This window comes from Myotis daubentonii, chromosome 2, assembly GCF_963259705.1.
Source record: "Myotis daubentonii chromosome 2, mMyoDau2.1, whole genome shotgun sequence".
In the NCBI taxonomy this organism is placed as follows: domain Eukaryota; kingdom Metazoa; phylum Chordata; class Mammalia; order Chiroptera; family Vespertilionidae; genus Myotis; species Myotis daubentonii.
This window is the reverse complement of record NC_081841.1, coordinates 130,094,939-130,319,814: the sequence shown is the minus strand read 5'-3', so window position 1 is coordinate 130,319,814 and position 224,876 is coordinate 130,094,939. Positions and strand designations below refer to the sequence as shown.

Here is a 224,876-nt window from a genome sequence, read left to right as displayed (position 1 = left end):
CTATTGATGAGGTACTGCAGAGGCTTGAGAAAATAACAAGAGAAATCAACAGGAATAAACATGGATTCTCAAAGGAAACACCTTTTGTCACAATTATAACAAATCAATTCATGAGGGGTCAAGAACCAGAGTTTAAAGATTTTCATATAATTACATTCTTCCAACTTCTACTGAAGGCTTTTATCTCCTCTTGGGCACAGAGGCCTAAATACAAATGATTTTAAATGACATAATTTATCAGAGTGAATAACAGGCAAAAATGGATGGTAATGTCAGCACAGCTGGGTCTTTTTAGCAGTTTCTATTTTAAAAGGGTGCTAACTATTGTCCAGTTATGTGGCCACTATTACGAATAAGATATTCATTTCAAACAGAAGTCACCAGAACATTTGGTGAAGCTGAAAAGGCCCCTTCCCCTCCCTTTCCCCTATGGCACCCTCCCTAAACTCTCCGTTTGTGATGAGGTCCCACTTCCAGTTGCCTCAAATGGTGTAGAAAAACAGCTGCTTCCGAGAAGTGGCATAGCCCCCACGGGCCTGATCTGGTTGGCAGTCGCCCTGCCCCATTTGAAACATTGATCTTATAAGCTGAACGCCTGAACGAAGCCAGCTAGACTTAGGTCAGCTCTGCTCAGTCCCCAGTGCATTTTGGTCAGGAGCCACTCAAAATGCATGTGTGGCAGCTCAAGAAACAGAGTAGAAACACTTTCAGGCCAAATCGCCTCGCTGAAGATGGCTGTGGGAAAGCTTTGGTGCCACCTGGTGGCCACCATGCCCAGGAGGGTCAGCAGCTGCCCTCCCTTTTTATTGAAGACTCCACCTGGATGAACAGGAGGGAGGCACTTTCGGTTCACTATTCTGCATCAAGCTGTTTCTACAAGGCATTGAGGCAACTGATACTGCAATGACATAGGACGATAGAAATAGAAAATCAGAGCTAAGAAAAATGTTCATAAATAAGCCAACTGTAAAGAAAAATGTAACTGCTGCGGATGAATTTCCTAGAAGCCAAAGCAAAAAGGGAAACACGAGTAGCTCAGTCGTTTTCATTTGTGATTGGAGAATCTAGCGGCACCTTACTTCATTGTGATTGAAGTTGCCTCAATGCCCTTTCTCAATGGAAACCAAGTTTTTCTCAGCACAGAGTTCTAAAATCACTTTCTGAGGAGGGGATTTTCCCCAAAGGATTTTCTCTTAATATAGTCCAAGTTGGTAGCTTTCTAGATTGGAGGATGAATTTAAAAGACCTGGGGGAGGGAACACAGCCGTGCACTGCGGACGAGCCTCCCTGGACATCTCCGGCAGCACCATCGGTAGAGGGAAATTTCACCCTCGTCAGAAGCCTGGGGGCTGGCTTCCTCTGATCTCTTGAGGCCAACTCTGAACAGTCTGGCAAGTGGGAAACAGGCGGTAAGACTGACATCCTCCTGGGAAACGAGAGGCTCCTCCGGAGAGTCCACATGGATGGCGCTCCCGATGGCGCTCCGTCTGCATCCGCATCCACTCCCTGCTTGGATGTCAACTCCAGGTCCCTAACCTCCCCAGGTAAGAGGCTTCAGGACTCGGGAAGCTCTTCCAGATTCCCTCCTTCCGCCTCTCACTGACATTCTCGAAACTTTTTAGGAATCTTGGTCCCTGCACCGCTTTCTTCATTGCCCTGAGTATGTTTGCTTATCATTCATTCAGCAAGCATATTGAGTCCCACTGTGTGTGAGGCAGTGGGCTAGGTGCTGAGAACCTAGCATTGAATGGGAGAGACAATCCCTCCCTCGTGGAACTACCCTCCTATAATCATCATTGCTGTTTCCCACTTACCTGTAGATTGTATAACCCTCCTGGTGGATCTGCTGGGCTTAACCTCTGCTACAGTTACATGGAATCTCAGATTTTGGCTTCAAATAGATCTGGCTTCCAATTCTGACTCCACTCACTATGAACCTGGGGTAAGTTATTTCACTTCTCAGAGCCTCTGTCTTTTGGTGTGTTTTAAAAAAAATCTTTATTGTTAAATCTTTACAGGTGTCCCCCTGTTTCCCCCATTGATGCCCTCCACCCCGCCCCCACCCCTCCCAGTGAGCCTCTGTTTTATCATGTGTAAAATATGGACAACATTCAAGGGTCATTACAAAAATTAAATGATATAACTTGTGCAAAAGTTCCTATACTGCCTGCAACATGGCAGGTATTTAATAAAGGTTGATGTTTTTTCTTCCCTCAGGCTGTGGGACGGCACATGCTCTGCCCAGCAGGCTCTCGTCCCCTTTACAGATGCCCTGTGTGGGTGGCAGACAGGTTTGGCTTCATCGTGCTCTTGACAGCTAGCTATTCTACCACCACCTCTCAACCGTCTGTCTGGACAGAACTTCACCCAAGAGGGAATCATCTTTCCAACATCACACCCTCAACCTCCCTGGATATTTTCTTTCCTCCATTTCAAGCCTCCACCAGCAAAGCCAGACCTGAGTGCTTGTTACCACCCAGGGCTGCGCCTCCTAGCTCTCTAACTCTGAGCTGCCCTTCCCTAACCACCCTCCCTCCCCACCAATCCCTCCCCTCTCTCCGCCATCCCCCTGTCCCCCTGCTCCCCACACCTCTCCTCTGGCTTCTAGATCTGCCTGCCCCACCTGGAGCGCCAGCTGGCCATTTCACCTGCCTCTGTAGCCTCTGCACCTCTTTCCCTCTGGCCTTCTGATGCCTCCTCCCCAGGCACAGTAGCCCAGTTTCCACCCATAGCTGTTAGGCACCTGTGCTGAGTCACTCCCATTCACTCCACCAATCCACGGCTATTTGGGCAATTTTCGTCCACTCTTAAAGGCTTCTCCTGTCCAAGCCTGTGTCAAGTTCTCAATGCCCCCTAAACCTTGGTTTGCACTTCTCTTAGCAGCTGGTCTTGTCCCCTATTCAACCAGGGCCAGACTGTTCATTATCCCTTCAGGCTTCCTCCTATCACATGAGATGTGTCTGACTCTAGTGAGGTAAGAAACAAGAAGAGGCTAGTGAGTAGCATGGATTTACTGCCAAGTCCTCTGCCCTTGGAAATGGTCTGACAACTGAAAATGCACCTGGCACAACAGAAGACACTGATTTGTGCAGCAGGGAGACTCCTCGTCCTATTTCCACTCTAAGAATTATGTTCCACTTCCGCAAAATTAGCCTCCTATGCCCAGTACAAGTAACTCACCCCAAGCCCAGGGCTCTGAATTCTCTGGGCCATAAGCTCAGTGGCAGTCTGGGCCTGTGTTCATCGCCTGAGCTGGCTCTGCAGACCCGGAGTGACCCCTGTGCTCTTCCGGTCAGTGTCAGAGCCCCCAGCTCTGGCCTGGGCTCCCTGGGAGTGCTCCCCGCCAGCTCTGTCCTTGCCGGGCGCAGTGAACTGGCAGCACCTGTGGAGGTGGGCGCTCCCGGACACCTGGCAGCAGGCTCGGGATTGTGACCCAACCACATGTGACCGTCCCCGGGAACTCTGCCCGGTCACATTTTGTTCTGGGTCCATCCCAGCCTTTGCTATCAGATTTGGTAAACATTGGAGCTTTCAAATGGGTATGTGCTGGCCTTCCTTTCTCTCCTTCCTGCAGGCCAGACCTGAATTTTCAGCCACCTGCACGTACCCCACACTGTACAGGTCTGGCTTCCCTGTGCCCCCAAATCATGACCCACAACAACCTACCAACACACACGAGAAAGGACCAGCTCCTTCTCCTCTGGGTTTCTCAGTTCTTTAATGGTGTATTCTCTCTCATCATTCACATTCACTTACTATTCTGCACTCCAGCCAAACAGCCGCTTAATTCTCCACTAAACATACCTACCTTCCCACCCATGTGCCAAAGTTCAGGTATTTCTCCAACTCTCCGTCCATCAAAACCCTACTGTCCACTGAAGCCCTCAGCAGCACCACCTCCCTCAGGAGGCCTGCCTGGCTACCCTTCCCCCACTGCAGTGTGCGAGCACTAGGTTGTCCCTGACTCAGGACAGATCACAGGCTACTTTGTCTTGTAGTTTTTTAGGGACAAGGCTTATCTATCCAGGCAGATTATAAACTAGTCCTTAGTCCAAAGCAGTACCTTGATAGATAAGATTTAAATAAGTGAGTGCAGGAGGGATGTACTTGCCTGCGGCACAATTATTCCATTCCAACTTCCTGGGTGAGAGGGAGAAGTTGTGTGGAGGGAAGAAACCTCCAGGCCCTTGCTGGGTAAGTCCGTATTTACCTGAACCGTTTGTGTTTTATTTTCTTTACAAATATCTAGAGCTAAACATTAGGGCACTTGGTCACAAAACCTTTTCCAACCTAGAATTTATCCACATTTCCCCATAGATATCCTATGTATACACAGCTATTTTTAAACTTTATACCCACAAAACTCTTGGGAAAAATACAAACTGAATGGATTTCAAACATAGCTGCCTTAAGTCCACGTGTTTGAAAAGGAATGTTGAAATGATGTGAACACACTTACTTGCTTTCTTTAATGTTTGCCAGGTTAGAATTATAGTCTTTCAAAATTGGGCTGGGAGTGCAGGTGTTTGACCTGTTTCTTTGCCTAAGACTGAAAATCCTTCCCATTGTCAGCTTCCAAAATTTCCCTCGGGGCTGGCCTTCTGTCCCTCCCAAACCACATGTATAGCAAACAGTCCTCCTGGATCGGGCTGGGCCCTGAAAACCTCTCTCATAGCTGCAGCCATTGCCTAGAGCTGCAGGTCCCTAACTCTGTCATTTGCTTTGTATTTTCACCATATCTGTGGACTGGCTGTGCAATATTTACTTATTTTTGAAATCAAGTGGAAAACTAGCAGACTCTCCAGCACCAGGTAACTGGGAGATGTGGTGCAGACCCAGCAGTGTGACCACAGGGTGACAGAGGGGATTCAAGGGCTGCTGCCACCTCTATGCTCTATGCTCTGGTCTTCCCTCACAGCACACCTGCAGCTCAGAGCCCCCTGAAAGAGTGCAGTGAAGAGCCTCCCTCCTACAAGACAAATGCTGCAAGAGCTGGCGGTGCATGCACAGCCTAGTAGAAGGTGATGAAATCTGTGCATTGCATCATGTCACTGCCCCCTTAAAGTCCTGCAGTGGCTTCCCATTGCATTTGAACTGAAAATACACTGGCCTGTCCCCAGGCCTCAAAGCCCTGTATGATCTGGCTCCTCTGCCTTTACCCCCACCCCCACCCCCCACCCCTCCACCTCACTCACTATGCTCCAATCCCACCAGACTCCCTGCATATAGTTGAACACACCACACAATCTTTGCACCTGCAGTCCCTTTGGCCTGGGACACTCTTCTCCCTACTTTTTGATCCCATATCTCCTTCTTATCCTTTTGGTCTCAGTTTAAGTGCCATCTACTCTAAAAGGCCTTCCTGGACCATCTATCAATATCCAAAGTACCCCTATAAAAGGCATGCTATCATAGGACCACCAGCATAATATATATGCACTTGATAAGAGACATGATTATCTTGTTCATTGATTAAATTTTTAATGACATTGAGTTGTATTTTTATGTGCTAAATGTACGTTTGAGAGTACATTGGGCCCTTCTGGAATCTTGCCCATTACTGTATATAGAACTTGCAGCATTATTTTAGCAGTTGAAATTACTTTAGCTTTATTGCTGTTACTTTGCTTTTATGAGGTGCTGTTGATTATCTCCATCCTTCATTTAACACTATGTCCCTGATCAGCAAAGAAACCACCCTACCTCAAAGAACCTACTGAAAAATATAGTCCATGTTACTAACATTAAAATCAACAGCTGACATTTATTGAGAACTCAATGTGCCAGGCCTTAGGCTACTGACACACATTATCTCATTTAATCTTAAATGTGTAAGATCACAGTTGTCACCATTTTATATATGAAGAAACAAGCACAAAGATTATAAGATGCTGCCTAAGATCACACAGCTAGCAAATAATAGAGTGTCCTCATTCATTCTTTCTTTTTTTTAAAAATAAATATACTGAGTATTGTTAAGTTGCAACAGAACAGGTGAAGTTGTATGTAAGGGATTCTCCCCTAAGGAGTTGATGAGGCAGCAGGTAAAGTGAAACCACACACAGATGTCTAGAAAGTAGAGCCCGGTGTGACATGTGACGTGAGAACTCTTTTCTTGAAGAGAAACAGACAGTCACTCCTATGAAAGTAACAACTGAGCTGGGTTTAAACAGGGGTAAAATTTCAAGAACAAAATGCGAACAAGTTCTTCCAAGCAGAAACATTCTTAAGCTAAGTTCCCCCCACACAGGAATTATTAAATCAGCAATATCCACTGTAGCCTGTGTTGTTACTATTTCATCATCATTGTTTTCTTAATAAGAGATTAACGTGTTTTATTTACTTATTCACATATTCCATTGTCAGTGCAATTCATAGCACTGTTTGTCTCAAACACAATAGCTAAATGAATCTGATGGAAAAACCTGATAAGAGTAGCATATAATTGTTTGGAACTAAATTCAGATTTCAGAAGTTATAAGCAGATTCTATTAAAATTCTATTCCCATGACTTAATTATGGTCATTAAGAAGACTAGCTATACAGCCTCCTTTTAAAAAGGAAAGTCCTGCTGTATGAGAGGGAAGCAGGAATGTGCCTGTTTAGGAGCATGACTGCCTTCCATGATAACAAAGGAAATACCTGGTTCTATGAAGGTCACTTACACAGAAGTTCAGGCCCAGGCATGGTCAGTACCCTGAGGGCCACAGAGTCCCACTTGAAATGTCTTGGTCATACTTATAATTTGACAAGTAGACCAGCTTTACCCTCTGCAAGCCGGGGCCCTGGGCAAGGGGACTGAAGGGCTCCTTGCCTTCCTGATTTGGGGTGAATAAAAGAAGGAACAAGAATGCATCTCTGCCTTTTCTCCACCCCCAATCAAGAGCTGAATTCTTCCCACCACTTTGATATTTGGAGCAGAAGGAGGGAAGAAATGGAAATAACTAGAGGATAAGACGAATGTCAAGAAGGGTGGAAGAAATTGAAAGCTCCCAGAGCTCCTCATTGCTGTGGCCTCAGAGAGCGGGGTGATGCCTTGGTAGGGACCCCAATCCTCCTGAGAGGCCTTGACTCACTCCTGTGCCGTCAGCACCCTTAAAACACTCTGCACCCTTTGTTTTAAAGCGGGGAGAAAGTATTTACATGTCCACAGTACCCTATGGAGCAGTGGTTCTCAACCTTGGCTGCACATTAGAATCACCTGGGAATCTTTTTAATATCCTCTGAAAATTCTGTTTCTTTGTTACTAATGTTGTGGCCCCACCCCATAACAAAGAAACAGAATTTCCAGAGGATGCGGCCCAGAAATCAGGATTTTAAAAGGATTCCCAGGTGATTCCAATGTGCAGCCAAGGTTGATAACCACTGCTATGGAGGTTCACAAAGCACAGGTGTTTTAACACTCATCACAGATCAGGCAGTTTATAAAGTTAGATCTGTGACATTTTCAAACAGGTCAAAGAATGTAATAAAATCTTAAAACAAAATTAATATTAATTTACTCTATTTGGGAAGATATATTACCTCTGGAATTAGGGAGGGCTGGAAGGATGAGGTTGAACCCAGGAGTTATTAGAACAAATGAGTCAATAAAATGAGGCATGTGGAGCATGCAGGCAAACAAGTCCTCTGACCCCACATGTGATTTCACTCTTAAGTGAGGCCATTTGCACAAAGCTTGTCAGAGTTCCCGCAAGTCATCTGAATTGGTCTAGTTTTCCCCAGCTAAGTACAATCAATTTGGGAATGTATTGTTTTTTGTATAACCAACATAGGGTCTTCAAAACAATCACCCTGCCTGTCTGGATTTTTCTTTCTTTTCATTAGTCTGAGATTCCTTCCTGCATCATATCACCTTTAGACAGCAGAAAGATGGCACCATAGTTAAGACCATTCTGCTGGTTGCAAATGTTTCCCATTGCATTTGGCAGCTCAGTCCCCTACCACATATTGCTGCAAAGGCACCATAAATCAGCATGTTCTAAACAGCTGAACCAGAAATAACCAAAGAGGATATTTGGACCAAATGGAGTGGGAGGCCAGCATGACAAATGGAAACACTAAGGAAAAATGTATGATGAAAGAACAGAGATGCATCAAGCAGAGGCTGTTTGCATATTACATGAAATAAAGTGATATCTTTGCAAAAGTCTCACTGAAGTCATGTCTGATACTATTTTTTTTATTCTTCTACCCCTGTTCCATCCAAATTACTGACTTCAGGTTCCCTGCAGCATTAACCATTTAGAGCCAGTGGCCAAGTCCAAGGCCAGTGTAGAAAGACCATCTCGCTCTGGAGAGGCAGCACTGGGCCCTGGGGGCTTCCAGGATTCCCAATGTCTCGTGGTAGAAATTCCCTCTCCAGGAGGAGCTTTGACCTCCAGCCATTCCCAGCCTCTGAGTTTGCATCTTTATCACAGAAAAAAACTTTGAAATAATCTAACAGGTTAAGGAAAAATACATGCATACCTCTCTGGAATAATTGCCCTTTCATTTACTGAGTGCCAACTATATGCCAGGCATTGTGCTAAATTCTTTCCAAACATTTTCTTTTCAATCTTCTGAACAACCCAATGTGATAGATTTTATTTATCCATGTGAGAACTGAGACTTGGTGACATTAAGTAAATTGTCCAAGGCATATGGCTAGCTAACAGCTAGGTCAAGTTTCAGTCCTAGGTCTGTCTGAATTCAGACTGTGCTCTTAATTCTGACACTGCCTCATCACCACTGGGTGGAAGTAGTTCTTGAAATGGACAATAGAATTGAGTCCCCTAGTTGAATCTATAAAGAAAGTTATTAAAGGATGTCAGGCAGATCCCAGAGTCTCTGTGAGGTGTAGAAACCCACGCCTGACTGCCATACAGCCAGGAATGATTCCAAATTGTTCTGGGGAATTTTTTCTTAATGAATGTATTGGGGTGAGATTAGTTAATAAAATTTTATAAGTTTCAGGTGTATAATTCTACAATACATCATCTGTATACTGTATTGTATGTTATCACCCCAAGTCAAGTCTCCTTCCATCACCATTTCTCTCCCCTTTACCTTCTACCTCCCCCCACCACCCTTCCTCTTTGGTAATCACCATGCTGTTGTTTGTGCCTATGAATTTTGTTGTTGTTGTTGTTTGTTTGTTTGTTTGTTTGTTTGTTTTGCTTAACCCCTTCACCTTTTCACCCAGCCTTTCCACCCCCTTCCCCTCTGATAGCTGTCAGCCTGCTCTCTATCTGTGAGTTTGAGTCTCTATTTTGATTGTTATTTTGTTCATTAGATTCCACATATGAATGAAGTCATATGGTACTTGTCTTTCTCTGACTGGCTTATTTCACTTAGCATAATGCTCTTTCCAGGTCCATCCATGCTGTTGCAAGGGTAAGATTTCCTTTTTTACAGCTGAGTAGTATTCCATTGTGTAAATATACCACAGCTGCTGCTGCTGCTGCTTCTTCTTCTTCTTCTTCTTCTTCTTCTTCTTCTTCTTCTTCTTCTCCTCCTCCTCCTCCTCCTCCTCCTCCTCCTCCTCCTCCTCCTTCTCCTTCTCCTTCTTCTTCTTCCTTCTCCACTCATCTACTGATGGACACTTAGCTGCTTCCAAATCTTGGGTATTATAAATAATGCTGCAATGAACATAGGGGTGCATATATTCTTTTGAATTAGTGTTTCAGATAGCTTCAGATATAGTTCCAGAAGTGGAATCACTGGGTCATAAGGCAGTTCCATTTTTAATATTTTGGGGTAACTTCATACTGCTTTTCACAGTGGCTGCACAAGTCTACATTTCCACCAACAATGCACGAGGGTTCCCTTTTCTCCACATCCTCACCAACACTTGTTATTTGTTGATTTATTGAGGACAGGTGGGAAGTGATATTTCATTGTGGTTTTAATGTGCAGCTCTCTGATGATTAGTGATGTTGGCGATTTTTTCATGTCTATTGGCCATCTGTATGTCCTCTTTGGAGAAATGTCTATTCAGGTCCTTTGCCCACTTTTTAATTGGATTATTTAATTTTTTTGGTGTTGAGTTTTTAAAGTTCTTTATAAATTTTGGATATTATCCCCTTATCAGATTATCATTGGTAAATATGTTTTCCCATTCAGTGGGTTGTCTTTTCATTTTGTTGATGGTTTCCTTTGCTGTGCAAAAACTTTTTAGTTTTATGTAGTCCCATTTGTTTGTTTTTTCTTTTGTTTTCCTTGCCTAAGGCAATATATCAGGAAAAAATATTGCTAGGAGAAATGTCTAAGATTTTGCTATGTTTTCTTCTAGGATTTTCATGATTTTGAGTTTAACATGTAAGTCTTGTTGGAAGAGGAGGAGAGGAGAAAGATGGGAGTATGCTCCTGGGAGGGAGAGCACCCCTATTATTAAGTCTTTAATCCATTTTGAGTTTATTCTTGGGTATGGAGTAAGAAGGTGGACTAGTTTCATTTTTTTAAATGTATCTGTCCAATTTTCCCAACAACATTTATTGAACAGATTGTCTTTACCCATTGTATGTTTTTGCCTCTTTTGCCAAATATTTATTGACTATAAAGGCATGGGTTTATTTCTGGGCCCTGTATTCTGTTCCATTTATATATAGGTCTGTTTCTATGCCAGTACCATGCTGTTTTGATTATTATGGGCTTATAGTATAGTTTTATATCAGTAAATGTGATATCAACTTTGTTCTTTCTAAAAATTACTGAAGCTTTTTGGTGTCTTTTGTAGTTGCATGAAAATGTTTGGAATATTTGTTCTAGATCTGTGAGATATGCCATTGGTAGTTTAATAAGGATTGCATTGAATCTGTAGATTGCTTTCGGTAGTATGGACATTTTAATGATGTTAATTCTTCCTATCTGTGAACATGATATATGCTTCCACTTATTTGTATCTTCTCCAGTTTCTTTCTTCTGTGTCTGATTATTTTCTGAGTACAGGTCTTTTACCTCCTTGGTTAAGTTTATTCCTAGGTATTTCATTCTTTTTTAAGCAATTATGAATGGGATTGTTTTTTTAGTTTCCTTTCTGATAGTTCATTATTGATGTATAAAAATGCAACTGATTTCTGGATATTTGTTTTGTGTTCTGCTACTTGACTAAATTTATTTAACAGTTCTAGCAGGTTTTTTTGGTGGAATCTTTAGGATTCTCTATATACCACACAGTACCATGTCATCTTCAAATAATGACAGTTTTACTTCTTCCTTTACTTCTTTACTTCAAATAATGACAGTTTTACGCTCCCACCCCCAGCACATGCCCTCAACCCCCTATTGTCTGTGTCTATTGGTTATGCTCATATGCATGCATACAAGTCCTTGGATTGATCTCTCACCCCCCACTCCCACCCCTCCCTTCCCTCTGAGGTTGGACGGTCTGTTCAATGCTTCTATGTCTCTGGCTGTGTTTCAGTTCATTAGTTTACATTGTTCTTTATATTCCACAAATGAGTGAGATCATGTGATATTTCTCTTTCTCTTGCTGGCTTATTTCGCTTAGCATAATGCTCTCCAGGTCCAACCATGCTGTTACAAATGGTAAGAGTTCCTTCCTTTTTACAGCAGTGTAGTATTCCATACAACTTAACAAAAGGAAGTTGTAGATGGTGTGTAATCTGCCCACTGCTCAGGAGGCAGATTAATAATCTTTACCTTCTTCTATAATCCAATCAAACAATGGGCAAAAGACTTAAATAGACACTTCTCAAAAGAGGACATACAGAAGACCAACAGACATATGAAAACATGCTCAAAGTCACTAATCATCTGAGAGATACAAATCAAAATGACAATGAGGTGCCATCTCACACTTGTCAGAATGGCTATCATCAACAAATCAACAAATGACAAGTGCTGGCGAGGATGTGGAGAAAAAGGAACACTTGTGCACTGCTGGTGGGAATGCAGACTGGAGCAGCCACTGTGGAGAACAATAGGAGTTTCCTCAAAAAGTTAAAAATGGAACTCCCATTTGACCCAGTAATCCCACTTCTAGGAATATATCCCAAGAAATCAGAAACACCAATCAGAAAGGATATACGCACCTCTATGTTCATAGCAGCACAATTTATAATAGCTAAGATTTGGAAACAGCCTAAGTGCCCGTCAGCAGATGAGTGGATTAAAAAATTCTACACAATGGAATACTACACTGCTCTATTATTTCTGAATAGCCAGCTTAAAATCAATATCTTAAAAGTCATATTTTGGAGTGGCAAAACTTTGGTCTCCTTCAATATCTTGGCAATGATTTTTTAATTTGATACCTAAAGCACAAACATCAAAAGAAAAAAATAACTAATTACATCTCACTAAGTTACATCTAACTAAAAAGATTCTGTACAGCAAAAGCAACCATCAATAATATGAAAAAGCAACCTATGGAATGGGAAAAAATATTTGCAAATCATATATCTGATAAGGGGGTAATGCCCAAATATACAAAGAACTCATGCAACTCATAGCGAAAAACCAAATAACCTATTTTTAAAAATGAACAAAGGACCTGAACATATATTTTTTCCAAAGAATATATTCAAATGGCCAATAGGCACATGAAGAGGTGCCCAACATCACTAATCACTAGGGAAATGCAATCAAAGCCACAATGAGGTATCACCTCACACCTATTATACTGACTAGCATCAAAAAGACAAGTGATAACCAATGCTCATGAGGAGGTGGGAGTGTAAATTTGTATAGTCACTATGGAAACAAATAGGGAGCTTCTCAAAAAAATTAAAAATAGAACTACCATATAATTTAGCAATTCTGGGTATATATCCAAAGGAAACTAAATCACTATGTTGAACAGATATCTGCCTGTGTTGATTGCAGCATTATTTACAATAGCAATAGCAAAGACATGGAAATGACCTAGGTGTTTATTAATAAATGGAGATAGATAGATGATAGGTAGATAGATAGATAGAGATAGAGATAGAGATAGAGATAGAGATAGAGATAGAGATAGAGATAGAGATAGAGATAGAGATAGAGATACACACATAATGAAATACTATTCAGTCATAAAAAGAAGGAAATCCTGCCACTTACAACCTGAGGTGAACCCTGAGGATATTATGCTAAGTAAAATAAATGAGAGAAAGGCAAATACTATATGAAATCCCTTATATGTGGAATAAAAAACAAAAACAAAAAGCCACCAAACTCACACACACAAAAAATCAGATTTATGGTCACCAAAGACAGAATTAGGGCTGTGGGAATTGATGATGATGGTTAAAAAGCACAAACTCCGAATTATAAGATAAGTACTGGGGATGCAATGCACAAAGTGATAACTATAGTTAACACTGCTATATTTGAAAGTTGCTAAAAAGTATATTCTAAAAGTTCTCATCCCAAGAAAAAAAAATGTTTTTGTTACTATATAAGGAGATGGATATTAACTAAACTTATAGTGGGTCTCACTATAAATTCACCTATGTCAAGTCATTCTGCAGTACACCTTAACTCACACAGGGCTGTGTGTGAGTTATATGTCAGTAAAACTGGAAGGGAAAAAAACACCAGAAAGAAAGCCACTCCCTTGTAGCCTGGGGTTGTCATGTGATCAGTTTTGGCAAATGAGGTACAAGTAGAAATCTACTAGATGGGATTTTTAGAGAAGTTATTATAAATAGATATATCTCAAGGTCAATAAATAGATATAAATATCCTATCTAATAAAAGAGAAACATGGTAATTGGCGTACGACCGCTACCCTTCCCATTGGCTAATCAGGGCAATATGCAAATTAACTGCCAGCCAAGATGGCAGCTGGCAGCCAGGCAGCTTGAAACTAACATGAGGCTTGCTTGCTTCAGTGACGGAGGACTCCAACGTTCCCCGCCTGCCGCTGCAGGCCTCTGAGCTGCAACTCTAAGCAACTATGTAACAAATATAGAAGCTAAACAAAACCCCAGAAACCTGCTTTAGTCCATGGGCTTCAGCCAGCAGGATTGCAACATTGTAAGCAAAGGCCAGAAACCTACTTTCAGCCGCGGAGGCCTAAGAGCTGGAGCCAAGCCTCAAAGCTAAAGTTGGCCCAGAATAAAAAAAGAAAAAAGAAGAAAAGGAGCGGTTGGGAGCTTCAGTCACCCCCAGCCTGAAAACAGCCCTCAGCCCCTCACCCAGACTGGCCAGGCACCACAGTGGGGATCCCCACCCTGAAGGGTGTGTGACCAGCTGCAAACAGCCATCATCCCCTCACCCAGGCTGGCCAGGCACCCCAGTGGGGACCCCCACCCTGATCCAGGACACCCTTCAGAGCAAACCAGCCGGCACCCACCCATGCACCAGGCCTCTACCCTATATGGTAAAAGGGTAATATGCCTCCCAGCACTAGGATCAGCGTGACAGGGGGCAGCACACAAACCTCCTGATCGCCCTGCGGCTCTGTGTGTGACAGGGGGCGGGGCCACAACCTCCCTATCAGCCCTGCTCTGTTCATGACAGGGGAAGGCGCCCCAACCCCCTGATCAGCCCTGCTCTGTGCCTGATAGGGGGGATCTCCCCAACCCCCTGATCGCCCTGCGGCTCTGTGTGTGACAGGGTGCGGCGCCCCAACCCCCTGATCGGCCCTGCTCTGTGTGTGACAGGGTAGAGCCATAACCTCCTCATCGGCCCTGCCCTGAATGTGACAGTGGCAGCGCCCCAACCCCATGATCGGCCCTGCTCTGTGGGTGACAGGGTACAGAGCCCCAACCCCCCTGATGGGCCCTGCTCTGTGCGTGACAGGGGGTGGCGCCGCAACCTCCCCATCAACCCTACCTTGAGTGTGACAGGGGACGGTGCCCCAACCCCCCAGTCGGCCCTACTCTGAGCGTGACTGAGGGTGGCATCACAACCTCCCAATCTCCCTGCTCTGTGCATGACAGGGGGCGGCGCCCCAACTCCCCAATCGGCCCTGCTCTGAACCCGACCAGGGGCTGCACCTAGGGATTGGGCCTGCCCTCTGCCACCGGGAGCAGGCCTAAGCCAGCAGGTCATTATCTCCCGAGGGGTCCCAGACTGCGAGAGGGCACAGGCCAGGCTGAGGGACCCCCCTCCCCCCGAGTGCACAAATTTTTGTGCACCGGGCCTCTAGTATATTATAAAACAAATAGATTTTGTTTTTAGAGCAGTTTTAGGTTCACAGAAACTTTGAGTAGGAAGTGGAGTGCCCATTTACCCCCTTCCCTCACACAGGAATAACCTCCCTCTTATTGATTCAGGTTGTTCTGTTGAGCAGGATGCAAGGGGGATTTCTTTCCCAGGTTTTTGTCCAGATGGATTTGAAGAATGAAGCCACAGACAAAAGATGGTAGGTGAAAAGTACTGAAACTTTATTGCAAGCATATACTACCTCTAAAACCTAACCTCTAAATTCTAAGCCTAAGACTGTCCCCCTTGGCACAGGGGGGCAGAGGGGTCACCTAAGAAAGGTGTCCTCTGCTTTCTCTGAGGCCTTATTTATTCTGGAGACCCTCCTTCTCTACCGTGGGACCTTCGCCCTGTAATCAGCTCCCATGACCCCCACATCACACTTGTCCTCCATTTGGTCATCTTATCCGTTTAGGTTGGAGTCACTTTGGATTTTATCTTATAGCTTTTTCCCAGTTGTACTGGCCTGGGGATGTTTTATCTTAAAGCTCTCCCAGCTGCTCAGGTCAGAGCTACTTTTCATCTAACTTATGGTCATTTTAATTCCTCGGGCCAGAAATACCTCTGTCCTTGATTTATGGCTGTTTTAATTGCTCAGGCCAGAAATGTTTCCATCTGCCTGAACCGCTCCCTCCTAAGGCTTTCTCTATCCTCTGTACAAATAAGATAAGCACCCTAACGTCTTCCAGTCCCCATCTATGCATTCCTCTCCCATGGACCCTCTTTATTCCCTAAACCAGGGGTGGGCAAACTTTTTGACTCGAGGGCCACAATGGGTTCTTTAACTGGACCGGAGGGCCGGAACAAAAGCATGGATGGAGTGTTTGTGTGAACTAATATAAATTCAAAGTAAACATCATTACATAAAAGGGTACGGTCTTTTTTTTTTTAGTTTTATTCATTTCAAACAGGCTGGATCTGGCCCGCGGGCTGTAGTTTGCCCACGGCTGCCCTAAACCTTCCTAATTAAGCTAGTTAGCTAGCCCTTTCACTATCAACATCCCACCCAGAGTGATACATTTTTTACAATTGATTAACCTACATAGACTCATCACTATCACCTGAAGTCTATAGTTTACATTAGGGTTCGCTCTTAGTGGTGCATCCACCATGGATTTTTACAGATGAACCCACCATCCTATATACTAAAAGCCTAATATGCAAACTGACTGAGTTGCAGAACTTCTGGTTGCTATGATGCATACTGACCACCAGGAGGCAGACGCTCAATGCAGAAGCTGCCCCCAGCCCACAGGCCCCGACTGGTGGTGGTGGTGGTTGGGGGTGGGGCCGGCGAGCGGACAATGCCAGGCCAGCCAAGGTAGGTGACAACAGGGGGCCTCCCGATCGCCCCAATGGTCGCCCCACAGAGGGAGGTGACCAGCGGCAGCAGCGGGGATGGGGCCGGCAAGCAGGCAGCACCAGGCCAGCCAAGGCGGGTGCGAGCGGGGGCCTCAATCACCCTGCTGGTCACCCCACAGATCAGCCCTGATCACCGGCCAAGCCTAGGGACCCTACCCGCCCATGTATTTGTACACTCAGGGGAGTCCCTCAGCCCGGCCTGCACCTTCTTGCAGTCTGGGACCCCTCAGGAGATGTCCACCTGCCAACTTAGGCCCGCTCCTTGGGGGGTCAGGCCTAAACTGGAAGTCAGACATCCCTCTGGCAGCCCGGGAGCCCTCGGGAGATGTCCAACTAACGGTGTTAGTTGGACATCCCTAGCACTGCCGTGGCAGCGGGAGAGGGTCCCACCACCACCGCTGCACTGCCAACCATGAGCCAGCTTCTGGCTTAGAGGCACTGCCCCTGTGGAAGTGCACTGACCACCAAGGGGCAGCTCCTGCATTGAGCATCTGCCCCCTGGTGGTCAGTGCACGTCATAGTGACCAGTCATTCCTGGTCATTCTGCTGATAGGGTCAATTTGCATATTACCCTTTTATTAGATAAGACTAGAGGCCCGGTGCACAAAAATTTGTGCACTCGGGGGGGAGGGGGGACCCTCAGCCCGGCCTGTGCCCTCTCGCAGTCTGGGACCCCTCGGGAGATAATGACCTGCTTGCTTAGGCCTGCTCCCAGGTGGCAGAGGGCAGGCCCAATCCCTAGGTGCAGCCCCTGGTCGGGCTCAGAGCAGGGCCGATTGGGGAGCTGGGGCGCCACCCCCTGTCATGCACAGAGCAGGGAGATTGGGAGGTTGCGATGCCACCCTCAGTCACGCTCAGGGTAGGGCCGATTGGGGGGTTGCGGCACCACCCCCTGTCACGCACAGAGCAGGGCCGATCAGGGGGTTGGGGCACTGCCCCCTGTCACTCAGAGCAGGGCCCATGGGGGGTTGGGGCTCTGTACCCTGTCACGCACAGAGCAGGGCCAATCTGTGGGTTGGGGCGCTGCCCCCATCACACACAGAGCAGGGCCCATCAGGGGGGTTGGGGCTCTGTACCCTGTCACGCACAGAGCAGGGCCAATCCGGGGGTTGGGGCGCTGCCCCCTGTCACTCACAGAGCAGGGCCCATCAGGGGGGTGGGGCTCTGTACCCTGTCATGCACAGAGGAGGGCCAATCAGGGGGTTGGGGCGCCGCCACTCTCACACTCAGGGCAGGGCCAATGGGGAGGTTATGGCTCTACCCCGTCACACACAGAGCAGGGCCCGTGGGGGGGGGAGGTTTGGGGAGATCCCCCCTATCAGGCACAGAGCAGGGCTGATCAGGGGGTTGGGGCGCCTTCCCCTGTCACGAACAGAGCTGGGTGGATAGGGAGGTTGTAGCCCCGCCCCCTGTCACACACAGAGCCGCAGGGCGATCAGGGGGTTTGGGCGCTGCCCCCTGTCACTCTGATCCCAGTGCTGGGAGGCATATTACCCTTTTACTATATAGGGTAGAGGCCTGGTGCATGGGTGGGGGCCGGCTGATTTGCCCTGAAGGGTGTCCTGGATCAGGGTGGGGGTCCCCACTGGGGTGCCTGGCCAGCCTGGGTGAGGGGATGATGGCTGTTTGCAGCTGGTCACACACCCTTCAGGGTGGGGTCCCCACTGTGGTGCCTGGCCAGTCTGGGTGAGGGGCTGAGGGCTGTTTTCAGGCTGGGGGTGACTGAAGCTCCCAACTGCTCCTTTTTTTCTTTTTTTTCTTTTTTATTCTGGGCCAGCTTTAGCTTTGAGGCTTGGCTCCAGCTCTTAGGCCTCCGCGACTGAAAGTAGGTTTCTGGCCTTTGCTTACAATGTTGCCATCCTGCTGGCTGAAGCCTGGTGGTATTTGTTACAGAGTTTCTTAAACTGCAGGCTCAGAGGCCTGCAGCGGCAAGTGGGGAACGTTGGTTTCCTCCGTCACTGAGGCAAGCAAGCCTCATGTTAGTTTCAAGCTGCCTGGCTGCCGGCCGCCATCTTGGCAGACAGTTAATTTGCATATCTCGCTGATTAGCCAATGAAAAGGGTAGTGGTAGTACGCCAATTACCATGTTTCTCTTTTATTAGTGTAGATTTCACTACCCTAAAAATCCTCTATGCTCCACTTATTTATCCCTCCCTTCTTTTGATCCCCCAGTGATCACTGATATTTTAACTGTCTCCATAGTTTTGCCATTTCCGGAATGTCAAGGAATTGGAATCACACAGTTCAGATTGGCTTCTGTCACCTAGCAATATGCAGTTAAGGTTCCTCCTTGTCTTTTCATGGCTTAAAAACTCACTTCTTTTAAGCACTGAATAATATTCCACTGTCTGGATGTACCAGTTTATGTATCCATTTACCTACTGAAGGTCATCTTGTTTGTTTCCAATTAGCAATTATGAACAAAGCTGCCATAAAAATCTGTGTTCAGGTTTTTGTGTGGACATATGTTTTTAACTCATGTGAGCAAATAGCAAGACGTAGGAATCCTGGATTGTGACCCATCACTTTTTTACTTTGCCTGTTGCCCTTCCTCCTGCCTGCAATTCGGGGGCAATGCCTGGAGGAAGAGCAGCCATCCTCCAACTCCAAGCAGAAGCTCTCCATGCGAAGGAAGGAGCTGGAAGCGACCTGGGTCCACAGCAGCTTTGTGGAGGAGCAACAACAGCCTGGACTGACCCAGACTTTTTGTTACATGAGAAAGGAGATCCCATTTGGGTTATGCTACTGTTTCAGCCCAGCTCAGCCCCAGCCTGTACAGGAGCCTACTCCGTGTTTCCGAAATCACATGGAATTGGCACATATGGACACGGCTTGATTCTCAAAACACTGTTAACCTGGAAACAATGTAGTGTTTTTCCTTGATTTAAATTCCATCTAAATAAATCTTGAAATTTTACTTTGTTTAAAATAGATTCCCCCCACCCCACCCCCCACAGTCAATCTCAGAGAACAGAGAAGTGCATTGCCAGTTCTCATAGTGAGGAGAGGAGAGGAGAGGAGAGGAGAGGAGAGGAGAGGAGAGGAGAGGAGAGGAGGGGAGGGGAGGGGAGGGGAGGGGAGGGGAGGGGAGGGGAGGGGAGGGGAGGGGAGAGGAGGGGAGGGGAGGGGAGAGGAGGGGAGAGGAGGGGAGGGGAGGGGAGGGGAGAGGGGAGGGGAGAGGAGGGGAGGGGAGGGGAGAGAGGAGGGGAGGGGGGAGAGGAGGGGATGAAAGGGGAGGAGAGCAGGGGAGGGGAAGGGGGAGAGGAGGGGATGAAAGGGGAGGAGAGCAGGGGAGGGGAAGGGAGGGAAGAGAGGCGAAGAAGGAAGGGAGGGGAGAAGAGAGGGGAGGGAGGGGAGGGGAGGAGAGGGGAGGAGAGGAGAGGAGAGGAGAGGAGGGGCGGGGAGAGGAGAGGAGGGGAGGGGAGAGGAGGGGAGGGGAGGGGAGAGGAGAGGAGAAGGGGACAAAAGGGGAGGAGAGCAGTGGAGGGGAGGGGAGGGAAGAGAGGAGGAGAAGAGAGGGAGGGGAGGGGAGGGGAGGAGTGGGGAGGGGAGGGGATGAAAGGGGAGGAGAGCAGGGGAGGGAAAGGGAGGGAAGAGAGGAGAAGAAGGGAGGGAGGGGAGAAGGGAGGGGAGGGAGGGGAGGGGAGGGGAGGAGAGCCCGACCCTTCTCCTGTCTCACTAAATAACCAGTTGCGAATGTAAAAACACCATCTACAATTTGGTACCTTCTTGGCAGAAGATGTGCGTTCTGAGTACAGAATCCATTTGCTTTTTTATGAGAGAGGTTTTTGTCCCCTTCCCTGTGAAAGACCTATTATAAAAACAATTAGTCTCATTGAAGGATTCTGTTTTGCAAAAGAACTAATTCTCTGCACAGCTGCTCATCCTTAGAAATGGCCTAAGTGCTGGAGGGAGGGTGATCCTGTCACTTCTGCAGAATCTGCCCTCTGCAACCAGAACCAGCATTGGCCAAGGCAGAGTCCAGCTTGCCCCCTCTGCCCCACCGCGCACCAGAGGACTGAGCACTGGCACCCACCAACAGTTGAGCCCGCTCTCCTGTGCAGACAGGGAGGAGGGCTCTTGCTGGAGACAAGACAAAGCCTCCAACCTCATCAGCACTGCTTGATGGCCAGAGGCCACAGCAGTGAGACCCAAGGGGAGGAACAGCCTTGAGGCCAACTGGCGCATGTCAAGAACAACTGTAAGACCTGACACTTCACTGTGCTCAGCAACTCTTGACTGAAACGGGCCCTTCTCAATCAATACCTGTGGTTGTGCTGAGGTATGCAGTTTGAGTGAGGCATTTCAATTTATGAAATATAGATAAGACAGATTATGTTTCTAATATACCATTTTGCTTTGCCAAATCCTACTGCTCTGCTGGGTGTAGACTCCCTTAAAGATATTTTAGTGCCATTTAGCAGCTTTTCAACCACTTTCCATTGTTGAATAGTCTCACTTTGGTTGCTCAGCCTTAGCTTGGTCCATTTTTTCATCTCCATCCCCTATTTGACTCACATTCTTCCCCCCCCCCCCCCCCCACCACACGCCAGGCTCCTGGTCCCAGGGCCTTGGAGTCAGTGCTGGTACATGTCAGACACCCAGCATCCATCTCAACTTAGAAGGGAGGGGGAAGCATTGTTTTGTAACTTATGCTGATTCTTGTGGTGTAAAATGTCCCACCAAGTATTTTCAAGCTACCAAGGTGTTGTCACTGAATAATAGCAGAGCAGCGCTGAGTAGAGGGACCCCTAGCCAGCATTACCATCTCCTTTCCTGAGAGGTGTTGGCTCAGAGAGGAGGGTGAGAGGGCCAAAGGACATTTACAACCTTACATGGTAGCAGCACTGGTCATCATCACCCATCTAACTTATGGTCCCCAATTCCTGCTGGCAGAGAACACATCCCCAGGCAGCTTTCCAACCATTCCATAGCCTGGATGCCCCTAGCTGGTGACTTCACACCATCAGACAAGCCTTTTGCCCCACGCTGCAGCCTGGCAACCTACAGATCCCTTCTGCTCAGCCTCTTGGGCCTGAGCAGTGGGCAGATTACGCTTCTATATGTGCTAGAATGGGAACCTGACAGAGGTGCTAGTAGCTCCCACCTTTCACATAGACCAGACCTGGCCAGCAAATGCCCTGGTAACACAGACAGCCCAGGGACAGAACACCCTCTCCAAGCACCTGACCAAACCTCCCCACTTCTCCAACCCCACTCATTACTCCCCAGAAAAGGTGACCTCTTTGTGGGGAGCCGCTACAGTGTTTTGGACAGATTCAAGCCTTGGACTGATGAGAGGGCACAGTCCTATCACTGCCACGTGCAAGTCCCAGCTTGGAGGGCAGGGCCCTCCAGCACAATTATAGCCAACAGCTGTAGTTGTAAGCTTGAACCTATGGTCCAAACACGTGGCCCCACGTGGCCCCACGTGGCCCCATGTGCCTGAGTGATGTAGGCTTGATAGAGTTCAGGTGCATGTAGTTGAGTAGGATTGAAACCCAGGAGAATGTTGTAAACATCTTGGTCACGCCCTTACTTTGCCTCGTGGCATCTGCTATCAAATAAAGGCATGGCTGTGAGCGTGGTTGCTGTCTCTCAGAGAAGCAGCGTCCCACCGAGACCCAGCTTTCATTCTCTGGTCTGTCTTTTCTAAGCCTTTCAGCCGCCCCCACTCAGGTTCTCCCTTGACCGTGCTGGCACGACATACCTCTTGCTCCCTTCCTTCAACCTTCTTTAATTTTTTTGTTAATTTTGACCCGAGGATATTTTTCCATTGATTTTTTTAGGGAGAGTGGAAGGAAAGGGGCGAGAGAGAGGGATATAGAGAGACATCAGTTGGTTGCCTCCTGAACTCACCCCATTGAGCCTGTAATCCAGGTATCCAACCTTGACCAGGAATCAAACCCGCAATCCTTCAGTCTATGTGCCAATGCTCTACCCACTGAGCACAGGTCAAGGCTTTCAGGATTTAGAACATTAAGTACTTAGAGCCTTTTGTGTGTGTGTGTGTTTGTGTGTGTGTTTGTGTGTGTTTGTGTGTGTGTTTGTGTGTGTGTTTGTGTGTGTTTGTGTGTGTTTGTGTGTGTGTTTGTGTGTGTGTTTGTGTGTGTTTGTGTGTGTGTTTGTGTGTGTTTGTGTGTGTATGGTTTTGTGTGTGTTTTGTGTGTGTTTGTGTGTGTTTTGTGTGTATTTGTGTGTGTTTGTGTGTGTTTGTGTGTGTTCGCGTGTGTTTGTGTGTGTGTTTGTGTGTGTTTGTGTGTGTTTGTGTATGTATGGTTTTGTGTGTGTTTTGTGTGTTTTTGTGTGTGTTTGTGTGTGTTTGTGTGTGTTTGTGTGTTGTGTTTGTGTGTGTTTGTGTGTGTTTGTGTGTGTTTGTGTGTGTGTTTGTGTGTGTGTTTGTGTGTGTGTTTGTGTGTGTGTGTTTGTGTGTGTGTGTTTGTGTGTGGGGGGGCTATAGTCACACTTTTGAAAAAACAAAGCATGCAATAGGGATTACATTATTATTAATGACACTTGTAACATTATAGCAAACAAAAGGTTTTCATGTATGTTATCTCATTTAATCCCCCAGTGGTCTTTGAACTGGGGCACATATATCACTGCGGGCGGCAGGGTTTCCAGCCTTTCTAATAAGAACACGAAGCATGGAGGGAATCAGTGTCCAGCTCCCCACTTTCTGCTGCCCTCTGCCTACAACTGACCTGCTGAGCATGTGCATGCCCTTTGACAAGGTGTGATGAGGACCCCCTCTGCCTTCTCCTGCTTTTACAAGAGAAAGGCGTGCCTCTTACCCAAGCTGAACTTTATTAATTTTTAGTGTAGATCACCATGTGTATTTTAGCACATAACTCAGATCGGTCCAAAGAACTGATCAAACTTGCAATTATAGAATGTTTTCCATTTCCGTCAACTTATTTTTGTGATCAAGATTACTCAACACCTAAATTTAGAAACATAAAATCTAGAATGCAATGGAGCTAAACCTTATCCTATTCCAATTCTTTCACTATATGTATTTTAATACCATTAAATTATATATTGCCAATAAAATCAACCTTGTTTTGTTTCATAATTTATCAAAATTTATATTGAATTATATATTGTTTTGGTCAGTTGTGTTCTGACCAATAAATCATAACAATAACAATTCAAAAGAAAAATTTGTGATGGTCCTTATGGTCACAGGAAATAATTTTTTTTCTATTTTGATTTATATCATACATTGTTTTGCTCTAGGGAAGTATATGAGGCTGTTGGAGCACACGCATGACTGCCTGCCTGCTCCCCTTGTGTATCATAGGTAGCCCTTCTGCGGTACACTAACTTTCCTCGCCCACTTGCAGCTAAGGCATAGCGTGTGATTTGGTCTGGCCAAAGTGACCTGAGGGAAGCCTTCTGGGGGTTCTGGGAAAGATTTTTATCCCTTATAAAAATTAAAAATAAAGAGTTCCCTTTCCCTTCCTGCATTTGGATAGGTGAGAGGGTGTGAAGCCTGGAGCCACTGCAGCTATCTTATAACTATGAGGGAAAAGCCAAGAGAACTGAAGCCAAGGCAAGCCAGAGTCCTGACCTCACTGAGATGCTAAGCCAACCCTGGAAACACCTCCCTCCAGATTTCCTATTATGATAAAGATCTTCATGTAGACTCCTCAAGATCACGGGCAAATTGAACAATCCAAGATAATCAAGTGTGACAACACACTATTATTATTTCTTTCAATGAACAGCCTAAAGACCCCTTCCACCACCACCAAAGCTGTGAAATAAAAGGAAAGAGAAGGAAAAAGTATAGAAAACTTGTAATACATCCTGTAAAGCACATTGTTACCAGACTGTCTCAGAAGTGATAGAGATATTTAGATGAAGAAGTAGTGTAGGTTCAAAGCATTGCTATAGGCAGTCTTTACCACAAAAACAATTATAATAAAAATCTCCAGTAGCAAAAAAGATCAACCTTGGCCAGTAGTTCATTCATGTCAAACAATATAATCTATATATATAAAAGCCCAGCAACTGAAATGGTGGAATGACCAGAATGACCATAACGACCAGTGGCTAGGACATGCACTGTGGCAGCCAACCAGCCTGATCTGGGCCCTGATCGGCCCCCCTAACCCCGATCAGGGGTGGGGCAAACCAGCCAACTGCCCACAGCTCCTCCCACCCACTGGCCCATCCCAATGGGCCCCCACCCATGCACAAATTCATGCACTGGGCCTCTAGTAATATAATAAAAATAATCTTTACATTATTTTTAGTCAGCAAATCCTCATATGCTAAAGGTTTGGGATTTTAGGTACCTGGGAAGCCAGAAGAAGATTTTAAAAGATTGAGCAGCAGAGTGGCTTTTCTGTAACTGCCATTTTGGAGAATGGATCAGAAAAAGGAGAGAACAAAGGCTGGAGCCCAGTTACATTGTAACCCCTACCTTCATATGCAAAGCTTTCAATCACATGCAGTGTATCCTCTAACAGTTTAACTAAAACTCACTTAGCTCTATTACTGAAAGGGAGAAAGCAAAATGGATATCAGAGGACACTTGAAGACTATCCACAAGTATAGTGAAAGTAGATCTTGAGATTGGGTATTAGATTCACTTAAAATTAGCCAATTTATTTAAAGATGATATAAGACTCTGAAAGGTATAGATTTGAAATAATTCTTGTTTCCATGAATGATCACTATTATCACTAAATCAATAGCATATAGAGTGAATTAGCCTCTGAATGTAGAGAATGTGTCATAAAGACACAGATGCCTAGTCAAAACAGAAGTTCTCTCTTGTTAGGAATACACTCAATAATACAATATATATACTTATAAACAACCACACATTTTTTCCTGTAGAAATTACATAAAACAAAGTTTATCAAAATTCCTGATAAACCTACAGCAATTACACAATACTTTTTACTTCAGTATGTGAAGTCACGTTTCATACATCCCAACTACCAATTTAATTTTTTTATCTTATATGTAAATTACATCTCAATAAAACGGGAGGGAAATTTTATCAACCCTACTGGAAGAAAGTCTGCATTATCTTCCTAGTCTCTCTATAAAAAAGATATGATTTGGTATGATATTATAAGATGATCATTATAAGAGGAGAGGAGCAAAAAGTATACAACCAGAGAGTGTAGGGAAAAGGTATTAAAAAGATCTATCAGGTGCTCATGTCCTTAAAATGTTGGGTTGCTTTTCCTGGATTGTGTGATTTTTGTGTTGTCAGATATTTGTGCTATTTGTCAGTTTGTAATTTGTTGTTATTTCTTTCCTCATTCTAAGTACCTAATGTTTTAAATGTTTCTGTCCTTTTTTAAAAGAAATGTCCCCCAAATTCTGTAAGCTTCAGACCTCAGAAAACTTGGGTGCACACCTGGGACGCGTGATCAATTTAAAATTTGCATTTGCCGACCTCTCCTGGGAAGATCAGAACTGGCACAGAGTTATTCCTGTTTTTATACTGAAGACTCTGACATCCGTAATAGGCAAGTAGGTTGAACCAGTCTCTAACTCCCCCACTACCTCTCTTTTTAACCTTTGTCTCTTCAGGGCATGAAAAACAAAAATAGGTTTTCCACCAAAACATTCTTCCGTCTCAGTCTGCTAATCCTCTCCCCACGTGCCCAAGGCTTCAGTGCACTTCTCATCTCATATCTTAAAAGCAGAGAATTCATTATAAGACTTAATTCTCTCAGTGACAGAATCTTCACATAGTGACACACTTTGCAGTCTCATCTCTAGGACTTGGCATTAACCCTGCGTGTGCCCAGCACCCCGAATTCCCAGGCTACTGTGCTGCTTTGAATGTTATTACACGGAGACTTTTCCACCTACTGGCTATTATGCAAAATCTAATCTTTCCTAACAAGGACTGTGTTCTGTTCAGCTATTAAAGGTTTGGATTTAGCTATAACCCGAAATCTATGAGAAACCGTCAACAGACGTGGTTTTTTGGGGGGGTTTTCCTGTGTGATTTTCTGGGCATTTGTGGGGGGAGGAGGGAGGGAATGTCCCCTGTATACCTAGCAACTGTGAAAATGCACTATTCAATTCTCCCTTGCATAGAGCAGCTGCTGCAGGCAAGGTAGTTGTCTGTCAGCTGCTGTACCTTTAGGATGCAAAGCAGGTCACAGAAGGCACTGCTCCCCGTGGGCGGCTCCCAGACAAAGCCTCGCAGTGTAACGGGGCCTCCTCCCCACGCGGATCCTCTCCTGGACAACCTTGGCTCTAGGGCTCCTGGTGGACTGGCCGGACCCTCTCAGAGCTGCACCAAACTTTTAAGCTCTACCTACCCAACTGTTTCTCCTTCCCTCTCTCCTCTCCCAGGTGTCATGCCAACATCCGAGGCAGAAGGCTCACCCACCTCCTGCTCCTTCTCCCCTTTATTCTTCAGATACTTCCTCCAATGAATCTCCTGCACATCCAATCTCATCCCAACATCTGCTTCTCAAGGACTCAGACTAATGCACTACCCTGGAGCATTCAATCATGTAAGTAAGGGGGGGGGGGGGGGAAATTAATGCTACTTTTGTTTTTGCAAAGAAAGAAGAAAAATAAGATTTACAGGACATCTAAGTATCAGTATCGTTAGGTGTTTTAAAATGCTTTATCTCATCTAATTCATAAGAATAAACACTATAATTCCCAGATTTTAAAACATCTAAGTGAATTCTAATTGGCAAAATGACTGCTGGTGCCCTGTCTTTACTGAACTGCCAGCTCCGCTGAGCTCTCTAGAGAAATCTTAGGTTTGGAGTCAAGAAGCAGTTCACGTATCATGTTCATGAGCCCAGGGCTATGGGTTGAATGGAACAAAGACTATTACTGCAGTGGTCGCATATCCCTCCTTCACCCAGCCCCTCTCAGATAGGAAATCTGCCAGCGGGCCTTCTCTCATTGATATGCCTCTACTCGGATGCTAAAGGCTCTGCCCATGTCCAGACCAAGCCTGAATCTGGAGGAGTTTCAGTCTTCAAATCTAACAGCAAAAATCCTATCAGATGGTAACTATATAGACTATCATGAAATGGCCTTTTTAAAAAGTTGTATTAAAACTCCATGACCTTTTCATTTTAAAAAGAATATACAATCAAATAGCATATATATGTATATATATACATATATATGAATGGTATATTATATATTATATATTATATATTTATTATCTATTATCTATTATCTATTATCTATTATCTATTATCTATCTTACAAGGTTGGATATGATAGCACCAACTGCTGGAATCTGACACCTTACTGGCTTCACTCAGTAGAAGTGTGTGTCCTACTTGCATAACACCCCAAGGCAGTGGTGGTGAAAGGAGTTTAGAGACAGGAAAGACTGTTCTAGGGGAAGGGGGTCCATGGGGGAGGAAGACATACATAACAGGCGAAGACAGCTCCAAGCCAGATTCTTATCTTATATTCACAGAGGACGGAGGAATGTTACAAGATAAGGGGAAGGAAAGGAGGGGAGGGGGGGGGCGGGAGCGCACCAGGTGAGCTTTGGAACTTTGAAACTGATACCATGCAGGAAAGTAGCCAATTAGGAGAGCACAGAGGTCATAAAATGAGGAAGGGTCCAATTAGAAAGGGTCATGAAGAAACAAAGAGCTCCCAGCATTTATAAACCGGGAGACAAAGAAGCTCAGAGAATTCGGGTTTTTTCCCATTTAGAGAAGAAAGAGCAGGTTTTCTGGGGACCCCTCCCCAGGCGGGGTTTATATATGCTTGCAATAAACTTCTGCACTTTTGCCTACAAATCTTTTAGTTCATGAATTTTATTCTTCAAACTTCGTAGGACAAGAACCTACAATGAGACAGTAGGTGGGTAAGGACATGTGCTGGGGGGTGAGAGAAGCTGGGGAGAGGTCAATGGAGGAAAAGGAGACTATGTAATACTTTAAACAATAAAGAATTTAAAAAAAAAAAAAAAAGAACCCACAGAGAGAGAGTCTGAATGCCCCAGTGCCATGTAACGGTGGCAAGGAGGGTGACAGGACTTTGGGCCACATGCAGTGAATCACTAACCCAGGTTGACAGTGGCTCTGCCATCTTTAATGCATGTCATTTCCAAGGTGGCCTTGGGTGTCAACATTCAGGTAATGCAATAGAACAAAGTAGAGGAGCAATGGCTCCTCCATCACTTCTGCTCAAATTGCAGCCATTGATGAGAACCAATCCCATGGCTGCACCTAGATGCAAGGGAGGCTGGGAAATGTGTTCCTGGCTGGGCCAAAACGTGACATTGTGAAAGGAAAGTGTGACTGTTTTGGGGGAGAGCTAGTCATCTCTGTCCTGCAGGCATTGCTGCCTAGGATGACTACCATCTCAGCTCTCCCAGTTTTCGTACTGAAAGTCCCTTGTCACAGGAAATCCTTTAGTCCCAGGCAAAGTAGGACAGCTGTCACCTCATTAATTAAAAATGAATTAACAATTTAAAATAATATCAATTTAGAAAATGGACAAAATTACTTTTACACGCATTCAAGAATTTTATCCATGGTACAAAAACCTGAGCTGGTGATTAGAAACATTAGGTTTTTGGGAAGCTGGAAAAGGTCAACGGGGGAAAAGGGGTACATATGTAATACTTTCAAAAATAAAAAAGAAACATTCATTTTTAATTATTTTTCAGATGGAGAATTCACTAACAACTAAATGCGAAATTTTAAGAATTCATGAAACCATTGACTAGCAATTAAAAGAGTCAATATACCTAAAAGTAAAATGAAAAACATATATTATAAAAACAATAAAATCCTAAACTTCAATATTCTAGAAAATTAGCAGAAATGCTTCACACATAAAAATATTGCTGAATTGTTCCTCTAGCAAAATAAAATTACCAATGTCTGGGGGAAAAAAGGGGGTGATAATTAACTTTTACCAATTCACCATTTTGGTCAATGTGTTATTTTAAACAAGTTTTGAACAGTGTTCCCACCCATTTGTCTTACACTATGTCATGATTTTCTGCAGAGAAACCTTCTTAAACCAGCCCAACCACAGGTCACCCCTGCCTATCTCTTCCCCAGCTCCTTTTTGTTTTAACATCTTTATGCAGCTTCCCTCCACTTGGTTTCGTTCTCCGCACGTACATTACAGTTTCTCCCAAGTACAGAGGCAAAGTGTTTCCTCTTGTTGTAGTCTCCTCTCCTACCCTCCATCTCTCAGTCCAAAGGGCAAATGAAAGAAAGCAATGGAAAAAATAAAGCCTGAGAAAAGCCAGTTCCCTATTCTCTCCAGAAGGAAATGGTGTTTCTTTCACTTCCTCACACTCAGGTCAGAATTAAGCTCTCCCTCCCCCACATGTAGGTCACACTTCATGCAGCTGCTCTTTGAGTACCTTTCCTGGTGGTGCCAGTTTCTGGTCGGTCGGAGTTCGTTGTCTCTTGAAATTGAAGAATGAATTCACGGACAAAGAGATGAGCGAAAGCAAAGTTTATTAGAGACAGAAAAGTAACAAAGCTCTCTGCTGCAGAGAGGGGTCCCCAGGGGGTGGCGGCTGAACCTTCTTTGTTTAAGTCTATTAACTTCCCTTTAGTGGGTTCAGAGAACTCTGCCCTAACAACACCCGTACATTTTAAACTTTAGAGTCCCCGCTTAAATTTCCCACCCGGTGTTTCAGCCCGGGACCAGGGCCCCTTGTCGTTGCCACTTCACAGGGTACAGGGTGTGGCTGACGAACTGGTTTCTGCTCAGGCCCGCAGGGTCCAGCTGCATTTTCCCTTTTCATTTCTCTCCCCATGGTCCCGCTCCTAACTGCCTAGCCGCCCCTAACTATTCACTGGGCTGTTGGGAACATGTGACTTCTCCTCTGCTACCCCATGACTTCCTTAAGGAATTCCTTAGGAATTTCACATTACACCTTATTCCCTTTGGAGCTCATAAAGGCCTAGCATTAAATTGAAGTTTGATTTGAAAATATTAGATGAGGAATCATCTAATCAAAATAAGACATGGACCAACTACGATAAATTAGAAGGGGCTCCCTCAAGTCCTACTCTGGAAAGCCCCGTAGGTGAAGGCCAAGCTCATAGGAAAGACTATTGTAATAAATCAGTGGTTCCCGTGGCTCCGTGGATGAAGGGAGACAGGTACGTGTGCTCAGCTCGCAGCCTCTAGATTGACTTTTCCTACTCACTACGCCTGCCAATTCCTGAACAGTGGTACTGGCTTAGTGAGGAACAGCCCCCTCTGTCTACCCAGACAAACCTAAGCGCTAGAGAAGAAAACATGAAATAAACCCAACTCTTTTCTTTATTGTTTAATCCAACTATATAAGAATTGCCAAAATGCTAATCATACAGAAACATATGAGAAGTATCACTGGAAGCAAGGTGTAAAGAACCATAACAGCCAAACACAATTTGGTGCCTCTTCTATTTTCAGTCTTAGATACTCTGTGCTTAATTTGCTCTGTTTTTAGGACTATTCTCCAAGCTGAGTAATAACTGACTTTAGCTTATCCCCAGATCTTATTTGGAGCTGGTGTTGAGGCAGAATTGCTGTACACATAGGTTCTGGTACCAAATTGGACTGCAGAGCAGCTGAGGTGAGCTTTAGAGCTTGTCACAAACCTACGACAGGCTCCAAGCAGATGGCACCAGCATTTGAATTGTCTCCAAACCTCTCCACCTCTTTGCTTTATCACTTAGTTTCTTCCTTCTAGTTCATAGCACATAGCTTCTACCTCCATATCTTCATGTTCAACTTGTCGTAACCACAAATATAATTCTTCCCAATCAGAATCAAAATATGAGGTGGGGTGGGGGTCACCATGAATCTCTCTAACTTCTGCCCAACATGGCCTTTAATTCAGTGGCATCCACCCTCCATTAAACCTTCAAGACTATGTGAAACATGTGCTGATCACATCACCTACTTCCTTTTGACACTTGCAAACATTTACCATTTTACATAGGAAAAAATTGATTAAGAGTTGATAAGCCACAAACTGAGATGAAAATATTTGAAAAACACATATTTGATCAAATAGTTGTGGCCCCCCACCAAAAGAAAATCTCTTAAAATTCAAGTATCTGTATTATAGATACCTGTGGCCATAACGCCGTAATGCCATAACAACCAGTCACCAGGAGGTGCTTGGAGCACCTCTTGGTCCCTCCCTCGCCCGGCCCGCAAGCCGCTCACGGCTGTGGGGCAGGGCTCTCGGCTCACGCAGCGTGGTCCACAGGCTCCGATCACAGCAAGGCTGGCGGCCAGCGGGTGGGTGCAGTGAGGCAGGGTGGCAAGGCACATGCAGGTGGGCGGGGCCACACGATTTCGTGCCCTGGGCTTCTAGTAAGCAAATAAACAGACACACTGGCAATGCCAAATTCTGGCCAGGATATGGAGCAACAGAAACTCTCATTCATTACTGGTGGGAACACAAAATGGTACAGCCACTCTGGAAGAGAGTTTGGCAGTTGCTTACAAAATTCAACATACACTTACTATATGATCTAGCAATCACATTCCTAAGTATTTACTCAGTTGAGCTAAAAACTTATGTCTACACAAAAAACCTGTACAGGAATGTTTATAGCAACTTTATTCATAATTGCCAAAACTTGGAAGCAACCAAGATGCCCATCCATAGGTGAATGGATAAATAAATTGTAGTATATCCATAAAATAAAATATTCAGCAATAAAAATAAATGAGCTATCAAGCTACAAAAAGACATGGAAGAATCTTAAATGTATATTACTAAGTGAAAGAAATCAGCCTAAAGAGACTACATCTGTATGATTCCTACCATATGCTATTCTGGAAAAGGCAAGTGGGTAAAGGTTATGAATAGGTTATTTCAGAAGAGAAAACATACAAAAATGACTAGCCTATAATAAGATGCTCAAAGTTATTGGTGGTAACCCAAATGCAAATTAACACAATGCAACACAATTTTGCACGTATTACACTGGAACAGTAAGAGGGCTGGGAAGTACTGAGTATTGGCAGGAAAGTGGGGTGTTGGTAGGTATAGATGGGTGCTGCTCTTCCAGAGCTTAGTCTGGCGCAATATAGCCAAAAGATATGCATATCCTGTGGCCCTGAAATTCTCTATCCCAAGGTGATGTTTACTCAGAAAATTCCCACACAGTCCACAAGATTGTCCAAGGGCTGTTTCCGCTGGCGAGGAGCTGAAGACAACCTGGATGTTCATCACTGGGAAATGGATTTAAAAGTAATTGTGGTGGTTGCACCCATGGAGCAGTATGCTCCCATTGCCAGCTGTTGCAAGCAAGGGCCAGATGTATCCATAGCACCACATGGATAGATCTTAAAAACACAGTGCTTATGGAAAAAACATTAGGGAACATGAAATATATAACATAGAACCATGTATGTAAATATAAAATTCATGTACAGAAAATAAGAACACATTTTCAAGAGCATTTCTTAAAAGGAAAGAAAAGGAATAAAAGGGGTATTCCATGGACCAGTGTGATGACTTGGCATGAACGGAGGAGAAGGATTAGCTTAATCCTCTGCACCTGAGCTCACAACAGTAACATTGAATGACTGGCCTTTTACAAGTTAGATTTTTAAAAACCTCTGAATTCAAGTCCTTTGTCCCTTGTTAAGTTTCCAACCTTTTTCTTGCAAGACAACAAAAAAAGATACTTGGGATAAAAGAGCATAGATCCACATCCTGGCCAATTACGTGGTGATTCTCAAAGCCCCTTCCCATGTGACATGGCAGTACCTCAGTGGTCCCTTCTTAAGACGAGATGAGGGTGGGGGCATAACCCAAAGAACCTGATGTTCTTAGTCTTTCCTACTTATCAGGTATCATGCAAGGTGCTTTAGGAAGCTATGTTGTGCAGTCTTCACAGAGGGAGGCACATAGTATGATGCCCATTTTGCAGAGGCGGTAATTAAAGCTCTGGGCAGTTCAGTGACTTGCTCAAGGTCTACAGTAAGAAGCAGTAACTTGAAAACAGGATTTTGTGCTGTCTCCACTACACCATACTGAAAGCTGTTGGAAGGCAGAAAGGCCTTGCTGCTTATTTTGAATCCAGGCACTGGGTACCTATGAAGAACTTGAGGGCCAAGTTGCAGCCACCATGACAGCAGGAAGCCCAGAGGTGGCCTCTCCATCTTCTCCTTCCTGGGCACAATGCAGGGTAAAAGTGAAGGGAGGGAGAACCACACTTGGCAGTTTTGTCCAATTCTGAGACACCGTGTGCTGGGTTCCTTGTGTTGAGCTCTGGCTGACTCTACCAATGCCTTGGACTTCTTTCTTTGGCTTCTATGTGCTCTCTTTCCATGGCAAACTCCTGAAGGGCAGAGACAATGGGCACTCTCGCCGTACAACCCAAGCAGCCCACACAACAAAGAGGAGAGATGTCTGTGTATTAACTATGTCCCGACTGAATTAAACGCAATGTTATGTTCATTAGACTAGTTTGGTGGACCTCTTGGTTTGAAAGTGATTTGTGTCTGCCTGAAAGTGAGGTTGTGAAAAATTAAAAATCATAATTAAAAAAGGCACTCTGCCTCATAGCAGTCTATCTACAGGTGATTCACCATAGCATCCCCGGTGAATGTGGCCAGAGTGGACACACAATATGAGCCAATAGAGTTGGGGCTGGCCTCCAAATGCATTAGAATCCCACAGTCAAGAGGGATTTTAAGAGCCCCTTGGCTTCTGAGAGATATCAACAAGACAATGGTGAACAGTATGATCCTCGGAGTCCAGATGGCCCTAGGTCCAAATCCCAGCTGGACCTCTAGTGTGGGACTTTGAGCAAGTATCTTGAGCTCTTTAAGCCTTAGTTTCATAATCTGCAAATGGGGATAATAACACATTCCTCATAAGATTGTTGTGAGGATGCATGGCAATCGTGAATGGAAAGTATATAACAGAGTACCTGGAACACAGTAAGCACACGATTATGTTCACTATTTTTGTGGTTAGAATTATGGATAAATATCTCCAAGAGTGGAGTCTCCCTTGGGAATGTAACCAAAATCCCAGCAAAGTAGAACAAGCTTGATAACTTCTGTTTAAGTGAGCAGAAAGCACAGTGACTTACACAGGGTCTCAGCTGAACACACAGAAGAATCAGTTGCAGTTCATCTTTAACTCATTCACACGTTGAAATGTTTAACCTAAATAGGAAAATTTTTGTATGTTAAGTTTTCTTAGCACTTTTTTTCTTGAGAATGTTTTTTAACAGCGGTTTGGAATAGTATGTTCTTAGAGTTAGAAAGGAATGTTCACAGAAGTCACACAGCCAGACCTTTTCCAATTTGGGAAATCTTTTTTACAAGCATCTCCCCAGCTCCGCCCCTGGTAAATAATGAATCAAGTTCTGCTCAAGTAATTGCAGCTACAGGGAATTGTGGCTATGGAAGATGACTCTTGAAAGTTGCTGCAGTCCTCCTCATAGTCAGCTCTTTCTCCTTAAAACCATCAGCATCTACATCAAAAGTCTGTACTTGGTGGACAATACTCTAGGTCCCATGAAAACTGAGTCCACGTTGCTGGTTCATTGCCACATCCACAGTGTCTTGGCACCTAAGAGACAGCAAGAGATATTTGTTGGAGGATGGATGAGTGGATGAGTGGATGAGTGGATAGGTAAATGGGCTGCCTTCTTTGGCTATGGAATAAGTTATACATGTATTCCCCCATCATCCTGAGTTGAAGGCATGCAATAATGCACTTTGTATCTAAATTGAAGATTTGGGGAGACTTTATGTGAGGTAATTATAGAACTGTAACTGTCCTAAGACCTATAAACTATCTTAGGCTTGAATGTCAGCTTGAATGTCTGCTTCAAAGTTAATTACCCACTGATTACAGGAGTATGAGTAGCAGTCAGATGAAAAACAGTCTCATTCATTCTCAAATATTAACACTAACAAGTATCTGAGAGATAATTACTAAGAATTGCATTTATTTCCAATGTTGTCTTCTTTTCTTTAATCTTTAACAATACTAGTATATAACCTATCATGCATTTTGAACTTAATATAATGCCTAAGACCTTACTAGAAATTCTGAATTGATCACGAGGACAAACTTTGAACAGAATCTCTTTATAGTTTCCCAAAATGTACATTTACTCATTAATAGCATGGTCTCTTTCTCAAATTAAGTCATTAAACTTATTAACTGTTATATTTGAGAAGAACCAGATTGTTAATAGCACTCATATTAAAAAAGCACATTCACTTTCATTAATAACTAGAGGCCCGGTGCACAGATTCATGCACTGGTGGGGTCTCTCAGCCTGGCCTGCAGACATCCCCAGAGGGGTCCCAGATTGTGAGAGGGCACAGGCAGGCCAAGGGACCCCACTGGTGCACTTTTGGGGCTGGGGAGGGACCGCAGGAGGGCTCCAGGGCATGTCCGACCTGTCTCACCCAGTCCCAATTGGCCAGACCCCAGCAGCAAGCTAACCTACTGGTCAGAGCATCTGCCCCCTGGTGGTTAGTGCTTGTCATAGCGACTGGTCCAACGGTGGAATGGTTGAACGGTCAAACAGTCGCTTAGGCTTTTATATATATATAGATAGATAACAATAGCAAGTCACCCTGTTCCAGTCTGGTTGTGCCATATATTGCACTTTCTCTTTTCCAGAATTTCATTTACTGAAAGTTACAAGTGTCCAAAGACTGATGTATTATTTTCTTCACAGGAGGAGGGGAGAAGCATTAGGAACTGGTACCCAGCAAGTGCCCTGAGGTCAGAGTTATAAGTGGGATTCCTCAAAGTGACAGAGGGCTACATGAAGGGTTCCTTGTTGATACAACCAGGTCACAGCATGAGAAGGCTTGCGGCTGTGGCTGGCTCCCTCCCCGGGGCCTGCTCTGTTTCCCACCTGAGCTTTGCTGCAGGACCTCGGGCTCCAGGGATTTGGATCAAGTGGTAGAGATATCACCAGCAGAGATAGCAATTGCCAGTTTCGTCCTTGGGCTACCTTGTGAATCAAAGCAGTTCTGCTCCACTTTTTAGATGACAGGGGGAATACATTACTGCTGAAGACCCACAGGAACAGAATCAAGCAAGGAAACACAACCATCTGATACAGAGTCTGTGAGTAAGCAGCTCACCCATGTGCACCCTGGCAGGGATATACCCAAGGGCAGCCCAGGGACATAAGGGGTCAGAGTGTCCCGGAGGGAGGCGATAGGCGCTGCAAGAGAACTGGGACTTGGTCATTTCATTAATGATATAAAATAATTTATATTACAAGAATTCTTATATTCTAGGTATGGTAGCTCATCTATCAATGTTTTAAGGTGCAGTTATATTCTTGGTATTTTACATACCACTCACAGAACACCAGCGCTAGAATCATGAGTCTATTCCATTCCTTGTGTGTTTTTTTAAATGCTTTGTTGACCTCTCTATACCTCATCATCTCCATGTTTGAAATATAATAACAGACACCTTGTAAGATTGTTGTAATGATTAACTGAGAAAATACAAAGTTCTTTTTAACATAGTATATGATTTATTATTATTATTAATAATTATAGGTTGGCACAGCTATAAGCTAAGTACCAAGGAAAATGAGTAGGATGTACTCCTTACATTTCTATTTCAGCGCAATGGTTTGCTGCTGATCTGACCAGGGACTTGACCAAGGGCACACGTCTAGTAAGGGATGGAAGCAGGCCTAAAATCCAGGCCTTCAAACTGACAGTTTTGTTTCACAGCAAGTGTTCCCAATGCAGACACAGCAAGATGCAGTAAAGCAACAAGGGGTTGGGGTGGCGGGGGGACAGGGAGCGGGGAACCAAAGCTGCTAAATGAATGCCTCCCTCCAGCCATTCTCAGCCCCTGAGCACAGAGCCGGGATGTCCTGGTTCTGGGTAGGATATGATGGTCTCTGGTCCCTCGCCTCTCCCTGCATCTCTTCCCTCTGAACTGCAGGAACCCTCCCTGCCTCCACACGGCCTCTCCTGTTCTCTCTCTTCCTCCTACACTCCTGCCTCTGCAGAGGAAACAGCGACCTCCAAGAGGACCTGACATTGGTGAAGACTGAGCTTGCACTCTGCCTCTGCCAGAGCAGGGCAGCAGACAGAAATGGGACAAACCTTGTCATTTCTCCATCGGTGTGGCCATCCCTCTGGAGATCTTGCAGTTTGGAGCCCAAGGGAACACTGGCTGGCAGCTGGTGGAGGCCCTAGGTTACACTGACCACAGTAAGAAGCTCCTGCTCACTGTCCTAGCTCTCACGCTCAGGCTGCCCTGGGAGACCGGGAGCTCCCAGCTGCCAGGGGTGGGCACCTAGAGGAGACTGCCACTTGGCAGAAATGTCAAGGAAGGCATTTAAATTTTGGGTTGTGGTTACCTTTGATGATTTTTAAGGTTCCCTTTTAACCTCAGATTCCATGGCAGTTTTTCAATTTCATTTCATAAACCCTTTTACAGTGCTGCCAGCCCGTGTTTGAAGCACCCCACAAATATTATTTCATTAAACGTCACCACAACCCTATTGAGGTAGGTATTGTGTCAGTGTCCTTATTTTATTTTATTTTTTTATTTTTTATTTTTTAATATATTTTTATTGATTTTTTACAGAGAGGAAGGGGGAGAGAGAGTTAGAAACATCGATGAGAGAGAAACATCAACCAGCTGCCTCCTGCACACCTCCCACTGGGGACGTGCCCGCAACCAAGGTACATGCCCTTGACCGGAATCGAACCTGGAACCCTTCAGTCCGCAGGCCAACACTCTATCCACTGAGCCAAACCGGTTTGGCAAGCATCCTGATTTTAGAGATAAGCAAATGGGCACAGAAAGTTTAAGCAACTTGCCCAAGGTCACACAGCTAGTGAGCGGCAGAGTTAAGACTCAAACCCAGGCTGTCTGCCTCCCTAGCCCATGCTCTTGACCAAACTGCTTTTATAAATTTGTGACTTCTAGCCAGTGCCATCTCTACCCACATATTCTTATGATTGTGTAATTTAGAACAGTTCTACCAGCAGTGGCAAGATTCTCATGAATGCTCTGTTGGACACACCTGTCTATACTCAAGGCCTCTGGCCTAATGCCTGGTCTTGGTATTAACCTACCAACTCCATGCTAACACACTCATCCACATAATTTTTTCTTCTCTATCTTAGAATAAGTTGTCAATAAAAAACGATGGGAGTTACAATTGTGTAAGTTAATATTTTTTAGAAAGCACAAGAACTAATACCAACACAGTCTTGGTGGGAACTTCCTTTGAGCTGGAATCTTGAGGTGGCACATAAAGGTTAGCACACAAGACGTCAGGCCACGGGCACCAGCCATGCTTCCGCCCCCTCCATCCACACCCAGTCCCCTGCCAAAACAATTCTCGTGATCCTGCTGGATAAAACATAAATGTGTTTTCTCTCGGGGGTAACTGAAAACAAATACAGGTTATTGAGCCTAATTTTTCTCAGAAAGTATATCATGAACATGGGCACATCCCTGCAGTTATTCGTCAGCCCCATAAGACAGTGCAATGCAACTCAGCAAGTACTCTTGTGCTCTTACTGTGCGGCCGGTGCTATGCCAGGAACTCAGCATCCAGATCTGTAAGGAAAACTCTGCGCATAAGCAGGTCTCATGGTACTGATGCCCTGATGCAGGGCAGTAGGTGTGTTTATTTGAAATCAGTTAGTACAAGAGAGCAGGGGCAGGATGATTTATTCCATTGACAAATCAGGAAGGCTCCCAGAAGACGACATCTAAGCAGGGTCATGAAGACCAAATAGAAGCATGAAAGAGGGGCAGGCATTTCAGCCTAACTCAGAACAGTCTCTGAGAGGTCAGGATTCAGAGAAAAGTGAAAAATGCAAGTGTTACTATCCTGCAGAGCAAAGGGACTGACCGTAGTCCATTCCCTGTTCCAGGGAAGTCATGATTCCTAGTTAACCAAATATGATAATTGGCAGGGTTTCCATAGAGCTCATTCAAGAATTACCAATGTCCAGAATGCTTAATAATCAAACGCTGTGAAACATAATCCCACTTTTTTCCCTCTTGCTCACAAATTGCTTTATTACCTTACGGAGTCATGGTTATTATGAATGGGAATGTGCCGCTTATAGAGTTCTAGTTAATAGGATACCCCTGCAGTTTGGTTTGCCCCAAGATAGCTCGGGGAATCATGTGTGTGCTACTTAAAACAACCCACCAGTGCCCACTACCTGCCCTAGCCCTGTCTTTCTTTTCAAAGTCAATACAGACCAATAAACATGTATGCAAAACAGCAGCACTAAAGAATGTTTCAGGGTGTTGGGGCATCGTTCCTGTTTAATCAGCAGAAAGATCTATTCCAGTCTGCAGCAGACACATGAGCACCGTCTTCTCTCTGGGTGCACAGCAATGAGTGGCAGCCAGGAACTTCGCCAGGATTCCCAGCTGCAGGCCAGACAGGCACAGCCTGAGACTCAGAACAGACACCAGTGATGTCGCCAAAGAGTATCTTTGTTTTCATCACATGAAATGCACAATTTCCCAATGCTCTGATTTCTAGGGATTTCCATCGCTTTTCCAAGTAAATTAATAAAGAGCGTGACAAAGCTGCTAGAAACAGAGGCCTCAGAGCCAGAGGTGGCCTGGCCCCTGGGAGAGAATTCTGTCTGATGATGTGTGTGGATTCACTTTTGCAGTTATTCTGTCATTTGATTCTCATAGAAACCACATACAATCGCTAGGCCTCCATTTATAATCCCCACTGACAAATGAGGCAAGAGGTTACTGATTTGGCCAGACTCAGTACCCCTAATGGGCAAGTGGAGGAGCCAGTGTTCAAGTTCCAGATTCTCTGACCCCAGATCCTATGTTCTTTCCACAGTGCCCCAGCCCCACGCTAAGCCACTGAGTAGTTCCATAAATATACATACACCTTGCCGTCTCAGAGATACTGGTAACCTATTACTCTCTCGGACCCACCAAACCCTTTGGATGTCATCCCAAACACCCCTCGTTTAATTTGCAGGCAATTAAACCATCAATATCACAAAGATGGTTTTGTAGTTTGAGAATGTTGTGTATATTAACTTTACAAAGTCAGGACCTATCAGATGCAGTGTTACATTTAAAAAGTTCAGGTCAGCAAATGTACTAAAAAGGAAGGCCCTCTCCATGCTGGCCTGCAAATGAGGTAAAAGGCGGGTCTGCAAGACCCAGGAAAATACCATTTCTTCTATCACTTTCTTCTCACTCTGCGCCCAATCCAGGGACCTTCTTCTCAAGCTCTGCACCTTTTTCGGGACATTCCTGACCTATGGTAGCCCCCATGGTTCCCCTCTGCCTCCCTCCCAGTCAGCATTCCCAGAGAGCCACCTCGCCCCTGTCCAGCATGAAAGACCACTTTCTGGGAGTGAGAGGCCTGGAGGAATGAAGCCAGCAGTGACAGGGTTCTCTTCAAGGGCGGTGGGAGAGGAGCACTCACAACAGTCCCTTTTGCCCCATCACCAAAAGGATCTAGGAAATGCCTGGAAATGAGGCAAAATTGGAGGCTTTGCGCTCTATGGTGCTTTGTGGCCACGTTCATTTCAAGAAGAAAAGGCTCTCCGTGGCAAGGGACAGAGTGCTCCCAGCCCGCCTGTCCTTCACCTGTGACCAAGAGGGCAGTGTAGCGCCACCTCTTACATTCCAGTGACACTGAGCAAGTTTATTCATTTGTCTTAACCCTGCTCCCTCATCTATAAGTGGGGATCATAATAGCACTTAATTCCCAGGGTTGTTGAAAGGATTAAATGTGATCGTGAATGTAGAGCATTTGGCAGTCTGGGAACACCACCAGCCTTCATTACTTTTATTCTGGCGATGGGCAGGGACAGACTAGGCTCAGGTGGAGAAAAAAATCTCTCAAGCCAATTCATTCTGCTACTTTAATGTGTCCAGTTAAAAGAACGGTTGGCTCCTTGAGCCATCCCTAGGTCACACTACAATACCAGTCACACTCCCTTCACCCCTGCAGACAGTCAACATTTCCCAGGAACATGATTCTCTAAGTACACACGATCCACTCAGTAGAAGACTATTTGATGAGTATTTTGTTCATTCATTTTTCTCACTAAAATGAAAGGCAAGCATTGGAGTTAGGCTATAATTCATCATATATAGCCTAAGTCCATTTTAGTCCATTTTTTTATAGTTGTAGATTCGGAGAAGCAGCTTGGGCAGTAAAAGTTTCATGGATGAATGAAATCTGTCCTCAACTGTGTTCTGGGTCTGGTGGCTGGGGCCCTGCAGGGGTGAATTCTGGGTGCCTGTGCCCCTCCAGAGAACTTTGGTCAAGCAAGTCTGGAGTCTGCTTCTGGTCTCCTCCTGGCCTGGCCTTTGTGACATGAAGGGTTTTGGAGTGGAGGCATCCCAAGGCAAGTCAGAGATACATCCCAACCAGTGTTCTGAGAGAACCGGCAGGGGCAGGACAGTGCAGAAAAATGATACAAATCATGTCTCTCACAGGGGAGAGTCGTGGACCGCCACAGGAATGTGCCTAAGAGGAAGGAGTGACGAGGGAGAGAAGGAAAGGGCTATGTCCCAGAGCCAGTGGCCCAGGAAGGGCACCTGTCTGCTGGAAAAGCCCAGCCCGCATATGTCAAGAGCAGGATGTGTGGGATACTCAGCTGTGTTCTGACTCAGCAGCAGGCCAGGCCTCGGTATTGGATTATAGAGTGAAAAAGAAATCGCTCTTGATTATGGAGGGAGATAAGGAAGCAATCTATATAAGCAGTAAATAAATAGAAGTCCAGCTGTCATCCAAGAAGGTGGAAACGATCAACTCTCTCAAATGCTTATTTCCCCAACCTTCTTGCAGGCTCTCGCTGACATTAATAACACAAGCTGCTCGCTGGTTTTTAGGAGTGGGGGATGGGAGGCATTCTTACCTTCCTCTGTGTTTCTCCAATTGAAAGCATAGTTCTAATGCAGCCAATGTCACTCAGGCTTGTGACGTGCAGTCGTTGAAATGGATTTTAGGCCCTGTACCAGACATATTGACCATTTGACACCCTGGTCCCCATCTATCACTGTGACTTGTGACTTTCCCCATAACTTGGTTGACTTTATACATATCTGAAGCCCCATCACCCTGCACACCAGCTCTGCAACTTTCCCAGTCCTCTCTAACACTGATCAACATTTCTGAACCAAGAAATTAAGGAAAAATAGCCTCTGGGATGTCTGTAGTTTTTCTACTCAACTTTATCACAGCCTGTTTTCTTTCAGATATAGGATGGTTTCTTTCCCCAACTTCTGTGGATCTGTAGATCCAAGCTAATTCCTGTGCAGTTTAGCTGTGACTTTACCAAACTGACTTTTTATGGTAGATGAACCAAGAGTAAAGTTGCTGGGGCCACATTCCAATGCAATGTCAGTTGTGCTAACTCCCTACTCACACCATTGTAAATTTATCCAAACAGCTTTCTCACAGACCGAACAGTGAGAGACTTCTTGAACACTGTTTATGACACACTACCCAACTCCAGCCAGGGCACCAAGAAGGGGCTGGCCTGCACCCTATTTGCGCAAACAGAGATGCCACTCTCTCCCTGCTTTGTGGAGCAGGTCTCCTGGTGGGCCAACTGCAGCCTGGAGCCAGCCAACCTCAGTGAGTCCAATAGTAGAACCATCCAGGCAAAGGGGTGGGCCTCCAGGCAGAGGTCAGGTAAGAGAAAACTGTCCACCTCAATGAGGCTAATGTCAGGTGGCTGTAAAAACAGAATGCCACCCATTACTTGTCAGAAGCCATGTGGATGGTACTTGGGCTGCCTTCAATTGCAGCAGAAGTTTGTCCTCTTCAGAGACCCTACCCTGACTTAAAAATTCCTGTCTCAGCTCATGCTGCCATGACATGACGGTCATGGTTAGCTGCTCTCAACCCATGGACAAATGTCCTCTAAGCAGTTGGTGCAGCCATGACGAGCCTGGAGTGTGGGACCAAGCTTCTGGGGTTCAAATCCAAGGTTTCTATCTTGAGCAACTGGGTGGATGATGGCTTTGCCACTAATGATACATGGCTTTGGACAACTGCTCCAAGCCTTGGTGCCCCCATTTGTAAAATTGGGAATAACAATAGAATTGGTGGAGAAGTTGGTAAGGGTTAGTTAAAGCATTTAGAACAGAGCCTAGCACAAAGTATGCATTTATTAAATAAACTAGAGGCCCGGTGCACGGATTCATGCACCCATGGGGTCCCTTGGCCTGGCCTGTGGGGATTGGGCTGAAACTGGCTCTCCAACATCCCCTGAGGCGTCCCAGATTGTGGGAGGGCATAGGCCACACCAAGAGACTCCACCAGTGCATGATCGGGGCCACAGAAGGACTGTAAGAGGGCTCCAGGGTGTGTCTGGCCCATCTAGCCCAGTTCCGATCGTCTGGACTCCAGCAGCAAGCTAACCTACCAATTGGAGCATCTGCCCCCTGGTGGTCAGTGCACATCATAGCCACTGGTCCAATGGTCAAACAAAGGGTTGGACACTATGCATATTAGGATTTTATTATATAGGATAAAGGGCTGAGCAAAAATCATCCCCTGATGGGTGATCAGCCTGCTCCTCTTTCTGGAGAGGTTTAAATTTGAGGATTGTTCCCTGGAAGTTGTTGTCTAAGCAAAAGCTCTGCCAGGCTGAGGCCCAGCTGTTGGAGAGATGGGGGTGGGCTGGGTTCGGGTAACATTGAGCAGCATCTCTCAGCACAGCACTCAGTCCCTCCTGTGGGGCTTCCTGAGCAGTGCATGCCTAACACTTCCTGGGAAACAGCCCCAGATGGAGCAACCCAACCTGTTCAGAAAGGAATTAAATATTGGTCTCCAGCTATAGCTAGTCATAAACACAATTGTGCAGCTAATAGGCACTAATAAGCATGTTACAAACCCAACTTCAGCGATGCCTCAGCACCCTCCAGCGTGTACGCTGGTGTCAGCCAAACAGGCGCTCGCATGCTTGCAGATGAGCGCTGAAGGGGCTCGATGTAGGGCCAAAGCAGTGCAGCATTGCTCAGCTGGTGCCTGTAAGCACGTCTTTCCAAAGCGCTTGGTGGCAGAGAGCCCCCTCCACAGACACTCAGCTCCTGCCTTTCACCTGTGCACAGGGCCACGTCCCCCAGGTCTCTATGATGTACCAAATGGCTGCGGTCGACTATGGTGAGTTCCTTCCCAGTCAGCCAGGTGTCTAAAGTGAGAGGAACGTGGGAGCAATGCAGCCTGGAGAGGAGGCCAGGCGTCTGCTCTGAAAGGGGCAGGCTGAGTTCCTCTGAGGTTGCCTCTGCGGTGCGGTGTGTGGAGTGAGGAATGATCAGGGCACCAGGAAACTCAGCGAGGACAGTGAAGAAGCAGATGGGGAAGAGGGGCCCATTTCGTGCTTGACGTTTCCCTCTGCACTTTGTAAATGGACGAGTTAGTGTGAAACCAAAAAATGTTTGGACCAAACCCCTGCCCTGGAAGGTATTCCCTTAAAATGAATATTGCTTCACCGTTTGGTGCCGAGAAAGGATGGAAGATTGAGAGTTGTGTCTAAAAGGCTCTCAAGAGCATGTCCACACTGAAAACCATGGTCCTGAAATACCACCATTCGGCCTGCCCCCCCTGCCTGATGGCCACTCCTGTCAGCAAGTGCTGGGCAGCCCCCCATCCTGGCACACTGCTGTGTGGTGTGGACACTTTAGTGAGACCCTGGGAGGCAAAGGAGAAAGGGACCACACCACCCTGCCCCACACTCCTCCTCCCCCCTCATTGGCAGGTTCAGCCCCCTCTGGCTTGTGGGACCAATGACGTTCTCATCCAGAAAAAAGTCCATGCGATTTAAATGGGTGTTTTAGGAACTTTGGCATTGAGAAAGCTTGCTATTCCTCCTGCTTTGATTCCATGCAGGACATATTATGAGTGCTTAGTGAATTTACTTGTTTATTTGACCAGTAATTATTACTAGCAGTCAAGTAATTTGGGCCCAGAACACCATCTACTGGATAAGGAAATATACTTTTACAATATGCTCTAGTTCTCATTCCTAACACCTGCCCACTGCTCCTATGACCAGCCGGAGGAGCTGTCAGCTGCATGATGGCTGGTGGGTGGGGATGCTCTTGTTTCTCCTAGCGTGCCCTGAAGAGTGCCTGGCACAAAATAGAGGCTGAAGTGAGGAGTATGACCCATGCCCCTGTCTTTCCCCACCGAGCCTAAGAGTTTGCCTTAGTGGCTGGCCAGCCAGCCCTGCTGCCCCCCAACACGAGGGCCCAGGCCTCCCTATCCTGATGCCAGCTCTCCCTGGCCTGCCTGGATTGCTCCATGTTACCTGCCCTACTTGTCCCACCGCTGTGTCTGGACGCTGCCTCTGCACTCACCAGCAACCCTTGCTGAGTCTCCCTGTCCCTGGCTATCTGTCTGCTGCCACCTGTCCCATCATGGGCTGCTGAAAACATTCTCTGCCTAAGGGTTTGGACTTGTCCTTGACCAGTCATTGCCTTTGCCCACAAGCTCCCAGCTGCCTAACCTGAGACTTATTTGTTTATGTCACAGGGTACAAATTATCTGCCCCCAGGTCAAATCCTGCCTGCTGGATTGTTCTGTTAAAAATTAGAAAATTTCGTATGACATCTGGGGTTATAGCTTTCGTTCAAAGAAAGGAAGATCTGGCACCAAGAGCCTAGGTCCTCACATGGACATAATAAGCCAAGATTATAATGGCTGCCCCTTTAAAACAGGGCCTATAGCTTTCTCACACATCATAGTCCCCACCAGGCCCAACCACTGCAGGCCCTGTGATGTAAGCCTGGTGAGGGTATCTTAGAGATTCTAGATTTTAGGATCAGAAAAGGTAACCATAGCCCCAATAGTCTTTGGCCCCAAACTGCTTCCTGAGAGTGAGGTGGACACCCTGTTAATAAAATGTGTTGTTTCCACTTCTGTGAGTTGGCCCTTCCCAGGGTCTGGCACTATTTGGTTCCCTGGCTACTAGGGCAGATCTAATCCCCCGTCCACTGAACTTCCAGGCCAGTTCAGGACCCTGTGGGCCATCAGGTGGGAATGCTGGGGCTGCCTTACCTGGGAAGTGCAGGGAGTCTACTCCTGGTGCTGCCATGTGACACAGACACCCCACTGAGCCACACTGAGGCACACCTCACAGCCAGCATTATCCACGTCTGGACCTCTCGTCTGAGGAGAGCCAGGATGGAAGTGTTCCTGCCCAGGTAAGCAGCTGTGTTATTGTTGTAGAGGGCTCTGCAGCCTGATCCAATTGGTCAGGCTTGGATTAGAGAACCCAGGTGGTCTCACTCGAGGGTGTATCCTTAAACATTTGGCCAACTTGTCTAATGTACCCCTAGAGGTTAGGCCAAGGGGGTGTCACCCTAGAGTTCGGGTCCATTTCAGAGTCATTGCTGACTAGCTCATAACACAGGCTGAAAGGAACTACTTTCCTGGGGTCTTCTCAAGAAGAGCTGCCATACCTTCATAGGGGAAGACTGGAGCCCCCAGACCCTCACTCCAGCTTCATGCCACAATTGGTTTTCTGGGCAAGGAAAGAAGGTCAGTGCAATTACATTGCAAGCATGTATCCCAAATCTTATCACATCCTAAGAGTACACAGCTGTCATTTTTCCAAAACAAAAGGGGTAAGATAGCTTATGTAATTGAAATACAGATATAATTCTAATCAGCAGGCAAATTAAGGCATAAAAATTTAAGACTAAGGTTTCTTTCTTTCATCTCTAAGTAAACCGAGGTGAGCCTTTCTTTAAGAAAACCATATAGGTAAAAATGCAAACTGTTAAAAAGTTAAGTGATAGTGCTACATTTTGCTTTTCTAAAGCAAAACCTATTTGTAAAACTTATTACTTGAAAGGAAAAGATTCCTCATTCAGTATCTTTAAATGATAAACTTCTCCATTATATTTGAAATCAGAGTAAATTTATAATTAGTTTGTAGATCAGCATGAAGTGAAGCCTGTTGTCTGAGGATTCATTTTCAGCATGTGGATTCTTCATGCTCCTTCCCACTGGCCACTTGGGCCTCCTCTACGGACCAGGCACTCAGCCATGCTGAGCCAGAGGCCGTGGCCGTGCTCCCTTGAGGAGTTAAAAATAAGTTAAAAAAAAAAAAAAAAAAAGTCCAGGCACTGGCATAAAAACACCCAAAGAGAGACCCAGTAAGTTAAAGACCAAGGTCTAAAGTGGTGTCTGGCATAGCAAGGGCAGAAGAGCTACCATACCTTCACTGGGCCAGACTGAAGACTTAAGATAAAGCCTATCTCTCCAAACCAAATATTTGGATCCCAAATCAAAACACAAAGACTGGGTATTTCCACAGATCTCTCTGGCATACAGCAAAAGCAATGCTAATCTTTTTGTTATATTTGATAAAAGCTCAGTGAAGGAAGAGGAGCTTTCAATGTTAAGAGTAGAAAGAAGAAATTTTTCAAAATGGTGGTGGAGTAAGTGGAAGCTACACTGACACTTTCCCAGGAGGTAAAAAACTTGTACTTAGGACATTGAGACAGAAGAAGATGTAAGCAAGTGGAAGAATATACCGTGTTCATGGATTGGTAGAATTAACATCATTAAAATGTCCTGGGGAGAGAGGCTCTTCCTTTCCGCCTGGCCACAGCCATCAGGTAAACCAAGATGGGCGCTTACAGGTACATCCAGGAGCCAGGGAGGAAGAAGCATCCGATGTACTGCGCTTCCTTCTCCGGGTGCGCTGCTGGCAGTACCGCCAGCTCAACGCGCTCCACAGGGCCCCCGCCCCACCCGGCCGACAAAGCGCGCAGCTGGGCTACAAGGCCAAGCAAGGTTAGGTCATATATCCAATTCATGTGCGCTGCAAACGCCCTGTTCCTAAGGGTGCGACCTACGGCCAGCCTGTCCATCACGGTGTTTACCAGCTGGCGTCTGCTCGAAGTCTTCAGTCTGTTGCAGAAGAGTATGCTGGACAGGGCTTGTGGACTGGTCTGTGATCTGAACTTTTTTTTTTTTTTTTTTTAACTTATTTTTAACTCCTCAAGGGAACACGGCCAAGGCCTCTGGCTCAGCGTGGCTGAGTGCCTGGTACGTAGAGGAGGCCCAAGTGGCCCTCCCCCTCCCCCTCCCCCTCCCCCTCCCCCTCCCCCTCCCCTTCTCCTGTGGGGCTCTGAGAGTCCTGAATTCTTACTGGGTTGGTGAAGATTCCACGTACAAATTCTTTGAGGTTATTCTCATTGCTCCATTCCATAAAGCTATCAGAAGAAATCCTGACACCCAGTGGATCACCAAACCAGTCCACAAGCACAGGGAGATGCGAGGGCTGACATCTGCAGGCGCAAGGGCTGACATCTGCAGGCGCAAGAGCCACAAGTTCCACCGCACTATTGATGGTTCTCCCCGTGCAGCTTGGAGAAGGTGCAATACCCTCCAGCTCCACCGTTACTGCTAATATAAGTAATGTTTGTAAAATTCTTACCTAATAAACAATTTAGGGCAAAAAAAAATAAAATAAAATGTCCATACCACCCAAAGCAATATACAGAGTCAATGAAATCCCTATTAAAATATCAATGGCACATTTCACAGATGTAGAACAAATACTCCAAAAATTTATATGGAACCAAAAAAGACCCCAAATAGCCACAGCAATCTTGAGAAAGAAGAACAAAGTTGGAGGGATCACAATACCAGATATCAAGTTATACTACAAAGCCACTGTGCTCAAAACTGCCTGTTACTGGCACAAGTACAGGCATGTAGATCAATGGAACAGAATAGAGAACCCAGAAATCAACCCAAGCCATTACACTCAACTAATATTTGATAAAGGAGGCAAGAGAATACAATGGAGTCAAGACAGTCTCTTCAATAGATGATGTTGGGAAAATTGGAGAGATATATACCAAAAAAAAGAAAGAAGAAAAGAAACTAGATCACCAACTTACACCATACTCAAGAATAAACTCAAAATGGATAAAGGACTTAAATGTAAGCCATGAAACCATAAAAAGAAGAAACCATAGGCAGCAAAATCTCAGACATCTTGTAGCAATATGTTTATAGATACATCTCCTAGGGCAGTGGTCGGCAAACGGAGGCTCATGAGCCACATGCAGCTCTTTGGCCCCTTGAGTGTGGCTCTTCCACAAAATACCATATGCAGGCGCACACGTACAGTGCGATTAAAACTTCGTGACCCATGCGCAGAAGTCGATATTTTGTGGAAGAGCCACACTCAAGGGGCCAAACAGCCGCATGTGGCTCGTGAGCCGCAGTTTGCCGACCACTGTCCTAGGGTAAAAGAAACTAAGGAGAATCAACACTAATAAAAGAGAAAAATGGTAATTGGCGTACGAGCTACACTTTTCATTGGCTAATCAGGGCTATATGCAAATTAACTGCCAACTAAGATTGGCAGTTAACTGCCAACAAGATGGCGGCTAATTTGCATATGTAGGCACAATGCAGGGAGGCGAAAGGGAAAGCAGGAAGAAGCCCCCTGCCACTGACAGTGATCAGAAACCCAGGGGGGACCTAAGAGCTGGGGGGCAGGGCCAAGGCGGCCCCGGGGCCGCCTTGGCCCTGCCCCCCAGCCATGATCAGAGAATCAGGTGCCTTTTCCGCCCTGGCCAGTGATAGCTGGAAGTAGGGGTGGAGCCAGCGATGGGAGCTGGGCACGGTCGAAGCTGGCAGTCCCAGGAGCTAAGGGTCCCTTGCCTGGGCCTAAAGCGAAGCCCACGATCGTGGGGCCGCTACAGCTGCAGGTCCCCGCTGCCCGGGCCGGATGCCTAGGCCAGAGGCGTCAGGCCTGGGCAAGGGGCCGATCCTGCGATTGGAGGGTGATGGGGGTCAACACCTGAGGTCTCCCAGTATGTGAGAGGGGGCAGGCTGGGCTGAGGGACACTCCCCCCCCCATCACACACCCAGTGCACGAATTTCGTGCACCGGGCCCCTAGTATAAACATAAAAACAAAAAGTGGCCGAAACTGGTTTGGCTCAGTGGATAGAGCGTCGGCCTGCAGACTGAAAGGTCCCAGGTTCGATTCCGGTCAAGGGCATGTACCTGGGTTGTGGGCACATCCCCAGTAGGAGATGTGCAGGAGGCGGCTGATCGATGTTTCTCTCTCATCGATGTTTCTAACTCTCTATCCCAGTCCCTTCCTCTCTGTAAAAAATCAATAAAATATATTTTTTTAAAAAAAAGAAAGAAAAAAAAAAAAGAAAGAAAACTATTTTAGGTCTAGATTTGGGTATAAACCTTTGGACCATGGTAGACACAAGTCAGCTTTTGGGCAGAATTTACCTCTAGCTCCATAAATAATTTATTCACCTAAAGTCTAAAGTGAACCTGTATTTTTTATTTAACAAGAGCAAAGACTTCTGAACACTGTGGGTAGCAATGCAAAAATTGTGTGGTGATGAGACATGCCTTTGTGTTAAACATCACCAAACAGGGCTGTCCCAAGTAGATCCCGGGAAAGGATCTGGGGTATTTATCTAAGGCAGTGATTCTCAACCTTCCTAAATGCCGTGACCCTTTAATACAGTTCCTCATGTTGTGGTGACCCCCAACCATAAAATTATTTTCGTTGCTACTTCATAACTGTAATTTTGCTACTGTTTGAACCGTAATGTAAATATCTGATATGCAGGATGCATTTTCATTGTTATAAATTGAACATAATTAAAGCATAGTGATTAATCACAAAAACAATATGTAATTATATATGTGTTATCCGATGGTCTTAGGCGACACCTGTGAAAGGGTCGTTCGACCCCCAAAGGTTGAGAACCACTGATCTAAGGCGTCCCTTGAGATAAACTTAAACTGTGGAGGTGTTGGGACATTCAAGTAGTTGCTAGCGAAGAGGCTGCTCTATGCAAGCAGGACCAAGGGCAGGCCTAGGACCGAAAAGACCAGAAGCTTTAATTTCAGTTTTAAGGGTACACAAAAAGATTCAACTATCTGCCAGAGGAATTACACCACATGAAACATATGCATTGCAAATCACACAGCGCTTTATTACTCACAAAAGTTCCTGATGCTGCGGGTACAGGCTTGATGGGATCCCAGTGGTGCTGTCCTCTGGGGTCCGGCAGCTGGGCTGGTCCGGTCCGGATGCAGGGGGCCAGCGTTCCTCACCCAAGAGATGGGTCACATCTCAATCTGGAGGTACTAGCTGTTCTTCTGTTGTCTGGCAGAGAGAGGAGCATGGAACAGCCTTGCTTGCCAGACTGGCAAAAGGACGTGCCTTTGTGGTGGTCTCGACAGGCAAGCACTGTTGGCTGGTCAGGACCTACTTTTAAAGCCTGTTTCGTACCCGCAGCAGTCCAGGTGCTCATCAATGAATTATGTCAATGCACACATGCTAATCTTAAACAGGGCAGGGGGCCACATGTGGTTATCTAGGGAGAGTACATCACTCACTCAAATGATTATCTTAGCAAGTCACTCTAAGTCAGTAATCGAAGTTCAAATCCTTATCAATGGGATACACACGATTCAGGCAGTGGGAAATGTGTCAATATCACACTCTAGGTTTCAGGAAAGTTAACTCAAACCTTTTTAAACCTTTTTAACATTTTCATTTATTTTTTTTAATTTAATCTTGTTTTATTTCTTAAAGTATTACAAAGAGTATTACACATGTCTCCTTCCCCCCCCCTGCCCCCGCCCTTGACATTTCCCCGGCCTCCCCCACCCCCCAGTGTCTTGTGTCCATTGGTTATTCTTATATGCATGCATACAAGTCCTTCGGTTGATCTCCTACCCACCCCCCCAACCCTCCCCAGGCTTCCCACTGTAGTTTGACAGTCTGTTCAATGCTGCTCTGCCTCTATATCCATTTTTGTTCATCAGTCTATAATGGTCCTTATTATCCATAAATGAGTGAGGTCATGTGGTATTTTTCTCGGCTTCCCAGGGGCCGTCCCAGCCTCACAGGGGCCGTTCCAACCTCACCGGGGCCGTTTAAAAGTTTTAGACATTTTTAAGCTTTTTTAAACATTTCTGCATTTTACAACAACAAGGGAAGAAGTAACTTGTCAATGAATTGTGATGTCTAGCTTCCAATGTAATCTTTTATTTAGAAAAAATAAAATAAAATAAAATGTATACAAACTATTAGCCTTCATTAGGGACATCAGCATACCAAAAGAATAATCAAGAAAACCAACAATGCTGTTAACATGGGTCATTTATATCCAAAATGAAGTCATGCCCCATAAGACAGACTAATAATGTCAAATATATAATTGTTACATGAATAAAACACTTACTTATTAGTTCAACATAGTAGGAAGCTAAGCATGAACATTGTTTTTCTAACATTAGAAGTGATATATGTATTTTTACGATTCACCAGATCTCATCGATCCAGAATGAGTTTTGATATGGCTTGTGTTTTTTACTAAGAAAGTTTTCTTTTTTTTAATTGAGATATAATTCACATGCCATACAATTTATTCTTTTTAAATGTACAATTCAGAGGTTTTTAGCATATTGTCAAAGTTGTACAACCATCACCACTATCTAATTCCAAAACATTTTCATCACCTCAAGAAGAAACTCCAAACCCAATAGCAGTCACTCGCATTCCCCCTCTTTCATAGCCCTAGGCAACAACTAATCTACTTTCTGTCTCTATGAATTTGTCTATTCTGGACATTTCATAGAAATTAAATCATATAATATGTGGCCTTTTGTGACAACTGGCTTCTTTCACTTAACATGTAGATGACATGGGATATCCACTTTCACCCTCTTATTCAACATAGTACTGGAAGTCCTAGCCACAGCATCAGGTTTTTCAAGGTTTATCCTTATTGTAGCATATATCAGAACTCCATTCTTTTTATAACTGAATTAGAGGCCTGGTGTACGAATTCCTGCCCGGGTGGGGTCCCTCTGCCTGGCTGGCGATCCGGGCCGATGTAAGTGTTTTATTCATGTAACAATTATATATTTGACATTATTAGTCTGTCTTATGGGGCATTACTTCATTTTGGATGAAGTAATTATACACTTAAAATGGCAATCTGGACTGGCCGGCGGGGGGGAGGGACCGCGGAAGGTTGGTCTGCCGTGGGAGGTTGACTGTGGGAGCGCACTGACCACCAGGGGGCAGCTCCTGCATTGAACGTCTGCCCCCTGGTAGTCAGTGTGCGTCATAGCAACCAGTCAACCAGTTGTAATGGTTGCTTAGGCTTTTATATATAGAGATAATATTCCATTATATGGATATACTACATTTTGTTTAGCCTTCCATCAGTTTATAAACATTTAGGTGCCAAGACACTTTGGGCTTGTTTCCACTTTTTGGCCTCTATGTGCACATTTTTTTTTGTGGATATATATTTTCAATTATCTTGGGTATATACCTATGAATGGAATTACAGGATCAAGGGTTAACTCTACATTTTCCATTTTGAGGAACTATCAGACAAATTCACTAAGGAGCTGCACTATTTTACAGTCACCAGCGAATATGAGGGTCCCAGTGTTTCTTTTTCTTTTTTTTTTCTTTTTTTAATTAAATCTTTATTGTTCAGATTATTACATTTGTTCCTCTATTTTCCCCCCATAACTCCCCTCCTCCCAGTTCCCACCCCACCCTCCGCCCTCACTCCCCACCCACTGTCCTCATCCATTGGTGCATGATTTTTGTCCAGTCTCTTCCCAAATCTCCCACACCCCTTTCCCCCCCAAGAATAGTCAGTCCATTCCCTTTCTATGTCCCTGATTCTATTATGATCACCAGATTATTTATTCACTTGATTCTTAGATTCACTTGTTGATAGATGCATGTTTGTTGTTCATAATTTGTATCTTTACCTTTTTCTTCTTCTTCCTTTTCTTAAAGGATACCTTTCAGCATTTCATATAATCCTGGTTTGGTGGTGATGAACTCCTTTAGCTTTTCCTTATCTGTGAAGCTCTTTATCTGACCTTCAGTTCTGAATGATAGCTTTGCTGGATAAAGTAATCTTGGTTGTAGATTCTTGGTATTCATCACTTTGAATATTTCTTGCCATTCCCTTCTGGCCTGCAAAGTTTCTGTTGAGAAATCAGCTGACAGTTGTATGGGTATTCCCTTGTAGGTAACTGAGTTTCTTTCTCTTGCTGCTTTTAAGATTCTCTCTTTGTCTTTTGCTCTTGGTATTTTAATGATGATGTGTCTTGGTGTGGTCCTCTTTGGATTCCTTTTGTTTGGGGTTCTCTGTGCTTCCTGGACCTGTAAGTCTATTTCTTTCACCAGGTGGGGGAAGTTTTCTGTCATTATTTCTTCAAATAGGTTTTCAATATCTTGCTCTCTCTCATCTTCTGGCAACCCTATAATTCTGATGTTGGTACCCTTGAAGCTGTCCCAGAGGCTCCTTACACTATCTTCGTATTTTCAGATTCTTTTTTCTTTTTGCTTTTCCAGTTGGGTGTTTTTTGCTTCTTCGCATTTCAAATCTTTGACTTGATTCTTGCGCTCCTCTGGTCTGCTGTTGGGTGTTTGTATAATATTCTTTATTTCAGTCAGTGTATGCTTAATTTCTAGTTGTTTCTTTATCATAACATCGAGGGTCTCATTAGATTTCTTGAGGATCTCACTACATTTATTGGCGGCTTCTAGACAGTTCTTGAGAGACCTTAAAAGTGTGGTTCTGAACTCTATATCCTCCATGGACAATTTTGTCCTGTTTCTTTGTCTCCGCATTTTTTATGCTTTCTTGATGCACCCCCTAGTGGTTTTTGTGCGCAGTCTTGTTGTAGTTAAGCCTTGATTGTTGTCGGCAATACTGGGGGTGATTTGACCTCCAGGCTAACTGGCTATGAGAGTCCGCTGTGTCTGCAGTGGGAGAGCTTCTGTGCTGGATCTCTAGGGTGGTACTAATCTATCGTTTGCCTGAGGCTATCCGGCAAATGGCTCTGTGCAGGGCTTGGGTGGGGTGGGTCCCTGGGGATCTACAGGGCGGGCGGAGCAAGCAGTTATGGCTGCTCTCAGTTCCGTCCCTAGGGGCTCTGCCTCACAGAGTCCCAGCAACTGCTGCAAACCTCGGAGAGAAAGCTGCCTTCGAGTTCCAACCGAAGCCAGACAGTCCCACTTCTCCCATTTGAGTCTGGGTCCCTAGAGACTCGCCCGGATTTGGAGCTCAGAGTCTGAAACTCCCTCCCGATTGAAAATAACAACCGCGCCCTCCGCCGCCAGCCCACTCCACGCGCACTCCGCACCTTAGTATTTCACTTCAGCACTGCGCCTCCTCTGAGTCTGGGTATGATATTCTCTTTCCTCCTAGTTGTAGAATTTCCACTCAGCCAGCCTTCCTGTGGTTCTGGATGATGTCCATTCCGTCTTTTAGTTGTTTTTTGAAGTGGTTGTTCGAGGCAGCAATCTCCGGCGTTAACCTATGCCGCCATCTTGGTTTCTCTCTACGCACTTTCTATTGTGTTTTTACTTCACCTCTCAGGATATCCCTGTGATGATAATGCTTTTATAGCTCCATGTGTAGACAGGTCGGGTCCCAGTTTTTCCATACCAATGTTAACACTTGTTGTTATCTATCTTTTTTTTTTTTAAGTCCCTCTTCATGTTAAATGGTACAGAGTTTGAGTTTGGCATTATAAAAAGTTCTCAAGTGACTAGTGGTGATGGTTGGACAACAATGTGAATGCACTTAATGCCACTGAATTATACACTTAAAATGGTAAATTTTATGTTGTATATAGTTTACTACAATTTTTTAAAAGTTCTTTGTGGAGGGAGTTCAGGGGTTATCAGGCACCGTGGAAGCTACTGCCACCGCCTCTGCATTTGATCACTTGCAATGTCAGGCTTTGATAACTTAAACACGGATTTCTACCAGACAAGTTACAGCATCGATGACCGGTCACAGCAGTCCTATGACTATGGAGGAAGGGATTGAGTGCGCTGCGCATTGCCATGGAGTGTCTGGCTGTGACTACTCGCAAGGTCAGTATGTCCCTCCAGACGTGATGCAGCCGCAGCAGCCATAGGCCAGGCAGATTCTCAGCCAGCTCAGGCATATACTCCAGCTGCTCCTCAGCCATTCCATGGAAACAGCTTTGAGGATGAACCACTTTTATTGAAAGAATCAGGTATCAATTTTGACCACATCTGGCAAAAAAACACTAACAGTGTTACATCCATTAAAAGTAGCAGATGGCAGTGTCATGAATGAGGCTCACCTGGCAGAAACCATGGTGTTTTGCTTTGCCTTTGGAGCCACATTGTTACTGGTAAGATTTTAATCTGTGTGAGATTAAAGAACAATCTTTAAACTTTCGACCAAGAGCCATTTTTGAGACTACTTTTATATCAAGTCTTTGATGTATTTTGAATACTATTGACTTGCTTGAATTGGTACCTATTCATCATATCTCCATGGATAATAGTTATAGTATATAGAAATCATTTCTTGTTCCAATAAGTGGTACAAGTATTAGGGGAAAACAAAAAAATAATAAATAAACATATGCGGCTTTGTTCCTTTATCAGAATCCCTTCTTACTTTTCAGAGATTGATAAAAAAAATTTAGCCTATTGGACTTTTATTTATTTTTTTAATCTTCAGACCTTGGATAGTGTTTCCTTGTGATGCTGGTGGTTATTTTTCTATATATTACTTTGACTTTTAATGAATGGAAATATTAAAGAACAAGAAGTGTTAGTCCCTAACTCCCACATCCCTAAGAATGATAAAACATATTGAAACGAAACGTTGTAAAGATAATTATTAATACTCATTTTATTTTACCTAATGTGTCTGAATTAGAAGAGATAAATGGTGTAATGAATAGCAGATGTGGTTTTTAATCAGAGCAGCTGGACATGAACTCAATATTCCTTCTCTGACCTTGAGCTCTAATAGATAATTCTGTGCTTTCTACCTAACAAGATTGCTTGTGAGAACACTTTGAAAATTTTAAAACACTGTGCAAGTATAAGGGTTTATTACTGCTACATGAATGAATTCATCAATGAACTCAGCTGAGCCTTTTCAAACATCTACATGTTCAGTCAAGTATTTACAAATAAATTTTTAGTCTCACAAAAACCCCCAGGATTTTTTTCCATTTAGCATAATTTATAGAGGAATTCTTACAATTGAGTTTTAAATGTCAAAAATCTTAACAAACCAGGAACTTTTTGAAGGCTTCTCTGAAGACTGATTTTAGTGATAATGTGACATGAATATGATGATAGAATGTTTGCCTACATAGCTTGACTAATGGTACTACACTGCAATTTACCTAGCCTTTACTGTTCTAAGTTTTTGTTTGTTTGTTTGTTTGTTTGTTTTTGGTAAAAGGACTTTATAAATCAACCAACACCTTAGAAAGAGAAAGAAAAAAACAGTATCTTCTGTTATGTTCCTCTTGCCTAGTTGTTGATTGGTTTTCTTTTCCCCTCCTCTTTCTATAGTACCCTGGCTTCCTGCTTACCCTGCTTTCATCCCCTAGCTCCTCTAACACATATAAAAGGAATGATGAAATTATTTCCACTGTTAAAAAGATTATGGTTACATTTGCCAATGAGAATACATTGCTTTGGAGTAGTAAAAAAAAAAAAAAAAAAAAAAAAGTTCTTCATGGCGAGAAGGGAGATAGAAGACAAAGACTACTTTCCCAAATTATGAATTAAAAAGTAGGGATATTATAAAGCTTACCTTCAGGAACTGTGTGGTTATTTTTAGTTATGTTAGTTAGGGTGTATTCACCTGCTCTGCCCTGCAGCAACGCGCTCCTCTGTGCTTTGGCTTCCTCCTCAGGCTGGAGGCAAGACAACAGCTGCCCATCTGACCTCATAACTGTGTGTAACAACAGCTGTAGGAAGAGAAAGTCCCCATCTTTTTTTATTGTAGCCATCCTAGTTGATGTGAAATGGTATCTCATTGTGACTTTCATTTGCATTTTCTTAATGACTAATGATGTCAAGCATCCTTTCATGTACTTGGTGGCCATTTATATACCTATTTGGAAAAATACTATTTCAATCCATTGTCCATTTTTTAAATTGGTTATTTGTCTTTTTATTGTTGAGTTGTAATAGTTCTTTATATATTCTGGGTACTAGTTCCCTATCAGATATGTAATTTGTAAATATTTTCTCCCATTTTGTAGGCTGTCTTTTCACTTTCTTGTTGGTTTCTTTTTTAATTTTTTAAATATCTATTTATATTGATTTCAGAGAGGAAGGGAGAGGGAGAGATAGAAACATCAATGATGAGGTGAATCATTGATCGGCTGCCTCCTGCACACCCCACACTGGGGATGGAGCCCGCAATCCAGGCATGTGCCCTTGACCAGAATCAAACCTGGGACCTTTTTCTGCAGGCTGACACTCTATCCACTGAGCAAAACCAGCTAGAGCTCTTGTTGGTTTCTTTTGAAGCACAAAAGTTTTTTATTTTGATGAAGTTTAATTAATCTATTTTTTCTTGTGCTTTTTAAATGTAATACGTAAGAAACCATTGCTTAACCAAGGTCACAAAGATCTATGTTCTGTTTTCTAAGAGTTTTAGCTCTTATTTTAGGTTTTTGATCCATTTTGAATTAATTTTTATATATGGTATGAGGTGGTATGAGGTAAAGGTCCAACCTCATTCATTGCATGTGGCAAACAATTGTCTCAGTGCCATTTATTGATAAATCCCACTGAATTTTCTTGGCACCCTTGTCACAATCAATTGACGATAATGTATGGGTTTATATCTGGACTTTAAATTCTGTTCTATAGACATAAATGTTTATACTTTTGCCAGTACCACACAGTCTTGATTACTACTTTTTTAGTATGCTTAGAATTCAGAAAATGTGAGTCCTTCAACTTTGTTCTTTTTCAAGATTGTTTTGGCTATTCTGGGTCCCATGCATTTTCATATGAATTTTAGAATTAACTTAGTTTCTTCCAAAAAGAAAAGCAGCTGGAATTTTGTTAAGGACTGTGTAGAATCTGTAGGTCAATTTAGGGAATATTTCTTTCTAACACAATTAAGTGCCACAGTCTATGAACTCAGGATCTTTCATTTACCAATACTTTAGTTTTTTTCAATGACTTTTTTTTAGTGTCCAGTGAACAAGTTATGCATTTCCTTTGTTAAATTTATTTCTAAGAATTTTATTCTTTTTTGATGTTATTATACATGGGATTTCAGATTGTAATTACTAGTATAATGAAACAGTTAATTTTGTATCTTGATCTTATATCCTGTCACCCTAATGAACTCACTCATTTGCTCTAATAGTTTTTTCTGTGTGTGGATTCCTTAGGATTTTCTATGTACAAGACCAAGTCATCTTGAATAGAGATAGATTTAATTCTTCCTTTCTAATCTGGGTGCATTCTATTTCTTTTTCTTTCATAATTTCCCTGTATACCCTTCAGTACAAGGTTAAATAGAAGTAGTAAACATTCTTATCTTTTTCCTGATCTTAGGGAAAAATCATTCAGTTCTTCACCATTAAGTATTATCCTAGCTGTAGATTTTTAGTAGATTCCCCTTTTCAGGTTGAAAAACTTGCATTCTATTCCAAATTTGTTGAATATGGGTTTTTTGTGTGTGTCTATGTAAGGGTGTTGAATTCTGTCAAATGCTTTTTCTGCATCTATTGAGATGATCATGTGGCCTTGTCTTGTCCTCTGTTAATATGCCATTTTTCACTGATAGATTTTTCACATGTTGAACCCACCTTGCATTCCTGGGATAAATCCCACTTGGTCATGGTATGATTTATATGTTGCTGGATTCAATTTGCTAGTATTTGTTGAGGATTTTTGCATCTATTTATAAGTAGTAATGGTCTACAGTTTTCTTATGATATTCTTGTCTGTTTTTTGGTAAAAGGTGTTTTTGTGTTTTTAATTCAAGATATTTTTGTAGTATTTCTTCTGGACCAGCCTTCATAACCATACCAAAAAAAAAAAAATCACTCCTCTTTTATAGTTGCATTTCACTTTTACTATTATGTTTAGTCACTAAAAATGATATTACAGTTTTATTATCTACCGTAATCACCATACTTGATTTCAAACATCCCTTAGCAATTTCTTGACACCATTAGAAACAATAAAACCACAATAGTAACAATAAAGTGCATGAGCAATGCTGGGCATTGTTCTAAGCACTTTACAACCATTATTTCACTTAATCTTCCCAAAGCTAAGATAAAGAACTACTATTATGCTTGTTTCATAAATGAGGAAAGTGAGGTCAAAAAAGGTAAACTAACATGTCCCAAGTCCCTCAGCTAGTCACAGGCTGAGCCAGGATTCAAATTCCAGCATTGGATTCCTGAGTTCATGCTCTTAACCACTATGTTTTAGCATCAAGAGTTTTTAAATTATGTATTTTAAATATTTAAGAAATTTCAGGAGAAGTAATCAAAGTTATACTTGGAAATGTCAGATTGACTTGGAGAAAGCATGTGGATCCAAAACATCCACTTATGAGAAAATCTGATACTTTTACTCAAAATATTGATCATATTGTCTCATATGGCAATGAAGACCTTTGATAATAAATGGTCTTGTCCAGTATTTTTACTCTCTTACAAGTCCTGCATGGTTTACAGAAAAAGACCATCTAAATTCCATTTTAAACATTTTTATTTTCAAAGAAAATTGTCAGCAGTCCTCCTAAAGATACCTCAACAGTAAGATTTTAAATACCTTGCCTTTTCAGAAATACTGCAAAGTTGGTGTGCTGAATCTCCCTGCTTTCAGGACTTACTAGGAAACCAAAGATTTAACTTGTATTCCTTCCCTGCTGTGCATTGAAGGCACACACAGCACACAGCAAACATAAAAATGTCTTATAAATTATAAACATATTAAATGAGACACTCTATCAAGTCTCAGTCAACAACTTTTCTGCATCTACTATGTGTGAGATGCCACATGGGATGCAAGGTAGCAAAATGTAGATGGCAAACTCTGCACGCAGACAGCCTCGATTTGAGTTAAGCTCCACCATGTACTCATTGTCATCTTGGGCAAGTTCCTTTAACTCTTAAGCCTCAGTTTTCTCATCTGTAAAGTGAGGATAATAATAACATAGTTACATGTACATGAAATTAAATTATCTACATAAAATACTTTTCTCAGTGCCTAGCACATGGTAAACACTCAGTAATTATTATTAGAAAACTAGAGTCCCAGTGCACAAAAATTTGTGCACTCAGGGGGGTCCCTCAGCATGGCCTGTGCCCTCTCGCAGTCTGGAACCTCTTGGGGGATGACCACCTGCAGTCTTAGGCCTGATCCCCAGGGGATCAGGCCTAAGCTAGCAGTCAGACATCCCTCTGGCAGCCCGGGAGCCCTCGGGGGATGTCCACTTGCCAGTGGGGAGCAGGCCTAAGCTGCAGTCGGACATCCTTAGTGCTGCTGAGGAGGCGGGAGAGGCTCCCACCACCACCGCTGTGCTGGCAGCCATCAGCCTGGCTTGTGGCTGAACAGAGCTCCCCCTGTGGGAGCGCACTGACAACCAGGGGGGGCATCTCCTGCACTGAGCATCTGCCCCCTGGTGGTCAGTGTGTGTCATAGTGACCAGTCATTCCCAGTTGTTCTGCTGTTAGGGTCAATTTGCATATTACCCTTTTATTATATAGGATAGAAGCCTGGTGCACAGGTGGGGGCCGGCTGGTTTGCCCTGAAGGGTGTCCCAGATCAGGGTGGGGGTCTGGTGTCTGGCCAGCCTGGGTAAGGGTGAGGGGCTGAGGGCCATTTTCAGGCTGCCCACAGCCCCTTCAGGGTGGGGGAGTCCCGCTGGGGTGCTTGGCTAGCCTGGGTGAGGGGCTGATGGCCGTTTTCAGGCTGGCCGTGCCCCCTGGTGACCCAAGCTCCCAGCCTCTCCTTTTTTTCTTTTTTTTTCCTGGGATTTATTTATCTTCTATAATTGAAACTTTGTAGCCTTGAGCATCGCCCAGGGCCAGCCAGGGCCAGCCAGGGCAGGCCAGAAGCTTGGCTTCCTCCATTGCCAGGGGCAACCCAAGCCTCCTGCACCCTTCAACTCTGTGGCCACCGCCATCTTAGTTGGGTTAATTTGCATACTCACTCCTGATTGGCTTGTGAGTGTGGCTTGAGCATAGCGGAGGGATGATTAATTTGCATGTTTCTCTTTTATTATATAGGATAAAAAATTCAGAGGGATAGCCTCTCTTCTCAAGTAGCTTATGATATCATAAGTAACAGTAATAGGAAGCAAAATGTTCTATACATCAAAAGAGTAGAATAAACAAAATGTAAATGAGGCTTTAATAACCAAAGGTCACCAAACAGCTGGAGAGTCGGGGATAACAATTGAATTGGGCTTAGAGGAGAGTGTAGTAATTCAAAGGCTGTCAAGGAAGATGAAGGACATCTGGAAAGAACAGCAGATGCAAATGCACAGAGGTGGGAGAGAGTCCTGTGTGACTGGATTATTCAGTGAGTAGGGTTTATGGGAAGGAGCAATAAAGGATATAGCCAGAAATGAGCCTGGAGCACCCTGACATCCAAGTTGGGGGTTTGGAGGTTATATGGTGTATATAAACATGCATCGAATGAGAATTTTAAAAAAAAATTGATGCTTTGTTTTTTAGATTTAGGGTCCAAAATCATGTCAACTTAACAAATATTTTAATTTTTTAGGGAGTCACCGATCTTTTTGATCCACTCAAAGCTAACTTGAAAGGAATTTCAGGTAACAACAGTTCTTTCAAGATTTTTGACATTGTGTTTGTAGGAAGTTTATCATATTTTGATTAAGGGATTCATATTATTTATACAGAGCCCTCAGTGGTAATCAACCAGAGTTAATGTTATTTAAAAGAGTAAAGAAAGTGCTTTGCATTACATAAGTCTTGCTTCTTATAACAGTCAAATTTGGGTTAGAATTTATGGAGGATGGGTGTTTCTTGAGCCCTCTAGGTACTGTTGTCACCTTCTGAGTAAGATCAATGACCATGGGACACAGTACAACTCACCCTTCCTCTGCCCATCATGGCTAGGAGATTCCAGAAACACTTGTGCAATAACACAGCTCTTCATTCTGATCTCCCACTGTCATGCCAGCCTCACAATCACCTTTTGTTTCTCCCTCCCTTCTTGTACCTATTCTGTCCTCTTCTAATGAACTAACCTGAAACTTTCCCTTATCCATCCAACTTTCTTTCTTCAAATTATGCATGCACCTGTAACCTTGCCTTAAAATTAACTCCTTCTCAGAGTCCATATTAAATTTCTTTGTCCATAGTAGACATGCTACTACTAATCAAGAGGAGCTGTGTTTGCTTATGTTCTGACAGAGGACTTATATAAAATATTAAAGAAAGTGGAATGCCAGAGCCGTATGTCCCAGAATCCTCTTGGGATACCATTAGCTAGACTATTGGTAACTCCAAAGGCCCATGTTCATTTCTGCTCTAGATAGTAGTAAATTATCTATACAAAGATGACACTATAGCAGGCATTTTCATTGGCCTTATTTTTTTTTTTTTTTTTGCCTGATAAGGCTGAGAGTCTCTATTTTGAATGCTAGAACCTTATAGCACATAGAAATTTTCTAATTCCTTGTTCAGAATCTTCCTCTGAAGCAATCACAGAAAATATGGGAGTTTGGTCTACAAGAGAAGTCTTGGGCTGTAGATGTGTCTAGACTGACTAACTGGCAGAGTTACTTACCAAATATAACACAGGAGGAAGAATCTATTCCAAAGTTTTTAAGGTCCACCAACTCTGCATTTATTTCCTAAACTTACAAAGAGATGAAGTAAAGCAATAGTCAAATGTACCAGTATGGATGCATTGCCTCTGACAATGGTTGGCACACAGTGGATGCCCAATAAATATTGATTTAGTTGAATGATCAAACCAGAAATTTTCCCTAGTGACACAGGTATAATCTGACACTGTAGAGAAAACTAGAGGGCAAGGAAAGAGGAAGGGATGAAGAACTTGAGTGCATTCTATCTTTGGTGCACTCTATGAACAAACTTTTTGGGAGCCTGTGGCTGGGAAGGATGGATTCTCGATGTTCGTGGGTTCACAGCTGAGGCAGCTGGTCCCTGGCCAGTGTGGCTATAGGGTACCAGGTGGTGTCAGAAGTCTCCCTGGGTGGAGGTGAGGCTGGGCTCCCAGTCACAGCTGCTCTCCCCCTCCAGATGGCCCGATCTATGCGGCAGAGCCGGCCACCCCGGGAGAGATTTCAGTGGTAGTAGAGGCTGCCCGGCTAGGGGAGCCTGGTCCACCAGCCCCCAACGGTCCTCTGGAATAACTGTCCCTCACTCACACATACACACACACACCCCACACGTCCACGCACTCCCCTTTTGCTCTCTCACTCACTCACTGTCATCCTATCTGCTAACATCTTGGATAGATCCCTTAATAGTTCTTAAACATCTCTCTGCCTTTATGTCCTGGAACCACATCTTAAAATTCCATCAATTCTGTGTCCTTAAACAAGACTGAGCTTAACTAACATCATGTAGCTCACCTATTGATAAAGACTTCCAAAGCCTTTAAGCTCCTCTGACAAGATCTACGAATAACCAACCTAGTTTAAAAAGAACCTTTAAAGATACCTAACCTTTTTATTATAATGCAGTTAAAGTCTATTTTTAAATCAGCAGAAATAGAGGCTTATGGATCTGGCTTGTTAAATAATTATTGAGCAGTTACCATGTGCCAAGAGTGAAGTTTGTAGTCATGGTTCCTGCTGATAAAACACACTGAAGCATAGTAATTCCTCCTTTGGAAAACTGCTGTTTGAACTACTCTGTTATTCTTAGACAGTCTCTTATTCTATAGGCCAACTCTGTTATTTTTAGATAGTCCCTTATTCTGTAAAATAACTGTTTTAGTTTGAGTAATAGAAAAAGATAAAAACGTAGCTGTCTGACCTTGCAAGCTAGCCATCTGACATAACAGGCTAATACTGATGCTGATAATAATGCCCATATTCTTATGCCAAGTATTGGTTCATTATATATTCAAGGTTACAAACTGCCTGTAACAATAATCTACACAGAGCTCTTTGTGAAATCTGCAGACAAAGAAGTGCAAAGGGTATAAATATGGGAAACTTCCTCTATGTCAAGGCTCAGAAATTTGGAAAACACCTCCCTCTGGGCCCGCGCGAATAAAGACTCTTAATTAATTGGCTCATTAAGGCGTCTTGTATCTATCTCATTGATTTATGATACAACACCAGCCTTAAAATCTCTCATAAAGTTTTGTTCCTCTAAAGTAGGGGTCACCAAATGATGGCCCAACACCTGTTTTTTTGTTTTTTTAAAAATATATTTTATTGATTTTTCACAGAGGAAGGGAGAAGAATAGTTAGAAACATCGATGAGAGAGAAACATCAATCAGCTGCCTCCTGCACACCTCCTACTGGGGATGTGCCCGCAACCAAGGCACATACTCCTGACTGGAATCGAATCCGGGACGCTTCGGTCGGCAGGTCGACGCTCTATCCACTGAGCCAAGCTGGTCAGGGCCCAACACCTGTTTTTATAAATAAAGTTTTACGGAAACACAGCCACTCCCATTTATTTAAAAGTTTTATACATACACACACACTCTGAGTGGCCAGATTATTATGACCACCTGACGTTTGTAGGCAAATTAGCTATAATTTTGTGCTGAAGTTGCTAAAGGGCCAGACCATTATAAATAGGGAAGCAGGTTGTTTACCACAACAGTATAAGTGATTTTTTTTTTCTGAAGATATGGGTAAACAACGCGATTTAACAGCCTTTGAATGTGGGATATATTTGAACGTGAGTGGCCAGGTTATTATGACCACCTGACGTTTGCAGGCAAATTAGCCATACACTGCATCGTATGGGGTATGGAAGCCGAAGGCCTGTTCGAACACCTTTGCTGTCTGCAGTTACCAAGATAAAACGTCTCCAATTCGCACAGGAACACAAGGGTTGGACAGTCGAGCATTGGAAAAAAGTCATGTGGTCCGATGAATCATGTTTCCAGTTGCATCATGCAGATGGCAGAGTGAGAATTTGGCAGAAACAGCATGAAAGTATGCACCCCACATGCATGAGTACAACCCTTCAAACTGGTGGGGGCAGTGTTATGGTTTGGGGCATGTTTTCCTGGCATGATTTGGGCCTTTAATTCGTGTGGAACAACATCTGAATAGCACAACATACCTAAGTATCATTGCTGATCAAGTTCATCCTATCATGTTGATGGCGTATCCCAATGGAGATGGCTTCTTCCAACAAGACAATGCGCCATGCCACAGTGCTTGTATTGTGCAGGAGTGGTTTCAAGAACATGAGGGAGACTTTACTTTGCTTAGGTGGCCCCCACAATTACCAGATCTCCATCCAATTGAGCATTTGTGAGACAAAGTCAAAAGAGCCATCAGGCAGCTGGTTCTACAACCATCAAATCTCACAGAACTAGACAGTGCTATTCATCAGGCATGGTGTCAGATTCCTCGCATCACCTTTCAAAATCTCGTGGAGTCAATGCCAAGAAGAATTGTTGCAGTATTGAAGGCAAAAGGTGGCCCAACGAAGTACTGATGGGGTGGTCATAATAATCTGGCCACTCACGTTCAAATATAACCCAAGTTCAAAGGCTGTTAAATCGCATTATTTACCCATATCTTCAGAAAAAAAATCACTTATACTGTCGTGGTAAACAACCTGCTTCCCTATTTATAATGGTCTGGCCCTCTAGCAACTTCAGTGCAAAATTATAGCTAATTTGCCTACAAACGTCAGGTGGTCATAATAATCTGGCCACTCAGTGTATATATCGGCTTTCCTGCTACAAGGGCAGAATTGAGCAGTTGCAGCATACACCATATGGCTTGCAATGGCTAAAATACGTACTTAATATCTGGTACTTTGTAGATAATGAAATTTGGCAACTAAAGTATTAAGTATTGTTTTCCAATGGCCCATCTTTAACCATAATCAAGAGAGTAGTCACTTCTGTGCCTTAGTAGGCTATTGACCTAATTCTGGAGACATGGCCATTGAATCTAACAAATAGTTCCATCATTCCTAAAACGGGGTAGCCACCTCCCACCTCACCTCTTACTTGTGGAAATGAAATTCTACAACATATAGAAAAACATCAGTAGAGAGCTTGCCAAAGAGTAAATGATCAGAAAACACTGGCCTCCCCTTCTATAATTAGCAAGAAGTTCCTATGCAGTTTTGTACTATTGATGGAAGCTTAACAGCTACCGGGGAATTTGTCCTTTTCTTTCCATTTGGTTTCAAAGCCCAGAATCATTTCACTCAAGTTCTCATTTCTTCCTTCATGTCATTAAATCCTTTTCTGCTGCCTGAACAACTTGTTCAATATCATTTCAAGGCCCAATTGAAACCAGAATGTAATTTTTCTCCCCAAACATCCTTGACACTGCATGTCATGAAGCTTTTAGAGTAATTCCAGGTTTTTTTTTACACTAAAGTACCAGCTAGAGATACATTTCTTGAGCAATTCTACGTCCATAGGATCAGCAGGCTTGATACAAACCCATGCTTCCTATGCCAAGTAATATTCCTTGTGTACAAACTTGAAACTGTAAAAAGAACTATTTTATTCTTGATTCTTATAAGGGAGTAGTTTCCAATCTCTGCTCAATAAGAAGTACAAGCTCCCTGTTAGTGTGGCAAATGAGCAAACCACTCTTAGCTGTTTGCACACTGAAGTTAACTTATGTCACACCTGATGACTGCTCAGAACTGCAGTATGTCATCAGGATGATGACATATGTCTTTTTGAATTTCATTTCCCATCCCAAGAAAATCAATGAGCAACTATTGATAGACACGTCACCATTGTGAAAATCCCAGCACCCCGGGGGGTGAGGTTGAAACACCCCTCTGAAACATGGAGACTGGGGAATACATTAGAAGGATAAGAGAAATGGCTACATTCTGACTGCATCAGCCCTCCTCCAGACTGACACAATACTGTACCCATGGTGCCCTCCTCCTCCTCCCCCTCCCCCGGGGCCTACAGTTTCTCCAGTGGGAAAAGAGAGGCAAGGTGAACATCCAGCTCACTCAAAGTTGGCAGGATGCTTTCTGAGAAGCCCATTTAGGTCTTGCCTCTCAGGGACCACTGGGGATCAGATAGAGATGGAGAAGGGGGTGCGGCAAGTCTTACAGCAAGCAGCCCTCAAACATTGGCAGGCCATGATCCTACTTGCAGGGCACCTCAGCAAAGACTCCAGCCAGCAGCAATGCTGATCTACAGAGTAGAGCCAGTGGCCCTGTCTGGCCAGAGAGCTTGGTTGGCAGTTCTGCCTGATTAGATTCCCCAGTCAATGAGTCACACAACTATCCTTCTGAGGCAGGGAAGCAAATTCACAGCCACAACAAACTACCGAGTATAGCCTCAAGTCCTACCCAGCCAGGAAGCCTGGCTAGAGAACCCAGATAGCCAAGAAGCCCATCCTACAGTCCCACTTGGGCAAAGAGCCAAGTCAGCAGCCCTGCCCAACTGTTGAGCATAGCCTCGGACCCATTTAACCAAGAAGCCTGAACAATAATCCTGGGAAGCCACAGGGCCAGCTTACAGCAGCATTCAGCCACAGAGCCCACCCTACAACCCCACTCATCAATGGAGCCCAGCCTGCAGTTCCACCCAACTTTAGGGCACAGTCTATAGGCCCACCCAAACATTGAGCCCAGCCTGCAGCACCCTCCATTTGGGAAGCACAGCCATGAGACCCCACTTTAACAGGAGCAATTGTGAAGCCCAATCCATAGTAGCCCAATCATGGCATCCAATAAGTGGCACCACCCTGCGAGGGAAGAGACTGCAACCTCACCCAACCAGAGGTAAATGCAGGGCAAGTGGCCCAACCTAACCATGGGACATAACCAGAAGTCCTGCCCAAACCAGGAGCCCAGCCAGCAGTCTCATCCAACTATATAACCCAGCCAGCAGCACCCCCACAACCTCAGAGCATATGCAGTGGCCTTGCCTTAATAGAGACAACAATAGCAAGCCTGCCCAAGAATGTTGACTGGTGAAGGTCAAAAGCAAACCTGCAAAATCTGGAAGAGGAAACTTCTTACTTAAATGCACACATACAATGTAAGGAATCAAGAATCATGAAGAATCTGGGAAACATGACACCACCAAAAGAAATGAATAAAGCTCCAATAACTATCCTAAACAGAGAACTATGAACTAAACAAAGAATTCATAATAAGCCTCTTAGTTTAGTAAGCAAGAACACAAAAACATAAAAAACCCCGATACAAGATTAAAAAAATAATGCATAAAATAAGAAGTCAACAAAAGACACAGAAACCATTAAAAAAAAACCCTCTAAAGCTGAAGAATTCAATGACTACACTGAAGAATTCAAGAGAGCTTAAACAGCAGAGTTAACCAAGCAGAGGAAAGACTCAATAAAGTAGAAGATAAGTCATTTGAAGTTATCTAGGCAGAGGATATGGTATTGCAAAAGATCCTGAATAGCCAAAGATCCCAAAAAAGAACAAAGCTAGAGGTATCACATGTCCTCATTTCAGACTATATTACAAAGCCATGGTATCAAAACAGTATAATACTGGCATAAAAACAGACACATAGATGAATGGGATAGAACCAAGACTCAAGAAATAAATCCATATACATTCAGTAAATGAATATTTGACAAGGGAGCCAAGAATACTCAATGGGGAAAAACAGTCTCTTAAATCAATGGTGTTGGGAAGACTAGATATTCACATATGAAAAAATAAAACTGGATCCCTCTCTTACACCACTCACAAAAATTAACTCAAAATGGATTAAAGACTTCAAAGTCTGAAACCATAAAACTTCTAGAAGAAAACATCAGAAAAAAGTTCCTTGAAATTGGTCGTGGGAATGATTTTTTGGATATGATACCAAAAGTATAAGCAACAAATGCAAAAGTAAACAAATGGGACTATATCAAATTAAAAGCTTCTTCACAGCAAAAGAAACAATTGATAAAATGAAGGCAATCTATAGAATGGAAGTAAACATTTGCAAACCTCATATCTGTTAAGGGACTAATATCCAATATATATATAAGGAAATTATACAAATAATAATAATCATCCAATTAAAAATGAGCAAAGGATCTGAAGAGACATTTTTCCAAAGAAGATATTCAAATGGCCAAAGGTATACGAAAAGGTAATCAACTAATCATCAGTGAAATACAAATCAAAACCACAATGAGACATCACTTCACACTGGTTAGGATGTCTATTATCAAAAAGATAAGCGATAACAAATGTTGGCAATGATGTGGAGAAAAGGGAACACTTGTACACAGTTGACAGGAATGTAAATCAGTACAATGACTATGCAAAACAGTGTGGAGGTTCCTCAAAAAATTAAAAATAGAACTACCATATGATCAGCAATTCTACTGGGTATTTATCCAAATGAAATGAAATCACTATCTCAAAGAGATATCTGTACCTCTATCTTCATAGCAGCATTATTTATTATAGCCAAGACATAGAAAAAACCTAAGTGTCCATTGACAGATAAATGAATAGAGAAGGGGTGGTATATTTACACAATGGAATATTATTCAGCCATAAAAAAAAGAAGAAAACCCTGCCATTTACAACAACTTGGGAAAACTTTAAGGGCATTATGCTGAGTAAAATAAGTCATAAAGAAAAAATACAAATACTGTATATCAAGTACATGTGGAATCTAAAAAAAATAAAACTAAACTCATAGAAACAGAAAGTAGATTGGTATTTTTCAGGGGCAGGGGAAGGGGTTTGGGGAAAGGGTAGAGGTGGTCAAAGGATATAAACTTCCAGTTATAAGTTCTAGAGATGTAATGTATAGCATGGTGACTATAGACTGTATATTGGAAGTTGCTAAGAGAGTAGATCTTAAAACTTAATACACAAGAAAACTGTCATTAAGTGATGTGATTAATGTGTTAACTAATCTTATTGTGGTAATCATTTCACAATATGTACATATATAAAATCATTATATTGTACACCTTAAACTTACACAAAGCTATATGTCAATTATAATCTCAATAAAGGTGGGGAGGGGAGAGAAAGAAAGGCATGAGGAGTGGACTAGAAGAAGGAGAAAGCAACTAACCACAGACTAGATTCAGAGGCCATTTCAGCTCCTTTTTAGCACTCTAAATATCCTGGGCTGGGTGCTACATGACACACTCTCCATCTTTTATAATTTTTTACAATTAAAAAGATGAGAAAAATAAACTAGAAGCAAATCTGGCAATAACTTTCTAAAAAGCCACTAAGTTTGCCAGTAGTAATAATAATTTAAAGACAAAAGACACTACAAATGACATACTTATGCTGTTTTTTTAAAAACATATTTTATTGATTTTTCACAGAGAGGAAGGGAGAGGGATAGAGAGTTAGAAACATCGATCAGCTGCCTCCTGCATACCTCCTACTGGGGATGTGCCCGCAACCAAGGTACATGCCCTTGACCAGAATTGAACCTGGGATCTTTCAGTCTGCAGGCCGACGCTCTATCCACTGAGCCAAACTGGTTAGGGCTACTTATCCTGTTTTATGAGAAGCTGAGGATCAAATGTAGAGACATTGATTTATATTTTGCAATCTTGTGTTTACACAATGTCATGTTATAAAGACTCTTAAACCTTTTGAGAGTATGACCAACAACACACAAAGAATGGTGGTCTCCGCTAACAAAGGAGAAAGGGCCATTGAAGCAATCATTTGAATGAGACTTACCTAAGACTCATTCTGTCCTATGCCCCTATGATTCTACAGACACCGCCAGCATTTCCTTGTAAGAGAAATCAAATTAAAGAACATGAAGGCAGCTATTTTTATGGAAATGAAACAAATGGACAATGAGAAGTGTCTAATATTCATTAATCCAACATTTACTACACACAAGCATTATTACACTAGTTTAGCAAAGTACAAAGTATTTAAAATGACTAAGACAGCTTCTGCATCCTAAGAGCTAACAATCTAAAAAGTAAGGTTAACATGTAAACATGTTAGAAGCTGTTATGGAAGAAGAGTGGAGATTATGCCAGGAGGGAGAGTAAGGAAAAACTTACCCCTTTGCTTTGGATATTGAAACGTACTATCTTCTAAGGGTAATACGCCATGCTCTCCCACAAAATAGCCACGATGCCCTCAAATACCAGAAAAATATACTAATGTGAAATATATTAACAAGATTAGATTGTTTTGTATAAATTTACCCTATTATTAGAAAGACCATATAGGTTTCATGATTAAATACTACATATTATAGTCCTCCTGTAGGACTATGAACATTAGCAAATTAGCAGCTCTAAGAAGTCCACTACAAAAACAAAAGCACAACACTACTCAACCTGCATTTCCCATTTTAATAAACCAGGGAACCCTTTTCTAGAGTAGCACCTATAAACAATTTTGGGAACAAATTTTGGGAAAACAAGTTGTACAACCTCAATGGCACTAAGTCGCTGCTAACACTGCAGGAAAGGACGAGCCCAATGGCAGAAGCTTTTTGTGCTTGGCCTCCTTTAAGTTGGTTTCATTAGTTGCATAACATTTCAGTAGTTCCTTAACAAAAGCAAGCATACAGGTATCTATAATACAAGATCAAGCAAGAAGAAAAACACAAACCCACAGATAACACCTGATATCTTGTTTTGATCATAAATGTTGTTCTGAAATGTTAACTCTTATCAGAGATAAAATTTGAGAGGCGCCAATGCTGGGGCCTGATGGGCTATAAGTCTTGGCTTATGGCTGTGCAAACATGGAAATGTCGATTATTGAACCATTCTTGTCATGTGATGGAGAAAAACTATGAAAATGAAACTCTTCAGTTGCAGTCTCAAGAAACTGCAATAGCTACTAGTAAGCCCATCTAACCAAAGACTCATTTGTACCAGTTGGTCCCATTTCTCACATTGTGCCAAGGTGCCTGGACTCTAACACAAACACACTTATGATATTTTAGCTGACATAGGGTTTCATAGTAAACCTCTGCTCATTTCATTAACATTTATTTAAAATGTTCAGATACCATACTAGATAGCAATAAAGCCAGATTAGTAAAACCTTCTCATGACCAACAAAGAACCATTTTTTACCCACAATTATTATAGAAAATTTCTTTTCTAAAAGATTCTACAGAAAAAGACCAATTGCTTAAATCAGATTCGTCACTGGCTTTAGGAAAAGCGATGCCAGGTGAATGTTTCCATTGCTTTCTCCCTTTCTCTGGCCCTGTCAGGTCCCCTTCAGTGATGCTGGGAAATAAATGTTCCTTACAGAGAACTCAGCCAACTCACAATTTCCTCTGTGTACTTAATTTACGAGATTGATGAAATACTGGAGAGACTATACTATGGGCTGGTTCTATTTTCTCATGACGGTCATTTGCCATCTCCTGGTATGTGCATAAAAATGCAAAACACTTCAAGTACTAGTCTAAAATGAAACAAAGAAACTGCCTCAAAATATACATGTTAATGATCAAGACTCTTACCACAGATGCCTTTCCATTAGCATGCTAGAGTTGACTAGATACTTTTTGAAAGATGATCGTGTTTGTGTGAAGGGGTGGGTGGAAATGGGCACTGCAGTCAGAAAACCTGCATATGCCCAACTCTACTTATCAAGACTGTAACCTCAGATGCCAGCAGCTCACCTAAAATTGAAGGGTTGGACTGAATAATTTCTAGTGTTCTCTAGTTCTAAAGATTTGTAACTTTCATTCCTTATTGTGTCATCAAATATTTCATTGTTTTTAAATGATTAATGGTTAAATTACAAAAATCCATTAATTCCTCTAACCTATCATATTCCTATTTGCCAGGCTTATCTTTGAAACTGTTAGCACACAACTATGGTAGTTTTAACTTCTCATTTTATTTGCAGATTCTAGCCCGAGGCAAGTTAATTGCATAGCTGATATAGCTCAGTATACAGAATGCACTCCTGCAGCATTAGACACATTTTCAATTCACTGAATTATGCCTTTTAAAGCCTATAGTAAAATCTGCCACTGTCATCTAAAAGTGGCTCTTAAAATGCAGTCCATCCAAGAAGTCATCCAAGGGAAATCATCTCAGAAGCTTGACAGAAATGCAGATTTCTGGACTCCATAATCTGCACTTCAACACATATTCTGGTAATTCTTATACCGACAAAGTTTTAGAAATATTGGCTGACAGAGATGTAAATATTAACTAGAAACTTTTTAAAAATAACTATTGAAAAAGTGGGGCACAACCCTGAATATTAATTTGGGGTTTTTATGATTTTGTTTTTAAAGTTGCATAAAATTCTGCACCTTAAGAATTTTCTGACAAGCTCTCCCTAGCTATACAGTAAGCAACGTAAGACTGTAACTGTTAAGTACAGTGCACTCTTGGAAAATGTACTCAAATCTCTAAAACAAATACATAAAAAATACAATAAGCAATTCACATCTTTATCTCCTATGGTTAGGCCAAGATGGCTTTTGTTTTTGAAGTGATCCACAAAGCCAAGATTGAGGTTTGAGAGGAAGGCACCAGGCATCTGCAGCCACAGGTGTGTTCATAAGGGGAACTGAGCTGTCCACATAGCCCCACTGCTGTCTATATCTAGATTTAGCCAGTTCAATCTTCACACTTCTAAAGTTTCCTACTGAAAACCCCAAGTGCAGACGTGGTACAGCATTTAAAAAACATGTTAACAGAGAACAGTTTTTGAAAAATAATGGAAGAGATACCCATTTTGAAAAAGATTTGTACCATCATCCCCATAAAATAGTCATTCTGAAAAAATAGATATCTTTTCTCTTTAATTTCCCCTAATTTCACCCCAAAATTAGGATGCTTTTACTTCTTCAAAATCAGGGACTTCATATCCAACTTCAATAGTAACTTTCTTCAAATGAATAGAAAATGCAATGGGGTTCTTCTGTTTTTAACTTATCTTTATTATTGAAAGTATTACAGATATCACTTTTAATGGGGTTCTTCTATTATCTTTCCTGCAGTGCTATTGCTACTAAAAAGGTCTCAGATCCCTATTTTTAAAGCAAATCGGCCATACATCTTTTTCCTGAACACAACACTGGCATTAGTTTTTGTTAGAATCAGCCTCTCTCTAGCAACAAGGGCTCATTTATCCACAGTAGCCTAACAAGCATTCCCTCTAGCTAGTTTCCATGGTGCTTCATATCCCAAGAAAGGAGAACATTTCATAACTAAAGGAAACTGATATCCTCTGTGGGTTTTCACCATTCTCTCTCAAGCTCATTTGTAGTTGATGTACATTTTTAAAATTCAAGTTTCTACTTCTGGGGAGACTTAGAAAAATCACAAAAGTAAAATAAATTATAAGTCTTGACTTTTTCCTTGAACCTGTTGCCCAGTCCATTGTCATTGCAGGATAAAAGACAGTTCCTTCAGACCACTAGAGTATCCAAGAAGTCCTCTGACTCTCAGCAACCCTAATGGTCTAGTAAATGCATGCACTCAGATTTCTAGTCTTTCTGTTGTTCTCAAGTTTGCTGAAAAAAAAAAATTCAAATGTTTGCCCTTGTAATTTTAATCCCCCTATACCTCATCTTAATTCAAAAAAGTGGTATAGTACAGGCAAATAATTAGCACATAAGAACAAGCCCTGAAGTCCTTAAGTGTCAACAACACTGAACAAAGTATTCAAATTATTCCTCTTAATGTTCCCCCTCCTCCTATGGCATTTATTTATCAGCCTAGGAAGGAAAAGAGATTCTCAGTAAAGAGTTGTTGGCAAGTCTAAATGTGTTCAAAAGAAATAGTATGGAACAAGACTAATAAAATCAAGCAAAAATGGATCTACTTTAACTAAACATCAGGCATTATTTTTATTTATGGAGAGAAAAAAGTAAAAAGTTAGAATCATGAAAATTAGGCATAGGCTTTACACAAATTTTTAAGGAAATATTGTCAACATCATTTTATCTGAGAATCATTTGCATACTGCTGCAAGTTGTGCTAGAAATCAAAGGAACACTTTTGTGACAAAAAGGATGAAAATGATCATTTTGGGATTATTTGGGGAGAAAAGGTCCATCAACAGATATGTCCTGCTAGTAATCATCCCAACCCCATACATATTAGATGAAAATGACACATATCACTCAGAACAAGCAACAGAGAGCCCTTAGAAAACATACATGTCAAAAATGAAAGATGACAGGTTCTACTCCCTTAAGACAGACAGGAGACTAAATTGGAACAGAAAGGTCATTGTCAAAAGCTGATAGCCAATAAAAGTTGATGACAGTTACGAGAACAATTTCTTTCTTGGAATTTAACTGCATAAAAATGACTGTAAAATCACCCTAACCGGTTTGGCTCAGTAGATAGAGCGTCGGCCTGCGGACTCAGGGGTCCCAGGTTCGATTCCGGTCAAGTGCATGTACCTTGGCTGCAGGCACATCCCCAGTGGGAGGTGTGCAGGAGGCAGCTGATCGATGTTTCTCTCTCATCGATGTTTCTAACTCTCTCTCCCCCTTCCTCTCTGTAAAAAATCAATAAAATATATTTTAAAAATGACTATAAAATCTTTGAAGTAGTAAAGGACACACTACCATTTCGATGATAGTTTGTAGAATTGCCTTAGTAAACAGAGAATGAAAACATAAGGCCAATCCAAAACCAGTGACATAATCTGCTGCACATCTATAGTCCCTGTGAATTAATTTACCTCTCTTTCTCAGAGATACTTACCCGCATCACACAAGTGGATGGACACTCTTCTGGTGACAGGGGTATTGAAGAGATAAAAATGAGTCTCAGCCTTCAGTATACCAAATTGATCAATCTTACTAATAAGGGCAAATAATGACTCATCAATTGACAAATGGGACACATGAGACCATTAAGAAAAACTCTTTATCTCAAGATTTAACTGTTGAAAAATATAATTTGTCCAGCCTAGTCACCAGCGAGCTGAAAGGCCTAACAGACGTATTTCACTCAAATATAGTCCACTTCCCCTTTGCTTATAAGAATTCTACAGTATTTCACTAATTGAAATATAAGCTAAGTTTCTTAAAATGCAGAAAGCCTGATAGAGGTGGGATATTAAGCTTGAATTTCAATGGGTTTCAAACCTTGTGACTAGGTTTTAGGATGAGCGTGTAGAGTACTGTGGCAGAGTTTGACAAAAAGAGATTGAATAAACTGCTTCTTTACAACTCTTTCTAAGGTTCATCCCCCCAACAATGGATTAAAGGTCAAGAGTCTAAAGGATTAGTAGCTCATAAGCAACTTTTGAAATGAAAATTAGAATTTTTTTGATAAGGACACTAAATATTGGAATAGACTGAATCCCTTTCCTAAATATTCTTAAGCATGAATTTTTATCTGAATGACTTGTATGTAATCCCTTCCATTAATCTCGGAATATAAACATTTATATATAATTTAAGACCAGACAATATATTCTGGATTTTGTGTAACTCTTGCTGAATTTAGCAATGTGACTGTAGATAATTACCTTAACAATTCCATCTATTAAATGACATCCTGCTTAAAGAAAGTTAGTAGAGGTAAAAAAGGTTTAAAGAATTGCATATGAAAATACTATGTAACATTATACATGCTTCTTTTTCTTGACAGGGTTTATCTTCAGTATTAGGAGAGTTTCAAATCCCCTAGACTAAAAAAATTAACAGATCTCAAACATGTTCTCCACTTTCATCTATGCTTTTCTTCATAAAAAGTTACAATTTCATTACCCTATACCCTTGAAATGTAAAAACTGTTCTACTAAAGTGTAAAAAGATAAGGGTATGTAATTTTCAAATGTTATGAACCTAAAAATACTTCAATTTTACTATAATTTTATAAATTTATTTCACCCACTTAATCTAAATGCATTTTTCTTTTTCTACTGGCTACCCCAAAGCACTACAAGGCACAGCAGTGATATATGAATGGTGAGTCAGGTCATAGGGTCGTGTCCTCAGTATGGACATGAGGCCACTTTACTGAAGGTGGACAATGAATAGTGTTTGTTTTTCCTTGTCCCAGGTAAACGGGGGGTAATGCAAAATGAGCCAAGTCATCCTAATGTGTTTCCTTTTCATTTAGCTTCAAATAAAATGGAGAGTTTATGTATGAGAATAGCAGAGAACAAAGAGATCCCCTTTGAACTCCCAATTTATGGGACTTTTGTAAGTATGGCATCAAGCTGCTAACAGGAAGCTATTTCAGAGTATGTGATGTTCCCCAAACTTACAACTCCCTAACAGTTTCAACTCTGAGCCATCTACAATCCTAGTAAGAAAGGAAAAGGGGTTGAAGGGAAATAAGGAAACCAATAATGTCCAAAGGTGTCTGCTTTTTAAACAGCTTTTAAAGTATCTGCCTATCTGCTACAGATATTGTTGATTCCATTCTCTGGGCAGAAATGGGAGTACTTTGGCATGACCAACAAAAGATAAGAACATATAGAAAAAAGACAATGCAGATTATGTACCAAGTAATTACAGTTAGGTTTAACAAATATGAACTTCAAGTGGTGTATTTTTTTCAATGCTATAAAGCAAAGCTTTTAAAATTCCATTACCTTAAGATAGTTTTAAATGATTTCTTTAAATGTGATTATTTCCTAAACCACACAAGAGTAAAATAGAGCATTTATTGATGGAATAACAAAAGTGCTTTTCTTAAATATTCTTCAAAATACATTTGTACAACTTACAATAATATATCCAAAATAACTGTATATACAAAACATTACCTAGTTTTAATGTATGTGCTTTTTTCCCCAAAAATTACAAAGTAACTTCTTTTTTATTTTTTTGGCAAAGTTCAACCTTAACAGAGGTGACAATTTTAAAGGTTGGTTTAAGAAAATAGAACCTGAGGGAAATTGACACGCAAGAGTCCATGACAAGCAAGAGATTTGAAGGAATATTTTTAGTTTGTTAAATAAAAATGGTTTTTAGAGTGATACTTTTCACATTACAAAAATAAACCAAAATGAAAAGGTCACTGTAAAATGATGAGAAAGGTTCTGTAGACTTGCTCTTAGTATTTCAAATAGCCAACAATGCATGTCAAAAAATGAATGCAAAATCACAACAGTCTTGTATTTACTTTGTATTTGGAGAAGATATAGTGAAATAAGTGGCCACATTCTGTTTTCTTTTAATTGCTATTAATATGGTTGATCTGATTGGCTCTTCGATGAATTTCATCCAAGAAGTTCTCCAGTTGTTCTATTAGCATTCGTTTTTTAAACCTGTATAAAAAAAATAATAGCACTCTTAATTCCTTTTTAACGAGTAAGTTAAACATCAGTATAATTTTTTCTTAAAACAGAAACTGCCTTGGGAAGATTTTTCAAGGAGAAATAAAAATTAAAAATCAACAACTTTATGATATATGAAATCTCCTGGAAGACTAGCAAATTATTTTTATCAGTACTGTATTATAATTTGTTCCTAAAACAAACAATCCAGGCCTAAGTACAATGGGAAAGAGATTATTCCTTCCACAATAAAAAAGAAAAAGGAAAAACCTAATATATACAGGATTACTAATACTGCAGCAAAATTAGGACTCCCAAAGCAATGAATCCAATAGCTTCTTGTTATATTCTTTGAAAGTTGAATGTTAAAAGGAATGTGAACAAAGTATGAATATAATCCCTCACAAAATTTTAGCACTTAAAAGCCACAGTGTTCTGTTAAAATTTGAAAGCTAGCAAATCAAGGATAATTAAACATCTTTAGTATAGAATATAATGAACAGTTACCGTTCAAGCTGCAATTTAAAAATTTTTTCAGTAATATAGTTCACTGAAACTGCATTTGTCTACATAGCACTAATACTGCTGATGCTTTTTAGAATATCCCAAAACACTGCCTAATCTATACCCACTTTTTCTCTACTTGTAACCACTATAATATTACATAACTCTCTAAAATAGCGATTCTCAACCTTTTCATCTCACTAATTAGTAAATCTGCAGCACACCAAAAAACACATTTTTGCCAATCTGACCAAAAAATACGTCTAATTTTGATTCATGCACATTGATTATTGTTGTGATGGCTGATGTCATTTTTTAATTTGACAATGTAAGGGAAAAGAGGTCAATGCCCCTGACTAGTCAGGTATTGCAGAAGTTTTTAACTTCTTGAGGCACACTGGTTGAAAATTGCTGCTCTAAAAGGTGGTAGAAGTAAAGTGCAGGCACCAGGAATATAGCTAAATCCATGATGACATCCAAGATGACAGAATGTTATGTAAAGACCAGAATAGATTAAATACTCAAAACAGATAATATGAAAAGTTATCGCCTTATCTTGCACCTTCAAAGTAGCCTATGCTGTAGCCTCTTCCTTACACACACACACACACACACAATGAACTGCTCAATATAAAACAAACTTCGAGTATAGCATGGAAGAAACTGAGGGACTAATTAAAAAATGGGTATATTGGGAAGGTCAGATAAGATAAACTGTTTTCTTAAAATATTAAAAGTCTTAAAGGAAAAATAAAACAAATTTTTATATTCACTAAACTTATAAAACTATGCTTTCCAGTTAACTGTACTATGGAGTTACCATTTATAATCTTGATTCACATTCCTTGTACTAAAGTACATAATCCTGGGCTACTGAAGCAATCAGAATAAGGCCCATTTGTCTGACTCTGGTCCCCTTAATTACAAGTTTTCCCACATACAAGTGAGCTGCATTAAAATATTGCCTTTTGAGGTTATTACTAATCACTGATTAATATTAACAGTAATCCAAATATACAAAGGAGAAAAATTAGAGACTGTTAAATATACAGACACCAAAAGCCACAAGAATAGGAAAAAAGAATTATGCAAGTACCTATACTTCATAGGAAGAAAAGATTCAAGTTCTAAAGAATTTTTGTGTGGCTGTTTTTTAAGTGAACTTCTTTCAATAAGTTACAAAAGAGAGAAGTGCTTATGTGTGTGTGTGTGTCACATACATGCATAGTACAATACATATTGTTAAAATACTTCTTATAATGTTCTATAGATTATTTACCTTGATGCTTCTTTAATGACATTTTGTAAAAATATTAGTCTTGTTTGTAAACTGCCTTGTACATGCTTCAGTAAAGTGAAGATTCTTTCATATTCTTAAAAGAGAAGCAAAAAGAAAAATTAAGTGGCTTTCATTTGCACTCATATTTAATATTTTTCTATTTCAGTTTACAAGATATACTAAGACAAAACCAAAAATATTCTACATAAAATTTTCACTGCTCATTGAAGACTTTAATTTGTCAAACACTGCTTTTTTAGTAAAAGTTCTCATTAAAGTTCCAAAGCTTAGAAGGGTGAATAAATAGCTTTTTGGTATTAGCTTTTTGGTATTGCCACTGAAAAGTAAGACGCAAGTGGCCTTAACAAAAATGCACCCTTATAATGAAAATTGTAAACTATAGCCACCATAGGGAAAGGGGATTGGGTGTTGGGGGTATAAGGAGGAAAAATAATAAAACAGAGTGAAAGTGACTATTTTAGTTTCAAGTTTTCACACAAAACTCTGCTAACAACTGTAAGATCCTAAATGGCAAGGACTGAGTCTTACCCATTTCTGGACCATCATAACAAGTGATCTGTCGACACCTTCTGAAAGAATGCCAGTTGATACTGAAACTTTATCCCACAAAGTTCTTTTTTTTTCATGTAATACAGTGGTTCTCAACCTTCCTAATGCCTCGATCCTTTAATACAGTTCCTCATGTTGTGGTGACCCCCAATTTCATTGTTACAAATTGAACATAATTAAAGCATAGTGATTAATCACAAAAACAATATGTAATTATACATGCGTTTTCTGATGGTCTTAGGCGACCCCTGTGAAAGGGTCGTTCGACCCCCAAAGGGGTCGTGACCCACAGGTTGAGAACCGCTGATATAATAGATAGCTTTCCTAACTTTAGTTTTTTTACCTAAACACATCCCTGGTCACCATAATAGTTTAAATCTTAAACACAGTGGTAGCACTATGCCAAGAACTTTAGAGACATGAAGTCATTTAATATTCCCAACATCTTTTTGGGTTTGCTGCTACATTAAAATTTCAGTTGCTGGCTAGGAGAATACTAAAGACTATGGGTTCCTGTCATGGTAGGAACTATATGTAATTTATGTGTGCTCTTCCTGTGTTCTCAGTCCCTCCTGCTTATCATACCTAGCATAGTACTTTGGATATAGCAAGCAAATATTTGTCAGCTAAACAAAGAATCAAATCCCACATATCTATATATATAAAAGCCTAAGCAACCGTCTGACTGGTAGCTATGACGCACACTGACCACCAGTGGGCAGATGCTCAACACACAGGCATGGAAACATGGAACAGACTGATGAATCTCAGAGGGAAGGGGGAAGTGGGGAGGGTGGGAAGAGATTAACCAAAGATCTTATATGCATACCAGAGGCCCGGTGCACAGATTCGTGCACTGGTGGGGTCCCTTGGCCTGGCCTGTGGGGATCAAGCTGAAACCAGCAGTCCGACTTCCCCCGAGGGGTCCCAGATTGTAAGAGGGCGCAGGCCAGGCTGAGGGACCCCACCGGTGCATGAATTCATGCACCAGGCCTCTAGTAGCTTATATATTGTTCAAGACTGATCTAGAATTAGATATAAGCTTTTAGTTAATTTTTTTTTTTTGAGCACACACAAAATAAAATCTGAGGTATGTGTCTAATTATACATACTTCTTCCTGGCTTTCTAATCTCTTTCATTATTTGTGCTTTTAGTTCAGTGTTGACTTTTTCGTGGCTTCTGCAATGCATCAATTTCTTCCCTTTGTTGAGTGAAGATGCTGGTATATTCTCTTCAGGGCATTGTACTTTATCTCTTGGCTCCTCATGATTTTCCAAAAATCCACCAACAGTGAGGTCATTAGTTCCTAAATGATCATGACCAAGAGTCTCTGTATGATTGGTTGGTCGTTCCAGTAAATTGGCTGGAGAAGATGATGTTGAAAATTCAGTATCCATAGCATTTGGTGTAATATCTGATGAAAGTTGGTCAGCAACATGATTTTCAACCACATCATCTATTGTGGAATCATTACTGGCTTCTGAAACTAAAAATAAAGATAAGAGGGAAAAATTATGAGAGACGATTTCAAAGTACACAGTAAACAAAGCTCCAAAGAAATATCATTGCAACAAATTACAACTGATCATTTTCACAGATGCAAACTAATAAATAATGTGATGTGATGCTTAAGCTTTGATAAAGATATGGTGGATTCAATGTGAAACGTTCACAATATTTATAAAATCTGTACAATTTTTGCCCATAGGGAGGGAAAAAATAAAAGCAACTTCAACTTTTACTTCTCTGTTTTTCTATGGCAATTTTATTGAACAAGTACGGTTTTAATGTTTTAGGGAAATATATACGATCAAGATTGTCATGCTTATCTTTTCTTTAGCTCTAGCTCATTCCAACCTATAGCTGCCTTATATATCTGTTGTCACTTAGAGGCAAAAGTAAACACAGGGAGTTTAACATGTTCAATGGTCTTTAGGGAACATACCACCAAACAGGTCATTTTACAGTACACCCTTTTCTTATACTCATCATCTGGTCTTCATTACTGGAGTAATGCAGAACAATCTGGTATGCACTTCAGCTCATTAGACAACTAGACTTAAAAACTTGCCACCTTGCCATTTATATTAGATTATTACACTTACTCCCCACAGAAAGCTGTATTCTAAGTTCCTTGATGGCTCACTAAACCTCTAAGACAACAGCTGAATTATCACTTCTCTCACTTATTGTCCAAAATGTACTCATCCCCACAAAAATCCCTTGAACTTCTGACTCTCTCTTAAATCCTATTCCAGAATATGCAAACTTTACTGAATGTCTTCTACAAGTCATTTTTAATTGAAACCAGCTCTCCTGCAAAGAAACTGCTCTCCTTTTCAGACCTGAAATAGAAGCTGCTTTCTCTTAAACACTCTCCATGGATGTGGACTGATTCTTTCAACTCCCACTACCACATCAAGATCTTTTTTCCATGCACTCGTTAAAACTCTTGCTCTTTTGAGGCTCAACTCTGTCACTTCACTCATCCTCTCTCTCCTCATCACTATCTTTATTGATCTCTAGGCATATCTCTGTGGTCACGATGTCTCCAGTACCTAGTTCACAACTTCCTCCCACCCCCATGTCCCTCAGGATCTCATTCTAGGTCCTTACTACTCAGAGTGTGGTCTGTAGACAAGAAGCATTACCACCATAAGACAGCTTGCAAGAAATGCTCATCTAAGGCTCCACCCCAACTCAATGAATCATAATCTGTAGTTTTACTAGGCCCCAGGTGATTCACATACACATTCAAGTCTGAGAAGTGCTGTATTGTGTGACTTCAATGTCTGAGAAGATAACCTACTTAGAACCTGGCCTCCCAATTCCTTAATTACTTATCTCCAAAGAACTTTTCCACCTATATGTTTGCCTCTCAAGTCAAACACAAATTCTGGATGAAGAGGAACCTTATCTTTGTACTGCCCCTGCTATTGCTCTTTAACTCAGCCAGACTTTTACTCCAGAGACTCCTCCACTTTCCTCCTCCTATTAATCAGATCCTTTCTAATAACCATTTTCTTATCTACCCAATGTATATCCCATAATGTATCACTTTTTAGCAATGTCTTAAATTCTCTCATTCTTTTGTTATCCCATGACACTAGCCAGGCAAAACCCCACATTTGATGACTCTATCCATCTGCTTGTTCCAAACCTGCATTTGGAAGGATGAGCACTACTCGAGAAATATGATCACAATCACTATCTATACTTGATCTCAGCACTGCTTTGCAATCTTATAACAGCCTTTTCTATCTCTTCCACAAGAGATCATTTTAATCTTCTCCCCTCTCTGCATATCTCTGATTTTCACAATCTCTCCTCCCCTCTCAGCAGTAGACGTCACCTCTTCCTTTACAGAAGAAAGAAAAGTAGAGGCCTAAGATGGGAACTTCCTCTGCTTCCCATCATTAAGCTTGCATCCACACCTATTAGGCTTCAATGGAAACAGCATTCTTTCATCTGGGGTTTGGACCATTCCCTTTAGCTTTCTCAGTGATTTTGTGCTGATTATGCTTTTTCTCATCTTCATTTTCAAATATTCCTATCACACCCACATTTAAACATGCTCACCTCTCTATCAGCTTAAAAATAAAGCAAAATCACCATTTTAACCCCAGAACCTCTTCTAGCTCCCACTCTCTTTTCCCACCTACCCTTCACAGCTAAACTTCAACTGGTTGTTTACATGCACTGTCTCCATTTTCTCATCTTCCATTCTTCAACCCCTTTACTACACCAAAATTGCATTTGCTAAGATAATCAAAGACTAACAGAACCTTTCTAATCTTCTTCTTGATTGATCTGTTTAAGAAGTATCTGAGGAAGACAAAATGGCAGAAGGACAGGTAGACGTGTCCCAAGCCTTGTCCAGGAACAGATAGAAGGCGCAAATAAATCGAATAACATCCACCTTGAATTGGCAAAGTAGGTACAGCTGGTGAGACAATTCACAGCTGGGAAGGGCAGAGGACGCCTGCACAACAGTAACATCAGGGATCTGGGCTGGAGAGAGGTGCGGGACCTCCAAGCCCAGAGGGTCAGAAGAAAGCCACATGGCACCAAGGCCGTGTCCCTCGGGACAGGCGTAACATCTCACTGTGGAAAGGAAGTCCACATGGCTGTTGGTGGCAAGGGATTCTAGATCTAAGCCCACAGCCATGAGAGGCTGAGCCCAGAGGGGGAAACCTGAACAACTGCCCAAGCCACGCTATACTGGGGGAGAGGGACTCGCAGTGGCACAGCTCTTTTCCAACTTGTTGGTCTTTGCTTTTATTCGCTAAACCCAGTTCATAGGACCTTTCAAATACAAACACTCACCCATGGCTGAGGTGCAGGTGGAGTTGTGGAGTCTGGGGAGAGGCTGGGAGAGGTGGCCGGGGGTCTGGCACTGAGACATACATGAGACACCAGACCTAAGCAGCCATCTTCTCCTGAAGAAATAGCCCCTCCCTGCAGTCTCCAGGCAACCAATACAGCCACACCCAGACTACACCCTGAGTGTTACAAAGGATAAATATATATATGAATAGTCCCTGATAGCCCTCAGGGACTGGGCTGAAGAGAAGCCTTTCAGTCCCAGCAATCTCCCCAACTATAGACCTGTCAGAAACAGCTGCTTGAGAGATTAAGATTGACAGTGGGCAGACAGGCTAAGTGGGCAGACTGGTTCCGCCTGCTGGCCATCAAGGCTGTGGAGATAGACACAGAGGAGCGGTGGACCCCTTGGAACTTCAGCAACCTAACAGGAAACTGAGAAGTGGCAGGCAGTACATAAGAGTGAGATCTTAAACCAGCCCCCATGGGGCATTAAAACTTGGCAGAAATGAACCACACTTCACTTTTTCATTTTTATCTTTATTTCATTTTATTATTATTTTGTTATTTTTTTCTTCTTTTTTCTTTATTTTCCTTTTTTGTCTGTTTATTTTTTCTTTTTGCATTATTTTTTCATCATGCTATTTTTAATATTTTTATTTTATCCTATTTTTTAAATTAATTGTTTCTCTTCCTTCTCTTTTTCTTTCTTCTTATCCACTCATCCTCTTTCTACTTCCTCTATACTGAACTGAGGTCCTCCCCATATTCATCCAATCCTTAACCTTACTTTCTGTATATAAGCTTAGCCTCTACAGATTCTGCCCCCACCCTCTTTTCTGGGTGTTTGGTATTTGCATTTTTTGGTTTTTCTGTTTGTTCTGTGGTGTTTTATCCCCATATGTATATTTCCCTTTTTCTTCTTCTTCTTTTTTTTTCTTTTCTTACCATTTTTTTTTCTCTTCGATATCATTTGTACTCTTTTTTCTCTCCCCTAATTCTCTGGTGGTCACTTATATTGGGGTTGTCAGTGTTGTGAGTGCATTTGTGTTTTGTTCCCTTTGTGTCATATCTTGTCGAGTGACATGTTGTCCTGTTTGGTCAATGTGGTAGAGAACGAGCCAAATAACCAGACACCCAGAGAGGAAACTCCATCCACGAACAGGTCAATAACACTGCAGACCCAACTACAGAGTCAGGAAGATGGTGGCAGTGAGGGAGAGAGCATGACTGAGTGAGGGAGCAAAAGGGGAGTATGTGGATGTATGTGTGTGTGTGAGTGAGAGACAGTTAGATCCCGCGGGACCTTTGGGGGCAGACAGACTGGGCTCGCCTAGCGGGCAGCCTCTGCTATCATTACAAATAGTCCCTGTGCGGCCGGCTCTACTGCAGGGCACGCCTTCTTGAAGGGGAGCCCAGCCTTACCTCCACCCAGGGTGCCTTCAGACACCACCCAGGACTCTACAGCCACCCCCATGAGGGACCTGCTGCCTCAGCTGAGGTCCCACAGTCACTGAGACTCCAGCCACCCCAGGCATGGGCTCCTGTGAGTTCCAAAGAGTGCTCCCCTCTGGCCAGCCCAATGCTTTAGCACAGGGCGTTGCAACCACGCGAGCAGCCTGCCCCCATCCCAGGAGCAGCAGCCATGCAAGCAGCCCGCCCCAATCCGAGGAGAAGCAGCCATGAGAGCAGCGCCTACCAGAGGAGCTGCTGCCAACTGAGGAGCAGCAACTGCTGCAACCACCCGAGGAGCAGCCCCCACATGACTCAACACATAGATCCTTTGGTGAGAGCAAAAATGGGGAGACAAAGAAACCCCCAAAGGAGAGAAAAGGAGAAATTGCCAGAAAAGGAGCTAAGTGAAACGGAGGATCATACAGTTCATAAACCGGATGGATAAAAAAATTAACAAATTATGTAAGAACCAAGAAGAAATAGAGTGATTAGGCTGCAATAAAAAAAAAACAACTATGGAAAATTTCAACAGTAGACTAGGAGAAGCAGAGGTCCAAATTAGCGAATTAAAAGACAGGGAAGCAAAACACACCCAAACTGAACTGCAATTGGAGAAAAAAATTAAAAGACAGGATGGAGAGCCTAAGGGAGCTTTGGGACAAAATGAAACGAAGCAACATATGAATAATGGGGGTGGCAGAACGACAGGAAGAGGAACAAGGGTTAGAAAATCCATTTGAAGAAATAATGTCAGAAAACTTCCCTGATGTGGGGAAGAAGAGTCACACAAGCACAGAGAGTCATGAACCCAAAAAGACCCACACCAAGACACATCATAATTACAATGGCAAACGTTCAGGACAAAGAGAGAATCTTAAAGGCTACGAGAAAGACAGAAAGTTACCTACAAGGGATCTCCCATTAGACTATCAAGTGATTTCTAAACAGAAACACATCAGGCCAGAAAGGAAAGAAGGAAGTTTACAAAGTGATGCAAAGCAAAGGACTGAATCCAAGAATACTCTATCCAGCAAGGCTATCATTCAAAATTGAAGGGGAAATAAGAAGCTTCACAGACAAAAAAAAGACTAAGGGAGTTTATTACCACCAATCCAGCAATGCAAGAAATGCTAAAGGGACTGATGTAAAAAGAAGAAATAAAAAGGGAAGAAGGAACGCAGGTACAAAAAGTAAAAATGTCTACAAAGAAGTACCTATCAATAATAACTTTAAACATAAATGGACTAAATGCTCCAATCAAAAGACATCGAGTGGCTGAATGGATTAGAAAACATGACCAATATATCTACAAGAGACCCATCTCAGGACAAGGAACTCACACAGACTGAAAGTGAAGCGATGCAAATATATCTTCCAGGAAAATGGAAATGAAAAAAAAAGCTGGGTAGCAATACTTATATCAGACAAAATAGACCTCAAAGTGAAGGCCATAACAAGAGATAAAGAAGGCCACTTCATAATACTAAAGGGATCGAAACAAGAGGATATAACCCTGGTAAACATATAAGCACCCAAAGCAGGAGCACCCAAATACATAAAAAAACTTCTGGAAGATATCAAGGGAGAGATCAACAATAATACAATCATACTAGGGGACTCTAATACCCCACTGACATCACTGGATAAATCCTCTAAACAAAAAATCAGCAAAGAAACATCAATCCTAAATGACTCACTAGATCAGATGGACTTAATTGACATCCTCTGAACATTTCAACCCAAAGCTACAGAAAATACGTTCTTCTCAAGTGCACACGGGACATTTTCAAAGACAGACCACATATTGGGTCACAAGCAAAGTCTCTCCAAATTCAAGAAGACTGAAATCATATCAAGCATCTTCTCAGACCATAATGGCATAATATTAGAAATAAACTACAATAAAAACAATTAAAAAGGAGAACCAAGATGGCGGCATAGGTTAACGCCGGAGTTTGCTGCTTTGAACAACTACTTCAAAAGTGTAACCAAAAAACGGAAGGGACACCACCCAGAACCACAGGAACGCTGGCTGAGTGGAAGTCCTACAACTAGGAGGAAAGAGAAACGCACACGGACACTCAGAGGAGGCGCAGTGGTGAAGTCAAATTCTGAGGTGCGGAGTGCGCGGAGCGGGCTGGCGGCGGAGGGCGCGGTTGGCGTTTTCAATCAGGAGGGAGTCGCAGACTCTGAGCACCAGATCCAGGCGAGTCTTTAGGGACCCAGACTCAAACGGGAGAAGCGGGACTGTCTGGCTTCGGTCAGAGCGAGTGCAGCTTTCTCTCCGAGCTTTGCAGCGGGTGCTGGGACTCAGAGAGGCAGAGCCCCTGGGGACAGGACTGAGAGCCGCCATAACTGCTCTCTCCGGCCCACCCTGTTGATCCTGTGTGACCCGCCCCGCCCAAGCCCTGCACAGAGGCATTTGCCGGATAGCCTCAGGCAAAGGCTAGATTAGCACCTCCCTAGAGGACAGAAGTTCTCTCACTGCTGACACAGCTGATTCTCATAGCCACTTGGCCTGGAGGTCAAACCCTCCCTGGGATTAGCTACAACAATCAAGATTTATCTATAAGACTGCGAACAAAGACCACTAGGGGGTGCACCAAGGAAGCATAACAAAATGCGGAGACAAAGAAACAGGACAAAATTGTCAATGGAAGAAATAGAGTTCAGAACCACACTTTTAAGGTCTCTCAAGAACTGTTTAGAAGCCGCCGATAAACTTAATGAGCTCTACACGAAAACTAATAAGACCCTCGATCTTATATTGGGGAACCAACTAGAAATTAAGCATACACGGACTGAAATAACGAATATTATACAGACACCCGACAGCAGACCAGAGGAGCGCAAGAATCAAGTCAATGATTTGAAATGCGAGGAAGCAAAAAACATCAAACCAGAAAAGCAAAATGAAAAAAGAATCCAAAAATGCGAGGATAGTGTAAGGAGCCTCTGGGACAGCTTCAAGCGTACCAACATCAGAATTATAGGGGTGCCAGAAGATGAGAGAGAGCAAGATATTGAAAACCTATTTGAAGAAATAATGACAGAAAACTTCCCCCACCTGGTGAAAGAAATGGACTTACAGGTCCAAGAAGCACGGAGAACCCCAAACAAAAGGAATCCAAAGAGGATCACACCAAGACACATCATCATTAAAATGCCAAGAGCAAAAGATAAAGAGAGAATCTTAAAAACAGCAAGAGAAAGAAACTCAGTTACCTACAAGGGAATACCCATACGACTGTCAGCTGATTTCTCAACAGAAACTTTGCAGGCCAGAAGGGAGTGGCAAGAAATATTCAAAGTGATGAATACCAAGAACCTACAACCAAGATTACTTTATCCAGCAAAGCTATCATTCAGAATTGAAGGTCAGATAAAGAGCTTCACAGATAAGGAAAAGCTAAAGGAGTTCATCACCACCAAACCAGGATTATATGAAATGCTGAAAGGTATCCTTTAAGAAGAGGAAGAGGAAGAAAAAGGTAAAGATACAAATTATGAACAACAAATATGCATCTATCAACAAGTGAATCTAAGAATCAAGTGAATAAATAATCTGATGAACAGAATGAACTGTTGATTATAATAGAATCAGGGACATAGAAAGGGAATGGACTGACTATTCTTGGGGGGGGAAAGGGGTGTGGGAGATGTGGGAAGAGACTGGACAAAAATCGTGCACCTATGAATGAGGACAGTGGGTGGGGAGTGAGGGCGGAGGGTGGGGCGGGAACTGGGAGGAGGGGAGTTATGGGGGGAAAAAAAAGGAACAAATGTAATAATCTGAACAATAAAGATTTAATTAAAAAAAAAAAAATAAAAAAAAAATAAAAACAATTAAAAACATTCAAACACTTGGAAGCTGAATAGCATGCTATTAAACAATGACTGGGTTACCAAAGAGATCCAAGAAGAAATTAAAAACATCCTAGACATGAATGACAATGAGAACACAACAATCCAAAATCTATGGGACACAGTGAAAGCAGTCCTGAGAGGGAAGTTCATAGCTCTACAGGCCTACCTCAAAAAACAAGAAAAAATGGTAATAAATCATTTGACTCTACAACTTAAAGAAGTAGAAAGAGAGCAACAAGAAAAGCCCAGAATAAGCAGAAGGAAGGAGATAATAAAGATCAGAACAGAAATAAATGACATAGAGGCCACAAAAACAATACAAAAGATCAATGAAACCAAGAGCTGGTTCTTTGAAAGGACAAGCAAGATTGATGAACCTCTAGCCAGGCTCACCAAGAAGCAAAGAGAAAGGACCCAAATAAACAAAATCAGAAATGAAAGAGGGTGAAATAACAACAGACCCCACAGAAATACAAAGAATTGTTAAAAAAAAAAAAAAAAAGAAAAAAAAGCTATGGCCCTGACCGGTTTGGCTCAGTGGATAGAGCATCGGCCTGCAGACTCAAGGGTCCCAGGTTCGATTCCAGTCAAGGGCATGTACCTGGGTTGCGGGCACATCCCCAGTAGGGGGTGTGCAGGAGGCAGCTGATCGATGTTTCTCTCTCATCGATGTTTCTAACTCTCTGTTCCTCTCTCCTCCTCTCTGTAAAAAATCAATAAAATATATTTTTTTAAAAAAAGAAGCTATGAACAACTCCATCCAACAAACTAGAAAACCTAGAGGAAATGGACATATTCCTAGAAAAATACAACCTCCCAACACTCAATCAGGAAGAATCTATAATCTCAATAGGCCAATAACTATGGAGGAAATTGAAGCAGTCATCAAAAAGCTTCCAGCAAACAAAAGCCCAGGGCCAGGTAGCTTCACAGAGGAGTTTTACTAAAATTCAAATAACTAAAACTTATCCTCCTCAGACTATTCAAAAAAATTCAAGAGGAAGGAACACTTCCAAGCTTATTTTATGAAGCCAGCATTACCCTAATATCAAAACCAGATAAAGACAACACAAAGAAAGAGAATTACAGGCCAATATCCCTCATGAACACAGATGCCAAAATACTCAACAAAATTCCAGCAAATCCAATACAGCATTACATCAGAAAGATCATACACAATGAACAAGTAGGGTTTATCCCGGGAATGCAAGGATAGTACAATATCTGCAAATCAATAAACATTATATATCATATAAACAAATTGAGAGATAAAAATCACATAGTCATATCAATTGATGCAGAAAAAGCATAAATCCAACACCCTTTCTTGATAAAAACCCACAGCAAAGTGGGAATAGAGGGATCATGCCTCAATATAATAAAAGCCTTATATGACAAACCTACAGCCAATATCATACTCAATGGGCAAAAACTAAAACCATTTCCCCTAAGAACAAGAACAAGACAGGGTAGCCCACTTTCACCACTCCTATTCAATACAGTACTGGAAGAGCTAGCCATTGCGATCAGACAAGAAGAAAAAATAAAAGGTATCCAAATTGGAAAAGAAGAAGTAAAACTGTCCTTATTCGCAGATGATATACTATACATAGAAAACCCCAAAGACTCCACTAAAAAACTACTAGACCTAATAAATGAATTCAGCAATGTAGCAGGATACAAAATTAATGCCAAGAAATATATGGCATTTTTATACACCAATAATGAACTCAAAGAAAGGGAAATGAAAAAAAAAAACAATCCCATTTACCTTTGCACCAAAAAATGAAGATACCTAGGAATAAACTTAACTAAGGAGGTAAAAGACCTGTACTTGGAAAACTACAGGACATTGAAAAAAGAGATAGAGGAAGACATAAAACAGATGGAAGAACATACCATGTTTATGGGTTAGTAAAATCAACATCATTAAAATGTCCATAGTACCCAAAACAATCTATAGATTCAATGCAATCCCCATTAAAATACCAACAGCATATTTCACAGACCTAGAATGAACTCTCCAAAAATTTATCTAGAATTAAAAAAGATTCTGAATAGCCACAGCAATCTTGAGAAAGGACAAAGTTGGAGGGATCACAATACCAGATATCAAGCTGTATTACAAAGCCAATGTTCTCAAAACTGCCTGGTACTGGCACAAGAACAGACATATAGACCAATAGAATAAAACAGAGAATCCAGAAATCGACCCAAAGCACTATGCTCAATTAATATCTGACAAAGAAGGCAAGAGCATACAATGGAGTCAAGACAGTCTCTTCAATAAATGGTGCTGGGAAAATTGGACAGGTACTTGCAAAAAAAATGAAACTAGACCACCAACTTACACCATACACAAAAATAAACTCAAAATGGATAAAGGACTTAAACATAAGTTGGGAAACCATAAAAATCTTAGAAGAAGCCATAGGCAGCAAAATAGCAGACATTTGTCATAGCAATATCTTTACCGATACAGCTCCTAGGGCAATGGAAACTAAGGAGGAAATAAACAAATGAGACTACATCAAAATAAAAAGCTTCTGCACAGCAAAAGAAAACCATCAACAAAACAATAAGAAAGCCCACTACATGGGAGAACATACTTGCCAATGTTATCTCCAATAAGGGTTTAATCTCGAACATTTACAGGGAACGCATACAACTTAACAAAAGGAAGATAAATAACCCAGTAAAAAAATGGGCACGGACCTAAATAGATACTTTTCGAAAGTCGCCATACAGAAGGCTGAGAGACATGAAAACATGCTCAAAGTCACTAATCGTCTAAGAGATGCAAATCAAAACGACAATGAGGTACCATCTCACACCTGTCAGAATGGCTATCATCAACAAATCAACAAATGACAAGTGCTGGCGAGGATGCAGAGAAACACGAACCCTCGTGCACTGCTGGTGGGAATGCAGATTGGTGAAGTCATTGTGGAAAATAGTATGGAGTTTCCTCAAAAACCTAAAAATGGAACTCCCATTTGACCCAGTGATCCCACTTCTAGTAATATTTCCCAAGAAACCAGAAACACCAATCAGAAAGGATATATGCACCCCTATGTTCATAGCAGCACAATTCACCATAGCTAAGATTTGGAAACAGCCCAAGTGTCCATAAACAGATGAATGGATTAGAAAACTGTGGTACATCTACACAATGGAATACTACTCTGCTGTAAAAAGGAAGGAACTCCTACCATTTGCAACAGCAAGGATGGACCTAGAGAGCATTATGCTAGCAAAATAAGTCAGTCAAAGAAAGATAAATATCACATGATTTCACTCATTTGTGGAATATAATGAACAACATAAACTGATGAACAAAAACAGATCCGGAGACAGAGAAGCATAGATCACACCATCAAAACGCAGAGAGAAGGGGAAGACGAGGGAAAGGGGGAGAGATCAACCAAATGACTTGTATGCATGCATATAAGCATAACTAATGGACACTGACACCAGGGGGTTGAGGGCATGAGCAGGGGGGTGGGGGGATAAGCGGGGGATAAGGACACATATGTAATACCTTAATCAATAAAGAAAATTTTTAAAAAAGAAGTATCTAAGACCACCAACCACTCAATTTTCCTTTCCTTTAGCTTCCATGACACTACATACTTCCCTATTTTTCCTATTTTTTTGATTCTTCTTTCTCAATACCCTTTTCTGAACTTTGTATTTCCTCTTAACTTTAGCACTTTCAAGGTCCTGTTTTAGGCTCTTTCCCCCACTCCCCCTTCTCATGTTTCCCTAGGAGACATTTTATTAATTCCAATGGCAGTTAAGCTACCTCCCATATCTACCTCTCTAGCACAATCCTCTTTAGAGTTCCAAACTCAAATAATCATCTTCTAATTTAAGGTGTCCACTTGGCTAACTAATATACACTTCTAAACTAAAATCATTCTTCCACTCCACCCCTGACATCATCATTTACCCAGTGTCTCTCAAGACACTTCTCTTGCTCTGGCTCCAATGTGCTATCAGTCATTACCAAGTCCTTTGCTGATATGTCCAATTATTTCTCAAATACATATTTTTCCCACAAGCTCACAGCCAGGTCACCATTAGCTCTTCCCTGGGTTTCCTAACTGCTTACTGTGCATTCAAAATAATGTTTTAACAATCCTACCTAATAAGAGTAATATGCAAATTAATCATCACTCTGACACAAAGATGGTGGCGCCCACAGCAACAAGATGGCAGCGCCCAGTCCTCTCAGCCCCGCTGGAGTCCTCTATTCCCAGGGGCAGCCGCTGAGGGCAGGGTCCACTTGGCTGTCACCTGCGGTGACCCAGGAGTGGCCAAGCGGGCCCCGCAGACCATGCACAGCAGGGCCCACTTGGCCGTCGCCCATGGCGACCCGTGAGTGGCCAACTGGGCCCCGCAGATAGCAGATAACCATGGGGAGCGGGCCTAAGCCGTCAGTAGGACATCCCCTGAGGGCTCCTGGATTGGAGAGGGTGCAGGTCTGGCTGAGGGAACCCCCCCAACTGTGCACAAATTTCGTGCACTGGGCCTCTAGTATCAAATATGCAGTCAGTGTCCATAATTTTAATTACCTTATATATTTTTTGTTTGTTGAAAAGTTTGACTTTGTTTGACTCAGGGTCCAAATCAGGCCCAACATTACAACTGGTTTATATGTCTCTTAGCTACATTTGAATCTATGAAGTCCTTCTGTACATCTTTTTCTATGCATTTTTCTGGAAACACACACACCAGATTCTTTGTCCTATAGTTTCCCATATATGATTTTACTAATCTTATCCCTCTTTTGTCATTTAACATGCTCTGTCCCTTATATTTCCTATAAATTGGTAGTTAGATCTAGAGGTGTGATCAGGTTGATGTTAAAAAAAAATTTGTGTGTGTGTGGAGGGATTAGGACTACTTCAGAGGTAGTGCTGCGTAATTCCATCAGGAGGTATATAAATATTTGTTTTCTCTCCAGTTAAAATGCTATAAGTCATGAATAATCACTACCTATAATTAACAAATCCATCAATTCATTAAGGGTTCCCTACATCCATTGTTATTCTTCCCTGATAAAATTCCACACATTTCATGGTCTTTATAAAATGCTAATCATATCTGGTCACTACTACCTCTTTAAACCTTTCAGTGGATTCTCAATGTCCTTAGAATGAAGTCTAGAACCTTTACAATGGCTTCTGAAGGCCCTCCATGATCTGACTTCGGCCTATCCTTCAGTTTTCACCTTATCTCATTCCCAACACTCCTGCTATACTAAAATTTTCAGTTCCTTCAATGTCCTTCTCTTTACCGTATACTCTTCTTAGACTACTCCTCTAGCATAGGCAAATGCACAGCTTTAGTTAACTAATTCCATTCACCCTTCAAGTGCTGGTTTAAACAACTCCCTAGTAAAGTGCCTTAAGCCTATACACCAAGTTAAATTCTCATGCCAAATATGTCTACAACATACCTGACGTCCCTTTCACCACACTTCTAATGAAATGTCCAATGACTTTCTTTCCTCATGCATTGTAAGTGAAAGCAGAAATCACTATCTTGATCACTGCTATACCTAAACAGCACAGGTATTTAATAATTGCCTGCATTAAACTGAAATTGAAAACCATCTTTCTATGGATATTGATAATATCCCTTTAAAAACTATTATTTTAAAATACTTAAAATTTGCAAATATTTTAGATCAGTGATCACCAACCTTTCAGAGCTCACAGACCACCAGTTGGCAACTGCTGTTTTAGATTATAAACACTAATAAAGCATAATGAAAATATAAAATGCTCAACAAAACATTAATTAAAAAGACACACAAAAATAATTACATTGCCAATTTAGAATAAACATAACTTCTCTAAAAGCTCTTAGACTTTATCAGTTTTTTCTATAATCTATTTAAAAATCTCTTCTTTGAAGAACCAAAAAGCAGCAAATAATGTTTTTGTTGTTGATGTTGTTTTAAACTCTTACTTTTATGAAGAGGAAGGGGTTTAATAAGATCTGGCTGTGCTTGAGTCATAGGTATAGGTGGTCCTTTTCCTCCAATATGATTGTTCACAACTGGATTCTGCTGTCTGCCTCTCAGCAGTGGAGACATACAGCGACGTCTTTTAGGGATCCCTTGCATATTTGGTTCTCCAGGTCGTTTATGTTTATTTTGAGGTCCAGCCACAAATTCATCTGCTTCATCTATCATCATACCCTATAATAAAATACATAATTTCCTTGGATTTATATTCAGTTTTTAAATGGCACAACTAATTCTAATTTCCATGAAAACAACTCTATTTAACTATGTTGACATTTATTACGTACTCTACCAGGAAAATAGCTTTAGCTTACTTTAAATTCACAGTACCTAGCACAAACAAATTATATAATGGAATATTTCAAATTTACCTTTTTATCCAGCTTAAAAGGGTTGCCAAATGTATGTAACCTTCGAGGCTGATCAGGATCAAGTTCTCTTAGTGGAGAAGGTACTTGCTTGAGATATTCCTGGTAATTCCCCATTTGTGCTATAGGAACACTGTGTACTTGATCTTTTCGAACAAAATAAAGCAACAACAAGAGTTAACCTTACTAACACCTGTTCTAGTCATCACGTATCTTCTTATATATGAACTAGAGGCCTGATGCATGAAATTCGTACAAGAGTAGGCCTTCCTCTTCCTCCCCCCCAGCCCCGGCTGCTGGCACTGGCTTCTCCCTGGCAGGCACCCGGGACCCGGGTTTTCCTTCCAGCCCGGCTTCGTCCAGAAGGTTGTCTGGTCTAATTAGCATATTACGCTCTTATTATTATAGATGCTGCCTGGTGTTTGTTATTTAGGCAGTCTTCTCTTACCACATACTCTAAATTAATGTGTTGCCATTATAAATATTGTGACATAAAACTCTGAGATTTTTAAAATAAAATTTAAAATCATTGATTTTATCTTCTAAACCAGTGGTTCTCAACCTTCCTAATGCCTCGATCCTTTAATACAGTTCCTCATGTTGTGGTGACCCCCAATTTCACTGTTACAAATTGAACATAATTAAAGCATTGTGAGTAATCACAAAAACAATATGTAATTATATATGTGTTTTTCGATGGTCTTAGGCAACCCCTGTGAAAGGGTTGTTCGACCCCCAAAGGGGTCGCGACCCACAGGTTGAGAACCGCTGTTCTAAACAAAACAAAAATATTGCAGCTAATTTCAGTGCATAGAATTAGCAATGTATAACCTTACCATGAAAATGAATGTCTCTTCTACTCTATTCCAAATATACACAATTTAATTATAGAATTTATAGAAAAATCACATACATAACCCTTTTTTCATATATATATATATATATATATATATATATATATATTTATTTATTAGAATGCTTACATAAGAGATAGCAAAAGGTTAAATTTTCATCTGACTTGATTTGTAGTAAGTGCCATGCATATGGTTGAAGGAAATATTAGAATTGTACAATTACTGGCCACCCACAGTTAAACCATCAGATATTGGTATATCATAATAAAATAACTCAGTTTGTCTATGTGTCTGCATGTGTGAATGGACGAAAAATCAAGAAAGGAAACTAAGCTATTAACAAAGGTGGTTACATCTGGGGAATAGAATTTGGGGCAAATTCTATAGTGAAGGCAGAAAGAAATGTAAAGAATCAGGGATGACTTTTTACTTAATTTGCTTGAATTTACAATGAGAATTGTGCAAGAATTCTTTAAGAGTTACAGTATTACCCTATTGTGTTTTTATATAAAGAGAAAAATACCAATATTAAAATCATAATCTAACCTTCATCCTGTCCTTTAAGAAATCTTCGGGTGCTCTTCATAAGATTAAATCTCATTCTTGTTAAGTGATCCAAAAGATTCCGTCTAGGTATGTCATATGCATTTCTAAATGTCTGTGGCTTTAAATCCTATTGAAAATATTCAAAGACAAAAGTTATTTATAAACACAGAATTAAGAGACTAAAATCTCTACCTTGCACATAGGTTTGAAAATAATATATACAAGTTAACTAATTACCTTAAAAAACAGAATAGAGTTGTGATGCAATCTTAAAGTACTGTTTTGGGAACCAAAAGATACAAACTTGGTAGTGAGCTCAACCAAATAATCCCAAATTTACATCTAACTCAAGATTTTATTATATTTTCTGACTAAAAGAAGTACTAGTAAACACCCAAATTTTAAACACTTCCAAGGTTTTATCTTATGCTTTGATGTATAATGTACACGCTATACAACTGCCTATTTAAGTATACAGTTCGATGAGTATTAGTAAATTTATAGTTGTGAAACAATCACCGCAATCCAGTTTTAGAATACTTCCATCATTTCAGAAAGTTCCTTATGCCCATTTGTAATCAATTCCTATTATTAGCCCCAGGCAACAACTTATCTGCTTTCTGTCTCTGTACATTCCATTTCATAAATGGAATTTTGCAATATCTTAAATTTTCTATCTGACTTCTTTCACTGAGCATGATGTTTTTGAGATTCATCCATGTTGTTCATGTGTCAGTAGTCTATTCCTTTTTTATCACAGTAAAGTAGTATTTCATTATATGGATATGCCATATCTTTGACCTATTCACTAGTTGATCAACACTGGACTGTTTAGAGTTTTGGAGTATTATCAATAATAATATCTACCCATTTATCTTGAGTAGATACTTACAATTGCTATACAAACAACATATATATTACATATATTAATATAATATATGAGAGTTCCAGTTGCTCTACATCCTCACCAATACTTGACATTTTTCAGTCTTTTAAATTTTAGCTATTCTAGTGGGTATAAAATGGGACCTCATTATGGTTTTAATTTCCATTTCCCTAATGATCAATAAGGTTGACTGTCTTTTCATGTGCTTGTTCAAGTTTGTATATCTTATCTGGTGAAGTATCTGTTCAAATATTTGCCCTTTTTTTATGGGGATGTTTATCTCTTTATTAGGTTCTTTGAGTTCTTTAAGGATTTTGATATTAAGTTCTTTATTCAATATGTGTTTTGTTCCCAGGTTATAAGTTCCTTTTAATTTTTCCAAGTTTCATTTGAATTAATAATTTCAATGAAGTTCAATTTATCAAGTTCTTTTTGTTTTGTATTTTAGAACTCTTCCATGATCCATGACCCAAGTTCATGATTATTTTCTCTAGTTTTCTTTTAGTTTACAGTTTTAGTTCTTATACTTAAGAGCATGATCACTTCAAATAATGTTAGGTAAGGATCAAGTTAAGTAATTTGAATATGGATATCCAATTTTTCTAGTGCTACTTGTTGAAAGGATTGTATTCTCACTTACTGAATTATTTTGGCACCTTGTTAAAAATTAATTGACTATTTGTGTGAGGGCCTACTTCTAGACTATATTCTGTTCCATTGATCTATATGTTTATCCGTATGCCAACAACACAAAGTGTTGATCACTATAGCTTCACAGTAATTTTTATTTTTATTTAGTTATTTTTTCACAGTAATTTTTAAAATTAGATAGTGCAAGTTGTCCAACTTTATTCGTTTCCAAAACTGTTTTAGCTATTCTAGTACCTTTACACTTCCATATGAATTTTAGAATCAACTTTTTTTTTTTTAATATAAAAGCTGCTGGAATTAGGTCTTTTTAATAGCAAGTATTCATAAAGCATTTTAGGATCACACTGTACACCCAAGGTTATAAGTACCAAATTACAGTGACTCTACCATTAGCTATATAACTTTAAGCAATCTCTAAGCCTTTGTTTACTACCTTATAAAAATAAATGGGTTGGTTTACTTTTTATTAATACATTCATTCACTCACCATGGACAGTTTTTTTTTTTTTAAGAACAGCTATTGATTTTTAGAAAGAGTAAGGGAGAGAGAGAGAAAAACATCAATGTGAGAGTGCAACATCAATTTGCTGCCTCCTACATGCTCTCCACTAGGGGTGGAGATGCAGGGGGGCGGTTGAGACCACATCCCATGCATGTGCCCTGACCAGGAATCAAACTGGCAATCTTTCAGTGCACAGGAAGATGCCCAACCAATTGAGACCAGCCAGGGCTGTCTGCTTTAATTCTAAAATTCAATTATTCAATCAAAGTATAATGATCATTATTCTGCAGAGGCATAAAAAGTACTTCTGAAAATTTGGACAGTTTCAGTTAACAGAAAATTTGATCTATATTCAATATAACAGAATATAACTAGAGCAGTATTAAATTCATGTAACTATTACCTTATTGAGCAAAGCAACTTGGAACCCAGTGTATTCTTTCATGTTCAGGTCCAGCAGTCTATGAGGAACATCCTCTGAAATTCCCTGGAGGAGTTGTTGAAAATCTTTCCTATAGGCCATTGATAAACCATGTGATCGGCTTCGGACTTTAATTCCAGTTTCCTGTACTACTTTTTTGCCTACAGATCCAATGACTCGATCAGATTCTATTTTGGCCTACATTAAAAAAGAAACAAGAATTATCTTGATATAATCTAAATTGGTAAATTAAATACTATAGTTTTAATCTTCTATAAACTAAACATTTATATATTTTAAAAGTATATAAGAAATTAAAATCTCAAGTGACATACTTTATGTCAAGTACTTGGTAAATTAAACATAGTTTAAACAATGTCTTATGATTTTAAATCATTATTATAACCTTTTGGAGCAGGGTGAACAAACACAACTTTAGTTGTATTTACCTATCTAATTTTTTTAAAAAATGTTTTTATTGATTTTTTTAGAGAGAGGAAAGGAGAGGAAGAGAGAGAGAAACATCCATCAGCTGCCTCCTGCATGTCCCATACAAAGGATTGAGCCCGCAACCAGCACATGTGTCCTGACTGGGAATTGAACTGGTGAACTCTAAGTGCATGGGACCATGCTTAATCTATGGAGCCACATCGACCAGGCTAATTGTATTTATTAATACCTACTATACTTAAACCATGAAATGTAAAGACGCCCTAAATGAAAATATGTATTTCTAATTCAGAGCTGATATAAAATTAGAAAAAAATCATTGCACCAATATTTACTTAAAGATATTAGTATATAACTAATGTTCATACATACAGCAAATGATAATGTAATTTTTCACTGGAAAGCAAATACCATTATTTTGACTCTTTACAACCTGCATTTCAATTACTGGTAGCAGTGAAAGTAGAGATGGCAGAAGTACTGGGAAAATGTTGTATTTTATATGACAGTAATAACTTGGCAATGAGTTAAACTCTATTGCTGAACTACCATAGTATCTGTTAATGTGATTTATGCCCAAAATAATAAAATCCAATGACTCTTACAAACATTTCAAACTAAACTACCATTTTGAAAAAAAACACACACACTATAGGTTTTAAAGCACAAAAGAAACTGATATTTTATCCTAGAAAAATAACTTTCTAACATAAATTTCTCAAAGAAAACAAGGAATATTCACACAGAGGAAGTCTAGGAAGCCATTTCACAAACTAGGAATTATTATTTGAAATTAACATTTCAAATCATAGCATACCATGTACTTGAGACAGAATTATGGATATATTAGAGGCCTGATGCACGAGCTTCGTGCAAGACTAGGCCTTCACAGCCCGGCTGCCTTGGCCAGCCCTCGCAGCCCCGGCTCTGTCTGGAAGGTATTCCAGAGGGTTGTTCTGTTGTTCGGCCATTTGGTCAATTTGCATATTATGCTTTTATTATTATAGATGATATATGTGATTTTAAAATGTAATATAGTAATATAATGAAATTCTTTTAGGATTATCAAGAACTAATATCTGGTCTGCTAACCATCTTAAAAACCATTCAAAATATGTAATGGCTCTATTTCTTAACATTACCTGTTGACTCAATTTTTTGAGGTATGAAATGACACTGTAACTTAGTCCATATTCCATACTGTCTGCTATGAGGTTAGGTGCTCCCATCATTCTAACAGCTTTCCTCAGAGGCTATAGGCAAAAAAAACAACAACCATCACTTGTCAGAAATTTATGGCTAGATGTATTATGTCAGTTTTGAACATTTTTGCCCCCCAAATTTCTCCTTTTCTTCAATAAGAAAGTAACAACATATTTGTATTTCAGTAAAATGTTTGTGTTGTACGAAAGGCAGTTTGAAATACTAGTAAAAAGGGATTAGAGACTATAATAATAACACCCAGGGTGAGAAAAGGTGAAGTCTTGAACTTCTTAGTATCCCTGGAGATAGTAAATTTAAAAGAAATAGCAGGAGACACTGCAGAGGTAGATTTGGTAGAACTTGGGTAGTAGCTGAAAAGAAGTAAAAGGAAATTGAAGATTTCTACTTTGGGTAACTGTGTGGGTGTGACTCAACCACTCACTAGCTTTGTAACACTATACCAGGTTATATAACCTCTCTATGTCTTAGTTTCTCATTTATAAACGACAATAATAGTATCTACTTCACATGGTTGTTATGGTTTTAAATGAATCAATACAAGTAAAGCACTTATAAAAGCAACTGGCACACAGTAAGCATTCAGTAGGTGTTAATGATTATGACCATTATTATTAGCTGGGCTGAAAAAAAACAAAACAGAAAGAAGCTCAGAAGGAAAAATGAGGAGGAAAAAAAGTCTAATATTTATTATGGATGTGATATAGTGAAATAATATTTAATTGTAATGAGAGACCAATTGAAACCACTTTGTACAATGAAAAATATCACTAGCAGGAGTGTCTAGCATATTTGAATGGAATACAGACAGAAAAAGGGTGATAATTCATTGACATATTAGAAAGTGTATAAGCCTTTGTGTAAAACTAGAATCAAATCCCAGCTCTGATATTTAATATCCATGTAGCTTTGGCTAAATCCTCAGGTTGCTATAAAATGTAAATGAGTCAACATATGTAACATTTGATATTCAAAGTGTTTCTTCCTTTCACTCTCTTACATGGCAGGCATTATGTGCTAGACACTCATAAACTTATCACTTAAAACTATAAAATATGACTTTTAAAGTTCAAGAAATTAATGTTCTTATGAGGAACCATTTACAAAGATCAGTTATAGTCAAATGCTATAATATTCCTGAATTAAAAGCAGAAGTAATGTCTAAAAAAGTTACTTTTCATAAAATAAAGTATACTTAATAATATACACATTATTGGTCTTATCTCTATGATAAACTAGGTTTTAAGTAATTAGAAAATTTATGGTTCTAAAAATATATGGTTCTATGAGAATATACATGTATCTCAACCTAAAAACATATTTCTGAAGATTCAGGAACTAATGAAACAAAAATAATTTTATACCCTTAGAGAGAAATAATTCTGAAATGGCAATTAAAAAATACAGTACAACAATTGAGATTAAAAACCTAAATTCTAAAGCCAGACTGCCTGGGACTGAATTCCAGTGCCCCATATATTTGCAATGTAGCCTTAGACAACTTAATATTTTAGTGCTTTAGTTTCCTCATCTGTGAAACAGGAACAATGATCATTCCTACCTCAGAGGATTATCATATAAATTAAATAAGATTAATACATGTAAAGTACTTAGGACAGTACCAGGCGCAGGGTAAGCATTGTATATATTCATGATCATCATCATTATCATTTTGTAAGTCATGAAACATTTCTTTCCCACAATATCTATACTGGTTATTTGTACACACAATTTTCATGACATTTAATCTATAACAGCATTAAATAGAAGTTTGTAATGCAATAAAGTATAAGCATAATATAAAACTTTATAACAACTTCTATTTTTAACAATAATATTCTTACCCCAAGATAGTAGGGAGGCATTGTCTTCAAATAACTTTCGAATGACTGTCTCCATTTTAATGTTGGTTTTGCTTTATGTACTTTAAACAAGTCATCTATAAATGTATAATGTAAACAAACTATTATTACTCATTGTTCTCACAGATGAAAATCAGGTCAGATTAGTCTGTTTTCTTATTTGTAAGAGGAAGAGTAACATGAGATATAAGCTTTTAATAAAATAAAAGTAGTAAAATTTTTGGTTCTGGAATTTTCAATTAGTAATACCATTTTTAAAAAAAAGCCAATAATTGTATAGAATTACATCAAGGTGGAATCAGGAAACACACAAGGAAAAACTGTACCCTATATAGACCTAGACATGAAACAGATTTGAGAAAAGAAACAAGTATGCCAAGTGTTTTCTATAAAATATACCTACTAATATTTTGACTACAAAATCTGAAGTGATTTCATAAAGGAAAATTAGTCTTCTCCAATAGTACTCTTCAAAAATTATAGACAAATGGTCCCCATAAACTAACTTTAGGCTTTTATCATATTACTAGAGGCCCGGTGCATGAAATTCATGCGGGGGTGGGGGGGTGGGTGAGGGCAGGGTCCCCTCAGCCCAGCCTGCACCCTCTCCAATCTAGGACCCCTCAGGGAATGTCCAACTGCCGGTTTAGGCCTGATCCTCCCTCTCACAATCTGGGACTGCTGGCTCCTAACTGCTCACCTGCCTGCCTGCCTGATTGCCCCTAACCCCTCTGCCTGCCTGCCTGATCGCCCCTAACTTCCCTCCCCTGCTGGCCTGATTGCCCCTAACTGCCTCTGCCTCGGCCCCCGCCACCGTGGCTTTGTCTGGAAGGAAGGCAGGATGACCAGAAGATGTCCAGTTGACCCGGTTTAATTAGCATATTACCCTTTTATTAGTATAGATTTTGGAACAGGTTAATTTTTTTAAAAAATAAAAATATCTGCCAAGTGAAATTAAGATAAATTCTTACAAGAAAATACACTCAGATTTTATGACTATGCTTCACAAAATGTCTTATTTACCAAATACAAAGCCTACGTTACTAATTCTATGTAAGAAATCTAACTTAAATTTAATCTAACTTAAAGAATTAGAATATTTAATTTTTTTTAATCCTCACCTGAGGACATGTTTATTGATTTTAGAGAGAGACACATCGATCAGTTGCCTCTTATATGAGTCCCAGCCGGGCATCGAACACTAAAACCTGGGTATGTGTTTTGACTGGGAATCAAACCCACAACCTTTTGGTCTACAGGACAAGGCTCCAACCAACTGAGCCACCTGGCCAGGGCTAGAATATTTAATTAAAAAATTTAAAATATACTACCTTCATAAATTGTTGACTCAAAGGTGATTTGACACTGCCTTTCAATTTACCACAAACATGTAATAAAACGACCTTTGACAGGTTTAAAATTTTAAAGACATTTTCATTAATTTTTAGCAGATAAAAGACTCACAAAAAACGTTCCCAAAGTTTATTTTTAGGAAATATGTATGTATGCTAAAGCCACAGAGAATGTGACAAGAATGACTTACCTAAAAGGGGAAGGAGGACTGGGTAATTATAAGGCATCACAAATAAGTTGACACAATTCAGTGCTGTACTGGCTTTCAAGTAACCAAAGGGATGACCAAGTTCACTATATTTTGCACTATTGCTCACATATACCTGTTAAAAAGGAGTGGTTAAAACTTATTATTATTATTTTTAATATATTTTATTGAGTTTTTTTACAGTGAGGAGGGGAGAGGGATAGAGGAGTTAGAAACATCGATGAGAGAAAAACATCGATCAGCTGCCTTCTGCACACTCCCTACTGGGGATGTGCCTGCAATCAAGGTACATGCCCTTTACCAGAATTGAACCTGGGACCCTTCAGTCTGCAGGCCGATGCTCTATCCACTGAGCCAAACTGGTTAGGGCAAAACTTATTATTTTTTAATCCTCATCTTCAGATACGTTTTAACTGAGTTTGAGAGGAAGGGAGAGGTAGAGAGAGAGAAGGAGAGAGAGAGAGACAGAGAGAGAGAGAGACAGAGAGAGACAGAGACAGACATCAATTCACTGCCTCCCTTATGTGCCTGGTTTGGGACTGAACCCAAAACCTGTGTATGTGCCCTGACCAGAAATCAAACTCACAACCTTTTGGTGATGACTTTTCCAACCAAATGAGCCACATTGGCCGGGCAAAACTTCGTATTTTTATGAAGGTTAAAACCTTTACAGAATGTTATATAAACTATTGATTTTATTTAACTTTTTAGGAAACATTTAACTTAAATAATTGTTCAGCTCACCTGCCAACATGTTTGAGGAGATTTCCTTTCCAGGATAAATTGAGTCAGTGGTGAAGGTTCCAACTCATATTTGTCAAAAGGTAATTTGTCAATAACCATTGGTTCACAGTCTGTACAGGAAAACTTCACTACAGGATGAGATGTACGAGGTGGCTAGAGGGGAAAATCTTATTACTATTTACACAAAATACCAGAAACAAACTCACTTTCAGTATCCCTCATTACCAAAATTTACTTAGTTTCTAAGTTTTGCTTGTAAGAGTTTAATTTACTACAGAAAGCATCATTAGCTGAAAGAAAATACTTGAAAATGCAAAGCTTAAATTATATAATATTCAGAAGAAAAACACAAAACACTTCAAAATCTATATAAAATGGAAATCTTTTTAGGTTTACAATGTAAAATTTTAGACTAAGCACTCATTGAGTTTTATATCCAAGAAACAAGAAACATATAGAAACCTTCAATTTTAAGTCCTCACTTGTAGAAATTTAATTACTTGTATAGAGTAGTGGTTTCCAAACTGATCATATACCTTCAAATTTTTGAATACACAATTAAGTTAGGACATTATATATATATTTATTTTATAATTATTTTTAAATTATTAAGTATGTATATATGTATAGGTACACAATAAAAGTTTTAATGTATTCCTTCCCTATTGTGGTAGACTGTTTTGGTTATCCCTGTGGTTTATACACCCTACTTCTAGAGATACAATACTTCAAAAAAAAAAAAAAAGGGTGGGAGCATGTTACTCTATTTTCTCCTTAATAGTGTCCTTCTTAAAAATCTCATTGGTCTTTTTTGAGGGTCACATTGAGCTCCAACCAGCTTTAGGGGCATCTTTACAAGTCAGCAACATTGCAGAAGACATCAAGGCCAAAATCAAGATCTACCAGCCTGCCCTCTGAGAGTCACTTCCTCAGCCAGAACTGGAAAGGGAGCTGCTGGCCACCTGGGGGATATGTCTCCGTATATGAAAGTTCCTGGTGAATGTACAAATGCCCCTGTCCCATATCCTGGGTGTCAGCCTAGGACACAACCACCAGGCAGAAGTCATGATTCCTGAGATCTGAACTGGCCCCACACATCTCTCTGTCCTTCATCCTTCTCCCAGGGTGGCAAGGAAGCCCTGGGTACATGGTGATCCCCATCCTGGGACCTTGAATCATGACTGAACTAATAATAATTGTTAGAAAATGGAAAATAAAATCTCACCAAATGAAGATCGGTGAAGAAAATATGAGCTATGAAGATATAATTTAAAATTTCATAGCTATAAAGGACTCTCAGCCTCGGTTACTATGTGTACATTGGTGGCTCCCAAATCTGTGTTGGGACCAGATCCCTCTCATTTCTCTTATGTATTCAACAGCCTGCTAGACATAAACTAAATCTCCTATAGGTCCCTCAGATACATTATAATCCAGTTTGTTATTTCTCCTCCAAACCACAAAATCTATTCTAAAAACCTAGATATTATCCTTAATATCTTCTATTTATCCTCCATATTTAACTGTCACAAAGATCTAGATAAAGATTCCATAAATTCCAAGCCACTTAGCAGAATACAAATATGACAGGTGCTCAGTATTTAGTTACTACCCTCAGTCAGTACTAAATTCCCATCTCTCTAGAAATTTATCTTCTAATTCTTATCACTCTAATTCATGCCTTCATTTCTCAGACTAGACTTGTATAACTGCTTATTTTTAACTAGTTTCCCTAATTATTCAGCACCCTCTAAGGCCATGAAATGTATATGATCATGTAATTACCCTACCTGAAAGTACTTGATAAAAGTAATAGCCAATCACCTGAAAATAGGGTCCAGACTCTTATCATACACAAAGATCCTTAATGATCTGGTCCCCGTCTGCCTTTCAACCACCACACTGTGTACACTCTGTGCTCCTGCCATGCCAAACTATTTGCAACTGCTCAAATAGATCATCTTTCACGTTCCTGTATTTCACATGTTATTCTTGACTGCTTTATTATTTTCTCCCTTGTATATTGCAAATAAAGTTTTGAAGTCTGAACTGGCAAGTGTCAACCACTAAAAGACTTCTTTCCTTATACTCATCCCCACCCTGTATCCTAAACACATACGAGGCAATTGGGCACCACCTCCTCTGGGTTCTGGTCTGCCCCCCTATTACAGGTAACACACTGTACTCTACTATGTTTATATGTCTGACCTTCCTATAAAATGGTTAGGTCAACAGGGCGAGCACTACGTTTTATTCATCTCATGCTCCTGTGCCTAAGTTGTACCTAACACATTGCTTATTGCATCAGTCCATGAAACTCACTTGTTTTTTGGATGAAAATATTGAGGTCAAGAGGAAAAGAGAGGCAGAGGGAATCCTCTAGAATTTGGCAAACAAATTTTGCATTATTTCAGTTAATCCCCCAAACAAGCCTATGAGATAGGAGCTACTATAATTATTTAACAGATAGGAAATTAAGGTTTCGCTAATAACTGGTAGAGCCATGATTCAAATTCAGAATCAGTCTCTAATAAATCACATTTATTTTCAATATCAATACTTTTTATTTGAAATAAAAATTTATTTCCCCTCTAATATCCTTTAGTCACTAAATTTGCCAGTTCTTCCCATTATCATCTTTCTTATGATTCTTTCTTCTATCTTCTTAATCCAAACTCTTAATATCTCTTATGTGAACTATAGCAATTGCCCAATAGGAAACCTTACTCCTTCCAACACATCTACTTTTGCTGCAAATAACAACCACCAGATCAATTTTCCTAAAGCACTCTGTAAAAAATATCATCAGTTATCCTTTCAGTCCCACTGAAAAAGACTTAAATTCCTTAACCCTGCACTTAAAGTCATGAACAATTTGGCTCATTTAATAGTACTCTCAATGTACTCTCAATATGTGTTTTGACCCACGTTACTCAGGAATACACTTACTTTTCCTCTAAATACACCTTGATCTATTTACTTCCATACTTTTTTCTCATACTATTTTCTCTCCCCACTGAAATCTTATCCACACTTCAAATTCCTCTATGGCTTGTAATAATTTGCAATAGACAACTACAGTAATGTTAATAGATATTGCTTGTGATCCTGATTTTGAATTTCTATTAGGACTCAACAAAGTACCATATGTACTACTGTAGGTATTAAATAAAGACTATAGACTGAATAACCAACAAGACAATATTTCATACAAATATGTTATCTGTTCTATAAGAGTTGAAAGAGCTCCAGAAGAGAAAGTAAAATGAACAAAGAAATTGAGAATTTCTCTATAAGGCCAGACTGGAAAAACTATGATGGTTCAATCAGAAAAAGAGAAAAGGAATAAAGAAGATACCTCACTGAAATTTATAAAAACTTAATTTCATTAAACCCCAAATGAATAAAAGAAATATCACTTTATAGAGCTTGTGTAGATTAAAAGTAAATATTATCCTGAAGAGTTGATATAGGTTTAAAGTATAAAAGGTGTCAAATAGGATTCAGTTTAAGTCATAAATGATAGCTATATGAAACATTCAAGACTGCTTAATGGTATCTGAAATATAATTCTTATCTTCAAAGTAATAAAAATATAATTCTTCTAAGGGTAATATGCCATGCTCTCCCACAAAATAGCCATGATGCCCTCAAATACTAGAAAAATATACTAATGCAAAAGAAAATATATTAACAAGATTAGATTGTTTTGTATAAATTTACCTTATTATTAGAAAAACTATATTGTGAACACTGATAATTCATATATATCATTCAATAAGCCCCACTGTTTCTTTTGTTGTTTTCTTATTCCTCATCAGAGGATATTTTTCCTTTGTTTTTTTAGAAAGGATGGAAGAGAGAGGGAAAGACAGAGAGAAATATTGATGTGAGAGAAACACATTGATTAGTTGCCTCCTGTATGAGCCCGGACCAGGGCCCAGGCCAGGGAGGAGCCTGCAATAGAGGTGTGTGCTCTTGACCGGAATTGAACCCTAGACCCTTCAGTCTGCAGGCCGACACTCTATCCACTTAGCCACACTGGCTATGGCAAGCCTCATTGTTTCTAAAAAATAATTCATGTAGCCCAGATGGTGTGGCTCAATGGTAGAGTGTCGATCTATGAAACAGGAGGTCACAGTTGGATCCCAGGTGCAGAAAGGCAGCCAATCAAAAATTATCTCTCATTATTAATGTTTCTTTCTCTCTCTCTCTCCATCTCCCTTTCTCTTTGAAATCAATAAAAATATCAACACTAATAAAAGAGAAAAATGGTAATTGGCGTACGAGCTACCCTTTTCATTGGCTAATCAGGGCTATATGCAAATTAACTGCCAACTAAGATTGGCAGTTAACTGTCAACAAGATGGCGATTAATTTGCATATGTAGGCACAATGCAGGGAGGCGAAAGGGAAAGCAGGAAGAAGCCCCCTGACACTGACAGTGATCGGAAACCCAGGGGGGAGCTAAGAGCTGGGGGGCAGGGCAAAGGCGGCCCTGGGGCCGCCTTTGCCCTGCCCCCCAGCCATGATCGGAGAATCAGGTGCCTTTTCCGCCCTGGCCAGTGATAGCAGGAAGTAGGGGTGGAGCCAGCGATGGGAGCTGGGCACGGTTGAAGCTGGCAGTCCCAGGAGCTAGGGGTCCCTTGCCTGGGCCTAAAGCGAAGCCCACGATCGCGGGGCCGCTGCAGCTGTGGGTCCCCGCTGCCCGGGCCGGACGCCTCAGCCAGAGGCATCCTGTAGGGGCAGGGGTGGAGCCCGCGCAATCGCGGCACCCCCCGCTGCCACTGCAGGTCCTCCACTGCCCGGGCCGGACGCCTAGGCCAGAGGCGTCAGGCCTGGGCACGGGGCCGATCCTGCGATTGGAGGGTGATGGGGGTCAATGCCTGAGGGCTCCCAGTATGTGAGAGGGGGCAGGCTGGGCTGAGGGACACTCCGCCCCCCATACACACACCCAGTGCATGAATTTCATGCACCGGGCTCCTAGTATTTTAAATAATAGTAATTCATATAAACAAGAGCAGAACATCTTTCTACCTTAAATCTCTAGACTGACAACACTGAATATAACTAAAACCATGAAAGTCAACTCCTAAGAGATTGAAAGCAAACTATCAAAATTATTGTGGAAGCCTTCACTTAAGTTCCAAATCATGTCTCCAAGACAAATCTTTGTTACATTATGTTTAGAGTCCAAAGAGAAACTCCTTATATTTATGATTCTGTACCCAGATGCTAAATAATAAAAACATAAGCATAGTATTAGATTCTAAAGAAAAGATGACTTTTTTCCCATTACTACATAACAATACAGTATACTAAAGCAACTAATAGCTTATCATAGCACTTTGAACATCTTTCTGATTCCTGTAAACTAGCCACACATTTAACTGATAATAGTAAAACTAGTATGAAAAACAACTAAATGGCTACTATTACAAAGTCACAGTTTCTCTGGTACTTACTAGTGTTGGAGAATTCTGATCTGGCCAAAAAGACTCTGGAACAGGCCAGTGACCTATAGGAACCCCAGTTTTGGGATTTGGCCTGACATATATGAGTTTGTGACAGCTATGCCAAGGCTGAGATCCAAAAGGCCTTGATATATCTGGCTGCCCATCTATTGCAAAGAAATTGACACAAAAAAAGCATGTATCATTAAGGGGGAAAATATCAAAAAGTTCAATTATATCTGTTATTACTTAATAAAAATGTCCCAATACTTGTTCAATTCTGAATTGGCCTAGTTTTCTTAAATGGTACAATACTATCACAACTGCTTAACATTTATATGAGATTAAAATTTACTAGAGAGTAAAGTCTGCAAATGCCAACTATGAGTTCAGCAGTTGAAAGGAGGGCTCACAGTATCATTTGCTTGCCCAATCAGAATATGTAAAACATACTTCATGGTAAATAGTTATTTAATGAATGATATGTTTCCCCCATCAGATGATAAAGGCAAACACTCAATATCTTCATCATTGTGGTTGACTTAGGAAATACTAGGCAAGTATTGCTAAAAAAGTAATCATTTTAACTAAAGACTAATAACTAAAGAAAAACTTAATATGCAAATCCAGATTTGAAATACCTGCCTTTTTTTTAAAAAAAATAATTTTTATTTCATGAAGTATTACAAAGAGTATTACATATGCCTCCTTTTCCCCACCCTTGACATTCCCCCGGCCTCCCCTACCCCCTAGTGTCTTGTGTCCATTGGTTATACTTACATGCATGCATATAAGTCCTTTGGTTGATCTCTTAACCCCCCCCCCCCGCCCCCAAACCCTCCCCAGGCTTCCCACTGTAGTTTGACAGTCTGTTCAATGCTGCTCTGCCTCTGCATCTACCCCTGTTCATCAGTCTATACTGGTCCCCATTATCTGTCCCAACCTCACTGGAGCCGTCCCAACCTCACCAGGGCTGTTTTGTCCTCACCAGGGCCGTCTTGACCTCACCGGGGCCGTCCCGACCTGACCAGGGCCGTCCCGACCTCACTGGGGTCATCCCTACCTCACCAGGGCTATCCCTACCTCACCGGGGCCATTTCAATACCTACCTTTAACATGAAATAATTCTACCAAAATAGCAACTCTCTTCAACTAAACATTTATTTAGTGCCTAACTTTAAGCCAAATACTAAAATATAAAAATAAATACTTTACATGCCTAACAATTCAATTAAAAATTTAAAAAACAGAAACAATGATACAATTTATATAATCTTAACTGTCTTCTGCTCCTTTCCTATAATCCCCCCCTGAGGATACCCATTTTTTCATCTCTATGACCTTTCTCTTCTCCCACTCTGTGGATCACCTCTGCCAAGTGTCGTTAATGACTTTCTAATTCTTGTTATAAGCTCCATTGTATAATGCAAAGGGTCCAGATGTAATAGCTGTCCATTGGTTCTAAGGTAACTCCTTATACCTTTTAATATAAATAGTTCATGATCATAGAACATTGGAATAAAGCTAGGTGGAGCTTAGCTGGAGTTAAATAATCTAGTTTAATGGTAAAGGCTGGTTCCTCGTGTTTGGAACCACGTAAACCATTTGCTTCTGGCCAGTCTGATCCTTAGAAAAATAGTGCTAAGGAATTAAACAAACACCTAGAGTTCGCTCTTGTGAATTAAGGGACATGGGAGAAGCATATATACAGGAGAGAGACAACATTATAATACTAACAAGGAATATGAGGTTGCTTAAAAAGGTCTATGGCTCTTATTTTTCAATTGTAGATGAATAATTGATACAGCAAGTTTAGAATGTCTATAAGAAAAGTGTGATAATACCTTCTACAGGGGAAGGATCTGGTCCTGCTTTTTCAAAGTTTATTACTACTCCACTTTGCACTTTCTGCACCAAGGACTCCAGACACTGATTAAGCATTCTTGGAGAACATACAGAGTAAGAGCGACCTGTGATTTTAAAAAAAAAGGAAAATAAAGTGAACTAGTCAGTTGTAGAAAATCCTACCTTTAATAAGAAAGAATAATAGTGGATTTTCTGACAGTATATTGGTTAACAAAAGTTCGATGGTAAAGCTTGACTTATTTCATTATCTTATGCAAGAATGAACAAAATAGAAATTTTCAATAAACCAACAATTCCATGTCGTGAGAGTCTATAAACTTTTTCCTTCCAATAATGGGTACATGGAAAATAGAAATCTTGTTCTGAACAAACCACAATAAAAATGTCATATTTTACTTATATATGATATAAAGTGTGATTTCAAAAATATAGACATAAAAAACTATCTCCAACTGTTACCCAATACAATTAATTTATCTTTACTATACTAGTACATACACAACATCTAGGATCTAGCTCCCCCAAAACCTTACTCCTGCTTAACAAGTATTATCAATAAAATTAATGCTAAGCACATAGGAGATCACGTATTTAATTGATCTGCTGACAGTTATTGCTTATTTTAAATATTTTCATTTTAATATACAGATGATAGCATGTGCTTTTCTAAATTTCATTTGGCTTATATGCTTGAAAATTACCTATCTTAAATAAACTTCCCTTTTGAATATTTTAAATCTACAGGATTTTTAGTTCAGAAGCATTGAAATGCTAGTAATTAAGAAGAAAATACTAATAAAAGGATCCCTTAAACAGAAATTTTCAATATATCTAGACCTGTGCTATCCCATATGTGGTCACTGGCCACACATGGCTATTAAAAACTAAAAATATGGCTAGTCCAAATTGAGATGTACATTAAGTTTAAAATATACACCTGATTTTGTAGTCTTAACATGAAAATTACATAAAATGTCTCAACAATTTTAAATATAGATTTCATGTGAAAATATTTTTTATATATTAAGATATTAAAGTTAATTTCACCTTTTTCTCTTTAATGTGACTACTATAAAATTTATAATTACATATTTAACTTGAACCATACTTCTATTATATGTGTTAAAACAGACCAATACTGAAAAGCTTAACAACTAAAATAATCTTTAAACATCTTACAACATAATTTGCAATGAGCTTAATATGGAATTTTACAAATTCAACAACTCAATCAAACATGACTATATCATTGTATCTGACATACCAAATTACCCATATCAATTTATATTTAACATGTGGTTTGCTAAAGGCTATTCAGAAAAGAGAACATTAGGTAGCAGTGTGATTCAAATCCTCAGAGTCAGCTTTACTTAGAAAGCAAGTATCATATAACAAGTAACTTATCATTGTATGATAATGATAGCTGGAATCATAAAAATACCTACCAATTACAGAGTGTCTACGTGCCTGGCACCATTCATATCATCATATTAATTTATTTAATCCTAAGCAACAATGGTTGGGCTACTTTCTCCCCATAAGAAATAAGAAAACTAAAAGCACGAAGAGGCTAATTAATTTATCCAAGTTAGTACACTAGTACAGCTAAGATTCAAATCCTTAGAGTATTAGAAACTTTACTCTGGGTATAGTTTGTTCCCCGGAAATTATGATGTTAATTTGAAATCAATATTGTTTTAAATGTCTATATGGAGTCATACTTAATTGAAAGAATTAGTAAATTATTTTTTCTCAGGCAATTTAAAAATGTACATAAAACAATACATTAAAAGGCTGACCATCTTGCCCTAACTGGTTTGGCTCAGTGGATAGAGCTTCAGCCTGCGGACTCAAGGGTCCCAGGTTCGATTCTGGTCAAGGGCATGTACCTTGGTTGCGGGCACATCCCCAGTGGGGAGTGTGTAGGAGGCAGCTGATCGATGTTTCTCTCTCATCGATGTTTCTAGCTTTTTATCCCTCTCCCTTCCTCTCTGTGAAAAATCAAAAAGAAAAAAAAAAAAAAGGCTGACCATCTTAACACACAAAGTATGTAGAAGACTATATAAAGGTTGTTAAGCATATTCCTAAGATGTCATTAAAAAACAAAAGTTTTTAAGTGTGAAATTGTGGGAATTCTCTCTACTCCCCTAACCTGTGTCATCAATTAACTGATTAGGAAAATGTAAGTAAATGAGTTATGATCTTAGTATGAAATAAAATTACTAACAAAGATATTTAACAAAAATTAGAGAAAAAGTAAACTTGAGTGTGAATAAACTTGAGTCACTTGGCAAATAACAAAAATCCATTATTTTTTTTTTTTGAAAGTTAAAGAGAAATTTTGCCGTTTTTACAAAGTGAGCCTATATCCTACAGAATGTTTCTCTTATTTTCTATGTAAAAACTCACCCCTTGGAATGTAAGATACTTTGAAGCATAAAGTTTCTAGGATCACTCATTACATTTGTGCAGAAAACACACACCTTCAAGCAAAAAAGCTGGCTCACTTGTGGTTATGTAGAATCCACCAAAATTAAAATAAAAATCTAAATACAGGAGCCTGAAGACAGTAAAGTGAAAAAAAAAATACAACTTCCCCACAGAAGTCTACTAGACAGCATTTTAGTATAACAGAGAAACAAAAGAAACATTTCTAAGTTGGGCAACAGTCCTTAACAGAGGCCAAGTTAAACTGATTTACTCTAGAAAATTGTCTTACAATTTTTATGAAACGCTTTTGATTCTCGATACTTCCACTGACATATCTATTAGGCATTTTTTTATTTGAAATCATCCCCCTGCCTCCCCGACACCTGATTTTCCCCAGTGTACCCATACAAGTCCATTCACTTGCCCTTGTTCAGGCCAAAATGGATAATTTAGGAATCATCCTTGATTCCTTCTTCCCTCATTGTCCTTATCCTTGGTTCTCCTTTGCATCAGATCTCCTTACCACCTCCAAACCTAGCAATTTAAACCAAAGTACAGTCATCTCTTACTAGTCCATGCTTCAATTCTTGCCACTTTACAGTATACTTTCATCTAGGAACTTAAGTGATCTTTCAGAAATAGAAATCAGATGTCACCTCTTATAAAAAGCCCTGTAATGGCTTCTCATTGCAGTAGGAAAATAGAAAATATTTATTATGACCTAAAAGGATATTCAATATTTGGTCCTTGCTATGTCTCTACACCTGTTACTCTCTACTTCTTCCCATGTAAGCTCTAGTCACATCATCTTTCCTGTTGCTCCGAAAATACAGAGCATGCACCTTCCCTTACTATTTCTTCTGCCTAGATCTTTCTTTACCTCATTATTCAGATCTCTACTCGTATGTTACACTTGTGATCATTTCTCAACATATACAAATATTAACTCACGTTGTACAACAGAAATAACATAATGTTGTATGTCAATTACACCTTAATTGAAAAAAAGAGGGTGGATGAGCATGCTGTAACAATAGTTTTAGCCAGATTAATATTTTTAAGACACACCAAGGCTGATTTAATTTCTATTCAAACAAGTGACATTAACTTCAAGATTAGAAATATGCAAATGTAATTTATTTTTAAAACAGTTGCTTTATTTACTTCTTTACACAAGATAACAATCTCCAAGGATAAGCAATATTTCAAACTGATTCAAACGGGAGTAAGCATATTCTTTAGGTATATGGTTTAAAAAAAGTGGGGGCACCTCCTCAGATTTCCCAAGAATATTCACTGTCTTTCTCAAGTTATTCTCTAAACTCTTACCCTATTTTTTTCTTCACAATAAGTAGCACTCCCTACAATATTTCATTTTACACGCTTTCATGTCAGTCCCAAAATGTAAGCTTTCTGACTATTGTTCCTGCTGTATTCCCAGCATCAAGAATAGTTATTTGGCCCTAGCTGATTTGGCTCAGTGGATAGAGCATCGGTCTGCAGACTGAAAGGTCCCAGGTTTGATTCCAGACAAGGGTACGTGCCCAGGTTGCTGGCTTGATCCCCAGTAGGAGGCGTGCAGGAGGCAGCCAATCAATGATTTTTCTCTCATCATTAATGTTTTTATCTCTCATCTCCTTTCCTCTCTGAAATCTCTCTATATATATCTATCTATCTATATATATATTATAGATATATATATTAAAAAAATCAATCAGTAAGTGCATTGGAACAAATCGATGTCTTTCTCTCCCTCTGTCTCTCTAAAATCAATAAACAAAAAAAATTTTTTTTAGGTAAGTTTTATTTTTTTTAATTTTTTTTATTGATTAGGTTATTACATGTGTCCTTATCCCCACATTACCCCCTATTCCCCCGACTCATGCCCTCACCCCCCTGTTGTCTGTGTCCATTGGTTAGGCCTATAATCTTGCATATACGTCCTTTGGTTGATCTCTCCCCCTTACCCCCACCCTTCCCTACCTTCCCTCTGAGGTTTGACGGTCTCATCGATGCTTCTCTGTCTCTGATCTGTTTTTGCTCATCAGTTTATGTTGTTCTCTATATTCCACAAATGAGTGAGATCATGTGGTATTTATCTTTCTCTGACTGGCTTATTTCACTTAGCATAATGCTCTCCAGTCCCATCCCTGCTGTTGCAAATGGTAAGAAATCTTTCTTTTTTACCACAGCATAGTATTCCATTGTGTAGATGTACCACAGTTTTTTAATCCACTCATCTATTGATGGGCACTTAGGCTGTTTCCAAATCTTAGCTATGGTGAATTATGCTGCTATGAACATAGGGATGCATATATCCTTTCTAATTGGTGTTTCTAGTTTCTTGAGAATAGTTATTTGGCATAGAGTGGGTGCTCATTAATTACGTGGTAAAGAAAAATGCTTACAATGACAATTATAATTTTTTTAAAAAAGCAAACATAAAAAAATACAACAAAATATTAATCATTATTTTGGCAACACAGGCAAATTTCTTTCCAATTTTTTTCCTCGGTGAACATGAATTATTCTACAATGGGAAAAATAAATGTATACACGCTACTCATACCATTAAGTCTTTAACAATGCACAAGAAAAAGTGCACAAGAATTAGTATTGATTACATATTACATAGTGTAATACCAATGAATATTAGCTTTTCTGTTCTTTCTACCTTTCTGATATTTTAATCCTCAAAACTTTCTTTAGTGAAAAATAAATAAGAAAACATATTATTGAGATACTGGAGACCTGGTGCACAGATTCATGCACCGGTGGGGTCCCTCAGCCTGGCCTGTACCCTCTTGCAATCTGAGACCCCTTGGCTTTTGCCAGACTGCCGGTTTTGGCCCAATTTGGGGGGCTGAGCCAAAATCGGCAGTCTGACATCCCCTGAGAGATACAGTAGTGCACAAAGTGGCAGGCAGCCGGGGAGGAGCCCGAACCAGGCACCGTGCAGCTCCCGTTCATCCTGGCCCTGCTGAGCCTGCTGCCGCCGCTGCACTGACCACCAGGTGGCAGCTCCTGCATTGAGCATCTGCCTCCTGGTGGTCAGTGCATGTCATAGTGACCAGTTGAATGGTTGACCGGTTGCTTACGTTTTTATATACATAGATATGAAAAGCATTTGAGCCACTTCCCACTATTGCTAACAAGAGCATGAAAAGAGGGAAATAAAATAGTACTTCAGGATGTATATTTGGGAAAAGCTTCCTAATTTCTTAACCAACTAAGGTTTCTGGGTCATTAAGAGGTATTACCAAGGGTGACTTCGGAATCTTCTCCTCTGGAGATGTTCCTTTCAAAGAATAAACAACATAACTTTAGTATATTACTGCCCAAAGGCAAGGACATTAACTACTACATGAGGTCTTAGGTTCTTTTCAGACCCTTTCTGATTATACCACTCACTTCATTTCACACTCTGAATATTCTTGATGCTAGAAGTCCCATAACTTTACCATAATTCAAAGTTCAAACTAAGTAATTTATAGTAAGGAATTTCCAAAGTGAGAATGTGTAAATTACAGCCTCAATGCCCTTCTTCAATCTGTTAAGTAAAAAACCTAGAGTTAAAAAAAAATCAAATCAGGATTTTTAGCAAGGCTGAAAACTAATATTTCCTGAATACAAATGTGCACCTACCCACAGAAACAATTAGGGCTGTCAATGAAAAATATTACCCATGCACAGAGAATTGTTAACAGTGATTCTTCAAATTTAGATGACAGATAGGTTTCCCTTTAAATTGTGTACACACATCTTTTTTTCTTTTGTAAATTAAATTATAGGAGAGTTCACGAAAAAGTACTTCTATTAAATAAGAATATTTAATAATAATTTCCTAACCAATCTACTTCACATACCCTTTTTGTCTGTGAATTTTGCAGATGTCCAACACCCGTGGAATTTTAGAAGGCACCTAAAGTATCAATTAGACCTTATAATTTTCTTTAACTTATTATATAGCTGTCTATGAAGGAATCTCAATAAAGTACCACCAACTGTGTCTAGAGACTATGCCACAGGTCCCTGACACAGGTGAAATAGTGGTATGCCAGACTTGGACATTTTACCGTTAAATTCCTTCAATAAGAATTAAAATGCTCTGTGAAAGCAAGACTGCTATGTCTGTCATATTCACTACTGAAGTCATAGAACAGTGCTTGGTACACACTAGGTACTCAATACATACCTATATGAATTAATCCATCTGTTAGCCAATTCCACAATAAAGAAGTCCTGTGTCTATTACATATTCTGTTTCAAGAGTTTTATTAATGTTAACTTAGCATATTGACTACCTGGACTAGCTGGGTATGACTTTACTACCTGTGTTTCCTCTAACACATCTAGCTTCCTCTTTGCCTCTGGGGAAAACTGCATTTAACCAGGCTTTAATCATTACATGCATAATAGATACTGATATGATTCTCAAAACATTTTTCACAGAAAATAATTCCATGACATTTGTAAATCATTGGCAATCTTTGTAGATAAGAAAATAAGTTTAACAACTTCAAATACCAGCACTTTCTATATGGGCAGAAAAAAATTACCATTCATTATTAGATCCAAAAGTATTCATATCCTATTCAAATCAAAGCACAGACCTTCATCAATATAGTTTTAAAACCATATATGACTACTAATTACTAATATTATAACTTGTTAGACAAAAACAAACATGGAGTTTTTGAAATGTACATTTTAAAACATTCAGGTAAACTCTGCTTTAAGTCACTAAATTACTGCCAGCAAAAAACTTACCGCCTGTCACTTCACACATTGGTGTGATTGCAGAGTCATCTAAAGGCACACCTGTCAACTGTTCTGATTCTACTGACATGGTGCCAGGCAACCGCAACACTAATGCAAAGAGTCTCTGATCCCAACGAAAAGGTTCCTTGGTCAATTCACTTCCAGGCAAAGGAGAATTAAGAGGTAAATGGAGCTGAAAGTAAGGGGGGAAAAAAACAATAAGATTTCCACACGCTACTTTTCCCAAAAGGCCACATTAATTACACTTGTATTAAAACTACATCATGAGTGTCCTATCACTCAAAAAACAAGCCCAAAAGCATTTGCAGATATAACTAAAATAGCACATGAGATACTATTACTTCAATTTTCTTAAGCTCTTCTCTGAAGATCTCAATTGAAAGAATCTATAACTGTAATGTTTTTCAGATTTTAATTCAACTATCCACCAAGTGCTGGATTGTTTTCAAATAATCATTTCATCATCAAAACCACCCTTTTTATTCCTATTTTCTAGATTTTAAAAAAAATGGGCCTCAGAGAAAATAAATGATTTTGGCCTCCTGGGTATGAGTCTGTACTTTTTCTATTACACTGCAGCAGTCCTAAACATCTCCACAGTTAATAATTTAAATATGCTTCACTTTATACATAACATACATTTCCAAAGCATTTGCAAGAAAGTAAATTTTGTCACTCTAATTGCATATTAAATGTTATTAAAGTTAATGATTCTTATCACATCTGAGTAAAAACAGAGGGTTTGGGGGTTGTTTGCATCTGTTTTTTCCCCCATCACCATTTACCCCCATACCCTCTTTGCATGTGTTGTTGTTGTTTTTTTTTTTTTAATGTCTTTCCTCTTCCCCAGTAGACCTGCTAAATCATAATCTAAGATTCTTAAGAATCCTGAAAAGCTTTAAAGTGATTCTAATGGGCACCTCTGTACCAACAGAGTAACAAGACAATCCACACATCAATCTTAACATAACTAAATGGAGACCACCAGACAGTATGTGTCTCAGAGTATAATGCAATAGGATGTAAAACATTAAAAGGAAAGAAAAAGGGAAAGGGAAAGGAAAGAGAAGGTTGAACCTGCATCTAGTCAAGTCCTAACTACCAGTTTACCGGAATACTGGGGATTATAGGAGGATCAAGTTTAACACCACCACATCTCAGCAATCAGGCAAATCCAGAATGCCGAGATGTTCACAGGACAGATGTCCTGGTTTCTCCAATAAATTAATGGCATGAAAATGTAAAGTGGGAAGTGAGGAAGGTTGATGGAATTGTTATAGAATAAAAGACAAAGAAAATCAATAGGAAAGGTTTTTGTAAAAATCGGGAAATTTTGAAATATGTTATTGGAATTATAAACAACTAGAGGCCTGGTGCATGAAAATTCATGCACTGGAGGGGAGGTCCCTCAGCCCGGCCTACCCCCTCTCACAGTCGGGAGCCCTCAGGGGCAGGAGGCGACCCGGCGATCAGGGGAAGGCAACGTCCCCATCACACCTCTGCTGCTGCCACTGCCGGCAGCACAAGCCTCGGCCAGCCCTGGTTACCTGAGCCTCGGGTGGCCCTGGGCGGCTGAGGGGACTGGGAGACTCCAGAGGCAGGCACACGGAGCAGCTGAGCCTGCCTGGGGGCAGGCCTGGATTTGCCACCCCAGCAGGGCCAAGGGGACTGGGCGCCGCCATCTTGTGGCTGTGGGTGCCGCCATCTTTGAGGGTGTGGCAGTCAATTAGCATATTCCCTCCTTATTGGATACGGGCGTGGCCATCTTTGAGGGCGGGGCAGTCAATTAGCGTATTCCCTCCTTATTGGCTGTAGGCACCGCCATCTTTGCTATGGCATGAGGGTCAATTAGCATATTCCCTCTTTATTAGGTAGGATATTTTAAGTGTGATGATGATATGGTGCTTAGGAAAACAAAAGTCCGTATCACTTATAAAATTTCTAAAAATAAAAATAGAGACCAGAATCAGTATACTGGGGAACTTATTTATACAAAATATTGGAGTTTTCTTCAAACTATAAAATTATTACTTCCAAATTCATTGCCAAAGTTTATGCTACATTATTCATAAAGACAAACTTGCATTGCTTACAGCCTTTCTATTTCTCATCTCAAGGAAGACTTCTGAACTTAATTAACTATGGATTGAAGTCATTCTGCACCAACTTAAAACTCAAGTTTCTTCATTGATTTACATCAAACCATTAAAAGAAAATCAGATTCTATTCTAAGGAAAGGTCCTAGTAAAGCTCTGCAAATCTGACACCTCTCTCCAAAAGATTTATGCCAAGAGAATATGATTCTTTTACCAAGATCAGCCAAGATTTTGTGACCATGGCCAGGAGTCATGAGCTCTTCCTCTGGCACTGACCCTACTTAAGGCAGAATTCAGAGGAGATAAGGAAGGAATGTTGGAAGATAACTGGCCAAGATATTCTCTGAGGAAGGTTCTCTAACCTCAAAGACTCTGTAACACTTGTAAAACAGCGCAGGAACTCCAAGCTCTTACTGCTGTTACCTCATCCTGCCAGAAGATAAATAAGAAAGCCTTTTACTCCAGACTAACCACCCTTGTACTACGGAAGTACAACTACTGGGTGCTTGGTCCTTTTCTCTTTAAGATCACAGAAACATCAAAGCACCAGTGACACTGGCAGAAAAGGGTTTCAACTGTTAATGCAATGCTCATAGATGTAATAGATACGTAGATCTATCTCAAGAATCCAGTGGATAACAGCACTGCATAGACCTTAATATAAGTGGAGAATAGAATAATGAGACCCCATACTATAAACACATACAATATATATACAAACAACTAATCAGATAATCTGACATACATACACACACAAAACTAATCAGATAATGATGAACATCTACAAAGGAGACAATATATAATGGAACATCTAATGGCTGTATAATGAAAGATCTAGAATGTATTTCAATTAAAACAAACAAAAAACCAAAAATGGTGACAAGCATATTTTACACATTTTATAAACCTGTCAAATTTTATTCATTTTCCTATTTCTTATTATTTCCTATTCCCATATCACTACCCTCTGTCATTGCTGGAGAGGAGAGAGGAAAATCCCCTATAGCAAAAATGTGCTAGTTAAAATTGGAAGGAGTCATAGCAGACAAACAGGGACAGGAGAAATATAAAAAGCCTGGAAGAAAATATTCTTAGAGGGTTGAATTACTCCAAATCTAAAGTCTACAGTTGAAATTTCAGCAATGTCTTAAAATCACATAGAGAAGTTTCTCTGAATACACTGACTTTGAGAATCAAAGCAAATTGCATGTAAATCAATAAGAAAAACATAAAATTAACTGTTAGAAAAATATGTATTAAATATGAATAGATAATTCCCCAAAATGAAAAATGGACATGCACAAAAAATACTCAAGAAATCCATATGGCCTATAAATATGTGGAAAGATGCTCAAATACACTAACAGCAGATAATACAAATTAAAATATCAAAGATATAATTTCACACCCATCACATTAGCAAAATTTAAAAGTATGAAAATACCAAGTAAGAGGATAGGCATACATAGCAATGGGAACTCTCATCACTCCTATATACAGTCATTTTGGAGAGCAATTTGTAATGTCTGGTTAGCTAAAGATGAGCATACTCTAGGACCCAGCAATGTCATCTCTAGTTATAGAGAAACTCTCATGTTTATTTTCACAAGAAGCCATGTAAAAGAACACTGTCTACAGCATTATTTTAAATAGAGGAAAAATGGAAACAACCTAAAAGTCCAATAAGGGAATCCTATCTAATAATAGACAGACATGGTAATTAACCGTACCTCAAACACGCTTCCCATTGGCTAATCAGGACGATATGCAAATTAACTGCCAACCAAGATGGCGGCCGGCAGCCAGGCAGCTGAAGTGAACAGGAGGCTTGCTCGCTCCAGTGATGGAGGAAGCCAAGGTTCCCCGCCTGCTGCTGCCGGCCTCTGAGCTGCACTCTAAGAAACAATGTTGCAATTATAGAAGCTAAACAAACCCCAGAAACCTGCTTTCAGCCAGCCGGGCCTCAGAGCTGGAGCCGAGCCTCAGAGATAAAGCCGGCTCTCAGCTCCAGTGACAGCCATAGAAGGTAAATAAATCCCAGAATAAAAAAGAAAAACAAAAAAAGGAGAGGTTGGGAGCTTCAGTCACCCGCCAGCCTGAAAATGGCCCTCAGCCCCTCACCCAGACTGGCCAGGGACCCCCACCTTGAAGGGGGTGTGACCACCTGCAAACAGCCATCATCCCCTCATCCAGGCTGGCCAGGCACCCAAGCAGGACCCCCACCCTGATCTGGGACACCCTTCAGGGCAAACCAGCCGGCCCCCACCCGTGCACCAGGCCTCTATCCTATATAGTAAAAGGGTAATATGCAAACTGACCCTAACAGCAGAAGGACTGGGAATGACTGGTCACTATGACACACACTGACCACCAGGGGGCAGACACTCAATGCAGGAGCTGCCCTCTGGTGGTCAGGGCGCTCTCACATGGGAGGAGCTCTGCTCAGCCACAAGTCAGGCTGATGGCTGCCAGTACAGCGGTGGTGGTGGGAGCCTCTCCTGCCTCCTCAGCAGCGCTAAGGATGTCCGACTACAGTTTAGGCCTACTCCCCGCTGGCAAGTGGACATCCCCCGAGGGCTGCCGGAGGGATGTCTGATTGCCATCTTAGGCCCAATCCCCCGGGGAGCAGGCCTAAGCCAGCAGGTGGTCATCCCCTGAGGGGACCCAGACTGCGAGAGGGCACAGGCCGGGCTGAGGGATCCCCTCCCCACCGAGTGCACAAATTTTTGTGCACCAGGCCTCTAGTCCTATATAATAAAAACTAATATGCTAAGTGTCCATTTGATTGTTCAACCAATGAAAGTGTAATATGCTAATGATATGCTAAGGCCCCTCAATGGCTCACTATGAAGTGCACTGACCACCAGGGGGCAGAGATTTGACCAGTCGACCAGTCACTATGATGTGCACTGACCACCAGGGGGCAGATGCTCCAACTGGTATGTTAGCTTGCTGTTGGGGTCCAGCCAATCTGGACTGAGCAAGACAGGCCAGACACGCCCTGACACCCTCCCATGGCCCCTCCCTGGCTGGCAAACCTCTTGTGTCCCTCCCTGGACCTGATCATGCACCAGGCCTTTAGTCAATAAATAAACTGTGATCTATTCATAAACCAGAGCTGAAATGAATAAACCAGATTTCTAAAATTCAACACAGATCTCAAAACAGTATTTTTTGGATAATATAACATAAATAGAATTTGCTCTCTTTGGCTTATTACTTCTTTCATTCAATATCATAGGGTGAGATTCATCCATACTGTTGCATACAAGTGTAGGTTATTCATTCCCATTGCCATGCAGCATGTGTGGGGCAGGAGGGAGGGGAATACACTTTAACTTACCTATGTTTTTTGTTGATAGGCATTTGGGTTGTTTCTAGTTTGGATATATTATGAATAACAAAACCATGAAATTATAGTACATGTCTTTATGGAAAACATACATATGCATTTCTGCTGGATGTGCACCTAGAAGCATTAGTGCTGGGTTAAGAGTATATGAATATACTTAGTTTTATTACATACTGCCAGTTTTCCAACATGGTTGTACCAATTTATACTCCAACCAGCAGTGACCAAGAATACCAGTTGTTCCATATCTCTTTCACCAACATTTAGTTTGGCTATCTTTTTCATTTTAGCCATTTTGGTGTGTGTGTAGTGGAATCTCAATGGGATGTGAATTTCCCTGAAATCTATAGAGGATGAACACCTTTCATTAATTTCTTGGCCATTTTGCTATGCTCTTTCATCAAGTGCCTATTAATTTCTGCCTACTTTTTAAAAACTGAGTTATCGTTTTCTTATTGATTTGAAGGATTATTAACATACTAGAGGCCAGGTGCACAAATTCATGCACAGGTGGGGTCCCAAGGGGGGAGGGGGCCTGGGATGTGATAGGCCCTTCAGTTGGGCAGTGGGATGCCCTTGTTGGCCCGGGATCTGGATCCATCCTGATGACATTCGCGCTGGCTGTCAGGAGCCACCTGGCGGCAGCTTTTATGTTTTTGCTCTCCTGCAGAGCGTCTAGGGAGGGAAAATGGGTCTAGGGAGGGAAAATGGTCACGGTGCCCAAGGCCAACTTCCAGGAGGCCGGCAGCACTGTCAGGATCATGCCAGCAGAGCTGTTCCGTCAGTGCCTGGACCATTCTCCGGAGATTGGACCTGCAGGACTACTGAGGGAGTGAGTGGCTACAGCTGGGCTGGTGGGCTACCAGGACGGGTTGGTCAGCTGAGTGGCGCTCCCGCTGTGGGAGCACACTGACAACCAGGGGGCAGCTCCTGCATTGAGCGTCTGCCCCTTGGTGTTCAGTGCGCGTCATAGTAACTGGTTGTTCCATCACTTTGGCTTTTATATATATAGATTCTAGATGAGTCCTTTGTTGGATATAGGCATTACAAATATCTTCTCCCACAATGTGACCTCTTTCATTATTTCAGTGGTATCTTTTGATAAATAGAATTTGTTATATTTTTCCTTCCATGGTTAGTAAAATACTTTTGTGTCCTCTACAATCATGAAAATGTTCTATTTTCTTCTAAAAGCTTTATTATTTTCTCACATTTAAACCTGAAATGTATTCAGAATTGGGTTTACTATATGATATGAGGTAGGGGTAAAGGTAGATTTTTTTTTCTCTCTAATGAATATCCAATTTACATAGGCCCATTTTTTGTTTTTGTTTTAATCCTCACCTGAGGATGTGTTTTTACTGAATTTAGAGAAAGAGAAATGGAGAGGGAAGGAGGGAGTGGGGAGAGAAGGGAGTGGAGAAGGAGGGGGTAGAAAAAGATGGAAAGGGAAGGGGAGAAAGAGACAGAGGGGGAGGGAGAGGGAGAGAAACATGGAGCAGTTGCCTCCTGTATGCACCCCAACTGGGGGATCAAATCTCTCTAACTACACTTCAACTAACTGAGCCACACGGGCAGATATAGCCCTGTTATCTTAAAAGACCATGTTTTCTCTACTGCCCTGGAACGTCACATAACCTTCAACTGGCTGACTATACAAATGTGAGTTTATTTCTGGATCCAAACAAGTATGAGATGAAAAAGAAGGCACAAGGCAAAATGGTACACAGACTAGCATCCATAGGTACTGTTAATTATTTAGTCTTATATATGTACAATATATACATGTAGTGAAACATAAACTGGAAGGCTACACACCAAATTCAAGGTAATTGTTGCTTCTGGGATGGGGAAGAGGGACAGAGTAAAACCGAGTAGAGGAACAAAGGAAACTACACCTTCACTATCTGCAATGTTCTGTTTCATTTAAATTTTTAAAAATCTGTAACATACAATTAATTGTATGTCAGGCAAATATGCAATAATTTTTATCAATTATTCTTATCCAAAATAGTATTAATATGGAAAAAACTGTAAAGAGCCAGCAAATTATTCAAGTAGTTGAATAATCTATCCCTCTTTTATGACAGAATCATCATTTTATACAAAACCCAAGAAAACTTCATACACATCTCAACTCAATAAAAGGTAAATCAGATATAATCACTAACACCACATTTATAAGAACTCTAACAAAGTTCTACTTGATATCTATTAAAATATACTGCAAGAGGATAGACTATTTCCCTGAAAATTATGCCTGCTTCCACACACTTTTTATGCACCTACCAAATATTAGGTATGTTGAGACTCTGGAGATTTAAAGATCCATAATAAAAACATGGTCCCACTACTTAAAGAGTTCTGAGTGAAAGGTTTCATGTTCCTAAAGGAATCTGTTTTAGAGATGTGTTTAAGGATAATCTAACAAACAGAAAGAAGAAAAAAAAAATCACAGTATGGCACCCTGGCCGATGAGGCTCAGTTCTTTGAGCATCATCCTGTGCACCGAAAGGTTACCATTTAAATCCTGGTCAGGACACATGCTCAGTTGTGCATTCAGAACTGGTCCAAGTGCATATGGGAGGCAACCAATCGATGTTTTTCTCCCTCTCTCCCCTTCCTTCCTTTCTCTCTAAAATCAATAAAAACATTTTTATTAAAAAACAAAACAAAGAAAATCACAGTTCTGGCTATTAAGATATTATTAGGATTTTTATTTCTGAACAGTTGACAGGAAAATAGTTTTATAATAGCTATTTTCTGAAACTTAATTGCAGGAACTTTAGTATGAAATTTAAGTGTCTAAACTAATAATGCTAAAAAATTAGTCACTAATAATAACCACAGACTTACTATTATATGACAGACAGTGTTCTAAACCCTCTATATACACTAGTTCATTTATTCCACAGGCAGTATTATAATCCCTACTTGCAAATGATAAAAACTGAGGCACAGACAGCTCAGTAACTTGCTGGAAGGTGCATGGTAAATAGTGAGGAGACAGAATCGAAATCCAGGTAAGGTGGCCTCTGATTCTGTGCTCTTAAATAATGCTTACACTTTAGTGAAACCATATCTGCATTTTAAAAAATCAAGTGTTGAGATATTAATATTTTTTAAAAGAAACTTACTTGCCCTGGCCGGTGTGCTCAGTGGTTAGAATATCAGCCCCCACACAGAAGGGTCTCCTGCTCTAATCCTGGTCAAGAGCACATACCTGGGTATGTCAGGAAGCAACCAATTGATACCCTCTCTCTCTCTCTCTCTCTCTCTCTCTCTCTCTCTCTCTCTCTCTCTCGGTTTTCTCCCTCCTACCTCCCTTCCTTCCACTCTCTCTAACATCAATGGAAAAAAATACCCTCTGGTGAGGATTAACCAAAAAAAAAGGAAAGAAGAAAACACACACTAATTCTATTTAATGGAAAGAAACTTTAGTTATAAAAATGACCACTTTAAGAAAAAAAAATCCAGATCACAGGCTTCTGAATCAATCTAGTAATTTTAAGCCACAAATTAATATTATTAACATTTTAGATTGCTTGTCTGTTTTAATAAAGCACAATCCTATGCTTTCCCGCCAGTTACTCTTTTATCCAATGGAAAGAGGCAGCAATACACTTTTCTCTCTTTTGTTGGTCTCTTCCCATTCTCTGGTACGTGAGTATTAACAATAAAATTAAACAATAGTTAACATATTGAGAACTTACTATGTGCCAAGCACCATTCTATGATCTTTTCATATATTTATAACAAATCAATGAGGTAGGTAATATTATCATCCCCATTTTAGAGGCAAGTTGTAATATAAGATTGTATCTCAGGAGACATCTGTTTGGAGAATACATGATTCAACTTTAGAGAATCTAAGGAAAACTGAGAATTTTAAGAATTGGATAAATCATGTGTAATTCAATAGTATAATAATTTTCCCATAACTATGACATTGATCTTCATTGGGGTTTTCATAAGATTATACTTGGCAAAACTTCAATCTAAATGGACTAATAAGCAAAGAAAACTATTGTTTATACTAACAAAGTTATACTTTCACTTGAATACAATTGAGGTTTCTCTACATTATTATTTAAAATTATTAATTTTATTAATACCACAGTCCAGATATCTTAAGCAATTATCTTAACAGCTAACAGAAAAGGAAATGTAGCTCCAACTTAAATTTAGGAAGACTATTTTTCCTGCTTTCCTTTGGAGATCTATCTTATTGCCCTTTCACCTTTGAGTCTTTCTTGGAACTTATTTTTTTTTTAAAGTAAAATTTCTTTCTCCATAGGCATAAAAAACAAAGGGCAGATTAGGTAGGTGATAGTCTATCATTAGATATGCTCAAACTTTCTGTACATATAAAAGTACAATTTTCCCTTTATTTGTTTTATGTTTGATTATGGTTCAGACCCTAATTATTCGTGACTCTGCTAAGACTGGACTAAGGCTCAACTTAAATTTTAATTATTTAGTTACCAGAAGTCCGGAGCATGGCCTGGCCTGCAGTGATTGGGCTGAAACTGGCTCTCCGACATCCCCTGAGGGGATGAAATTCGTGCAAGGGGAGGGGGGGGGTGTCCCTCAGCCTGACATGCACCCTCTCCAATCTGGGACCCCTCGCGGGATGTCCGACTGCAGTCGGACATTCCTCCCGCAATCCAGGACCACTGGCTCCTAACCATTCACCTGCCTGCTTGCCTGATCGCCTCTAACCATTCTGCCTGCCAACCTGCTTGCCCCCAACTGCCCCAACGCCGGCCTTCTTGCCCCAATGCCCCCCCTTTCTGGCCTGATTGCCCCCAATTGCCCCCCACCCCGCCAGCCTGATCGTCCCCAACTAACCCACCTGCCGGTCTGCTCTCCCTCAACTGCCCCCCACTGCCGGCCTGCTCACTCCCAACTGCCCCCCCTGCCGGCCTGCTCGCCCTCAACTGGCACCCCCCTGCTGGCCTGATCACCCCCAACTGCCCTCCCCTCCTGGCCTGATCGCCCCTAACTGCCTCTGCCCTGCCACCATGGCTTTGTCTGGAAGGATGTCCAGAAGGTCTCGAGGTCTAATTAGCATATTACCCTTTTATTAGTTAGTATAGGTATATATATAGATTTTATATTTTATATTTATATAGAGAGATTCACTGAGCACCTACCATAAACATGGCATTTCAGGATTTAATAAGGATTATACTAAGCCAAATAAACAAGATTGGAGATAAAGTTTTAGCAAGCTCACTTTAAAAAAACTGTTATAAGACCTCTGCTAATGTGGATTCTCATACATTGTTATTTACTTTTTAAATTTGCAAATGTAAAAAAATAAATAAAAGTCAACTAATAGCAAAAGATTAAAAAAATTGTATTTAAAATATCTTTAAGTCAGGAACCAAACATACATTTCTCCTGGCATACAACCCAACTGGCTCCTGAATAATGATCATATCAGAGCTTTTCATGAATGTCAGGATTAACTAACTGGTTTATACCAACACTTCAGAGGTGTCCTCTTGCACTTGGATATTCTGCCAACTGGTTCTATTTGTGAAGTAATTAAAATTATACATCCTTTAATAAGTGTACTTCCCACCTTGTTTAATGACCTATTTACCTGGCTGTCTATCCTACCATTTTTAAAGAGGGCAAGAAGAGGGATCTGATTGTTTTCTATGTCCCTCTCCCCCCGACAGATAATATCTGTCAAATGAAAGAATGAGGCCCCTCCCATTCCCACAGCATAAGGAAAGCACAAGAGCAAGAGGAGCAGAATAATGGCTACAATCAGAGCACAAGCATCTCTGTGTCCCTCCCCAACCAAGACACATACTGATGTGGATTAGACACACAAACAGGGATTCCACAGTCATGTATGTGAAACATTACCAGAACATCACAGAACTAATTAGGTCTATTTCCAAGAGCTGGAAGTGTTGTTCTGTCCCTATGTATCTAAGTAGCTAATTATGGCCCTTGTATGTGCCCGCACATAAAGGACACAAAGACATGAGCTGCAAAACCTGCCTGACATCTAGAACAGGACTGGAGAAACAACCATCCCATATGTTGAACCCATAACAACAATTCCATCTAGCTCAGTGTACAGTACTCATAATGATAATTTGCATATGGGCATACTTCCACTAAGACCCACAAAATATAACCTCATATTCTTCACTTATTCAGAGATACAAAGAACATGACCATATATTTCTTGAAAAATTTTGTTTACCTCAAACACCAAACCATCATTTTTCTTTATAGTTTAATGCACTGGCTAATACCAATGAACTTGGCACAGTATCAAGGAAGTAATTAGGTCATTATAAACATTCAATTTTTAATTGTTATCATTAGAGGCCTTTTATAAAAATAAGAATGGGGATCACGAATAAAGCTAGAACACAGGAACTATTGAATGGAAGTTGACCCACCAGACACTAGTTTTCTACCTTCAAGAACATGTAAACAAGTAACTGTGCTATGGGGGTGAGCCAGGGAGGACTCACCGGGAAAACAGCATCGGAGGAAGTTTAAAGAATGAAAAATACACTGAGAACCTATCAACTTTTGCAGGTTACAGGGACTATACAGAGTGAAGATCATGATAAAAAAAAAAAACATGAGGTAAGAAACAAAAAACAAACACTGGGATAAAAAATTAAATGAAAATTCAGGACTGCTGGAGGATTAAGTACAAAAAAGAAGAGAAACTGAAGTCTTTAGGAAAGCCTCAGAATGTGTAAAATTTTAATATGGGGAAATAGAGGAATAACATTCAGGGAAAGAGAACATGCAAGGAAAGAAACTGGAAACATTCAGAAAATAGTAGCCTACTTTGGGTCAAGTTTAGAGAAAATATAGAAGATTGACAATAAATTTTTCTTCATTTGCTAGTCATTTTCTAGTCTCTTCACTCTACTAAAATAACTCACACTATTAGTCAACAATGATTTTTTTTTGGTCATTGTGGTAGATGAGTGTGGTAAAAGTGTTTCAGGCCTAAGTCTTAACACAGGCCTCACAGTTTTGTTGTCACCTCTTAGGAACCAGCTGCCATGTAAAGAAGCTTGAACTAGACTACTGACGATGACAGATCACATGGAGAGACAGAAGCCACAGGGACAAGAAGCAAGGTACCCACACAACAGTGAGCAGCAATGGCCAGACAAATAAATAAGGTTATCTTGGGTGTTCCAGCCCCAGCTAAGCCCCCAGCTGAATGAAGCCAACCCACAGAATCTTGAGAAATAATAAACTGTTGTTTTAAACCACTAAAATTTAGGGTGACTTGTTAAATAGAAATAGGTAACCAAAGGAGTCATAAAAACAAGTACAGATTGTTCAGATTTGGCTTTCCAGCAGCATTCAAAACTATGGACCGCTTTTTAGAAATGCATTCTTCCTTTGGCTATCATGCTGAAGTACTCTCATGGTTTTCCTCCTCTTCTCTGGCTGTTCCTCTCTCTCTCTTCTACCCAAACCCTCAAACTGCAGTACCTAGCCATTAAGTGCTGCATATCCTCAAGGCTCAGTCTTAAGTCTTGGCCAATTTATGCTTAAACCCTCATCCCGCCTACCCACAGCTTCCGTTGATATATACACTCAGATAATATTTTAAAATTTTATATGTCCAGCCTAGATTTTTCTTCTGAGTGTCAAATAATCTTCTGCCTACTTGATATTCCCTGTTGAATGGCTCTAAGGTTCCTCAAACTAAGATGTTCAAAACTGAACTCACAATTTTCCTCCACCCAAAATGGTACTCTTTCAACATTTCCTAGCTCAGTGACTGGCATCATAATATATCCAGTTTTGTAAAAAGTCATCTTCCTTTCCTTATACCACCAAATGTGAGCAAATTTGGTTGATTTAGCCTTCTAAGTATCTCTTAAAACTCGCTTCTTTCTATCTCTTCTATCATCACCAAATTCCTTGGCCAATGCAACACTGCTTGCCTAACTGGTCTTTCAGCAGCCCCTTGTCTTCCTCTAAATAAAACCCTTGCTTTTATATTGAAAACATTATTTAGGATGACCTCAGAGCCCCTGTGTGGTATCAAGTCCAACCAACCTTCTTTTCCATTTTTTTACAATAATTCCTCTTCTTTATGTCTAAGTCACTTTAGCCCTCTCCCAATCCCTCATTCTCAAGCATACTTCCTTTGGGGGGAAAAGCCTTTGAACAATCTCTCTGCCTGGTATAACTATCCTTTTACTTTTTGTGTAGTAAATCCTACTCATCTCTTTAGATCTTAGCTTTCCATGAGCTCCTTGACTAAATGTAGTGCACCCTTATTGTAAACTCTCATAGTACATATTCCTCCCTTTTGTTGGATTTATAACAGCTGCAATTTCACTTTTATCTATGTGACATTTTTATTAATGCTTGTTTTGTCAAAACCAGACCTGTGGAGGCAGAGCTCCTGCTTATTTTTGCTCACCATTTGATCTCTGAGCCTAGTACAATGACTGGTTCATGGAAGAAACTCAATATACCTAAATAAATAAATGAATAGGTGGATAAATAAGGTGCCTAGATAGGCTGTGAATGATACTAAGGAACTATTGGACAATGCAAAGCATTGAAACATTGTGAACAGTAGAAAAATATGCTCAGTGGTATGCTTTAGAACATCGGTTCTCAACCTGTGGGTCGCGACCCCTTTGGCAGTCAAACAACCCTTTTACAGGGGTTGCCTAAGACCATCCTGCATAGCAGATATTTACATTACGATTCATAACAGTAACAACATTAGTTATGAAGTAGGAACGAAAATAATTTTATGGTAGGGTCACAACATGAGGAACTGTATTTAAAGGGCCAGAAGGTTGAGAACCACTGCTTTAGAATCATTATTGCCATGTTATAAAAAAATGAAGGAAATGAAGACAAGTTAAGGAAGCTAATGTAATACTTTAAAAAAATCACCAGTGTAATGGATGGTAACATAAATAGTAATGAAAGGAAAAAATAATAATAAAAGTAAAAAGCAAGGGACTGATACCAAAGACAGTACAGTAAAACCTCATCATAACGGACTAATTCGGCTGAGGGGATGTCTATTAGGGCCATAAGTCCATTATATAATAAAAGAGGATTTCCAAATGCATTGTATTAAAAAATTGACAAATTAGTTTACCTGTTTATACTTCCATTTGTTTAATAAACAAAAATTATGTATGCATGAAAAGTTTAATTAAGTAAACAGGAAGTTTTCAATGTATTGCTCTAATTTTAAATTTATACTGAATAGATCTAGTAAATGTGTGCATTCCCCAGTCACCTCCAGTAAACAAAGGCACACGGCTGGGGCGTGGCACACGGCTGGGACATGGCTTAGCGCATGTGAAACATTAGCCAGCACACATTAAAACTGCTGCAGAAAGTCACCCCACACAACAACAGAACAAATTAGCACGCACAATGTGATGTGATCACGTGCTAATCATTCCCCAAACACTGTTTAGAAGCGGTGACTACTGGATTTAAATATGTAGACTATAGTTGTAGATACGTAATATTTATTTATGTCAGCAAAATTACTGGTGTTTTTTCCAACATATGCCTCTTTGCTAAAATTTATTAAAAATAACAGTGAAGGGGAGAGATCAACCAAAGGACTTATATGCAAGCATATAGGCCTAACCAATGGACACAGACAACAGGGGGGTGAGGGCATGAGTGGGGGGCATAGGGGGTAATGTGGGGATAAGGACACATATGTAATAACTTAATCAATAAAGAAATTTAAAAAAAGAAAAAAATAGTGAATTAATTTTAAAAAATAATCTGTAATTTAATTATAAACAAATCTTGGTTAAAAGCATTTTAAAATTAATAGGGTATTAATTTTCACATATGACATACAAACTGGAAATTTTGTCCCTTAAATCCAAAGTCTGTTAAATCGAAGCCCACAAAAGCAAGGGCTTATTATATGTACATGTCTTAAGACCCTGACACTTTCACTACCTCTACTGTTATAGTGATGATTTGACATATTTAAAATGTTACAAGGTGCTGTATTATATGAAGCAAGGTTGAAAAAAAAAAACCACTACAAAACTAAGTACCAAATACACACACACTAAAAAGAGATTTTTGCAAAAGTACAATAATGTTCTCAATTCTAATGTATAACTTCACATAATTGTTAAGTAATATCCAAATTATTCAGAATCTAGCGTAAAACATTTAAACTAAAATAAATTATAAAGTATTAGATCAGAAAATTAAGTTAAAGTGCACTGATAAAGAAACATTAAAAATATATATATAGTAGAAGTTTCCTGAATCATATTGAGAGCCATTATTTTCTAAGTAACTAGTAGCATTTAATGCTTCAAGCACAAAAACATATCAACAAATTTCCTCCAGTGTATTATATTATGTCCCTATCTTCTGGAAACAGATTATAGCCCACAAAAATAATAATAATCTTTTCTTGATAATTCAAAGAAGGAGGGAGAGAAAAAAGCTTAAAGACTTCTTGTTCTTACCAAATATTAATTGAAATCAGAAAGTTAAGGGTTTCAATTAGATATCCTACATTGAATCAACTTATTTAATCCTCCAACACACCTATTACCTATAACTTAGATTCTAAGGTGTATCAATTTAGTATATTTCCCCAAATTTTAACATTAATGTACACAATTTTTTTACCAACAAAAGAACATTAATTATCCACACAGCTGCACATCCCTTTCTTCTTCTATTTCAAGTTTCATAGAATTCCAGTATCACAGACTGAGTCTAGGTCTTCTCCACATTGGGTCTAGAGCAGTGGTTCTCAACCTTGGCTGCACATTAGAATCACCTGGGAATCTTTTTAAAATCCTGATTTCTGGGCCTCATCCTCCGGAAATTCTGTTTGTTATGGGGTGGGGCCACAACATTAGTAACAAAGAAACAGAGTTTTTGGAGGATGAGGCCCAGAAATCAGGATTTTAAAAAGATTCCCAGGTGATTCTAATGTGCAGCCAAGGTTGAGAACCACTGATCTAGAGGTTCTTCTGAATCCCTTTTGGCCCTTAGAGATTAAGCAGAACATCAGAGTCATATTTTATAGCCTGTGCTTACGATCTTGATCTCTTTAGCACCTTTACTTTGAAAATTGTAATTTCAAGGTATATCAAAGACTACTAATTTGCATTTCTATTTGGTCAACCTTAGATTATTTTTGTATTCTCTTTATCTCAATTATAAATTAGTAGATGCTAAAAAAATTTACTCTATGCTTCCCTTTAAAAGGTTAACTTTGGGCAATTGTTTGACCGGTGAAAATTGTATCCCTCATCTTCCAAAATTTGGCAATTTCAACTACCTTTATTTGCATTGCCTGTTGCAAGTTAGGTGATCTAATGTTGTATTTTTGTTTCAATGCTAATTCACTATAAGGTAATAATTTCCCTAAAAAGTTTCAAAAACAATTAGGGATCCAAATTTGTCTTAAACTTCTATAAGACTTCAAATTCCAAATAGATAACAGCATTTGTAATATATGAACCATGTTTGGATTCTGGTTCAAACAAAACAATTTTGAGACAAGTAGGAAAATTGGGATATAAATTGGATATTAATTTTACTTCCTGGACCCTTTCAATTTTTTTGTTAAGCTATAAAGATAAATCAAATTTAAATCACTTAAATTAAAATCAATTATATTTAAAAATTAAATTTAATAAAATTTTTAAAAATCAATTAAAATGTTAGGCTACAGAACACTGCAAATACACACACACATATATAAATATATGTATTTAGATAGCCTTATGTGTTAAAGATAATGCCTACAGAAATATTTATGGGTGAAATTATATAATGTTTGGAATTTACTATAAAATATTTCCTGAAAAAGTGTGTATGGAGGTAGGGGCAGAACAGATAAAACAATAATTATCCTGCAAAATGTAGACAATTATAGAATCTGAGCAAGAGCTCTTGAAGTTTATTACTTCATTTCTCCAATTTTTGTGTACTTTGAAAGCTCCATAATAAGGCTTTTTAAAATTGGACATAGGTGAGTTAATCAACAGAATTAAAAATGTACACAATTATGCCCAGGCCAATGTTTCTAAGTGGTTAGAACATAGGCCTATGCACCAAAGGGTTGCAGGTTCGAACCCAGGCAACCAATCAATGTGTCTCTGTCACATGGTTATCTCTCTCTCTCTCTCTCTCTCTCTCTCTCTCTCTCTCTCCCCCCCTCCCTTCCTCCCTCCCTCCCCCTTTCCACTCTCTCTAAAAATCAATGGGGCGAAATTACACAAAACTAAAAGCCTCTGTGGGAGGGAAATGAGAATGAGAAGGAAAGTACTGCTTTTATTACAAGTGTGCCTGTAAACAATTATTAGCCAAACTAGAGGCCCAGTGCATGAAATTCATGCATGGGTAGGGTCCCTAGGCCTGACAGGCAATCAGGGCCAATCTGTGGGGTGACCAAGGGGCTATCGGGGGGCCCCTGCTGGCACCCGCCTTAGCTGGCCTGGCGCCACCCACTCAACGGCCGTGCCACCACTGCTGGTCACCTCCCTCTGTGGGGTGACAGGCGGGGTGATCGGGGGGGCCTCCACTGGCTGGCCTGGGGCCTACAGGCTAGGGGCAGCTCCTGCACTGAGCGTCTGCCCCCTGGTGGTCAGTGCGTGTCATAGCGACAGGTCGTTCTACTGGTCGTTCTGTTTAGTTGATTTGCATATTAGGTTTTTATTATATAGGATATTTATGGTGCTTAAACTGAAATGTCTTAACTCTTTTAAGCAGAATATAAAAATCTCACCTGACATAAGCTGCTAGTAAAGCAAATAATTTAACCCCTGTGAGAGCTAAATGAACCATACCTACACAGTGACACAGGCAGTACCAGAAACAAGTCCATTAAAGGTTATTTCCTGGTGGAAAGCCAATTTCTCCTGATTTCAGAAATGCTAAAGAGGATAGGGAATAGATGGGTAACACTTCTTAGAATCAAAGAAACAAAGAATTATCATTTGGGGGTAAAAAGGATAAGGAAACCTTGACACAAAAAGATTGATAAAATTGTCCCAAGTTATTTCAGATTCTAGAAAAAACACACACCAAGATTTAAATTCACATTCTCCCACTGAGCCACATCATTGTTACATATCTGGATTCCCATGTTTACACTGTGCCCATATTGTTTTTCTAATGACCTTATAGTAAATAATTTCAGATTGCTGCTTTCTGGGTTCCTATGCCTGCTTACTTACATCACCGTTTTTATGTTATCAGCTTCCTTGTCTATAAAATATACAAACACTAGAGGCCCGGTGCACAAAAATTTGTGCACTCGGGGGGTTCCTCAGCCCGGCCTATGTCCTCTTGCAATGTGGGAACCCTCGGAGGATGTCCACCTCAGTGGGACCCTCACCCCATGGAGGTTTGGCCAGCCTGGGTGAGGGGCTGATGGCTGTTTTCAGGCTGGCCACACCCCCTTTAGGGTGGGGGGTCCCCACTGGGGTGCCTGGCCAGTCTGGGTGAGGGGCTGAGGGCCGTTTTCAGGCTGGCCAAGCACCCTGGCGACGTAAGCTCCCAGCTTCTCCTTTTTTTCTTTTTTTTTATTCTGGGATTTATTTACCTTCTATAATTGAAACTTTGTTGCCTTTAGCGGAGGCCTGTGGAAAGCTTGGCTTCCTCCATTGCCAGGGGCAACCCACTCCTGCTCGCTTCAGCTCCGTGGCCAGGGCCTGCTGAAAGCAGGTATCTGGGGTTTGTTTACCTTCAATAATTGAAACTTTGTGGCTTTCAGTGGAGCTCAGAGCCGGGCCACGGCAGGCGGGGAACCTTGGCTTCCTCCATCACTGGAGCAAGCAAGCCTCCTGCTCGCTCCAGCTCCGTGGCTGCCAGCTGCCATCTTGGTTGGGTTAATTTGCATATAGTCGCTCTGATTGGCTTTGTGGGCGTGGCTTAAGGCATAGCGAAAGTGCAGTCAATTTGCATGTTTGTCTTTTATTAGTATAGGACATATATAAACACATATATATATGGTTGGTTTAACATTAAAAATTAATGTAATGTACCATATTTTAAAAGAAAAATCATGATCATCAACATATTCATTTAGCAAAATTCAATACCCATTCATGATTCTAAAAAAAAACCCACAAAACCTCAGAAAACTGGTAACAAAGAAAAATTTACACAATCTAAGTTTTAAAATATACAAAAAAACCTACAATTAGCATCACACTTACATGGTAAAAGGTTTCATTCACCACCTCATCCTCTAAGATCATAAACAAAACAAAGATGTCAGTTCTCAATACCTCTACCACATTAAGGAGAGAAACAAAGGCAGACAAAAACTGGAAACGAACAAGTAAAACTGTCTAAGTTCACAGACAACATGATTTTGTGTCCAAAAGAAAAAAAAAAGAAAAAGAAGCAATCTAGATAAAACTATTTAATAATAGGCAAATTATTAGGAAGGTCACAGAATACAAGGTGAAAACACAAATATCAACTGTATTTCTATGCACCAGCAAGAATCAAATTTGAAAGTTAAAAACTAATTTACAATACCATCAAAATACATGTGCAAAACATAAACAATGAAAACTACAAACATTGCCCTAACTGGTTTGACTCAGTGGATAGAGCATCGGCCTGTGGACTGAAGGGTCCCAGGTTCAATTCCAAGCAAGGGCATGTACCTTGGTTGCGGGCACATCCCCAGTACGGGGTGGGCAGGAGACAGCTGATCCATGTTTCTCTCTCATCGATGTTTCTAACTCTCTATCCCTCTCCCTTCCTCTCTGTAAAAAATCAATAAAACATATTTTAAAAAAAGAAAAACTACAAACATTGCTGAGAAATATTAGACTTAAAAAAATCTGAGATATACCATGTGTAGATCAGAATAATCGATACTATAAAATGTCAGTTTACTTACATTCAAACTAACTTATAGATGCAATATAATTCCAATCAAAATTTCAACTGGTTTATTTTTAAAAAATTAACAACCAGATTCTAAATTATTATGAGCCCTAGCTGGTTGGCTCAATGGATAGAGCATTGGCCTGCAGATTGAAGGGTCCTGGGTTCAATTCCAGTCAAGGGCACATACCCAGGTTGTAGGCTCAATCCCCAATGGGAGGTGTGCAGGAGGCAGCTGATCAATGATTCTCTATCATCATTGATGTTTCCATCTCTCTCTTATCCCTCCCTCTCTGAAATCAGTAAAAATATATTTTTAAAAATTTTTTAAATAATAAATTTATGTAAAAACTCAGAAGGATCTAGAAAAGTCAAAATTTTGAAAAAGAAAAAGTTGGAGACTTAAACTGACTCCAAAACTTAAAAAGTTACAGTAGTCAAGACAATGCTTGTATAGGCAAAAGACAGACACAGAGATCAACAAAACAGAATAGAGTGTCCAGAAATAGATACACAGATATGAGGCTAACTGACTTTCAACAAAAATGCCACCCAATTCAACGGGGAAAGGATTATCTTTTCAACAAATGGTATTGATACAATTAGTTAACGATATGCTAAAAAATGAACCTCAATACTTTCTTCCCATCATAAATAAATATTCTAAATGAATCATAACCCTAAAATTAAGAGCTCATACCATAAAACTCCTTGAAGAAAATACAGGAGAAAAATATTAACCCTGGCTTAGGCAAAGATTTCTAAAATAGGGCACACAAAGCAAACTATAAAAGAAAAAATAAATTGGAAACATTTGCTCTTCAAAAGACACTATAAAAAATGAAAAGGCTGGGAAAAAATATTTGAAAACATGCATCCCATAAAGGACTTGTATCCAGAATATGTAAAAGAATTTTATAACTCAATGATAACAAGACAAACAACCAAGTAAAAAATGGGCAAGAGATTAGAACATTCACTTCACCAAAGAAGATATACAGATGGCATATAAGCACATGAAAAATGTTCAACATCATTAACCATTAGGGAATGCAAACTAAAACCAAAATGAGATACCACTACACACCCACTATATTGTTAAAAATTTTGAAGTCTGAAAAAAATTCAAGTGTAAAGCACCTAGGACTCATATATTTCTGGTGGGAATATAAAATAGTACAGCCACTTCAGTAAATAATATAGCAGTTTCATATAAAGTTAGATATACACTTACCCTATGAGTCATCAACTGTGCCCCCAGATATATACCCAAAAGAAATGAAAATGTATTTCTACAAAAGGACTTGTATACCAATGTACACAGTGGCTTTACTCATAATGATCAAAAAAGTGTGTGTGGGGGGAGGGGGGGGAAAAGTTCTATCTGGTGAATGGATAAGCAAATTGTAGTATAGCCATAAATGGAATACTACTCAACAATAAAAAGGAATTACTGATATATGCAACAATATGGATGAATCTCAAAATCATTAGACTAAGTGAAAGAAGACAGACACAAAAGACTAACATACTAAAACTACAAACACACATACAGAGAGAGAGAGAGAGAGAGAGAGAGAGAGAGAGAGAGAGAGAGAGACACCAAGTGGTTCCAGGGTACAGTGATAAGAGAACTTTTTGGAATGACATATCCTATATAATGAAAACCTAAAATGATAAGTGTCCAGTTGTCCATTCAACCAATCAACGCATAATATGCTAATGATACGCTAACACTGCTCAACTGCTTGCTATGACGTGCACTGACCACTAGGGGGCAGACAGGTGACCGGTTGACCAGTTGCTATGATGTGCACTGACCACCAGGAGACACATGCTCTGACCTGTAGGTTAGCTTGCTGCTGGGGTCCGGACAATCAGGACAGAGAAAGATGGGTCGGACACACCCTGGAGCCCTCCTATGGTCCCGCCTCAGCTGGCCAACCTCCCATGTCCCTCCCCGGTCCCTCTCCGGCCCCGATTGTGCACTGGGGGGGTCCCTCGGTCTGGCCTGCACCCTCTCACAGTCTGGGCCAGCCCGATCCCGCAGGCCAGGCTGAGGGACCCCACTGGTGCACCAATTCGGGCCTCTAATATTTTATATCGTTACTAGAGGCCTGGTGCATGAAATTTGTGTACAGAGGGGGAGAGTGTACCTCAGCTCAGCCTGCACCCTCTCCAATCTGGGACCCCTGGAGGGATGTCCGACTGCCCGTTTAGGCCCGATCCCAGTAAGGTCGGGCCTAAACGGGCAGTCGGACATCCCTCTCACAATCCAGGACTGCTGGCTCCCAACCACTGGCCTGCCTACCTGCCTGATTGCCCCTAATCACTTCTGCCTGCCAGCCTGATAGCCCCTTAACCATTCCCTGCCAATCTGATCGACACCTAACTGCTACCCTGCTGGCCTGATTGCCCCTAACCGCCCTCCTCTGCCGGACCAGTCACCCCTAAATGCCCTCCCCTGCAGGCATGATTGTGCCCAACTGCCCCCCCTGATCCCTCCCAACTGCCCTCCCCTGCTGGCCTGATCACCCACAACTGCCCTCCCCTGACGGTCCTCTTGTGTCCACATGGGGGCGGCCATCTTGTGTGTTGGAGTGATGGTCAATTTGCATATTACCTCTTTATTATATAGGATTGTGCTGTTAATAACATGATGCTTATATTTGTCAAAGCTCATCAACTTTTATACTTGAAATTGCTATATCTTATTGTACATAAATTATAGCTACACAAATGAAAGAACAGCAACAAAGGAAATACAAACTAATTCAAATTTTGAGTACCATATACTTAGTGGCCAAAAAAAAAAATGGGGGAAAAAAGAAAAGGTTCTGGAATACATATGCCATTTAATTTGGAGTCTGGTGCCGTAGACTATTACCATGTTACCTCTGTCTCCTTTCTAAGAGTAACTCATTCTCAATCTTTTCCATGGGACACAAAAGATGTGCATAGATGGGGGAGAGTAGAGGGTCGGGGCTAGTTTGCCTACCTTAAGTGACAGGCAAATAAACTAAGATCAAGAATTAAAACAAAACAAAAAGCCAAAGGCAAACCAGGAGAGTATAAACCCAAAAGCCACAACATACTTGAAGAGTATTCATGCCCTAGCCAGGTGGTTCAGTTGGTTGGAGCATCATCCCATACACCTAAGGGTTGCAAGTTCATTTCCTGATAAGAACACATACCTAGGTTGCAGGTTCTATCCCGTTAGGGTGATTATGGCAGGCAGCTGATTCTCTCTCTCTCTTCTCTCTTTCTCTCTCTCTCTCTCTCTCTCTCTCTCTCTCTCTCCTCTCTTTCTCTCTTTTTCACACACACACAGTAATAGCATTTAAAAAAAGAGTGGTCAATAGTGCTGGCAAAACATCATGATAGAGAAAAATTTTAAGCCAATTATTGGATTTGGAAGATGAGAATCATTAGTGACTTTATTAAGAATGACCTTATTAATATTAAGTTAAGAATGTTACAATCAGAAGCCAGATTATAATTAAGAGTTAAAAAGGAGGTGGGGAAGCCCAGCTGGTGTGGCTCAGTGATTGAGCATCGACCTATGAACCAAGGGGTCACGGTTGGAGTCCCAGTCAGGGCACATGCCCGGCTTTTGGGCTCGATCCCCATAGTGGGCATGCAGGAGGCAGCCAATCAATGATTCTCTCTCAGCATTGATGTTTCTATCTCTTTCTCCCACTCCCTTACTCTCTCTGAAATCAATAAAAACGTAATTTTTTAAAAAAAGAAAGAGCCCTAGCTGGTTTTGCTCAGTGGATAGAGCGTCAGCCTGGGGACAGAAGGGTCCTAGGTTCAATTTCGGTCAAGGGCATGTACCTCGGTTGCAGGCTCCTCCCTGGCCCGGACCCGGGGCACGTGCAGGAGGCAACCAATCGATGTGTTTCTCTCAGATGATATTTCTGTCTTTCCCTCTCTCTAAAAATCAATGGAAAATATCCTCAGATAAGGGAAGGAAGGAAGGAAGGGAGGGAGGGAGGGAGGGAGGGAGGGAGGGAAGAGAAAGGGGGAGGGAAGGGAAAGGGAGGGGAGGGGAGGGGAGGAAAAGGAGATAGGGCAGTCAAAGAGATATCAAAAATGATTTCCAAATTTCCTGTGAAAGAAAATTAAAATCACTAGAGAGGGAAATAGGGATGTGGGGGTAAAGATATGAGTTTTTCCATTTGTTTTATTTCATTTATTTAGAATGGGTGAACCAGAGAGATAGTGATATACGACCATCACTAATATCTAATTTTAGAACATTTTAACCACGCCCCCCCCCAAAAAACCTCATGCACATTAGCATTCCCACTTACCCCTACAACCCCTAGCAACCACTATTTCTTTTTCTATGGAACTGCCTATTCTGAACATGTCATATAAATAGGATAATTCAGTAAGTGGCCTTTTGTATCTGGCTTCTTTCACTTAGCATGTCTTCCAGGTTCATCCTGTTATAGTGTACTAGAGACCCGGTGCATGAAATTTGTGCATGGTGGGGGCGGGGGGGGGGGTGTCCCTCAGCCCAGCCTTCACCCTCTCCAATACGGGACCCCTTGGGGGATGTCCAACTGACAGGGATCGGGCTTAAACCGGCAGTCAGACATCCCTCTCACAATCCGGGACTGCTGGCTCCTAACCGCTCGCCTGCCTGCCTGATTGCCCCTAACCGCTTCTGCCTGCCAGCCTGATCACCCCCTAACTGCTCCCCTGCCAGCCTGACTGACGCCTAACTGCTCCCCTGCTGACCTAATCTTCCCCAGCTGCCCTCCCCTGCAGGCCTGGTCGCCCCCAGCTGCCCTCCCCTGCCAGCCTATTCGCCCACAACTGCGCTCCCCTGCCGGCCATCTTGTGATGACATCGCGTGAAGACGTGATGCCACTTAGGCTTTTATTATATAGGATGTCAGAATTCCATTCCTTTTTAAAGCTGAAAACTAATCCACTGTATGGATATACCACATTTTGTTTATTCAACAGTTGATGAACATTGGGTTGTTTCTACTTTTTGGCTATTAAAAATAATGATGATCTGACATTTTATGTGGACATGCTATTATTTTCTTTAGGTACATACCAAGGAGTGAACTTTTGTGGTCATAAGTTAACTGTTTCACTTCTTGAAGAACTGCCAAACTACTATTCACAGCAACTACATTACTTTACATTTCCATAAGCAATCTATGAGAGTTCAGTTTCTCTACATTCTCAACATTTATTATTATCCATCTTTTTTATTATAGCCATTATAAGTGGTATCTTATTGATTTGCATTCCCTTAATGATGGTGAACATCTTTTCATGTACTTATTAGCCATTTATTTGCCTTCGTTGGAGAAACAACCTTTTTCAGTCCTTTACTCATTTTTAATTGGATTATCTATTTATCTTTTTATTTTTTGTTAATCCTTATCCTAGGATATTTTTTCCATTGATTTTTAGAGTGGATGAGAGGGAGAGAGGGAGGAGGGGGTAGGAAGAAAGATAGAGACAAACATCAATGTGAGAGATACACATCAATTGGTTGCCTCCCACACTTAACAACCCAGGTAACATGTGCTTGACTGGGAATCAAACCCGTAACCCTTCAGTGTGTGGGCCGAAGCTCTATCCACTGTACTATACCAGCCAGGGCTCTTTTTATTTTTGTACTATAATAATTATTTGTATATTCTGTATCCTGAGACCTTATCCAATATATGATTTGCACACATTTTCTCCTATTGTGTTACTGTCTTTTCTTGATAGTATCCTTTAAAGCACAAATACTTTTTAGTTTGGATGAACTCAAATTATCTAATTTTTCTTTAACTGTTCTTTGAGTGTCATGCCTAAGAAACTGCTACCTAACCCAAGGTCATGAAGATTTACATCTGTTTTCTCCCAAGAGTTTTAATTCTCACACTTAATTTGCTCACCCATTTTTAGTTCATTTTTATATATGGTGTCAGGTACAAGTCCAACTTCACTCACTTGCATGTGAATATTCACTTGTCCAGTACCATTTGTTGAAAAGATTATCCTTTCCCCAATAAACTGTCTTGGCTTTCTTGTTGAAAATCAATTGACCATAAATGTATGGGTTTCTTTCTGAACTCTCAATTTTATCCACAGATCTATACATATATTCTTATGTAGTATTGTACTTTTTAAAAATCCCATACTAGAGAATAAAGAGCAATAGAATTGAAAAAAATAGGAAAAAAAAAACAATGGTCAAGCTCTGCCTCTTACTTGGGAAATAGCTATATACTAAGATTCATTTTCCTCACTGTCACAGAATTGGGGATTGAGTTGTGAAATTACCTTGTAAACAATAAAAAGTAACATAATTCAGTTTTATACATATTTTCTTAATGATTATGCTAAACCTCATACATGATTTTGGCATCCAGGAATAAATGAAAGTAGCATAGTAAAAATCTATCACTATATCTGTTTCTAAGAAACAGTGCCTAGCACATAGTAGGCCCTTAATAATATTTATTGAGTGAAAACAACCATTTTCCAATGTTTTTATATTCTTTTTACTCATTTTCTATAACTGTTAAGGTTATGAAGAAACAATTTACAAATTTAAAATCATCACACTTCAGATTCTTTCTTTAACAATTATTCCCTTGGAAAAAAAGAAATCAAGTAAATTTCCCTTAGCTTATTTCTAGCTTTTTAATGTTATATAAGCACTTAAGATTCTCCTCATATGACATTAACATGAAAAGAAAAATTTTTTAAAAAAGAAAAGGAAAGCCCTAACCGGTTTGGCTCAGTGGATAGAGCGTCAGCCTGCGGACTGAAGGGTCCCAGGTTCGGTTCTGGCTAAGGGCATGTACCTTGGTTGCGGGCACATCCCCAGTGGGAGGTGTGCAGGAGGCAGCTGATGGATGTTTCTCTCTCATCGACGTTTCTAACTCTCTATCCTTCTCCCTTCCTCTCTGTGAAAAATCAATAAAATATATTTTTAAAAAATAAAATAAAATAAAAAGAAAAGGGAAATTAAGAAACTATAAGTCAAAGTGAATTCTATAAACTTTAGTTCCTACAGTTTCTTTTTATGATTACAATGTATGCCCTTTAAGGTAAAAAACACACACACTTTTTGGGGGTTCTAGTATGTTCATATTTGTTCAGAGAAAAGAGCAATTACTTGGCAATAGTAATATGGAAATAATTTCTAACAAAGTTTTACTCCAAATTTCAAAGGTGTGGTCTTTCTAATTTTTTTAACAACTTTGAGGTATGCTAGTAATTACCTACCATAAAATTCAACCATTTAAAAATTATCCAGTTATTTTTAGTAAACTTACGAGTTATATAACCTTCATCACTATCCAGTTTTACAACATTTCAACATCCCAAAAGGATCCCTCCTGCTCATTTGCAGTCAGTCAGTCCCCAGTCCACCTCCTGGCAACCACTAATCTACTTTATGGACATTCCATAAAAAATGGCAATATAGAATATGCATCATATGATATATGGTCTTTTATATCTAGCATATATTTTAGAGGATTATCCATATTGTAGAATATGAATAGTTCATTCCTTTTTACTGCTAAATATATTCCAAGTTTATGTTACATCTGATGCAAAACAACCTATAAACAATGGTGTCCTTTTTCAGAAGGAGGTAAAAAAAATGAGTTGTCAAAAACATCTCATTGTATATTCCCTACTACTGCCACTATCATTCTAAAATCTAAATCTGATCAGTTTCTCCAGTGCTATTATCTCTTCAATGATTACCATCAACCTTTAAGGCAAAGTCCAAGTTCTTTGGAGGAGCATACACGATACAGGCCATGCCAATCTGTCCACTTTCATTTCCTGCTGCTATTTTCTCAAACACTCTGCCAACTGTCAAAACTGAGGTAATATACGGTTCCCCCACGTTCGCTTTTATCACCTTTGTGCCTTTGCACCCATCCACATCACAACCTTTCAAAGTCCAACAGGAAACATCATTTCCCAGTGCCAGCCTCACTTTCTCAACAGCTTGTACTGTAATATTTTACTTTTTACACCAAGCCCTACTGTTTACCTGTCTTTCAAACTCCTGATAACAGCACCTAACCTTGTGCCTGAATCACTGGTGTTCCTATAAGTATTTGTTCAACTAAACTGAACGCATTCTGACTACTAGTATTCTTCTGCTCAGTCAGTATAAGAAAGATCAAATGCACTCTGAAACTGCTGGTGAAAAATAACTAACAAAAGCAGTATAATACAATTTCAAGGTCTTGGCAGGTGGCCAACCAAACAGGATATACTCCAGGGGTCAGTAAACAATGGCACACCAGCCAAATCCAGCCCACAGCTTGTTTTGGCAAATAAAATTTTATTAAAGACAACCACATTCATTAGTTTAAAATATTGTCTATAGCTGCTTTTGCCTTACAATGGAATCCAGTAGTTCCAATAGAGACCATATGGGCTGAAAGCCTAAAATATTTACTCTCTGGTCCTTTAAAAATGGTTTGCCAACCCCATCATGACGAATGATGTGAAAGAAAATATCAGAACTTCTTTTGCGTAAGTTTTCTTTACCTCATCTTTTTTAACATTTTTGCATGTTTTTAAAATATTAATATAGCAGTGACATATATAATTTCTAAATGTAAAAATGCACATTCAAATTGGGGATGGTGCATGCCCATGTTTTTGTTTTTTTCTAATATCAGTGACTCATTAAAAAAAACAACAACCTATAAACTCTGAGGACAGGTTTTAGAGTTTGAAAATTTAGCAATAAAGCCTAGTATATGAACAAGTTTATTATATGTAAGTGCATAAAACACAGAGACAGAGCCCTGGATTTAAATTTGCTCCAAACTAAATTGCTCAAAACACCTCTAAAGAATTTTTCATAGAGCTAAAAATGTTATTTTAATTATGCCAGGCAGTTTTAATATACTTCAAGTTGAAGGCAATAAAATATGAGCCACATAAATCCAAACTGCTACAAAGACAGCTGTTTTTTAACCTCAGGTTCTGAAGGGCTCAGGAAATACCGAATCCCTCCCTTTATAGATCTTAAGGTTAGAAGGGTAGTTTCTAATAACTCAAAAAAGTTGGGGTCTGATCATCATCAACAAATTTATAAACTAAAGTTAATTTACCAATTGAGACTGGATTTGTCAGGTTAGGGATGTTATTCTATCTTGAATCATATTCTCCAACAAATAGTCACAGCCCCCAGAGAGAACTACACTCTACTCTGCTCACCTTTAAGGCTTTTTCTGAGGCCTTCCGAGATGACTAGCATCAGACTTTTGAGGAAGGCTAGCCATTAGACAAGGCTTTTCCCCACGATCTGACTGCTTGAAGTGACATCCAGGATCAGGTCGATCCTGTATCCAGGAATCATGACCCTCCCTGAGGCACCAGTCATCATGAGACAGTCAGTGCACTTTGGCACTTCTTGAAAACCACTGGGCTGCTCCTTTAGCTGAAAGGAAAAAAAACATCAAAACCAAAACAAACAAAACAAAGGGGGGGGCAGGGACAATCAGTAATTCAACCTGAAAAGACAGAGCGTGGGGAAAAATATAACAAAATAGCCTTGTCTAGATCAAAATGTAGCCTTGCCTTGAAGTAAAAATCATAGTTTCAATATCTTCCAGTCACTGCACAGTTTATTCCTAATACAGAAATTTAAAAATTTTTATATCTATTGCATTATATCTGAAAAGAACACTTGAAAGTGGGAATTACATAAAATAACTATTTATGGAATACAGCTAAGAAAGTATAATGAAGGTACGGTAAGCTCTTGCTTTAATGGAATTCAGATATAACCAATTTTCCAATCCATGTCATATCTGAAAATTAACACCCTGTTAATTTTAAAAAGGTTTAAACCAAGATGTGCTTATAATTAAATTAACAGGTTATATTTTTTGTTACCAATTCATTGTTATTTTTAACGAATTTTAGCAAGTAGGCCATATGTTAGAAAAAATGCTGTAGTAATATCGCTGACATAAATGTGTATTACAAATCTACAACTATAGTCTACATATTTAAATCCCAGATTCACTGCTCCTAAACAATGTTCGGAGAATGATAAGGACGTGATCACACCGCATACGTGGTAATTGAGTCTGTTGTCCTGTGGTGTGACTTTCTGCAGTAGTTTTAACATGTGTTGGCTGATGTTCCCACGTGGGCTAAGCCACGCCTCAGCTGTGTGCCTTTGTTTACTCGAGGTGAGTTGTGAATGTACACATTGACAGACCTATTTAGTATAAATTTAAAATTATAGCAATACATATAGAAAATTTCTCTGTAAAATTAAATTTTTCATACATAATCACACAAACGTGTCTACATAAGAAAAAACAGGTCAACTAATTTGACAAATTTTTAACATACGCATTTAGAAAACCTACTTTATTATATAACGGACTTTCGGCTTTAACAGACATTCCCTTGCCAAAATTAGTCCATTATACCAAGGTTTTACTGTATTTATAAATGACTAGCAGCTGAAGGCTGATATGACTGTGCCTCATCAGGAGACCAAGAACTCAATTTCTTCATGCCCAAATTGTAATCTGATTTAAAGAGGGATGAAATACACCACACAGGCTAACTGGCAGAAAATTGCCAATACAGTTAAAGCCAATCTACTACTACTTTTAAATTACATTCTAATAAATAGAAAAGGATTTAATCTTATATCCTCTTTTACTGACTTGACACTAGCACAAGGCATAACCCCTAGACACTACGCCCGTCCTAGCATTCTGAATTGCAATGTTCATGCTTGTTTGAAATAACCAATTTTAAATACTGACATCACTATGGCCTTAAATTTAAAAACTCAAAATATCTGATAAATAATAAGATAAATTAAGACTTATTCAATCAGGTTCAAAATAAAAATTTTAATTATTGGAAATGAGAGAAAATTCTACTTATTTCTGTTTTTAAATACAAAATATTTTTCCTAAGACATAATATTAAAAGGCAAAAAAAAAAATCTTTGAAGTTGTTTTAAAAGTTGTCTCATAACTCCTTTAAAACATTTGTACCCTTAAGATAGTTAATTTATCAAACAATCCTATCTAATAAAAGAGAAACATGGTAATTGGCGTACGACCGCTACCCTTCCCATTGGCTAATCAGGGCAATATGCAAATTAACTGCCAGCCAAAATGGCGGCATGCAGCCAGGCAGCTTGAAACTAACATGAGGCTTGCTTGCTTCAGTGACGGAGGACTACAACGTTCCCCACCTGCCTTGCCGGCCTCTGAGCTTGCAGTTTAAGAAACATTGTAACAAATATAGAAGCTAAACAAAACCCCAGAAACCAGCTTTCAGCCGGCTGGGATCTCAGAGCTGGAGTTAATACAGAGTTTCAATTATAGAACCTAAACAAACCAGATACCTGCTTTCAGCAGCTGAGGCCTCAGAGCTGGAGCCAGGCTAAAGCTGGCCCAGAATAAAAAAAAAAGAAAAAAAGGAGCAGTTGGGAGCTTCAGTCCCAGCCTGAAAACAGCCCTCAGCCCCTCACCCAGACTGGCCAGGCACCCCAGTGGGGATCCCCACCCTGAAGGGTGTGTGACCAGCTGCAAACAGCCATCTTCCCCTCACCCAGGCTGGCCAGGCACCCCAGTGGGGACCCCCACCCTGATCCAGGACACCCTTCAGGGCAAACCAGCCAGCCGCCACCCATGCACCAGGCCTCTATTCTATATAGTAAAGGGTAATATGCCTCCCAGCACCGGGATCAGTGGAGCCGCGAGGCCTCCCAGCACCGGGATGAGCGTGACAGGGGGCAGCGCCCAAACCCCCTATTCGCCCTGCGGCTCTGTGTGTGACAGGGGCGGGGCCACAACTTCCCTATCAGCCCTGCTCTGTTCCTGACAGGGGAAGGCACCCCAACCCCCTGATCAGCCCTGCTCTGTGCCTGATAGGGGGGAGCTCCCCAACCCCCAGAGCACCCTGCGGCTCTGTGTGTGACAGGGTGCGGCGCCCCAACCCCCCCACCACACGGGCCCTGCTCTGTGTGTGACGGGGTAGAGCCATAACCTCCCCATTGGCCCTGCCCTGAGTGTGAGAGTGGCAGCGCCCCAACCCCCTGATCAGCCCTGCTCTGTGGGTGATAGAGGGTGGAGCCCCAACCCCCCCTCCCCCCCACAGGCCCTGCTCTGTGTGTGATGGGGTAGAGCCATAACCTCCCCATTGGCCCTGCCCTGAGTGTCACAGTGGTGGCGCCCCAACCCCCTGATCGGCCCTGCTCTGTGGGTGATAGAGGGCGGCGCCCCAACCCCCTGATTGGCCCTGCTCTGTGTGTGACAGGGGGGAGTTCCCCAACCCCTTGATCGGCCCTGCTCTGTGCATGACAGGGGGCAGCGCCCCAACTCCTCAATCGGCCCTGCTCTGAGCCCAACCAGGGGCTGCACCTAGGGATTGGGCCTGCCCTCTGCCACCCGGGAGGAGGCCTAAGCCAGCAGGTCGTTATTTCCCAAGGGGTCCCAGACTGCGAGAGGGCACAGGCCGGGCTGAGGGAACCCCCCTCCCGCAGAGTGCACAAATTTTTGTGCACCGGGCCTCTAATATATTTCATAATTGCCCAATACACTGTTTTCATACCTTCATACATTTTTTTGCACTGTCCCTCTTCCTGAAATTTCAGCTCAATTCCTTACCCAAGCCTCAAAGCTAAGCTCCTCTCTTCATGTTCTCTCAGAACATTCTGTTTATTTATGCCATGAGATTTATCTCAATGTATTATTACAAATGCTTGTATGCTTGTTTACTTGCATATCTCCAGGCAATATGCAAGAGTCTTCTAAGGGCAAGAGTCTTGCTTAATTCTATCTTTGTGTTCCCAGTATCTAGAACACAGTAATTCTAAATATAAATGGTGTGCCAATATTCTTGTATACAACCAGTTAGTAAGCATCACAAGAAAAATTATTGCTGAATTAATATAAATATACTTTTAAGAATTCAAAATCAATCTGGGGGGAGGGATGGGTTCAGGGTTGAGGTGGTCAATGGGGAAAAAAGGGGGACAATAAAGATAAATTTTTTTAAAAAGTATTCAAAATCAGAACAAATTGTTACAAAAGGGTATTTTAGTAGCAACTCACCAGAAAGCAAATATTAAGCGTAACTATGCCCACCTGGGTCGTGTGTGTGTGTGTGTGTGTGTGTGTGTGTGTGTGTGTGTAAAATAATACTAATTATAGACATCCAAACCAGGAATTAAAGCATAATAAGGATAACAGAATACTATGTAGTCCTTTGGATAAAAACTCCTAAGCCAGGGATAGCAAGCACATGACAGAATATGAATTAATTACTCCCCTTTTCTTACCTTCTCCTCCTCTACCCCATCTCCTACTCAGGGTCTAAGAGTCTTCCTCAATACAGCAAGCCAGAAGCAGTAAATACAGATTACAGTCAGCACATAACTTAATATTTCAAGGCTACCCAATAACTGATTCTAAAGCAGACCAAACACAATATAAAATATTCACACAAGGCCTAGTCCATATCCCTTGGAAACTCCTTTATAAGTTTAACAATTCTAAAGGTTAAGAATTAATTTTCTTAAAATATTTTGATGGTCTTTGTGTAAGTCAGAACAGTTTTAACTTGTTTTGTTAAAAGTATTCACTTTCAAATGTTTTTTTAGCAGTTTTTAAAAATATTTATTTATAGTTATACTGTGCTCTGAAACTATAGTTTCTAAATCTGTGCATCAAAATCAACTGGGATACTTCAAAAAATGCAGATCCACAGGTCCATGCCCAGGTCAACTGAACCAACATTTCCAGAATTAGCGGTATATTTTCTAAAACATCCTAGGTGATCATTATGCAGCAACTTGAAAACTACTATTCTAAATATGACAGTAGTTTACTAGTATATATGAAAGAGCTAGAATCAGAAATTTTCCTTACATGTACAGTGTTGCTTATTGCTTGCTGGCTCTGACAGGCTAACAAATTCAGGGTGAAGTTGTTTCACCTCTGAATGAAAACAATGCTGTGATATCTTACCATAAGTTTCTAGATAATAAACTAGCTATTGTAGCTACATAGTTTCATTAAAGGGTAATCAGCCAGCGTTTCTTTTTAATTATTCTATTATAGTGTTTGTCTAGAGGCAATTCTTAACAACTTCCCTTTACACAAGACCTTGAAAAAAAAAAGAGTATTGCAAATGTGAATTGCTGAAAATCCACTATAGGTATTAAATTGAAATATTTCATCATCATCTTTTAATTATGTATTTTTTATACATACTAGAGGCTCAGTGCACAAAATTCGTGCACTGGATGGGGGGGGGGGCCCTCATCCAGGCTTGTGCCTAATCCCCTTGGGGAACGGGCCTAAGCCGGCAAGCGGACATCCCTCTAGCAGTCAGGGACCCCTTGCTTCTTACTGCCCGCCTGTTCATGAGCCTGGCTTCTGCCTGAGAGGCGCTGCCTCTGTGGGAGCACACTGACCACTAGGGGGCAGCTCCTGCATCGAGTGTCTGCCCCCTGGTGGTCAGTGTGCATCATAGCAACTGGTCGTTCTGCTTTTCGGTCGATTTGCATATTAGGGTTTTATTATATAAGATTTTTAATATACTCATAATTGCAGATATATCATTTTTTATAGCACACCAAAATAAATCAAGAGTTGAGAGAACAGGGCCAAAAATATGGGTAAAAAAATAATAATTAACTGCATCCAACAAATTCTTATTAAATGTTCCTGAAAAGTTGTGTTGACAGAGACTAACATATACAGCAATATTGTACGTATGTTTAGAACATTTGAATCACAGATCAGTAAAATAGGAGCTAATGTTGAAATTGCTACTGAGCCCCTACTACTATCAATATGAACAGGCACCACTATTAAGGAGGAAACATGAAAATGCAGAAACACATTTACACACAGATCTGTTTGACATATTCTATCATACTACAATGACATCTTTCAAGATTCCTTAGTGGTCTTTTTTAAAAACAAAGAAAAAGTACCCCCAAATTCTAAGAATACTGGGAGAAAAATAACTATTTTAAATATATGTTTAAATTCTTTCCTGACACAATTTAAACAGTTTTGACAGCGTTTGGCACATATTTTTACTAACTTTAGTGAAATAAAAACATTTTATGGGGGGAAGAGAGATGTGATATCTGAACTATTTCAGATACTAAAAACAGATTTCAATAAATTCTGGACTGTCCTATTAATCAGTAACAGATCATGAAGAGTTAAATACAAACTATAACTATAGATTCTAATCACAGATTATCCTTGTTAAAGGTAAAACTATCTACATTCCCCAGCAATGATCCAGAAAAATCACTAATGACAATCAACAACTCAAAGACTCATGGGACATCTGCATCAACTTTTGAAAACTGAGAAGTTAAAACATTGCTGAGATTACTCAGACAATTTTTTCCTGCAAACGCATGCCCTTCCTGAACATCTGCCAAAAAGTTATAATAGTTGCCCTAGTTCTTCTTAAAAAGCTGGGGAAGCTCATTAAAGGCAAAACTTTTAATGTCAAAAGCCAACAGGGGTTTGTTTTTTGTGGTTTTTTTTTTTTTTTACTGCTAATATCTTCTCTAAAACGTTAGCTTCCAAAGCAATTATAACATTGATAGAGATGCAGATTCTTCAGCATATAGAAATCTCAATATTTGAAAGATAATACTACTATTAGCACTTTCAAGGAAGAGAAAGATAACTGCTACACTTCCTGTAATGTCATTCGTCACCAAGAAGGTACTGGCAGGATTTCTTCTGGCTGCTTTATTGAGCAATATAGTTAGCCACCTGCTCTTGGAATCATAGTACAGAACAGTTTTCCATTGCAAAACAGTTCTTAAGAGGATTACTGCAGGAAACAAGACCAGAAAAAAATGTTTTCCAACAACTCTAATTTATAATTTGGTAATTCTACCAAAACATCTGACACATCAATAATATAACATGCTGAACGGTACTATGATTATTTGGCCGCAAGTATGTTTACCAACATCAAAGATTACTACTATGGAGGTAAACAATATTGTTTTCTTGTGTATCAGAATTCAAAGTCCCATCTAATTTACTCCTCATAGGTAAAAATATTGCAAACATCCAACTATATCAAATAGCTACATTTAAAAAGAAAAAAAAAACGTATTTTAAAATACACACATACTTTTCCAACACAAACAGTTATCAAAAGTCCTACAGAGTTATCACAAATGCTACACTATAAACACACTTATGACACCTCAAACAATTGCCTGGACTTTTCATTAAAGGAGGCCAAAAAGATAGTCATGAATTAAGGTAAAATGATGATATACACCTCAAGATTTTTGTCCGCAGTCCAAAGCTGCAACTCTTCTAAATCCGAACACACTAAGAAATGAGCTGTCACAAAATAAATAGTAGCCCTATAATTATTTTGACAAACAAGTTATAATTGGATCATTCTGGCCTGCATAAGGTTAAACACCTCAAGAGACAATTATTGCACCAAGTTTTCCCATTAACTATTTTCTAGGCTTAAAACAACTTCTTATCAGGCTTTATAACTTCACAGATATAAACTGTAAGCCACATCCTCTACCAAATCATCTGCAAGATCCTTGAATAAAAATTAAATGACTATAAAAATTCACATTACACAGGATTTGACATGTATACAAGATAGCTAATATTACAATTACCCTCCCTCTTAATGCTCCCATTCACTTAGTATGTATCTTTATTTTATCATTCTTAAAGCCATTTAATAGGCGATCACCCCCATAAGACTGTAAACTTGAAAACTGGAAATCCACCCTATTTATCTTGGTTATCCTCACTACCTAGAAATGCCCTGGCCAAAATAGTCATTCAAGATACACTGTGTGACTAAGAACATAATACCTTCGTCACACCTGCATAAAAGCTGAAGGAGATAAACAGGAAATCAAGTAAATAGAAGATAATTTTAAGAACACACAAAAACAGAATCTGAGCGGTAATAGATACATCAGGGAAAAAAGCACTGGTCTGGAGGGGCTGGAATGTCTTTGGAATTTAGATAAATTCTAATCCAGATTTTGACAATAACAGATTTTACAAACTTTAGTGAATCACTTTGCTTCCTGGATCTCAATTTCCCCATTTATAAAATAAATACTATGATTAAATGAGCTCTAAGTTTACTTATATGCCATAAAAATGATTTTAAAGCAGCAGGAACACTTATTCCTGAAAAACAGCACTGACAGAATAGTTATAATATACTATGCGATATAATGTAATTCTGGAGCAAAAGATATTGTATGGGTGGGATGCACAACTCCATAAATAGTAATAGATCACATCAATAGCAGCCACAAGCAGGCAAGAATTATATGCACACATACCTAATGTGAAAAATTACTGACATTTTCACTCATTCAATAAATCTGAAAAGGAATCAAGTTCTGCCAAAAGCAAAGGTTAAGAGATCTGAAGAAAAGAGACATAAAGGCAAAATTCTGCTTGTTATTCCCAAGTAGAAATTATAACAGTACAGATCATATGTAGTGTGTGCATGTGCGTGCGTGCGCACACACACAAACACATACACGAAAAAAACACAAAGCATTTTTATGCTTTTTATGAATTGAAAGGCTCGTTAAAATGAATCACATAATTTAATTATTTGGGCTAGAACAAACCAATATTTCACAACATTTTAGCAAAAATTAAGTTTCAACAATATGCACATCTGGGATATATTGTCTTTCTGCCCCACTTATTGGAACACTGAAAACCAAACATGCATAGATAGGATCAAAGACATTCATTCCTAAACTTGAAAACTGAAACAACTCATAGACCTATAATGCAACCACATAACCAAAATAAAACTTTGCCTTAATGCAAATGAATCATCCACCTCAGAGAAGAAGTTTAATGTAAGCTCTGTTATCAGTACTATGCTAAATAGTGTAAAAGATCCTTGCCCACAGGAAAATTTCCCAAGCTACTAGCAAGGTAGTTTTCGGTCACTGTAAACACAAAGTCTCATTTCTCCAACATCCTTCCCAAAAACCTAGGAAGAAAAGTAAGCAATTTCAATATCCATGTATATTTCAAGATATTTTTAAAAGGTACAAGAGGTCCTACAAAACAAAAATTACAAATAAAACATATCCTTGCCCTGCCAACAAGGGATCAGTGGTTGAGCATCGACCTATGAACCAGGAGATCATGGTTCTATTCCTGGTCAGGGCACATGCTCGGATTGCAGGCTCAATCCCCAGTACAAGGCATGCAGGAGGCAGCCGATCAATTATTCTCTCTCATTATAGATGTTTCTATCTTCCCCCTTCCTCTCTAAAATCAATCAATAAATATATATGTATACACACACATACATATACACATATATATAAATATATATATATTTTTTAAAATATCCAGATGTATGAAAACAAAATATACTGTACCCCAAAGGGCATGTCCAGAAAGGTAGTAAGACAGAGCACCTTGAGTAGATTATCTCACAACAGAAAATAGAAATACATTTTTAGTCATCACAACTACAAATCAAAATCATTAAGACTAGCCCTAGCCGTAGCCAGTTTGGCTCAGTGGATGGAGCGTCAGCCTGCGGACTGAAGGGGCCCGGGATCAATTCCGGTCAAGGGCATGTGCCTTGGTTGTGGACACATCCCCAGTGGGAGGTGTGCAGGAGGCAGCTGATCGATGCTTCTCTCTCATCGATGTTTCTAACTCTCTATCTCTCTCCCTTCCTCTCTGTAAAAAATCAATAAAATACAAAAAAAAAAAAAAAAAAAAGAATAGCCCTAGCCAGTTTGGCTCAGTGGATAGAGTGTGGGCCTGCGAACTGAAGGGTCCCAGGTTTGATGCCTCAGTTGTAGGCTCCTTCCCATCCCAGGCCCTGGTCGGGGCTCATGCAGGAGGCAACCAATCGATGTGTTTCATTCACATCGGTATTTCTGTCTTTCCTTCTCTCTTCCACTCTCTCTAAAACGCAATGGAAAAATTCCTTGGATGAGGTTTTTTAAAAAAAAAATTAAGAAAAATAAAATGAAACTATCCATCAAAAGACTTCTATAAATTTTACAAAAAAGTTCATTGTTATGGGTTCTATTAATAGTATTTCTGACCTGACTATTAATACATCAATCTTTCTGAAGTTTTTCAAAAGGAAGGTGAAGTAGAAAAAATCAACTGAGAGTTTCAAATTTAAGCAACATTTCTATTGCATGTTCATGTATATAATCAATGTCTATCTGATCCTGATAATGGCAGGGTATCACACATGTCCACTAAGTTAAAAAAAAAAAAAAAAAAAGCCCCCAAGCCCATTAAAGTTAATTATGGAGCATTCCAAGTCTACTAATTATATATAGACTAGAAAGTATTTAATTATGAATTTTAATCTACCTAAACTTTTCAGCTCTATCTCCAGGAATTATAGCTTAAATTCCCTCTGACATCAACAGCTCACACAAAACAATTCTGGCTCTCCTCTCCCCTAATCAAGATCAGACAATCACAATTCTTTACTGGTTCCAATGTTTTATGATAGGACATGTTCTTTTTTTTACAGCCTACCAAGCACTTTCACATACATTAATTATTTCATTTAGTCTTCCAACAATCCTAGGAGGTAGGGCAAGAATTATCATCTTCATTTCATTGCCAAAATAGAGATTGAAAGATGTTAAATAGGTAGCTAGTTCACTGCTAGAAAGTAGTTGAAGGAAGACTAGAATCCACATGTCTTTATTCCATGTCCAATTACATTCCCCAATGTCACAAAAATAAAAAGTACTGCTAAAAATTATTGAACTTAAAAATTACACTTTTCTTACTTAATCAAACCCTCTGTAGATACAATAAGAATTGAAGTTAAGATTCTAAAGCAAATACAAACGAACAGTTAATAGTCTAAACCAGGGGTGGGAACATCTGGCCCACAGGCCATTTAAGGCCCATGAAATCATTTGGTCTGGTCCTGCCAAGGCATTAGGGGGTGAGTTAATTAAATGTTTGAGCAAATATAGCAGGCTAATTTTTAAGTTGATAATTTTGTATGACCTATGAATGATGGTACAAATGTCCAAATGGCCCTTGGCAGAAAAAAGGTCTAAACCAACTCCTTCCTATAACATACCTTAAAAACCTAATGTAATGTTCAAGAGCAATTCAAATACTACAATAAAAACAGCTTAAAGTTAAAAATAATTCTACTGTATTCATCCTATCACATAACACACAACCAACTCTGAGTAATGCATGCTTGTAGACAATAGGTGAGGTTATTATCTACACTAATAAAAGAGAAACATGGTAACTGGCATACGACCGCTACCCTTCCCATTGGCTAATCAGGGCAATATGCAAATTAACTGTCAGCCAAGATGGCGGCCAGCAGCCAGGCAGCTTGAAACTAACATGAGGCTTGCTTGCCTCAGTGACGGAGGACTCCAACATTCCCCGCTGGCCGCTGCAAGCCTCTGAGCCTGCAGTTTCAAACACTGTAACAAATATAGATGCCCAGAAACCAGCTTTCAGCCGGCTGGGATCTCAGAGCTGGAGTTGATACAGAGTTTCGTTTATAGAACCTAAACAAACCAGATACCTTCTTTCAGCAGCTGAGGCCTAAGAGCTGGAGCCTCAGAGCTAAAGCTGGCCCAGAATAAAAAAAAAGAAAAAGAAAAAAGGAGCAGTTGGGAGCTTCAGTCCCAGCCTGAAAACAGCCCTCAGCCCCTCACCCAGACTGGCCAAGCACCCCAGTGGGGACCCCCACCCTGAAGGGTGTGTGACCAGCTGCAAACAGCCATCATCCCCTCATCCAAGCTGGCCAGGCACCCCAGTGGGGACCCCCACCCTGATCCAGGACACCCTTCAGGGCAAACCAGCTGGCCCCCACCTGTGCACCAGGCCTCTATTCTATATAGTAAAAGGGTAGTATGCCTCCCAGCACTGGGATCAGCGGAGCTGAGAGGCCTCCCGGCACCGGGATCAGTGTGACAGGGGGCAGCGCCCAAACCCCCTGATTGCCCTGCGGCTCTGTGTGTGACAGGGGGCGGGGCCACAACCTCCCTATCGGCCCTGCTCTGTTTGTGACAGGTGAAGGTGCCCCAACCCCCTGATCGGCCCTGCTCTGTGGGTGACAGGGGGCAGTGTGCCAACTCCCCTATTGGCCCTACTCTGTGCGTGATGGGGGGAGCTCCCCAACCCCCTGATCGGCCCTGCTCTGTGCGTGACGGGGCAGCACCCCAACCCCGATTGGCCCTGCTCTGTGTGTGACAGGGGGTGGCGCCACAACCTCCCCATCAACTCTGCCTTGAGTGTGACAGAGGGCGGTGCCCCAACCCCCCAATCGGCCCTACCCTGAGCGTGACTGAGGGTGGCATCGCAACCTCCCAATCCACCCTGCTCTGTGCATGACAGGGGGTGGTGCCCCAGCTCCCCAATCATCCCTGCTCTTAGCCCGACCAGGGGCTGCACCTAGGGATTGGGCCTGCCCTCTGCCACCCGGGAGCAGGCCTAAGCCAGCAGGTCGTTATCTCCCGAGGGGTCCCAGACTGTGAGAGGGCACAGGCCGGGCTGAGGGACCCCCCCCTTCCCCCCGAGTGCACAAATTTTTGTGCACCGGGCCTCTAGTTATATTATATTTGACTTCAAATAAAAATGTCCAAAACCTCCTAGTCTTAAGCTCCTTGTGGCTTTGCTATATTCTAGTCTAGGAGTGTCCACAGTGGGGTGCACATGAAAATCCACTGAAATATGGGAAGAAATTATTAGAATGCTGTCTTCATTTTTTTAACCTAAAAATATTAATTTTACTAAATTTACTGTATGAATTGATACTGTCACTCTCACATAAACTCAAAAATACACATATATTTGGGGTGGGTTATGCTCAAAATAGTTTCACACAAGAGATTTCTATTCAAGAAAATTTAGAAATGGTTGCTTCAAACAACAGAGAAGGTACACGAGTACTAGAAAACAGATGACTCTAGACTGCATCAAATAATAAAAGAATCTATTTAAGGCAGTCAATATCCTGCAGTTGCATATAAAAATAAAGATCTTAAACTGCATTTATATAATCCATGCTGATATAAACATAATTTACCTCATCCTGGACTCCACTGGTAGTAGTCAACTTGCTCCCATCAGTAATTGTAATAATTATTGCTGGCTCCAAGAAAAACGGGTTTCTTCCCTAAAGTCAAAAAACACATTAATCATATTAAGATCTAGACAGTAGTTCATTTTTTCTGAGTAAAAAGTCAATGCTCAGAACAGTGCCTAAATCCCTCTTTTTGTTGTTAAATTTTGAAGATAGTGTATAGGCTCTTGTACATTTAAAAAAACGAGAAGGAAACAAACCAAACAGAAGATAATCTTAAAGGAGTAGGATTAAGTAGAGAAAAAGGTGGGCTTTTCACTTCTCCCTACATTGTTTTAATTTTTATAGTGAGCCTTTACATTTATGTAACTATCTAAAAGTATTTAATTTCTTAAAAGAGATTCCATAATTAAGTTCTAATAACTGAGCATATTCAGATATTACAAATTAAAAGGATAGTATTTTCTTAGAAACTTCTTAAAAAGGAAGGCAGAATGATAGGTGAACATTATCATGTAATTTAATCCAAGAGCTAGTTCCATGGAAAAACTAGGGCTACTCTGAGCTTAGCAAAATTAATAATAGTCCAATGCAAAAAATTATATAGTAATTACATAGGATGGTTACTTAAAGAAACTACTTGGTGAAGAGTACAAAAACAGTAGCAGTGGCAATGGAACACAGTGAAAAAGTTCTCAAATGCTCTATAGGTAGGGTACAATAACTACATTAACTTCCATTCAAATCTGTAGTCAAGTCATTCTATGAATACAATAATCGATTCTAAGTGACATAGGGGCTCAGATAAACATAAACTTATCTTTTACATATAAATGTTCTCATCTGAGATACTAAGCACATTGTGTATAAAACTATAATGAAAGATTGAAGTTTCTAGAGGGTAAACCTGGTGTTTGAAATCAAAGATATCAAATTCTCAGTTACTAACAATGTTCAAGGACAGAATGAAGTTTTATTGGATATGATGTTAAAAAGCATGACAAATTTTAATGTGCATATGAACATGGAGATCTTGATAAAATGCAGGGTCTAATTCAGTAGGTATGGAATGGAGACTAGTGTTATTATACTTATCTAATAAGATTGCAGGCTAGGAGATGCTAATGTGCACAGACCATACTTAGAATAGCAAAGATGTAAAAAGATTTTTACATGCATATACTCATCTATGGGTCTATAAGCTTTCCCTTACACATTTATATAACTCTCGATCATTAGCATATTATAGTACATAGTCATTACTTATAGAATTTTCAAACACTTTTTCACAGCAATTGTGATCATAATCTAATCATCATAAAGGGGTCAGAGTGGGGGTCTAATAGATTACATTTCTTGATCAAGTTACACAACTTCTAAGTGGCATATACATTTTTTCAAACTGGTGTCCAGATGGAGGAAGCTTCCTCTGGTCAAATAAAATATGTTGGATATAAGCTCGAGGAATTCGAATGCACAGTAGCATTCAAATGTTAGAGAAGCTTTGCAGGAATAACATATGAATTTACCTTCCCTTCCTCCTCTACAACATTCATGGTAAATATGACACATTTTTGGAACTATTACATTATACTATATTGTCTCTAATACCATTCACCCCCAACATAAATGACAAATTCTAATAATGCAATTCTTCTCATGGATCTAGAAACAGATAATGCTCATTCCCATCTCTGAGCTTTAACTAGTTCCCTCAAGTAGAATGCTTTTCCTTTTCCCTGCCCACAACCCACCCAATTCCTAATCATTCCTTAAGGTATAGTTTATCAAAAAGGCTGAGGGTAGGAGTTTGTAAATTACATTTCTTGATCCTCTTCTTCCATGAAACCTTCCCTGATTACTCTGGCCTTAAATAAGTACACCCTTCTCCTTCTCCAAATTCTAATAGTAATAGTTTTCAAGCCCAAGTTAAATAAATATATTTACATATTTAACATAGATAAATAAAGTGTTTCTTCAAATAAAACTGGATTTTGAGTGGTTTCATGGAGTACATTTTGAATACCACTTCCCTACAGCATTTATCCTCTCTCAACAAATTATTTTAAATTTAAATATATAACACCTTGTACAGCAATATGAATATTTAACACTACTGAACTCTACACTTGAAAACAGTTAAGATGGTACGTTTTGTTGTGTGTTTCTACCACAATTTTTAAAAAATACACTATCTTGTATTATTTGCTATTGTTTTATGTATTTCAATACATTAAAGGCAAGGATCATGTCATATTTTTTCCTTGGGCCTGAACACAAAATATTTAAACAATGAGCACTTAAATATTCATTATTCACTAATTACATAGCCTATTACAAACCTGTCAAAGTTCACAGAAGCATTTAAAATTATTCAAACTTCAATAAGCTTAAAAAATGCTACCTTCGAAGAAACCAAGATGGCGGCATAGGTAAACACCGAAATTGCTGCCTCCTACAACAACTTCAAAACTACAACAAAAAGACAAAACGGACATCATCCAGAACTACAGGAAGGCTGGCTGAGTGGAAATTCTACAACTAGAAGGAAAGAGAAAAGCACACTGAGAGTCAGGAGCTGCGGAAGTAAAGTGCAAAGGTACGGAGGCTTGAGCGCGGGCGGAAAGGGACTGGTAACTGAGGACATGGCTGTCTTTTTGAATCGGGAGGGAGTCACACGCTCCCGACTGCTCTGAACTCCAGTTCCGGGAAGTCTCTGGGGACCCAGGACTCATACGGGGAGAAACTGGACTGTCTGGCAGCAGGCAGAACTCGGAACTCGAGGGTGGCATTCCCTCAGAGGTGCTTGCAGCAATTAAATTACCGGGACACTGAGATGCGCAGCCCCTTAGGGCAGGGCTGAGAATCTGCCATAGCTGCTTGCTCCCCCCTGTTGATTCCTTGAGACCCCGCCCCACCCAGGCTGGGGCAGAGGTTTTTGCATATGAATGCCCTGGCCCTTTGCAACCTGAAAATTACCTAACAAATTACAGCTGGGCCAGACAGACCCAGAACTTCCAAGAGAAGGCCCAAGGCCCCACAGCAGCTTGCATTGTTTCACAGCTGGGCCTCATCTGGGCACCTCCAAACTCCAAAAAAGGAAGGAGAATCTGCAGATCTTTTCGTAGCTCCTGCTGGGTAACCTCAGGCAGAGACTAAATTAGCACCTCCTTAGATCCAAGAGCCAGTGTACCCAGTGGTCAGAGTGGGACCATCCAGATTAAAACTCCTCAGATCCATAAGGGACACACTCAGGGGGCAGACTCAGTGAGCACCAAAGCCCCACTGAAGCAAGTCTTGCCCCAGAAGGGTGTCTTCAGCACAGAAGTTCTCCCACTGCAGACACAGCTGATTCTCACTGCCAATTGGCCTGGAGGTCAATTCCTCCCAGTGATCCTACAACAACCAAGGCATAACTACAACAAGACTGTGCACAAAGCCCACAAGGGGGTGCACCAAGAGTGTGCACCTCAGGTAACTGGGGAGGCTGAGCCACTGGGCCCTACAGGACACCTAGCACACAAAACCACTCTACCAACACAGGGAAAATTAAAAAATGCGGAGACAAAGAAACAGGTCACAAATGACAGAAATGGAGCAAAGAAAACAACTGGATATAGAGTTCAAAACCACGTTTATAAGGTTTTTCAAGAATTTTATGGAAACCGCCGATAAATTTAGTGAGACCCTGGAGGATATGAAAAAAGACCAACTAGAAATTAAGCATACACTGACTAAAATAAATAATAATATACAGAGATCCAACAGCAGACAAGAGGATCCCAAGAATCAAGTCAAAGATTTGAAATGTGAAGAAGCAAAAAACACCCAACCGGAAAAGCAAAATGAAAAAAGAATCCGAAAATAGGAAGATAGTGTAAGGAGCCTCTGGGACAGCTTCAAGCGTACCAACATCCGAATTATAGGGGTGCCAGAAGAAGAGAGAGAGCAAGATATTGAAAACCTATTTGAAGAAATAATGACAGAAAACTTCCCCTACCTGGTGAAAGAAATAGACTTCCAAGTCCAGGAAGCGCAGACAACCCCAAACAAAAGGAATACAAAGAGGACCACACCAAGACACATCATCATTAATATGCCAAGATCAAAAGACAAAGAGAGAATCTTAAAAGCAGCAAGAGAAAGAAACTCAGTTACCTACAAGGGAATACCCATACGACTGTCAGCTGATTTCTCAACAGAAACCATGCAGGCCAGAAGGGAGTGGCAAGAAATATTCAAAGTGATGAATACCAAGAACCTACAACCAAGATTACTTTATCCAGCAAAGCTATCATTCAGAATTGAAGGTCAGATAAAGAGCTTCACAGATAAGGAAAAGCTAAAGGAGTTCATCACCACCAAACCAGGATTATATGAAATGCTGAAAGGTATCCTTTAAGAAGAGGAAGAAGAAGAAAAAGGTAAAGATGCAAATTATGAACAACAAATACGCATCTATCAACAAGTGAATCTAAGAATCAAGTGAATAAATAATCTGATGAACAGAATGAACTGGTGATTATAATAGAATCAGGGACATAGAAAGGGAATGGACTGACTATTCTTGGGGGGAAAGGGGTGTGGGAGATGCGGGAAGAGACTGGATAAAAATCGTGCACCTATCGATGAGGACAGTGGGTGGGGTGTGAGGGCAAAGGATGGGGCGGGAACTGGGAGGAGAGGAGTTATGGGGGGAAAAAAGAGGAACAAATGAAATAATCTGAACAAAAAAGATTTAATTTAAAAAAGAAAAAGAATTTACCTCATTTGACCCTAAAAACTTGGTGAGGCAAGTAAATGTTCAGAGAGATTAGATGATATAATCCAAAATCATCTAGCTGGTAACTGGCAAAGCCAGAACCTTAATTCAACTCCAAATCATAAGGTCTTTCAACAACACCTGAAAGTCCTGTTGGTAGCCGCTAACAATTCTACAACCAATCTGGATTATGATGTATTTACCCAATGATGAATGGTATTAAATAAGTTTGATTTTATTTATTATATTCTATCTGCAATGAAATTAACTACTGTAGTACTATTCCTTTACTGGTTTCCTGTTGCTATGCTATTTTACCCATCAATTCTTCTATATATAAATCAATATACCTCCCCAAACAAAAACACACTCATACAAAACGCAGTATGTATTAGTGTTTACTTTAAAGGACCATATGACTTCAACTTTCAGAGAGTATATACATAAATATAACATAAAATATTAATTTTAATAGCTTTAAGGTTTGGAAAATTCAGATAAAGATCAAAGGTAGAAGGAAAAAAGTAAAGAAAAATATGATCATTTTCATTCCACCTATGGATCTGAGGTATTCTCAAATCTTTACCTTTAATTGTTACTATTTTAAATTTTTATTCTTAATGTTTATGAAGTTGATCATTGGAAAACAGTCCGTATTTAGAATTTCCCTCAAAATTCACCTTGGTCATAAAGTTATAAACAGACTTTTGTTTAGTTACAAGATTTCAAAATAAATAAATAAATAAGCTCTGCTACAACAAAGACAGCCAGTAGAGGGACTAAAAGTTTACTTTTGCCATTAGCAGAATTAAATTCAAGATGTACAAAACAGATCCAGAGACAAAGAAGCATAGAACAAACGTGGAATCTGAGGGAAGGTGGAGGAGGGAGACAGGTAGGAAGAGATCAATCAAAGAACTTGTATGCATATAAACATAACCCATGGACACAGAAAACAGGGTGGTAAAGGCCTGGGGTGGGGGGTGGGGGTGGGCTAGAAGGGGTCAATGGGGGGAAAAGGGGAACATATGTAATACTTTCAATTATTGTAATATTTATAATAGAGATTTAATTTTTTTAAATAAATGTTTTAATGTGAAAGTAGTGGTTCTTGACAAAAAAATCTAGACATGTCACCAGAAAATATAGTGCAAATTATAATATTCTACCTCTAGAGCTATTTGCTAATGGAAACCCTGTCACTTAGAAAAATTGAATTTAATATTGGTCAAAAGCCTCAGGTAAAAGAGTTTTTATAAAGTAAAATTTTCACTTAAGTTCTCAATAATTTAAAAATATCCCAGTGTTAATTCAATTAAAGTATAATACCAATAAGAAAATTTTAAAAATATAAAGTAGAACTTATCTGTTAGAACCTGTTTCATTTTTGTAAAAAATGTTTTTGAAATGTTAAAACATTGCAAGGAAAAGTTTTGCAAATGTAATAAGGCTAATTTCTCCCCAAATATGAACTAACTTGGTTCTCAGAATCAGAATTTTTAATTTTACCCCTAAACTGTCAATATACTTTGGGGAGGGACACAGGAATTTTACTATACCCTTAAACGGGTCTTAGCTGTTATCTTCTGAAGCAAAAGGAAGGCAACTCTGAGCACTTAGAAAACTTAGTTGCTACTGTGCTGTAAGACCAAAGGGCTGTTTGGTCTCAAGTTTTCTTCCATGCTCCACCATGTTACCAGTCCTTTGAATAATCCTATGAGGACAGCCAAATGCCTGTGTGTGCTACATTTTCTCCAGGGCTTAAGGTTTCTGTTGGGAAAATTGCACCAAAAGTGAGCTCTCTGGCTCTTCTGTGGTAGTATCTTCAGTTAATCCACACCAATTACGTACTATCTAGCTATTTTTCTATATGCCAAGAAAGCTATGGCCAATAGCAATCAACAGAAGAGATGTTAAGGTATATAACATCTTATACATCTAGGTTAAAAGAATATCACCTAAACAAAAATATCAAAACTTCCAGAAATAGCCTGTGCTTTTTCAATCTTGAAGCTTCCTCTTCAAATAAATAAAAGAAATAAAGAGTAGAAAGATGGGAAGGGCTGCCATAGTTAAGAAATATGTACTATATCATTAAAAAGTTCTCATGCATACACTGAACAAGTACTAAGCAAGACCGTTGTTAAAATTTTCATAATGGTTAAGTTGCTACATTAGATCTTTGGTTTTCTTTATTTACATCTTTACAGAATTTACTTAAACAGTAAGAATATGAAATGAAGCCTGCATTATCTATCCTACTTTCCTCTATTACCACAGGTAATAGAGATAACAAAGTTTCTTAAAATGACAAACCACCTCATATTCATTTAGAAACTTTTTATATAATTCCTATATAATTTGTCAAAATTCAGATTCTGAAAATATTAAATATAAAGAAAATATAAGATATAGAAACATTAATATTAAGTATAATATTCTACTTTAAGCTTATTTCTAAAAGAAAAGTATTTAAGGATACAATTCACATACAAAGACTTACTAGTCATAATACAGATAATAATAAACACTATTATAACTATATATAACTGAGAATAGCAGCTTTTAATACAACTAAAATAAATAACATTCCTTAGTTCAGTATTGCCCTTTCCACATCTGTATACCACAACCAGAGTTTTTTCAGTATCTTATTACCTGTACTAATATTTAATATTTTTCTTTAAATTAGTTCCATTTTTTATTTTACTCTAACACTACAGTAAGATCTATAAAATCATAATCCTAATTATATTTAATTATATTTTCTATTCAATAATTCATTGTCATTAATACTGCTTAGCTACCGTTTTGTTTTGTTTTGTTTTGTTTTGTTTTGTTTTGTTAATCCTCACCCATGGGAGGAAGTGGGAGAGAGAGAGAAACATCGATATGAGAGACACACACCAATTCATTGCCTCCCACACGCACTCTTACCAGGGTCAGGGATCAAGCCTGTAACCGGAGGCATGTGCCCTTGACGGGAATCTAACCCAGGACTCTTCAGTCTGAGGGCCAATGCTCTCCACTGAGCCAAACTGGCTAGGGCATAGCTATATTTTTAAAGGATGGGGAGGTTCAATATATTACAGGGATGAATATACAACAGGTTAATTACATATTCCAAACAAAATATAGTAACATTTAAGTCAATAAAGACCTGGCAGATATACATTTAAATCAATATTCCAAGGCCAGAATTAAAATTTTATGTTTGTTTTAGAATTCAGCAAGATTATTATTTTTATCATTAAGTTCTCAAGTGATGTGGCATGTCTTTTGATGTAAAAACTCTAAAATATTCATCTTAAGAAATTAGTGCTTTTAAAATACCTTTGATTATATACAAAAGATCTCTGAAGGGTATGTCACAAACTGATAAACCATGGCTGCCTCTGAAGAATGGAAGTGAGCATCTGTATAACTTTCTATAATGCTTGAACTTTTTAACCAGGGCATGATGTGTTCAAAATTAGTACTATTTAAAATTAAAAGGTGCTTAGCATCCAAAAATAAAATTTTAAAAATCTGCTAGTGTATAAAAATGAGTATCTTAGAATACATTAAGGTTTATAGCTTATTAAAAAATGTTAGAACTCCATACTAAAAGAAACATTTTTAGTTTCAAGTAATTCCATTATACAATTGTATAACAATACAGTTCCTTTACTTAACCATATAATTCCTTTTTTAAATAACATAACAACATTAAAAAACAATTGAAAATTTAAGACCTGCAAAAGCAGGAGAAACTCCTATATTCATTTTAATATAATGACTAAGGAGCAATGTCCTGGAATTTAATTTAAATACATCAAATAGTAATGATTACAAGAAATACCAAATATAAGAACTAGAAAATTATGTGAAAAAAATTGTTAAGGAAACTCAATAATTGATAAGGCTAAGTATACTGCATCAAAGGACAGTAATGTCAATTCAATATATCTAAAATATTTAATAATTTCACAGAATTTGAGATTTACATTTGAACTGGAATGTAAACTTTGAATAAAGTTATTCTAGAAAATAAATTATTGGTTTGGGCAACATTTAAAAGTAGTAATAGCCAAATAGTGTTTATACCGGCATAAAAGGAATAATGAGGCTACCAGAAATATATTTTACTTAATACTAACATTCTGAATAAAGAACTTAATATAACCCCACAGAAATACAAATTATTGTTAAAAAATACTAAGAACAACTCTACTCCAACAAACTAGACAACTTAGAGGAAATGGACAAATTCCTAGAAAAATACAACATTCCAAAACTCAATCAGGAAGAATCTAAAAATCTCAATAGGCCAATAACTATGGAAGAAATTGAAGCAGTCATCACAAAGCTCCCAGCAAACAAAAGCCCGGGGCCAGACGGCTTCACAGGGGAGTTTTACCAAACATTCAAGGAAGAACTAAAACCTATCCTCCTCAGACTATTCCAAAAAATTCAAGAGGAAGGAACACTTCCAAGCTCATTCTATGAAGCCAGCATCACCCTCATACCAAAACCAGATAAAGACAAACACAATGAAAGAGAATTACAGGCCAATATCCCTCATGAACATAGATGCCAAAATCCTCACAATATCTTAGCAAATCGGATCCAGCAATACATCAGAAAGATCATACACCACGACCAAGTAGGATTTATCCCAGGGATGCAAGGATGGTACAATATCCGCAAATCAATAAACGTGATACATCACATAAACAAACTGAGAAAAAAACCACATAGTCATATCAATTGATGCAGAAAAAGCATTTGACAAAATCCAACACCCATTTTTGATAAAAACTCTCAGCAAGGTGGGAATAGAAGGATCATACCTCAATATAATAAAAGCCATATATGACAAACCCACAGCCAACATCATACTCAATGGGCAAAAACTAAAACCATTTCCCTTAAGAACAGGAACAAGACAGGGAGGCCCACTCTCACTACTCCTGTTCAACATAGTACTGGAAGTATTAGCCATTGCGATTAGACAAGAAGAAATAAAAGGCATCCAAACTGGAAAAGAAGAAGTAAAACTGTCCTTATTCACAGATGACATGATAATGTATATTAAAAACCCTAAAGACTCCATCAAAAAACTATTAGACATAATAAATGAATTCGGCAATGTAGCAGGATACAAAATTAACGCCAAGAAATCTATGGTGTTTCTATACACCAATAGTGAACTTACAGAAAGAGAGACTAAAAAAGCAATCCCATTTACCATCACACCAAAAAAATTAAGATACCTAGGAATAAACTTAACTAAAGAGGTAAAAGGCCTCTTCTCAGAAAACTACAGGACGCTGAAAAAAGATAGAGGAAGACATAAACAGATGGAAGAACATACAATGTTCTTGGATTGGTAGAATCAACATCATCAAAATGTCCATACTACCCAAAGCAATCTATAAATTCAACGCACTTCCCATTAAAATACCAACAGCATATTTCACAGACCTAGAACGAACTCTCCAAAAATTCATCTGGAATAAAAAAAGACCCCGAATAGCTGCAGCGATCCTGAGAAAGAATAACAAAGTAAGTGGGATCTCAATACCAGATATCAAGCTGTATTACAAAGCCACTGTTGTCAGCACTGCCTGGTACTGGCACAAGAACAGACATATAGATCAATGGAATAGAATAGAGCCCAGAAATTGACCTGAACCAATATACGCAATTAATATTTGACAAAGATGGCAAGAACATACAATGGAGTCAAGATAGTTTCTTCAATAAATGGTGTTGGAAAAATTGGACAGATACATGCAAAAAAAATGAAACTAGATCACCAACTTACACCATACACAAAAATAAACTCAAAATGGATAAAGGACTTAAATATAAGACGGGAAACCATAAAAATACTAAAGGAATCCAAAGGCAACAAAATCTCAGACATATGCCAAAGCAATTTCTTCACTGATATAGCTCCTAGGGCAGTGATGGCGAACCTATGACACGTGTGTCAGAGGTGACACGCGAACTCATTTTTTTGGTTGATTTTTCTTTGTTAAATGGCATTTAAATATATAAAGTAAATATCAAAAATATAAATCTTTGTTTTACTAAGGTTGCAAATATCAAAAAATTTCTATATGTGACACAGCACCAGAGTTAAGTTAGGGTTTTTCAAAATGCTGACACGCCAAGCTCAAAAGGTTCGCCATCACTGATCTAGGGCATTGGAAACTAAAGAGAAAATAAACAAATGGGACTACATCAAAATAAAAAGCTTCTGCACAGCAAAAGAAACCATCAACAAAACAACAAGAAAGCCCACTGCATGGGAGAACATATTTGCCAATGTTATCACTGATAAGGGTTTAATCTTCAACATTTATAGGGAACTCATACAACTTAACAAAAGGAAGATAAACAACCCAATCAAAAAATGGGCAAAGGACCTAAATAGACACTTTTCAAAAGAGGACATTCAGAAAGCCAAGAGACATATGGAAACATGCTCAAAGTCACTAATCATACGAGAGATGCAAATCAAAACAACAATGAGGTATCTCACAAATCAACAAACGACAAGTGCTGGAGAGGATGCGGAGAAAAGGTAACACTCGTGCACTGCTGGTGGGAATTCAGACTGGTGCAGCCACTAAAAAAGACAGTATGGAGTTTCCTCCAATAGTTAAAAATGGAACTCCCATTTGACCCTGTGATCCCACTTCGAGGAATAGATCCCCAAAAAACAGAAACACCAATCAGAAAGGATACATGCACCCATATGTTCATAGCAGCACAATTTACCATAGCTAAGATTTGGAAACAGCCAGGGTGCCCATTAGCAGATGAGTGGATTAGAAAACTGTGGTACATCTACACAATGGAATACTATGCTGCTGTAAAAAAGATGGAATTCTTACCATTTGCAACAGCATGGATGGTACTGGAGAGCATTATGCTGAGTGAAATAAGCTAGTCAATGAAAGAAAAATACCACATGATCTCACTCATTTATGGATAATAAATACCATTATAAACTTATGAACAAAAATAGATACAGAGGCAGAGCAGAATTGAACAGACTGTCAAACTACAGTGGGAAGGCCAGGGAGGTTTGGGGGGTGGGGGCAAGGGTAAGAGATCAACCGAAGGACTTGTATGCATGCATATAAGCATAACCAATGGACACAAGACACTGGGGGGTAGGGGAGGCCGGGGGAATGGCAAGGGGGGGTGGGGTGGAAAGGAGACATATGTAATATTCTTTGTAATACTTTAAGCAATAAAACAAAATTTTAAAAAAAAGAACTTAATATATCCATTATATTAAATGGATTCGGTAATATTAACTTGGGAAAAATTATTCCAGCAAAGCATGTAATAAACATCTTAGAAACATGACAAAAAAAAGTAAAAAATAAAAGCCAAAATGAAAACATATTTTCAAAGACAAGTGAAATTATATAGCAATGATGCTGAAAATTAATCTGGCTACAATAAATCACACAGATCTGCCTCTTCTATCAAGATTAATCATCTACTTGGTTTGCTGATTACCAGTAAATCTGCAGATATTACTTTTGCGAAGGTCTGTTTAAGTCATTCCTTTAACCATTATGGTTACTTCCTTCTAAAAACATCTACATTACAAATATGAATATGCTCTCAAATGAATCATTCATACACACAACAGCTGTCCTACCAAATATATGGAATTTGACCATAATATTCTACATAAGTATCTTCAAGACAGCAACTGAAAATGAAAGGTGACTGCATAATAAGTGTTACATATTAGTAAAGTTAGTAATAAAGCATGCAATTTAATAAAGGGAAAAAAACTCATGATAAGCACTTGGGGAAAACTGAGTCCACTGTTTCCCTTATGCTATGGCTGAAGACAAATCTGAAAATAATTCAATCAAATAAATCATAATGTGTGGTTAAATGTTAAAGGGCCCCGTTTTGTAAAAAAAAAAAAGTATCTATATCTGTATCTATATCTATATATGGGTTTTCCGTTTTCTAGGAGAATGGGTGATAATCCAATTTTAGTAAGATTTTTTTAGGAAATATTTAAATTTCTCCAAATCCATTACTTAGGTATATATACTTGAGCAATCAATTTTTAGAAATTCATTTTTGTTGGTTCCAATTATTTATGCTTGTGCTAAATACCTTCCAAAGTATATATAGATTTTAAATTTTCAAAATAGATGACATTTTGGGAAACAAAATAATATCCACATATTTGGGCCTAATGTTAAAATTTTTTAAGCCTTCCTAACTATACAAATAAATCCAAGGTTCTACCTTAGAAATGAACCTCATGAAAAGGCAGCTGTCATAAATAGATAAAAACAGATTGTTACATGTTTCAGATTGCTGCTATAGCTCACTAAAATGGAAGTCCTAAGAACATGACAAGATAACTTTTTTACATCAGGATTTACATCCAACAGACAAATCTTGTTTGGGATTACATTGTCCATTATGGGTTAACAATAAAATTTACTCTTTCTACTACTTGACTTAGGCCCAATTTTCTGGAGGCAATTTCTTGTTTTTTCTTTCTAGCTTACTGATTTGAGAAATGGGGTTAACAACTAAAATTGCAGAAAATTCATAATTTTACATTAGTTATTACAGGCCAAAGTGCATAAATGATCAGGAACCATGACAACTAAGGCATTTCCAAAGGCCAATACATTGTTTTGCTTATTCCTAATATAAGAGTACTACAGTCTACCATGTTCTTTCCAACCTAGCCTTTGTAACATCACCCACTGTGGTTTTTTACAACCAACTTTTCACAGAACACTGAATATTCAATCATCTTCAATCCCAGTGATTAAAAATAATCTATTATCAAAAGTAATAATGACCTATTGTTTTTAACCCTTCCAGAATAATTGTTTGGATGCTTCTAGTGTTTAAATTCCATAACAGCTAGAAGACTTTGTTGGTGATTTCTAATATCTAATTATGTTTACCAGGTTTAAGACAAAGGGAAAGTATTCATTTAACATGACAGTATCAATCCTTTCATTTACTAGTTACAAATTATATTACTTAACAGCTAATGCTACAATTACTTTTTCTCAAATAGTCAGAACTGTTTGTATTTCTGCAACACACTTTTTTAGATGCTTTAATCCTTCCAAAGACCTTTACCATAAGTCCTCTAGCTTTTTCTGTCAAAACTATGGATAAAACATATATATATATATATTTATATTACAATGTCATACCCTTTTAAGGCACAGATAAGAAAAGCAAGAATCCATAGAGACTAGTGGTAAGACATTACTAGGCTGATATAAATTTGTCCTTTGGTTACAACTAAACCTCTTAATTGTAAGTTAAAATAGTTTATAGGCAACTATCTCAATATATCAATAATCAAAGTTCAAATCATATATGCCCGAAAAAAGAAATACTGTCACATAAGAAAATCTTTTCCTGCTATATTTTTCCCCCACAATAAATCTACATTACAAACAATAAAGGGATCATACACTTTACATTTGACCTTTCTGGACAAAAACCATCTCCCTTCTCCCCTATTCCAACTATCACCTACTTAAATTCTAAAATATACTATTACAAAGCCCTAGAAATTGACTTGAATCTATATTTCCTCAAAGAGGCTTAAACCCTTTCTCGCTCTGAAAATCAAAAACCTTTTTTAATAAAAATACTTTTATTATCTGTTTTTGAACAAGAAACAGATTTGAGGGGAAATACTTTTGTAATACCAACAGGAAAGTATTTCTGGAGCAATCTATAGCGCTTCAATTCAAAACCAAAAGCCATTGCATTCTCTATGGCAAGATATTTTACTTTAGCTGGACCTACTGAATAGCTAACTCCCGGTCGCCGTGATGAATTATGAAACACTTTTTGTTTTTTTTCTCTCAAAGTTTTCAAATTAGAAAGCTTTACCCTATTAAATGTTTACCTTACTATTCAGGATGATGATGATTATCATCATCTGAATTTCTACCAGGTACCAAGCAAATACTTTGCTAGGTAAATAACAAATATTATTTATACATAGTTGAGCTTGCATTTGGAATTCCCAACAACAAAAAGTCTAAATAAAATTTTTATAAAATTACATTAAAATTATATGTTTGTGTGTATATATATACACATACACACATACACGTTATTTCTAATTCTTATAAAAATTTTCAAATTTGGTATTATCACCATTTTGTGGATGGGAAATTTGAAACTGTGAGGTTAAGGGACTTGTCAATATAGCATAAGCTAGTAAGTGGCAGAGCCAGGCACAGTCAGTTCTAATGAAGCAGTTCTTTCATTATCACACTGCTTGTTCTAAAAGGAACTGGATAAAATACTCTATGTAACCATAACTCCAATTTTTAAAACTCAAATAAAAAGAAAGTCACAAAAATGGTAATATGTGTTAAAATAATAAATTATGTTGTATATCACCTCATCTTTACCACAATCCTGGCAAGATAGATCCTTTCATCCCATTTTCCTAATGGGGAAACTAAAGGCTGAGAGGTTACAAAACATGCCAGAAACTTATAGGTGGAGTAGGAATTAAGAATCAAGCAGGTATTTCTGAATCTTAAAAAACAATGATTAGAGATTTTCAAAATTACCTTACATGAAAAGAAACATAACAGTTAATTACAAACCTTTCCAAGTAAAAAGTTACAATTACAGCACTAATATTGGCTGGTGTACTATAACAGAAAAGTCAATTAACTGACTAGGTTAAGAGCTCTATATTAATTAACTACATCAGAAATGTAATAATCTATGAAATAAAGTCAAAAGGTGCCATTAAAAAAATATACATATACTAATATATATGTATTAGTATCTAGGCTTAAACTAATGTTGGTAAAATAAAAAAATCCTGTCAACTGTCCTCCAAATTCATTATTTTTTTCCAAACATGGGAGTAGGGAGGAAATTCATCTGAATCTAATAAACATTATTTCAATAGTGTGTTACAAGAAAGATTAAATGTAATACAATGGCAAAGTGAAATGCCTGGTATTCAGAGGAACTGAAAGAATATATATTTCATTAAAGAATTTGACATATACCCCAAAAAAGGGCTCAGATCTACTGGTTATGCCTTTAACTAAAATGTATTCTTAAATATTACATAAACTACTAATACAATCTGCATAACTACTCCATAACCAATTATAATCTTTAAAATATTTCAGAAATGTGAATTAAGCATTTTAACTTATCTAGGCGTTACTTTCTTTATCCATAAAATGAAAAAAGACGGAGTAAACGTCTAACATCACTTTGACTTCTAAAGCCCTATGAAACAATAACCATAATACTTATACAAAGGCCAATGTAAAGTATTGTCAATATATGCAAAGTTCAAATTTTTTTCAAGAGTGTATACAAAAATTCATTAAACTTCAGACTTAGGATCTATGTACTAAGTTGTATTTCAATAAAAGATTGGTGGGGAAAAAATCAAGAAATAAATACAACCTAAAACAAAACCAAAAAAAAAAAGTTCAGTATTTTGTTTATGGTCTGGAGACCATGCTTAAGTTAAATAGATTAAAAATAAGGCTAAACAAAAATTAAATTTATATAAGGAAAATTTTTTTAATTAAAAAAATGAACATGACTGGTTTATGTGATTTTTTAAAAAAAAAAAAAAAGCCCACCAAGATTATAAATTTGGGTGAAAGATTATGATGGCTAAAAATAATTTTAAATATTTAAGAAAATCTCAAGTTACAAAATATTACACAATCTCTCTGAAGAAACCCATGACATGAACATGGATAAACTATCCTTTTAGCTAATTCTGAGCACAAATGATCTTAAATTAATTCAAAATACTCGAATAAGTGAATTATTTCATTCAAATATTAGATTTGTTGCCGGCCTTTTAATTTTCAGTTGTACATAGTTTAATACATAATTATTGACAACCTCTTGCAAAAAGGAAAAATAAAATTCTCTTTGAAGCAGAACCTATTACTTTTGCCTTTTGTACTCATTCCTTTTTAATAATTTCTAGTTAAGAATGCAATGATATCCTTATTGTTTTTCATTTTCTTTTGAAAAATCATGAAAGGGTAGTTTTTGTTCCTTTAGAAAAGAAATTTGGAGTGTAATATTATGAAGAAAAATTATAACAAGCGTTTTTTAAAAAATAAACCTTCAAATTTTTTATTTAAATTACCACCTTTAAAAATAACACTCAATGGGAAATAAACCATATCCATTTCGTTACTCTGAGCTCAGTCAAACCTTATTAAAATATCCCTGATTTCCCAACAGATGTGCTCCTCAAAGCTTCATTTAAATCTCATCTTAAATGCACTAGGGGGAGCTCCCTCTTTGAAAGAACCCTAAAGAACTTTAATTCCTGCAAAATAATGGGATTTACCTGCTGAACTATTTATGTCCAACTTTTGCTTAACAAATTTTTTTTAAATACTAGCCCTATACTTTATCCGTTTATCAATTGCCATTATTACAACTTTCACCAAGTTATAGTATTTACTGCACTGTTTCCCCAAAAAAGAATACAAAGCCCAGAAAAATATACATTTAATATACCACTAATAGATTTTAAACCATGTAATAAAAATCAGCTTAACATGTCACTAGATTTGTATAATTGTAATCTCAAATTTTAAACTGAAAAATAATAGAAAACTAGAGGGAAATAAACTAATCTATTAATGAAAAAAGTATGCTCTGTGCCTGAGCACTTCATAATTTTTAAAATTCATTTTACTATACCACCCCATTTAACCCTCTCATCAAACCTCTCACTGATTTTATAACAACAGTACACTGGCTTCATTAGAATACGAAGCAGCAGAGAGACAGGGTAGTAAAGTTAACTGTCCAATGTTACAAAGTAATGCAAATGTTGAGGTCAGAACTGGGATTCAAATTTTCACATTCCTGGCCATTCCTCTTCTTTTACACAATTAAATAAAGATGGAGAAAAACATTTAAGCAAGTTTTACTGTAGAGTTCCCTATCAGCTAACAATAATTATTAAAAATAATTTTAGAAGGCTAAAAAGTTTAAGGACTTGCCAAGACCTTTAAGTGGGGAAAGGACAGTCTTAACAAATGGTGTTGGGAATACCAGATGTCCACATGCAAAAGAAAGATGTTGGAACCTTACCCTACACCATATACAAAAATTTACTCAAAATAGATTGAAAACTTAAATGTAAGACCTACAACTAAAACTCTTAAGACAAAATATAGGGGAAAGCTTCAAAGACATTGGATTTGTCAATGACTGCTTAGATATGACACCAAAAGCACAGGCAACAACAAAAAATGTTGATAAATTAGACTGCATCAAAAATTAAAACTTCCGCCCTAACTGGTTTGGCTCAGTGGATAGAGCGTCGGCCTGTGGACTCAAGGGTCCCAGGTTCGATTCCGGTCAAGGGCATGTACCTTGGTTGCGGGCACAACCCCAGTAGGGGGTTTGCAGGAGGCAGCTGATCGATGTTTCTCTCTCATCAATGTTTCTAACTCTCTATCCCTCTCCCTTCCTCTCTGTAAAAAATCAATAAAATATATAAAAAAATAAAAATTAAAACTTCTGTGCACCAAAGGACACAATCAATAGAGTGAAAAGGTAACCCCTGGAATCTGAGAAAGTATTTGCAAATCGCATTGTCTGATAAGGGAACTCCTACAGCTTAAAAAAAAAAAGAAGAAGAAAAAAGAACAAAGGTCTTGAATAGACATTTCTCCAAAGCCAATATACAAATGTCCAACCAGCATATGAAGAGATGCTCAACATAAATAACAATCACGTAAATGCTAAAAAACCAATGAGCCCTACCCGGTTTGGCTCAGTGGTTAGAGCATTGGCCTGCAGACTGAAGGGCACATGCCCAGGTTGTGAGCATGCAGGAGGCAGCCAGTCAATGGTTCTCCCTCATTATTGATGTTTCTATCTCTCCCTCTCCATTCCTCTCTGAAATAAATAAAAACATATATTTTTTTAAAAACACAAAACAAAACAATGAGATATCACCACCTGACACCCATTAGGATTACTAATGTGAGAAAAACAAAATAATAAGTGTTGATGAGAATGTGGAGAAACTGTAACTACTGTGCCTGTTAGTGGAAATATAAAATAGTGTAACCGCTATGGGAAGCAACATGGTGGTTCCTCAAAAATTTAAAAATGGCAGTTCCTCAAAAATTTAAAAAGTTTACCATTCGATCCAACTGCACTTCATGGGATATATCCAAAACAATTGAACACAAAACCTTCCACATTTGCATACCATGTTAATAGCCGCATTATTCACAATAGTCAAGAGGTGGAAGCAACCCAAGTGTCCACTGACAGACGAATGGATAAGCAACATGTGGTATGTACATACAATAAAAAATTATTAAGCCTTTCGAGGAATGAAATCCTGACATGTATGGACCTTGAGAACATTATGCTAAGCAAAATAAGCCAGTTGAAAGAAGACAAATACAGTTGACCCTTCAACATGGAATTGAGCTGCACAGGTCCAATTATACTTGGTTTTTGTTGTTGTTTTTTAATAAATAAGTACAGCACTGTAAATGTCTTATAATTTTCTTAACTTTTTCTAGCTCACTTTATTATAAGCATACAAGATATAACATACAAAATATGTGTTAATTGGCTGTTATGAGTAACACTTATAGTTAACAGTAGGGTATTAATAGTTAGGTAGTGGGGGAGTCAAAAGCAGGGGTAGGTGTCCCTAACCCCAGCATTGTTCAAGGGTCAACTGTACTGTATGATTCCACTTACACAAGGTATCTTTAAAGCAGTCAAATTCATAGAGACAGTAAGTAGAATGGAGGTTGCTAGAAGCTGAGAAGAAGGAAAATGAGGAGTTACTACTATAATGGGTACAGAGTTTCAGTTTTGCACGATGAAAAGTCCCAAAGACTGGTTGGAGCAATGTGACCGAACTCTACTAGTACACGTGAAAATGGTTAAGATTGTAAATTTTCTTACATGTTCTTTACCACAATTTAAAATTTAGGAAAAATATTCAGGCACTGAAAAGATTTACCAAATACAATTCACCATTGTGTTTCCAGTTCATATTCAGCATAATAGTATGTTCAAGTATAATAATCTATTTTTCTTTTGAAAAGATGTCTATAGTTAATACCAAACTACTGAGAATACATTTGTTGATAGCTTATGGGAAACCAAAAACCCAAATGGGAATCAAGTTTTCATTACTTGACCTACCAACATTAAAAGAGGCCTGTATTTTGTACTATCTGAGTATTAAATGTGTACTGCTTGGGTAAAGGAGGAAAAACTCTACCTGCATTTTCTGCAAAGTTCACCAAAAGTTCTTTATGCTGAAGAATCAAATTGTTTAAAATTATTCTCCCTAAGATTCATTCTATTTAATCTTATCTGAAAGCCACCATTTTCCAATGAAGTTTACACTCAAAAAATTAAATACATATTACATCTCATTTTAGGGTATTGGTCAAAGATTATCTTCACGGAGGGGACACAGAGTAGTAGTAGGTCAGGTACCATTCTAAATCCTGAAATAACCTAACCAGTACTAGTATAATGAGTTGTAGGAGTATGGAATCAGTCTAGTGACAAAAACGATGAATTACAGGCTAGAATAATATTTAACATCTGAATATAGCTGGAACCGAACTTAAAAAAAAAAGGGGGGGGGGGGCAATATTGAAAACATTTCAAAAAAACAGGATAATTTGGGACAGTATGAAAAATAAACCAAACTACATATAAAACTTTAATCAGACTTCTATAACTTTGGATGTGCCCTAACTTTAGAAATTAAGTTCAAATGTTCAGTGGCTCTCAAAAGATCAGCATTATTTTTGAAACTCTGGTGAACATGTGAAAAATATATATATTGAATTTAGCTGCAATGATAAGCAATTTAATAAGGAGCTGCTATACTTAAGGAAAAGATTTGACTAGAAGCTACACATTGTTCCATGACTGTAGACATGGTACTAATTATCAAAATTAAATATTTATAAGGACTTCTAAATGCAAGGAATATTTTTAGTGGGATATCCAAAATGCTTGAAGAAAGCATTCACCAAGAATCATTCTTTATTCTCAGCTACTCTACAGAGGCCCTGCAAATTCCTTAGTATCCTAACTAATATCTCAAAGATGTTTTACTTATAGGTATGCTAACTAAATTAACAGATGCAATATAGGTATTAAAAATACTTTTGGCTATAGAAAAATCACTTATGTACATGTATGTGGGGAGAGCAAGTTTGCAGTATCTATGCCATACATACATACATACATACACACATGCCCACATTTATGCTGAAGAATCAAATTTAGATATTTAAGAAAACTTATAAACTTAAAAGGTTTTCAGATGCTCTATAAAATTAAGCATCTAGCTGGCCTTTCCTCAATTCCTTCAATTATTGTGATTATATACAAATATTTAGTAGTGTGGTCTCCACAGATGCTAGCATAGAGGATGATGAAAGTTATTTATGTAAAAACAGGGTAAGGGGTATTCCACAGAAAATAGGCAGATACAAAGTACTTTTACAAAGAAAATGCATGAACTATATCTTGTGATAATTATTTGAGACATCCAAAATTCTTCATAATTTACAATTTATATTGTAAATGTATACGATCTAAATTAGCAAAAAAAAGTCTTATGATGAAAAATATCATCTGGAAAGATGTTTTCTTCTCACTAAACACTTTACTCCATCATTTTCATTTTCATTTTGAAATTGTGGCTTCCTAAGTTAGTTTAATACTAGTATCATTTTATGTGCCAGCTCAGGACTTGTGTTAACATCTCTCCTTGCTTATTCATCGGAATAACTGAGAAATATTATTCCTTCCCCTTGTTGAATTAATAAATCCTAACATGCAAACACATCCTAATCTCCAGGCTTTTCTCTTGGTCAAACTGGTAACAGCACAGCTGGACCACCTTCCACCTCAAACTTTCTGTAATCTTTATGGACAAGAACTTAAGTGATCTCCAGTGGAAGATGGCAACTGGGAAAAAAGAAATACATGTTTAAATTACAAATGTCATCAGTCTCTCCATTATAATCAGTTTTTCTAAGGAAGCACCCTAAGCAATATTTTTAATTAGCTTGTAGAAAGTAAATGTGTCTAATTGTCTTTCCCACTTATGAAATGTAATGCAGAAAAACAGGAAATCAATAGTTCTGCTACATACTGAAAACCTGACAACCAAAAAAGGATAACCAATGGCAAGTTTTAAATTTTTTTTTTTTTATCTAAAAGAAATTTGGACCAAAACCTTAAGCAATGAAAGACTGTTTAAGTACTACATATAACAAAGAAATATGAAAAGAAAATCCATTATTTTACAAAAACAAACTAAAAAAGTCCTGGCAAATCTGCCTAAAATACTGAGTTGCAAAATAAAGCAACACAGAGAAGGGGAAACAAAAAGATTAATGTGGTAGGAAAATACACATTTACTTAAACAATGGGAATCCATTTAGATAAAAACAGAAACAAAGTGACTCTGAATTCCAAGGCATACTAAATGCTATATGGCTAAGTTACTCCTAAGAAGTAAAATGCAAACATTTCTAAACCAAGGGAACAATTCTGTTTCTTTCTATATAAAACAACCACAAATTGTAGTAAGGTTATTTGCCCCTGAAATTTGTGAAATTCATAAAAACTGAGGCTCATGAAACTTGAGAAAAGAACAAAATGTATACCTAAATATATCATTGTGGTAATAGTGCTTTGCACTACAGCATAAAAATTAAACTCCTTGGATTTAATATTCTTTTATGTGTAACATAACACATTTTTATTTTCCAATCCTGAAATCTCAAAAAGTTGTAATAGATTGCCTTACATTATTCCATAGTGAACCATCATGTGATTTAAAGCTCTTTCTCACCTTCAGACAGATACAAGCAAGTGCAGTAGATGGAAGAGTGTAGGGAGTGGAGTAAGGGAGTAAGGAAAGGTTCTTTCATATTTTCAAACAGCCTCTCTCCCAAGGTTTTAGAATTAAAAACATTAAAATAAATTTTAAAAAACCACCTCTGGACCTGCAATTAATTCAGAAATGAATTAAGAATTCTTCCTGAATAATTGCTTATGGTATAAACTTCAAAAGCTGAGAAATCTTAAATGAATTCAGCCAGTTATTGCACTCCAATGAAAATCTTACCTTTCATAGTAGTTATACAATATAGTTAAATTAAACCCTGATATAACAAACAGAATAATTTCCTGTAACATTTTTTCTAGCATAGAAATGAAGACCACTAATCAACTAGTGTCTGTACTGAGTGGGATGAGGCAAGATATTTATCTATTTATGTGAGTGCAAGGTAACAAATACATTTTAAGATGAAAAAGAGGACTACGTATAAAACATATATAGTATGGTCAGAGTTTCATTTTTGTATTATGTGCTTCTTGTATTTTAATCCAAAATCTTTTGTACTGTATTTCATGTTATATAGTTTTTGGACTGGACTGTTTTTCCACAAAAAGAAAAATTAACTGTTTTCCACCTTAATATTCAACCTACCTGCCCATAGTTGTCTATGCCAGTTACTAATCTATTTAAATTTAATAAATCAAAAGCTGTCCTTAGGGATTGGCCAAGAGTCGTAAGTCCTTCAGCCTGAAGGTTTTTCAGTTCATTCATAAACGTTGCATGGTTTTCTTTCCATCCGGCCTAAAAAGAAATATGTAAGAATGGTTTTTTTCACTATTTAAAGCCATGTATACACAAAACACCATTACAATCTGTAGTTGATCAAACAGCTGCTTTGCTTTACACTATGGTTTGACTAACGTGTAATTCCCTATCACCGCTCAAGAAACTCTCCTCCGAAGGTGGCCAAGAATCACCCTGCCTGCACTACAGCTTTGGGCAGCCCAACTACTTCACAACTTCCCTGGGAAACGCACTCCCTAACTTAACACCCAAAACGTGGGATGTAAAGTGCTGGCGGGAAGCAGGCGCGGGCAGGACTTCTGAAGTTCACCTCCCGCCGCCCCACGACCCGCGCGGCCTCTCGGGAAGGCTCCTGACACCCAGCCCGCAGCCCCCGCCAGGCTGGCTCGCCGGCGGCGAGCGTGGGGAGGGCGGCCGAGCCGCGGGCCGATTCCCCTTTAATGCAAACCCCGGCTCCCGGCGGCCGGGCCCGGCTGTCACTCGGGCTAAGTTGAATAAATATCCCCCACAGTTCATTGCTGCCGCTCACGCCGCGGAGGGGAAATGTCGGCCATGTTGATCGCAGCGCCGCCGCCGCCGCCGGGCCGGGCTGGGGAGGGGACGGCGGTGGCCCCGCGACTCCGCACCGCGCCACGGCGCTCCAGAGCGGGGGAAGGGGTGGGCGCCCGTAGGGAAAAAGACCTCGGCGCCTGGAGCACCGCGGGTGGGGGAGGGGAGCAACATGAAGGGTGAATGGGGGGGGCGGCGAGCGAGGAGGGAACAGGAAGGGGAAGGGGGAGGGCAGGCGCTGTTACCTTGATAGCATAGGGCGGCTCTTCGAAAGTGACCAGCATATACCTGTCTCCGCGGCTGGCAGGATCCCGGGCGCGGAGCTGCAGGAGAGCGGGGGGTGGGCGGGAGGAAGAACAGGGCGAGTGAGAGGCGAGCACAGAGCGAGATTACGAGGCGGAGAAGGGGCGCCCCCCGGCCCCGCCGCCCCCCTACAGTACCGCACACGCCGCGGCCACCCCCCCACGCCGCCCCCCCCACACACAGATCGGCTCCGACACACCGCCCGGGGCCGGAGCCCGGGCCCGGGCCGAGCCCGGCTCGCAGCGCACGCCCGTCCGCGCGGTGGGGGAGGGGGTCCCCGAGCCCGGCAGCTCCCGCAGTCAGGTCCCCGACACCTCCGCCTCGCCGCCCCCGGCCGCGCTCCCCGCCACCCCTGCCGCCCGCGGGCCGCCGGGCCGGGGTCGACGCCCGGGCTCGGTCAGTCGGTACCTTCATGAAGGTCTCTACCGCGCCTTTGGCCGTGTCCAGGTAGGTGGTGCCCAGATGGCTGCGCTGGTTCATAGAGGCAGACGTGTCTATCAGGAACAGTAAGATGGGCATAGTGCTGGCCGGGGACACCGGGGCCCGCGGTGGTGGAGAAAGAGGAGATGGTAGAGGTGGAGGCGCCGGTGGCGGCGGCGGCGACCGCCGCTACGCGGGGCGGGGGAGCGCGGCCCCCGGGAGGAAAACACCGTCTGGGTCTTTCCTCCGGCTGCGGGGAGTTTCTCCCCCGGTAGTTGAGAGGAAACTCCCAGACCCAGTCCTCCCCGTCGTACCCCCGTCTCCGCCTCCTCCTGCCTGCCCGCTGGGGCGGGAGCCGGCCGTCTGTCTGTCGGTCCGTCCCCCCGCCTCGGGGGTCCCGTCCCCGTTCCCGGCCCCTGTGTGTGTCCCAGCGGGAGACGAGCCTGGCCCCCCACCCCACCCCCGATGCAGGGAGTGGGGACCTGGGAGCTGGCGAAGAGGGGAGTGGGCTGAAAGGAGATTGGCCCTGGGGCTGTTGGGAGAAGTTTCAGGGACTCCCTCCGCACCCCGGCGGTGTCACCACTTTCTCAGCCCCTCTCGCTACTGAAGCGCTTTTCTCTCTCACACTCCGGTTTTAACTCGGGCTGGGGCTGCAGAGCCACCGCCCCCTGACACGTCTTCGCGCCACGTGACGCACCGCTCCGCTATTCTATTGGTTGCTGCTTAGCCCCTCATTAGCATATTCAAACAGCTCAGGGACAGGCGAAGCTTGTAGGCCGGCTTCGGGAACTGTTATTGAGCACGCGTGAAGGCGGGGCGTCGGGTGCGCGCGCGAGCGAGCGAGCGCGAGGGGTGAGCGGCGGGCCGGCGGACGCGGAGGCCGGCTCCGGGAAGGGGCGGAGACGGACCGCGGAAGGATCGCTGGGTGGGGGCGGGAGCAGCGTCAGCGCGCGCGCGCAGGTCGGCTGCGGCTGTGAGTCTGCGCGGCGGCGCCGCGGCGCTCTCCTTGGCTGTTGGAGGTGATAGGGGTCGGGAGGAGGGAAGTGGACGCGAGCCTCGGCGCTGCTTCCGCGGTCTCCGTAACAAGCCCCTTCCCCGCGGGGCGAGCGAGGAGGAGAGAAGTTACGGATCAAACACCCGTTTAGGGTAGGAGGCACGCCCGCGGTCAGCGGAGGAGTTGCCTCGGTCCTCAGAGGGCCGGCCCCGGCGTGGGCGGACCCGGGGCGGGGGAAGGGAAGTGAGAGGTTGTTTATGACCAGGGACTGATCTCCGAGCGGCCCGCCGCTCCCGCTGGGCCGTGAGGACGGAGCCGTCTCCCTGGGCCTTGGGGTGGACCCGGGACAGGCCAGGAACCTCTCGTCGGAGGACCCAACTAAAAGGGAACAAGCCACTTGTTTCTAACTCAGCACTTAAAGGTCGTGGCGGAAGGCTGACTCACAGTTTGTTGCCCTTGTTAGTCTCAGGGAGAAAAACCGGTACTACCCAGCGAAAGACCTCTCCCAAACCATGTTTACTTCGTACACTGCCAGATTCAGAGCTAAAAGGGACCTTGGCAAACCATAATCCGTTACTCTTATTTTTAAGTGAAAAAACTGGCCGGCTTGCTCGAGTGACGCAGGGAATGGGCTGCCTCGCACCCTGCCTGTCTCTCACTAGATGTTCTCTCAGAATTGCCCCGTCCTGGTGAGGGAACTAGTGCTAGGTTAGAGCAGCACCTGCCGCGATGCCAGAAATAATGAACTCCCCTGAGAATCCGGGGAAACGGCTTCCTCGGACTCTCTGGTTAAAATACTGAAGACGGCCTGAAATACAAGTTGAATTAGAGATATAACCCTGATAATGTACTAGCCTTGTATTTTGATTTTTTTACTCTCTACCCTAAAATTTATTGTTTACCTACTGATCATTTTTTAAGAATCGTTCCTATTGACATTAACACAGAAGAGACATGCTTTGTGACACTTTGTTTAAATCTTGAGTTTCACAGCTTGTACTTTTTCTAATTAAGTCAGTCTCTGAACTTTTTGCTGTAGTAGGGCTATTTCAGTAATATGTTGTATGTACCATAGAAGAGAGATTCTTTTTGAGTTTTTTTTTTTTTTTGGACTACAAAATAAGATGAAATACAGGTTTTACAGTATTTGCTGAGGACTGGTGGAGTTAAAAATGATTAAAATATGCTACCTGCCTTCGAAGAGCTTAAGGTTTTTCTAGAACAATATTACATACATATTATTAGCTACTACAAGGCAGAAAGTGATTAGATAGTAAACTCAGAAAATTCTGAGAAAAATGTATTACCCTGCAGTGATGAAAAAACATTTTCCAGGGTCAATACATTTAAGCTGTGCCTTAAAGCAGTGTTTCTAAAACTAGGATCCTAGACCTGGAGCTAAGAATGAGAGTTGTTGTTTTAATAATCACCAGAGGATATTTTTCCATTGATTTTTGGACAGAATGGGGGTTGGGGGTGGGGTGGGGGAAGAGAGATAAACATTGATGTAAGAGAGAGACATCATTGGTTGCCTCCAACATGTGCCCCAACCCGGCTGGAGAACCTGCAACGTATGTAGGTGCCCTTGACCAGGAATCCAAACCAGTCCCTTCAGTCCACAGGCCGATGCTTTAACCACTGAGCAAAACCAGCCAGGACAAGCGTTCTTGAATGCTTTAAAATTTTTTCTTTTTGTTTAAAGAACGTACAAATTGTTTTCCTAGTTCTAAAGACAGAATTATTCTTTCAAAGTGATACTTTGCAACTGAAAGATTTTAATGGAATTGGTCTTCAGTTTTCCACATTCGTCCTTTTCAAACTGGTCTGTGGACCCCACCCTGCCTGTTCAAAAATGTATTCTGTAGAATCATAGTAATTTCTTGTATATTACTCAGGTTTGGGAAATACTGCTTTAAAGGACTGGTAGGATTTGGATATGGTGGGTATATGCAATCCTACCAATGGATAGAGGAAGAGGAAGCTGCTGGTGAAAAAGTCCGAGACATTGAAAATGTAGTGAAGAAAGGAAGTTAGCACACCATTGCCAATGGCTTTCTGGGGAACAGTGAAGTTCAGCTAGGCTGGAGCACCAGCTACACAAGGAATAGCATAAGATCCAGAAATGTAGGTCCTATCTAGAGAGTAGAGGGCCTTTATTCCAGGCTAAGGACTTTTTCCATATAAGAATTTTTGGTTGGGGTGCTTTTTACAAAGCAGTGTTTGAAGGGCATCAAACTAGACTACTGAAGTAGATGAGCCTGCATTACTAATGACCTTACCTATTTCAATTATTTGAAATCATTTTGGAGCCATCTTGGCTCTTCCCTCATAACTGGAAGTGTATGGTGGAGCCAGAATTAGATACAAAGATCAGGAGAGCCAAGTCCAGTGAGCCAACCTGGCGCATATAACCAGAACCTATGCTTATGATGGCACCTGAGATCAAAGGCCAGGTTTCCAGTTCAGAAGCCCAGAGGTGCTGAAAGGCAAGGCCCTGAGACAGAACAGGAAAGAAGTCAGGACATACATAGGCAGCAAATCAAGAGGCAATCAGGAACCAGGAAGCACTGAGTTATCCCTAGGCAGAATTGTGAAATAGGCCAAGTTGATTCTGGTTGACAAACTATTGGTCAACGGTGGCTTAAAGCCTTGGTTCTGGGCCAGGAGGTACTCATCAGCATTACCTATAGAACTTTAAAAAAAAATAATAAATGTACTAAATCTCCATACCCAAAGAAAACTAATTCAGTAGAATTGGTTGGGCCCTGGCCATCTCATTTTTAAAAAAGCTCTTCAGGTGATTAAGAACTATATACTTAAAGTATGAAAATAATGTATTTGTCTAGCATTTAATATTACCCTTAGAGTTATTACATTTCTTAAACTCCTAAAATCTGCAAACTAAAGGGGAAAAAACTATAAATGTGACACCAATATAGCTAACAGTGGATTTACATCACATACTAGTACTTAAGTAAATTACTTGAATTCAACTACGTTTGACAAAAAATAAAAAGAAAAGTAGTGCTGGATATTCCCACTGTACCCCTTGATGAGCTTATGCCTTAAAGCACAGGAAGGGAAACATGAGTCTCTTCTTCACTCAATATCTGTGCTTCTAGAAAGATCCTGGTTATGTGCTGGCTTCTTTTTGTAAAACATGGCCTCTAAATGCAAGCCGAGTATTTCATTAAACTCAACTGAAGAAACAGTGAGCTCTTGCAGTGCTAGGGAGAGCTAGTTGGAGTAGTGTGTGCTAAATCCTGTGCTGTTGCAGTCTAGGGGATGAGGGAAGATTTTTCTGGGAGGGCATTGGTCAAAAAAGGTAAGTGGGGAAAAACTTGCTCTTTGCTGCTATTTTTAAAGAGTGCTGTCCAAATGCTCCAGTTTTAAAGGGAATGAATAAATTCTATGAAACCTGAAAGAATAGTGACTAAATTGTTGAAATGGAGCTATTCTAACCAAATTAAAAGTGGTTGAACTAGATTCATTTGTAGAAGCTAAGCAGAAACCCTTTTAAATCATTTTAAACCAATTAGGTAGCACAGTTTTTAAATAATTATGTGCAATAACTTGGCTTATAGTATCTAAGTGTGCCATCTCAACAAAAAAATCAGAGAAAGCTAGTGTCCCTCACAAATACTCTTGTGGCTGTCTTACCATTTCCTTAGCTCTCTGCATTCTTCTTTAAGATTACAATAGTCAATGATATTGAGAGGTTGAGAATATTTTTTAAAAGTAATAGGCATAAAAAATTAGATGTAAAACTGTAACAGAAGGTATTCAGATAATACAAGTATAAGAAAATTTATTTTGGTCATCCTAATATATAACTAGAAGCCCAGCGCGCAAAATCGCACAGCCCCTCCCATTCGCTCGTGCCTTCGCCCTCGCAGCCCCGCCCACCCATGCCTGTCTTTGGTCGTTATGGTATTAGGGCCACAGGCCTTTTATAATATAGATAATATAGATATCAATTCTCAGGGTGGGGAATATGCTAGTGGGGAGTACTATTAAAAAGAAATTAGACCTTTCCAAAGAGCAGTATTTCAAAAGTAATAATTGAAGTCTGAGATAATTCAAGATCAGTCCTGAAAATGGAGATAATCCAAAATGAGAATTAGAATCACAGTGGAACAGTTTCTCTAACAAAAGAGCATGAAAATTACAGTAATTTTTAAATTAATATTAATTGCACACCTCCTATATAATAGGTACTGTGGTAGGCCAAAGAGAGTTTATAATCTATGGAAAGACAGACAGCAGATAAACAGATAATGAGAATATTATGACAAGTCAGCAGACCCCTAACATGATATAATAAAGATCTGTCTCAGAGGATTGTTTTCAAAATGCAAAGTAACATACCATGTTTCTTTTCTTTTTTCTAAATATATTTTATTGATTTATGAGAGGAAGGGAGAGGGAGAGAGAGATAGAAACATCAGTGATGAGAGAGAATCATTGACTGGCTGCCTCCTGCATGCCCCCAGCTAGGGATCAAGCCCACAACCCGGGCATGTGCCCTTGACCAGAATCAAATCCGGAACCATTCATTCCACAGGCCGATGCTCTATCCACTGAGCCAAACTGGCTAGGACAACATACCATATTTCATCAGTGCTGAGACACCATAGGTTCTAAGAAATGCCATTATTTTTGTACCACTGAAAGAAGAATGCTAATTAAACTGTGACATAATGCTTATCAATTACAATTTATCCTTACTGTATTAAATTCCAGCCAGGAGCATTAGTGATGCAAAATGTTTTAAAAGAATACTTCACTATTGTCTTCAGTAGTTTCTTCCAAACCACTGGCTTCCATTCTGTGTTTTGATGCTGCTGCTTTCTTGATCAAACTAAAGGTATCAATGAGAGATGTTTAGACCACAGCCGGGATTTATATCCTTTCTTTCAATGGTTGACTGAAACATCTAGGGTTTGCTGTAGGTAGAGCTCGGGAAGTATGTCTCAGCACTGCGGCTGATGGAATGGTGTGAGCACACTCCACCATGACATGCTTCCTCGGCACACCAGGAAGTAGCAACGCCCGCCTGAACGAACGAACTCCTAGAGCCACGTGCACAGTACCCCAGCCTTTCAGCCATTGGTCGCCTGTAGCAACATGTCTCCCTCTGATTGGTCCCCTCATGCTATATATTCCCCTATAGTTCCACAATAAAATGGATCTGCGTCACTGAACCTGGTCTCCGGAGTTGTGCATGCAGACGCCCTAGCGCGTTGGGGCTCTGTCGTCCTCACCCCCGAGGGACCCCCTGCTTCAGTTTGCAATTGTCTAGTTGTGCCAGCAGGAATGGCCACGAAGTTTGCACATGTATAAGCTCTCAAGGCTACATCACAACTGCCTTCTGGTCACAGCATTGAAGATACCATTATTTGAAGTTAAATTCCAAGTTTAGAAGTGTTAAAATAGAAATGTACATTTAAATCGGTAAAACACCACTTAGTGCTGGTAGCTGTTAAAATAAGGTCAAAGATCTCTGTTAGCACTGAGGATAGGCCAACTAATCTTACAAAATAAGTAATATTTCAGCAGACTGAAATCATATGGGGCTGAAAGAAATGTGGAAGAGTGATAGGAGTTAAGGCTAGGCCACATCATAAAAGGTTTCATTTGCCCAAGTAAGATACTTTGAATTTTACCTTTGGGTGATAGGGAGATAAAGGGGTATGTGTGTGTGTGTGTATGTTTTGATTTTTTTTTTTTAGAGAGGAAGGGAGAGAGAGAGAGAAACATCAATGTGAGAGCACAACATCAATATGCTGCCTTCCTGCATGACACTACTGGGGATCAAGCCCACAACCCAGGTATGTTCCCCAACTGGGAATTAAACCAGCAGCTCCCCAGTGCACTGAAGAACACCCAAACAACTGAACCACACTGGCTCGGGTGGGAGACAAAGTTTTGGGGCAAGATAGTGATATGATCAGAGTCTCACTTTAGAAATATAATTTTCATAACAATTGAGAAGGTAGGTTAGAAGGGGAAGACAGTGGACAAGAAGACCAATTAGGCAATTTCTGCACTAATCCAAGGAATTTAGCTGTGAATCATTTTGTAAAGACAAATGTTGAAGTGGCAACTGGAAGGTAAAGAAAGGATTATATAGAATATCAAGGTGATAGAATTGACAGAACTTGGTGAACTGAGTAGATGCAGGCAGAATCATATTTTTTAGATGGAATCCATCTTGTGTCATGTAAAGTGAATATCATCAAACTACTGCCCTAGCCTGTTTGACTCTGTGGACAGAATGTTTGCCCACAGGGGCATGTACCTTGGTTGCAGGCTCAATCCCTGGGCCTGGTTGGGGCACGTGCAGAAGGCAACCAATTAATGTATCTCACAGCGATTTTCTGTCTGTCTGTGTCTCTGCTCCTTTCCACTCTCCCTAAAAATCAATGGAGAATATCCTCCAGTGAGGATTAACAAAAAAGTAAGACAAAAAACTACTGGTAATTACAAATGCTAATAAGAACCAGTGATGTTTATTCAGTCACTTGTTCAAATATTTATTGAATCTAGTATGTGTAGGAGCTGGGATTTCTGCAGTGAGTGAAACAGGAAGGAAAATGCCTGCCCTTATGAAGTTTACTTATAGCGAAAGAGCTGAACAATATGATAAGTAAATTATATAGTATATTTAAGTGCTAAGAAAGAAAACTAAAGTTGGGAAAGGTAACAGTATTACAGAAGGATGAGAGTTGCAGTTTTAGATACAGAGAACAGGTAAGGCATTGAAAAAAAATGACATTTGAATAGAAATCTGAAAGAAGTGAGAGACAGCTTTGCAGATATCTAGGGAGAGAGATTTTATCTACTTACTGATGTTTAGTAAAACATTTGTGGTTTGAAAGGCTGATTCATATTAAAGTCTTATCTGTTGATCATATTTTTTTACCAATACTTAGTAATCTTATTCTTAAGAAATAGTAATAAGTATTCTTTTCTGATACTTAATACATATTCTTATTAATAGCTGTATTATTCTAAATAATAAGTATTCTTTGCTGATACAAGTTCTCCCTGATAGGCAGAGCACCAATTATTCATTAAATATTATTGAGAGATTTATCTAGTCAACAATACTGTTTTATATTCTGGGGATTCATTTTAAATGAGATAAACCTAATATCTAACCTCAAAGCATTGCCAGATAAAATACAGGATTCAAAACAAGCTGTTCTTAGCTGGTTTTCTCAGTGGATAGAGCAACAGCCTGCAGACTGAAGGGTGCCACGTTCGATTCCAGTCAAGGGCACATGCCTGGGTTGTGAGCTTGATCCCCAGTGGGGTGCATGGAGGAGGCAGCCAATCAATTATTCTCTCACTGATGTTTCTATCTCTCTTCCCCCTTTATCTCTGAAGTAAAAAATATATTTTAAAAACACAAACATTTTCAATATTTTGTCTTTTAGTTATTAACTATAGAGACAAGTAGTGAAGGCTCTGAAAATTATAAGTAAGACATGATTTCTGACTTCAGAAAACATAGGGCCTAGCAGAGAAAATATAGATACATAATATTAGGCAGCAAAAGATAAGTGCAAATTGTATCTCTAACTGAAGTGATAAATTCATACTAGAGAAGAAGAGAATAAAGCAACTGAAGAATTTTTTTCTTCAAAGCTTTATAATTTTCTAATTTAAAAGATTTGTCAAAAAGTTCAAGAATGCAAAAATAACAGAAAAGCAAATCACTTTTAATCTCTACTCAGACATAGCCACTGGTGACATTTTTTTAAAATATATTTTATTGATTTTTTACAGAGAGGAAGGGAGAGGGATAGAGAGTTAGAAACATCGATGAGAGAGAAACATCAATCAGCTGCCTCCTGCACATTCCCCACTGGGGATGTGCCCGCAACCAAGGTACATGCCCTTGACCGGAATCGAACCTGGGACCCTTGAGTCCACAGGCCGATGCTCTATCCACTGAGCCAAACCAGTTAGGGCCTGGTGACATATTTTAAATAAAATTGGAGTCTCTTAATATATTCTTTTCCATCTTGCCTCTTTTCCACTTACTATGTTAGCAGTTTTCATTAAATGTTTTAAATGATTTTTAATAAGTGGATAATATTACATTCTATGGGTGTATAATCATTTAATCTCTTATTACTAGATTTTTTGTTTAGTTGCAGATGTTTTACTTTATAAATAATAATGCATTGAACAGTGCTATACATAAATCTTTGTATTAATTCAAAAACTATTGTTTGAACACTAGTTATAGCTCTGGTAGTTAGAGATACATTAGTGAACAAAATGTCCCAAATCCCTTGCCCTCATGGGGAGGAGAAAGATAATAAATATGTAAACTCTATTATGTCAAATAGTGATATGAGCTCTGGACAAAACTAAAGCAGAGAAGAGGAATAAGAAGTAGTGGGACTATATGTTTTCCTCTTAAACCTATACTATAGAAATAACTAAAACATGGAGTGGCATTTGATAAATGCCAAAAAAAGAAGTTAAAAATGCTGTGAGGAACATTTATCTAAGAGGACAAGACAAGAAAGAGAAACCAAAATAACTAGAAAAGAAGAAGGTGGGCAACCAAGAACTCAACTTGCCAAAGCTAAGAGAAGAATTTCAGAAAGGAGAATTTTTTTTTAATTACTGAAACATCAAAGTGAAGACTGAACAAAAGACATTAGAATTGAGAAAGCTATGGTTGAGTTTTACAAGGGTCTTGTTAGTGGAATATAGAGACAAAAGAAACATTAATTAGGTCACCAGAGATTTTAGGGAACGACTGAAGGGAGAGGCTATAAACATTCCTTTTGCACTAAAATAGAGTTTGGATGGTAACTTAAAGGACCAAAGAGGACCTTTGTTTTAAAGTCAAGGAAAAACTTAAACATGTTTTTAGGTAGAGAAAGCGGAGGCAAACTTAAAACATTGGAGAGGTATGGCAGGTCTCGGGAACAGGAGGGTACAGGGTAACAATCAGGTGGGGAAGATGGCAGCAAAGTAGGTGGAAGGTACACTCACCTCCTCCCAAAACCAAACTGGAATTAGAACTAAAATATACAATGATCAACCTGAATAACCAACTGAAGTCTAGCTGAACAGAAGTCTTATAAGCAAGGATTTACAGAAGAAGCCATATCGAGACTGGTAGGAAGGGTGGAGATGAGAAAAGGATTGGCCCCACTCCCACAGGCAGCAGCTGAGATTCTAGAGGGGTACCTCAGCTGCAAAGGGCACCCTGAGGAGTGTGAGGGTTTCAACCCCACCCCAGGCTCCCCAGCCTAGAGCACCACAGTTTGGGAGAGGCAACCACATAACAACACAGAGGTGTGAAAGTCAGCAGGGTTTCTGTCTACTAGGGAGAGTCAGGAGTCTACTAGATACACAGGTGCCCTCTTAAATGGTCAGCACACAAAATCTCATATGCAGCTATTCACCCTGGGCTCTGGCAAATGTAGGGCAGAGCCGACTAAAGTCCTGTGAGGAGAGACTGGTGTTTGTGGCTCTGGGGAGAGAGCTGAAGAAACAGCCACCAGAATCTCTGTGTTGAATTCCTCTTCCACACCACAGACCCCATCTTTCTTGGGTGGAGCATTCCCCTCCTTAAGGCACCAGCCTGGGGGGATGCAGTAGCCCCACCCTCTGGACTTCCTGTTGCCCCAACATGTGGAGGTCATGGCCTGCTGAGGAGTCAGGTGTCTTGGCCAGAGTGTAGAGGCCTGGGCCCCACAGAAGGTATGAGGGACTGAGTTGTGTGGCTTTGAGGGTGGGAGCCATTCCCCCAACTTTCCCATGAACCTGACTGGCACCTCCCTTTCACATGAGATCCTAAGCCCCATGTTCTCGACTCCTGGTGGCCCAGCCCTGCACCACCAAGTGGGTTTCCCAGAAGGTATGGGCAGAATCCAGAAAATACTGAGTTGTGTGCTTCTGGGTGGGGATTATTCCACCACTTTCCCCAAAGCATGACCAGTGCCTCCTACTCACAGGAGATCCACTCACCCCACCCTCCCAGCACCCAGCGGCCATGCCTTACAGAGCTGAGGTTCCAGCAGAATCTGGAACAGAGTTGTGTAGTTCTAGAACAAGGGTCATTTTTCCTTCGCATGCCTGACCAGTGCAGGGATCTGCCTTCACATGGCCAAATCTTGGTCTGCTTGGGCCTGATAAAGTCTGTTGGCTTCAGTCGGATGACTCCCTGAGACCCCACCCAACCACAAAGATCTGCAGATGCTTGACAGGTGCCAGGGACTTTTGCTGAGTGGCCTCAGACTCAGCACTGGTACTGAGTTTTAACCAAAATCAATCTGGTGAATACCACTAGCCCCTACCTGGTGATTCACTGAGAACCTACCTGATACAACTTGAGTACCACCAGAGGTTCTTTCAGTAACTGAGCTTAACAGACAGCAGGTAGAGGCAGACAGAGGTGGGTCTTGGGGGACTTAGGCCTTTAGCTGGCCTTTCACTGAGCTCACTGCTGGTGGAAGCTAGAGTTGGTGCGCAACTTGGTCCTTCCCATGCATACCTAGGTCCAGCAAAGGCAGCCACAAACTATGGATCACTATGTAGCTCTAAACAGGTTGTTCAGGGCCAGTCATGGGCAGTGTCTGACACTGACCTGCACCAGAGGCCCTACCAAGAGGCCCCAGAACCAACACACCCAGTGGCCAGCTTCAGACAACATCAGAACAGGATCCAATTAGCGTCACAAGCAACATATCCCAAGGGAGATCTCAGCAGACACCAGACTCTGCTGAGGCTAATTCTGCTTCATGTGGTCAGCATCTGTACAGCAGCTCATACACTGTGGCCAGGGTCAATCCCCACAGTCAGCCAGCCTGAGGGTCAATCCCACGTATGAATGGGCCAATGACAATCAAGGCTCAATTACAATAGGAGGGCTCATATAACCCATCCAGTGGACATTCCTGGAGCACCCACCCAGTTCAGGTGTTCAAATAGACTATGTCACTGATTCCCTCAGGACACATAGTACATAAGACCACACTACAAAGACTGGTAGACATGGCAGAGCTACCTAATACATACAAACAACACAAAGGCAGCCAAAATACATGCCCCAAATGAAAGAACAAAAGAAATCTCCAGTAAAAGAACTAAATGAAATCAAGATAACAATTTACCAGATGTAGACTTCAAAAAAAATGGTTATAAGGTTTCTCAAGTAACTTGGAACTTCAAAAACTTAGTGAGAACTTCAACAGCAGGTACCATAAAAAGATCCTGCCAGAAATTAAGAATACAATATCTGAAATGAAGACTATACTAGAAGGAATAAACAGTAGGTTGGATGAAGCAGAATATCAAATCAGCAATTTAGAAGACAAGGAAGCAGAAAACACCCAATTAGAGCAGCAAAAAGAAAATAATTTTAAAAAATGAGTTGAAGGGACCTTTGGAGCAACATGAAGCATAACAACATCTGCATCATAAGGATACTAGAAAGAGAAGTGAGAGAGCAAGGGATCAAGAACCTATTTGAAGAAATAATGACTGAAAACTTCCTTAACCCGGAGAAGAAAAAAGACACAAAGTCCAAAAAGCACAGACAGAGAGTCCCAAACAAGATGAACCCAAAGAGGCCCCCACAGCAATACACATTATAATTGAAATGGCAAAGATTAAAGACAGAGAATCTTAAAGGCAGCAAGAGAAAGACAGTTTACCTACTGTCTTTAAGGGAGCCGTGAGGGAGCTCCCACAAGACTTCAGCTGATTTCTCACCAGAAACATTTCAGCCCAGAAGTGATTGGCATGAAATATTCAAAGTGATGAAAGCAAGGATCTACACCAAGGCTACTTTACCAAGGATAGCTATCATTTAAAATTGAAGGAAAAGTAAAGAGCTTCTCAGACAAGAAAAAGCTAAAGAAGTCCATTACCAACAAACCAATAATACAAATGTTAAAGGCTGGCTTTAAGAAGAAGAGAAAATTTTAAAAACACAGGAACATAGTCATAAAGAATAAAATGGCAACAAATACATACCTATCAATAATCACTTGAAATGTAAATGGCTTAAATGCTCCTATAAAAAGACATTGGGTAGCTGAATTGATAAGAAAACAATACCCATACATATGCTGTCTATAAGAGAGCCACCTCAGAACAAAAGATACACACAGACTAAAAGTAAGGGGAAGGAAAAAGATATTTCATATCAATAGAAATGGGAAAAAAAATGCTGGGGGAGCAATAATTATATCAGATAAAATAGACTTTAAAACAAAGGCTATAACAAGAGACAAATAAGGACACTATGAAATGATGAAGGAATCAATCCAAAAAGAGGATGATATAACCTTTGTAAACATTTATGCACCTAACCTAGGAGCACCTAAATATATAAAGTAAATCTTGATGAACATAAGGAGAGGTTGACAGCAATGCAGTCACACTAGGGGATTTTAACTCTCCACTGACATCAATGTATAGATCTTCCAGAAAGAAAATCAACAAGGAAACAGCAACCTTAAATGACACATTAGATCAGATAGATTTCATTTGTATCTTCAGAAAATTTCACCCCAAAGCAGCAGAGTATACATTTTTTTCAAGTGCACATGGAACACTTTCTGAAATAGACCACGTATTACAGCAGTTCTCAACCTGTGGTCACGACCCCTTTGGGGGTCGAACAACCCTTTCACAGGGGTCACCTAAGACCATCGGAAAACACATATATAATTACATATTGTTTTTGTGATTAATCACTATGCTTTAATTATGTTCAATTTGTAACAATGAAATTGGGGGTCACCACAACATGAGGAACTGTATTAAAGGGTTGCGGCATTAGGAAGGTTGAGAACCACTGACGTATTAGGACACAAGACAAATCTCAATACATTTAAGAAGATTAAAATCATATTAAGCATCATCTTCTCTGACCATAATGTTATGAAACTGGAAATCAATTACAACAAAATAAAAACACTGAAAAACATGCAAAGACATGGAAGCTAAAGTGTCATATTACTAATAATGAATGGGTTAAACATGAGATCAAGGAAAAAATAAAAAGATGTCTTGAAAGAAATGAAAATGAGAACTCAATAACCCATTGGATGTAGTGAAAACAGTCATAAGAGACAAAATCATAGCATTTCAGGCCTATTTCAAGAAACAAAAAAATCTCAAACTATTAGAAAAAGAACAACAAACAAAGCCTAAAGTGAGTAGAAGAATTTAAATAATAGAGATCAGAACAGAAAAAAAAATGAAATAAAGTCTAAATTAAAAAACAACACACAAGATCAATGAAACCAACAGCTTTTTTTAAAAAAAGATAAAAAAGATGGAAAAACATTCAACCAGACTTATAAGAAAAAGAGAGGACCCAAACAAATAAAATCAGAAATGAAAGAGGAGAACTAACAACAGAATCCACAGAAAGGATTTTAAGAAAATATTATGAACAACTATATGCTAACAAAATGGACAATTATTTTTTTGTGGTTTTTTTATAATCTTGACTAAATGAATAAATTCCCAGAAACATACAATCTTCCAAAACTGAATCAAGAACAATCAAAATCTGAAGAGACTGAAATTGAAGCAGCAATAAAAAAAAAGTTTCTTTAAAATGCCCTAGCCGGTTTGACTCACTGGATAGAGCAATGACCTGTGGACTGAAGGGTCCCTAATTCAATCCTAGTCAAGGGCACAAACCTCGGTTGCAGGCTCCTCCCCAGCCTGGGTCCTGGTCAGGGCTCATGCAGGAGATAACCAACTGATATATTTCTCTCATATTGATATTTCTCTCTGTCTTTCCCTCACTCTTTCACTGTCTCTAAAATCAATGGAAAAATATCCTTAGGTAAAGATTAAAACTAAATAAATAATAAAAATTTAAAAACTACCATCAAACCAAAGACCTGGCTTCACAAGTGAATTTTAGCAAACATTCAAAGAAGAACTAACACATATCCTTCTCAAACTATTCCAAAAAGTTCAAGAGGAGGGGAGACACCCAAGCTCATTTTATGAGGCCAACATTATCCTAATTCCAAAACCAGATAAAGAAAGAAAGAAAATTATAAGCCAATATCCCTAGTGACCATAGATGGTAAAATCCTCAAAAAAATACTAGCAAACTGGTCCACCAAAACAATAAAAAGGTCATACACCATGATCAAGTGCACTTTATTCCAAGGATAGGAGGTTGGTACAAATCTGCAAATCAATAAACACGATACACCACATAAACAAAATGACAGATAAAAATCACATGATCACATCAATCAATGCAGAAAAAGCATTTGGTAAAATCTAACATCTGTATGTGATAAACACTGTAAGCAAAGTGGGAATAGAGGGAACACACCTCAACATAATAAAGGCCATATATGACAAACCCACAGCTAACATCATACTCAACAGGCAAAAAATAAACTAAAAGTGTTTCCCTTAAGGAACAAGATAGGGATTTCTGGTTTCACCACTGGAAATCCTAGTTACAGCAATGAAACAAAAAGAAGAAGAAGAAAAAAAGGATCCAAATTGGAAAGGAAGAAGTAAAACTGTCATCATTTGCAAATGACATGATACTGTATATAAAGAACCGTAAAGATTCCACCAAAAAACTAGAACTGATAAATTCAGTGAAGTAGCAGGATACAAAATAAATATCCAGAAATCAGTTGCATTTTTATATACCAACAAAGAAATACCAGAAAAGGAAATTAAGAAAACAATCCCATTTACAATTGCATCTAAAAAAACAAAAAACACAAAACACACACTCTAGGATAAATTTAACCAAGGATGTAAAAGATTTGTACTCAGAAAATTATAAAATACTGAAGAAAGAAATTGAAGAAGATACAAATAAGTGGGAGCATATACCATGTTCATGGATGGAAAGAATTAACATCATTAAAATGTTTATACTACCCAAAACAATACATAGATTCAATGCAATTAAAAGTATATACTTTTATTAATTTCAAAGAGGAAGGGAGTGGGAGAGAAAGATAGAAACATCAATGATGAGAATCATTGGTCGGCTGCTTCCTGAACACCTCCTACTGGGGTTCAAGCCTCCAACCTGGGCATGTGCCATGACCAGGAATTGAACTGCAACCTCCTGGTTCATAGGTCAGTGCTCAACCACTGAGCCACGCCAGCTGGGCTCAATGCAATTCTTTTCAAGGTACCAATGGTATATTTCACAAAACTAGAACAAATATCCCAATAATTTATATGGAACCAAAAAAGACCCTGAATAGAAAAATAAAGTTGGAGGAATCATGCTACCTGATTTCACTATACTACAAGGTCATAGTAATCAAAACAGCGTAGTACTGGCATAAAAGCAGACATTATAGATCAATGGATCAGAATAGAGAGCCCAGAAATAAACCCATGCCTTTATGGTCAATTAATATTTGACAAAGGAAGCAAGAACATACAATGGGGTAAACACAGTCTATTCAACAAATGGTTGGGAAAATTGGACAGATACATGCGAAAATATAAAACTCAACCACCTTCTTACACCATGCACAGAATTAACTCAAAATAGATTAAAAACTTAAATGTAAGACTTGAAACCATAAAAATCCTAGAAGAAAACATAGGCAGTAAAATCTCAGAAGATTTCTGTTATGTTGCCTTGGGCAAGGGAAACAAAAAAAAATATAAGCAAATGCTACTTCATTAAACTAAAAAGGTTTTGTACAGCAAAGGAAACAATTAACAAAATGAAGACAGCCCACCAAATGGGAGAACATATTCACCGATACATCTGATAAGGGATTAATATCCAAATTTTATAAACAACTTAATATAACTCAACACCCCCCAAAAAATCATCTAATTAAAAAATGGGCACAGGACCTGAATAGACAGTACTCCAAAGAGGACATACAGATGGCCAAATAGATATATACAAAGATGCTCAGCGTCACTAATCATCAGGGATATGCAAATTAAAACCACAATGAGATATCACTTCATACCTGTCAGAATGGTTATCATCAAACAAGTGTTGGTGAGGACATCAAGAAAAGGGAACCCTGGTGCACTATTTGTGGGAATGCAGATTGGTGCAGCCACTGTGGAAAATGGTATGAAGTTTTCTCAAAAGTTAAAAATGGAACTGTATTATGACCCAGCAATTCCACCCCTGAGAATATATCTGGAAAACAAAACACGAATTCTAAACAGTTTATGCACCCTATTTTCATTGCAGTGTTATTTCCAATAACCAAGATTTGGAAGCAGCCTGTGTCTATCAGTAGATGAGTGGATAAAAAAAGCTGTGGTGGTACATTTACACAATGAAATACTACTCGGCCGTAAAAAAAAGTAGTACATCTTACCTTTTATGACAGCATAGATGCACCTGGAGAATATTATGTTAAGTGAAATAAGCCAGTCAGAGAAAGACAAATATCATATGATTTCTCTTATATGTAGAGTCTAGTGAACAAAATAGAAACAGACTCATAGATACAGAGAACAGACTGATAGCTGTTATGGGGAGGGAGTTAAGGGGCTGGGTGAAAGGTGAAGAAATTAAGCAAAAACAACAACTCGGACATAGACAATAGCATGGTGATTATAGAGGGAAATGGGAGTGAGGGATGTAGAAGAGCGTAAATGGGGTATAAGTGGTGATGGAAGGAAACTTGACTTTGGGTGGTGAACATATAGTACAATATATAGATTATCTATTACAGAATTGTACACTTGAAACCTATATAATTTTATTAATCAGTGTTACCCCAATTTAATAAAAGTTTTTTAAAGACTGAAAGATATTTAATAAAATATTAATAATGAAATTGTGAGCTGTTTTTATTGTCTTCTTTATATTTTCTATTTCTTCAATTTTCTATGATGAGCATGCAAATAGTTTTAAAATAACTACTAAAATGTTAACCAAAAATACTATCTCACAAAAACAAAAACAAAAGAAAGCAGAGTAAAGAAAAAAAAGTAGTATCTCATTTCATTTCAATTCATTGAGTTATAATATTAACATTAAATATTTTTCTTTTGTGTACTTTTGTGTAGTTTTTTTTTTTAATAAAAGAGAGAATTGAAAATTAGAGCTCTTTGGGCTAATGCCCTTTTGGATAATAAAAACTGAAAGTTTATATTTTTCTTTTATTACAACCATTTGCAAGGTTGTGTCTTTCTTGATTTATTTGAAAGCATTGTAGCCTGGTGTTAAGCATGTGAACTCATGTCTGACTCCTTGAGTTTATAGATTCAGCTCTGCCATTTTAAAAAATATGTTTTTGCCTTAGCCAGTTTGGCTCAGTGGATAAAGCGTCGACCTGTGGACTGAAGGGCACCGGGTTCGATTCTGATCAAGAGCACATGCCCAGGTTGCAGGCTCGATCCCCAGTAGGGGGCGTGTAGGAGGCAGCCAATCAATGATTCTCATCATTGATGTTTCTTTTCTTTTTCTTTTTTGTCTTTTTTTTCTCTTCTTTATCACTGATGTTTCTTTCTGTCCCTCTTCCTTCCTCTCTGAAATCAATAAAATATATTAAAATAAATAAAATATGTTTTTATTGATTTCAAAGAGAGGAAGGGAGCAGGAGGGAGAGATAGAAACATCCATGATGAGAATCATTGGTCAGCTGCCTCCTTCATGCCCCCTATGAGGGATCGAGCCTGCAACCTGGGCATGTGCTCTGACCAATAATTGAACCATGACCTCCTGATTCATGGGTCAATGTTCAACCATTGAGCCACACCAACCAGGCAGCTCTGCCATCTTTTAGTCCATGACTGTAGGTAACTTACTTCCCCACTCTAATTTTCAGTTTCTTCTCAAGTAAGGGTGATAATAGTATTCATTTCAAAAGAGTTGTAAAACATTTAAGTATTTTTTGTTATTGTTAGTGCTATGATATAGGATTAAATTGTTTTTGCTCTGAAAAAAAAAAAAGAGCATAGATTGGAACATTAGGATGTGAAAGAGGGGGCACTGACTTCTCTGAGACCAGAAATAATTATAAGAATGTGAACAATGCCTAGCACAGTGCCCAATGTGATAGTTAATTTTATGTTTCAATTTGATGGGCCACAAGGTGCCCAGATATTTGATCAAACATTTTTCTGGGTGTATCTGTGAGCCTGTTTTGGATCCAATTAACATTTGAATGGGTAGACTGAGTCAAGTCGATTGCCCTCCCCAAAGTAGGTGGGCAATCAAAGACCTAAGTAGAATAGAGACTTACCCTTCAGGAGTAGGGCGTGTCTCCTGCCTGTCTTGAGCTAGGTCTTTTCCTGAATTCAGACTCAGACTGAAACATTGGCTCTTCTTGGGTTTCAAGCCTTCCAGCTTTCATACTGGAATGACGCCATCTGCTCTCCTGAGTCTCCAGCTTGCCGACAGCAGATCTTGGAACTTCTCAGCCTCTATAATCATGTGAGCCAACTCTCTCTCTCTTTCTCTCTCCATATAAAGATATAGATTAGATAAAGATGGTAGATGTAGATTATAGATATAGATAGATATAGATATGGTATCTATTGGTTCTTTTTCTCTGGAGAACCCTGATTAATACACCAGTATACAGTAAATGTACAAGCAAGCATATTGTACAAGGCTCTTATTGGCAAAGATCCTGGCAGGCAGTGGTCAACCTCTAGGACAGTGGTCGGCAAACTGTGGCTCGTGAGCCACATGCGGCTCTTTGGCCCCTTGAGTGTGGCTCTTCCACAAAATACCACATGCGGGCGCGCACGTACAGTGTGATTGAAACTTCGTGGCCCATGCGCAGAAGTCGTCTTATTGATGAGAACCTGGAATCGTGCCTAAAATTAAAAACAACAACATACAAACCTGACTTACCCAAACTTTCCAAGGAGATGCAAGGCCATTGTTCACATTAGTGTTTGTCAGTCATTGTCATGATTTAATTTCATGGATATTGTAAGGTAAATTGTAAGGAATTTAATTTTATCAATAAATAATATCGTTATTAAGTATGATATCAAGTTTTATTCAACGTACCTATAGTTTAACTAAGACTTAAAACTTTAAAGTTTATTAAGTTAATTTTAGGGAACATTGTGGAGTGAAAGAAGATGTAGTGTCGAGGATTGAGAAAGGTATGTTGAGATGGTTTGGACATATAGAGAGGATGAACAAAAGGAGATAGACGAAACAAGTATACAAGACGAGTGTGGATGGGAGAGTTGGAAGGGGTCGACCTCAGCGAACGTACCTCAATCAGATTGAGGACGTTTTTAGCAAAGGCCAGCTTAGGAGTACCCTAATTAAGTTAATAACAATGTACCTACCTATATAGTTTAAGTTTAAAAAATTTGGCTCTCAAAAGAAATTTCAATCGTTGTACTGTTGATATTTGGCTCTGTTGACTAATGAGTTTGCCGACCACTGCTCTAGGAGATTCAACAAGCATTCCTGTAAGAAGTTAGAGCTCTGAGTAAGGAATGTGATAGCAACTTACATGAAGAAATGGGGGGGAAAAGAAACACTTTATTGCCTACTTATGCCAGGTACTCTGCTAGAGCTCCCCATGATCATTTAATCTGCTAACAAACTTGTAAGCTAAAGGCTCCAGTGCCTGAGAAAACTGTAGAAACAGGGATACCTGGCATGAAAACAAGGCAGAGACTCAGCAACAGAAGAAAATGACAGGGAGACAACAAAATATAAGGGAGGAATTTGTTCATAAGAACAAGATAGGAAGGATAAAGGGATGAGAGCTTCTAGGATGTTAGGGAGATTGTTTTAATATTCAATTCACTAGTCTCCAAAGATTCATGTTCTAAAACAGCAAATAAAATAGCTTAACATCTGATTATGCACTATCTGTCCTTGGTGATGGGCACATAGCAGTTCTCATGTCATACACTTAATTTGCCAGATTAATTGATGTTTTTCGTTCTCTCTTTAAAACATTGCCACAGCATGATATGTATTCAACAATTAATAAAATTCTTTTTGATATAATTGTGAACTTCTGCTCCCACTACAAATTCCATGCTTGTAGAGTCAGTTGCATTTTTCCCCAATCCCCTTTATATCAGTTGAATGTGTTATTGTAATTTTTAATTAATTAAATATTATGTAAAACAGTGGAATGTGAAACAAAAGTCACTAAAGAAATTGCTGTAAAATTGGGTGAAGCAAGAAAACTGCAAAAGTCCTAGCCGGTTTTGGCTCAGTGGATAGAGCTTTGGCCTGTGGACCAAAGGGTCCCGGGTTCGATTTTGGTCAAGGGCACCTTGGTTGCACGCTCCTGCCTGGCCTGGGCCCTGATCAGGGTGCATGCATGAGGCAACCAATCAATGTGTTTCTCTCACATGGATGTTTCTCTCTGTCTTTCCCTCTCCCACTCTCTCTAAAACTCAGTGGAAAAATATCCTCAGGTGAGGATTAAAAATAAAATAAACACTAAATTCTTTTTTAAAAAAAGAAAGAAGACTGCAAAAGCTTAGAAAAAGTAAAAATCTACAAGTATTTTCCATTTCAAAAGATTGACAAATAAAATATAATTGTAGTTCAAGTTAAAATGAAAAGTTCAAGGCACGTAGTATCATTTAAAAAATGTATTTGCTTTAATTTACTTCTTCAATCAACCAATGACCTACAAATGTTGGATAAGGGAGCTTTAACCATGCTCTGTACTATACATATATAGCACTTTTGTTTGTTCTTTCCAGACACAATCTGTCTAGAAAAGCAAAATTCAAGGCTGGAGTTTATAATCTTTTAGTGACTACATTTAGCACATTTGTGTGAACCTCAGTACAGAGTGTAATACTACGTGCGTGTTTAGACTATTCCTCTAAGTCTCAGAGATATTAGGGCTCTTCTATATTAAATTTTGCAATGTGTACATTTATGGCTCACTGGTAATCATAAGATTATCAGGAATAATGCATTTGGGACGAGGTTGTTGTTTTACTATAGGCCAATATGTACCACATTTTAATAGTTCTCTCTGTAAGGCATCTTAGAAATAATCTAGTGCCATTCTTTTGTCTTAAAGTAAATAAACTGAGGACTAGGGTTTAAAGACACTTGCCCAAGATGAAAATTTATTTTTTAAAAATTAAGGGAGCCCAGGCTGGTGGGGCTTAGTTAGTTGAGCATTGTCCCATGCAACAAGAGGTTGCCTGTTTGGTTCCCAGTTGGGGCACACGCCTGGGTTGCCGGCTCGATCTCTGGTGCGGGGCATACGGCAGGTAGCTGATCAATGTCTCCCTCTCATCAATGTTTCTCTCCTTCTCTCTCATCCTCTCCCTTCCTCTCTCTCTAAAACCAATAAAAATATATTTAAAAACTTTTTTTAAATTAGGGAAAATGTTTAAATAGCCTCTAACTTTGTAACACTTCTAATCCAAAGTTTTCAAAGCACTTTTAAATCAGATCATTAATGATTCTGATACCTATGTATCAAATTGTTGTTCTGTTTTCTACCAGCTGGGTTGCCTCTTCTCAGACACTGAAAAGGTCAACATTTTCTTTTCAGATGAACAGTTCAGAGTTGCAGTCATCCTGAATAAAGAAAGAACCTGAAAAACAAGAGTTTTTTTGTGTGTGTGTTTTTATCATGTATGTCAGTGATTGGCAGTCCAGGCAGGCCTTATCTGTCCACTCTAAGTTTCATAATGTCATTAAAAGTTGAGGCTTTCTCTGTTTTCTTGCTCAGCCAATCTTAATGTGTACTTGTCAACTGGTAATTAGCTATTTTATGTGAAGGAAAAAAGAAAGCATATCAGCTGAGCTGGCCTTCCCTAAAAAACAAATTTTCTGAAACCACTCCTAATAATTCCTCTTGGATCTAATCGGCCAACTACATTACATGGCCACTCTGATCAGCATAGTGGCTGCACTATGTATTGGGAGGGCAACCAGGAGTCTCATAATGCAGGACTGTTGCCAAGATTAGGAAGAATGTATGTGCGGTGCCTAGCATGTGGTTGGTACCGAGTAGATGCTGAAAAAAAAATGGTAGATCTTATTTTATTAGCAAAAAAATTAAACTAGTGATGATCTCCAAATTTCTCCCATAGTAATTATGAAAAAGTGTTTTCATACATGTAAAAAATTCAACATGGTAATAAAATAATTTTTAGTAGAAAAACAACATTTTACTAAATTTCCATTTGGCATTAAAATATTGGAATGGCCTTGGCCAGGTGGCTCAGTTAGTTGGCACATCCTCCAATACCCCAAAAACATTGCTGGTTCTATTCCTGGTGAGAGCAATACCTAGGTTATGGGTTTGATCTCAGGTTGGGGCGACTACAGGAGGCAACCAGTTGATGTTTCTCTCACATCAATGTTTCTCTCTCTCTCCCTTCCTCTTTCTAAAATCAATAAACATATCCTCAGGTGAGGATTTAAATCCTATATAATAAAACCCTAATATGCAAATTGACCAAATGGCAGAACGACGGTCGCTATGATGCGCACTGACCACCAGGGGGCCGTCGTGCCGACTGGGGGAAGTTCCTGTGTTGAGTGTCTGCCCCCTGAGAGGGAGGCAACTGGCGGCAGTGATCGGGGGTGGGACCGGCCGGGGAGCGCCCTGCTGGTCGCCTCCTGCAAACCAGCAGTCGGACATCCCCTGAGGGTGCAGGCTGGGCTGAGGGATCCCGCCCCCACTCCCCTGTGCACGAATTTCGTGCACCAGGCATCTAGTATACCTATACTAATAAAAGAGAAAAATGGTAATTGGCGTACGACGATACCCTTTTCATTGGCTAATCAGGGCTATATGCAAATTAACTGCCAACTAAGATTGGCAGTTAACTGCCAACAAGATGGCGGTTAATTTGCATATGTAGGCACAATGCAGGGAGGCGAAAGGGAAAGCAGGAAGAAGCCCCCTGCCACTGACAGTGATTGGAAACCCAGGGGGGAGCTAAGAGCTGGGGGGCAGGGCAAAGGCGGCCCCAGGGCCGCCTTTGCCCTGCCCCCCAGCCATGATCGGAGAATCAGGTGCCTTTTCCGCCCTGGCCAGTGATAGCAGGAAGTAGGGGTGGAGCCAGCGATGGGAGCTGGGCACGGTCGAAGCTGGCAGTCCCAGGAGCTAGGGGTCCCTTGCCTGGGCCTAAAGCGAAGCCCACGATCGCGGGGCCGCTGCAGCTGTGGGTCCCCGCTGCCCAGGCTGGACGCCTCAGCCAGAGGCTTCCTGCAGGGGCGGAGCCCGCGTGATCGCGGCACCCCCCGCTGCCACTGCAGGTCCCCGCTGCCCGGGGCCGGACGCCTAGGCCAGAGGCGTCAGGCCTGGGCAAGGGGCCAATCCTGCGTTTGGAGGGTGATGGGGTTCAACGCCTAAGGGCTCCCAGTATATGAGAGGGGGCAGGCTAGGCTGAGGGACACCCCCCCCAACCCAGTGCACGAATTTCTTGCACCAGGCCCCTAGTATATATATATTAGCTCTGGCCAGTGTGTCTAATGGTTAAAGGATCATGGGTTTTGTCTGGGGTTTTTTAATTGATTTCAGAGAGAGAAATGGAGAGAGAAATAGAAACATCAATAAGGAGATAAAATCATTGATTGGCTGCCTCCTGCATGCCCCCTACTGGGGATCAAGCCTGCAACCCGGGCATGTGCCCTGACCAGGAATTGAACCGTGACCTCTGGTTCATGGATTGATGCTCAACCACTGAGCTACACTGGTCAGGCTGGATCACAGGTTTGATTCCCAGTCAAGAGTACATGCCTGGATTGCAGGTTTGATCCCTGGCCCTGGTAGGGGCACATTCAGGAGCCAACCAATCGATGTGTCTCTCTCACATGGATGTCTCTCTCTCTTTCCCCCCCTCTTCCTCCTTACATCTTTCTCTAAAAAAAATAATTAATGGGAAAAATATCCTTGGGTAAGAATTAATTATATATTTTACATATAGAGATATAGATAGAGATATAGTTAGAGATATAGATATCCACCTTTAAAAATTCACTTGGTGAACCAGATTATCATTTTGGACAATGGTCAATATTTGATGATTGTGCACTGTAGTCTCAAAAATTTTAAAATATAAATAAACTTTTTCTCTCTTTATGTTTTATGAGTTGGAAAATATTTGTTTATTATATTTAATTATCATTAAAATATATTTTATCATAGCTAAGGCTTATTCAACTTGGTGACATGTTGAAAAAATAACATTTGTTGAACCATTAAAATTTTACCACAAATATTTATTTGTATTATTCATATATTGTTAAGTAAAGATCTTTACCTTCAAAAGCTGTATCTGTGGGATCATTGGGTTTCTGATTCAGTTGCAAGAATTGCTAGTTGCTGTAGGCATTGTTACTAGAAGGGCAATACTAGAAGTTTTATGTAAGATACTTGATTTTGTAAAGCAACAAGAAGAAAAAAGATACTTATGTATTTCATAAGAAAATTAACCATTTTTTTACATACAAAAATGAAAAATATTTTTAGAACTTCATAGGTATAAAAATACCTGGAGGTGCCCTAGCAGGTTTGGCTCAGTGGATAGAGTATTGGGCCTTGGACTGAAGGGTCCCAGGTTCAATTCTGGTCAAGGGCACATACCTCAGTTACAGGCTTGATCCCCAGCCTTGATTGGGAGGCAACCAAATGTTGCGTCTCTCTCACATCGATGTCTCTCTCTCTCTCTCTCTCTCTCTCTCTCTCTCTCTCTCTCTCTCTCTCCTCTCTCCTTCCCACTCTCTCTAAAAATCAATGGGAAAATATCCTCGGGAGTAACAAAATATATGTAGTTAGAGGTAACATCTGTCTTATATCCCATGATAAAACAAATATGAATATGAGGTGTGTGTGTGTGTGTGTGTGTGTGTGTGTGTGTGTGTGTGTGTACTAAAAGGTAGGGAATCTAATCATTGAAAAAGTCTATCTAGCCCAGCTGGTGTGGCTCAATGATTTAGTGTTGACCAATGAACCAAGAGTTTACCAGTTGATTCCCAGTCAGGGCACATGCCCAGGTTGTGGGATCGATCCCCAGTAGGGGGCATGCAGGAGACAGCTTATCAATGTTCTCTCGCTGATTTTATTTTTTATTTTTATCTCTCTATCCTTCTCCCTCCATCTCTCTCTAAAAAAATCAATAAAAACATTTTTAAAGTCTATCTAGAAATCAGTATGCTTAGTGCTTTACAAACATAGCTCTAAATCTTTACAACAACTCAAAAGTTATTCCTCCAGCAAAGGTGAATCACATGGAAAGGAGACATCAGAGAGTAAATGTCCCAAACAGGAACTGCAGAGATGTGATTCAAACACAGATCAGAGGAGCCTACAGTCTGAATTGATTCTTCTATTTCATGCCCAAAACATATAATTGTCTCATCTATGACTTAGCCTCTAAGTTTTTCATGTAGCAATTTTATGACCTTTGATATTAATAGAGAGATGTATTGTGGTTTTTATTTTTTTCACATAAAGAAGAATACACTTTTATTCTTATCACAGTTTTTTTACATTGTTGAATGTGATATTTTGTAGTGTATGATTGTATGTCTTATAAAGAATAAAATGGCCCTAGCTGGTTTGGCTCAGTGGATAGAGCATCGGCCTGCGAACTCAAGGGTCCCGGGTTCAATTCCGGTCAAGGGCACATGCCCAGGTTGTGGGCTCGATCCACAGTGGGGGACTTGCAGGAGGGAGCCGATCCATGATTCTCTCTCATCGTGGATGTTTCTATCTCTCTCTCCCTCTTCCTTCCTCTCTCAGATCAATGAAAATATATTTTTAAAAAAGAATAAAATGATGAAAAAGTATTTATTTTTACTTTTTTACCTTCAAATATCTTTTAAAATTGCCATTTTTCTTTATTATGGGAAATTTCCCATTTATTAAGATGATGGTATGTTTTTTATATTTATTGTTGAGAATATTACAGATGACCCCTACTTTTCCCTATTGCCCCCCTCCACCCTGTTCCTACCCTACCCCAGGCCTTCACTTCACTAATGTCTGTGTCCATAGATTATTCATATATGCATACAAGTTCTTTGGTTAATCTCTTCCCACTCACCCACCCTCCCCTGCCTTCCTTCTGTGATTCCTCAGTTTGTGCCATATTTCCACGCCTCTGGACCTATTTTGTTCATCTATTTATTTTGTTCATTAGATTCCACATATAAGTAAGATCATGTGATACTTGTTTTTTTCTGACTGGCTTGTTTCACTTAGCATAATACTCTCCAGGTCCCTCCATGCTGTTTTAAAGGGTAAGAGATCCTTCTTTTATACTACTGCATAGAATTCCATTGTGTAAATGTACCACTGTTTTTTTATCCACTCAGTTAATGATGGGCACTTGGGCAGTTTCCAGGTATTAGGTATTGTAAATTGGGCTGCTATGAACATTGGAGTGCATATATTCTTTCTGATTGCTGTTATGGGATTCTTAGGATATATTCCTAGAAGTGGGATCCCTGAGTCAAACAGCAGTTTGATTTTTAATTTTCTGAGGAAACTCCGTACTGTTTTCCATAATGGCTGCACCAGTCTGCATCCCACCAGCAGTGTATTAGGGTTCCCTTTTCTCCACATCCTTGTCAGCACATGTTGTTTATTGATTTATTGCTGGTAGCTAATCTGGCAGGTGTGAGGTGATACCTCATTGTCATCTTAATTTGCATCTATATGGTGATCAGTGATTTTGAGCACTTTTTCCATATAACTTTTGGCCTTCTGTATGTCCTCTTTGGAGAAGTGTCTATTTAGGTCCTTTGCCCATTTTTTAAATTGAATAATTTGTCTTCCTTTTGTTGAGCTGTATGAATTCTTTATATATTTTGGAAATTAACCCCTTATCAGATGTATCATTGGCAAATATGTTCTCCCATACAGTGGATTCCCTTTTCATTTTGATGCTGGTTTCTTTTGCTGGGCAGAAGTTTTTGAGTTTGATGTAGTCCCCTTTGTTTATTTTTTTCTTTTATTTCTCTTGCCATAGGAGATATATTGGTGAAAATTGTATTGTGATTTCAATTTTCAGATTTGTGAAATGTAATTTTGATTAAGGTTTGCTTTTTAAAATACAACACAAGATAATACAAGCGATGTAATATAGAAATGAATAACTAAGTGATGAATTTAACCAATTGATAAAGTTTGAATCCAAGCTTCCCATTGATTGCTAGATTTGTCTTTTTTTCTCTATAATTCCCAAAATACTTGACTCAGTCTTTTGGGGTTCATTTTGTTTGGAACTCTGTATGCTTCTTGGACTTGTGTGACTTTTTTCTGTCCAAAATCAGGATAGTTTTCTGTCATTATCTCTTCAAACAGGTTTTCAATTCCTTGCTCAGCTTCCTCTCCTTCTGGGACCTTATTATGCAGATGTTTCATTTCATGTTGTTCCAAAGCTCCCTTAGGCTCTCCTCCAGCTTTTTAAGTTCTTTTTTTCCAGATGCTGCTTTGCTTGGGTGTTTTTTCTACCTTGTCTTCTAACTCACTGATGCGTTCCTCAGCTTTTTCTAGTCTACTATTGAAACTTTATATTTTGTTCTTTATAGCTGCTATGTCATTATTCATTTCCTTTTGATTCTTTCACATGTTGAATTTGTATTCCATCCTTTTCAGCATCCTTATAACCATTGCTCTGAACTCTTTCTCTGACAAATTGCTTGCCTCCGTTTCATTTATCTTCTTTTCTGGTGATTCCTCCTTTTCTTTCGTATGGGGGTTGTTTCTCTGTCTCCCCATTTTTGCTGTTCCTTTGTGATTGTTTGTATGTATTAGATCAAACTGTGATGCCACCCAGATTTTTTGAGTCTGTCTTATATAGTAGATGTTTTGTGGGGCCAGTGATGCAGTCTCTCAAGTCTTCTGGGCTGGGTATTCTAGGGATGCCCCCTACTTGAGATATTTGGGTTCTCTTGGTATAGTTGGGTCTTGAGTGTTATTGTTCAACTCGTGAATGGAGTCTCCTCTCAGGGTGTCTGGTTATGTGGCTTGCTCTCTAACACATTGACCAGACAGCATAAAATACAACTTGACAAGACACAACACAAAGGGAACAAAACACGAATGTACACATGACACCAATAACCCCAATAAAAGTGACTACCAGAGAAAAGAGGATTAGGAGAGAGGTAAGAGAAAAAAAATATATGGGGAGAAAACACCACAAAACAAACAAATAAACCAAAAAATGCAAATAAACCACCCTGAAAAAGCGGGGGAACGCATCTGTGAGTTAGAAGACAAGGTAGAAAAAACACCCAAGCAAAGCAGCATCTGGAAAAAAAGAACTTAAAAAGCTGGAGGAGAGCCTAAGGGAGCTTTGGGACAACATGAAATGAAACATCTGCATAATAAGGTCCCAGAAGGAGAGAAAGCTGAGCAAGGAATTGAAAACCTGTTTGAAGAGATAATGACAGAAAACTATCCTGATTTTGGGCAGAAAAAAGTCACACGAGTCCAAGAAGCATACAGAATCTGCAGAGGCAGAGCTTAAATACAGAAAGTAAGGTTAAAGAATTGGATGAATATGGGAAGAACCATGGTTCAGTATAGAGGAGATAGAAAGAGAATGATTGGATAAGAAGAAAAATAAATAAATAAATAAATAAATAAAAAGATAAAACAAAAATATTTTTAAATTTTATCTATTTACTCATTTACTTTTGGAAAAGGAGAATATAAGAAAGAGTAGATAGGCTTGAGTTTAGTGAGTGAAACTAATTAAACAAGAGAAGAAGAGAGCAGGAGAGAAGAGGGGGCTTTTTTCCCCCTCTCCTCTCCTGCTCTCTTCTTCTCTTAATTGACTAGTGAAGAAAGAAAGAAGGGAAGAGTGCATGGATTTGGAGCAGAGGATAGGAAATTAGATATATGAGTAAGCCAACAGAGACTATAATAATAATAGGACATCAATAAAGCAGATAAAGAAGATCAATTTTGAATAAGGGGTAAAAAGAAAGGAAAGAAAAAAACTAAAGCTGGGACAGGAGAAGAGAAAACAGGATGAAAAAGGGAGAAGTGGGGAAGGAAAAGGTGAAAAAAAAAAGAAAAACTAACAATACAAAAATAAAAACAGAATAAAGAAAAAATAATGCTAAAAAAATAAAGAACAATTTTTTTAATAAAATAAAAAAAATGAAATGTTGTTCACTTCAGCCAAGTTTTACTAGGTGTACCGATTAATAATGGATTTTGTAATCAAAGAAAACACGATACTTTCAACAGAAACATCAAAAGTGCTTTATTTAAATAATGTCCATCGCTAGCTACACATTTCCCCCATTCTACAGGTAATTTGTGGATACCATCCCAATAGAACTTTTCTTGTTTTGAGTCAAACCATTCAGAGACCCAATTTTCCACTTCTTCGTATGTTTTGAAGTGCTGCTCAGAAAGTGCGTGTGCCATCAATCGGAATAAGTGGTAATCTGAAGGAGCAAGATCCGGTGAATACTGCGGGGGTGTTAATACTTCCCAGGCAAGATCTTTTAACATCTTTAACTGGTTTTGAAGTGTGTGATGGTGCGTTATCATGAAGCAAAATTACTTTGCCATGTCTTCTGGCCCATTCTGGTCATTTCGTGATCAAAGCATGGTTCAAATTGATTATTTGTTGTTGGTAATGATCAGTATTAACGGTTTCACCTGGTTTTAGAAGCTCATAATACTCCATACCTTTCTGATCCCACCAAATGCAGAGCATTGTCTTCTATCCAAAGCAATTTGACCTTGCAGTCGATGTTGATGGTTGACCTGGATCAACCCATGATTTTGTGCATTTGGGATTCTCAAAATAAATCCACTTTTCATCGACAGTCACAATTTGATGCAAAAAAGACTTTCTTTCGTGCTGTTGAAGCAACATTTTACTGATGACTTTTCGGTTTTCCATTTGTCTTTCGTTCAGTTGATGTGGCACCCATTTTCCTTCCTTTAAAATCTTTCCCATTGCTTGTAAACAATCAGAAATTGTTTGCTGAGCAACGTTTAATCTTTCTGCAAGTTGTTTTTGCATTTGACATGCATCTTCATCCAGTAATGCTTGTAATTGTTGGTCTTCAAACTTTTTCAGTTGACCTGGATGTTCTTTGTCTTTCACATTTAAATCATCACTTTTAAAGCGTTTAAACCAGCATTCACAAGTATCTTGATATGGAGCATGTTCACCATAAGCGTCCTGAAGTATTCAGCAGCACTTTTCTTCAAAATAAAGTAATAATTTTAAACTTCCCGCAAATGCTCTTTTTTGGGCATGAAATTTGGCATTTTTAAGCGTAAAAATATCTATGATATTCAGCAAATTTGACATATGAAGTTTTGAAACTTGCTGTCAATACAACAAAATAGCATACATATCAAATCGCATATATATCACCATATGTGTAACTCCAGCTATTGAAAACATCCGCATTATTAACTGGTACACCCAATAATGCCCCTGGGGGCTGATTTAAGACCCCACCCTTCTGTCTGCCACTTCTCAGTTTCCTCTTAGGTAGTCAGCACCATGTTGAAGTTCCAAGTGATCCACCGCCCCTCTGTTTGTGTTTGTCTCCACACCTTGGCTGCAAGCAGGCAGGACCAATCTGCCCAAGAGTCTCTGTTTCCTTTGTACAGCTGAAGGTGTCGGCTGGGCATGGCTGTATTAGCTGTCTTGAGGCTGCTGGGAGGGGCTGGCTCTTCAGGAGAAAAATGGCTGCTTAGGCTTGGAGGGTCACAAATGTCTCAGTGACAGATTCCTGGTCGCCTCTCCGTCCTCTGCTTTCCTCCACAGCCTCTCCCCAGACTCCACAAATCTGCACCTCTACCTGCACCACAGCCTCAGGTGAGTGTAACTGAAAGGTCTTATGAACTGGATTTAGCGAAGCAAAGCAAAGACAAAGGCAAAACAACCATGGGACTGCCAGCCCCCCAACCCCCGCTGGTACGGTACTGCTCAGGCAGCTCTTCAGGCCCTCTTTCTGGGCACAGTCTCTCTTGGCTATGGACTTAGATGTAGATTCCCCAGCCACAAGCTGCCTTGTGGCCCTTCCACAGTCAGATGTTACACCTGTCCCCAAGGGATGCAGCCTTGGTGCAGTGCAGCTTCCTCCTGATCCTTTCAGCCCAGTGGTTGCATGTCTCTTTCTAGCCCAGATCCCTGATTCTGTTGTTCTCCAGGCATCCTCTGTCCTTCCCGGCTGTGGTTTGTCTGACCAGCTCTGTCTAATTTGCCAATTCTAGGTGGATGCTCTCTGATTTAGTTGCTTCTTCTATCTGCTCTGGGACAAGGCGCTGGACATGTTCACCATTTTCCTTAATTGCTCCTTTCCTGTCAGTGAGCCAAAGCAACCCTGCCTAGAGTCTCTCATTGCTTCTTCTATGCCCTTCCTTGTTCCACTGTTCTAAGTGTGTTTGTGCTGTGGTCAATAAATTCTTGCTTGCTTTTCTTTTCTTTTTTTTTCTTCTTTTTTAAAAAAATATATTTTATTGATTTTTTACAGAGAGCAAGGGAGAGGGATAGAGGGTTAGAAACATTGATGAGAGAGAAATATCGATCAGCTGCCTCCTGCACACTCCCTACTGGGTATGTGCCCGCAACCAAGGTACATGCCCTTGACCGGAATCAAACCTGGACCCTTCAGTCTGCAGGACGGCACTCTATCCACTGAGCCAAACCAGTCAGGGCTCTTGATTGCTTTTCTACGCTTTGTCTCTTGATTGAAATCTTTCCTTCAAGAAGGCAAGAACCAGGTCTTCTTGTCTTGCTGCTAACACTTAGATAATAAATTAAAAAGACATTTTTTAATATCTTTTGGAAACAAAATGCATGTCTCTCTTTAATCAATTGGATCTCTTGCAAATAAAAAATGTTCAAATTAAAAGTCTTTCATTTTACTCACTATGCTTTCAACACAATCTTATTATACATTTAAGGAATACCATTTTCATAAAGAATTCTGAAACCTATTAGCTACTCAGATCCAATAGTTTGCTTCTCTCTACAGATCAGGCGAAGCTAACTTGCCTGACAATAAACCACCAGGAATTATAGTTGAAGAATATTACTCTATTCCTTCACAAAAAGGGCCTGGAAATGCTAGCAATGCCCTAGTCTCCTAACCATTTCTAACCCTTACTCAAGGGTTAAAAATGTTTGGAATGGTAGATTCCCCCCCAATTAATACACTTGATTTCTTTTGTTTAAAACAGCTAAGTTTACTACAACTAAACTGTTATAAAAAGTTTAGCATGAATAAGTACATTATTACAATTTGTATACAGAAATATACATGTCTGCCACTGTACAAAAGAACTCTAATTAAAGGGTACACAAGCTTTCCTTTTATATACAGCATTCAGTAGGCTTGCATCAAAAAGAGAATTTTTGTCCAAAAGACTGCATTTAAGTAATTGAATACTGGATCTTTCTGGTATTCACGCTCAATCTTTGAAAAAAGGCATAATCTTAAACTCACCAATTCCTTGTGATTTTAATGTTTTTGCTCTCCATGGTGGAAATAGTATAGTATAAAGAAAACCTTCTAACTACAGAAAGGGCATTAAAAGTTTTTTTCATAAACAACTAATATCAGAGTCCAGGTCAGAAACACCTTGCAGAAGATGATCTGATCCGTTTAGTTTTGCTTCCAGTTTTAAAAAAAATTGCATTCAACTTGTCCTCCTTATGAAATGGTTGAAAAATAAGTTCCTGTGGATTTGTTGTTGTGCAAAGAAAAAAAAAATGTAATGAACACCATTTATTCAGGCACAGAGCGCCTTGCTGTCACTTTACATGAACTCAGAAGGGAATTAGGAAGCCTGCAAGGACAGGATGCTGATGTCCGTGTTTAGGGTGGTCAGAGGGTCCTCGACACTTGGCTCTGTCCAGGTTGCTAGTGGTGCAGGCTGACAGGAGTGGGGTGTGAGTCTAGGGCTATCTGCAGGTCCAAGATGTAATGGATGGTGTGCTGTAGGATTGCCATCTTGCTTACCTTTTTCTGGGGGATGCTTGGCACCATCTCCTTGAGCTTAGAGTAGTTGTCATTCATGTTGCACAGCAGACTCATTGGGTTGTCCCCTAGAGTTTTTGCTCTGGGAGATTTAGGCCCAGGCTGTGGTCTGAAAGGCTGTGTCCCCTATTGGACCTCACTGGACTGAAGACTTTCATGCTGACAGTGGAGAGGAAAGAGAGATGGGGAGAGGGTGGGCTGCCCTGGAGCTCAGGCCACTGCCGCCTGGAGAACTTCCAGTGCTCTGTACCCACTCAGCCCAGAATGAATCAGGTTTTTAAGATGAAATTTAAATGTATACTCATTATGGGCAAATTACTTCCTAAAGTGTGTTCTGCCTAATTTTCTCAGGTATACAAATATTTTGAGGCAATTTCAACAAATCAGATTTCAGAAAATTATTAAATATTTTTTGTGTGAGTTGCTTTCATTTTGTCTGAATTATCTACACTAATAAAAGAGAAACATGGTAATTGGCATACGACCGCTACCCTTTTCATTGGCTAATCAGCGAGATATGCAAATTAACTGTCAGCCAAGATGGCGGCTGGCAGCCAGGCAGCTTGAAACTAACATGAGGCTTGCTTGCCTCAGTGACGGAGGATCGTTGGAGGAAACCAACGTTCCCCGCCTGCAGCTGCAGGCCTCTGAGCGGGCAGTTTAAGAAACATTGTAACAAATACCGCCGGACTTCAGCCAGCAGATTCGCAACATTGTAAGCAAAGGCCAGAAACCTACTTTCAGCCGGAGGCCTAAGAGCTGGAACCAAGCCTCAAGGTAAAGCTGGCTGAGAATAAAAAAGAAAAAAAAGAAAAAAAGGAGCGGTTGGGAACTTCAGTCACTCCCAGCCTGAAAACAGCCCTCAGCCCCTCACCCAGGCTGGCCAGGCACCCCAGTGGGGAACCCCACCCTGAAGGGTGTGTGACCAGCTGCAAACAGCCCTCAGTCCCTCACCCAGGCTGGCCAGGCACCCCAGTGGGGACCCACACCCTGATCCAGGACACCCTTCAGGGCAAACCAGCCAGCCCCACCCATGCACCAGGCCTCTCTTCTATATAGTAAAAGGGTAATATGCCTCCTGGCACCGGGATCAGCGTGACAGGGGGCAGCACCCAAACCCCCTGATCGCCCTGCAGCTCTGTGTGTGACAGGGGGCGGGGCCCCAACCCCCTGAGCAGCCCTGCTCTGTGCCTGATAGGGGGGAGCTCCCCAACCCCCGCCCCCACGGGCCCTGCTCTGTGTGTGATGGGGTAGAGCCATAACCTCCCCATCGGCCCTGCCCTGAGTGTGAGAGTGGCGGCGCCCCAACCCCCTGATCAGCCCTGCTCTGTGGGTGATAGAGGGCGGTGCCCCAACCCCCCCCCCCCCCCCACGGGCCCTGCTCTGTGTGTGACGGGGGCAGCGCCCCAACACCCTGATTGGCCCTGCTCTGTGCGTGACA

General features: G+C 40.0%; 2 protein-coding genes and 2 pseudogenes across 10 annotated transcripts; 2 read left to right on the top strand and 2 right to left on the bottom strand.

The window, feature by feature from the left end:
- Positions 1-37,443: 37,443 nt before the first annotated feature.
- On the top strand, positions 37,444-78,542 carry SERPINE3 (serpin family E member 3; the record flags this gene model as incomplete). Its single annotated transcript, XM_059681201.1, is given in 12 exon segments — positions 37,444-37,582; positions 37,585-37,677; positions 42,897-43,130; positions 43,370-43,558; positions 44,439-44,621; positions 46,456-46,648; positions 63,007-63,107; positions 74,885-74,897; positions 74,899-74,948; positions 74,951-74,968; positions 75,420-75,501; positions 78,032-78,542. Coding segments are annotated over 12 exon segments (1,341 nt in total), but the record flags the coding sequence as incomplete, so codon positions are not given.
- On the top strand, positions 48,070-48,867 carry LOC132225898 (large ribosomal subunit protein eL15-like; annotated as a pseudogene).
- INTS6 (integrator complex subunit 6) lies at positions 76,246-190,105 on the bottom strand. 9 transcript variants are annotated; one of them, XM_059684549.1, is made up of 18 exons: positions 189,498-190,105; positions 189,032-189,109; positions 188,085-188,234; positions 164,767-164,856; positions 122,294-122,477; positions 115,072-115,197; positions 113,240-113,394; positions 107,775-107,927; positions 107,013-107,145; positions 105,452-105,546; positions 103,529-103,639; positions 101,919-102,134; positions 99,477-99,603; positions 98,080-98,222; positions 97,651-97,882; positions 83,138-83,512; positions 81,456-81,549; positions 79,043-79,663 (listed from the first exon to the last, which is right to left on the bottom strand). In XM_059684549.1, the coding sequence occupies exons 1-18, from the start codon at positions 189,606-189,608 to the stop codon at positions 79,570-79,572; spliced, it is 2,667 nt and encodes an 888-aa protein (XP_059540532.1). In that variant the 5' UTR covers positions 189,609-190,105; the 3' UTR covers positions 79,043-79,569. The 9 variants fall into 9 exon arrangements, with proteins under 9 accessions (XP_059540536.1, XP_059540537.1, XP_059540532.1 ...); XM_059684551.1 differs by lacking the exon at positions 103,529-103,639; XM_059684550.1 differs by lacking the exon at positions 164,767-164,856.
- Positions 190,106-223,187: 33,082 nt separating this feature from the next.
- On the bottom strand, positions 223,188-223,593 carry LOC132225897 (DNA-binding protein inhibitor ID-2-like; annotated as a pseudogene).
- Between the last annotated feature and the right edge of the window lie 1,283 nt (positions 223,594-224,876).

What these genes read in the sequence shown, in the direction of transcription:
- INTS6 (XM_059684549.1), bottom strand. Translation starts at nt 189,608, where the DNA reads ATGCCCATCTTACTGTTCCTGATAGACACGTCTGCCTCTATGAACCAG. An exon ending in GCATAGACAACTATGGGCAG is followed by an intron (nt 164,857 to 188,084) that starts GTAGGTTGAATA and finishes TTTTGACTTTAG; the next exon opens with GGAAGAAACCCGTTTTTCTT. An exon ending in ACCCCTTCCTCTTCATAAAA is followed by an intron (nt 83,513 to 97,650) that starts GTAAGAGTTTAA and finishes CTTTATTTTTAG; the next exon opens with TTTCAGAAGCCAGTAATGAT.